This window comes from Aythya marila, assembly GCF_965140915.1.
Source record: "Aythya marila genome assembly, chromosome: 6".
Classification (NCBI taxonomy): domain Eukaryota; kingdom Metazoa; phylum Chordata; class Aves; order Anseriformes; family Anatidae; genus Aythya; species Aythya marila.
In genome coordinates, this window is record NC_139047.1 from 33627037 (window position 1) to 33887393 (window position 260357).

General features: G+C 38.2%; 1 protein-coding gene across 1 annotated transcript; it reads right to left on the bottom strand.

Moving 5' to 3' along the window:
- Window positions 1–64072: 64072 nt before the first annotated feature.
- LOC309879768 (von Willebrand factor D and EGF domain-containing protein-like) lies at window positions 64073–234282 on the bottom strand (the record flags this gene model as incomplete). Its single annotated transcript, XM_082763946.1, has 29 exons — window positions 233946–234282; window positions 196369–196553; window positions 186774–186999; window positions 183924–184156; window positions 176711–176800; window positions 175308–175443; window positions 171571–171788; window positions 168819–168892; window positions 161683–161953; window positions 158545–158723; window positions 154065–154999; window positions 138202–138338; window positions 136980–137141; window positions 132399–132503; window positions 129595–129709; window positions 125965–126215; window positions 124521–124740; window positions 118690–118827; window positions 116536–116688; window positions 114937–115101; window positions 99967–100845; window positions 91370–91465; window positions 90467–90562; window positions 87477–87572; window positions 85861–85956; window positions 72440–72535; window positions 71192–71287; window positions 65245–65342; window positions 64073–64144 (listed from the first exon to the last, which is right to left on the bottom strand). The coding sequence occupies exons 1-29, from the start codon at window positions 234040–234042 to the stop codon at window positions 64073–64075; spliced, it is 5715 nt and encodes a 1904-aa protein (XP_082620072.1). The 5' UTR covers window positions 234043–234282.
- Between the last annotated feature and the right edge of the window lie 26075 nt (window positions 234283–260357).

Sequence of the window (260357 nt, forward strand, 5' to 3'; positions counted from 1 at the left end):
TGCTGGCTTGATTCTGTACACAACTGTGTAGGAAATGCTTCTTTATTTCCAAACTGAATTCAAGTCAGAGATAGGCTAAAAGCACCATTCATTTAGATTAAAGATCCTGAAACTATCATGTTTGCAACCATTTGTCACAGTTTAAGTAGCAGTGCATAAATGTCGTGCTGTTGGTACACAATTTAATCTCTGCTGACAACAGCTCCATTTCCAAAGTTTCCGCAGCATTTTTTTTTAATGTTTACATTTCTTACAAGCAGACTCTTCTGCTTGTACAGAAATGGGATGGTTCTGTAGGTGAGCAGGCCTGAATGCCCTCAGCACTGGGAAAAAATGATAAAGCACAGAGATTAGTGTGTATGTGAGCACCGATCAAACAATGTTTGCACTTGACAGCATTTACATCTAGCTGAATGTGTGGATTTTGTTGTTGCTTCAGGTCAGAATAAAGTGGGTAGGCTTTATTCTGGCTGAGGGTGAAAGACACACTGCTAACTTTTGGCCTCCCCTTGTCCTTACTCCCTCTCCTGTTACCTCCACCACCAAAAGCAGGGGAAAAACTAATCATATGATGAGAGTTTTTTGTTATCTTTCCAATTGTTCTGTTGAAAAATACAAGCAATGATTACCAGTTTATCAAACACGAATGCTTAGCTTCTAGTGGATGTCAGTCTTTTGGTATTCTTGGCACAATGTTCATAGCTTTAGGCCTTTCCTTGTAATAAAGCATTGGCTCAGAGTGTATAGATTATAAATCACCGTGTTTCTTTCCAGTGATAATGCCCTTTATAGACCTCATTGCTTTGTCTTCTGAATCTGTCTGTGTTTGAGCATATGCCCAACCTGGAGCAGGTGGAGGAAAAAATGGTGAATTTCCTGCCACAAGGAACTTTTCTAAACCGTTTCATTGCAGCTACCAGGAGAAACAATTCTTCTAAACCAGAGAAAATAAAGATGTTGCCACATGGAAGACTGCACTGATCCTGAGCTGCAGAAACCTCGTTGCTTCACTCTATGAAACAGAGGTAGAACGATGTTTACAGTCCTCTAAGTGTATTTTTTCCTAACCCCAAATGAGAAGAGTGTACATCTGGGTTGAGGATGTCCTGGAGGAACTGGAGGTCTGTTGCAGTGGGATGCTTTTGATGTAGCTGAACATGGTTTCTGAAGCTTGGGGTTAATGTGCTGCTTACAGAGTTACTCATGAGAGTGGTTCAGAGCAGTGCTTCAGGAAACCTCTCCAGTCAGTGCTGCCAGGCCTTTGTAGTTCTCATCCTTAGCTTCTAAAATACCTGCAGTTGTTCACACAGGACAAAACAGATGTGCTTGGCTGACCCACAGAAAAAAAAGCTGAAGCAAGTGGGAACAGGATCAGTCCCAGCTAACATGTTTTAGCCATAGCAGCACTAAAAAACATTGCAGCCTCCCGAGTCCACCCAAAAGTGCGATCTCTTGAGCAAAGATCAGTTTAACTGAAGTAATCTATGAATAAGTAGTGGCATCAGATTCAGATAAAGGAAGAGGACTGACACATACAGATTGAGACGGGCATTTGGTGGTAGGAATGAGGAACCAGGCAGCAAGAAAAAGCAGAGATCAGAAGTTATTCTGTGCAAATACCTTATCCACAATGCGATGAACTTTAATTTCCAGAAGCAAATATTATATGTAAGTCTTGATAATGGAAACATTATCATATCTGAATCCAGCTTGCCACTTTCTAAAATACACTTCATGCAAGATAGCTGTCTGTCCTGTCAGATCATAAGAAGTCTGTGTTTCGCTCTGTTGGTTTGCATTCTTTCTGACTCATTTGGCTATTCAGCTTACTTTACAGTGCTCGTTTTCATGGTATTACAATTCTTATCCTACACTGTCTCTGCCACATGACTAGAAGTGCTGAAGCTTCTCAAGACCCATGGCATAAATAGAATTTCTGTTTTCCCTTCTCCATTCCCATCATAGATCTTCTTTGCCGGGCACCAAAGTCCTCTTTGCACTTGCCTTTGTGCAGCTGAGAGCCACACCGGCCCTCTTCCCCTCCTCAACCTTCTGGGCAAGCTCCCGCTGCCTCCTCAGCTCCACCAGTGCTGGGACAAGTCCTGTTCTACCCCTCACCATGCCCAAACAGGTCTTGCAGTCCTCCTCGCCTTTCTGATCCCCTTTGCCACAGCCTGGTGGGGTCACTCCCTGCTAGAGGGATGGCAGCCAGTGCCTGGATTTTTTTTTTTTTCTTACTGCAAGTGAAGTAAGAATCCAGAATGAAGCCAGAACCCTCTTTCTGTAAAGGGTTTGGGAGCAATGAGACAAGACAGGTGTTGATGGGAGATGTTAAAATCACGCAAATTGGAAGTACTTTGAAAGAAAATGGCTAGAGAATAACATCCTGGGCCCAAATGTTCTGGATTTCAGATACAGATAGAGCAAAGTAAGTGGGAAGAGATGAAATGTTGTGTAGAGCCCATAGTGAACACATTGTGAAACTCAGTATACTTTAATTTTCCTTTCAAAAACTTATCCTTTCTAAAATTTGAAACTTTGTTTCTTCCAAGGTCACATTAGATTTAATTTACCAATATGATATATGCAAAGAGTTAATTTAATAATCTAATATGGAATTTTTTTAAATTGCCTGACAAATACATTGTAAGTACGATCACATCTCTCCGAAATGAAAATCAAGACCACTCAGTGTCCTTTTGTCAAACTGATTGCATCTAATTAAAACAGAAAGAAATCCCTGTGATGCAGCATTTCTTCCCATTAACATGCGCTGCACAGGTTACTACCTAATTTAATACAGAATGTTGTCTTGCATTTCTCTATCCCTGATAAAACTGCTCTGGGTAGATGAAGTTAAGTGAACTTCTGAGTTATATAAGGAAATAGCAATCCCCACCCTCATGCATGGTGATATATAATTTATTTCCTTTCCTTAAGGCTTATTTCCAGCTATGGAAGCAGAAGTGCTAGCCCTTGGCCTCACACTGCTGCTAGCTTGATACTGTGATTTCTTGGTAAATAGATAAACACGTCTATAAGATTAGGGGACAAATTTGCTTCAGCACCCAAAGCTCCCTGATCGATACTACTAATCCATTAAAGATTACAACAAATAATCTTATGTTTCTGTCCCTTCATTCTGGTGTTAAATACGAACTGAAAAATAACAGACTCAAATATTTCTAAAATTAAATGAAACAGGGAAATTACCCTTCACACATTTTAAAGATAAAGAATCCTCATTAGTGCATCTGCTGGCCTGGACAGACTTCCTTTGAAAGCAATTTAAGTATAACAAAGTCATTTTCAAATTAAAAAGGAGCAGCAGCTGTATAGAATGAGAATGCAAGAGCAGCAGCCACACAGCCAGTTCCCAAACCCCAGCACCTGAATCTGACAAGAGTTAATTTGACCAAATGGCCACTGCACCTGAAGGAGAGGGGTGATGGCTACATTCAACCAAGGCAAAGAGCTGGTGGGACCACAGTGGAAGGTTCAAAGCCTATTGAAGCTGGTGGGTATTTTGGCTTTGGAGGAGGCCAAATGCAGCCTTTGTTGTTCTGAATAAATGAGTTTACGATTCAGTTTAGCCTCGGTCCCGGTAGAAGGAGCCCCTGTGAGAAGTTCCATCAGAGTGACTGAATTACAAGCTGATGGGACTTTGCTGTAATTTATTTAAAGTTATTTACATGCACAGGAGTACATTTGTGGAGCCAGGTTCTGTGCTGATGAAATTGGAAAGGACACTTACTAACCTAATGCTGAGGTGACCCAAGTAAGTGTCCCCAGCTCTCTGTGACCTGTTAAATACTTTGGAAAACCTTTCTGATTGTTGAAAGAGATTTGCTTATTGCTTTTCATTCACTTTTCCGAGCTTTCCCCAGCTTTATTTTCCCAGTCTGGTCTGTTTTAGTCTTTTGCCTGTAATAATTGAAAGCTGGTAAGAGAAACACAACTTTCTAAGCATTCTCTGTGAAATGCTTTTGAAAATGTAGTACTTGACAAGCCTTTGAGCCAACTACTGGGGTTATTAGATCAAGGTCATAACAAGCTGGTACATTTGCTTACTACAATATATAGGAGTCTAATGGCAGCTGCAATCATTTACTTCCCCTCCCCGGCTCTTTGCGAGCTATTTGCTTGCTTACACGAGGTGTCTACAACACTGTCAACAGGGATGAAGTCTGAAGAAATTAACATAAATAGTGTCAACGCGCTGTCTTCTGATTTAGTGCCAGTTTCTTCAGGATTTCATTTTATTGCTATCAATATTTTCTCTGATCATCACTACTGTAACATAATCTCGACACTGCAAATTAATTTCGTGTACAGGCTCTGTTCTGTCCCATCAGCGGTGATGGGCTCACCCAGCCACTGCCTCCTCCCCACTTTCCCCCTGCTATTATGCTCTCTGCAGTTTACGGCTTGTTCTCTGCGCTTTCACACCCCCAGTGTTTGCGAAAGACGGAGCGAAGCCACGGTATTTCATTTACTCTATGTTAACTCCGCTCCCCTGGGTTGTGAGAGAGTGAAAATTACTTTGTAAGGGAAGACTCGGCCAACGCAGGAGAAAATATTGCCAAATGCTGAATCTGAGAAGCAAAGTGGAGACGAGGTGCTGCTCAAAACTGTTGAAGTCATTTCTTTGGTGGTCTTTGGACATGTCATTTTATGACCATTAGTTTCTGGGCACCGTGGTGCACCTTGGGTTTTTGTTTCTTTCCTTTTTCACTCATGTTGAATGTTTACAATGCAATTACACATTTCTGTTGGGGAGAGATTGGCACTTTGATGGGGCTCCTCATGTAGCAGGGAAAGTTATAGTGAGGTGAACGCTGCGGGGGAAAGATGAGATTGATGTCTTCTGCTAAAAGAAATGTTTTGATATGGCTTCGGAGAGGAATCCTGTGTCCTGAAGGGAGACGAGGAGAGCTGTGGATGGGTAAAAGCATGCAGAGCTTCCAGCCTCGGACACTGTGACCCTCAGCACAAGCCTGGGAGCAGGAAAAATGGAAACAGCCTGGGGCTGTGCAGCTAGCAGGGTTTGCTTGTGACCCTCAGCTAGCACCAAGTTCCTCTCTGTGCCTGACAAATCCTTTCCTTGGTGCCCAAATTATTCTGCCTGATTATAGCATCTGCCTGGCTCCTTAGGTCAAGTTCCGTCGTGAGGAGTCGATTATGTAGCAGGGAGAGAGGGGAATAGACAGCAGGGAAATACCAGCAAGAAGCATAACATAAGGAGCTAACAGACAGCACCCCACAAATCCTTGCCCAGGTGGGGATATTTAGCAGCAGCAAGGGAGCTGCAGGGAGCATCAGGCTGTGGGGCTGGCCAGGAGCCCTGACCTGGTGCCCAGAGCATCCAGCACCAGGGTTAAACTACACCTGTGAGCAGTAGCAGGGTATGCTTTGGTCTGTGCTACTTTAAGCCCATTTGTCTGAGTGCTGTGTACCTTTTGAGAAAATAAATCATACTTAGTATCGAAGAATTTGCTCTCTGCATCATGAGCTTTTAGTAGTGCTTCTGGTCTTCCACAAGAAAATCTCTGCTGTCATCAAGTCCTACAGACTTTTCATCCTGAAGGACACATTCCGTGTTTTTTTTACTCTCTTTTTAGAGGGCCTGGTAGCAGTTCTGACTATTTCTGATTGGTAATGATTCTCAGACCGCTGTTTGGTCATAACCAGGCAAATGGAGACAGTAAATGTGCACACTGCTTGTGGTTGCCTTTGATGTGGTTTTTGCCTATGTGAGCAGGTGACTTTAACATTATGGGTGTGAGCACTTCTCTGCTTGGATCGACTCGCTACAAGGGCAGTCATTATGTTCCCTCTAGACAGATTTGCCTCTGTATCAATTTAGCATACCTTTAATTACAGCCAGGAAGCCTTTAAATTTCATCTATGTTGTAGGGGATTTTCTACGTCCTAGTCTGAGTTCCACCCAGTAATGTTAAATTAGTCTAATTTATATACAACTGACCTTGCCTGAGCATATACCTGTATTAAAAAAAAAAAAAAAAAAAAAAAAGTGCTCAAAATAAAAAGTGAAGCACTTACAAGACCCAAGATCAAAGTCACCTATGAAACTTTAAATCATCCTTTTCCTCATTCCAGATAACCTTTGCTTTGTTCATTGAACAGCATTCTTACTGGGTAAGTAACAGGCCAGTGTTTCTCTTAGTCTGCTGCTGTGTTATTTATGGAGTGCCACTGAAATATTGCATCAACAAGGAAAAAAAAAATGCATCGGAGTTTTTCCCATGTTGCTTTCAGTGCTGATTTGCAATTATTCATTAATTAATTAGCATGATATCCCTGCAAGGTGAGGTAGTGTTGGTCCCCATGTGAGTAAGAACTGGGGCTTAGAATAAAAGTGAGTGCTAATGTTGGAAATCCAGCTGGAAATAGCTACTGTCCAGTTTTGCAGAGTCGTGTGTCCACTGTAGTGTGTTACATGAAAGTGTTAGATAAGACTGTTTGGCACATGTTAGCACACACAAAACATTTTCATCAGACTCCATGCCAAAAAAATAGCTCAACCGCTATAACCACTCAAGACTTTTAAAAAATCACAGAATCACAGAATTTTCTAGGTTGGAAGAGACCTCAAGGTCATCGAGTCCAACCTCCAACCTAACGCTAACAGCCCTCCACTAAACCATATCCCTAAGCTCTACATCTAAACGTCTTTTGAAGACTTCCAGGGATGGTGACTCCACCACTTCCCTGGGCAGCCTGTTCCAGTGCCTCACAACCCTTTCAGTGAAGAAGTTCTTCCTAACATCTAACCTAAAACTCCCCTGGCTCAACTTAAGCCCATTCCCCCTCGTCCTGTCACCAGGCACGTGGGAGAACAGGCCAACCCCCACCTCGCTACAGCCTCCCTTGAGGTACCTTGATAATACCTTGAGGTATTATTATTTTATAATAATAAAAAATCAACAAATATACAAAATTCAATATCCTATTTGGAAAATGTAAGTGGTTACACTGAGACAGATTTATCTGCAAGGAAAAATGGGACCTTAAATAGAAAATGCCAGCTATGTTTAACTACAAGCATCAATAATTATGAAGCCAATGTTAAAACCTTACTCTGGGTAAGATGAGGCCATAGTTGAATACTCCATCATCATACAAAAACTGCAGGTATACTAGATTTCCTTCTACCTTTTCTTTCTGCAAATAGAAGACTTTCAGCTATCTGAAAGATAGCCTCTGAGAGATCTATTTCCCCTGGAATTTGGCTCTGATTAAAGCTTCTTGGTGCAGTGCTGAATTGTGCTGGGAGTTTTTACTGGGGTGCTCGATCACCTGGTGATTGCGGTGGATTTTTTATTTTCTGGTTTTATTTTATTTTACGGTTTCCTGGGTGCACAGTCTGGTCCCTCTGGATCCACAGAGCTGTCCCTGGGTACCTCTGTGCTTGCAGACAACGAGGTGTCTTTGGGCTAAACTCCCTTTCTCTGGAGGGCTGGACTTCCCACGCTGTGCTCAGAGCTCTGCTGCTGGGTTTTTATAGCCTTGGGCTAGCCAAGGCACTGGTTAAGCCTGTGCTTCTCCAAATGTTTCTCAAGCATCAATATATTCACTTTTGACCTTTTCCTTGTCTTTTTGCTCTGATCCTGAAAGACTGTTTCCCAGCCATCCAAAATCTGCTTTCTTTGTATGTCACACTTAAGGTGATTTGCTTTCATTGCCTACCTACATCTCCAGAGAATGATATAAATTAATGTTAATTTTACTTATTGTATACTCTCCCCGCATGTCACTCTTCTCATGTTTCTTCCCTTTTGGTTGGAAATGTGGTAGATAGGGCTAATTCTGCACCATCTTTGATTTCACAGCTCTTTCATTTTGGGGGATAGAGAACTCTTTGCAGGACCTTCGCTCAGGTTTGGATTCAGCCATTAGGTTGCTGAATATGCTTCAAAAGATAACTGTGAAAATCTCATTACTTCAAACCCTTTTGAATGAGGCAGTAGAAAGTGTGCCGCACGAAGTAATCATCCATTATTATTTAAATGGCCTAAGATAGATCCTCTTTTTCTTTAATAGCATCTTTGACCTCCCTTCTTCCTGTAGTCAAGCCACGGAAAAATTACATTTTGTAGTGTACATTTGTACATGGCACTGTCATTTGGTTATTTCTTTTCCAAGGGAAAGCCACTTTCCCCCCCAACACCTTCTAAAAGAAAATTGAGCTTCTAGGAACTTAATGTGCAAACTTCACTGTTACATCCTGCAAAATTGAGATTGCTTAATGGAACTGAAAAATAAAGATTATTATTTTTTTTTCTCCTGTTATGAGCAAACTTAAGCAATTTTAGATAGTCATTTGTGGTCTGGTGAATGCAGGGAACTAAATCCTGAGTGACTGCCAGAAGCGACAATTTCAGTCGCATTTTTTTTCCTAATTGAATTCTTTGATGATAGTTTCAAATACAGAAGCCCAAGTACTCAGTCTCCAAAATTCAGATACTTGTGACATTAAAGTAATGAACTTGCATAAATATTAGAAGGATATTTAGGATGTTCACACCAACTGAGTAGTGTGACATGCTATATAGTTGATTTTTTTTCCCTTTTAAAAAAATCCCCGCAATAGATTTTTTTTACTTTTTTTTTTTTTTTTTTTTTTTTTAAATCCTCAAATTTGTGAATAGTAAACATTTTCCTTTTAGAGAAAAGAATGGCAAGTTTAGTTTTTTTCAGAGAGTTTTTAGAAAACTATGTGTGAATGGGAATTTTCCCATTGCGTTGAAAATATTTCTGCAATCTTACACATAGTGGCAGTTTTAATCCACCTTCACTAGGTCTGAAATAATTAGTTCATAGAAAAATGTGCAGGGGGAAAAAAATGAAAATAGATGATTGCTGTTTGGCTACAAACAGAAAATTAAACTTCAGTAACTCATGGAAAGCTTCTGCATGCATTGCTGAGATTAGGGGGAGCACTGCTATGTGTACAGCATAACTGAAGGGTGTTTTTTGGCTGATTTGTAGTGGAAGGCTGCAGTGTGTAGCTACTGAAGCCTGATATAAATGCACTCCATGCTGCCAGCACCAGGAACGCTTTGGCGTGATGATGCCAGCCTGCCTGCTCTGCGTGCTACAGGTGGGTGTCTGCAGCTATGCTAAGGAAGCAGCCTGGGCAGCCTGCCTTGCCTGCTGGTCCTGATTAGCCACACGCCTTGCTCCTTTCTCATGCAAGATTTTCATCCTTCAAATACACTTTTAAAAATTCATAATGGTTACTGCTTGTTCAGATTGCAGGCCGTTTGGTGCTTTTATCATACATTTGTGTAGCCTTGCTGGAAAAAAATGATGGTCTGTCTTAAATCCCTTACTGCCTTGGTCTTTCTTAGTCCAAGTTGCTTGGTCATTTATTATAAATGTCATGAGAGGTCACATATCCTTTGTAGAATTTTCCTTCTGAATTCCCTTTAGAACTTTCTTTAACGCCTCAAAGAGTTTGCTTCTTTATTTCTTCTTAAAGAATATCGGCTTTATTTCGCTACTAAATCACAAGGATACTCAATCCATTGAATAACTTGTTTTTCCTGTGTTATGCCGTCTCTATTTCTATAAATCCTTTGTATAAAAAAAGTGGTAGTTCAGGTTTGTTAATATGAAAAAATAAGAATTTTTCTGCTAAAATTCCTTTAAAATTGAAAAGCATAGGTGAGGCATATCTTGCCAATTCTCTTTCACATTTAAAAATCTGTCTCTATAATCATAGCGAAATCATGCTAGGATTTGTGCTTTTAGCATATATTCCCTGGTGGCAAATAGTTTTAAATGCATATGTAGAATTTCCTCTTTTTTTTTTCTTTTGAGATTCTACATTAGCTGTTGCTGCTCATTGACTTATGCTTGACTTTTTTCACCTCTCTCAAGGTACACGGATAACTATTTAATGACGGTTATAATTCCTTAGCCATTTTGTTCAAATTTCTGGGCAGACCGTGTTACATCTGTATGTATATTGTATGTGTGCCCGCACTTGCAAGGCGTGTGTTTTCATAGGTATCTGGAAGATGATTTTGTGTTACTGAGCCCTTCTCCCATGGCAGTATTTTGAGGCATGACAAAACTTTTGTTCCTTCAGCTGTAGGAACTGCTACTGTGTGAAGAAATAACTATCAGACCAAGGCTGAGAGTGAGCCTGCACGGTGCTAGATGCTGCATAATCCAAGAGTTAGTTATTTTAGGTTGCAAATTCATTGAGATTAAAAAGTCAGATACAGAAGAGGCTCTATTTAATGGAATATTATCATCCTCATTTTGTGAATGAGAGGAGTTGAAGCATTCAGACAAGTGAATGACTTGCCCAAGGTCAGAAAGGAAACTAGAGCTGAAGCCTTATCTCCCTAGCTGCAGTTTCAGCCATCTAAATGCACACTCATTCTTCATGTGAGTTTTCAAGTGTGGTTCTTTTGTGCTTCAGGCATTCTTCCTAAGTCAAAATTTTGTGGAGTCCCTCTTTTTTCTTTTTATTTTTCTATTATTCCTCAGTTTGTTTAGAGAAAATACATAGTAAAATTAAACAAAAAAAATAGAAGACACCATGAAAATGTTTTTTCATAAACTGAGTGTGGTAGAAACAGATGGAAATATAAAACCAGCTGTGATTTAAAGATGACCTGCACCCTCTTCCTTTAAGAGTTTTAGACAATTATGAAATTCAACCACAGAAAAAAGATTATCAAATTCTATAGTTAGAAAGGACTGAAGTTTTAGCTAATTATAGAAGAAATATTTGAAGGGATGGAGTTGGTTAAGGAAAAAAAGAATATCTGGATATGTGTTTTAAAAATAAACTGCCATTTCACAACCTTTTTTTCCATGATCATGTGATATTTGTGAAGTGGGTGAAGTGGATCTGGTGTAGCATTTCCTTTTTGATGTGCAATGCAAATAAGAATTTTACTGAGTTGGTGCCCCTCATCCTCCAGTCTGACTTCTTTTCTATTTCTACTTCCCCCTTTCTCTCTTTTTTTTTTTTTTTTTTTTTTTTTTTTAATCCTAAGGTTTTTCACATTTATGAAAAATCTGCCTGACATAATTTTAGAGCTTCAGTTTGTAATCCTCTGTTACAGAACACTGGGCTGAGGGTTGTAATGAATGCTTTGTAAATGAATAACAACGCTATTTTAGTTCTAATATAAGGAATCAGCTCTATAATTGAACTATCAGTAAATTCATCACCAGATAGACTATTAACAAAGTAATTACATTCATTTTGCCAGTTTATTGTTATTAATTTCAGATACACAAGGTCGTAGTGGAAGTCATCAGTCCTTGCTTGTGGAAATCCAGGGTAAGATCCAGCTGGCGTGATTATACAGCAGATGATATATTCCTGTAGGCGTAGTATGTGAGACGTGGGACACTGAAGCTAGCTCAGCTTCTTAATTGTGCCCAAAGATCTATTAAGTCTGTGAATTATTCATTTTGTGTGTATTTGCATAGAGGTGCCTGAAAAGGAGGTGCTGGCGTTGCTATAACATAAAAATTGCAGAGGAGTGTATGGTGAGTGTGGAGTGATGGTGGTTCCTTGCATTTCACTGCTGGTTTGGACAAGAGCAATGACAGACCTGCTGATGGCCTGCCCAGCTGTTCCCGTTACAGGAGAGCAGGGAAGTCTGCACTGTTTTCTAGAGGACTTAGTGAATCTTGAACCAGTAAAGCACACCAATTCCCATGTTACGACTCCTAAGCATGAGCAATATTAAAGCAATCTGGAAATTACGCCATGTGATCAGGCCCTTTACTCAGAACTAATACAGGCAGGGTCTGTGGATTACCCTGTGGTATTTAAGCGCTTGTGATCAAATTCTGGGTGCTCTTTTTTAGCCTTTCCATGCTATAACTTCATTTAGGATTCCCTGTTAGTAAGAAATCAGTCTACGAACTCTTCCTTTTAATCTTTTTTTTTTTTTTTTTTTTTTTCCTCTATCCCAATTAGTTTGTAAATTGAAGTCTCTTGTTACTGCTAATGTGTTCATTTAATCTTTTTAATTTCTTTTATCATTTCTGTGTATTTTGGGGGAATCAGGCAATTTACAGTAATTCATACTAGCAGCAGGATCTACTTATTCACCTGAAAAAACAAAACTTAAAATAATTTACCTTTCTGAAAGATATTTAAAAGTGTAACTGAGAAGTGTTTGATTGTGCTCCAGTTAAATTCAATAAACAGGTATTTATGCAAATTCAGTTAGCCTTACCAGTCAGATGTTCAGTTAATAATAAGATTGATATGTGAATAATTCACTTACATAATCGTTAGATTTCAGAACACCTTACAGAGAGGGGTAGTAACAAATCTTCCTGGAGAACAGGGAATATTAGAGTGAGGTGATTTACTGATTAAGTGAACCCATGAGCTGCTGGCAGGACTGGGAGTGGGCACGTATTGAGCCTCACCAAGCCCCATCTGCAGCTAAAACCTTACCTCAAATACCTACATATGTAATTTTGTGAGTGCTCTCAATAGTTATGTGTAATGAAGATCACACATGTATACATGCAATGGGTATTTAAGAGATGGAATTACACATACATTATGCATTTGTATATGTGACATGAGTAATAATTGAGGAGATCTTTTTGAAAATTTAAATCAGTCCATCAACTGACTGAATGCACTAAGATATAAGGATATTAATGCATCTACTTTAATAATTTATGCAACTTGATTTTAATCATCATAATTTATTTCTTTATTTTTTTCCTGGGGCACATCCTTCATAGGAAAAACACTCATAAGAACTCTTTATCTCAAATCTCTTGGCAGAGTCATGAAACTTTGTTAGCTTGTGGAACTGGTTTGGGTGTCAGAGGAGCAATATCAAACTACAACTTCCCATAAATTATAGGGAAACTGGAAGTGTGGTATAAATGAAATTAGAATTGGGTGAAAAAATATGGTTTCAACATAAATCAAGTAACGTTTCAGGTGAAACAAAAAAATGAATGTACAGGTAGAATCTTACAACTGAGTCACATTTAAAAATATTAAAAAGCATCAAAGTGAATAATTGTTTCCTCTTGAGAGTTCCTTTCGAGCATTAGTAGAACATGTCTATGTTAATGGATCTTGCCCGTCGTCTGGCATGCTTCTTCCTGATGGAATAAACAGAGTCACTTTCATATTTCTGAAGATTTCTGTACATTGTAAGAAGCATCATGGGAGCTTATTAAGTTCATTAGAATACCGAAGAAATGTTAACAGCAGTTCTAAGTGCTTCTTTCCTTCAAAGTTTTGTTATTTTGAGAGGAAAAATATAGGGAGTGAGCGGTGGAAAGAGACTCATGCTGGATGAAATGAGGAGTTGAAAAAGGCACTACTATTGCTGTTTACAGTTGTGGAATCTTTTGGGAAGCTTCAGAGCTTGGGGAATATATGTGTTTTCACTCTTAGAATTTCATTTTTTCACATCGTATGAAGAAATATCTAGCAAGAGATAAAACACCAGCAAATAAAGTTCTGGTAGCAAGATGCAGCTTTCAAATATCTCAGCAGAGAAAACGTCAGGGCATCTGGGGCATTGGTTGATCTGACAAGCTGTATTATATACAAACAAAATGTATACCTTAAAGAACTGCGTGTCTCTCTTCCACAAAGAGCACAGTCTGACGCTGATGCTTCTTGTCTTCTGACAATGGTAACGTGAAGAGTTATACTGGTCCAGAGCATCATCTTATTTTATTCAGCAGTTGGGACCAAAGATGAAAGCCTGATCATGTGGATGCACAAGAAAGCTTTCACATAAGAGAAGAGACCTCCTGGAATCAGCCAGGATGTGAGAAGCCAGAGTAAGCTTTGAGTGAAAGTTGATGTACATGTGATGAGCATGTGAGGATGTACCTGTATTGATGGTCAGGACCCAGTGAGACTGATTTGAAAGTGTCTTGGTCTTTGGCTGACTGCTTGGCACATAGAGGATGCCAGAGAGGGAACGGGAATGCTTAGATTAATTTGTCTAAACAGAGAGGTAGAACATTATATATGAACATTATATATGAAACATTAGCCTGAAGGTTGTTACCTAGTTTATATTTTTGGATGGGATTGTCCAAATAGATAGTGAACTAGGAGCACGAGTGGTGATGATAGATGCAACTTCGTGGAAACACATAGGAAGCTGGAAGAAGGATAAATAGGCTCATTTAAAAAGTGAAGGAGAAGGAAGGAAAATCAGAAGATGACAGGGTCACAGGGAAATCAAAGGAAGACAAAAATTCAAGTGAAAGGCTGATTGCTTCAGGGGGTAACTCATTCACAATTTGAGCAATAGAAGAATGGAAACAGATTGAAATTTTAGCAGCTACACTGACACTGAGTTAATGCTAGCTGCAAGCTGGATTGAAACAGAACTAGTTTGAGACTTGAAAAAACAAAACCCTGGTTCATTACAGACAGGTTCAAAGAGCTTAGGACGAAAACAAACAAGCAACTATGAAGTAAAAATGAAACTCACACATTTCTACTGAGACAGAGGAACAGATATATAGTAAGGGTTTGAGGAAAAGAATATGTAGGAGAATGCAGAAGCATGAGGGAGATTGGAAGGTGGGATGTGCAGACAGATGAGTTGGAAGAGAAGAGTAGCAGAGGAACTTACACACCTTGACATGGAAAGAGGAGAGGCTTGAGCCTGGTTCTGCAATGTGAAACACTGTGCCAGCAAGCTTGTAAGAATCCTTCCTTGTCCCAGTTCCTTCTGTCTGTCAAGGGCCATTTTAAACTTGCTGTAGTTGATAGGGAGACCCAAAGGTGAGAAATACTGTTAAAACATGAAAGGATCAAACTGTTACACTGAATATAGTATAAGAAGAATAGTAGAGTTGAGGTAAATTTAGTGGCATGGTATTGTGATCTTAGAAAGTAATAATGTTGGAACTCTTCTGTTAGAAAACATCTATTACAAAGAAAGACTAAGGTCATGGGTGGTAGATGAGCTTCTAGAGTCAGTGAAGACATGGGAGTACCTCCAGGATGTAATTCATTGCATCTAGCTCAAACATCTATTTTAAGATGAGATAGATTGCTGCCTGGAGCTGCCTTTCTTTCTACCTGGAAGCCTGGACAACTCCTGAGATTGAATATCTAACCTGTAGATGGATGAGTCCTGCCCAAGTTGAGTATGCATCATTGGTATGCTCTATCCACAAAAAAGGCATCTGCAGTCGGAGGAGGTGTATTGTAAGACATTTCTCACTGAGGAAGAAATGTATTAATACAATGATGGAATGGGCTGGTGAGAATGTCTAAAACACTATAAAATCGGTGTCACTCCAATTGCTCCTGCTTTAAATAGATTTAGACTGGAATAGCAGCAGAGGGGAAATGGAGAGTCCATCAGGAGAGGGTAGAGATTGGTCTAGTGCCTAGAAGAGAAAGGGCAAAGAGGGGCTGTGATTACACCTGGAGGGCTTAGTCCCCAAAGTCTGTGAGCCATATAAGTTAAGGAACAGTTTACCTTACAGAATAAAGGGTAAAAAGGTGCCATTAAAATGTGAACAGCAAATTTGTCAAGAAATGTGAACAAGAAAGGTTTCTGAAGGTGAGTTCACTGAGTTTCTGCAACAAGCCTTCCACCAGCGGTAGGAGCATGATCAGTTTGTGATGGAGGGTACATATAATAGCCTACAACAGCAGAGCATAAGATACGGACCCTCCAATATTTTCTTTAGCTCATCCCGAATTTCTGAGCTGCTATTCTGGCTCTTAGAGCAGTTGTGGAGCCCAGAAGTAACTTGTTAGGAATTTCCCAGTAGCTAATTACACAGACTTTCTTTCCTTTTTTTTTTTTTGGTTGATTTTGGGCCTTTTTTTTTCTCTTGCATTCTGCCTCTTGCCAGGAGATACGAAGCAGACTAGGATGTCCTGTTGTGCCTAACTAGAAAGGAAATCATTCTCATCTAGTCATCTTTTACGTAAGTGTTTTGAGTCCTTGTCGGAATGATGTATTCCCAAATGGTACCAGTACTAATGTAGATATTGAATTCTGAATAGATTTTTATGACACATATATTAGAGTTTTGAAGATCGCTAGGGAAAGTATTTCTACTGACTGCAATTTGATGAAAAGCATACAATGCCCAAAATAGCTGTTGATTTCAGATGTTGTTGCCATTGCAGGTAATAGGAAAAAAAAAAAAAAGTAGAACAAAATGTTTTCTTCATTTTATGCATATATGCCAGTTACACCGTGAAATTTAAATAGTAATGATTGTCCCTCAAAGTAAAGAGTTTTCAGAATGGAAAAAAAATCCTTTGGAAACCCCTAAGATAATCATTGGTTTTGGCTGACTGTATAAAATTTTTTGGAACAGTTATGACAGTAGATTTATGTCCATGTGATGTGGACTTGAAACAAAGCCCTACTGATAGTGCAGAATGTTTTATTTCTCTGCCTGCAATTGGCACAGGACAAATTGAAAGATGCCTTTGCAGTACGGCATTTTGTTCTTTGATTTCAGTTTTGATTATCTTTAAACATGCAGGTTTAGCACCTTCATTTAGATGTTCTCAGCATGAACAGAAAATAGATGAATTCAGAGGGGTCCTGTGAAAGAAGATAGTGTCAGGTGGGAGAAAGGTGTTTTGGTTATTTTGTCTTATTTTGTCTTTCTGAACAGTGAAATGCTAGTGGACATGAAGAACAAGTTCTTCTAGTGGAAATGAATATAAAAATGTCAATGCAGTAATTACTAATGGAACATAGTCTGATGAAGCATTAATGGAAGAAGTTTCTGTTTGCAAAAGGTAGTAATTATTCTGAGTGGACTTGTTCTTTTTTTGCGTCTGTTCCTGTCATGGCTTTCTTATCTGTAAAATGGGAATCCCAGACGTTAGCTGTTTTTTGAAGTTCTTGAGTAATGTGCTATAAAAATGCAACTTTTATTTTTATTTTTTTTTCAGTTATGGGTTTAACATTCCTGAAAGCAGTCATAAAGATAACCATTTTAATTTCCCTTTGACTTTTAATTCAAAGCAAAATAGTCATTCAAAAGATGGTAATATATTAGGTCAAAGTTCCTTTATAGTCTGCATAATTTGTTTCTAGAATAGCTGAATCAACTGCTTATAATAGTCTTCAGAGTTCTCAGGAATAAGCCAGAAGGCCAGTCTTCTGAAAGGTTGGGAAGCCCAAAACACAATCTTCCTCTGAGTTGTAGCTGCTTTCAGTAAATCTCTGTTCATTCATAATTTGTTTGTGCTCTTCATGCCTCTACAATTCCAAGGCTTCTCACATGTTCAGAATAAGTTGTCCTAAGTTTAGCCTAGCAGCCCAGGTGCCAATGTTATGTTCTCTTTGTTTATTACAAACAAACAGAATTCACCAATGCAAGTTTTGTGCTACAGGGAACCAGTTGTTATCTCATTGCTGCATCTATGGGCCGAGCTTTCTGTGAAGGCACATCTTAACTAGGGGTTCACTCAATAGGGAAGAGGTTTCCCTCCCTAAGAGACTGCTCCACAATATCTGAATCCCCTAAATTGCATTGCAGGCTGTTGCAGCTCAGCTAGGAAATGGAATCCTTTCTATCCTTCACAAGGTGATTGAGTCTCTGTCAATCCTTCCGGACACTCTCGGACACTGAGACTTTAAAGCATTTACTATAGTAAATAATTAAGCAATATTTGTTGATTACCTTTGAAATAAAAAGGAATTGCTTCATTTCATAAACTGGAGCCTATATAACCACTGTGAAATACATTTGAGTAATATAGGAAGTGGGATAGCTTGGTGTGATCACAGGAATCACATGAATATCTGCAGAACAAGTAATAAAAACTATCTGTAGTGATAACTAAGTGACAGACAGTATCACCTACCTATGATTACTATGTGTGGGATACTGGCTTTGACAGCCCAGCAGCCCAGCATGGCACGTGTAATGTTCCACTGTCAAAGCTGACATATGCTGCCAGTTGCATGCACAGATTTAAGAAAATATAGCAGAATCTACGTGGTGCCTCTCTGCTGTGTAGTAGAATTACACAGTGGAGCTCTTGTTTATGTCATATATTTTATTTGATTTTATGTTTACGTGGCACACTGATAGCACATAACAAATAATAGGAAAGTAATACCTGAGGAGATATTATTTTTATTAGTATAAATAAATACATTCAATCAGGCATAATAGTTTCATTTACTTGAGAGACTAAGATTTATTACTTTATTTTTTGGTCACTTAAGTAAATAAATAATATTCTGTATGGCTCATAATCTTCTATGAAACACTTCTTTATTTTCATTCATTCTAGCAATTCATGAATGCATTAAGTAAAGCTCCATATTTAAATAATATTAAAATGGTGACACAAATTGAAGTCATAGAAGCATGAAGAAAGTACAGCCTGCCAAGATAAATTTCAGTGTTCTAATTTTGATTATTTATGTTGCAATCTAAATGCTGAATGTATTTTTGTATTGAATATGTTTTAAAATTTCCAGTGGGATTTTTTTTTTTTTAATATGAAGTTACTGGGAAAAGAAAATATACTATGACTATAATTTTCTTGCTCTGCTGCTGACAAACAGCTGCAGAAACTTTAAAACTATGTTATTTTATCAGAATACATTTAAGCAATGAAACACAATGGGTGGTGTTACGGTAAGATAATCACCCCCTGAGGTGTACTGAGACACAGTGTGGCTGATTACCTCTAATCCCGTTGGGATGTAATTATTTCATGGTAACGATATTCTTGGAACTGCATTATTGCTGTTATCAAATTTCTTTTAGCTTTATATCTAAACACATTAAACAATGACTTTGTCAACTTTGAGGTCCGTTGAGATTAATCTATCTTTTCACAATGTTTAACTGGCAGTTAAAATATTTTTTTCAAGTCTGGTTTCAATTTCCTCCTAAGATCCCAGCACAACTGCAAGAAGATCAATAGAAGACTTTGATCCATCCAAATGCAGCTGAAAAGAGTTTTATAAAATGGTTTAAAATTAGAGAAGAAGTCTGGTTGGCTATCAGGGGTTCCAAGAACCTATAAGAACAGGTTTGCACTGAAGTCACATTGGGTCTGTGAGCCTTCTGCTTTCAGAACTACTTTCAGAACACATGAATGAGTCTGACATATGAATGAGTCTGAACTATGGGAGCTCACAAGGAAAGGCAGCCCTGAGCTCCTAGCAAGGCCATCTTGTGGTGTTCAAGAGAAAACAGAGCTCCATGCAGGTTTGTTTATCTTGCTGCTTTAGTGGATTTTCCAGTCTGGACTGAGCTTCTTGCTACTGGAGAAGCCAACAACAGTTTACAAGACAACTAGATGAAAGGCTTGTGTGCCTTGAATGCAAGATGGGCATGCCATTGGCTCCTGTTCATATAAACACTCATTAGCTGTTCAAACATATTTGCCTGACCAAAGTCTAAAATATCCAAGATTTTTCACTTGCCTTCAGATCTATATCCCAGCTCAGCATGGCAAAACACAAAGTGCAAGAGGATGGGAAAACATTACAGTCTGAATTCTGCTGTCCAGTTCTGCAGTTTTATTTTTTTCTGGCTCATGAAGGCAATTCTGATCTCTGGCCAAACTTAAGGGAAGCTGCTCAGAGGGTATGTCAAGACCAGTTTCCTAGTTCCCTAACTTTTAACTGGGAGAAGTGACACACAATGTAAAGTCTTCATCTGTCATCAATTCAAGATATTAATTCAAGGAATAATTGATGTTTTATCTAATTTATGTGGTCTGAGGGCATGCTTTGACCACAGGGTAGACCACAGATGTATGCTGCAGCAATTTTCACAGGCTTGCTCTCTTGCTTATGCACCTTGAAGGCTGGAGTGCCATGGATCTCCTCCAGTGCGTGCACCTGGCTGTCCTGCCCACAGAAACCAAGACACAAGAAGAGGAGAACTCTAACCCCAACGTTGAATTGAAGTGGTGGGTTGCAGAGCTGGAAGCACTCCCTATGTTGCATCTCACCCAAAGCCAATACAACTCTGAAGTCTTCTTTGGTAGTTTGTAAAACCAAAACATGGATCCAGGAGTTAAAATGGATTGAGCTGAATTTTACATTTGGGTGTAAGGGAGTGAGAAGAGTGAGAATACTGTCCGTGGATAAAGGCATATTTTTACTTATTACACTTTGAAATCATTGAGTTCTTCCTGGAGACAAAGAATTATTCTGCTGAATCCTCTGAGACCTATTAGTAAGGATAGAGAGCTGAAGTGTCCCTTTGGGGCAGAAGACACTACAGAATGGAACAGAAAGATCCTGAAGCAAAAAAGCCTGGAAACAGTTATGGGGGAAAAGCTTAAGGAAAGAAAGATTCACGCTTTTGTGTTGCATCAGTTTATGAGAGACTACAAGAAAACAGAAATTGGACCAGTGTATATGTGTTGTGTCCAAAGCAGAGTAGCATTTTTGCAGCACAGAAACAAAAACTCAGATGTTTGTTTTTATTTATAATTAGTATATGCATGAATGCTGGCTTTTAGGGATGATCTCATTATGAAAAAAGGAGGAGAAGCGAAATGTAATGCTTTCTGGACCTCTGCCCATTCCGCAAATCACATTCTCCTCCAGGCTTCCTCAGCAGAACATCTCTGTTTTTTACAGAATGATGTACTCAAAGATGAGTTGCATTCATTTATTTTCTAAAGTAGGGTTTGTTTGCACTCTATTTGGAATAGATTTCTGTCTAATTATACTAATGCACATTCAGTCCTAATCTAATAATCTGATCTGGATTACTAAGTGCTAACAGAGCTGTTATCTATCATGGATGAGTCTATCTCAGTGAAGGCAATGATTTCCAAAGGGAATGAACAAGATTTCAGAGTACGTATGTGAATAATAAATTAAGATACAGATAGCACATTTTAGTAATGAGAAGGTAAAATGATAATTGAGTGGCTCTGAACTGCTATGATTTAAAGTAGATTTTAATTGGTAGAGATTTGCAAGGTACATTACCATTGTGCAAGTTAACAGTGTTGAACTAAGAGGACAGGATACTTTTTAAAAATTATTTTTGCAAGAGAGTTGTCAACTCAGATGAATTCAATTCAAGTTCCATCTGGTGGGGTTACGTTCTGCCAGTCTGAATTCTATTTGGAGTTTAACAGCAGTATTAGTTTATCAATTCTTACATACAACTTTTACATAGAGTTGTTGAAATACTGATCTTTTTCATTGTAAAGGGGTCTTAAGACATGTTCTGACCTTTACAGAAAAAAAGCAATTTTCATGATAAAATTGAATATGAATTATTCAAAGGAATATGCATCAAGTCCAAAGTCACAATGTTTGATGATAGTGATAGGACTTCTACAGACGAAAATGTTGATGTTTTGTTTTGAAGGTGGGTTTTGCTTTGTATTAGTAAGATAGCAGGTCTTCTGTGACCAAATCTTGGAATTCAGCTTTGATCTGGGAAGTTTTATTTGAGATACGTGACCTTAATCTAATATTTAAGTTTTACATTAGTGAGTCTGATTTACTGAAGGAATAGACTGATCAAGTTTAAATGCTGCAACAGCAAACATTTGAGTAATAAATTTAGAATAGTTAACAGAAATTTTCTGTTGGGAATTTAAGTTCCAGTAAACAAATTTCTGTGTCAATGTTTGGAAAGGAAAAAAAGATTAGTTATTGTGGCCACTACACGGTATGGCATGTTGTGATATGCACGTCTACTGTCTGCCTGGAAGGGAGAGAAGATTTTGGTAGCCTAAAATGCAAACTGGTACTTCTAATGGAGGGGGTGACTTGTGCAGCAGAGGAATAGGTGACTGTCTTTCAAAGCATCAAAGTGATCAAGGATTTCTCGGATCCACAGAGGTAATCCATCTAAAGGCAGGTCCTATGGAAGTGGATGGGGGGTAATGAAATCAAGGAGATAAACAAATCACAATGGAACAAAATAAATGTGATTATGGAAAAAGTACCAGTGTCAGAAGCAGAAGAACCTATAGGCTGTCTTCGTAGCTGAAAATACCAAATTGCTACAAGACAACATTCTGTTAGGCAGAGCATGTGCAGAAATCAGTCTGAAAGAATGAACCAAAAAAAAAAGAGAGGCTCTAATGCACTGAACAAAACAGAGCCATCCTCTAAAGAAATCAGATGGATGCCAGAGCAGACCAAGACTGGATAAAAATAATCGACAATCTCAGTGGACTCCTGGGTTTAGAAGAGAGGATGGGGATTCTGCTCATCCTTTAGATGAGAAAGAAAGCACAGAAAGTAAGCACAACAGTTACATGCAAGGAACAAGGTGAAGGAAAATAACTTCAGTTATCATATCACAGTTAAACAAGAGAACAGGACAGCAGAAGACACTTTCAGTAGGGATTTGACCAATTTCAAACTGTGCTTCACCAAACATGATTTCTAAAACTCTGGGATCTGGGTGGAAACACCTATCTATCCTGCTGATTTTCTCAAAAATCCTTTCCACCCCTTCAGCTGCAGAGGAGAGACAGCTGGAATCACTGCAGGTGAACACTGCTTATCAAGACCTGCTACTTGAGTTTTGGGTTGTATTTTATGATATTAGCAGTGTTCTAGCAGATACTATATTAGTTTGCCTAGTTACATTTGCATATACATTTTGATGGGGTAGTAAATAATGAAAAAGACAGGAAAATAAGCTAAAGAGCAATACACTTATGAGGAAAAATTGTTATAATCCATCAGCTGTAGTTTGATACAGCCATATGGAAGGAGAGATGAGACAATGACCCTAAAAAGGGATCACTGGAGATATAGTTCCTCAACATGTTTTCTTTGTCATACTGCAGCAAAAAATAAAGGCAAATAGGGTGCTGTGATGTAAAGAATGAGTACATTAACTAGCCATCATTTGCAGCATCTGTTGTTAGTACATTTCTGTAGCATGTATGTTGCAAGCAGAAGTTAGTGAAACATGTTGTGATGTGATATGGGGACAAACTGACACTTTCCAGATACGCTGCAACTTTAGCATCAGTGTGGGAAGTGGTGGAAAGGTATTAGTGGCTGGGCACCTTCTTGTCCTCTGTTGTTGCAAGTAGGGAACATCTTCACCTGTGGAAGAACTCAGGAAATTCCAGCTCTCCAACTCTCTCTTTTGATCATGAACAGAAGGGAAATAGGGCTCAGGAAAGTATTTGTGATCTCTCTGAATTTTAAAAGGCTGAAAGAAGATTGTACCTATTGCAAGTAAAGAGGAAAATAATATAAATTACTAAAAAAAATATATCTGTTTTCTTCGGAAATCATGAGCACAAATGTTTAGATGCAAAAGATAAAAAGTTACTCTCTCCTCAGGTTCCCAACACCGGAGTCTGGAATTTTGCTGGCCACCCTAATGATTGCTGTTTAAGCCAGTACCTCATCACAGCCAAGCGTTTTCATTTCTAATTGTTATTGATGATAAGGATATCCAACTGAAATCTTGGTCTTAGTAGGTTAAAATCCTTTTTATACAAAAATGCAGTTTTACTTACAAAATGGACAAAATCTAATGACAGCATGATTTAATATAGATCATTAATAAATGCTTTTTTAGTAGTAGATAAACCCTGAGATGTATTGTTCCTAACACAAAAAGACAGAGTTCCTGCTTTGGACAGTTTATTATCTCTGAGCAAGAGTGTTCTGTGATTTAAACCCTATCAAGGGCTGGAGGTGTCCCTGTTCAAACCCTGCCTCTACAACCTTCCTATTAAATTTGTAATATAGTTTATATAATTATCAAAGCTTTGGATTTCTTCTAAAAATAGAAATAATTGCCTGTTTTACAAGTGGATGTGTACAGGGTACAAGGTGGTGCATATGCCTTCAAGACCAATGAGTGTTTTTTCTGGGAGCAGTACCTGAGCTGCTTGGGAAGGATGCTGTGTGGTTCCTGCAGGGCAGGATGGCTCCTGAGCAGCCTGCATCAGTGGAGGAAGGAGGTGAGCTGCCAGGAGATGCTGGACTTACCGTGACTTGCCCACCCTTGGAGGTAGCAACACAGCGATCTTCATTGTAGGCTGGCCCACAGAGGAGTAATAGATCTCTTGGAGAATTCTTGTCATCTCTTACCTGTAACCCATTGCCATGTCACTTTTCCCCTCACCTTTCACTTTGTGATCCATATGGCAGGCATGTTGTGATTCTCATCCTATGAAAATTTTAGTAATACCAGGGAAACCTCCAACGTGGAGGGCATTACGCAAGTTGTCTTCTGCAGAGCTAAGCAGGCAAGGCTAATTAAGAGTTGGATAACTGAAGCAGAATGCCTGGATGCCCTATTCATTTCATAGAAATCTTATAAAGGACCTCATTAACTGTAACTGGTTAGTTCTGTTAGCAACTTTTTTAGTTTATTAACGAACGAGATGAGGATTCATTATTTCCCTCTTCTTCTTCTTAATCTCTTTCTCTCTTCAAAGCAAAAATGCCCCAAAACAGAAGTGAGAGTGTGGCCTTTACAATGTGCTCATTTGCTAGTGTCTAAGGCCCTCTAATTATTTTCAAGATAATTTTCACTCTTCTATCTCAGCTGACTCATCACTCTTTGCCCTTTTATGTCTTTGTCTGTTCTGTTTTCCCACTTCATTTTCCATTCTTTCATTTCTCCTTTTCTCCTTGTGCTTCTGACATCTTTTCCTCAATGGTTTTTCATGAGACTGGCAGCCAGGACCCTCGACCAGCTGTGCTGTGCCTGACACACAGAGATCAGAAGCAGTGCAAGCTTGGGGCCTGCCTTGAGCTCAACTGGAAAGCTAAATCTGCTTTGCTTTCTTTGGAGGCTGAACCGGATGCTGCTTCCTTTTTGCATTGTTCATATCCTGTGGTATTATATTTTTTCTTCTGCTACTAATGCTATTTGCAAGTTATTTCTTCCCATTGAAAATGTGACACAATTGCAGAGGCTTTCTTTGTAGTTAACTGTAGGCAGGATTCTGAATTATTGTGATTGCATCTCACCTCTTGCCTTATGTTAATTTGAATTACTTTCTCCTAGAAAGCTGATGGTGTATCAGTATGGGTGCTTGCAAGGGAGCAGCAGGCACCACTTGCACCCTTGTATTTCTGCATGCTGGTATTTCCTGGCAGAGAACCTGCGGGGGATTAGGGCAGATTATGGGTCTTCAGCCCCCGGAATCACCATTCACTTCTTCTAGAGCACCGTTGTGATCAAAGCAGTACAAAGAGCTGTCTGTCAGACAGCTGGCATCCGTGTATTGTTTTGAATTTTCTCAAGTAAAAGAAGTTGTGCCCCAAATATCTGGGACAGTTCTAAAAATGGCTTCTTTGAAAAAATGTCCTGCGAATGCAGGCAGGTATGGTAGCTGGCAATATGTATTTTGTTGTCTTTTGCAATAATGATAGCTGAAAATGTCACCACCATTATACTGCACATTTTATGCAGTTTGTGTAATGCCCTTAAGCATCCTGTCCTGCTAACAAAACTGCAAATTACTGGACCTGGGTAATCTTCCCTCAGCAGCTTGATATTTGTGTTTTTAATTGTCAAATCAATTATAGGGGCTTTCTGGTAGAGATGCTATTATTGTTGTGTGCTTAGCCAGGGAAAAAAAATGCTAACAATCTTCAAGCAAATCATATTGAAACACAGAAATCTAAAAATACTTATCCAGAAGTCAGGGAAAAATGTATAAATATTGTTTTTTATTTGGGAAGTCTTTATACTTTAATCATAACAATTAATGTTGTTCATTTCTGGAAATCTCAGCTAACATAAGGAATACAAATTGGGAATGGAATATTGTGAAGGAACTTGTAAAATCGTTGGTAAATATATCAACCTGTGTTGAAAATCATTCTTGAGTCTCTTATAAACAGGGTCAATGTAGTTTTATGTGATGTCAATGTGAACTCTTTCGTACTGTGCTATGAAGCCTTTTAGCACACTTTCTCTTGCGCTTAAACTCTGATTCTCAAGGCCACGTGCTGTTTTAAAGAGACACTGGAAATGTGAAAATTTATACTGATAGCAAAGAAGTGCCTCTGATCACAAATCTCACCTCTCCAAGTGACTGTAAGGAAGGGGATTTGAAAGGGCAGAGCTAGGTGAATGTGAGCCAGTTCTTTAAATCAGAGCAATATTATTATTATTTTTTTTTTTTCATGATTTTTTAAGAACTTCAGAGGCCAGAAACCTTCTCTGGGAAGTCTTTCTGTATTGTCCTGTGTCTGAAAGGAAACTCATATTCTTTCTGCATTAATGTGTTACTTTTCTGTTAAGGCATGCAGAAATATTTTCTTTATCCATAAGTGTTTTCAAATAGTATATACAGAGGAGAAGTGATGGATTGGATTCTCTTGAAATAAATTATTTAGCATCAATAATTGTGCCTGTATAATAACGTGTATTCTGACCAGAGAATTAAAAATGATAATCACAAGGAGAAGAAGCATCATAATGGATTCCAGCCATGGTTTGGACAGTTGGAGGTTTTGGGGAGGCAAACTACAATAATCACTCGTACAGGCATGTACAATGAGAGTATGATTGGTATTTTCATGTCCGCTGGGAGTGTATGTGACAGTGACTATGCAAGTACCATCTGTGGTGTAATAGGCTTCTTATCCTGGAAATGTGTGTGTGTGTGTGTATATATATATATATATATTCACTGGGGAATATATTTACCCCTATTCATCTATACCAAACTGTTTTGCAAAATAATATTTTATCCTACCTGCTCAACACACACATTTTTCCTGGTCAGAAGAGTTTTTTTCAGACACGCAGAGAAGTTCCACATGGCTTTAAAGGAGAGTCTATTTAGTATGTGCTTGTGCACATATGCAAACACAATTGTATCTGTGGGTATAATTCTTCATAACTAATTGAGTCAGATGCTGACTATTCGGATGCTTTCCTCAAATACTTTAAATTGTTGATGTGATTGTATGTTTATTGATACATCACCACGTTTTCCTGCTGGTACCTCTCTCCTCAGCTGTTTTATTTGTGATTTTCTTTATCAGCTATTTGCCAGCTGAAGCCTTTTTCAGGGATGCTAAAGGAACATGGTATGTGTAACCTCCATGCCGTACACTTAAATAAGTATTTGTTTTTGTTTTTTAGTATATATATTTTTTTAATTGGAAAAAAATCAAAGATGGGGTTTTGTTTCAGTTTTACTGGGGTCAGTTTCACATTAATTTGCCACATGGGAGAAGGAGAAGATCAAGCAATTGGTAGAAAGGTTCTGTGAGAGAGTGCAGAGGAAACGTGCATGTGCTGGCATGGAAGCCCATACAAGTACGATATATGTCAAAACAGAAGAAAATCTAACACTAACTGATCCCAAATACTGCGGCGACAGAGTTTTGCCCATGTTTGCAATGTTAATTGTAGGATGTCGTGCTTTTTTATGCCCTTGTGGTGAAATGTAATTAGAGAATGATACAATGTGGATAGAGCATGTATGGCTGAACATTATTTTTAGTCTCATTGGAGTGTAGAAGTTTTAAGAACAGCTTGCGAACTCATTAGTTTTAAATCCCTTAGTGTGAATAGTTTCTGTATTAAAACAGAAACCCACCAGGTGGAAAAGATATTGCTAGGGAAATCCACCAGGAATGGAGGCTGCTTCTTCACAGGAATACTTCAGTGATCATACCCATTACGAATATTGTCCTCTTGAAGTATTTTGAAGTGTTGGGAAATGCAACAAAGCTTTCTGTTTTTACTTGATTTTTGTTTTTATTGACATGTCCTACTAAGTGAATGTTCTAAAGTGGAGCATGTACATTAACTGAGCTGTGCAACAAACTTTGGCCTACCTGAGGTAGCAAGAAGGTTGCTCTCTCCTCTGTCCTTCCAGCCGCAGTATGTTTCTGACAGGGCAGTGGTCCACGTTCATCTCTGGTGAAGGTCTGCCGCCAGTGGTAGAGCCGCAGTGGGAACAAGTTTGGCTCTATGTGAAAAATTCCACGTGCTTTTGACGTAGGAAATGGCATCAGGTCTGCAGACCCCAGCAGGTGCTGTGCTGTGCTTGTTTTCCAGCTCCTCACCCAGCCAGTGGCACATGCTTGGCATGAGCAATGTAGTGCCCAGTCCTGCATCTTTCCCTCAGCTTTAAATACCAGGAGTACAGTATTAGCCTTCTGGGGCAAACCCTGTTGGGACTGTGCTTCAAGTGAGAGGTTTTTGATATAGCAAGTGCATGACTGAAAGAAATACCACTGTGGCTGTTTCGGTACTCGCCACTTCTGCTATGTAGGAGGTACTAATTTGCACTCCACGGTGCTATGGGTGGTATGGTCTTTCTCTCTCCTTCACCCACACATATATTTTGACCTTTTCTTATTTTCAAAAACCTTAAGAATTAATCTAGAAGCCTTTTTCATTATTTCACACATGAAGGGATTTGTTCAACTGGTGTCTCTAAAACTGGTGCTCTGAAGTCAGAGGGGACCAGCAGCCAGGATTCTTTATCTTTCCTCCTTGGTCCTTTTCTCTTTCTCTTTCCTTTTTTAAAACTTATTTTTCTTTTCTTTATGAATGCAAACATATTTTCAAATGAATATTTTGCTTCTGGTTGTGGTGCAGAATGTCAGATCTTTCTAGTCTACCATATAATAATTTATTTAACTAATAATAATTTATTTATATACCAAATACGCCAGTGAAGATTACTTTAAGTGCCAAGCTCTGTTCTTGTATTTACTTTTGCAGCTCTCCTAGAATTTATGCATCATCTTTTAAAAAGAGGATTCTAGTAAAACTGAAAACCTTCCAGAAATCCCAATATTTCTTCAAATTATATCAAGTGATATTTTTTTTCTTAATTTCAGTGTCTGTGTTCCCTGAGGAAGGTAAGCCATCTTCATAAAGAAAACTTTTTGAGTTTCTCACTGCTCTACCTTGTTAGAAATAGGTAATAAATTTTATCTGTCCCCTATACTGAGCATGTTTTGTCCATGGCAGTAATTGTTGAGTGATCTCCCTGTCCTTATCTCAACCCATGAGCCCTTTTTATTGTATCTTCTCCCCATTTCCCTTTGAGGAGGGGGACTGAGAGCGGCTGTGGTGGAGCTCAGCTGCCCAGCTGGGTAAAACCATCACAGCTCTCCAGTTTTCACTTGACTGGTTCAACAGGACATGGTAAGAAATCCTCGCTCCTCCTTTCAAAGCTCCTTTTCACATATCAGAAATGTTAAAACCTGCCCAATACTTTTCTTTATATCATTTTTTTTAAGAATCATGTCAAATTGTCATGAAGCGTGAATGCACAACTGTACCTGTAAGCTCCAGTGAGGATTAAGATGCTATTGTGCGAGGTGGCATACACGTATATTCCCTGTAATCTGTCCCTCCAGAAATTCCTACACCTTTGGCTTTTTGGCATGTCTATTACTAGTCTTAATCCTAATGGTACATGTGATAATAATAGCATGATCTTTTCAACTTTTCTCCATTTTCATTGCTGTCAGGTGTCAGGAACATGAAATTTATGCAGCTACTTTTATAACTGTAGCCAAAAAAAGGATACCTTACCTACTTTTTATTCTGTTTTCCTCATTCCCCAGCTGGAGGAAAGCCAGGTCAAGTTATTGTGGGCCCACAGCTTTATGTATATCAAAGGAGCAATGTTTCAATCTCATCACCTTTTTTATTTCCTTACCCAATACTAAAATGCCCAAAAGACCCTGGCAACAGTAGATGACTTTGAAACACCACATGACTTGAAAAGCTGTACAGAAGTCAGGGCAGATGCCCAAGTGCAGCCATCATCATACACCAGTAAGATCAAAGAAGCTCATTCCTTATATATATAATATATAATATATAAAATATAACCTTGCATGAAGACCACCATGAAAAAAACAAGTGTGTGTTCAATTCTCATCTCTGTGAGAAATGTCTTGATGATGAGTTTGCATGAAAATTATGAGTGCAACTCAAGAATATAGTGGACATCCACGATTTCCTCTGCACGGAGAGGCTGGGGCTGACAGCAGAGAGCCCTGGCCCTGCATAGTCTGAACTCCAGCTTAGAGCCAAACAGCTGGAATTTTGAATCAGCCCAAGGATGTGTGCAGCACATATTAATTAGACAAACAAAAAACATTTATTGATGCAATGAACTTTATCTTGCTTGGGTTACCTGCTTCTAGGTAATACCCTTTACTGAATGGTCATCCTTAAAGCAATTTAGCCACAACCCTGTTCCCATTACTCACTGGCTTGAGGATCTTGGCATGTGGAGAGGGAAAGGACAGTTCCTGTGTGTCGCTGCCTCTTGGCCTCCCAATGTGACAAAGAGAGAGAACGAACACGGAGCACACTTGTTAGAGAGATGCAGAAATAAAGTAAGAACAAAGTGAAAATTTGCATGTCTCCCAGTCGGCGAGTCAGTATGAATCATGTAAAATGGTCATGATTATCAAACAACACCTGCATTTACAAATTCATCAGAGACATAAAGTAAACATATCTGCAGGCATAAATAGCTGAAAAACTTGCTTTTCCCCCACATAATGTACTTCCAATTACATTTTTGATAAAATACTAGGAGGCAATAATTCATGTATAATGTTCTGCAGTATTTAACTATCAGATATGTCTTCCTAATTAGGAATTCAGGAAGCAGTAAAAATCATTACAGAAATAGCTGGGTGAATGCAACTGATCCTTTTTGCCATGAATGTCATTTTGAATTTGCAAATAAATTCACTTTGACAATACTTCTTCTTAGAGGCTTTTCCCTGCAAACATCTGAGCAACTGAATTTTAGTATTATGAACAACAACAGCAAATAAGCCTAAGTGCTTAAATCATCATGGATTGGCAGCCTGCATGAGTTCAGGGTCTACAAACTCCGTTGCCAGCCATGTGCCATAGTCATTAAAATGAGCAAGATAGGGATCTTGTCACATGCTCTGTAACTTGTGATTAAAAGCAGATGAGTATTGAGCAATAAATTGGATCTCATTCAGGATTTGAGCTTTTCAGGGCATCGTTGTGTATTTGCAAGCATAGTCCTTGCAGCTTGTCCCAGAAAGGCCTGATTCCCTCCTACGATGTTGTAGCAGTTTTGGGGAGTGCTTTTGGGGATGCTGCTTCTCTGAAATGTCTAGTTTTACTTAACAGGTGAAAACTCATGAAACTTTTTATCACAGCATGATGTAAGTTTGCAGTCACTTCTGTTATTCTAGTAGATGTCAGCCTGACTTTTGTCCCTGTTCACTGAAGTCTGAATGGCTCTAGGCCTGATTTGACTTATTCTTACCAAGGACACTCACCTAATTCTCTAGCTGTGGTTTAGATTAAGTTACCACCGATTTTTGTGGTCTAAACTTTTGTTTCTGTTTGTAGAAGACAGTTTTTGGAACAAACAAGTAAATTCCACTTCCAGTTTTATCGTAATGATATCTTGAGTTCAGGAGATAATTATTTTACTGCCATGTGCTAAAATGCCATGAATTCCAATAAACATACATTTATTTAATTTATTCTCTGCCTTGGAGTTCAATTAACCTCATTGAAACCAAAGGGAATATGTGGAGCCAGAGAAAGCATGGAGTGAAAATGGAAAAAACAATCAAAACAAACCAAAACAACCTACGATTCTGCTCAAGTGGGCGATGCAGCAAAAATGAAACATCATTCACTTCTCCAAAATGTGACTCACCAGAACCTCTGTTCTTGCTTTGTAATTTCTCAGATCTCCTTTCCTCTTCATCAGTGCTCCCAGATACCTTCTTTCATCTTTTCTGTTAAGAGTTTAACCCTCTCTGCATTGGCAGGGTGTGAAATTACTCAGGAAGGGAATGCCATCCAAGAAAGCTTTTATTAATATGTAGTCGTGGAAACAGATCTCTGAGAAAAACAGCATGTGTCGCATCTTCTTCTATGTTATAGGATATTGTGATGTAGAAAAGGATAATGTCAATAGGAAAGAGTTTTTATCTGAAGAGAAAAAGGTCATTTTGCCTGCAAGGTAGTATTAGAAAGCTACATGCCTACAGCTGTCAATGCACTTGTTAGAATTCAGTGCAATTGTAGTAATAAAGATGGAATTTAAAGATGAACATTGGAAGGAAAAGTGAAATTGTTTGGAAAGAAAAAAAAAAAAGACTGCAATTAGTATCCCCTAGAAAAACAACAGTACTTTAAATTTAGTGCAGTAAAAAGCCTTATAAAAGTAGATGGAAAATTAAACTAAGTGAGATTTCTTAAATTATTTTGACTCAAGGTAAAAATGAGTGAAGGAAATGATTCAATATTATTTTTGTAATATTCTGTAAACTTCTAAAAAATTTGGAATATCTATATAGCATTAAGAAATGAGCTCCTAACAGACACAAAAGCAATTTAGCAGAAATCAGTGTAAAATAATGTAAATAATTGGCATTTTGGCAGTTTAAATAAATGCATGGACTATGTTTTACGTGTTGTCTATTTTCATTTTCCCTTTTAATCTATGAATTAATCTGTCAAGAGGTTGTGTGCAGTTTGGTTGTGAATTTATGTCACCAGTGAAATGTGATGTTTCTCAGAAAATGTGCCATTCTGTGTGGATGCCCAGTGTCACTGCCTGGCCACAAGAGCAAACAGAGATAACCTCTAAAACCTTTCTACCCCAATTAATTTTATGAAGAGAAGTGGAAAGGTCAAGCTGTCTAGTGTCCAATCTGTTTCACACCTGTGGATTATCTCCAAGGTCATATGGATATATGTAAAAAATATTGTATTTTTATGTGTATATATGTAAAGATACTAATGTTTATATACCTAAAGATACTAGTAGTTCAACATTTTTGTTCAGAACAGTTAAGATTCATTTTAATTTTTATTTGCTGTTGTATTGTAGTTCTTTTTGATGTACACTAGAAGTTATTTTTGATGGTGGAAAAAAAAAAAAAAAGGCTTGCACAACCTGGTAGCATCCTGGAGGTGCCTGCCCCATAGTCTGATAGATGTTGCCTCTCTCTTCTTCCAAATGTCCTTTGCCTGTGGGAGCAAAAGCTCGGGAGGAGCTGGCACTGGTGTGATCTGTGGAAAGCCAGGGTGACCAGCAGGGTTGTAACTACAGCATGCAACATCCTGATCTGACCTGCTCTGTGCAAATGAATCAATGACTGTCTTGCGAGAATTCAGGACAGGAAAGGTTCATCAGGAAAGGTTCTTCTGTCTGGACATTGCTGCTCTTGAGTCCAGTAGGTTTCTGGCCTTCTCTGCAGAAGGTTGGAAGTTTGTTCTGAGGTGAAATATGGCTTGAATTTATTGCAGTGGATGGATATACTGCAAGTGGATTTAATTGGTCAATACTTACATTGCACCTGAGTACAGGCTACCGATACCTCTCGCTGGTTGAAAGACAGAGAATGATACAAATTTCACAGGTTATGACACCTCTTTTTATCACCTTCTCCTCTTGTCTTAAGGGCCAGCAACCCGAAGTGAGCATGAGATAAGCTGCTGGTGAAGGATAGATCGGGGAAGGATTAAAATTCATCTTCCCTGCCATAACTCAGACAGATGGTATCACACAGGGTCCATCTAATTGCCTGATTGTAATGATCCCTTCTGGAGAGGGTGTGCAATCTATATTTAAACCTCAAGACAGTGTTCCTGCAGAGCTGCTAAAGACATGTCCGTGCCTGATGCTCCCGTGTCTCCACAGCATTCGAGCTGCAAGCTCTCTTTCCACAGGGCTTCATCAGACACCGCCAGTGAGTCCAAACCGGGCTGGGAACCTCAAATGGCAGCAAAAAACTGTAGGGGTGGGAGAAGATGTGAACATAGCAAAGTTCAGGATGATTTGGCACAGGTAGCTCCTTGTGTTGTGAGTGCCATTGTCAGTAAGTCATATGAACAGGGCCAACTATCCCTTAAATAATTCCAGGCCTGATGAAGGACAATGGTTTTTCTTTTGGTTTAAAGTTTCTAATGAGCTTCTTGTACATCACAGTTCTTGGAAAACACCCAAAAGCTGTCTTGTCAAAGTGAAAATGGTATTTTATCTTTGAAATTAGGGTTAGAGAATTTCATTGCCATGAATATTCAGCGTTTTTCACATCACAGTTCTGCTCATTGATCATGCATGTAAAACATTAGTGGCATCCTGGGTACTGAATTAAATTCAGTCCTTGCCATTTGCAATTCTGCTCACTTTGGAGGTCACTGAATGTGGCAAGGCTGCCTTTTAGTTTTAAAAGCCATGTAAACACATCCCTAACCTGCTGCTAGCTATCAGCCCAGGGAACAGCATTATACTTCTGCTGGGAATGAAGTGCTGTCCACAGCAAATTATCTGGCCTTGAAAAAGCCTCCGTGAATCCTTTGAACCTGATGTGCCAGTTTGATTAGCAATAGGAAAGAGCAATGTGAAATTCCATGTGGCTGCCCCAGTGACCAGGGGAAGAGGAAGAGCAGGGCTTTCAGTGTCTGGCTGCATATGTTCCTAACTCTCTTGCTTCCAGATTTACTCACTGATGGTTTTCTTCCCTTTATCAACACCAGTTCTTCTTGCCCTTATAGTGGTGAGATGCAAAAATAATTTCCTGGAGATTACAATCTTTTAGACTTTGAACTTTTAATGTTTTCAATTACATTCTCGACTAAAATCTCAATTATGAGGGTTATAAATAGCAATTGTTATTAATATACAGTTATATCTACACCTGAAGCACCGTTTGACCTATAGAATAGCAAGATAATTTAATAAAAGATTTCCTTTGCCCAGGAACATATACCTTCATTGCTATTTTTGATTATTTCTTTGCATCGGTGATAGAAAATGACCAAGAAAACCGAACCCTCCCAGTATTTCTTAAAGATTAAGCTTCCTTAAATGTAATAAATTGCTCATATTGTCATGTTTGTAAAAGACTGTGTTTCCTCTGAGCTGTCTCCATCTAGTTCAATGCCAACCACAAAAATCCTTTTTTTCTAAGTAAGCCTTCCATTGAAACTGAATGGGATGTCATAAAAACAACTGGAGATATGCCTGGGAAAAACCTATGGGCTCAGCATTCAAAAAACGATACAGACAAGTCAACCCTGTAAGTCCTGGAGCTTCAAATCAGGCCAATATTCATATTATTCACAGTAGGGTAGCACATAAGTACATGTAAAAAGACTGATAAGCAAACGTTCATAGGCATGTGGCAACAGGTCTGGGCAATGCATTTTGTATAGTAGCAAATTACATGTAATTGGCAGCACATGGTAATATATGCATAGAGTGGCATGCTTCTTAGAGGACTTTAAGATCCTCAGAATATTTTAGAATATCTTTATTTTATTACCAGGATATTTTACAGGATATTTTTTTTTCCCTTCTTCACAGAGAAAGTATAAAATGAAACTCCTTATTCCTCGAACCCCAAATCCCACAGCAGGTTAAAGATGCGCTTCATTTTAATCATGCTTAAACCTCACGGAGGTCAAAGAGGGATTCTCAAGTGCTTAAAACTAAGCATGAGTTAAGTGCTTTGCTGGAGGAGTCTGAATGAACAACACTTGGCTGGATCAAGGCCTTACAGCATCGCGGTGGGATTAGTTGTGTGATTACAAGTAGCTTTTTGTGTTTTAAGTGTTTATTAAGTGTGAAGCCAGGGACAATGGTGCAGAACCTCTCCAAAACAAGCTTTGGATATTCTTCTATAAAGATTTATTAGTATTTTTTTCTTTTTTTAAATTAAGAAATCCTTATAATTATGCATTCTTTTATGCACTTTCTTATGATTGCTCTTTGCCCTTTATGCATGTTTATTGTTGTTTTTCTCCCTTTATGCATACTAGAATGTTAAATAGTAAAACAGGAGAAACAAGCAGGTATTATGTGATAATTGAACTCTTAATGTTGGTGTTATGATGCAAGTAATGCAACTCAAGGTCTCTTATACTTCAGTAGCTAGACAGTAATTGCCTGATGATAATCATGATAACTACACTCCCTGGAGTTACTCCACTGCTGCTAAGAAATATCTTCTGGATCTCTCACATGAGCATGATGAAAACCCCCACATTCAATTATTCTACTGGAAGTTGAATGGTTATGATGCATGTTCCCTCACACGGTGATTTACACAAATAGAAGTTTTATTCTGCAAGGAGGGATAATATTTTAAAGTAGAAATAATTAAATCCAGTGTGGAAAGTTCATTCATTGCCGGATGTAGGGTCTTCTTGTTTGCAGAGCAAGCATTTTATTACCTGTATATTACCTCCATTACATCCCTCAGCAAGTGGGGATGTTACAATAACTAATTATATTAAAAGCTTATTTTTGAAAAAATGCTATTTCAAGGAGTAATCAGTAATTTTGGCAGGAGGAGTGAATGGAGATTACACCCTGATAATTGTTTTGGCAAGTTTGTCACTCCTGTATGAGTGATGATGCCTTGTTACCCAGGGCAGCTGTGGCTGCTCTGCAGCTCCTGCACAGCCTGAGGTGGACTTCATTGGTTTGTGGCTGTTTTTCTTACAGTGCCACGGTTTAGACCACCTAAATAGGTAGTTGGCTGTGTGTTTTGAGTATTATTTAGTATGGAAAACAATGTTTTCACAAAGAATAGCATGGTCCATTTTGTATAATAACAAAATTTGGTTTGCTATGCAAATTATCTGAAAGACTTGAATCTTGGAACTGGGCAGAAATATGCCAGGATACATTTTTTTTTATTGCTTTCTTAGGAGGTGAGAAATGTTGAAATACAGATTCCGGAAGGTCAAAGTAAAGCTGTCTTTTGCAAAAGACAGAGACATTTGTGGCTCTTGCCTGGCTGTTACTGCAATATATGGGGCAAACATTTGGGATGATGTGCTGGATGCAGTTATGGGAAAGGCAGAATACCTGTCGACTTTGGGGACAGGGTATCACTTGTCCTCTCCTGATAACAATATAACAACTGCTGGACTGTAGTGGACCACTTCAGGTCTAGTACTTTGTCTCCAGCAATTTCCAGTAACAGATGCTAAATAAAGGAAACGGGAGGAGTGTGAAGTAAACATACTCTTGGCATGTTTATTCAGCTAAGGAAAGTAATATAGGATGTTACGGAGGACTGGTTACATTTGGACTGTGCCTGGCAGCCTCTCAAGATCCATTTATCCTTTTGGTTTCCAATAAATTCTTTGGCAATGAGTTCCACAATTAAAATGCATTATATAAAAAATACCATATGTTTCAGTGTACCGTCTGTAGGTTACCTCCATTTAAAGGAAAACATCTTATTCATCTATAATAAAAGTATGTATGTGCATCAAGACGACTATGGCCTCTTCTTCCCAACACTTCTCCCTGCTTCTGATCTTCATCACAGTTCCTCTGCTATTTTCCTAGGTGCAGGTATAGACAGAGACTTATTTTCCTGCTTATCTTTTAAAGGGCTGCGAGTGACTTATGTACCTAAAACTATACTGTTTCCTCTTACTTTTAAAACTACTTCCCTGTTTATTTTTTTTAAGTCTCTCCCAGTCACTGTATTGTGAAAAGTAATATATAATTATTCTTTTCTGTCCTCTTCGTATTTTTATAGTTGCTGTCTTTCCCAGTCCATGAGCTCTTGTCCGTTCAGTCCCTCCTGATGTGGGAGCTCCTCCACATCCCGGATCAGTGCAGCCACGTATAAATTAGGGGTGATAAGTTGTTTGCATTAAAGGTGGTAATGAGACTGAAAGCTCTTTGAAATCATTGGATAGACTTATTTTCTATTTATTGGTCCTTTCCTTTCTGTCTTAGATTAATGCAGGAACTTATATAAATATGCAAAACAGTTATTTCCTCAGGATGTCAGAATTGTCTGATTTGAATTTTCAGTAGAGTTTGACTCTTATTTTCTTCTGAAGCACCTCATCCAACACTAACAATTACCTCGGCAAAAATGTTACCGAGCCATTTAATTTAATTAGATAATCCATTCCTTGAGAATGCAAAAAATCCAGCAGAACCAGGGGAATTTTTGTTACCAACTGGCAGCAGCTTCCTGCAGGTCTTGGAGCATGCACAAAGTGTTGCAAACCATGATTCCCCTTCATGTTATCAGCTGATTGTGAGTTCCTCAGCAACTGAACAGGGTGAGCTAAATTCCTCTCTCCTGTACAATGTCAATACAGCAGTACCTTTGGAAAAGTTTAGCTGATTTCAGTGGAGTTTCTTCAGAGTTGCATCAGTTATTTTTGCTTGTGTTTTTCTTAATCAGAAAGGTTAACACCTGTGTGTATTTGTACCCATCACAAGATAAAAAAATATTTACACTCTAAAGCTTATTAAAACAGTAACTAAAGAGAACACGTATTTGACAATTTTAAAATTTATTCAGCTTTTTGGGAAGCCCTCATCTTCTTCTCTGAAGAGATGAAAGATCCAAAGGACCACTGGTCAGATATAAATCTCCTCTGAAGTGCTCATATCTTATCAAGTCTGACGCATCCTCAAAGATTTGAGCCCACATCTTTCTTAATGAAAACAGAAAATGCTTTTTTAAAGCACAACAATGAAGATGTCCTACAGCTGGATATGAAAAATGACTGCTGTGAGTCATCGCTGGTTTCTCCCTGTCTCTTTTTTTTTAAAGCCATTTGTACAGAACTATGCAAATTATTTTAAACAGACCTCAGGCTAACACCACTGTTTTAAATGTGTAACAGCAGTGTGAAAGATGTGAGCATGCTGTTTAATTTATTTTCAACTGGAGATCAGTGTTTCTGATATTTACTTTGTTATGATTATTATTTTATTAATGAAGAATTAATCCATGAGAGAGCAGCAGACCTGGAATTGTGCTCAAGGACCATGTGGAGCATGGGGAGGACAAGGAACACACTCCTGATATTTTTCTACCGTAACCACCTCCATTTTCTTCTTCTAACACTTTGCTTCCTGCACTAATATTATAGTTCTCTTGACATAATGAATGAGCTTAGGGACTTGCAGGAGTTTCAGTACCATTTGTTTTTTATCCTAAAGGAAAATACAAACCCCTCTGTCAGACAGGACTCTGCATAAAAATAAGTGCTTTCTGTAACACAGAAGTTGAAGGTGACCTATGGTAATAATGGATGTAAACTTTTTCAAGCTGAAAACATTCCTCCTTAGGTTTTTATTTGTCTGGCAAACATTTTTCTCTAATGATTAAGATACTGCATAGTTTTTAAAGCTTACAATATTTATATGGTAATAGATAACTGAGCATCGTAATAACCTTTCTTTCATCTAGCAAGTATTGTTTACTGACGTACTTGGTGAGAAAATGAAATTGAATAAAAAATGATAGTTTGACTTTTTAAATTTGAGAATGAAACCAGATATTTTGCCAGATCAAAAACTGGAAAAATATTTGGTTGGGTAAAAAAAAAAAAGATTGTGTTTCCAGTCTATTAGTGAAAAGCGCAGGAAAATAAATATTAAAGAAATCATTTCAAATGAGAACAGAATCAAGAGGTTTTATTTAAAAGGTAAGAAACTCACTTGTTTCTGCTTTTTCTTGCCTTTTTTCTTCTGTTTCCAATTTCCATGCTAGGTATCACCGAATTTATATTTTTTTCTTTAAAAGGTGGGTGTAAAATTTCTTTGCCTAGCTGTACCTCTGTATAAGAAAGAACATTCATTGTAATATTACTCTGTGCTTTTGATCAATATTTATGCTATTAACCAAGCAGTTGTATAACAACCTGTCTGTTCTAATACTGAAATAGAATATTTCTTCATTCTTTCTGCAAATTGCTCCTTTGCATCTCCTGTTTATTGAGAGAATGAGTTACTTTATTTCTTCAGTAATAAAAGCCAGTAGCCACAACTGAAAATCTTTGGGGAGTCAATAGCAGCTGGGGCTCAGAGGAGTGATTGAAATGCTCTGAGCAGAGATGAGAAAGGAAAATCTTATTCTCCTTCCCATCCGGAGATGTTGCAGTGCGACTAGGGGCTGTCTGGTCCCTTGAATTGGAATTTACCTGAAGGTATCTGTAAAGGCAGGACTGAGGCCCATATATTCACAAAGCTCTTAACAAACTAATTAATATTCAGAAATGGAGCCAGGAATTGGAAGGGTAAACTAATGAGAAATGATTAAGAGTTAAATATGCATAGAACGGCTTAGCAACTATTAAAGCAAAGGACACAGTAGTTGCCTGCAAATACAGAATGTAAATAAAAAGGGCAGAGGAATTAGTGAGGTTGGTTCTGGAACTAATGAAATAATATACAGCAAAGTTGTTGTCTTTTTGCTTATTAAACTTTCTCTTAAGCTGTAATGCAATAGGCAATACTGGAAAGACAAATGAAAAGAAAATTTCAGGATAATAAGATAAAATAGGAAGTAAAAAGTACAAACTGTAGGCAAAATGTCAGATTTTAATGACACTTTGTGCATATGAAATTTTTCAAAAAGGCAAGAGGGAGGTCCAGGGGCCTGTCAGCCTCACTGCAGTGCATGAGGAAATGATGGAGCAAGTTTTCATGGACGTGATGCTACTTCCAGACACATGAAGGATGAGAGAAGGTTGCTGGAGCAGCCAACACTGGTTTGCAAAGGACAGATCCTACTTGATGGATTCCTTCCCTGACAAAAGGACTCCCTCTGTGGACCACGTAGCAGCTGTGAGTGCCATTTAGCTCAGTATTAGCACAGCTCTCAGGACAGGCCCCACCAAGTCCTCACAGCCAAGCTGAAGCACCTGGAGAGGGTCCATCTACAATACTATGTGTGGTTTGGGGAGATAGACACAAAAAGCAGAGTTTTCTCTGGAGGGTTGCTAGGATGATTGGTGTCAAGAACACCTCAGATCTGAGGAGAGGCTGGGGAGGATGACTTTGCCCAGCTTGGCAAGAGAAATGTGGGATGGGGCAGAATGAACCTAGTAGCAATTTTCCCCAACTTTTCCCAGAGAAGCAAAAAGGAAGAAGAAGAAGTGAAAATCATGAAACAATGGAATTTCGAATTGGATATAAAGAAAATATTGGCATGGTGAGGAACCCAGAAAGCCTGTGGTTTCCAAAATTCAACTGGACTTGGTCTTAGACACTCTGGGAAGCTGGCTGTGTTTCTAGCAGGTCGTTGCACTAGGTGTTTTTCTATAATTTTTATGCAACAGTCCAAGTAGCTGGTGACATCTGGGCCTGTACTAGAAGGTGTTTGTTCAGAGAGGTAAGGTGGGTGGGCGAGGAGGAAACAATCAGATGAATTCAGCATACATAAGGAGGATTTCTGAGTGAAATTGACCCGAAGCTTGTGGTCAAAGACTAGACTATTGTGACCACACTCCAATTTAGCCAAACAGAGGTTTGGGGACTCTATAGAAGATGTGTGGTAACCAGGATGACCCTAGAGGGGATCCAGGGCCCTGCCTGAGCATGGGAGAGCTTTATCATCCCATCCAGCCTTGTGATCACAAGCCATTTATGAGAGTTTTTACGCTGGTAATTGTTTTCTATATTGTTTAAACCTGATTTAAAATGCAAGTCTATTGCAAGAGTTTTTTTGATATTTATTGTTCTAATTTAGTTGACAAATTGATGCTACTATAAAGGCAATGTTCTGTTAAATCTAGTTTGCTTGAGACAATACTTTACAGGTGAAACACTTGAATAATTGAAGTGTGCATGCTTGTTATGCTTTTTCAAGTGATTCACCTGCCTTTGATTGCATTCAGCAAGATTTACTTTAATACCAAGCATCATACAATAGAACATTTCAGAACAATCTGCATATTTAAAATGCTGTAATTCTGTTTGGCAAGTCAACTAAAGGAAGCACCAGCTAACAGAACTACAGTGCCTGAGCTTTCAAAGCCTAATATCTGTAAAACTGTTCTGCAGGACAGTTTGTGGGTGTGTGGGGGGGTCACAGCCCAGCTGTGGCTCCATGGGTGGACATCTCTGGGGACACCCAGCAAGCTTCAGAGCTGCAAGATCCTGAAATTCATTACTGAAAACATTTAGAAAATACCCTTGAAAGTATGTTTAAAATCCTGATTTGGCTTATATGATGTAATAGGCTACTGTCTTTTGTCTATATTTTGTTTTCAAATTAATTGCACTACACACTCCAAATAGCTGTACTTGTGATGATGTGAAGGAAACACTGTATGAAAAATTGAAGATTTAAGTCTAGCTATAGATTGAATATTGGTGATTTATATTGGCTGTGGTGATTTCTGTGCTTGAAAGAGTAAGAGTTATTTTAAATCTGTATCTTACAGTAACAATACCAGGTCAGATAGCATCAACCTCAACTAACATTAAAAAACAAACCACCACCCTTTTTGCCTTTCTTACAAGAAATAGCATTATTACAAACTTGAAGTATGGAGAAAAACCATCATTGCCTCCAAGGTTGTATGCCATCTTAATAAGACTTATCTTCAAGACAAGAAAAAATGTACTTCTCAAATCCCACATGCATTACAAAACACCACTTACAAAACCTTTGTTTTAAAGTGCTGGCAATTTTACCTAGGGCAGACATTTTACAGCATTTAAAAGGTCTCCACAGGATACTAGTAAATCTAAGGTGAAATATAAGGACCTATGGATACAAGGAAATTTAAAGTTTTTATTTTTCCAAGTTTTTGTTATTTTTCTTTTATTTTCAGTACAGAAAGCTAACTTTCATCTTGCTAATCTAGCCTTCGCAAATACTTAAGATTAAATTTTAAGATAAAAATGGCTAGTAAAGAGAATACATTCATGGTTTTGTTTTATTTTATTTTGTTTTATTTTATTTTGTTTTATTTTATTTTTTCAAGAAACATCACTAGAAAACATAGTACTTTGACAATGAAAAAGAAAAAGAAAAGACGTTTAAAATAAACTAACATAACCAGAGATCTATTTGGGTCATGAGCCAGAAAAGGCCATCTGGCATTCCCAGTGATAGCATGAGCAAGAGCTGCCGCCTTTTATTGGGTATTGATAAGGTCTGGTAACTACTGCGTTGCTCCAGCTGAATACAAAATTTCAGACATAATGGGTAATGCTGCATCACGAGTGGTAATTAATGCAACAGAAGAATAACATTAGTGGACACACGGTCTTTCCAGCTAGAATCGATCTACTTGGAAATTGAAATTCTGAGACCAAAGTACTTACTTGAGATAAACAAAAATTTAAGGGGCTGTCTATCCAAAAATAGATTCAGTTCCTTGGATATATGTCTGGCCCTTGGGCCTAGCCTGCAAACTATCCCTATGCAGCAATGTGGCAATGGTCTTTCACTGTGAGCATCTCCAGGGGTTTCACTCAAAGTGAAGTCTCACTCAAAACAGGCATAAGCATGGGAATGCTTTCAATGCACCATTAACAAAGTAGTTCACAAGCTGTACCCAACATCTTCAGCAAATTGGATGTTAAATAGTACAAAGTTTGGGATTTTTTTTTGAGCACGCTGGCAGTTGAAGGCAGTGCCTGCAAAGTGATGTTTTACAGATGGGTTCTTCTTCGACTTGTCTTACAAACTCATGCTAGGATGACATTTTTTTGACTTTACTTGAACTTTACATGGAATTAGCAAATATATGGTACTAGCAAATAATTAGATTTTTCTTTGTGAAGGCCTGACTCATTCATTATGATCCCACAATTAACATTACACCTGTCACTCTTATTTCTGTTAGAAACACCCATATAATTTTGGTAGGGTTGAGAGCTTTCAGTATAGTAACTGGAAGAGCTAAGTTTAATAACAGAGTTAAGAAAAAAGATGATGCCAATAAGGTTTCCTCTTCATCCTTGCTAGTCATTTTCCTGGCATGTATTTGATTGTCTCTCAGCCTTTTATACCTAGGAGCAGAGGTTATAATAATGGCTTTAAATGTGTGATCTTGTGCAATAAAACCCCTACCATTAATGCAAGGTTAAGTATCTGATTTTTAAACCCATCAAGGTCAGGAAAGTAAGAAGATAAAATTGCCAATGTAATTTAGCTGGGAAATTCAATGTATTAAACAGTTTACAATGCATACTGTAATGGAAGAGCATCTGTCCCAGTAGTATGAAAACATGTTTATAATGACTTAACTGGTTCTCTGACTGATCAGTAGGTGGAGAAATCAATACAAATTGCAAGCAGGACCCAAAGAACTTGCAGCTCCCTGGGGCTAGACATTGACAACTCTGCTCCCTCAAAACTCCCCTTCCCAGAAGTATGAATTTATAAGACTCCACTGCAAAGTGGAATATGTGGCTTGACAATGACTACATATCTAGACAGAGAAGAAAAAGACCTCTTCGATGTTTGTTTTAGTCATTTGGTTGTTACTTTCTGGTGGGATTTCTTATACCATTATATATAAAAGTCTGAAATAGCATCTGGAGAATGCTTGCACAATAGGGACCGGTCATTTTTAGAAGGTGACAACCTATTTAATCCAATGTTTTTACAGAATCTGTAAAAAGTGTAGGAAGAAAATTGCCTACTTTTACTGTCCTCCCTGTTTCTCTGGACCTGTATAAAGTCCAATTAAATTCTTCAGTCACAAAATCATCCCTGGCAATTTGGCCATATTGAATTTGTTGTTTTTTTGAACTTGATCTGTGTAAGCAGCATGATTCCTGCCTGATATTCTCTTTCTTCTGTGATGTGTTTTGTCTATAATTGGCTGTGAAACTTTCATGCAGTCGTACAAAATAAGTTTTGCAAAAGTTTGATAGTTTGTTTGCAGTGAGTCCTGCTGCATTAGTATTTAAAAACAGAGAACTAGGTGAAAATGTCTCTGAGGATTCAGTGTGGTGATTTTAGTTTGCTTTTAATTAAGCTTTCTTCTTCCTCCCTTGAAGCTTAGTCTCCTCCGAGGTTTGGCATGTACTGCAAAAATTTCTCGCCAGAATTCACATCAGCCCAGTGAAAACTGCAGCAAGACCCAAATTGTAGCCTTTCTTCCAGGAACTGAGGCACTGGGATCGCTCATCCACGATGGGCACAAATTGCTTGAAATGAGTCAAAACTGAGTGCAAATTTAGCCTCAGTCAGACCTAAATTTTAGTTACTAAGCTTATTTCCCTAAAAAAAAGCATGAGTAATGGTGTGCTAATTTGATGTGTACCAATTTGAGGTGAGCTTTTGAAGAAGCTCACACCAGCCCATCAGAGGAGAGAAGCTGCAATTACGCAGAAATTATTTTGTGCCTGTTGGGTGACCTTTGCAATTATTGCTTTTCTGTGTTTTTTCCTTCCCCCCTTCCTTCCCTCCTTCCTTCCCATCCCGACATCTCAAAAATGAACTGGTCCTCACGCATCTCCTTGATTGGTCCCTTCCCCTTCCATTCCCTTCCCCTCTGATGTTGTGTGTCTACCTCCTTCATCCCTCTCATTTAAAATGATGGGGAGATGGGCTGCAGCAGTAAGGAAGGACTGGGTGCTTCCTGCGCACATCACATTCAGGCTAGAGCTTTCACCAGTTACCTCGTGGCAGCTCACATATTGGTAGACAGTAATTTGGACAATCTCAAAAAGTTTATTCCAGGCTACAGATGTTAGTTGTTTTGCTGGAAGATTGTCAAAAATTGTAAGGGAAGAGGACTGCTGCCAAGCTGAATTATGATGTGCCAAGGATGATTTTCTCTCACAGCAAAACTCAGGATCAGATCAAATCCAGGATGCTGCTGTGTTTGGGGTCTAAAAGCAAAGGGATTCATAGTAATTCAATTCATGAGGCACAATGCCTCACTGAAACATGGATGATTTAAATACTGTTGTGGTGATGAATGCATAAGAAAGTAGGGAAGTAGAGGGAGGCAGATGTGCTCATACTGACAGTTTGCTGCTAATCCTTTTGTGTGCCTGATGCTTCTGGAGGTACTCTTGCAGTGGGTAACTGTGAGACCTGCCTAGAGGAGTGGTGGACCAAAAGGGATTCCTTCTCCATTAATCCTTTTCACAAGGTTATCCTTTTAAAGGAAAGATTTTCAAAGCAAGGAAAGCTCTTTATACGTCTTAATAATGGATGTTATTGAACTGTAGAACGTTTTAATGCCTGTGCTGAATTTGCAAATGCCTTTGCAAATTTGTGGCAGACTTAAGATTAAAATATTCATGTTTTCTTTCCTTCATTCCTAAACTCAGTCTGCACAGACCTAACGCAGCCTGTCTGAATGAGATCTGTAAGAATGGGGGGCTGCCAGCGTTTTCCAAGATACCACACAATATTGAGTTGTTCCTATAATGTGTTCTGTTCCCTTCTATGGTACAAATGGTTGGACTAGAAGATTTTGAGGGTCTTTCCCAACCTCAGTGATTCTACGGTTTATGAAATGAGACGTAGCCGTTTACATTGGGAAATAGAAATCAGAATGGGTGCTCATCTTCAAAACAACAAAAAAAAGAGAACAACCTATGCTAATTGACTGACCACTTTCTGTTCCTTGGTGAAAGCAAGGTGTCAGGAGATTACTATTGCAGAAAAATCTCTTTACAGATAAGGCCAAGAAGAATTCATTACGCTTAAAAGGGTATTTCCCAGGAGGTAGCTTCCTTCAGCTGAGCTTGATCTCTCAACAGTAAATAAATTCTTAGCTACACGTAATATTACTTAGCTTGTTGAATATGAATACTGAAATGATGTTATTGGTAAAGTTAGTGAAGGCTCTAAGGACAAAATTAATATAATAGCCAGAATGATATGATAGCTTGTGGAAAATCCATTTATAATCTTGAGGGGCTTGTTCATAATTGTTACTGCTTTCCCCAGAACAGTTGTATAATGTGCCATAACCTACATTTAAAAAAAAAAAAAGGCAAAACAGTAGTTATAGTATATTTTTATAGTCAGCTTATCTGTATAAAAGAGTGATTTCATAATCTACTAAATGAACCTTAGTAAAGTTAAGTTTATTTGCATTTGTCTATTTCTATATTTAAGGTCACAACATATTAAAATCAGAAGGAGGCAGGGATAAATATGCCTTACAGCTGCGAAGTGTGTTAGTTATGGAGGTAGTAGCAGATTTCATAAGGCTTTTAACGCATTTTTGCCTGAATTCTTCAGCATAGGCCTGAACCTGTGTTTAGTGTGTATCTGTTCTGTATGATGAAGACATAGCTGTGGAGTTTGGTGATATATGTTTAAGTCCTAGACGATAATGGACAGAGAGCTTCAGAAAGGGAGAAACTGAACATTATGTGTTTTATTGGAGCTTTGTGAAATTGCAGACTTCAATTTGCTACAAACCGGTGGAGCTAAACCAATGTTCGCAAAGATGGGATATTTTAGAGAAATAAACCTATAGCTTTTTTTCTTCTGCCTTTTGCTGTCTTAGAGGTGAAAACTCTATAATACTTTGTGATAACAGTAAGGTTTATTACGCAGGCTTTGCAGTATTTCAGACCATCCCTGCCTTATGCTGTTTTATTTTAGCATTAATGCCTTCAACTTACAGGTGAAGAATTTCTGTAGGGGCAGTGAATTTTACACCTCAGTGATATCTTCTTTTTCTGCTAATAGGCAGTATTAAACATAAAACCACACTAAGCTAAAATAGAGTCAAGGTTTGTTAGTAAGTTCTTCCTTCAGCTCAGGTAGAAGACAAGTGTGCTAACCTCTGTAACCAGTTGGAAAAGATGTATTGTCTCCCTCTCTTTGTAAATGCCACCTTAAGGAGAACTTAAAATGCCATAAATGTCTTTCATTTCAAAATAAAATTCTGAGATTATGACATCCAAAAATAAACAAAAACATTTTTTGGTTGGCCACCACCCCCAATATCAAATATTTACTCAACTCTTCTTAACATTAACTACTTGCTTTTAAAGATGAAAGAAAATGTTTGTTAGAGATGAGTTTTGCATTTATTAAGATAAATCTGTAAAATAAATTGTACAACTTAAAACAATTTAGAAATAAGAGGAAGTATTTCAATGTGAACATAATAAAAGAGAACAATTACTCTGTAGTGTGACATGCATGTCATACAAGATGAATACTGAGTTTTATTCTACCCTGTAAACAGTGATAATAGAGTTTACCTTCAATATAATATTCTACTTTTAAAATAATATGGTTGTTTGTACTGGAAAATAATCAGTTTTTAAGTAGCATAGCTCTATATATTAAATTCAATAAGTTTTCTATCTATCTATGACTGTTTTATTTCAGATAATGAAGTTAATGAAAATGATAAAAATGGTAAAATGCCACCTTGCTTTCAAAGCTTTTAAAGTGTTTCTTTGCCATCAGGAATTCATTATTTTGCTTGTAAAATTGTCTTTTTTTTTTTTTTTTTAAATTGTAAAATTGTCTTCTTTTTTTTTTTTTTTAAAAAAAAAAAAAAAAAGGAAAAAAAAATCTATCAAGTATCCCAGCTAATTGGAAAACTCTATTTGTGATATAACATGATAGAAAGTAGTCAAGACGGCAGCAGGTCTCCAAGGGACATTAAAAGGTAACAAGCCCTGCTTGCGCGGAGCCGACAGCTACACTTAAAATTCAAAAGATTAGTAGGTAACAGTGTATTACTCTGTTCTGATTATCATAACTACATTTTATTTATATATTTTTAAAAGAAAGCTGCAGGCTATGATATTTGTAGTAATCCCCACCTCTTCCTTACTGTTTTTATCTACATCCTTCTCTCCTTCTCATCCCTTGGTACTTCCAGCAGAGGTTATTTGCAAAATCTTATCTAACCGGCAGAGGTAGTACCATTGGTTTTACCTATCAGACCTCAGGGCTGTAGGAACATGCCACTGCATGGCTTGGGGGCCACATTTTGGCAACCTGGAGATCAACCCAAAGTCATTTTTGCTCCTTCAAGCCCTGATCCCCGTGCTGTGAGGCTCTCCTCCATCTGCTCCCCACACCCCATTCCCCATCAGGAGTTTGTGATTAGACCTCCAATAGCATGTTAGCACAAACCAGAGTACCCATGGAAAATAATGTCCTACAACCAAATGACGTTGAGCTGTATTGACGCAATGAACCTGCATTGTTAAATACTCCCTGCTCATTTTTTTTTCCCTCTGTATGCACTGTGCTGTATAGAAACACCAACAAAACAGACTTCCCTGCTCAAAATGAGGCTTGACGGTTTTGAGAGGGCCAGTGTTGGGTAGGATAGCAAAAAATTGCCCATGCAGCTCATCAACAGCCGGGTTTTGTGTGAACATTCCTGTCTGTGGCACTCGGTATCCATGAAAATGAGACTATTCAGTCTCGTCATAAATATCCAATGAGCTATAATGTCATCAGTCTTCCTAGAAATAAAATATTAAACACTGTAAATGGTATTTGACCTCTATTACAGTATATGGAGGATTAAAAATGTTCCAATTTCAAGCGGCGTGCTGTCACACGTGCCCCAAACCCACACTGCTTGTTTGCTGGAGGCAGGGGACAAGTGGAAGGAGGGCAGCCCAAGTCTTTTGTCCAACACCTACCATTAACATTGTGAGCACTGTGCTCTGCTGTGATTTCACTTGTGTTTTAGACACTGTAGTGGAAATATGCAAAATGTGCCACTGCGACATTTTCAGGCATTGTCAACAATACGCTATCAAGCTATTCCAGCAGCTTCACTTTCAGTTTTTCAGAGATAATATTTTTAAAATCTGTACTTACAGTTCCCTTCTCAGCACTCCCAGCGTATGTTTTAAAACAAGGATGAATTCACCATGGAAAGCTGCCATATTTTTCTTTAACAGCCAATAAATAATGTTTTGTGTTGCTGAATGAGTGAAGCTGAACCAGTGCCGTAAGTTAGATGAGAACCCAGCATTATTATGGGCTAATGTGTCTATTCTCATTGCTATCCTGGTATCCGTCATACTTCCATTTTGTAATCAAGGATAAAGAACAATCAGTATTGTCTGGCTCTATGGCTTTGTTTTGCAATTGGATATGCTTGAAGAAAGAAAGGAAAAAAGGAAGAGCTGATGGATTAGCGGATTTTGCTTATATACATCTCCATGTCTACCCGTGTACTTCTATATCTCTCTATGTATATACCTATAAGATATTAGGAAGAAAATGTGCTCAAAGGGTGGTGAGGCACTGGAACTTGCTACCCAGAGAAGCTGTGGATGCCCCATCCCTGGGGGGGCCAGGCTGGATGGGGCCTTGGCCATCCTGGTGTGGTGGGAGGTGTTCCTGCCCATGGTAGGGGGTTGGACCTGGATGGGCTTTAAGGTCCCTTCCAGTCCAAACCATTCTATGATTCTATGACATGTTTTCTTCACTAGAAGTTGTTACACGCTTGGAAGGTTAAATTTTTCTTGGTGGTAAATTTGTAAAATAAGCATATAGAGTAATATTAAAATAATTTCGGGAAAACATAAATGCCAGTGTCTATAATGTGTCTATTATAGTTATACATTATTTTACCTATACACTTGTAATTAAAAAGTAAGTGCACTGTGCCCAATAAATGTTCAGTTGGATTTGTGTTCTGCTATAGTTAGTTCTGTCAAAGAGAAGTAAACAATCATTTAATACTTTTTAATGGAAGTGTATTATTTAATAATGCTTTAGCTTTTGTCTTAGATAACTCTTGTAATTATGTTAAGGTAAAGTAATCTCTGCTTAGTTTGTATGGCATATTCAATAATGACACGATGCTTTTCAATAAAATCTGCTCAATGCCAGCCTCAAATCCCAATACCTACCAACCATCTTTCTAATTTGCAAATAATTTTTTTTTTTTTGGATATTAGGGACTGATAAATCCTCAGACAGGAACTCACTTACAAGCTCATCTATTCTTCAAACTTCGTCTCTGTTGCTTTGTATATAAAGATAACCTTTTGAAATTAAAGACATTCTCTCTTTCATGAAGGTTCACTTGTTTGTTAGATTGCACAAGTTCATGTTGTGGTATACTGAACAGTTCCCATTCCCTACATGCTTTCTCTCTGTGGGGCTCAAGGAGGAAATGCATATGGTTTTTAGGTAGGTAAGCTGACGCATGCTGAATGTTTGCTTGACGTGATGCACCTTGGCTATGTGATACAAGGGCAAGAACATCTGCAACTGAAGCTCCAGCATAGATAAGGCGGTGTTGAAAAGCAAGTGGAGTGGCTACAGGGAGCTGTGGGAAGCCATGAGCTGGAAGGACTTTTGGCCTGGCTTCTGTAGGGCAGGCAAAGCTTTGTACTGCTCACTACAGCTGCAGAGTCAGAGGGGATTCTCTTTTCCTTCAGGCACCTTCTTTTGTGTGGGTGAGGGCTGTGAGACTCTTTGATCTTGAGAAAGCTTGAGCTCAAAATTAGCCAGAAAACTTTCTGAACTCCTGATTAATTTGCTTTGCTGTTGTTTTTAAGATTTTTTTTCCCCCCAACTTTCTGTTAATAATTTTGTACAAGCTTTCCTCAGATAACAGCTACTATAGCAGTGCATGAACAATCTGTGAGCACACCTAACTTGCATAAAATTGGCTGTATTGCAGGTGCACGCTCTTAACTAGGAAAATTTAAAGCTACTGACTCCAAATCCAAGCATGAAATGATCCAAAGTGGAACTCTGTATTTCATGTGGCCTTTTCTCCTCCATTTAAATTTAGCCCCCAAATGCACAGATGCATCTTGCTGTGCCCTTGTGTCCAAGGACAGAGCTCAACCTACAGCACTTAGGCAAAGCCCTCTCCTGCATGCTCAGGCAGTAAGAGATTACAGTACTGCAGTCGTCAGTACAGTGTTAAATTGCAGATTAAGATTTGTCATGGACACAAAGTGCCACACAAACATTAGGCTGGATTTGTAATGCCAGTTTGTCTGCCTTGTTCCCTTGAAGGATTGCAATTGGATCATGGTCTTTGGCAGGGAAGAGATGGTTGGCTTCGGCAGAAGTGTCTTATTGGACTTGTGGAAGGTCTCTTGTCTTGCTGTATGTGATTTCTTCATTTCATAGTTTCATGTGTCCAGTTCTTGTATATAGATTGAAAGAAATTGTGTTTTTATATAATATGCAGCTCAGGACTAGGCCTTCGGAAACTTGGGTTCAAGTCCCTGCCCAAATGCCAGATCTTTCTGTTGTAGGGATGTCTGTCAGAGCTCATCAGAAAATTCATTTTCCTCATTCCAGTACATTCTGCTTTGTGAATATTTTCAGGAATATTTGAGGTGGAAGAACAAATTTAACATTCCCTCAAGGCTCTTTTCAGTACTAGTTGATTTTTCTGTTGAAGCCTTAGTTAATACAAGTGCAGTTTTCTTCTTAACCCATAAAATTTCCTAAAGCAAATACAAGAACAGCAGATTCATGCGCTTTCTGCAAAACCATGTGTTTAGCATCTACAGATCAATTATATCAAGTTAACTCATTGGATTTGAGTTTGATTCTCTCAATTATTTAAGAACACAAGAACCATGATTATACAGATTTTATAATCATTCCTGGTGATAGATTCCCTCAGTTTAAGACCAGCATTTATGCAGCCCCTCTGTGATCAATGTTTTAGCCTTTTAAAGGGATTCCCATTCACATATTCCACCTTACAGGTCTATAATTATTTCCAATTACCTTATGTAAACCTTCTTTATCCTTCTGTTTTAATCCAAGCAGTCTCTAGTGTAATAGCTACTATAGTAGATCCTAACTGTCCCCCATCCCCAGCTCTTTTCTGCTGCATCTGTAACCTTGCTCAGGTTCTTTCCTGGCTTTTATCTTTTTTTTTTTTTTTTTTTTTCCAGACATTATGACTTAAACATTTGTTTGTTTGTTTGTTTGTTTTTCAGTTTTAGAAGGCCACCATAAGCTTTGCCTGGGGCCTTCTCTTCTCCAGGATAAATAACCCTAGTTCTGTCAGTCTCTCCTAGTAGCAGAGGTGCTCCAGCCTCTTGATCGGCTCCACCCCCTCATGGCCTTGCTCTGGACTTGCTCGTACAGGTCCCTGTCCTTTTTGTGCTGGGGGCCCCAGAGCTGAACGCAGGGCTCCAGGTGGGGCCTCATGAGAGCAGAGCAAAGGGGCACAATCCCCTCCCTGGCCCTGCTGGCTGCACTGCTTTAGGTGCAGCCCAGGAGCAGTTGGCTTTCTGGGCTGCAAGTGCACACTGCTTGCTTCTGTCAGGCTTTTTTTCCGCCATTTCCTCCAAGTCCTTCTGTTCAGGGCAGCTCACAATCCATTCATCACCCAGTCTGTACTGACATCTGAAGTTGTCTCTTCATTCTCAGATGTTTCCAAATAGAAGTTGCAAAAATAGTTTTTGTAAAGAAGTTTTTTTTTCTCTTTTTTTCTCCTCTTTTCATTTTTTTATTTTCTTCTAATTTTCTTGTAAAGTATGAAGAAATAGAGAATAAAGCCAGTTTTGAATTTCCTTTTGCATGTAAATAGTATTTTGGTCATTTTTAGCTCTTGCAGGAAATCTCAGCAGTTTCTTCTTGCCACTTCCCTTCATGAACCTCCAGCCTTTTTCAGCAATTTGGTCTGGTAAAGAGATGGCAGGTCATAGCTGTTGAGGGGAAAATGATTGCTTGGTGTATAAGGGCATAAGCTTTTAAAAGTGTATTAATAGCAGGAGAAAGATTTTGAAATGGTCCCTGTATTAAAGGGTGAATGAAAGTGTAAGGTTGATAGTGGCTAGTGGTATTAAACAGACAGACTACTTCATTTTGTGCCAGAAAATAACCAGGCTTGGTGATCACAATGGCTTGCCTGTACTCTCTTGGATACATGTACGTTGATGTTTGTGATAACCTCTGGTGGCTTGGTACATCAAGAGTATCAGGACGGCATGCAGATTTTGAATCGGGTAATGTAGTTTTGCAACCCCATTAGGACAAATCTTTTACACCTGACACAGACCCCCAGACAACACCAGTAGTCTTATAAATCAATCATGGGTAATGCATGCCCAAGTCTGCTTTGGGGGAAAAAAGAAAGGAAAAAAAGGAGACCTCAGTGCAGACCTGAAGTGTTTCCTTCTTCTCTCTCTAAAGCAAACTGATTAAAAACATCTGTATTCTCTCATTAAGCTTTTCACAACAGTAATTCCTACCTCCCAGTGACAGTAACAATGCCAGCAAGTTACATGTTGAAACTGAAACTGAAACCCTACACACAAAAAGTCTTCCAGGCATCAAAGAAATCAGTTGGAAAATTGGCTGATCCCATTGGGAACGCTATCATGAGAGAAGTGTAAAATTCAGAGAGTAGTTAGTGCAAACATTTTTGACAAAATTATGATAACTAGGATAAAAGTTGTTGCTGGTTCAGACTGAGTATTTGTCTGGTGAGGGTTTTTCCTCGGAAGCACCTTCTGTCTTTTCTTTGAGTTACTGGAGGGGCCTGGGAGGTGGGGATGGAGAAGCTTCAGCACCAGGGCGAAGGGAAGACATGGTCCTTCCAAGCCTGAAGAGCCTAGAGTCTAATTCAGAACTGAGTTGACTGGGAGTCAGACAACTGACTGAACAACAAAAGAAAAGGAGATTTAGGAGGGCAAAGGCAGAACGAACCTAGGCACAAGACTTAGGTCAGGGAGAGCCTGCCGGTCTCTCTGCAGGAGGAGCTCCTGTGTGTTTGCATACCTGCATCTGCTCCCAACTCAAGGCTTACAGCCTGCTTAAATAAATCACACACTGAATCCATGCCATGCTTTACTCTTCCTAAGGGAAACTGGCCTAACGTCAAGTCTCCCAGATGTCAGCTGTTAGAAATATGGGAGCAAGAGTGATGTTAGCTCATGGCCTGTAAGGCTGAAACCACCTTCATGTTCTTAGCCTACCTCACCAGTGCCTGAGGATCAGATCCAGAGCTCTAGTTTTCACGTGCTGTGACAATGAAAGCTTGTTCTTAATAACAAACATTAATTTTGGATGTGACAGCTCATCCTCAGAGCTTCTGAGTATGAATTACTTTGCAGAAGTATAAACTGTAATCTTAGAGGTACATATTGTTACGCGTACCATGTATAATCATGTTTGCCTACTCCTTCTCCGAATGATATTAATGTTAAAAATTTAATTGAGCATAAAGATGTCGTATTATGCCCACAGAGCATGTCATGCTCTACAGCTTTTGTAGTTAAATTATTTAAAGTGAAAATAATTTTCTGAATAATTCTGTTTGTTTATTTATGTATGTGGAGTATTGTAAAGTCTTTTTTTATCTGGGACATGATATATAGGTTGGCAGGCCCTCCCAGTATGTCACCAGCTTGAATCGAGCCCAAAAATGTACTCCTCTCAATCCATCATCTGCTGTTTTCTTAGTGATCCATGTGGAATGGGGTTTTCTGGCAGGGGGATGAAGCATTAAATACACATAGAGACCGGGCCACGCTTCCCTCCCTTCTGGGTGGGCTCTCTAGGACAGGATTAGTGGCTTCTGTTGTTTAGCCACTGCTGTACTTGTTTATGGATAGACCAAGGAATTACATCTGCAGGCCCCTGAAAGTGGCACATTTCTGGAGCAAAACTCACTCTAAAAGGAATTAAGAAGCAGTATCCACTACCATCCTGCAGGGAGTAGATTCACTTCTTTCAACTCCACTTCCTAATGTGAGCAAAAAAGCCCTTTTAAATGAGGAGAAGAATATAATATTTTTCTGTTGAAATGCCAGCTAGCATGGATATTTTCTCTTTAAAAGTGTTTTCTTTGCTTCATAGCAATTTCTAGGAGGTTTTCAACTGATAAATTACAGAGATACGTATATATGTGCATGCATGCATATATGCAGTGATGCAGATAGCCCCTCTCCCCCATCTTTTTGTCAAAGGTTAATAATGATGACTAGGTACAAAAATTCCTACTTGTTGCAGTCTCCTGCTTTCTGGGCAGAAAAAGCATTAGTGACATGTTCTATTTTGAAATCAAAGTCAATGAAATTTCAAAAACAATATAGCGATGTCCTTAATGTTTAAACATCTACGTGAATATTATAAGGCATGAATGAGTTAAATCTACCAACGATTGTGCTCTTAAAAATGTTTACATTTAGCAAAAATGAAACAAAGCAAACAAAACACTCCCCCTTCTGCCTAATGCTTCTGTTTGTTATTCCCATAACAAGAGATCATGATTTATTGTGCTCAATTTATTTCAATTTATTTGAGGGTTTAACAGGATTTTGAAATAAGTCTTTAGCAAACAGAGTGCATTAGAAGTCATGATGATAATTAGGAGCTAGAAGTAAATAACTTAGAACTTTAAGTAACAAGGCCTGATAACTTTTGTTGGTTGAGTACAATTAATAAGACTGACTCCTGCCTTAAACTTCTTGCAGTCCTTGTGGACACATAACAGTTGGAAGAATGGCTTATAAGGGAAAGTTTAGAAAAAAAAATAAGACCACATATTTGCAAGAAATATCCTGATTGTTTATTTTCCAATACATTGTAAAACACCTGTAGAATTCTACAAAATTTTTTTTTTTTTTTTTCATTTATAATCTTTATATTTACATCTCTTACATTATTCCATATCATGCTTAAAGCTCAAGTTAAGAAAGAATGCAGCCATTGCCATATCTGGTGGCATAATGAGCAGTCAGGGGAAGAAAAACAGTTAAGTGCTGAAGTGTCTAAGAGAAAAGGAGCAGTGTTGAAATTCATCCTTGGAAAGGAGAGTTATACTGATGTGATCTATGAAACTATGGTATGTACGTTACCTGCAGTCTGATGTCAGATAGTGACCTGAGTGTTGCTGCCTATCAGCAATTGCTTCTGTTTTAAAAGCACACATAAGCTATCCTCAAGGATGCAAAAGAACTTGCTAATTTTCTAAAAATAGATGAGATGTACATTGTCCTAAATAGTCACTCCTAGAAATACAGTATGAAGCTGTACGGCACTGAAAGCTGTTCTAGGCTTTCAAATCCAATCTTGGCAAGGGATTTTGTTCATTAGCACTGTCTCTTGTAGACATTATGGAGGCAAGGTAATAGAAATCTTTTTTATTGATTGGATCTGTACTTCAAGAAAACCGTAATTGCCACGCTAAATTTAATCCTGTAGATACTTATCTGGTGCCAACGTTCTGTTCTAGTATTAATGTCTTCCTGGAACTGTTAATGTGAATGCTAAAAACTTAAATTCATATTAGCATTACTAATTGTGGTCTAGATCTGTATGGAATTAAGACATTAAGACTTTTTTTTTTTTTTTTTTTTTTTTTTCTTAATGTAGCACATCTATTTGAAGACTGGTCCTTCAACTAAATGGTGATTTAGTAAGAAACTTGCAAAGACTGGGGCAAGTGTAATTTTATATATATACACACATATATGTATGTATATATATATATGCATTTGGGAAACTACTTATATTGGATTTACTCCTAACATAAAATGAAAAGCAAGACTTCAGAAACAAATAATAGAAAAAAACATTTATTGGAAATTAGAATGGATACATTGAAAAGCATTTTGCTATATACGTCACTATTATGAGCTGGGCAAAAGAGAGGAGGGATGTTTCTGTGAGTTAGTACTGGCAATTTTCCTAGCTTTTTCATCACTTAATTTGCAGTATTCTAAGGTCTTAGAGTCAGTATTTTTTATTCTTATAAATTGACAGCAAGGGTCAGATCAAATCTTACATCTAGTTACTGTTGCAGCCCTGAAGGTTCAATCAAAAAATCCTTACTTGTGTGATTGTTCACTTTAAGTTACTTCGGGAAGAGTGAGGGAATGTCAGAACTCCTGTATTCCTGCATAAAGGCACATAGGTTTTGATCTACAGTTGCTCTGAATCTTCCAGTAAGAGAAATGTAAAGATAGCATGAATGCCCAGAAGATCGTTTGGGTTTTACCTTACTGAACTTGAAAGTTGACTGTGGTGGCAGTTTAAAACCTGTTTTTTCCAAGTTAACTTACAATCGGTTTCCTTATTCCCCCCCTTGCACTCCTTCCATCTCTTCTCTGGGTTTTCTGCCACCTCTCCATCACATCCCATGGCAGTGCCACATCGTGTGATGAAGCACCCAGATCTAAAAAGCTGCTCATCTTTTAGCCACTGTAAGGTGAGACAAAAAAATCTAAAAATAATCATCTGAATTTTCAGATTAGAATATGTCTTTTTGAGAACATCTAGATTTCCCAGCATTTCAGTACGCATCTGTTGTATGATTCAAAGCCTAGTTTTGTAAAGTGTTTCGAGGGATTAAGGTAAGATGACTACGTGAGTGCTCATGTACCTTTAGCATGTCAACAGTTGACTTGCTTAGGAGCAATGTGTAGCTGTGACTGAGGGCAAAGGAGGACTCAGGTGCAGATGCGAGTAATGCCAGCATTTCAACAGGCACTGTATTGATACCTCCTTAATTAAATGCTGGCACACTAGCAACCTAGAAAACTAAAGCATTTAGCTTTAGCAGTTACTCAGCAGAATGATGAATTAAAATAACTGGAGTTAGTGTTAGTTAAATGTTATTGAGGTCTTTCCCTTGGTAGTCTCTGAAATTTCTCAGTAGAAGCAGTATCTTTATTATTTATTTTTCTCTGGGCTGTGAATAAACAAACCTGTTTAAAAAATGGAAAGAAATGAGGAAATTTATAAATGTCTTCTGATTTTCATGAAAGCAGAACGACAGGGCACTAAAAGTCTTTGTAAATGTTCTGTATCATTTAAAAATGACATTGTGGTCAGGAGCAGTCATTATGATGGTGACATTACAGCTGCAGTTCATGAATTTGAGCCTAGCCATAGATGGTTTTGAAAATAAAGTTAGTCTATTGACGTGTGGCTAAGTGTTTTTTATTCTTCTGTGTGATTATATGAGGGCAGAAGGGAGAAAACTAGCAATTTCTTCACACTATATCTTCCCAAACATAAAATGCAGTCAGTGCCAGATTATCAATACCCAAATGATTGTCTTCATTGTCCTGCTGTTATGTTATCTTCATCCTATTGGTAGCTGCAAAAAAAGAAATGAGTATTCAGCTGCTTAAGGGAATATAGAAGAAACAGCCTTATGCGTGTGGTGTCATGTAAGAAATATTATGTGCAAGGTTCAAATGATTTATTGTAGTTACTGTATTTTTCTTGGAATTTTTAAGTAATTATGGCCAAATTACAATCCACAATTTTTTTTTTTTTTTTTTCAATTTTGACTCAGGTAACCAAAGTTTTTATTAACCAGGGAATGAAGAACATGTTTTTGAAAGGGATTAAGCAGTGAAATGATGAATGGAACTGTTTCCAAAGCATGCACATGAAGTGATATCATCTAGCTAAGGCTGATTTCTGCTCCATCGCTTCAACAGGAAAATAGCTATATTGCTGAAATGATTCGGCTTAGGCTCTATTATTTGCGGTGGCGCTTGACAGTTATGGAGTTGGAATTCAATTTCTTTCATCTAAAGCAGGTGTGCCTTAAAAAAATCACTCTGCCACTTCTGCATAACGCATGGAGATTGTTGGCTTCTTGCCTGAAAACGTTTCAGTGCACTTATCCCATTTTCATACAGCAGAAGTTGCCCATGAATATCATCTTGGTTTAAATACATGAGTGAATTTTCTTTATCCCAAAACAAGATAATAGATGATATGAAAAGCTTTATTTTATGCTAGCATATAGATTTAAGAACCCATTTTGAAGGGCAGTTTTATAGAAAGCTGTATTAGAAAGCACATAAAAATGTTGATATTAATTTATTATTCAGGGTAAGAAGAAAGGTGCTCCTTAATCTTGATATATCTGTATTTGATATGACAAGTTATCCTTGATATTAGCATCATGTATCCAAATGTTACTTCCCTCTCTGACTCTAAAATACTTTACCTTAGTTTTTGATAGTGATTTATCTGGGAAGCAGTTGTTTATTTGTGTATAGTACATGGCACATTTATTTTATATGAAAAGAGAGGGTACTTCTACAAGTGCCTGCTGGGGTTTAGACAGGTTTAGTTAGAGTAAAGATTTATTTTACATGGAAAAAACTGTGTGTAATATCTGGAAGAGTAATACATATTTTTGAGGTCAAATAAAAATGTTTGGGTTCATGCCTGTCTCATACTGCACATTTCCATATGTCTGTATACATAATTATACTAAAATACATATTTTTACTTTAGATATATATATTCGTGTGTGTAAATGTATATACATATACATATGTATGTATATATATAAGATAGGAAGTGTAATGAAACATGAAATGCTGCAAATTTCCCGTACTGCTTCCTTTTGATAAAAATGTGAAAAACATTGGAACATATATATAGTACAAAACAGGACAGAAATTTCTAAGTATTCTTGCTACACAGACATGTCTGCAATCACCCAGAAACCCCATTGTGAAGGAGTATGTCAGATGAAGTCAAAACATATCAGAGAGGACTTTTTGGTTTCTTGTGGTCAAGAAACTCTTAAAAGAGCTAGAGAAGAACACTGTAATTTCCAGATCAGTTATTCTCTTAAGTCCTGTTTACTTATAGAAAAGATATAGAGGTATACAGATATACAGAGAAGATATATCATATAGATATATGAGCAAAGTAATAGTGATGTTAAAGTCAGTAACTGCAGCAAAGTGTTGCATAATATGAGAAAATGTTTATTTTAAAAAATATTGTGTTTTCAGGCTTTTCTGAAATCAATAGTATGTTATATATTTGGAAGTCAGTCACAGGATTCATTCACAGGGAATTCATAACCTGTTGCAGTTCAATTCACTGGTAAATTCCAGTGTTAAAAATGTCTGCTGTAAGGTTTGTCTTTTTTAATTATCATTTTCTGATGGGAGCTAGAGTTCTCACTACCTTTATGCCTAAGAATAAACATTCAACAGACAGGCAAGCCCACTGCATTAATTTTGAAACTGTTTTGGGGAAAATACAGCACCATGTTAGTTCATAGTGTAATATTATGTACCGTTTATATCTAACCAGATAACATTGTTTAGCTTAAATTAATTTTGTTGGCTTAATTAATGCTGTTACTTTAATCCATTTAGAAAGAAAAGATAAACAACAAGGAAAACATGATGGTATCAGATAAGACAACAGATGCAATATACCTTTCATCTTTCTGGAAAGCTCCCTATTGTACAAATGATGCAGTGATTATATTAGTTGCTGTTGGGACCCAGGTCAACGTTTTTGGTAGCTGTGGTTCCACTGGAGGAGAGGCCTGTTTAGTTTGGGTTTTTACTGGGTCACCCCTTCCAGCCATGAACAAATGGGCTGTAATGACTCTTTTGAAAGTAAAAGTCAGCAGGAGCATTTGTCTTCATGTCTGCCATGAAACTTGCTAAATTATCTGAATCTCTCAAGGAGTCAATACAAATTAAAAATACGCAAAAGGTTTCTAAGAGAGTGATTGCTATTCTAGCAAGTTCATTAGCCTTCTGAGGAATGCTTTTGGCAGGCTTTGTTTAGCAGAACTCCAAAACAAAGTAAACCAAAAATGTCAGAAAATGAATTGCAAATCACTTGGCAATATAGATGTGAGAACTAGGAGGTAGATGATGAATAATTTAGGAAAATGTATATTGTTCCTCCAGGAATTGTAACTGCACAAAAGGGAACGATACCAAAGATTACAGCAGAGAAAGGGGAATAACTTTATTAAACAAATATGGGCAGCCCAGCTTTTCCAAATGTACTGGCAAAACCAGACTCCAGACACTGTTTAGTTTGTAGAAAAAAGGAGTTCTGCAGTGAAGCTTTTTATTTCCAGCTCCCTGTATCTATCTTCTTAGTGTGTTCAGCCTATACTCTGAAAAATATATTGCCAAAATGAATCTTTCACTCTAATTTTGTGAGACTAAGTTAAGACCAGAAATGAAGTTCAAAGGAGGAAATCACTCTTCTGAACTGGAAAAAGGGCAATTACATTGCATCTCTTTCCCCAGGAAAGGGAGGCTGGCAAGACTGAGTTAGCCGCAGGTGAGGTCACCTAGAGCATCCCTTGTCAGCTGCTGCTGGGGGAAGGGAAGAGGCTGTCCAGCTCCAATTTAATCCACATTTCTTGACAAATTTTGCAGGCCGCTACTACTGTATTTTTCCCGCTATTTGAAGATTCATTACAGAAGCAGAGCAAAGCAAGAGTTTTAACTCCCATAGAAAAATATGGTGGTAAATCTAAGAAGAGAGGATTACAGATGACACAGGCAAGGCTAACGTGTTCAGTGCCTTTTCTGCAGTCTTCTCAGAAAGGTTAAATGTGACAAAATGCTTAACGTGATAGGAATTAGCAAGGGAACAGGAATTCAAGGGAAAGTAGGGAAGGAAGTGAGTATTTAGATTCAGGAAAGTAGGATTTAGGGCCTGTGTACAAGGTTAAATGACTGGGCAATAAACTGGGATTTAAACTGATGGTATTCCAGCTACTGTGCATTAACTCACCATATGGAAACTCTTAGCATGTAAGAGGAGCTTTACATGAAACAGCTTATCCAGGTCAGCGGGGCCTCATAAGGTTTACCCCAGTGTACTTAAAGATGTAGACAGAAATAGTCCCAATAAACATAATATATATCTTTAGATGAGAAAAACAGGAGAAGCAAGGGAATAACAGCTAAAGATTCAGACTAAGTTGGCATCTGGAAAGACACTAAGAAAGATTAATAAATAATCAGTTTATGAGCCTCTTAAGCAAAATATGGTTAGCAGCCACTCTAGCCACCATAAGCAGATACATTTTTATTTTGTTGGGGGCTTCAGACTTGGTGCAGATAATCATGCCAATAAGTCTGGGTTAGATGAACAAAGTAAGGGGGTAGGCCTGTCTGAGAAGCATTATCAACAAATAATTTTATCAACAGTTTGTTGTCAGTGTGGGTACTCATAGGCCCTGATTTTTCTACTATTCACTACTTTCATTAAAGTCTTAGGCAGAGATGTCACATCACATTTTTGAACGATATCACATTTGGAGACAGTGCAAGCAGGTTTAGAATTACTTTTTGACTTTTTTTTTTTTTTTTTTTTTTTGATAAATGGGTGAAACAGTTGGAAATCCATAAGACAAAATTAAGTAAAGACAATAAAGACTGTGCTTACAAAAGAAAAGTCAACCACACAGATGCCAAATGGGAAATGAGTGATAAGGTATCAACAGTGTGGAACAGCTGAGCTGGTTGCAGTGCTGTAGCAGAAAAAGGTAAATCTCCTGCTATAAAAGTATTAATGAGAGGCTTGGAGCCCCACGGGGAGGCAGTTACTGGGTGCTCAGCAGTGCTGGGACCCAGCTGCAGTGCTTCAGCAAGGATGGAGAGAAACATGCGAGAGCTTGGACAGGAGCAATAGAGAAATGAGTTCCATGCTTGGTTGGTTGTGTTTAGGAAAATGAGAGAAAATTTAGTAGTAGGAAAATTACAGTTTCTTTGAACCTGCAAATGTTGTTCATAAAAGAACTGTGATGACTTTTCCCTATATCCACCAAGGTTACTCCAAGGAGTATCAGTTTTGCTTGTAACAGAGTGGGTTGATGTCCAGTATTAGGAAAAACAAAATTGTGGTATAATAATGTAGTTAAATACTTCAACAAATTACTTAGATAAACTATGAAATTTCCACAGTTGACAGGTTTGGAGAAGAAATTGATTAAAGCCTGATCAAATTGTTCGCTTATACCTGATCAAGTCCAATAAATTAACTCTTGGAAGGCCTATTATCCTAACATCTCTACAGTAATATGCATTAAAAACCCTTATGTTCACAATTTACTATAATCCATGCTAGTAAATAAGCTTTTGTATTTTAATATCTCTTATAATTTTGATTTTTTTGGAGGTGTAGCTTATTTGGTTGTATATGGTCATGTAATTTAAACTAGATGCCATTAAATCCATCAGTTTTATTACTAACTTTGATTCTAGCTCTAAGCAAGGCTTGCAGATTGAAGGAAACCTGTTAATTCTTTTTTATTCAGAATGGTTTCTTCCTCACATCAAAGCAATGCATGTTCACATCAGTGCAACCAATCAGTATTTCTGCAGAATAAGCCATGAAACTGAAGGACTGCTTCAAACAGTCCTAAAAAATGTGAGATGAATCATTGCTAGTGAGACCCATGTGTTTACATGTTTCATTGATGGCTTGGCATTTTGGGCCTACATAATATGCAAAGTCTTTTGCCACCTTCTTTTTCTTTCAGGACTGATTTACTGTGTAATAGGTTATTCATGTGTAAAAGGAAGCCTGGTATTTGATTTAATATTTTCTGTGAAGTACAACAGAGTTCATTTGTGAACTGACAAATATCATACTTCACACATTCACACCTAGAATAATGCTCTACAGCAATCCTGCTAATCCTCGTCTGGTTTATCAAAAAGGGCAACTCTTGACCTCCTGAGAAAAAGTTCCTTGGATATAAACACCTGCAGACAACAACTCCAGTTTATCTAGGAGTTATTCTTGCATCCTTATTCCTTATTCCTGCATCCATTCTACTTTTGTTAATTATTTGATAAAAAGCCCACCATGCTTTCCTATTCTACAGCCAACCCCTTTGATAGATTTTATACATATATATAGAAAATTGAAACACTTACTCATCTTATCTACATCAGCTGCATTTCACTATTGATATAGGGGCTGTAATTTAGTGTAGAGATGTACTTGTTAAGAAAATCCATACAGAACTTTAATTATGATATTAAAATCTAATTATCATTAGCAGAATAAAATGACTATCTGAAGAGATTTTCATGCTATATCTAATGCATAATGTAATTGAAATGAAAATATGTTGATTTTTTTTTCCTCTAGCCTTTGTGTACAGGTAAATGAGAGGGCAAGCTGCTCTTCTGAAAGCTGGAGACTGGGAAAGTCGGGCCACTGGAGTGGGATAGGGCTGCATTTGCAGGAAGTGACTGTGTGGCCCCTGACAGTGGCAATCATATGAAATATTTTGGATGTTTGTGACTGTGGAAGGGAGAAAGTTCACTGGGAAAAAGGGTGTGCAGATTAGGAAAAAAAGTGGCGCTCACTCAAGTGTCTGTTATTCCCATTGAAAGGGTACAGGGATTTAGTCCCTGTAGCTCTGTCTGAGCATGTCTGGAAGCACCTGTTTGGTGGTGGAGCAGCAGGCACCAAAAAGGGCTCATGTGGAAAAGAGCCTCTAAGGAAGTTACTTGGAGGAGAGAGGCAGATCCCGTCTTGGCCTGGAGAACTGTTTACTGTGCAGATGCTTAGTGGCTTTGGACAGGAGAACTGTATTAAGGATGACCCTCACTATCAAAATAGACACGGCTTTTGTATGTTTATATTTGAGGTATTAAACTATTACATGCAGAACTTGTGTACAGGGTTAGTTTGGCAGCTTAGCGGTCATTAAACTTCCTTTAAACTCCTTTATAACCTTTTTTACATCTTTCACAAGGTTATCAAGAACTTTTCCTATAAACTATTTCAGTTACATTCAGCTATTTTTTTCCTCCTTACTATAAGAATCCAATGGTTTTGGCTGATACCTTACCTTCTTTTCACATGCTGAGCCAGTGTAGCCACTTCTGCAAGCACAGACATTTGGTCTTATGCATCTGCTTCCAAATAGACATTTTTGCTCACAAATTGCTACAAGTGAAAGATAAAATTGTTTAGAAATACACTTTAAATGTTGTAATCAGAAAGGAAATACTCAGATGCTTTAAAAACTGATATGACAATGATATGACAAAATATATCATGGTTCTGTAGTTTCGTATGATGGAGAAAAGGACAAAAAATACGTAGGCATTAAAAATGTGTGCCACAGGATTTTTCATGCTTATGTGTCTGTTACATTTACAGTTTTCTTTCTTTATCTCTTCTACACAATGATGGGGAAAGAGAAGAGTGCCAAAATAATCACCTTAGCTCAGCAGGAAATGGATCAGAGCAAGCCCTGATCTGGAAAGCCAGGATACGTTCTGGGCATCAGTGGTTGGGGCAGATTCGTGTCAAAATCGATTTGCTTTTGTTCCAATTGAAATAAAATAACAGCTGTTAAGAGATCCTTTCTTGTCTTGAGATGCAAAGATAGGTTAAATATTTACTCCCCAAAGTGATATTATTACAATAAATAAAAGGGAGAATTTTGTGAGTTGCATACCTCACATCTCTGGAAACAAGGGCATGTAATTTCACGGTCTCAAAGAATCAATAAAGGAATCAGAATAAAAGTTTTTAATCTTATCTAGAGTACTTATAGAGTACATTTATTTGATGTAAATAATTTATCCATTTAAAGATATTCTGTTAATGAAAGAATCAGGGCTTTTATTTTATTTTATTTTATTTTAGGAGATAAAATATTATCAACTGAATTACTCAAATTTCAACCATTTTTTCATGCTCAGTTCATACAGTTTATATTCTTATGACATTGTTTTGGCATAGAGGAAAGACAACAGCCAATTCATAGGGCACCAATTCAAGCAGAACATACACCCCTTAGTATTTTAATTAGATCTCATGAGTTAAGACTTCTATAAATATTGCCAAATAAATATCAACAAGTGGATTATTATATTTTCTTGTCAGAGAGAGCCATATAGGAAAGCAGGTAGCCATGCACCATTAAGATCTGAATATAATGTATATGCCATTATATGTCAATAAAGCATAAGACATAAAGTATGTCTATGCTCCAATACCTATATGTATGCTCCTTCACTACTGAGCCAAGTATTTGGTCAGATATGAAAAAGTTTAATGTATCCCTACAAGGGGCTTTTTACAGAAAATCAGCTTCAACAAATTCTGGGGATAAAGGAATGAATTCCAGGATTTGTTGGTCTTAGAATCTGATTTTGACACAAATTTAAGCTCATGCAAATTCTTTGTGGTTTAAGTGAGGGTTCGTGCTTTGGTCAAAACTGCTGACCCATACCATGTCTAGAAGAGGAACATGCTGTGGACCTGCAGGTGATCCTTTTCAAAAGCCAGCTGTGCCAGGTGGTTTTCTGTTGTAGGACTCCAGTGACCTGCAGCTAGCAGCTTGACTTCCTACTGTAAGAGCTAGTTGAAATACTTCTGCTATTTTAGAATTATAGAACCATAAAGTGGTTTGAGTTGGAAGGGAGCTTAAAGATCAACTAGTTTTGAAAAGCTATCTATCTTGAAAAGCTAAAAAGTGTCATTTTTGTTGAAACAAGAAGCAAACTTGGTTTTGTTATTTGCAGCTGGTTTATCTGTTGTAAAACAACCCCCAAGACCCACAATGGGCAGCTGCAAACTCTGAATTACTTTTGAGAGGGGGAAGCCCAAGTGTGATCCCAGCTGTGGACGGGGCAGAGGAGAAACGAAATCACACTGGATGTATAACAGCATACTGTTCATCTTCCAACTGCTTCCCCAGCTTTTCCATAGGCTGAAAGAACTCATATATAATTGGAAAAAATTTCACTCATTGGAAAAAAAAAAATAAAAAAAAGGAAAGAAAGAAAAAAGAGAAAATAAAACAACAAAACACTTTCCACCTTCTGCTAGTCTGTGCATTGACAGCAGAAGGGGCTCCTTGTGCCCACACCAGTTTTGTTCCACTGTATAGTAAGCTTTTGTTCTAGAAGAGAGAAAACTGTGTCTGATATTAGTACATATAATTTGATATGAACTTGGGCACAGGTAAAATGGAAATTAATTCTCCTTTCTTCTTTGTAGTGGATAAAATGAAGCCAGGTAAGGAAAAGAGAGGTAGACTTTTCTGGAGATCTCTAACTCTGCTAGGGTGTTCTGGTCTGCACTGGCAGAAAAACAGATGTTAGATAAGCTACCAGACTTTTTTTTTTTTTTTTTTTTTTTTTTTTTTTTTTTCATCTGTAGTTACTTTGATTCTCAGATAATGCAAACAAAGAAAAAAAAAAAAAAAAAAAAAAAGGAAAAGATTCTCTACTTCTTTATCCTTTGCTACCTGCTTGTCTTTCCCTCTCCACCCACTGCTTCCTGCTGTAGTGCTCAGAAAAAACAAGAGCTCAGTTAGGAGAAAAGTTAAAAACATTTTGGAAGAAAATTGGAATTGAAATCACAGAGGATAATAACATAGCTGAAGTTCAAATGAATATTTCATAAATGTATTTACAAGGGATGCTAAGCCTCTAAACACTGAAAATGACACAGGCTATGTGTGCATTATCCTGTACAGATTCAGCACAGAAAGTCATTTAATAAGCTAAGCTTATGACAAAATTATAATCAATAAATGCCCATTACAGAAAGAGATTTATCCCTGGATGTTAAAAGAACAGAACTATAATTTGCATGCAAATGGCAATCGTTTTTACGATTTTTCTTTTTTTAAGGATTGAAAGGGTTACACAGAAAAGCTAGAAGCAAGCCTGTCTGACATGTTGTTCAAGACAGAGAGAGAGAGAAGGAGCAAGAATGTTGAGGAAATTATAAGGCTATAAGCTTGACACTTATAACATGCAAATAAAGAGAAGATATTCTGAAGGGCAAATGAGAAGGCAGTATGGGTTCAATAATATTAGAACAGAAGATAGCAGTATGAATTTTAATGACGAAGATCCTTCACAACTATAACCTTCTTATACTTTATAATTAATTATTAGAGTTATACCTTGATCCTGCACTCTGATCCTTAAACAACTGCTTCATATCTCTGGCCAGAAGCCTTATGACTTTGCTGGGTTGTGTTTTGGCTAAATCTACCAGGGTAGTCAGATTGTACCATTAGGTCTTCACTGCTTTGGTCTAATATTTCTTTTTGAGCTCAAGAAAAAGGGAGATGTGAGCTAACAGTGAAGGATGCAGGGGGAACCCACGGGCATGGAGCTTTAGAATGGGTGTCTGAGCTCAGATGGGAAGGAGATAATTTTTCGTGAAAACATGGTGATCCTGCGATACTGTTCCTGTGTTTTCCAAGAGGGAATTTTTAGAACATTTGTGCTGCTGTTATGAAAGTTAACGAGGGAGTCGAAGAGAAAAAATCTTGTAATGGAGGGAGCCTAATCTATGGAGCTGCTACTTTCTCTGGGTAAGGCACGTTGAATATTTCAAATGACATTTTTTTTTAACCTGTCTTCCTGAAAGGTAATTTCCTTACATTTGCAATACTGTCTGAGACTTGACCATTATTCCTTGTTCTATGACCGTCTATGGCCATAAAGTCATAGGTATTTATCAAAGATAATGTGTGTATTCCACCATACACCGTATTTGTTGGGACAAATGACCTATTTTATTGATTCTCTTTCAGAAGCTATTCTGTGCAGTTACAGATGAGTGGGGAAGAAAACTATTCTCTCGACTGACCTCTTTATTTACAGTCTGATAAAAGAGAACTATTGCATTTTATCCATTACTGCTGAAACAATGTCTCCTGAAAGTCTCTTAACCTACTCTTACTCTTGCCAAATTCTGCAGTGCAGCGGTTGCCAGAGACTGGTAAAACTGTAAGAAAAACAACCTGCACAGGCATCTCTGCAATGTCACTGCGAGTTTGACTGATCATAACATTGAGAAATTTGTAGTTCACCAGATTAAATGGAAATGCAATTTCATTGCACATCATTGCAAAAGAGGCAAAGTTTTTGCTTGCATGATTGCTCCTCCAACATGCAGCAGACTCATTCCAAATCAGATACAAGCTCCACAACTTGTGTTGCTACACCTGACCATAGAGTTCAATCTTGATCTCTGAAGCATTTTCAAAATACTTAAGAGATATTTTTTTTTTCTGACTTGGACAGTGGCAATCTTCATTGCAAAAGAACTGAAAAAAAAAAAAACACAAGATAAATTCTCAGTATTTGTCCATTGTCTCTTTTGCTGGCTTAATGGCCTGCTTTGGCTAGCTGTCTTGGTACAGAGGACTGAAACACTTTTTTTTTTTTTTTTTTTCTTTCTGAGAAATGTCTAGAAAAGAGTAACAGGAGTTCCTATAGATCTGTTGGTTTGGTCACCCTACCGGATATGTGATAGGAAGTTAGTGAGGAAAAATGGTGTTCAGTGTGGGGATGCAACCTGCATCTACATTCCCATCTCTGCCATCTTGATAAGGGCAGTTGCACGAGAGCATGGGCTGAAAACAAAGAATGAAGCTGGGGTTATCTACCTTCCTCCTACACCTGAACAAGTCCCAAAGTCACAAACCAGCCCAAATTGCTTCTGAACAAGGGTGGCACTGCGAGGACTCATTGAGTTCAGATACATACATTTTTTTGTCAAAGTACAAAACCAGACATGCTTTTAGGGGTTATACTTTCATGCAAAACTTTATATGTAACATCTGTGAGGATGAAGACTTTCTGTTTCTCCTGGTATCTCCCTGCCTCATTGTGAATACCCTGGAGCAACATTATAAGACCTAGCCATCTGCTCTCTGACAATAGTCTTCTCTCTTTCTGTTTAAAAAATAGTGAAATTCCAACCACTTGGTGATTATTTGGGTTTGCTGTGAGACCTAGGAGTTTCGGACAGCTCCTTTTGGACAGAGAGCTGATTTAATTGCCCACTCCAGTGGCGTGGGAAGAAATAGTAAAAACAGAGTGGTTATCAACTGAACAGATCTGAAGGAAAGTTTCAAAGGAGCTGATTAAATAGATTAAAATAATGCCCAGGCTTGTGTGTCTGCATAGTACAGCAGAAATTGGTAATGATAGTAAGTCTTACTTGCCTTGCGCAGGAGCAAGCACGATTTGCTTATTTATTTAATAAACTGAACCAGGGATATGTTATCAACTAATAAATAACTTTAAACATTACAATGTTTGAACTAGAAGACAGCTGGTGCAAAGAAACAATTACACAACCATTGGGATTTAACTGACAAAAGATTTCCATAAGTAATTATGCTTTCTGAGTGTGAGAGGAAAGGAAGATTACCCTTTAAAGGGGATAATGCCTTGATATTTTCTTCATGCCCTTTTACTGTAAAGCTAATAACATGCACACACTGAAGCGACCCTGTATAATGGCCAATAATGGGGCTCTTCCTATTCCAGCTTTTTCAGTCTCTGCATGTACAAAGCCACCTCAATGGTCACATCGAATGCGTAGGGCTTGCGGGATTGGGCTCCTAGGTTAACAGGTACCTGGTGTCTTCCTGTGCTAATGCCATCTGGATATGCTGAAGAGGACACTCCATTTTCTTTTGTCCCTGACCCCTCTTTTTTATTTAGTCTTTCAAATCATTGAGTTTAAAACCTATTAATATTGTCTGGCAAATCGAGCTCAGCATTTGTGTAAGTAAAGGTTGTCAGTTCTCTTCCTCACACGGATGTTGAGTCCAGAAATGTCTTTGAAAATAATAGTTTTACTGACAGCATACGACAGTTCTGACAAATAAGAGGCAGATTTTAGGTGCCAATCATCTTATGGTTGACTTTTACATGTAGTGTAAACACAGTAGAAGAGTTAATGTGTAAAGATCTCTGGTGCAACACGTGTGGCTACAAGACTGTCATAATTAGAGCAGCACTTACGGGTCTGGCACAGCATTCCTACCCATCCTTCAGAGCACTCACAGATGTTTGGACCTATACATTCACCACCGTTCAGGCATTTCTGCAGGCAAACAGCTGAACAGATTGACATGAAACAAGTGAGAAGATGTAAACAACATATCCAGACGTTCAAAATATGCCTGAAAGAGTGACCTGCTCAGTTTCTTTTCAAATGGCTAATTTCCAAAGGAATGCATGTGCTCTATTCATCAGATAATTTGTGTGTAGGATTCTTTGATATTTACTTCTTTCTTAAGATATCTTTGATGACTGCCTACTGGTAGCTTGGCTATTTCTAACATTCAGCTCACTATCAGTTAAGAATACTCCCCATATGATATGTTCATATGGTATATTCCTATGTGTTATATGCATATAATGTGTTCCACATTATAAGTAAATTGAATTGCATAGTAGGTTTTCATACGTTCAGTGTATATATTATTTATTCAGAGTTTCCAAAAAAGTGAGAGACACAGACTTCCTGCAGAATTTCTGAAGAAATTATTAATATTATAATTTCAAAACACTGGTTCCGAAATCATATTTACTACCAGGACCCAAAGGGTAAAACTCCAATATTTTAATCTGGTTTGCATACAGTATATCATCTGGATTATAAATTTATTCAGTTTATCTGTCAACATCATGGTAATGAATAACCACATAAGGAAAAATACTCCTTGAAAATATTTTAGGGTGAGAGGTTTTCTTTTTTTAATGATAGTTTTATGTAAGAGTAGTCAGATATGGTAGAGTTACAGAGTGAGAACACATCTTTCTTGAAATTGTGCACCAAAATGTATCTGGTGACCTTGAGAGTATATTAGTTTGGAAGGCTTTATAGCAAGCTTTAAATAGTTCTGTATTTTGAAATATATGGCATTTCTCTGTAAAATATAACAAAATATGTGAAGCTGTTAAAACATAAAATAAATGCTTCAAGTTTAATACTATAAAAATGAATTTCCATAACAAGATGTGTAACAGACAGCTGAATGAAGCAGAACCAGGGTTCCCCTACACAGCTTTTTTCTTTGCATGCATCAAATGTTTATAGCATTTTGTATTGCTTGTGCTTAAAATTGTTTTTCTTCAAACTGCTGAAGGAGCAAAATGAATTCTATGCACTATATTGTTTTTTAATATTAAAAGAAGATTACAATTGATGTTGACTGGCCTAAGTAATAAGCAATGATCTGTTTGATGGGCAGTAGAAATGCTTACGTTTATTACAGTGTTTCCCTCTCCAACCAGATGGGCAGTCACAGACATTTGGGCTTACACACTTCCCTCCGTTCATGCACATGGGATCACAGACACCTGCAGATACATATCAAATGAAGAACATGGCAGCTGGGAAAAAAAGGAAGATTTTACTAGAGACTTATAAACATCTTTTCATAAGGTTTGATTGGTCATAATAATAAAAAAAAAAAAAAAAAAAAAAAAAAAAAAAGCAGGAAAGTAATTTGGATTTGAGAATCTAAGACTCAGAGGCTTGGTATCTCCCATACATCCTTCTGGAATATGTTGAGCTTTGTGTAGAAGGTCTTGGTTAATCTCCAGTAAAAGCTGCCTCATCAGACACATGAGAGACGAGTTACTTACAAGGATTCTCAGATAAACAAGTAAGATTTTTTTTTCTTTGATTTTTTTTTTTTTTTTTTTTTTTTTGTGGCAGCTATGGACAGACCAAATGCTAGTTAAAGCATTAAAGGGTTTCCAACCCTTCCTGGTTGGAAAACAGATTCTCAGATGTATATTTGGATAACAATGGGCTTAATGGGATAGATTGGCTTCAGAAAATTTGTGTAACATCTTTGTGCTCAATTAAACTTAAAGACTAAGTAGACATTTTTGCACTAGTAGTTGTTAAGGTACTTACCTTTTTATAATACTGATTCATATGAGTAAGATGCAAAAGCTGAGTTGTTCCTTCAACCAGAAGAAACCAGACAAGTTTCTGTTAGATTTAATTGAAAATCCTATTGCTAATTTTTGCATCTGACATCAGGCCCTGTATTTTTCAACACCCAACAGTAAGATCTCACTGTTTTGGCAAATCAAACATCTGCAGTCTGAACACAACGAATGCTGTGACTGCGATGCTTTGAGATAGGAAAATGTGGTAGATGCCACATGCATGTACCCAAAGTCCTCACCAGCTCTTTCTCCTTGCCTGTCACAGTAACTCAGGGGAGGACCTATAAGAGGTGCTGCAATTTAGAGACATGACAAATGCTGTTGTGATGGAATGATTTGCCTCTTACATGGAAGGTGTTTGTATTTGATAATTGAGTGGAAGAAAAGGAAGCTGTGTTAACTAGCAATGGTTGGATTAGAGAATGAGAGTCAGGAGTCTGGCTGAGGCTTAGAGTGGAATAGCTTCTGCCATTTTCAAGCTTTGTGGGCACAATGGGATTTTCCAGTGTCCCATTGCTGTTAGCAGCAATCATCAATTCCCTGTGTGCGGAGCAACAAGAGAACTTGCTCTTCTATTGGGAGCAGGCTACATGTTCTGCAGGTACTGAGGGGGCTGGCAGCTAAAATGTAGCACTACAGTACCTTTAGGCTTTTTTTAGCCTTAAGGTTGTGCTGACTTTTGGCACATCAGCAGTAAGATGACAACTTGAATAGTGATGCTGTAGTAATTCTGGCTTTCAAGACATTTCTACTTACAGGGCTCTGAAAGTATCAGAACCCACCCCACAGCCACAAAATAGGAGTTATGTTCGAAAAATGGCATGCAAAAAAACATCAACTGTTATCTGAAGGGAGAATAACCTTCTGTTCCTCACTTAGGTATATGATCAGGTATCTTTAGATAAGCAGATTTAGATACCTTAATTATTTCCCTGAATAATTATGAACATTAATAATATGATGCACAGAATTAATGCTTTTGTAGGTCTTTGTGTCCTGGTCACTTGCTCTATTCCTTTGGCGCAGATACTGCTGCACTGGCAGCTTTTAGAGCCACATGGCTGCTCTTGTTTGGCTGCTACATTTGCGGTTTGCTCTGTGCCAACGCTCACAGATCTCAGCACAGTGACCTGCCCTCAGGCAGGTCAGATTTACCCATAGTTACTGAAGGCTGCTAGGATTCAAGCCCTTAAACTGTCACCCTCTTTGCCCTTTTTTCTCCACCTCTTCTGATCCATGCTATAATCTTTGCTTCTGCTTACTAAGGCTAACAGGGATCTAGAGTTCTTGCTGACCCATGCAACACTCATCAAAACCTAGATGAGTTCAAAGAGTTATGGCAACCATAACTCTGAATTCATCTTCCCCCCCTTCCCCCCCCCCCTTTCTTTTTCTCCCCCTTTTCATCTCACATCATCAATAAGGCTTCTGTCCCCCAGCTGTATATTGGGTATATGTGTATATTGTATATCACCCCAAATCATAAAATTTGGATCTAGATTTCAGATGACCCTAAGCTTTGTGACATTCAAAGACCATAATGCACTCATGGCTAATCTGCTTTCCCAAGACCATCATGTTGAAACCCAAGAATTTCATCTGGAGATCAGAAGAGATTGTTTTCCTCTCTTCACCAATACAAAATGAAGCCAAGAAAAAATAACTAGAAGCAACTTAATACTTGTTCAAACAGGGATTTCTTTTTTTTTTTTTTTTTGTCCCTTAACTTTTTTAATGTGCTTTTCACCTTATACAAAAAATTGCACTTTAAGATAATGCTAGTGGTTTTGTTCTGATATCAGACTTTAAAAAATTCTGTGACAACGGATGCTTCCTTCAATTACAGGGAATGAAACTGTTGTGCTTTTTGATTCAGTTTTGGTTTTCAGTTTATGCATAACTGAGCTTGTTCCAGCTCAATTTGCATTGTAATTCAGTAAAGCTTTACGTAACGTGGGAGGTCCAGTCTTGGCCTGAGTAAAACATGAGAGTTCAAACTGATTTTCAACTTGGGATCTGTTTTTGTCTTTGTTCAACTGCCTTACAAATGAGCAAGTAACCATGAAAGTATAGCACTAACTTCTTTTACATTGCTTATCGCTTACGGCATCTCTCACTTAGGCAATAAATCCAAGGGAGTTCAATTCCAAGTTAACTGAGGGAAGTACTTAAGTGGGAAATTGAGGATCGGGGCCAAGCTTGCTCTGCTTTGGAGGGGGCAGTTTTGGCTCTTTGCCCTGCTGGGCAGACACTTTCTTGTCTTTTCAAGGAATTCAGAAGGCACCTTTATGTAAACATATGCCATGTTGTCTCTTCCCCTTTTTCTGTCTGACATCTCTACCTTGTTCTACCTTTCTTTAACTTTCTGAAATACACTCCCATCTCAATACCCATCTGGCAGACTTCAACATTTGTTGATTATAACTAGTTCTGATCCATTCTAGTCCCACTCCTTGGCCTCCGTGGAGGAGCTCCAATTTCAAAATAGCAAACAAAAATGTTACAGCCTCTCATAGGAAAACTAAATAAATTATCAGACACTAGGAGAGCAAATCAAATTATCGTAAACCTCCCAGGCACTGGCATGACTTTGTAAAGACTTACCTTTCTTTATTCTCCCCTCCCCTTGAAAAATGCCTAGCATCTTGACCCAAAGACAACAGTGGTTTGATAGGTTTTCCACCTGCCTTGGGAATGAGCCTTAATGGAACTCATGTAAACACGTTTGTGTCTTCCCTTTGTTACAGTTTGATAGGGCATATCGCTGGGGTTGGAGGGGGCCTTCCTCTACCTAAATATCCTGGGTGCAAGCTTACTGGCAGTCAGCAGGCATTGCTAAAGCCCTAATCCCATTCCCCACGGTGTTAACGTCAGCATTTCTGTGCTCTTCAGTAAGAACTGAAGCACCGAATTTCATATGCATCAGTGTTACTCAATGCTGTAAAGGGTGTGAAGGCCACAGTTTAAAACTAGAAAGGATTTCCATGACATTATGCTTTCTGAAACTGGGAAGTTAGATAAAGTAAGCCTATGTTGAAGTTGATAATGCAGGTTAAAGAAAAAGCATGATTACACGCTATATTTCAGGTGAGGGTTGATTTTGATAAGGTAACTAGGAGCTGCAGGTTTCAAGATAAAACACGGGTGTTGCACGGAACATCATACAAAATGTACACAATTCTTCTATGTACTGAAAGGGACTCACGAGTTGCTAAATTCTCTGTTTTATTTAACAGCTATTTCCCTTTGATGGCTTTAATGCATTTTGACCTTACAATAACTTAAAATTTCCTGTGACCCTTTTAATAGCTTATCCCTTCGAGGCTGACTTTACCCCATTAAGTGCTTCTTGCAACTCTTTTTATCAGCCTCCACAGAACTCCATAGCTAGCAGTTCAGCCCTAATGTCCTTACAGTAACCAGACCTCCCACTTTGTCAGCCAAAGGCAATAATTTTTCTGCAAAATATATAATTCCAGAGATTACTAAAATTCTAAGGAAAAATAAAAGCAAAAGTTAAATATTGCCTCTAAAGTCTAGTAGGTCCTCCTGGTGTAAGTAGCATCAGCAATGGACACCTACAATTCCAGTGTCTTCCTTTGTCTGCACTTCTTGCAATAAATTTACAATAAGCTTTCCCTTAAAACATGCATGATATTAAGCAAAATATCCCCGCTATGCAAAGAGGGGCCAGTGGTGAAGCTAAGCAGTGGGCATGCTTTGCTTCACGGCATATACTACAAGCAATTGGGAGTAATCTCTTGGTCTAACAATCACAGTATTAGCCAGCAGTAGCTGCTGATCAGTTTACAGTGATTAGAAGGCAGATGTTTCCTTCAGACTCCCATTGCCTCTGTGGATTAGCAGACAAAAAACTTTTGTGGTTGAACCTTAGCCACCTTTTGATGCATGTACCCCATTGCACCTTTCCTAGCTAGAAGTGGATGATAATAAGGAGTGAAAGCCTTGTAATTTTGTTGAAACTGGAGAATCTTCATCACCACCCTTATAACATCAAAGCAGAGGGAATATTAAATCAGGCTTCTAAAATCTTGGCAGAAAGGGATTTTATGCAATGTTTCAGTAATATGTTGTGTTGCAGCTGAACATCCATGTCCTTCTCTGACAATGAGAGTGCACTGATGATTTCTTTCTGAATCAAGAATTACCTGTCATCATGCATCCCAAGTCATGCTGCTCATGAGGAGACAGTGTGTCACACTGCAGTGATGATTAGAAGATGTAGTTTTCAAGACAACTTTTCTCTTTCTCTTTTTTTTTTTTTTTTTTTTTTTTTTATATATATATCTTTTATTATTTATTTTTCCTTTCCCCTTGCTTGTAGAAGCTGATAAAATTGACCTGCTTCTGGGTGCATTCTGCCTTTGGATGGAAGAGAGAAAATAGCCTCAAGCGGTAACATCTGTGTGGGCCAGCTAAGGTAATGCATCAGGCTACAGCTTCACTGACAAAGAACACAGAAATGTAGCCAAAAGAACACCTACTGGTAGATATATACTTCAATGTACCCTTTGTCACCATCCCTATGCTGTCATTTGTACGTGATTCATAGGCACTGCTTTTATTTCTGGCTGGGGTTGGTTTTGGACTGACTACTCTGTGGCTCTAGCGCATATTTGTACTTGCTCTCTCAATGGCTCTTTTGAGGAGTAGGAAGCTTGATCAGTCACAGTTTTGGCTTTTGTGTGTGTACATGTTGTTTTAATGTTCGTTTTCTGCTTTCTGCTCAGTGGTTATCTTGATGTGGTGTGACATTCTCAAAAACATAGAGCTGTAGCTGGGGAGATACAACACAGGAAGGATACAGAGCAAGGGACAGATTTAAAACTAACACCGACTGGTCTTGTCAGGAAAACACAGATGACAGAAGTCAAGCTGAGAACAAAAATGAAACTAGTAGATGTGAAAGCAGTTGGTTTCTGTGTTAAAACTGGCACTTCTAGTCCTTTTCTAAAGTTTATAGGTAATATACATCACCTATTGATAAAACACCAGAGGGGGGACAAGCTCAGTGCCAGGAATGCGACAAGCTTGCAAATGTAGCCTTGTAGTAGAGGGATGTTGATGAACTTCTTCATAGGAGGAGAACTGGAGGGCCAGGTCAGCAGTTTCACAAAATAACACAGTTCAACTGATCGGCTGGAAGAAAGGTTCCACTTCTCTCTGGATGCATCATGCAGCTCAGCAGCACCGCTCAAATGAAACATTATCCTGAGTGCAGTAAGGAAGGGATTGGCTGGATGCTTCCAGGCTCTGAATAAAGATTTGATCTTGCTGAATGATCTTTAGTCCTTTGAAGAAATGAATCACAAAACCAGTGTGTTCTGGCCAAAGAGGGGATTTCTAACCCAGGGCACCATTACATGGATTCTACTGCCCTGACAGCAGCCAGAAACTAGTCAAGGTAAAAAATGTCATTCTGCACTTTAGAGGGTATAACTGATGCTCAACAGATCATTAGTGAGATGGATGTAACAATATATCTGCTGCTGTGAAGGTCCCGAATGCACATGGCTCTGAAAAACATGTTATAGATTTGGGACACTAACAATTGCTAGTCCCTTTTTGTCTGTTCCAAGGGCAGTCAGGATCTAGTTTTGCATGTGTTAAGTTTTAGGGATGTATGTTTTTCCAGAGCTTGCTTTTCTCTGAAATTCGCCATTTGTGTTGATTTGGATTTGTAAATCATGAGCTTTCTGTCCAAGCTCTGCCAAACTGACTTCAGATATGTGATCAAATGAGTATCAGTAATTATAGCCTTAGATTAAATTTTAAGAAGTAACTTTTGTCATGTAATAAAAGTTTGCAATTTTTGTGCAAGATGCTTCTAAAATTTGGATCCTTAGCCTTATAAAGCCACCAATCATTCTGAGGTTTGTTCATCCCCATTTCTTGCTTCACGTATCTCTGACAGAGATGCAAAGCACTTCTTCAATAAATTACCTTTCTGAATAGTAAAAATAATCTGGTAGAAACCTCGGAGGGATGCAGTGCAGGAGAACAAATTACTACAAGACACAGAGGGAGCTGTAAATGTAATTGTGATGGGTGTCGTGACAGTTTGCATTTATAATATATTCACATTACCACACAGCTATAGCAATATGAGTTAGTTTGCATGACCTAGCACACATTTCAAAAGAAACAATTGGTCTGAAAAATTATAGGCCGTATAGACAGCAGTATGACGCCAGTGCTTTGCTTAATTGCGTCTGGTCTTTGTTCTGATGTGTACGCTGATATACCTATGGGGTTCTTTAGAGTTATTAAAGCAGGAAATAAATCTAATTCAGGTATTAAATCAGAAAAGAAAATGGGAAAAATAATGGACACTGGATGGCCAAACTGCTGAGATGCTATACTAAACTGTGAGTGTCGGTACACAATGTACTGGGGTCCTGTCTGCACTGCTATGTTGCTCCCATCAGATGACACAATTTTCTACCAGTAACAGAGGATCCTGGTCTCTCTGTCTTTATTTTCAAATGATTCCCTGCCAGCGTGTGGTGGGCAAGACTCTTAAAGCTCAGGACATTGTGGAAACTAATAACGAATTGCCACTCTGATTCAGAGAGGGGACTCTCCACTCTATTTGGGCTTAAATATTTCTCCCTCTGGGTGCCCCAATCTTCACTTTTCCTATTGTCTCTTACCAGGAGAAACTCCTAGAAGTACTATGGTAAGATGGTTGAATATGTGCAAAATATTTCAGCATCTTTCAGAATGAAAGCCACCATAAACAAAATAAGCATCTGCAGCTGTGCATGAAGTATATTTGGGGAATATACTGCTAGGAAATGTCAGGTTTTGAGAATATTAGCAAAACCTTCTTTTTCATTTACCAATTGGTTTTAGTCTGATTGCAATACTATTAATCTGAAAAAGAGTCTAGCTATACTTTATCCTCATCTTTGTGACTGTTAGTATATAATTAACGTGGGGAATTGTGAAGTATACTCTCAGCACAACTTATATTCCCATCTTGTTAGGGTCTTGGGTTTGGCAACATTTTCTCTTCATTGAAGAATGCTCTGTGTTTTATTAGGTCAGTGAACCATTACAGTGTGTGTATAAATTGTTCTGTAGAGCCGCTTCGTTGTCATGCCTGAATAAGAAGTGAAAGAGGATTCTCATATACATTGTTTTCCTCTGTTGATTGTTTTTGCTGCTTCTGTGCTTGCATTATGACCTGCCATTTAGGCGTGTTTTCATTGTTCTGAGTGGGCTAAGCCACTGCCTATGCTTGATGCAATTTGGTGTATTTCCATCTGTACAAAGAAAAAAGGGAGATTTGGGCAGGGGAATCCAAGAGCACTGCAGTAAAATGGGAGACACAGTTTCAAGCTAAGAAGTGGAACAGCAGCACATCACTGTGGCCTGGCTGGTAGCATGGCTGAGGAGCAAGGATCTCTTCCACAGAAGGCACCTGCCTTGGGTGAGAGCCCTGACAGGAACTGCAGAAAAGGATTGCTCTCTGCTTTGGCACTGCACTAATCTGTTATTCATCGTGTTATTATCTGTCTTAGGAAGTAGGCTGAGGCTTACTTGGGAATCGATGTTGGAGAGGATTGTGTCGCCAAGGTCTTTTGGTGGATAAGCAGACAATGTAATCTCCAGCATTTCCCGCTCCCTATGCTTTTCCAGCAGTAGATCTCACACCCCCTATTTTAAGAGAAGACTTAAAAATATATATTTTACTTAAAAATAGACCCCTTCCTCCCCACCTAGTATTGTTACTTAAATCAGTTAGTGGAAAAAAAATAATTTCTTTTGCCACTGCAAAGAGAAATGCAGCAATTCAAGAATCCCTGCTATTTTAGTTTAAGTATGCGTTTACATACAGCAGCAGATCAGACACATTTCTTTAGTGCATTTAAGACACAAGTGAAGAAATATTGGCCCAAACCCCAGATTCTCTACTTCGGCAAAAATCATTCTGTAGTCTGTGAATGTTTTTCTTATGGAAGGAATAAAAATTTAATAAGTTTTCATTGCTTCTTATTTAGGATATATATTCACTTCTTACCCAGATACATTCTTGTTCTCTTACTGATAAATAAATTTGGAGACAACTGCATGTGCTCAAAGCCCCTATTAAAATAAATGCGCCATCTGTATACATACAAACAAAACGTAACTTTGACGAAAGACCAGCTGATGGCTTTGTCGCGCATCCTTACTCAGAGTGAGCTGAGAGGAGCAGTGCTCTGAGTGCAGACCCCAGACTGCCCCCTGAGCTGCTGTCTCCCTTCTGGCTCTGTCCCTGTCTCTGGGAAGTCAGAGCTGTCCCCGTTCCCCCAGGCAGGATGCACAGATCAGTTGGTGTTCAGCTGAATGAGAAAGACAGTGGTAGCCCTGAATATTTTTTTTTTCTTCATCTTCTGTTGTATATCCTGCCCAAGGAAGGAGGATGACACCTGATACCCTTGTATTCTCTTATGTGGGCTTCAGCATCAAGTAGGAATTGAGAGCAGTGTTTCCTTTTCCCATGTCCCCAGACTACACGTCAACCAGTCAACAAGCAATGATGCCAATCTTCCTACTCTGTCAGCAGAACTAATGCTTTTAGCAGCAAGTTATGAACCTCTCTGCTTGAGCAGCTGTTTACTTATTTCCAAACACCCACTTTCTGAGGATACTGGCCATCCAGCAATCTTGGTCAATTAGCTGTTGCTTCCGAGCACATCCCTGACATATGAAAAGCAGGTCTCACGCTAAAGATGACTCCATCCATTTGGATTAGGTACATGGATTGTGCCCTCCTCAGTTGTGTGGGAGGGGATCCTGGTGCTCGTTTGCAAACTAGCTGGTTTCAGATGGCTTGAGTCAATCTGCATACTCTGTGAAGATATTCCAGAGAATATATTACCAGTTGTCAAGATGATAACTCAGTGGAAGTGTAATTCGTTGAGCAGTAAAACTTCCTGTGTGTGCAGCTCGCAAGGCAGTAATCTACAGAAACACAGCATGGAGGGCTGGAATGCAGGAAATCAGTGACTTTCACAATATGACATTGCTTAGCAAGAAATTGTCATTGAAACCCAGTGTTCACATTTCCAATTTAGTTTGCCTCTAGCTCTGATGCCAGCAAAGTCCTCACGGTACTGGGAAGGAAAGAGAGAAGGGGAGGGAAAGGAAGGAAGCAGAGCTTGAAGAATGAGTGTGAGTTATATTGCATGCTGTGTATTGCCTATAAATCCTGCTTGCAGCATTTACAGAAATGGAGAAATAATTATCTACTAACTTCGAGGCGCAATCTGCAAAGTCCTGGTGTCAGTGTGGTGCTTTTTGTGACGCTCGGCCTGCAGGATTGGATCTGATACTGTAAAACAGCTGTGTGCAGAAATGCAGCCTCTGCTTTAAACCACATGTAAAATCCACCGGGCTGGCTGCAGGGTGAGGGGCAGGGGGGCTGAGGGTCCGCAGGGCAGGCTGCAGTTCGCTTGGTATGCTGCAGGAGGGAGGAGAAGGATGTTCAGCCTTGTTCTCCTGTGACCTTTGCTTGCTCGTGAGCTCCAGAGGGAGCTGTGGCTTGCCTTTTTACTCAGAGATGATCTTGCTAGAAGTAGAGAGCAGCAGAGGAGGGATAAACGTGCGGTCCTGTGAATCCCTCTTTTCCTCCCTTTCTCTTCACTGCAATCCTTTGTAAAAAAAAGTGAGCTCAGCTTTTGTTAGCTTTCTTCAGCTTTTATTAGCTTTCCTTTTTTAAAAGTTGTTTATAAAGCAGTCTGATGAAAATGTGTGTAAATACATAAAATTTAATCTATTTTCTTTGCTTTTAATGTTTGTGAGGATGTAATAGAAATCGGTGTGAATAACGAAGTCTCATGAAAAGGAGTGAAATTCCAGGACTGCTACAGCTGTGCTTTTTCTTCAAAAGGGAATTCAAAACCACACACAAATAGCTTTTCTTTATTATTAAAGCAGAGAGTGCTTCTTTGATGCAAAGTTGATCTGGAAAAATATTTCATTTTGAGATACTGTCAGCATTTGCCTCTTTACGCTCAACAAGACTGATTACACTGAAAACAATGCGTAGCAAACGAGGATGCAAGGTTGTAGAATCGGTGATGCATAGCTGCACATTTCATTGTCAGCTCTGACACCCTCTTGTTCTGGGTGTGGGTGGCTGGTTTGCATAATCACCAGGCGGTTATTTATCAGTAAACACACCAGGCAAAGCCTTATATTTCCGCTGGCAGCCAATCAGACCTGGTTGATTTACACCTTTTCTGAGGCAACAGTGTGTTTACATGCAGAACGAGCATGAATTTTCAGGCTGAAAGGCTTTCTCCTCATGCCAAGGAAGCATAAGCGATTAAGGCTGAATGGCGAAGGCATGGTGCTCCCACTGTGCCCTGCTAGTTCACAGGCCAACAGCATTAGAAATGCCAAACCATACAGGGATGGACATGAAAATCCCAAGGCATGTTGCTCTACATATAAAGCAAACCGGAGGCAAATTTGGGCTCGGTTTAGGGATAACCCATCTCTGGTTGGCTGCCATGGTGTTTAATTTTACTTACCTCCTTCGGTTGAGAATGTGAAGCTGCCAAAACCAAACCGAAACGTTTGTATCTCTGTCCAGAGATTTTATGAAGGAAAGAGAAATGTTTAAAAGCAGTGGAAACAGTGCCAATATATCTGAGGGGTAAGTGCTCAAAAACCTGATTGGACTTATTCTTATGTTGCCACTATGCTTCATTGCTGCTTGATAACTGTGAAAATGTATAAATACGTGTACAGCTAGTGATACCACTAATGATCTACATAAAATGAGTATTGTGGTACTTTTTCCCATTGTGTTAAAGAAAACAGGGCTGTGTTGTGGAGTGTATTCATTCTAGGAATTTATTTTCTGCTTTTTAATTTGTCTGGGTGAATAACTTCGTCATGCATGGCTATGTCTATAATTCCTTAAATGTGCCCCAAGTACACCAGCTGACCAATTATGTCAATGCCTAAATGGTATCTAAAACCTCACAGGAAAAAAAAGGCACAAAATGCTTCTGTCATCTGAATTTTGAAATGTGACCGAGGGCCGCCTCTGACCAGTGTGACCATTTGTTTTCTCACAGCGTTTGTGGGGAGTGTTTCCAGAGGTGAGCTGAGACTCAGTCCTGGATGTGGCCTCCAGTCCTTCATGGGAATGGGAGAAGAACCTCTGGTAGAGGAGAGAGAAACCAGTTCCTCTGCCAGCAGTGCTAAGACATACAGCTCTAACAAAAACTGCTTGCTATGAAGAGCTTGCAAACAACCTATTTGTTTCTATGGAGCATGAAACCGGTCCCAGGTGTCATTGATTGTAAACAGGAAAAACTAAAACATTACACAGCAGTTTTTACCTACTAAGCCAGTGGGCAGTAAGAGGAAGCAAATATTAACCTTTTCCTCCCACTTAATCATGTTTCTCCTCATTCATCACAGATGCAGGTCCTTTTTTAAAGTTTTTATAACATTAAGCTAAATAAAGCAGACTATATCCCAGACTATATAGTAGTGGGAGTGGAACAGATGTTCAGATTAATCAGAACAAACATATTTTCATCCTCTTTGGAAGACCTGTTGCAAAAGGTTATCCAAGATGGGCTACAAAACTTCATAAACTCTGGAAGGGGGGGAGAAGTTTGCCGTGGGTTTGGTAGCAGCTGGAACATTTAGGGGAGAGCTTTGCTAGACTCCAGTCATGGTCAACTCTTTTTCTTTGATCTTTCTTGAGGTGGGGTAGTATGTTTAAAGCTGGAAACAGCACTTTTCTAATGTTCTCTAACCTCAAAAACAAGATGCCAAACATGAGGTGCTTTTTTTTTTTTTCTTTTTTTCTTTTTTTTTTGTCCTTTCTTCCCTCCAGCTTGTTCCTGCCAGAACAGACTATTCAGTCATGTGTTTTGCAGCCAGGCAGAACTGTGCATCGTGATTCCCTCCACTGAAGGAGAGGAGAGCTGCAGTATGGGGATTGAGAGGGCTTTTGTTGCTGGAAGGAATTTTTTTACTAGCTTTTTTCTCTGTGTGCGAGAAACATAAAGTGCTCTGGAAATGTACAGATTCTTCCTGCCAAGAACGGTTGTTTTCACAGCTCCCCTTTTGCCAATTTCAAACCAGTTAAGAAATAATAATAATAAAAAAAAGTTTTCACATACATATCCTAAACTCCCTGGGTGACAGATATTGTTGAGCAATAGAATTGGTAAAAGTGCCAAAAAAAACTATTCCCCCATAAGAATAGAAGAATCAAATATGAATACTGATGCTAAGGTGAAGAGGGAATTTTCAGTAACAAAAACAAAGGCAAGGCTTTGACATTATTAGCCAACTGTCTTAATTAAGCTAGAAGTATGATATTCTGATATTTCTAAGGATCTTGATCAGCTCCTTTGCCTTTGGCTTTAGTTTTTTCTCCACAAAATATTTCATGCAAAATAATTAATTTATGTCCAAATACAATGAACATCACTCATTCTGAATGCATGTAATATTTAAGGAGGACTCCAGCAAAACATTCCATTCCCCACGTTGATCTGACATAATGCTATTCTAACTGACAGGCTGGTTCTAGACCCAACATAGTCCTCTATGTGCTGTGATAGAGATGTAGATGAACAGGGCATAAATCAATACTAAATATTCCATTGAACTTGCACAAAAGGGATAAAAACTGTTTATGAGTCAGATTGGAAAGCAAAAGGAAGTTTGTAACTTACTTTTCTGACACCTTCTTCCAGTGTAGCCCTCGGTACAGGAGCACACGTTGGTTCGAACACAGTGCCCACCATTCTTACAAGGAGGAATGCAAACAGCTAGAGGAAGGAAAGGAAAAGTTTAGTGCACTGAAACCATGCCAGGTATCAGTGTTACCTATATATAGCCTCTATTTAGGTGTCTGTGCTGGGAGAAACACCTGCAGAGGCTTTTTGTTCAGTCAGAGTAAATAAGGTGTTTCTCCAAAGGGTGATTCGGTCAGACACCAAGCTGAAAAACTTGATTCTCCCTTGTTTCTGGAAGGACTGTGGGATGTGACTCCTCGCACCTGAGGGTCTTTTTTAGATACCTGCAGTTAAGTGGTAGGAATATCGCAGAGAATCTCTGGTTTTTAACTCTAGCTAAAGGGCTCTTCCAAGGTCTGCTGCCCTTGAAATATAGAACAGTGTTTGATATTTGATAACTTTGTTTTGATACTGTTTCTTCCCCCTTTCTCAATGAAAGTGGAGGAAGGATTTTGCTGTTCTCTAGCACCCATCCACTCTCTCCCCGTACCACTTCCATATTCCACAAATGTAGAGATTTATTTTCAAATTTTAGTTTTGTTTAAACCAGAACTCTTCTGGATAAAAATTCCAAATCACCTAGATGTTGAAAACCACCTTTTATGTGGAATGCCAAGAGAAAGATCATCAAGCTACAGAGTCTGTATAATTTTCACTCTTTCCTTCCCCCCTCAGCATCACAAAGAGCTTCCAGCAAGCTCTACTTGCAATTAGATTTTTGTTCATGAATCATTCACTTGCAAAAATATTTCCAGGGAAACGAGAGAGAAAGAAAGAGAAATAAACTTCTGATATTGAAATAGGTCTGTTTTGGTAATGACAGTGTATTTATATTCCCAGATTAGGAGAGGTTTTTAAAGCCATTCTTAACACAAGCGTCTGTCAGCTTTTTGAGCTCTAAACTTAAGTTCCTATCTCACATCTGTTCTGCTTGGGCTAATAGGTAGTTAAAGGATTCATTAGTTTGATTTTTGCAGCACAAATGAGTTGAGCCGGAAGCCCAAGGCACTATTAGCCTCAGTTTAGAGCTCTCTCCTTTAGGAGATGGATTCAAAATAAGGTCCTATCACTGGAAGGAGAGATATTTGATCAAATATATGAGCAGGGACCTAAGGAAGTCCTATATAAGTCTCCCACCCACTATACACTAGGATGGTCAAGCAGGTGTTATGGTGAGGCCCATGTGAAGATAAAAAATCATCAGGCTCTGAAATGCAGTGTAGTGCACACTATGGGCTCTGCAAAATGAACAAAGTTGACCCATGCTTTAAAGAGTAATTGAATAGATGTGAATTGGTGATATCACTGACTCCAAAGAGTTTTAAATTAATTGTTTAGTTGTCATTAATGCCATCATAAACAAGTGCTTACTCCGTCACAGTACCATTAAGAACAATTTAATGTGGATTTACGACAGATCATAATATCCAAAAAGCGCACAGGGAGTTATGACAAGGAAAATCTCTGGATATACTGCATGTAGGGGTAGGTAATGATATATTTATATTTTCAGCCTGGATCTTTTATCAACATGATAAATAGGACTCTCTTACCTCTCTGGCACTGTGGCCCGTAGAATCCATAAGGACATGCACACGTGTTTGGCCGTACACAGATTCCTCCATTTAAGCACAGGGGATTGCACACAGCTGTATGTGAAGGTAAGATAAATGTATTAATCTGTTATCAGTCTGATTATTTTTTTTTACATTACATACTCTTTTGCTACTGCACATGTCATTAGAATAAATATTTCCAGTAATATTGTGATAAATTTCACACAATCCTTGCTGGTCAGTTGCGCAGGGGCATTTATTCATTGTCATCACGGTGTAAGCATTTCAGTGGTGTTTTAGCATAGCTCAAAGGATGAAATAAAATATAATGTAATAGTTTATTTCTGATATCTTTCTTTGATTTGCACAGCTCATTTGCTTTCACTTTGGTAACCTGACCAAACCTGATCCCAGGGCAGCAAAATGCAGTCATGTTGCATACAGCGCGGGTAACCTGGGGATGGGATGTTAACCATTTGCTACTTTGTCTGAGTGCAGCAGAGCATAGTGGCATTTCGGTGAAGCTGAATAGGTATGCACCACAAAACCTTTGTTTGTTCTGCCTCATTTAAATGCCAGCTACCACGACATATTGGCTTATGCGTCATCAACAAAATCACTGACTTTGCCTGTTTATTTATCCGTTATTACTGTAGATGATATAACAGGCATTAGGAATTAAAAGCTGTCTTGCATATTTCTATGTGGCAAGTACCTGACTGTTGAAAAAAAAAAGTATTAAAAGTATTTGAATTGTGATCTACTTTAATTGGGAAATCACTGTGTGAAGAATAAGGATGCTCATGGAGTTTTCATTATAGAGTGACACTTTAAAGCAGTCTTTTTCCTTCCATCTCTTTCGTCTTTCATTGTCTTACAGAATAGCCCATTAAATAAATTAAATAAATGTAAGCTTAAATAAATTAAGGGTCACTAGAATATTTCAGAAGAACTAAAGGAGAAATAAAATGTCAATTTGGAAAGAGAAAAAAGCAAAATTGCAGTCTCGATGAGAGGCTTTTCTGACTAAGCAGCAATCACTTATGAACTCAAAATGGACTTCATTCATTGCTAATGGTAGATTTGGATTAGTTCCCTCATTGTCCCAGCTAGTTCACAGATGTCCATGCTCTGTCAGTGATTATATTTCCATCGATAAAGTACCCTAAGTTTCTTCTTTTTTTTTTTCCTTTTTTTTTTTTTTTTTTTTTTTTCCCTTTGATATCTGCATATATCCAGATATTCCTCTAACATCACTTTAGGAAGGAAACCCCAACAGTCTCCACAAAAACCTCTGTCTAGCACACGCAAAACAGTGCTGGAGAACTGAGGCTGATATTCTTTCACCCAAGGTATTGTCAGACAAACAAATCCTGCATCTGCTGTTCTGGGTTGGAAATTACTGTCTCTGTTAGAATAATCCCATTTAAATCTCCCACCAAAATAAAATTGCAAAACTCAAGGAGAGTAATCTCTGGCTGGAAAAGGAGATGGGGGGAACCAGAATAGCGAGCAGTAGTCTCAGTCATTTATGCTGGATCTTTGCTAGGTTAATTTATGTGTCCTCAATAGGTCTGTCATTTACAGCAGTCTCAGGGAGGAGGTTAAAATGACATCGCTCACCTTCCAGGAGAGGTAATGTAGGCTGAAGGTGTCTGAGTCATTTAATATTTGCCATGGCAGAGGCAGACTGCCTCTGTAGCCTTGAGGTCTGGAACTGATTAAGGTACTCCTCATGCTTGCTTCTTTTAATATTTCACTGTTTTGCATGTCTTGTCCCAGGTGAGTGCTATAGTTGTGCCTTGGGAGGAAAGAGTATGCACTCCATCTTTTGCACTTCAGCCCTGAGAGGAAAGTCTGAGCTATAGCTATTCAAATAGGGTTCAAAACCATGAGTCCTGACTAGAAATAGGTACCTAATTCCAGTCCCCACCTCACTCTCACTGACTGATGGAGGTGTTTTTTCCCTGAGCACAGCTTTCGTAGGTACTCTGCCATTATTAAGTGCAGCCAGGAATAGCTAAATATCCTATAGTTAACAGCAGGGGGAGAAAAGTTCTTCTGAACCTACTTTTGTTCTGTCTTATACAGTTAAAAGCCATCTTCTGGAATGGCAAGACAGTCCAAAGATGGACCAAAACAACTCAGTAGTTAATAGGTAAGCTTTTGATAACTTACATTTTTTGGTTTATTTTTCTGCCTTCGACTACATATTAGAACTCCATGTGTAGTTGCTAACTTAGCAGCAGAAGCCACATTTAATTTCTTGCATTCCTTTCCTAGTTTAACCAGCCCTTCTTCTGTTCTTGTCCCATAATGTTTAAGTTCTGATTTGACTGTATACTGGTAAAAATCACCAAAAGCCAGACCATTTTTCTTTCTCTCCCACCTTGAGACAAATGTATAGGGTTAAAAGGAACAAAGCATGGAAATTGCATAGATCATGAGCAATGCATTGCCCTCATCTCCACCACAGAGACAGTAGGGCTGCAGGGCAGGGCTCCTTTGAGCTCTCCGTGGACAAGGCCAACAAAGAGTGATTTTATATCTGTGGCCATGGCAATTTTTGAGCATTTCCACTGAGACTGTAAATCAACATAACTCCAAAATCTCCAGTGAGGACCATTCTCGTTGGCAGAAGCTAACAAGCACCTCCTGAGGTTGTAACTGCTGATGTGGTGAATAACTTTATTTTCATTTCTGTGCACACTAAGAATAAACTCCAGAATCGCGTGAGCTTATAAAAGCTGTAAAAAGATTCTGCTTGTGGGTTTCCTGTAAGTGACCCTGAGATTCACATAAACAGCTAAACTTATGAATACTTATACAATCTCAAAGCCTTCTGAGGTTTTGCCCTTTTCTAGGTCTCCTGCTCTTCTTACATTTTAATTTTTCAAGCAATTCCCGCTCTGACTGCTGAATTGCACAAACCATGTGGATTTCAGGCAGCAAAAGAAATGAGGGACCAGTTATTTCTAACCACTTACCGATTTCGCAAGACGGGCTGCTCCATCCACTTTTGCATTTGCACTCATCTGGTGACACACAGACCCCACCATTATGGCAGTGTCTGTTACACACCACTAGGAAAAGCACAAAGGATCTAAATCTGTTATCAGTAATACCAGTGTGGATCTTAGAGATGCTCTATTACAGCAAATAAATTATGGTTTTAGTCCAAGAGGTAAACTGAGGAATGAATCTGTCTCTTCCCATGCTTTTCTTTCTCTATTCGACCCACTATTTCCATCAGAAATCTTGTATCTAAAATTCTTTGGTCTTTAAGTATTCAAGCTACCCTGTTTCACAGATAAAATTATATTCCTGTCAAGGGCAACCTGATACTTAAATCAGCAGCAAGGACTGTAATAATGCAAGTGCATATATTTCGCCATTCAGCTAATATAGAAGGGTTTGAAGGCTGATTTTTTTCCCAGATGTTCTATATATTGAGCCTCTTTTGCAACTTATTTTGCACAGTAACACAACTCCTAATAGGCATAGCCTTTTTGTGTTCTCAAAATTAGTGTTACTGCATTCACTCACACTACCTTGAATTTCATAAATGTTACTATAAATAACATGGAGGTTTTTTTTTTTTTTTCTTTTTTTTTTTTTTTCCAGAAGCACTTTTGTGTAGAATATGTTGACATAGATGTGCATATTTTTACATAATACAACTATGTTGCTAGTGAATATATGCACTGAAATAGTTCAGCTGCTGTGTTACTTCTATAGTAACTTCTATATAGTATACTTTGATTTCCTTGTTATATTCAATCATAATTTTAAGGAGAAATAGAGAAAATTAAAAAGTTTTTTTTTTTTTTTTTTTTTTTTCTTATCATTTCTGCAAATTCAAACGTGTAATGGGGAAAAAATGTACATACTTGTTTCACATCGAGGACCAACAAATCCATAGGCACAAGAACAGGTATTTCGAGCTACACAAGTGCCTCCATTCTCACATGGTGGATCACACTGCACTGCAAGAAACACAGGCAGAATAAAGCATGAAAAGAAGAAAACACCTCAAGTACTACATTCTGTGAGGCTATGAGCACAGTACTTGTTACTACTTTTCACCATTTTATTAATCCAAGAAGAAATTTGGTTACTGGGAAAACTGCAGGATAAAAACAGGTATCACATTTGTAATGTGGTGGTGCTAACATAGTCGTGCTTAACTTCTGTGCATGCTCATCTGTAAGTACATATTTTTGAAGTCTAAAATGGACTGAATACAAATGTAGCTCACAATACGAAACACCTTGCCCTTCCCTCTGTACAAATTAACCTCATGGATGTTCAGTAAGCCTTAACAGGTGTCAAAAGTTACCCCAGAGCAGAGGTGAAGTGTTTCCCCTGGTCAGGAGTGTTATAAGGAGATTTGTCAGCAAAATGACAAACATTTAAGCAACAATTTAAATGTTTAATGGGTTGTTTGAGGTCTGCAGACAAAGCAGAAAGTTAGATAATGATTTCTTGATATATTGCAGTATGCAGTGTCATTCTGTGGAAGGGAGCATGTGCAGGTGTATGGCATAAAGCTGGAGATTATTGCAGCTCTGGAAACAGGTTATTTGCTGAAGACACTTATTTGTTTTTTGAATGCTGGTCATTATGAGTCAAGCAATGAACTCATTGATTCCAGAAAAGATCTGAATGTCAGGGACTGTTGAGGGGATTTCACATTGCTTATCTTATCTGCCTAATGAGCTGCTTATTCTGAGCTTTTCATATACGCAGTGGAGAGACAAAAGCTAATTCCCAGCTAGAGTCTGATTTAGGCACATTCCTAATGCCTTTAATTGTTCATGGGCAAGAAAAGTTTACCTTCCTAATCCTAATGACAAAGGTAATCACCTAACATTTGGTATCATGAATACTTGTGTTTGTAACCCTCTAACAAGAGGTACTCTGGTACACCAGGTTCCAGAGAGGGAGGGAGAAGGCACTGCTGTAGGAAATGCACTGAAAATTATCCTAAGGAGCCCAGGGTGCAGGAGCAGAGCAAGGTGTGTTTGTCTGCTGTCTCTCACTTATGCCTTCAGAAAAAATACCACAGTGCATAACAGAATGAAAAATATCTATCCACGGGCTTGGGAAATGAACACAGAGAAAAATGTTGTACTTTGGCACACTTTACTGGCAGGGTTGTATCTTCTATAATGGGTATGAAGCTAAGCAAGGTTATTCCAAGGAAAAATGCATGGTAGTGAAAGAAGCTACAGAGATCTGAAAGAAAGCATCTTTCATTTTAAGTATTGATACAAAAAAAAAAGAAAAAAAAAAAGAAAAAAAAAAGTTCTTACAAATGTAAAATGGACTGTAAATGGAACACTAAAGGACAAATACTTGTGGCACAACAGAATTTAAATGAAGCTCATGCTGTGAAATTCTCACCTCTTGGCTATCACCAAGCCTTCACAGAAAGCCATTGCATCTGAACTTTGCCATCCAAAACATTATAAAAGCCACTACACATATTTTAATTGCACTTATAAAGACAAACTCCAAGAAAGTACCTTTAAATAAATCCTTTCACACAAATAACATTAAAGAAATATATTTGTTATTAGATCTGCTCTTCAGGTACTTCAGTATTTACATTTCCTGTTACCATTCGGTTATAAGGGTGAAATTTTCAGCGCTGTATTAATATAACTTCAGGATTTGACATGCTTGAGCAGAGGCAACTTGATATAGTTTAGATCCATACTACTCATGCTGGGAATGTCATTAAGCTAAATTTAGTTTTGATTTGATGGGCTATAAGGTTTAGACATTTCCAATTCAGCATGTGTTTAGCTGAAATTTGAAGTGTACATCGGGGGAAAAAAATAATTTAAAAAATCGACATTTTCTGGACAGCTAAATAGATTTGGTTTAGACCCACTAAAGCAGTTAGCATCACACTTCTCCAAAGTTCTTCTGATCCAGCCACTGGCAGCAGCTCAGAGCAGGTCAGAGGCTCAGGCAGCTCAGGGTCTCATGCCCTTAGGGCAAACAGCAGGCAGTGGTCCGTGATGAAATGGCAAGGGGAAGAAAGGCGAAAGAAATGGAAGCTGTTTTCAAAGAAATTTGTTAAACTTTTTAAATTGCAGCTCTATATTTGTAAGCCACCTCTCGTGTTCAGGGGCTTGCCATAGATCTCGCTGAAGTCAATGACACCTTCTTGCTTTGAAACAGGGGTGCCAGCCTGACCTGTGTGCACTTGAAACATCTTAATTCCTGCGTGCTTGGGTAAGCACAGGACTTGCTTACAAGGGATTGCTGTGCAGGTAGAAATTACAGCAAGTTGAACTGAATGACTTTCTATGCATAGAGACTGGGAAACACAAAACCTGGGAAAAATGTACTTTTTGAAGTACATGAAATATGTTTCCTTTCCTGTAGTATGATGGTTGCATAAAGCCTCCAGGTCTCTAAGTGCTATACCAAGCGCAGTGACATTCAAATGTATTATGCTTTATTTCAGCGTGTTTTGTGTATAGCACTTAAAGCAAATGTGTCCATTTGAATAGACTGCTTTCCATCTGGCCTTTACACATTTTGAGATGCATCTGAACTGTCAGAAAAGAACATAGTATTTTATATATTCAAATAATTAGATCTTATTGTGACGCTTAATAGTAAAACACTTAAAACTATTCTATTATTGGTGAATAGCAGAAGATAAAAACTGAACACTGGCTGCAATGGCAGTGGGAGAGCAACATTCACCTAAAAAAACATTTTCCTCAGTAATAGAAATATACTGTTTATGTCAAATTATTTTCCAAGACTTTTATCTTTCATCTTCTAGAATGAACATTTTTTTTTTTTTCCATAACATTTGCTAAATTGTACAAAGGTATTGCAGTGTTTTTATACTAAACATTTTTGGATGGTATAAGATAACAGTAAAGAGAAAAACATTGTTGCAAATGGTCAATCTTGCTGTCAAATGTATATGTTTTTGTTCATAATTTAAAGTCTGGAGGTGAAAATGGAGAAGTCCATTATTGTTTTATTTGAAAGGGCTTTTTGGAAAATGTCCTCAAACTACTTTATTTTTTTTTTTTTTTCCATTAAAATGAGATCATGCACTTTTTATGGGCTTCTCTATGATAACTTTGGGGAAACTCAGAAATACTAGAAGATGTGTTGGTTCCTCCATTTCTGATACCCTAATCAGCAAATGGCTTCCAGGACAGAGTTATTGCTTGACATCTCAGCAGCAAATTACCGCCTGTGCAGCTCAGCCTGGCAGGTCCTGGACTTGCACTACTAAGGCAAGGCTCAGAGGTGTGAGGTTACCTGCAGTTTCAGTTTAAAATGTGAAAAACAATCAGGTCAGGAGTGTAGACTACCCAGTTTCCTGTAATTACTGAGCTACAATTATTTTCTTTCAAAGATGTGCTAACCTACTTTCCTAGATGTGCAGATGAAGTTTTAATATGTGCAGCACAAGGGAGGGAAATAAATAAATAAATAAATAAATAAATAAATAAATAAATAAATAAATTGTAAGCTATCCAGATTATTGATTTTGCTCTTTAACAGACATGGAGTAAAGCCTCTCTTTTGCATGACTTTAACAGAGAAAGGCAATAAAGCGTAGGGTTAAATCATGTATTAGTCCAATTAAAATAACTCATATGCATACTTAAATAGTCCAGCAGCCCAGAGTCCATTTATGAAATAAATACCCGTCATAGCAAATAGAAAATTAACAAGATTAACTTGACTGACTAAATTGGGAGTACAAATGCAGACAACAGTTCTGGTTAGGCTGTACTAATGGATTTTGTTTTGTGAAATGTCAGCTGAGTGCTCATCTGCAGTCAAAAAAGCAAATAAAATGTTAGGAATTGTTAGGAAATGAGCAGAGCACAAAATGCCAGACTTTATTATGGCCTGTATCCATGGTGAGCTGCATCTTAAATACCATGTGCTGTTCTGATCCCCCTGGCTTGGAAAAGCTATAGTAAAAGTGGAAAAGATACAGAAAAAAGGTGACGAGGATAACCAGAGTTACAGAAGAGCTTTTGTACAAAAAACAGTAGATTAAGTCTTCGGGAAAAACAAAGCTTAGGGGGAATAGAGTGTAAAACTACAAAATTATGTGGGGGCTGGAAAGGTTGAACAGGATATGGTTGCTTACTGTTTCTTGCTGTGCAAGACAGACAGATGTAAAGCTAGCAGGCAGCTAGTTTGAAGGAAGCTCACAGTTCCTCTTTGAAGCTCATCGGTAGGACTGTGGACAGCAACTTTGCAGGGGTTCTAAAAGCATTTGGGTAAACTCACAGAAGTATATACTGGGAGATACCAATTACAAAGACATCACCTTTTTTTTTTTTTTTTTAAACACATCCATGACTTGCTGGGAGACTATTCTGGACAGTATTCCTATATATATATATATATATATATATATATATATATTTTTTTTTTTTTTTCCCAAATAATTCTGGACATCTGCTGTTAGCAGCTGTTGGAGACAGAGGAAGGACTTTTGGTTTGATATGGTAGAGCTTTTTGGGTGTAAAAATGTCAGACCAAACAAATGTCAGCTAACTGATGTTTTAGCCTAAGGTTGTATCCTGAGGTTGGAATACATTCCCAACTACTTTATCTTTCCCATTATTGTGAAAATTATTTGGTTTTGTAATGTCAAGGCAATGGTGTATTTTTAACTCCTGAGCAGAAAGTGTGACTGCTGCTGTTCAAAAATTTCCCTTCCCTCTGAAAATACTGAGCAATGCTTGTAAAATAACCCAAGAGTTTTACTGATTTAACATTTTTCAGAAAACATTTTGTATCTAAAGTAGCACGACTTTATTCTCCACAGGAAGTCTGAGGAACTTTTATGACTACTAGAAACTAGAAATATAATAGTCCTTAACCATCACCTAATCTTAAATGGTTTTAAGTTATTGACTTTATTTTACAGAACTGTCTGATTTTTCAGCTGTAGTTTTAGTAACCAGACACTCCCTATTGAACAAAGTTGGGGTTAGAGAAATAAAAACAAGGATGACCAGGAAAGTGGCATAAATTTGTGTTTTTCTTCAGCGTTCAGGTTTAGGTCGCTCAGAAAGAAGCACAACAAAAACGCCCTGAGCAGAATTTTTTGTTTGCTTCAACCCTGTTATCGAGTGGAAAGGACATGTTCCACCTTAGGGCACCCTAAGGAGCTCAAGAAACATAACAGCTGCTCTCAGACAGTGCCATATGCACAGACCCTGGTGAATAAAATGAGCCCAGGGAAAAACCAGCATTTGTTTCCTTGTCTAGTGGATATCGTGTCTTTGGAAGTGCAGGCCTCCCCACTGCTGTGGGGAGAACAGAGGCAGGCCGGCCAGTAATGGCTCTCGTGTGGCTAACACTAACAAATATTTTAGAGTATTAGCCTCTAATGTCACAGTGAGGTGTTCAAAACAATGTTTGAACTAGTTACGCATTAGTAAAGGACTATTTTGTTTAGTTACTGCTATAGTGAGCTGAAATGTCCAAAGCTCTGTAGGTGTTAGGACACTTCTGCAGTGCACTTTGGCTGGTGATAGGGACTGTCCTGTAACACTGCTAAGAGTGTACCATAATAGTGTGTTGGGGTTTTGGTACGTATCTTTGAAAAGGACATGTAGAGTGGAAATTACCTATTTCAAAACCTCCCTCATCACCAGAGGAACTCTTGGCTAAGTTTACTCCACAAAGAAAAGCAAGCATGTTCTGCAAGTGAATATGCAGAGGAATGCAGTGGACAACTGTAGGCCTTATTTCTCCTGCTTATTTTTTATTATAGCATAGGTGATGTCAGCTTTTTCCAAAATGTTCCTCTGAAATGATGTGTGTCAAGGCCTTGCCTATTTAGCAGGCTTGCCTTGACATTAGGCTGCAGATAAATCATAATGCTGCCTTTGTTCAGGAAGATGAAAAAGCTCTGCAAGCTGAGAACCTGGCCAGCTGTAGGAAGGGGTACGGGAGTAGGGATTAGATCCTCGAGGAACTATTTCACTTTGGCTCATCCTCGGAGTAATTAGCTGCTGACAGAAGTTAGAGAATTCAGTCCCTACTGCTTTTTATGTCAAAGCAAGCTGGGTAAAAGCAAGGTCCTACTTCTTACAGATGACAAAGTTGTTGGTACTGAAGGGAGTGATCAAAACAGACAGTGCTAAGAGCATGTGAAAATATCTCATTTTAGTTTTAGATACTTGAGGGTAAGCCATACACATTGAGATCTAGTTCTGCTCCTGCAAAATAAGGCAGAAGATTGGACCTAGTGATCCATGGGGTCTCCTCCAGCCTGGACTCCTGTGGCCCAAAGCAGGAAAACGAAATGGGGGGAGAGGACGTGTGACTAAAACGGGGCAACATGAGGGGTTTGTCCAAAGGGATAAGAATATTAAAGAATCAAAATCTTGCATGATTTATTTTAGAAGACAAATTCATTTTCAGGATGCTGCTTATTTTTTCTCTACCAGTCCCTCCAAGCTTAATTTTGAATCCACACAACAGAAATTAAATAGATAAATAAATATACATTCTGTCACAAGATAAATACCACTCAGTAAAGCATTTATCATCTCAGAGTATTTTCAGGAACTCTTATTAAACAAAGGTCACATCCCCTCAAGCTCCACATGTATTAAACCTTGCTAGCGATGGGCTGTTCCTTTTATCTCGGTGAATTTCGGCATCAAATGAGGTGGTGACAGTTCTCAATAGTATCTAAGGCTGGGCATTTTTGCTCGCTTGCCATGCATGCTGCATCAAAGTCTGAAGATTTCACAAAGTTTTGTCTCATCTAAGCTTTGATCACTTGCTCATTTTTGCCTCTGCCTGCTCTAAGAGGGTACTGCTGTTTTGTGGGAAATCAGTACGATCTGCATCGTCAGGTGCTGATAGCAGACATTCTGGCAAGGCCTTAATGCAAGGAACTGTTGTCATCTTTCTCCTTCATCTGTCATGATCAGCCAGCTGCATCTGACATGCAAAGAGACACCAGCAGCTGGAGGTACAATGGATGCTCTTCACACAGAGCCGGCGGCAGAGGCATTCCTGGCCCTACTCCAGGACAGCAGTCGCAGGTGCGCATAGCAGCTCAGGGTAAAGCAGACAGGCTTATTATTGAGTCAGGTGATGTGGTCAGTGACAGGAGACAAATAAAGGATGTTTGTGTACCATGTCATCAAGCCCCAAGACGGAGAATGATGTTGGCAATAAGCTATTTCAACTTAAGGACTCTCTAGAGAGGTTTTCTGTAATTCCAGTAATTGAAGAAAACATCTCGCCTTGTGAGACAGTAAAAGGCACAGGTAGATTTATGTTTTAAGGACTGTACTGATGGGCATACTAAATTTATTTATACACTGGCAGCTGAATATCTGTATTTGTAAATATTCATCTGTACCTAGGCCTTGTCTTTGAGGGGAGGCCATCCTGCACTCCAGCTTGCTTTGAGCTTCCCTTGATGTGTTTCCAGCTCCAGGCATAAAAGATGGGGTCTTTCTTGATGGGCTAAAAAAACCTTCAGCCCTTTATAAGGGTCATTTCAGAAATGTGCAAATAGGTGAAAATTACAGCACGCAGGATTATAGTAATTTTTCCTTATACATTTTGCAGCAAGTCTCCAGGACTGCTCTAAGCTCAGAGGGCTGCAATGCTGCTAGGGGCTTTACACTCCCAAAAAGACTCAGGAGCAGCAGGGAACCCCAGGGGTGCTAAGCCCTGCTGAGACCCTGCCACGCCTGTCTGCTGCAGGCACAGGATGTGAGAAACCACTGGCAAAAGAAAATTAAATAGATTACTACAAATTGAATAGACTCACTACATTTTTGCTTTGTGTAATGAAAGGCCAATTAAGACATCAACTTATCAGAAGGATTTCAACAAAAGGTATAATTAACGAGAGCCAAGTCAGAGAACTCATTGTTTTAGAAATGTGTGTAATGCTATTGCTTTACTGAGGTATTCTAAAATGCCTAATAAATAAGTCAATATATTGTGAAAACTCTTCTGGTGCTATACATTTCAGATGACAGGTTCAGTTTTGTATTTGGGGTATCAGATAGATATTTAAAAATAATTTTTAAGATAGCAGAACAATTAGTTTTTCATAGAATATGTGTTCTATAGACAAATAGAGTAAATTTTACTCTTTCCCACAAAGTTTTATATGTTTTCAAATGTAATGATTTCAGTAAAATGAATCTGGCCTTAAGCAAGGGCAAGCAAGATCACAATCTAGTCCTGGTTTCAGTAGATTAGATATTATCAAGTAAATATGTCATTTTTGTAAACAGAAAGAACTTCTGAGTAATAGAATAAGTTTTTCTATTATTTTAAAATGTAATTGGCTTTGAAAACCAGTGTGATCTCAGTTGGCAACGTCTGTAAATTTATAATCAAAACTATTTATAATTTTTTAGAATGAATTTATTTATACTTATAAATATATTTAAAGGCACAAAGGAATTTGGAAGAGGATTTTCCTCCTTACCTTCACACGTAATTCCATTACCGCTGTATCCCATGGGACAAGACCCACATTTAAACCCTCCATCTTCGTCTGGCTCACACTGCACACCACTGAAGCACGGCATGTTAGCACAGATGACATCCTGACGTGTCCTACTGATGGTTTTTGGCAGTTCCACATAGTCCATCGCTGCCTTGTATGCCTGCCTGAGCGCTGCAGTCTGTGCTGGGAGCCTTGCTGGGGGAACAGGTGGGATGCTAGCACCCTGGGGGGCTGTGTCAAGGGAATGACCTAATGAATGAAAAGAGGGTGTGAGGTGTGTTTCCAAAGAAGATGCTCTTTGCTGCTCTGTCAGGAAATTTGGGGAGGGTTTGGTCTTTGAGACTGTGACTCGACTGGGCCATTTCCTGGGAAAATAGCTGTATCTGGAACAAGCTTGCTGAGCAGCATGTTGCCTTGCAAAGAATGAGCTTTCATTTGTGTTGCGATGAGAAGGAGCCGACCGTGTTGGACCTGGTTTGTACTGCTTAAAATGCACAGCAGTAGGAGTTGTCACACTGACAGCTGCTGTTCTGGGGTCTGGTTCCTCGTGCAGAAGGAAAGTGTGTGCATCACTTCTTTTGTCAAGAAAAGTCTGTTTCTCAGGTGCTGTGGACTCCATAACATATTTTTTTTCTGACAATGTCTGAGCCTCGGAAATCTTCCTTTTCATTGTAAGAAATGGAGTGTTAATGACTGTGTGGTTTCTTTCCATAAAGTACGTAGTTTGTTGTCGTGGAATTTGGGTTTGGGAAAGAAGGGAATATATGTTTCTTAATGTCTTGCCTTCATGGTGAGAGCCTCTAGCATCTTCGTTATTTCTCTCAGCAACATCCACACGGCTTTGGGAAGATCTTGAATCTAGGGCAGAAGGAAGATATATACCAGTCAAATTTGCCGGTTTAGTGTTTAAAGAAACCACTATGACCATTTAGATTATGAGCAAACAACAGAATATCAATTCTAGAAGTAAATGCAATAATCTGCCATCTGTGCTAAGGACTTATCTATGCTGGCTGGTGTAGAGATGTCACAGTATTGTCTCCTATAGGTAACGATAGCACTGGATGCATGGGGAACTACAATACAGAAACTTACAGAATAAGTTTATGAGCTAGATGAAATATAATTATGCTGGTTTAATATTAAGACTAAGCTAGTAACTCTCAGTGGTAGCCAGGCATTATTTTTTAAGGATCAGCACTGAGCTTACAGGGGATAATTGCAGCCAGGCAAAAACACTTGCCATGCTGTTTTACTAGTTTCAACCTATGCTAGTCCATGAGGTTTTGGAACTGTGTACCATTCTCTCATGCTCCCTACAGCATCCATCAGGTGGTTGACCACCTGATCTAGCATTTATTTCTGACTAACTGTATATTTTGCAGTAGTGTGCTGGGAAGTGTTCTGCTATACAGTACCTCGTGCAGAGATTTTCAAGTTCTTTCAGTCTAGGAGTAAGACAAGACATTGCAGTTTGGGACAGATAGATATCAGAGATGGAGAAATAAAGAAATGATAAGACCATACTTGGCAAGATAACTTGCTAGCCAGATTCTAGTCCAATCACATCAGTGTATAATGATGCAATGCTTTTGTAGTCCTTATGGCAAAGGAAAGTTTGAGGAAAGCATGTAAAGGAGACAAATGGAAAACCTTTGTTAGTACTGTGTACAGCTCCCTCCAGACGTGAGGGGCAGCATGTAAGAAAGGCTGCTGGTTTGTAACTGTCACCCACTTGTTACAAAGCCAGCCACCTTTTCAGTAGTGTAAGGAGAGATGATAGATGGGGAGAGGCTAGTCTGTGAAGGGCCTTGAAAGTGGAGACAAGTAGTTTGAATCAATACTTTCAGGAAGATTAATGGCTATCTGCTGACTCTAATGAATGGAAGAAGCTATTTTTAACCACTTCTGGCATACTCACTCCATAGGAAATGGAATGTATTGGATCCTGAACAAAAAAAACCTCACTTGGTTCTAGGGTTAACCCCACGTGGGATGTAGCTCTACTTTTTAAATATAAATATTAATCACTTTCATAAAACTCCTACTGATGTAGAAATTAGTTATAGTTAGCAAGAAAAAGAGATAAAGACACTTGGCAAAGGTCAAAAATAAATTTAGAGCATTGACTAGATCAAAGGAAAACCTGGCATCCAAAGCTGTGCTTATTTGGCCGATAAACAGTGTCATTCTTCTGGCTGATGATTTTTTGTTGCCCTGAAGCATCATGTTTTGGAGTGGTGTATGGTAGTAGATCAAGTTATGGGCATCAATAGTAGGTAAATACGTGGATTTTACTGTCCAAGGCAAGGCTGATGAATGATGAGATGCACAGAATGGAAGAAAGGAGATGGTGAGGAGGAGAGGACATCAGTGATGAGCATAAGAAGATAGGAGAAGTCAAACGGTTTTTTAAAATGAACCTAAGAAAGAAAGATGAAAGAAACGTCTCCACAGAAAGGTATCAGCAACAGGTGATTATTGCTACCCTTAGAAAGTTTGATTCAGGGACCAGAAATCAACAGGAATGACAATGAGGGGCCAAATGACCTTTCTAACAAATTTCTTAAATGAACACTGATTATAGCTTTGAGCTCCTTCTCTGTATTGTAATCAAATGTAATCCTCCTAGCTGAATTTTAGTGACTGCTGAGGGGGTCAGGCTGTCTATCTGAGAAATGAAAGTCTTTTATTTCCTTATTAGATGATAACTGATATGCCCATCCTGCAAATAAGCTTCTGTCTTCCCATTTTTAGGGGAAGCATGATGTTTTTGGAGTGCACCTATAGCAATGCTTTTTTTTTTTTCCTTTTTTTTTTTTTTTTCCACCTCAAATAAAACTTCCAATGAAGAGTAAATATTTTGGTTGTTTGTTCATCACATGTACGGATTAAGGTCCCTCATCCACTTTGTACAGGCCACCAAACTTCATAAGATACTGTCACAGGAACTTTGGTATTAGTCAAATGTGGCTACATCAGTGTCCTTTCAGCTTGCATTTTATCATAGTTTTACTTAAAAAGATACTGTGCAATTTAGTTAGGATTAGAATCTGACAATATTTTTCTGGAATTCCTGAAAATTTATTTCTGTAGTTTTCCAGATATCTAAATACACCAAAACAAAGAAATATAGCAGAAGATTTCAGACCTAGTTGTCTGTAGTCAGCAACTTTCTCAAATTCTGTATTACTTCAATTTATTTTCCTCACAGTCGATCAATATTTTCAAATGTATAACCCATTATCAATGCAGAAGTGTGATTGTGTGAATCTGGTTTTCTCTGTGATGCCACAGTATGATTACATATTGGACTGGATGAAAATAACACAAAAAATGACAAGGCAAAGTGCTCAAGGTTATGTGACAGTACAAAAATACATTTTCACTACCGTTGGTATTTCTGCCTATACTAACAGGGAAATGTGCAGCAGTGGGAAAAACTGAGTTTATTTTCCATGGACTTGGAAAAGAGACTGAGAATTTGATGCTTTGTTCCAGCTGTGCATAGAAGGGGCTCCATTCCTATCAAGAATTACACCACTGTAAGCACAATGTAACACCAGGAAGGATCAGGCCCTGCAAAGATAGATGCCTTTGTTTTCTCCCGTCTGTGGAAGATTAGAACAAGGGTGACAGAGACCAGATTTCAGAGACAGAAACTTAAATACCTAATTCAGCTCAACACCAGGACACTTTCCGTCTGTTTAGGAGTTCCCCTACATGAGAACCCCTCAGCCATTGGTTTGCCTGGTGTTTGAAGTACCTTGTACTGCTTGTGCTAAGATTATAAATCAGAATCGTCATAACCAGTATCTGGCTCATGCTTGCCAATGCCATAATGGCATTGTTAAGGCACAGCAAATTCTGATTTCTTCTCTTGCCCGAATTGCATTTTGTAGTGACCTACTAGATTACTGTATATGAAGAGGATTATGTTCATTCTGGAGATAATAAAACAGCTATATAACCTAGTGAAAATAGGAGTTCATAAACAGAGCAGACACTCAACAGTATCTTAAACCCAGAGTAAGTTATCAGCACTGAAACACAGTAAAGAAATCTAATATATTTTCTCTCTTTTGAGTTTCTGTCTCTTCTTTTTTGCATTTTCAAGCTTTCAGAAACAGGCTACATCTAGACTTGGATTAAGAGAAATCACATCCCCTCCTGACACCAATCATTTCTGTTTCCAGAGAGCCAGCATTTCATACTTTGCCTGGGACATGGTGGACTAAGTCAGTGACCCAAGTGTCATTCAGCCAAGCCTTCACTTAGCCTCAAGCACCTCCGTACCTTCCTTCCCAAGCAATTTTCCTTGGAGACAGCCCTGAGCCACAACTAGCAGCTGACACCTCAAGCTCTTGCTGTAAATTTCTTGTAGACATGACTAGTTGCTTCCTCTTCATTGCTGTGCTTCTCTTCTACAGCTATTAGAGTAAGAAATTTATTTATTTTTTTAAATGTAAGTGTAACTTTTTCATGCATTCACAAGTAGCAGACACTATCAGCATATGCAATCTCTGTGTTGTAATCCAGGTGTTGCTCTGTCCTTATTTTCTACTAAAAAGTCCCCAGACAGCCTACTCTTCATCTGGAGACTGGTTCCCTCTCCTTAACAAGATCATCTGTTGATGGTTTATTCCCCCTCTCAGTTCAGAGTGTTATGGGTACCTTTAATTCTGATCAGGTTGCAACCCTTTCAGAATTCTGTGAGTAGTTTAAGAATTCATCTCATTATTAACACAATTCAATAAATTTACAATTTGTGTAGTTTTAGAGCTATTAACATTTAGTAGTACATGCTGTGTAGCACATTTCTCATTCAGAAGAATGTCGACGCAGAAATGCTCTTCTGACATATTGCGCTATGTGGGTCATCATTTAAAATTTGAAACATCTACCAACACATATATCTTATTTAAAATGTCAAGATAGAACAGAAAAATTACACTGGTCTAAGAAGCCTTGTTACCAGAGTATTAGGGATCATCCCATTTATCTCTCTATTTTTTTTTGCTTTAATATTTTTTTTTCTCTGTATTTACTTGGTGAGAAAGGGAAAACGGAGCAGCTGTCAATAGGAAGCTCTAGGGAAATTCTGTTTTTCCATCAACTCTTAATCTGCTGTTTTATTTGATTAAGTTCTGGCATAACTTCTTTCTCTATTCTGAATCCATTTAATTCCTACATCTTCTCTTTAGCCATCCAAGCATACCCTAAAATCTTCCCACTCACAACTGTTTAGAAATGAAACTTTGATTCTCCCGTCCTTGCTTTGAAGTATCCTTAATTTCCCTATGCTTAGATGCTGGTTGAATTTCCCCAATCACTGAAGTCCCTTCACTTACAATCACGAACAGTAACTCCCAGAATACCCAACTGGAAATATCCCTCAACTCCCTTAACAGAGGTACAGCTTTGATGTCCCAAATTTTACAGAAGTTGTAATCCCAGGATTATTTTTGTAGGAACAAAAGAGCTTTAAAGGCTAAGATTGGAATATTATTATAAATTTTGACAGTAGCTTCAGTTTAGAAATCATGATGCTTTACCTATTTTTTATGCAAAAATTGAAAAGTCAGAGGTGTTGTAAAAGATTTTAGGAACACATATCACACACAAAATAAGCACAGAGAAAAGTTAATCCCCTCTTTGAAAAATGTGGAAGTAGAGGATACCAGTAATAACTTTTCTGTAAGAAGTGTCCAGATCTCGAATTCACAAATCAGAAAGATGTGAAGCTCTGTGTGTGAGCCACTAGCTGTGCATAGGCAGACAGAATAAACCAGCCAGGCTATTTGGTTCATGCTGGGCTAATGCAGCTCGACAGCTTGTGGACCTAACGTGCCCTACATCCAGACAGGTCAACACATGAGCAAAGCAATTGCACTGCTCTGCATCCATCTGTACAGGCATATTCGGCCTCAGTAAAATCCATGTTTTCAAAGCATCATTTCTGTTCCAGGTTAATTCATTCATTCATTGCTTTAATAATAAAATTAAAAGGTGAACATCTAGTTCACTGTCCCTGAGCTATGTTTCAGCCTGGTCAAAAATGAGGCTGTATTGCTGGTGTTTCTACCTGAGCAATTCTCTTCCCCTTCACCTACCCGTGCCATGAGCAGTAGGGAATATTCTATGGAGCTGGCATAAAAGCAATTCCTTCCTCTGTTGCAGACTCTTTTGTTTGTCAAATGTGGCTGCAGCTGTACGTACACAATTCTGTAAAACCATTCATAATTTAGAAATCTGCAATGCAAATTTGTTTTGTGTGTATAAAACACAAAATCGTACTACTCTATCATAATGCTTTTTGTGGAGAAAACCTGGGATCTGAAGCCAGTTCACCCACAAACTTTCTTTAAGAATCTCCCTTTTTTTGGAGTAAATAATACCCACAAATGTTAGCAAATGAATCTATGGCTGTGTCTGCTGCTTTGTAAGTATTTAATTGATTATAATTTACATATACTTGGAAGCATGCATATTCAAATTTCCTAAATAGTGAACTTTAAACTAATGTTTGTTTTAGTATTGCTGCACTTTAAGTAAATTCAAAGGATTCTGCTTACCTCAATATAGAGGCTACATTATGAGGCTACATTATTAATAATTATTATTACTGTACAGAGAGGACCAGAAGGGCTTAGAGAACTTCACACAGCAGGGAAGTTTGGCAGATAGTCTCAGATTTCTTGAAGTAATGCAGCCTGACAAAGTTAATTCTTAAAATGTCTTCAGCATGGACAGGAAGTGAAACTCTTATTCAACTGTTTTAAGATATTTTTTACAATTTTGATGTCACCCAGAACTTCTAAAACTGCAATCAAGATACTGGATGCAACTACCTGATGTGTAGTTAGTACAATTCTGGAGACAAGGGGTCACATGTAGGCAAAGTGCCAGAACGTTGCAAGACATCAATGACTACAAAGCTGTATGGAAAAAGTGAAGAAAATAAAGTAGTCTGTTCCTTTGTAAACTCTGTTTATTTGGGTCTGATTTTGTTTGTTTGCTTGTTGCTGGTGGGTTTTGTTTGTTTGGTTTGGTTTGGTTTGATTTCCTTTTGTTATGTTTTCTATACATTTTCAATAGAATTTTTAAAGTCAGTGTCACCAGAAATTGTGTTTTTAAAAAATGGTGTGAGCATTATTGAATGCAGAAATATGAGCATGCTCCCCAAAAAGGATTTATTTATTTTTTGTCTTTATCAAAAAATTTATTTTTTATTAATATCATTTTCAGATTGTACATGTATATGATAAACTAGTTTTTGTTTGTTTGTTTGTTTTTTACAAACAAGCTGTGTTTTCTCAAACACCTCTCCAACCTGGCAGTTTATTTCAGGGCTTAATTGAAAAGTTCTCTCCTTGGGGTGGGTAATCTCAACATGCTCCATGTGCTCTTACCCCTTGCATGGGAGACCTGCTGCTCTCTGTTCCTTTGTTACTCTGTCTCCTTCACTGCTCCTTCTGTTCATTGGCTCTAAACCATTCCCTTCTGCAGCTTTTAGAAGTGTTCTTCCTGTATTTTTCTCTGAATATCCAGCTAACAAAACAGGAAGCAAAGAAGAATAGTTGTGTTTGAAAACACCTTGGATCACCCTCTTAACTCCCTCATAACCATTTTATTGCTCGTTCTTTTGTTATCCCTTGTCCACTTCTCAGACCTAAGACTGAAAAACCAGAGGCTTTTACCTCTCATCTTTGTGTTCTACCTTCTCCAATTATTTCAGTCTACAACTGCATTATTTCAGCAGCTATAAAGAGAAAATTAAGATAGATTCCATAAAACTAAATTATACTTTCTATTCAGGAATTGGCAGTATATTTTACTTTAGCTCAGCACTGAGAAAGATGGAAAAATTAATAAAAACTCTTATCTTATCTGATGATGCCTTGTGGGCCTTCAGACTCTCTCATGACTTGAACAGGTTGGTAGATATACACAAAATAGACAAAATCAAGACAGATCTTCAATGAAGCATCCCTGCCTAGTTCTCTGAAACATCTATGCAGAATCCTTTAGAACTGTAATAATAGCTTATAAAGAAAGTTCGTAACATTTCTTCAAAAGAAAATCCATAATATTTCTTCAAAGAAAAAGTAGCTTAAATTTGAATATTTTACAGAAATTCTCTTTTTATTTGATTCAAGAAATAAATGCTGTAAAATTATAATTATGTTGTTTGGGGCTGTAAACACATAAAAATGAGCTACTTTACATATGAAAGCCAAGAAACAATCTGAACTATACTTTGCTGGAGACCAATAATGAATCTATTTTAATACCATAAAAGCACATATAAATACTCATGCTTTTATAAGTTCTCCACAGCTACAACTGATTTGGTTGAAAATTATATATAGTGTTATTTTTTTCCTAATATATATTTTAAAAAGGCAAAAAGAAGGAATTTTGATAAAAAATTTTCACATTGTGTGCTGCAGAATTCCCGTGGCAGTTCTGCTAATCAGCATCTAGTCTAACCAAACTCCCTAGGCCATGTAGGTATTTAACACTGTGACATACATAGCCATCAAGAAGATGAAAGGTCTCCTCTTTGTATTCAGACACCTGCAAAGAGGAAGTTATGAGCTGACCAGAGGCATCTGGGGGACAACAAAAGAAAGAGGTTTAAGGACTATCTATCCCATGAGGCATTAACTGAAGAAGACTTTAAAATATCGTGATCCAACAATATAATAACAATTATCACAATTCAAATCTAAGATTTTTAAGACAACATTCTATAAATACTATAAGCAGCATGTGCTAGAATGAAGAAACTCTTGTTGAGAGCTGTTATTTTTCAGTAAGGTATAAGATTTATCAGCTGTTCCACCATTTATAAAACTAGGGAGCTTTGCTGATACTCTTTGCTTTGCAGTTGTACCTCTCTGTGTCCTATAGAACTTAAAACAAGACAAACAAATAATCAAACAAATGTATTTTGTATTTTTGTCATAATATGAGATAAACTCTCACTGTGACAAATTATTGGTATGAAAGATTATTCTGTCCTGAATTCTAGAGGATCAACAATGCTGTTTTAGCTACAGACTGTTGTTGTGTCCCTTCAGAAATGATCTAGCTCTACACATGTGATGTGTAATTATTTGGGCAAAATTCATATGGATTGGCAGTGAATATCACCTGCTGCTGCAAATAAATTCAGAGAAGTGAGTGTCCTACCTCTGTAGGTCCCTGCTTACCAACAACAGCAAGATGATGAGAATCCCAAATTTGTCATGGGCAATAATGAATCTATGAATTTCACACCATCTTTTCAGACATGGTACTGTACTCTGCCTTGTATTGTTTATGAACCCTTTTGCTCCATCTTTTGCTCTGCTTTTGTGTTTAGTGGCAAAACTGTTGTGCCACTTGTTTTTTAACAAAACAACGTTATCAGATTTATGGAAATAGGGTTGGCTCACTTTAGAAGCTATGTGCTATTAGAGCTAGATGATAAAATGGGCTTGGAAAGTTTAAGAGGAGATGATCTTACTCTGTTCTGTCAACTTAAAACAAACAAACAAAAAAACAAAGAAGCCTACTGGGTCTATATCTTCCATAGATTATTTGTTGCAGACTGAGCTGTTGTTATCACTTAAAAGTCATGATGGCATGGTGATTGCTTAAGCAAAAAGTGGCACATTCTTGGTAGGAGAGAAATGTAATCTGTACTTGATGCTCTGATTGAATGTAAATATTATTCATGGCATACAGCTTAGTCCTCTTTCCTACTGGTTTTATGGCTTGGGCTTCATTGGACTTCTATTGCTGAGCGACATCATTTCCTAAATACATCATCTGGATTGGAAGCACTTAACAAATTCGGGATTGACAGAGTATAAGGATCAGTGAAGCTGGAAACCATTTATCTTTTAAATTATCTAAACATATTATTCTTACCATGCCTTCTTTATTTATTATGTTTGGGTCATAGCACATACTGTGCAGGCCACTGTTGAGGTTTCTCTGAAAATACTTAATATTTTATTAGGTATCCCTACGGAGGAAAGAACCATCAGAAAGGCTCTCTGATTCCCTTTCTAGCCTGACAAGTACAGGAGTGGGGTTTTGGAGGCAATTACGTACTCAGAGGGCAGGGAAGGGTCATAGATTATGTCCAAAATGCCTGGGTGATCCTGGCCTTGTGAAGATTACTGGCATACCATTTGCAAAAAATATGTTTTTCATGAATCCAGATTTGTATGAAATGTCTTTGTGTGTCATTTCTAACCACACTTTAGCTGCCTTTTCATCAAATGCCCTTGAAGGAGATGTCATCACAACATAACTGGTCAGTTTGCAAAAATGTACATTTTGGCCTGAAATACTAAAAAATAGAAATGCCGAAACATAGTTTAGGAAAGGGATCAGCAACTTCCAACACAAATTCCAAAGATGAATTGTGGCCAGTTTCAATGGCCTGAGTCAGCACTAGGAGCTGGAAGCCCTGGCCTTGGGAAGCAATGCTTCCCAGTTTCTGAGCCCACAAGAATCAGCCACTGAGAGCTGTTACCACACAGAGACGGACCAAAGTAATATGTACCACTTATTTTGTATTTCTTTTATGTCTTCTCTGCAAGGACCTCAGTTAACTTTGCAGCTAATGACTGCAGCATCAAAAGATTCCTGCCTTCAATTGAGCCTTGTAACTCATTGCATAAACAGTGTCATGGCTGGTTGGTTCCTCATCACAAAGCATCCTCTGAGTGCTGGGAAGTGTGTGTGTTCTGTCTATACCTGCCAATACATACAGATTTTGTAGCTGAAGTTTCAGCCTGTGATGTGCCTACTTTTCAATATTTTTCAGCCTGCCTTCCAGGAACAATGCTCAGCTCACACTGTTAGGGCAGTGCTCTTCATTTAATGGGATCGCTTCTGATTTACACTGGTGTAAACGAGACTGGAATCTGGGCCTTGATCTTTTTAATGCAAATTCATCAATTCTGTTTGATGAAAGGGTTCAACTATGTTCACCAGTCACTTTTTGAAGAAAAATCATTTAATTGGTTCCAGGCAGCAAGAGGTCCCCACTTCTGGAGTTAGCTCCAAAGCTGAAACCTTGGGTTGGTGACCGAAGCACTTACTGTCTTGTTTTTCAGGAGTTATTTATTCTTCATGGACAGTGATCGATGATGAGTGCTAATAATAACAGCAGTAATCTCAAGGTCAAAAGTTAATATAAAAGTTGATAATAATATATTCTTCTGGCGTTAGTGCTCTTCAGGAACACTATGTATTCAAACACACCTATCCTTGTTATTCAAAATATTTTATGTAGTTTTTAAATCCACACCTTGATGTAGATCTGACAGTAGTGCAAATGAGAAGGTCACAGAGGTCTCTCTGATGTGAAATCAAAGTGAGTTCAGAAGCATGCTGCAGGTACTGGAATAGTGTAAAATGCAGTACATAAACATAACAAATGGCAAATCCACACGTATATCAAATGCCAAATGTCTACTGTACTTCAAATTAACTGCTAGGGCAGGAGTGCTAGCAGTTCAGAATGAAAAGAGCAGAACTCGATTACAGAGATCATAAAATAATCCTCTCCCCTGATCTTCAGTTCCCTAAACCAGAAGAGGCAGAACAAGCTGGCTCTGAACAATCTTTTATTGGTGACGGATGTGGCACTGCTTTGTCCAGTAAAATTGCTGGTTTACTAATAGGAAAAAAAAAATAAATCTTTTGTGATGACACCTACCTCTCTAACCTGCAAAAGAAAGTGCAAACAGATGGGTATCTCTGAGACCATGAGTGATGAAACCAGTCTAGAGAAATACCAGTAGCATATTGCTAATATTGCAACGTGCAGTCACATCACCAGCATCCCCCATTAAGATATATTCATTATCTTTATGCCAAGAATATAACCTATGATACTGCATGGTTTGATTTAGTAGATGTGGCTCTACCAACAAAAAGGTAACAGATATTTTATACAACTGTGAAGCATGCCCAGTGAAGCTTGAGCAGATTTAAGTTGCTTAGACTTTCTTCCTTATTGTCTACTAGAAAACTTAAGGGACTGTTGATGCTACTTTTTTTTTTTAATTATTATTTTTTTAAAGTGTAGGCTACCTGCTTTATGGACTTTGAAGGGAGAGAAATGCTTACTTTCTTTGGCTTGCCTGAAAACATTATATATGAGAATGCATTTTTAAAATTAGACATTTCCCTTTATGTATGAAAGTCCATACAGGCTTTGGTACTGGTGATGTTTCCAGTAACATCACCTTAAGACTAATCAGATGTACCTCACAAATAATTTCAATGAAGTCTGGTTGATTTAAACTGATACAGACTCCTGATATAAAGTGGGTAAAACATGTAAGTGAGAAGAAAATGAGGCCCTGCACTATTGGCAGAGCAGGCAAATGGAGCTTAGAAACTTATTTCTGGAATTTATATAATTTGCAGTATGCCAAGTATATCAAAAGATTAAAACCTATCACATATCAAGGACTTTTGGTGCATATTCTCATCAAACAAGGACTTAGGAAAGAAATTTCTTATGGCATTTTTTTTCTCCTCTGTAGTCTACAAAGGGAAGTTGGGTAATTTTTATGATTTCTGTATGAAAACACACATACCTTAGTCATTAAATAGTAACAACTGAGTACAACTTTATGTCAAAAACAGCCAATAAAGTACAAAAAATGAATTAACAAGAGAATTTTTACATTGAAGTTAGTATGTAATCTCAATGCCTTAATAAGCACTGTAACAAGCTGAAGAGGATTTGTTCTGTTTTGTTTGAAGACTGATAGCATAAGTTACAAGGGAGAGAAGCTATTATTCTAACAGGGAGGATTTCACAATATTCATAATCCAGAACTGTACATAAAATTAATTGAAAGTTCATTCCTTTTTGTCTGATATCTTTTAATCATCAATGTTATACAATATTTCTGCTTGAACTAGCAAAGCACACGTGAAAGAGAGTTAAACCGATCATTTTGGTTATAAATTAGGACTCTCATACAGCTGCAGCAATTACTTTCATTTCTAAATATGAAAATGAATGACTATTCTCATTTAACCTTGAGGCGCATGATTATTTTAAAGGCTGATCTTGCCCATACAGACATCTTGCATAAGGCAAGAAAGATAGAAAATAAGGCAATTACAGTTCCTGAAGTCCTGACAAATGAAAACTATTTTTAAGACTGAGAAGAGAGGTAAAGATTCTCATCGTTTATATTATGATATAATTCACGTGAGTGAATATAAGGCTCTTATGGAACAAAAAAAATCCTTTTCACCCCTCCACAGGTTGCATGGCTGTATTAGTAGCATGAAGTCCTTGATTTAGTTTACATATTCAAGAGGAAAAAGAGGAACTTCACAGCCTCTGATATCCAGCTCCCTTTTGAAAGAAGTGTGTATTTGTTTCAGATCGTTGTACTTGGGGTATTTCTTAAGTCTTGCCTGGAGCTGTATATGACAGGAATAAATCACAGTAAATGGCAACTACTGACTGTGTTTCCTTTTTAGAACATGCACAAATTTATTGGTTAATGTTTATATCAGTACCATGTGTGTCTGATTTACTATACCAATATCTATATCTGTAGAATATCTGTTCTACTCAACAACATTTAAATGACCTTTGGGTATACAATGTATATCTTGTTATCCCATTAATGACAAGGTGCAGCTTTGGGCAATAACAGAAATGTTAATTTATTTATATGCACAGTGATTTATATTTTTTTGCTCAACTGCTTTTACAGCTTACCAAGTTATAGAACAGTCAATAGCTGACTTTGTGACTCTGACAAACTAATACATTGTACATACTCATTGCTAGTCAGAGGAAGAAAAATGTTAGTTTTATTTTTTGTGACCTTTAGATTTTGAGAACTAGCTCAAATCAATTTGTAGTTCAAAAAGTCTGGACAATACCTACTCTAAACAGTGAAATCAGTTCTGCTTTAATAGTGTGCATTAAAATATAACACCAAGGCAACAGCTATTGATTTGGATACAGAATGGGTAATGAAGGTAGGTTCGTCAGTGTAGGAAGCTGGGGAACAATTTGATGGGTTTTCAGTGAGTCTGTCTTGAATGCTTAAGAAAAAGATTTAGAGGGAAACCAGGGAACCTGACCTAATAACTACTCTTATTCTTATTAAGGAGTAAACATAAGTTCTCTTGGCAAATCGCTCTGTGCAGTGAAAATGGGACAACCATCCAGACTGTCCCTAGAGAACTATGCATTGAATTATGAGAATTTCACTGAGAGAATGCAAGATTGGATGACTGATGAGTGGTTGCTATGCTATTGCCATTTTCTGCCTGAGGTCAGGACCCAGCTTTTCTTTTATCGCAGCAGAAGACCTCTTCTAATGATCAGTCCTCAGAGATTAATGGGACCATCTGAGTTTCAGAACTCCCGAAGGAAGAATGCTGCTCAGGCTACGAAGGATACTATTGAAATGTTTTAATTATCTGTTGTGTTCTGTTGTTGGTAGAGTTGTTCGTACATGGCACTTTGTTTATCGTCATCTTCACAGGTCACCTTGGAGAACAGATGCCTTGCAGCAAAAGAATTAGGAGACAAGGAAAACAGAGTGGTACTGTCATGTGTCATGTTCCCATCTTACTGAAGAGGAAACCTGTTTTGAAATCATATGCCAGTGCTGTGGCAGAAACACAGATGTGGTGATTCATACCATCTAGTAAGTCCCGTTGCGAAGAATTCTCCCTAGTGGCAAATGAGAAGGTGAATCTCATTCTTGAGAGACAGAGATTCCTGAAATAAGACCTGCTAGCTGCTTGTCAGGTAAGAGTGTTCACAGTCAGAAAAAAGACTTCAGGGTTTGACTATAAAGCACATTGTAGTGTAATGCCATACTAGTTCATATTTGCTTACAGCCTTTGTGTGCAAAACTTTTTTTAAAAATTCCAAAAGTGAGTAAGTACCTGGTCTGGGGACCTTGCTACAGATTCGACCATTTCCAAAAAATCCTGGTGGACATCGGCCACAAACATATCCAATGTAAGGGGGTTTCCGATCAAAACACAATACTCCAGGAAAACACGGCCTATTGGCACAGGTAGTAACATGGGACAGAGGCGCTGCATGACCTAGGGAAAAAGGAATTTCAAGCACATTTATTTATAATTTCTCAAATGAAATGAATATATAAAATTAAGTGTGACCGTTAAAGCCTGGCTAAAGTTTTATAACTGCTTTTATTCTTTTGAAGAATAATTGATGCAGAATGTTCCCAAACCTTGTGCCAAACATGAGAATGTCCTGTAGGCACAGCATAACAGAACAGCTGTTTCTCATTAAAGTAAGATTTATTAGTCCTCTAATTGCATGTTTTCAAGTTTATTACTCAAGGTTCTTTGGCATTTTTCAAAGATAATATAGAAACTGTAATTTTCAGCATAAGTGAGAGATTATCTGAGTAAGAAATAGTATTATTCTGACATCCTTCTGGTCTTCTATAATTGGAAAGTAATCATCAAACCTTTCAGCACATATACCTTACTTTTAAAAATTCACAGTCAAGTGCATATGTTTCTGATCTAGAAATCCTCAACTTGTTGAACCTTGTATGACAAGAGACTATTTTAATTACCTTAGAAATATATGAAAAATTAAACACTCTGGTACTGTATAGTATTTTATCACTTATGATGTCACTGAATAATGAACTCCCTGTGAAGTGTTTAATAGTGTCGACAGAGAACAGATGATGAATAAAATCTAAATGATGGTTGTAGATCTTTTTTAATTGCCTCCAGTGAGGTCTCTATCGTGATTCTCAAGTATTTCAGCATTATCTTTGCACCTTGCCTATGACATTATGACAGATCACCTGTTTGAGGTATGTTCTGGTTAGCTGTTGGATGGCCAAGTACAGATATACAAAAGTATAAAAACCTTTGTATATCTGTATAGTGTCTGTATGGTATCTGTACAAAAACTTCAGTACAAAACTGAAAAAAATCCAACAACTTCAGTACAAAACTGAAATACTGATTAGAAGTGGGTCAACATAAGCAATGTGCAGACACACACACCTCTGAGAGGTTGCTGCAGTGCTCAGGGTCCTGTTGCACTGAATGCAGGCACAAATATTCTGGGGAAAGCACCTGCTGAAGTCATGTCAATACTTCATTTATGTTCAAAGCTTGGTCTTAATGCACTGACTGCCAGTCAAATGCAGGAATAAAATTCAGCATCACTTGGCTATGGCAAGTTTGTGTAAGCTGTCATTCTTATTGTCTTGCTTTTCATTGATCACTAAGATTTTGAATGATTTTGTTCTATCTCAAAAGTGACGTGAATTCTACTTAAGCTTGACCACTCTGATTACTAAGGGCTCTTTCCCCTTGCAAAATCGATTAGCAGCAACCTGCAGTCTGATTTATTGAGGGGATTTTGATTTTTAACTCCATCTTTCTGTGATGCATTATAAACAGTTTATGTTTGCTATTAAAATGGTAAAATGCATGATTTCTGAATACGCAACACCCCAAAAACATTTCATATCCTTGTATACCTACCATGTGTATCACTTCTGTTAAAATTCTTAATTACAGGAGAGTTCTTTGCCTCTAAGGGTTGCAGTGGCCACTCGACCGTAGTCTTGTTCAAGTCACCTTTGCCATTGCTGTTGTCAATGACTAAAACCTGTGTAATGTCAGCAGCAAGCACAGCTGTAAAAAGAAAGCATGGAGATGAGGAAACAAGGTTTTAAGAGCTTAACTGTGATTGATGATAAAAAGCAGCAGTAACAACAAATCAGATAACTTGACAGAAGTTTGTTCTGGGAGCCAACCATCAAGCAAATAAAGGCAAATCAGGTGAGTCAGCTGCTGACATACAGTAAAGCTTCTGTATGAGCATAGAAAAAATTACAGTACACAAATTCACTAAACCTTGCTTATCTGAGAGATATACTTTTTATGCACAGTGATCTTTTATTGAGCTCAGGGCAGTAAGGAGGCCTCAGGTCCCTATGCATTATGCAGCGTTGTTACTTGGATGAAGATGCTATGCTAATCCCTGGGACCTGAGGTCAGCCTGATTCCTGACTCTCCTCAAAAGCTTCTGCTTGAATCTATAGTGTGTGTGTTTGTTAGCTTTGGTTAGTTTAGCTGCAAACTTTTTACTCTTCAAGATATTTGCACTAATTATATATGGATGTAAATAAGAAAGCTGAATACTGAAAAATTTTGAAAATACTAATTTCTACATAATTTATAGCACTGTAGCAGTTATAAAATTACTTCAGTTTTCTTTTCCTTCCTCTGGCAAGCCCTTACACTTGCTTCAGCAAGGGAAGCATGCGTGGACATATTGCAGTCTGTATGTTACACACATGAAGGATGATTTCTATCTTGTTTTGGGTAGGCAAGGAAGACCTCATGTTTACTTGTTCTAATAAATGTGCATTTTACAGAATCACAGAATCACAGAATTTTCTAGGTTGGAAGAGACCTCAAGGTCATCGAGTCCAACCTCCAACCTAACGCTAACAGCCCTCCACTAAACCATATCCCTAAGCTCTACCTAACAGCCCTCCACTAAACCATATCCCTAAGCTCTACAATTTTCTATTTTAGAAATATCTTTGTAATTAAAAATGCATAGGAAGAAATTATGATTCTGATATATTTTGAAAAAGTGCATAATTTTGTATATGCTCATTAGTCATCAATTCATTAGTCAAATTACCTACACTTTGGTGAGACAGACATAAAATCACTTTGAAATGATCATTATGGCCAAACAATACATTAAAGAAAACATTTCTATGCAGACATTAGGCAATATCATTAAAGGTATATTTGGTAAACCCACCAAGAGCAATCCTGCTGATGCCAGGATCCTGCAATTACAGCTCTTTTTTTTTTTTTTTTTAATCTTTTTTTTTGTTGTTGTTCTATTTTACTTTTGTGTTTATTTGGAAACCCTAACAAATAAATGCAAAATACATCAAATGTTGAGTTTTCTCCTCCCTTCCCACCAAATGTTATTTCTGGAGAAGACCTGTGTGTGTGTGACTGAAAAAATGCAGACTAGGTCACATCCCATTGTGATGGAAAGGTCTCAGCATGGTACAAAGTCAGTGCAGCCCCCTACTAAAGAATTTGCTGAGGACTGCCCCAACAACAAATACTGAGAAGGTATAAAATTGTTCCTGGACTTTTGCTGGTTGGGAACTGTGGCATGACTTTATGCCAAATGTGAGCTCAGCGGGTATGGACTCCTTTGTGTCATGAAACTATCTGAGACCTTCTTTCTCCTACTCTATATCCTTCCTGCATTCACTCAGAACAGGAGTAATCCTGGAGGTGCTCCCTGAGTACTTGTTAGTATATGATATATTTAGGAGTGAAACAGTGTAGAACTTGGGGAATGTCCTTGGCAAACTATCTAGCTGGCATCTGGAAAATCCTTTTTTTTTTTTTTTTCTTTTTTTTTTCTTTTGTATGCTATGGTGTTCGTTCTAATCAAAATGAAACTAAACTGCAGTGAAAAATTGCAAACCAAGACCGATTTGCAATTATCCATATTAATATAACATGACAATAGTCTGGTTTATATATTTAGAGGTCTGTCCTTGAAACAAGTGGCAAAGTACTTGATTAAGGATAATCGTAGTAGAAGTGGATTCATATTTACCCTTCTATTAAAACAAATCAAGCACTTACGTTTGCAAGTTTTACCATTTCCCTCCATCCCACTGGGGCAAATTCCACATATATATGAACCAAAGGTATTCATACAGGACACTCCAGGAAAACAAAGACTCTCTTCACATTCATTCCTGTCCTCCTGACAAGTAAGCCCTGTGGCAAAACAAAGTGGAGGTTAATAATTGGGAAAGATTCCCTGTTTATTCCTCAGCTCAAATGTTCAAGCAGACTAAGGCTTACTTCTCAGCTGTAAACTCATTACAAGGTGCATCACTCACATAGTGCCAAATTCCCCACTGTCTCACTTAAACCTGCTTTTATCACACTGTTTATTACTGTTGTTATTGGCACCAGAAGTGCTGAACCTGAGACTACTGCTCCTAGAAAACTATGCATATTAAATAAATGATTGCCCCTACATTTCACACCTTTGCTGCTGCTTTTGTTGTCATGTTTATGTGCGATCTTTGTCATACACTGAAGAAGCCAGTCTCACCACTTTGACTTTAGGATATGCCATGTACTGACATATTACACTCTTAATTTCTATGTGAACCTCACACTATTAACAGCTTATTGTACAACAGCACAGTCTGGCTAAAGGTAAATCAGACAAAATGATGAAATTCTTAATAAATAAATAAATAAATAAATAAATACAACAAACAAACAAAAAACCTAGAGGTTTTTCTATTTAAAATTTGAAGAAACTCTCTGAAATTGTCTCTAAGCCACAGTGCTGGTGTTCAGAAGATAAGCTGCTGTAGGATCTGAATCCAAAACAATGGATCTTGGCTATTGCTGATTTTGGAAATAGTCATTTAAAAAAATCCCTTGATGTAACTGATATTCAAATTCACAACACTGAATGATTTAATAGGTACCTGCAGGGGAAGCTGACCCAAAAGCTAAAATAACTATCTGAACATTAAATGATACAGAATAAGCATATACAGCGTTGTTTAAAAACTCCCTCTGGCTTCAGATATGCATGATGCTCTCTCTGTGTACTTGAGAAAACTTGCTTGGCTACCAGAATATTAAGTCCTGACAGTCCAGTCTTAAACTATCCCATATAATTTCTGTTAAGGCATGCCCTTTGTTAATTGTAGGAATACCCAAGCAGACTGGGATGCTGTCTGAATAGTCCAAGTACCTGTTTCATGACATACCATAAGGTACAGAATGGCATATTCCATATTAGCTGTTCAGCTCTATCATGGCAGAAGATTTAAGGATAAAAGAATATTTTTTCTTCAAAAGAGAATTTTGTCACAGAGGAATGAAATACAGAATGATAAGAACAGAACATCATTATTCATCTTCTACAACATAATCTCTCATTGCTTCAGCATTTCAGATAGCTTGCACAGCTCCTTTCAAGTTAAAATAGTATCTCCATGTAAGAAAATCTAATTGAAGTCTCTCTTGATTGAGCTGTCTCAAGAAGCTACTGACTCATGGCTGCTTTGTCTTGGGGGGGGTGGGGGAGGGGGAAAGAAAAGAAGAACAAAAGGCATGTCCCTTTTCTGGTGCCATTTGAATCTAGATTGTTCTGGTTTTGCATGTTTCTTGCTCTAGGAAAGCTCTCCTTGTTTCATTTAAATACCTGGTGTTGCAGGTATTAATTTACTTTTTTCCCTCCATTGTTATATTTTGGATTACCGGTTAGACTAGTGATTATTTTCTTTCACTGGGTGGAGTTTAAAGACTAAACATGATACCACAGACAATCAAAATAGGAATGAATTTCACGGTTTTGAGAAACAAAATCTTCTTCCCGCTCAGTCCCTTCTCCTCCCTTCTATATAGTCTGTTTTGCAAAAGTCTGACTTAAAAATCTCAAAGATGAGAAAATTACAAAAAGCCAAGGAAGAACATAAATAGCAAGCTTAATTTTAAAACCCACTTGACTGAATTTCGTAACTTAAAGGTGGAACTATGCAAGCACTTTGGCTCAAACAGATATGATTTTAAACAATATCTGATCAATCTTGGCATAATGTTAATCCCACAGAGTCTGATGACAAATATTTAGAAAGTCTGAATTTTGACTGAAGGTTGCTAAAGAATCAGTAGCAATGGACAGAAAACTGTCTGCAACAAGAAATGTCAGTTATTATGCTTGCATGACCTCCAGTACACTGCAACACAAGAGAGTCTCAATTCTGTTGGCACTGTTACCATACAAATAAAAATATTAGGAATAAAAGATCCTCAGGTTGCAAGGTTGAAACATCTGTTTCCATGCCACCTCTATTTCTCCATCCCTGCATGAGAAATTGGTTGAGAAGATGAAGTCTTTTTATACCCCGAGAAGAGCGGACCACCTACAGATGCAGAGAGAGTCTTTTTGACTGTGTTCACGTTATGTTGATTATAAATGATGAAGCAATCTCATTGATGAATTCTATGGTTATTATACAACATGAACAATTTTTTTTTCAGATGCCTGAAAAATAAAATGAAATTATAGCTTGTTCCGTCCCCTCTCCCTCCCCTTTATATATTAACTGGATACATAAGGAAAAAATGGTTTTCTGATTTAGAGATTTAGATACTTTTTTTTTTTTAATTTTTCCAAGAAGGGTTTCTGTTCTCAAGCAGATGATATTCTTGCTTTCAGTAGCCCAGGGAAGAAACAATAGGAATTATTTTTACCACCGGTGAAGGGTGAAGGTAAATGAATGTGCTTTGAACACACAATGAGATAAGCATGTATAAGTCTCTGCAGAAATTCAAAGTATTAATAATTCTGGAGTTATCCTCCTCTCATATTTTCCTTTGGCTTCTCTCCTGCCTTGTTACCATTCTTAAATTATGCAGTTACTTTGTCTGAGATACACAGATGCACTTTAATTGCTACCATTTAGCAAGGCACTTCGTTCCTTATCCTTCGTCTCTTGCAGTGATGTTTGGGAAGCTCTCAAAAGAGTTAAACATTTTCTTTCTACTACCTGTTCCCTATCATTTGTAAAGATTTGATGGTGAAATGGTGCTGTCACTTGAGCAGTATAGCATTGCCTTCTCATTAGATTATTGATGGTTTTCTGGGGAATTGAGACATAAACACAGCATCAAGGATGAGCTTTTATTGTTGTCACAGAACCTGCCCTGAAGTAAAATCATCTATTTCCCAGCTGGCTTTCAGCTCCACTTGCATATAATTTCTTACCTGCTATTAAAATTTTGAGTTGTATTCCTGTTTTACTCAATTATATTTGTATTTTGCTATTGCTTCTGTTTTAGCTTTTTGGGCCAAGGAAGTACAACAAAAGCAACACATTTATTTCAACTGACAGGACTTAAGGGTTCCAGAAAACTGAGTGTTTCTCTGGCCATCAAGGTGTCCTGTGTCCTTGTTTTCAGAGCAGCCTGTATGTTATTTTCAAACATGCTATTTTGAAGTGTTGGATATTTCACTATAGAAATAAAAGAATGAAAACCACTTTTCATAATACAATTACCATGAATTTATAAACAATGCATTGCAATCATGGCAGACTATTTTAAGTGGAATAATAGAGCTCGATTTCACTCAGTTTATGTGCAATAACACATAAAGTGAGTAAAGGCAGTGGTGTGAAACTGGTAGAGAAGATCAAACAATGGGAGCAGATACACTGACATCATTAACTCATGGAATTATATTGATTTTTATTCAGTTAATCCACCTCATTGAAGGCAATGAAGAATTGGTCCTCATGGTATTTTTAAGGTGTTTAGCCAAATCTAGCCAAAAATGATCCTAAATTTCCCTGTGCTCATAATAACATTTACAGCAGAATTGAGCACCATGCCATTCTACATGTGCTAATTTGTTTGGGGACTTTTATATTTTGATCAAAATTTCATTTTCTAATGTTGTTCTTAGGTTTGTGTCCCCCTCTACGAGTAGTCTTTTCCAGCATAAACCCTTCGGAGAGCAGCAGGCTTTGGCTGTGCTATAGCATTACCTGGAGTCACTACCAGATTGACTAGATCAACAAGATCAACCATCTAGGTATTATGTGGATCTTTCAGGCCATTTTCTGAACTCTCAACTCTGATTTTTTTTTTTTTTTATTTCCAGTGGAATTTTATAGGTAACGAAATCTGGACTTGCAATCCCACATGACTAAAACAGTGAAAGTGCCATGACCTGCTGAAAGAGAAGGGGTACCTTTCTGCCTGTATAAGCCCACTGAGGCAAATCTATCTGTTTTTGTTTAAAATAGAGGTTTTTGATTATAGACCCTGGGCCTTTGATGTTACCTTTACTTGGTATTTTCAAAGCTATGGCACTGTACAGTAGCCAACATTAGAGGTATCATGAATCTGTTCATGCTTTCATATGTGAGCAGAATAGTTTTGTTTTTTTTTTTTTTTGACAAGTTTGAGTACTGAAAGCTGAGTTCAGCTTAAGGTTGATTTTTTTTTTTTCATTTCTTTTGAAACAGTGCTGATCCAAGAGACATTTTAACACAGTTTCAGTTAGTACCCCTCACTTTTGAGAGGCTAATTTAACACTGACATGACTGGATAGTAACAAAAATATTCACATTCCAATGACTGCTTAGTGACCCAGGTGAGTGACTGGCTGTTTTAAACAGCACCGGTGTTAGCAGCCCTTTGTCTGCAAAGTTAAGCAAGGGCCAAATTTAGAAATGCTGGACAAAACCTGTATGTTCAATATTGCCTTGTACCTCCAGAAAGGCTACACTGCGAATGAAAAGGCCACAATTTCAGTGAAATTACAGGAGAAGGCATGCTTGGGCCAAATTAAAATCTGTTGTGTTGGCAGTGAGTCATGCTCTGAGCAGCTGGAGTGTGGGTCCTGGCTTGGAGGAGGTGCTGGATGCTCTATGAGACCCAGCAGTGACTCAGCACAGCCAAATGCCAGAAGCTTCAAGCAGCAGAACCTCGAGTGGCTGGCTCCAGCCTGCAGAGCACAGGGGAGTCATCCCCACGTGCTGTCACAAGTGTTTTCTACTGCGTGGGAATCATTCACAGATGTCCCAAATGCACCAAAGCTGACAATATAAATGGCATGACGGGTACCATCATGTTCTCTCCTCACCTCCATCATCTATTAGATGCTTCTCTTCCTCCTGACATGTCAGGTTTTCACTCTCTCTATTCCTGTTTGTACCATATGTCTTGCATCCACCTCTTTTGTCTTCACTGCATTTAATTCTTCCACTTCTCCTCTTCATGCTTTACATTCTGCCTTTCTAAGATCTTTCTTCTGGGGGGTACTGATCATTGCTCTTCCCTGCATCTCTTAAAAACCTATTTTGTTCAGCCCTGAACAGCTTAAAAGATTAGCTTCTGTTCCACCTGTCTGACAACCCAATGGGCTTTCAGTTTTCTAAGGCTTAAACTTGAGGAAATTTCAGCTAGGACTAAATGAATTTATTTCTGCATGTTTTGCATATCTACTTCTTCATAGACCTAATAAATAAATAAATTCATTCAGAGTTCTTTCATTGGCTTCATTTACTATAATCCTTAGGAGTGTGAGAGGGTCCTGGATCCTCACCTTTTTCACTCAGTCTTCCTCTGGCTCTTCTCACAGATGGACAGCTGGGAAATAAGCCAGTGGAAGCTGAGATCAGAGTGATTCGCAGCCTCCTTGAATGGTCATTTCATAACTACAGACCTTTAGGTCTTTTCTCTTTCCTTGAGCATGGATAATTAGATAGCTGCCTTTACACACTTTCTATCTGTCTACAGCTGAGTCATGGGAGCAGAAGAGGAAGCAAATGCAGTTCATTTGACAGATTGTTGTGGTTGTGCATGCTCAAAATACCCTGAAATGCAATATGTCTCTAGTTAAATCAGAGATGGGAACAGTGATGCCTTACCTCCCAAACCAGGGGGACATTTACAGATGTAGCGGTCCACGCTGTCCACACACGTTCCGCTGCCGCATGGGTTTGACTTGCACTCATTAATATCTTCCTGGCAAAACTCCCCATCAAAACCATTTGGACATAAGCACAGATATTCGCCAAGGCCTGGAGGGAATTTAATATTGGTAACACACGTTCCACCATTGAGGCAGCTGCAGGGCTTCACTCGAACCTGAGGAAGGCAAAAGGGAATTGTGATAATGATCTTCCAAATAATCACCACTGAGAGGTGTATTGGTACCCTTCAGGAAGGGATGGATTTGCAGTGCAAACACATTTTCTAGGATTATGAAGACTTATTTCTAACCAATTTCCTTTGTCTGGATAGATGGTCTCATACTCAGCATACTTATTTATTTGGCTGAAAGTGTGACATTAAAGGGATTTTTCTTCATCACTTAAGGGCACATTCTAATTTCTTACAAGAAAAAAAAGTCCTATTTGCTATAACAGCAGTTTTTACATGATATCTGAGGGCAGGATTCGTTCCTCATTCTTCAAAGAACTGAAAAAAAATCTTTTCTCTTTGCCTGCCCATGTACCTTCCTTACTGTTTTACATTACAAATGTCTCCCAGGCAGGAACAGGATTGTGGCATTCTTTAGCCAGTCTCTATTGCAAGGAAGAGAGGTACAGGTCATGTTATATATTGATGAGAACAGCATTTCAATAGATTTGAACCTTTGCACTATCTCATCTAGTTAAGCACAGATCTAGTTTGAAATGCTTCCTCTTTGCTATGTGTGTTCAGCAGACTGGTATTTTTGATGACAGTGGTTTGAATGAGTAAAAATTGGAATCTTTAGGAAAAAAATCTTTTATTTTCTTCACAAAACTGCTCTTGTGGCAAGAGTCTGCATCCCACTTTATTAGCTCATCCTATCATGGGATTAATGCTAGGCTACACAATAAAGACAAAGCAATGCACAAGCTCTGCCAAGAAACTTAAAGTGTGGAGTAATGACATAAGAGCAAGACACCCTCTAAAAATATCATTGAGAGTGAGTTATAATCTCCCTTTTATAGCTAAAACTTGGTCTTTTATGTTATATGCTTTTTTTTTGTTGTTGTTGTTCTTCTGCAATCCAAATGCAGAATGTGAATTTTAAAGCAGATTAATGAACCATTAACAGGCTCTGCAAGAGAGTTCTGTCAAACAGCAATCAATAGCACTCTCTCTTGTTCATTGTATATGTAGTTTCTATGTTCTCAGATATATTTATTCCATTAATTGATCATTATTGCTATGCTGGATAATATACCCTTATGAGGAAATAGCTGAAGTCTGAGTTTTTAAGACAGTAACAAATTATTAGCTATAACAACAATTGCACCAAAGTGATGACATGATAAACAGGTTTGTTTTGTTTTCCTTTTAAAGCATTCATTTCCTTACCTCAATAGAGTATCTGCTCTGTGCATTGCATTCATCCGACACCGTGAATTCAAAGGTCTGCCTGTCTTCTGAATCCACTTTCCAGATAAGAAGGCCAGCAGGAGAGAGCCTGGCATCCTGCGGCCCAGCCTCTAGGATGAATAGCACAGCTGACCCTTCCGGATCCACTGCTATTAACTGGTAAACAAAATTCTCACCAATAAATGTCAGCAGCTGGCTGGAGGGGGCCTGGAACACAGGAGGCAGGTTGTCTAAACAGCAAAAAATGAAACCACGATTACATAAATTCCTGTTTCTCCCATGTGAAGATTCAGACTGTGGGTCTTCTTAGGGGTGCTCTCAGTCACGAGGGTGGAGAAAGCATCCTGAGACTGATGGAGGAAACAATGTGGATGTTAGAGGCAGCAAATGGCTTTGCCAAATAGTATACTTTTTAACTTCTATTTTTCTCACATCCCATACTGAACTTTGATTACTTTTGATGTCTATCTGATACATGGGAGGAGATTGGACAAGACTTTTATAACCTCCCACTGATCCAACTCCCTCAGTTCTTACTAAAACAATTTTATCTCTAATACATGTATATATTAATTATTCTATCTATCTATTTATCTATCTATCAATCTACCTAAATATAAGCAAACTAATTCTCAAAATGATGAATGACAAATTGGGTGTACAACTTCGGGAAGATGGGGCAGGGGTGAGGAAGTTGTGTAACTCTTCTGTTGAGTAGATTCTATCTACTGCCTTTACACATGAGTGGTAATTAAGCCTGAGCAATGTGATTGAATTCAGTTGGACATTTCTGGAATAAAGATCTTCTCAGTGCTGGGAGAGGCACATCAGTGATACTGAAATTCTCTATCCCTAGAGACAGTAGTGCATATCATGTCAACATTGGCATTGTTATTTTTAGTGATGTTTACGTTCAGTCTTTCCTTAATGAAGATAAAAGCCTAATTATACTGGGCTATTTTACAGTAAAAGACAAATGCTGCCTGAAGATATGTCCAATATAAATATGTAAGAAGGACAAGGTAGAGAAAAGTATTACATTTTAATATTGGAAACCAAGGAAAAGGAAGATCAGATGAATACCCTTAGGTGACAGCAGCACTGTGCAGGGCTGGGAATTTTGTCTCAGTGTCCTAAACCTCCTCAGTCTCAAGCCATCTTTTCTTTCTAACCAGCAGTACAAATTGATGTATACTGATATTTAAAGGAATCTTCTCACAATGCAACTTGTGCATAGTTGTTTTTAACTTAGAGAACATCTCTAATACTGAGGATTAATTTCAAGTCACACTCTAAAACTATGAGCTATACATGTGTTCTCATAAAGACAGCATGTGTCTTTGCATAATGCTTGTGGGAAGTCATCATCAGGGATTCTTTGTGTGTGCATATCCTTTTATCAAGTTCTGCTTTCTGTAGCATGTCTCACATTATACAATTATTTAAATGCCTCTGCACTCACTGCTGCTGTGCTATCAGAGCTTTCTAAACTGCTTGGCCAGCAGATTGTCCTGGCAAAACTGTTGAAAGCTTCCATCCATTAATTACCTTTTACTTCAGAAACACTCAAACCATGGAGCCCATAAAAGTTGTGCCCAAAGTAATGAATGAAATATTGATGCTGGTATGCATTTAGAGATAAACACAAAGGTGTTAACTGGATGGAGGGTTACAAGATGTTGTAGACCATGAAATAAGATAATATCAGATATTCTGAAGGCAGTCTGTGAACAAGAGTGTTTTTAATTCCACAGAAGCCTCCTTGCTATCCAGTGAACATATATACACTCCTAGTTATTGCAGTACTTTTTAAAAGGTACTCATATATTTGAAAACAAGCTTGAGAAGTACCTTCTCAATATTTTTAGATTTTTAAATTATTGAAAAGTGAACCAAGATCTGTTTCAGATTTCATATATCACTCCTAGTTTTATAAATTCCAAAATAAATGTTTTTTTTTTTTTTTTTCTTTTTAAGCCATTTCCTAATTTTTAAAATTAAAATGTCTTAGTACCAGTAATGATAATTTTATATGACAGTCATAATCTGCTTACCCCTGAAGACAGAATAGCTGTGGCCAATACAGTGGAAGGATAGAACGGAGGCACAAGATTTGTGTGTCATAGTTAACGCCTCTCATTAAACTAAATCGTATCTTTGGAGAAAAAAGGCTTTCTTTCAGGCACACAAGTTTTTCTTCAGGCCTGGCTAACCATTAGGCATTCTAACTACTCTTTCAAGTAACATGTAATGGGATTCTTCATTGGACAACACTTGAGATGGATCTCCCTATGCCTTTTATTAACAGGAAATTAATTTTTTAGGACATAAACAAGAGCTCTGTGTTTCTAAATAGAGAGAATTCAAAGTGGCTAGTCTGGAACAGAAATTCCAAGGGCTCATGAATAGCTCCTTCCCTTCCAATTGTGTTCCTGCTTCTAAGCTTGGTTTTGGACAACTTATTGTTGTCTTGTATTGCTGGAACTTGTTGAGTCCTTCTCAAGTGCCTTTCTATCACCTCTGAGAAGGGAGTACCAACTCACTTCTCTCCCTGGTTATTGAACTGTGGACTCTGGCCACTGCGTTGCACTTCGTTGTTTCTGCTTCCATGACTTGCACTCTGTAGAAGCCTCTGTCCATGAACATCCCCGGTTTCTCCCCAAGGAAAAGATCAATCTTTTAGAGGAACGAATTCCTTCAGTCACTTCAGGAATATAAAACTGTGAACAAGCAAATCAAACATGTCCTCTCATTTACATACCTCTCTGTAATTGCTTCTCCTTACTGAACCTAAAATTACAGAGAAACTCTAGAAGCAACACATGAATCTACACAAAAGTGTTATTATAATCTTTATATCGAGCAGATGTAGATATGTTCATGTAAATGTGAAGATGCACCAAGGGATCAATGTTTCTAGAATTATGGATTATCTGTAAAGCAAACGTTAAGCAGTGGTGTTTTTTTACACTGGAGATGCAGTCATGAAAAAGCTGTTATTAAATCCTTAGCATTCAGGAGGTGCTTCAAAAGGCAGCCTTCTCCATGACCCCTGCCATGAATGGCTGAAGAATGAGCCATTAGGTTTCGTGGCAGTGAAGGCAATGAGTGGCTGTTCCCTACCACTTAGACTCCCTGCCAGGCCAAGGTCTTTTGTGTGGCATTTCATAGCATTTGGCTCAGGGAAAGATACCAAAAATATACATTAGTGTTTTAAAAACAGTGTTTTCCTCAAATTGTTCCCTTAAAGATTTGTACCTGTGAGATGATCACAGGCATTTTTAGGGTCCATCACTTTTAGCTGACAGACTTGGGCCCTTCGTTGGGCATGTCAAAATTTCTTTTTTTTTTTCAGGTGTTACATTGGTTTTATTAATTACTAATTTATCAGGTTTCACCCAGAACAAGATAAGCGTCCAGATGCCTAGTGCACACAGAGGATTTCTTCCTGCTGCTGATCAGCCTGGACTTCCTGTGCACCCAGTTATTCACACCACATAAAGTCCTATTCAGGATAGGCCCATGTTAGCTAAATGAACTGTGCATTTCATAGACTTAGTACTAAATTCCCAGCTAAGCACTTCTAAATCTTAGAAAAAATGGTCTTACTTTCATTAATAGACCAGGTGAACTTAGAAATATCAGGTTCACAGAGAAGACAAGGACTGGTAGGGCTTGACTCTCCTTCACCATAGCAAAGTCCATCTATATTACAAGTATTTTCCTGCCAAAAAAGGAAATAAAAATGGGTGGGAGGTGGAGGCAAGGAAAAAAGAAGTAAGAAAGAGTAAGAAAGATAAAAAATTAGCAGTTAATATTTTCTGGAGATAAGCAGGAGCTTGCTTATCTTTTGAAGGAATAAATTATCAATTTAAATGCTAGTACTTTCTACTGACACGAAGAAAACAAGACATGGAGGTTTTCCAGTTTCCATGTGAGATCCTTGTAGCTGTAAATCCTTTATCTTAGGCAGCATGTGATGCTGCTTGCCATAGATGAACGAGAGCATGATTTCTATTTTTATTTTTTTATTTTTTTCATTTTATCAGTATGTACTGTATGTGATCATTATTCCTAGCTGTGACTACTAACATGATGACTATTTGGTAACACTCAGAAGAGAGTTGCATGAGATCAACAAAAAATACTTGAAAAAAAATTGAAATTTTGGTACCCTTTTCTGGTATATGAATTATTTCTGGAGGTTCTTCATAAAAATATGAAAAAGCAATGATGTAAAAACAAAATAAAGATCTTTATTAGAGTTTCGGGTTCTGCAAGATGATTGTAAAGAAATGGCTGAACACAGCGACGGGGCCGAAGTTGGCAGAATGCCCTGGCTATAGCAGGAGGGAGAAGCTATAAGGGCCCAAAGATATTTTTCTTTTTCCCTTCCTTGAATACACATTGCTCTGAAAAGAAATCCCATGACCATTGGAGGGTTTGCACAGCCCCTTAGAAAGATCAGATTGCTTGGCTTTCTCTAGCACTGGTAGGTAAAAGAGGTAAACTCAAAGCAGTGCAAATCTACCTGTTTGTGCTGTAATCAAACATCTGACTTCAGAGTGTACATATTCACGGGCTCCTGGCCTTCCACCTGCCTGGCACAGCACATAGTCCCACCAGCCCCAAAAGATGGGGCTGAGACTGGTGTGTGCCCTGTTACTGGCCTTGTGTTTGCTATTTACTGCTTTTCTTCTTTCTCAACTTGTATTTTAAAATAATAGTTACTAATAATGAGTAAGCTAAAAAAAAAAAACAAACAAACAAAAAAAAACAACTCATAATTGCCCCAACATGACAAACCTCCAACATTAAAATTTGGGTGTTAATTAGATTTTATTACATTGTTGTTTTCAAAGGCTTGAAGTTCTGATGAAAAAGCTGCTTTTTCTGATGTGATAATGTGTTAGAGAATGGGCTCCATAAAAGTGGAACACAAAATGCGAAATGGCCTGACATAAACTGTCCCCTAATTGAAACACCTTTTCTGAAAGCAATTTAGGTATTACAAAGTAATGTTGTAATAGGGGTAATTAGAATGTGGTTTGATGTAATTGGAAGCCTAGTTCAAATAGTCCCTTGAAGCGTCGTAGGATAGAAATTATTATAATAGAACGAGAACACCAGCATATTGAAAAAACGTATATACTTCTGAATTCCTAAAGTGTAAGAATGAGGAAAGCCCTTGAAAAAAACAACAAAACAAAACAACAACAACAACAAAAAACAACAAATCAACAAACCACCTAGCTTTAATTGAAATGGTTCTGACATAATTATTTTAATCTGAAATTTAAGTGACTTTGCCCTCATTGGGGCATATAAACTAGTTTCTATTCACTGATTTATTTGAAAAATGTGAACTTTCATTTTATTTTGGTAACTGGTTCTTTATTGCAATCAGTGCAACTTTGAAAACTATATTTTCCCATTAGCGTTAATGAGAACAGTGAGGCAAATGGGTTAAGATATACCTGATTAATCTTCATTTTATAGGAATGAAGACTGGTGGTCTCCTATTCATTTGTGCTTGCCTCAGGGTAGTAGGAAAGCAGGATTAGCACATTTAAGTATTCCTTACCCTACACCCTCCCAAAGTATCTTTTAAAGTCCCTCTGAAAAACAGAAAAGGTGTCTCATGCAGTCCTCTAAAAATAAGAGCAAGAAGGCTCTTTTTTAAGGGACGGGGGATGCTACACTAATAATAATCAGAGGGATATAGCATTCTCCAGGCAGTTCCTAGCATTCTGGCAGTTTAAAACGTAGCACTAGGTTTTTGATTACGATTTTAAAACTGTCAAAGCACTATATGTTTGTACTTAGCGGTATTTAATGTAAGCAAGAATGTTTTATGTTCTCTCACGGGTGTTTTCACACAACAAAAACCGTGTAACATGCATCATAGTATACCTCTTGCAACAGCAGAAAATGGGTATAGAAATGATATACGTTACAGTTACAGTACCCCTGCCAAGCAGCATGGGAGAGGTAAAAGATCTTCCTAGGAGAGGCACTTCAACAGTGAAGGCAAGCTGCCTGGCAGGGGAGACTGCACAGTCTTATTTACTTCCATTAAAAATTATAGCAAAAAAGTATGTGTGTTGTCAGCCATGCTCTTTGGGAAGAGCCATCCTGAGAAAGGCCCACCATAAAGCATGCTCTATCAGGTATTCATACCATACATTTATAATATATATATATATATATATATATATATATACGTGTGGTTTAAAGAAAACACACATGGACAAGAGGTTGTGAAAGACAGAAAAGTATCAGACTGTGCAACTGACCTGTGAAATAGATTTTCCTCTTCTAAAACAGTTATTACACACAGTACATCAAAAGGAGGGAGAGGGCTAGGGAGGAGATGAATGATCCATATTAAACCTTTATGCTCTTTAAATTACCTTTAATTTACAAAGTCCGGTTGGATGGGATTCACAGGCCTGGCAGACTGTGTCATACAGGGTCAGCACTCTGGAATTACTGTACTGGAAGCCATCATTAGTGATCTAAATGATACAAAAATCATCCTTATAAGTAATAATGTTCCATATGGAGACTGTCTGCTCATTTTGGAGCATATACTGTTGCACCCTTGAACTGGATGCCTGCCAGCAAGATAAATTAAAGCACTTGTGAGTTGCTCTACTGCAAGCGAACAAATTGCTTAATGTTCCAAAATGGAAACTATTCATTAATAACCAAAAGATATTTTGGTACAGCTGGCATTCAACCTTTCTGATTGCTGTGTTTTTTTTTTTTTTTTTTTTTTTTCTTTCTTTTTTTTTCTGAGCACTTTTTTTTTCAATACCTTTATAGAGACTGCATATGTACTAAAGTACTACAAGGATGCCTTTCAAGGAGTTGTGAAATAAAATTAAGATATTTGGCTGAAATTTTGGACCACTTTCTTACTATATGGTAAATTAGTAAGTAATCTTGAGGAAAACAAAACAAACCAAAGGAATACATATTCTTTAGGTGGCTCTATATTAACCTCTAAAAAGTGCTAGGGTGGTTAATACCAGACAGCAACAGTCCTATTTCCATAGGAAAGTACATTAGAAGGACATTCCTGTACATGTGGGTAGCTTAGAAAGCCTTAATGTAGAATGGCAGTTTTCATATGACTGCATAAAAAAGAGTGATGTGAGTTTACATTTTAATTTAATTTTTTCCACGATAAAAATGAAAAGATGCCAGACTAATGTGGAGAGCTAACTTTTGACAAACCATTGTAACACCCCTTGAGACAGGTGAATATTAAAGAGTACTTGAATGCGAAAATACTTGTGTAAGCCTTGCAGAAAACACTGATAAACACCAGCAGGAAAGCAAAGCCCTCTCTGTCAGGTATTTTATAGTTTTTACTTCTTGCACCTCAGCCAAGCACTGACCATCCTGCTCATGTGCATTCCCCAGGCAGAGAAGGGCTGCTGTTTCCCACTGTGCAGACACTACAAGCCTCTTTGCACTTCTGCTGTTTTGATTTTCATGACATTTGTGAGAAATGAATATCTCTGTGACCTCTGTCTCCCTCAGTGACTCAAAGCAGGCAGAGCAGAGGAACTGCAGCCACAGGGGAGAAAGCAGATACAGAGCACTTCAGAAGCTCACTCAGACCAAAGGGCTGGTTGGCACAGCCTGAGCTCCACATCCCCTCATCAGTAACAGGGCCAAAAATACAAAGTTGATCAGTTAACAAATTATTTCGGTTTGCAATGTATGTTAAATCGAACAAAGATAACTGGAGGTGCAGAAAATAAAAACTTACTTTAATAAATTCCATAAAAAGCATCAATGATTATAAATTTACTAAGGATAATCTGAATGCTCATGGAACATAACACAGTTGATACTCCCACAATGTCACACATGATTGTTCTCAGCTCAAAATGCACTGCTAGCAAAGAGCATTTGTTTCTGCAGAATGCAGTACAAGTAGGTAAACAGACAGTATTCATGGGTATTCAGAGTATGAAATTCTGGAAGAGAGACAACTATGGGCTAACTTAAATTGAAATAAAATTCATTGGTATAGTTTAAGGAAGAAAATAAAATTCTTTAGTGTCATACTCAGACAAGATGCTAGAGTATGGTGTATTTTACTAAACGTAAACCCCTTTCTGAAGAAGTAAAGAACTTATTCTGCAGAGGGAAATGAGGAAGTAACAAAACAGGCAACCCCAAAGACCTGCTCTTCACAAAACTGCAGTGCTCATTGGCAGCAGGACTTCCATTAAGAATATATTATTCTTAATGCAGTTTACATTTCATTTCATCCTTTAACCAAAGCATCTAGTCTTGTCTCAGTACTAATGTAGTAATAATGGGTGAAATGAGTAGACAGGGAAAATATAAAGAGCTCTAAAATTGCACTAATTCCTCTGTCTGAAGTGACCATTGTGAATGAAATGTAACTCTTTCCTATTGGTTTTATTTTATCTACAGATTATTATGAACTTCCATCTTGGTGTCTTTTTGGAATTGGGTTCTTTTATAGTTATTTCAATTGCTTTTCCATTAGTCACCTTAGTGACGTGAAACAAATGCTCCAAAAGCACTGATGAGACCTAAGCTGGGCAAACCTCCATTCAGATTCAGTTGGCCCTTAAAAGCCAGAGACTTGCTGAGAGCTGTGCCTTGGCTGTTTTTATGTCTGTGTCATCTGGAAAGGAAGAACCTCTACTTCTGGACAAGTGCATTTCATTCATTGTAGTTATTTGTGCCCCTCATCATTGAAATAAAATTTGACCCTCATGAATGTTTTATAAGTGAAAAATGAAAGCTGTGAAGACTTGCTGAATTCAAATTCAGTTCCTGCCTCACTGACTTCCAAGCAAATATTTTTGCTACTCTTGACATATACAGGCAACGATAACAAATTGAAGATAAACCAGAGACCTGCTTCCCAAATTAGATAAGTGCCTGCCAAGCTCTGCCACCTCTTCACCCAGACATCTGTGTGGACAACCTAAGTCATCTGCTGTCCAAGTAGATGGAGCATGTACTTTGATATCTAAATGAACTATCCCAAACACCTTGATATAGACTGTGTACTTTATTAACATGCAGCAGCATGTCATGGAAGGAAAGAGCAAAATCTGAAACAAGAATACAGGAACGGATTACAGGAAAAGGCCCTGAGAAGAGCTCGGGAGGCACCCACTTCCCCAACCTTGATAATGAAAAAAGCTTATGTGAAACCTTGCTGATTCCCCTAAAATTTGATTTCAGGGCAGGTGAGATTCTGAAAGTTGTTGGGCACTGGTGTTTCCAGAAAGAATTGTTTTGGGGTTTTGGAAAAACTTTCATTTCCATTTTAAAAGGTATATATTAATATAACCATGAAGATAAATGTTGAAGTCTTACCAGGAATTTTCTGGAGTGCAAAATTTTGAGTACTCATGGAAATCATTTCAAATCATTTTTTATCTTGAAAAGTTCCATCATTTTGTTCTCTGTGCTGCCACATAGGGCTCACTGCCTTTGAAACTGAGCTTTGAGCTCTGCCTTCGCAATTTATTCAGCAAAAAGATCCACAGGAGAGCCGGGATTAGCATGCCAGTGGCTGGATCGGGCTGAGGCAATTTAATTGTGCACTCACTGCCTAGCCATGAAGCTGTTTTGTTTTTTTTTGTTTTTTTTTTTTCCTGCAAGATTCAGAGGCAAGGGAAAGGGCAGCAGGCTCACAGGTGTGGAGATTTCCTTGAACTGAAATGCAAAAACATGTATTTTGGGAGGAAAAAAATCGAAAAATGACACAGACCTTCTCATGGCTGGAAGGCAGCAATTGAAAGCAAACTGAATCATGATATGTCTGAGGTGCATGGTAGCTAACCCGATTGTGCTGCAGGAATGGCCCCATACCCATGCAAACATGTAAGCAGTCCTTCTGGGCTACATCCCAGTCCGTTCATGTCCTTCCATCACATTTCATTTCACAACTGGGAGAGTTCAGCATCCACTATGAGAAATTTAGGAATCCTAAGCACAAGAACTGCCCTCAGAGTCTGAATGGCACCTTCTCCTGAAGGTGCAGGATCTGCCCTGGCTGATGGTCAGACTCTGTTCATCCAGAAATTTTACACACATCTCTTAATCACAGATCCCCACATTTTAAAAATAACTTACTGGATAGAAAATATGTTCTAGCAAACATCTTTCCCTTGCTCTTAACTCCATGGCCACATGTGTCCCCAGTCTGATCCACATTAGAGACAGCTATAAGGCACAGGACAGGCAGTGACAACACAGTGAAGAGACCGTTTCACGTGTTTCATTTTTACATGTGGCAATTTTCAAACCACATCTGCAGTCTTTCTACAATTGCAACATATTTTTTCTCAGCTATGGTGCATTTAAATGAGCTCAGTCTTAGCAAAGCAACCAGTCTGCAGAAAATAACCAGCCAGACTGAGCACAAGACCAAGGTTAGCATGCACAAGGTCAACAAGACACTGGTCTCCTGTAAATGTTTAGAATTTAAGTATCACCTTGGGAACAAAAGGGGCTAAAACTACAGCAGAGCTGATCCAGGATGTGTGGGTACTGCAGAGGCTGCAATTTAAGTCCATGGTTGTCCCATCCCTGCTCACTCCTGCGCTGTGCAAGCATCTGCCTTGAAACCTGGGGGTCAGAACTGCCTTGCATTTGCTTCCTAATCATGAGTTTGAGCTGGGGTTTCCAGAAATGAAATACTAATGATTAACAATTGATTAGTACAACTGCATCAATCTCAGGTGATTATGTGGAGAAGTGATTGCAATTTGCACTTTTGGATTGCTTACGAAGACACCTGTTTTTAACTCCCATTGTTTTGGTTGTGTCATGACGTTCCCCCTGCCCCCCTCAATACTAATGTGAGAATTTCTACAGGCGTCTTCGGTTCTGAGGGGATGCAAATTGCACTTTGCATTTTGATTTACCAAGACAACTGATTTCCTTCTTCTAAATCATTTCTTAGAAACATACGAAATTCCTACTTTCACTTGCCATCTTGCGAACGGCTCGTCACCGGCCACAAAGTGCACAGCCTCTGTCTCTGTGATGTTCAGGAGAGGAATTTGGCAATCAACAGCCTCAGAGCTGAGAAAATCTGCTCGTGTTGTTTCTTGCTCTCTTGATATCCATTCGCCATTGAGATGCTACAGTAAAACAGAAGGAGAGTGCAGAAACTGAAGGCTCATATAAAGCAATTCCAGTTGTCAACATATGTTTATATTTCTAATTATTAATATAAGGAATTTACAGATGGTTTATTAAAAGAAGTGATGTTCCTGTAACCACAGTAAAAAGCAAGCCATGGTCCTCTATGCATGCAAGTGGCCTGTTGATTTAGGAAGGGCTGCAGCTTGTGTTTTGGATGAGCAGCTGGGACGAGACAGGTGAATGTCCTGGAGCAGCACTGTCTTTGCTCCTAGGGCTCTGCAGCCAGCTTGTGCACCTTCTGGCTCCTTCAGGTAATGTCTGCTACTTAGCAAGGTTGGCCACATAAAACATCACTGCTTTTTTAGAGCCTACACAGTCATAAGTGGGCAAGGTAGGCAAATCTCAGCTGTGTCTTGTTAGTAATGAATGGCAATCAGGCTGAATGTCTTTTATGAGGTGGATTTATGAGATGAATCCAACATCTTATGTCTGTGTGTGTGGATACTCCAAATAATTCGGTCCAAGAATTGCCTGTGTGTAGTTGTTTATAACAAAATTATAGTATGAACAGAAGAGATGGGTTTAGTAGTTATTAGAACTTCTGACTTGGTATTGAACCATGAATAAGAAAATTCACATAGGAACCTCTAACTGTATTGAGGAAGCCTTGTATTTAACCGCAACACTTAGCATTCAGATGAGTTTAGGGAAACAACCAAGCATACCCATTGCAGATGCACAAAATGAGAAATAATATTGTGATTTCAAGCTTCACTGGACTACAGTGCAGCTGAACCAAACAAGAGTTAAACAAAACCCCACGGAACAAATTGGCAGGAAGACACAGCTTTGAATTTCTAAGGAATCAGTCCTGGAAAGGGCAGAACTGCTTCATCTCCCCCCAGCTCATGGCAAACACATTGGCAATGGGATCTCTAGGTATTCACATCCTGCTGCAGCAGTGACTGGCACTCAGCACCGTTCAGGGTTTAATATAAACATGTCAAAGTCTGACCATAGCACCAATAATTGATGAGTCCATGGGAAGATGCTTACAATTAGCCTGGTAACCTCACAGTGCAGGTTGGGGGAATCTGTGAAGCCGAAGCCGAATACCCGGGTCCTGGTGCAGTCCGAGGTACGGATGTCGCAGAGGCCCCCATTCTCCAAGCCCGTGATTTCCAAAGCTTGCTCTGAAAAGGGGAGATAGATATAATGCTTTAGAAACTAACACATGCAATTCCCTTCTGCTTTATCAGAGATGGCATGGTTGTCACTGTTCCTGGGTTTGTTTCATTTCTTTTTGTTGGGTTGTTCTCCTGCAAATTTCTCTTGGGAAGAGGAACAGCAGTTGTCAAACTGGAAAGCAGCAAACCTCCATTAAGCAATTGCACCGTGCACCAAATACTGCAAGCTGGGCATTATACAGCTTGTGGGATCAATTACAAAGTTGTGGCTTCATGATAAAATGCCTTCAGTGGTAATGCTTTTGCTAACAGGTGAGCAGGAGGAGCGCAGCTGGGAGGACAGGGTGTCATGACATAGGTTGGAAGAACATGAAGGTGGGCAATGGAAGTGTCTGAAGACAGCCGTGCCACCAGACTCCTCATAAGGTGGAAGAGCTGTGTAAAAGACATTCCTTTTTTCTAAAGCTGTGGATGTAATAAAATCAATGGTCCTCAAAGGAATGCTTGCTTTGAGGGTTAAGTCTTTAATGTGTGACACTCAGCTCTGTGCAGTGTCAGCATGAGGATTGTGCACCACCTAAGTTTCACTTAGATCCTATTTTTGAGGCTTTAAGTAGGCCTTAAGTGATGTACAGCCTGTGCTGTCCCCCTTACAAGGCTGAATCTCACCCATTACTGTTTTTAAAACGTTTTATGATTCTCAGGTAAATTTTCATTTCTGTTCTGTCATGCTTTGGGTATTTATCATTTAAAATTGCTCATTGCTTTCATGTTGGGGTAATTTTTGCAGTCAAAATGCAAGTTAATTGAATGGCAGAATTCACATCTTCAGCAAAAATGTGATTGGGTAGATGTTTGCATCAGCACAGATACTTGGATAGCACAACACTCAGAAGGTCTCTAACATCCTCCAACAGCCAGTCAGGATCATGGTTTCATATTGTCCGTGGTAATATTTGTAGCTGTAACGGTCAGGAGAAGCCACTATGGTGACAATGCAAAACAGAAGATTTCCTCCTTCTTTCCTGAAAATACTTAATAGCAGGGACATAACCAGGAGCCCTGGGAGGCATGTTATGCACCAGCACTGTGTACTGCAATCTATTTTCTCTACTCCAGGATAAGTAGAAGCTGCAAAGTTTTTCCAGTTCCCTGTCCCATCACCATTGCTCTGGAAAAGCAATAGTACCCATCAATTTTCTCTGATCTTTAGCTTATCTAAACCAGAAGCTCTGTGTCACCTATTATTTTAATGGTACATTGGCTCAGTTCTGATTCAAGGGGCAAAGTGCCCTTAGCTGAGATGAAAACCTTCCCCAGTACCTCGCTGTTCCTTTAGGGCTCTGCCATTTAAGCTGTAACTAGGATGAATGCTGTTTAAACATTGCCAAATTGCAACCCATAACAACATCGCTGCATGACCCATTTTTCCAGAGAAAGGAAGGAAAGCAACATAAATGTGAAAAATAGTGAAAAGATTTTTTTCTGTATGTCTGAAATGTTGAATTGCTTTTATTTATTTATTTATTTATTTTGGTTAAAGATTTTATTGCAGCAGTATTAGAAGCACTGCTGAACACTTTGCAATATTTACAAGAAGAGAAATGGTTTACAGCTTACCAGCATTCATCAGTTAGTTGTGGATTCCTGTAATGTACAAAAATATTAGTCAGATGTAGTGAATAGTTTTGATAAATTGCCTTCTTCTGTGGTTAGTGCATAAAAATAATAATAAAAAAAGCTTCATTATGTTTTTCATGAGATTTTAATAGCTCCCCCCACTAGTACTGAGGTAGCTCAGATTGCATTAACATTTTCATTATCATTGCAGATTTTCAAGCTTCCGTGGGTGAAGTAAAATCCCGTAACTTGGGAGCAAGCGAGGCACAGGAGCAGCTTCCTGCAGCCATTCCTCTTCCAGGGCCATGCTTTCAGGCTGGTTTTTCCTTGATGAGCCCTGCATGCTGCCCACAGGGTTTCTTACATCTTTATGTGCATCCTGGCACTACTGTGACACTGCTGTGTTGGGGCCAAGGCAAAATTACCCAACTTCAATGCTCTTTGCAATGACTTACAGTATCAGCACGTTTCATATTTTCTTCACTCAAACCGTGCCGTACACACTTGTGTGCAGCATCTTTAAATTGATCTAAATCTGGACAAAATACATTCCCTTATATGCTGTGGGTATCTTCTCTCAAGATTGGCTGTATTGTGGGTCAATCAGGATGAAAACTAGATTATTTTTTTCTGGTGGAAGGGGTGAGAAGTTCATGGAAGAAAAAAATCACTGTGTATTTCTGTGGTTTGATAAAGGTGATCTTTTCTTTGAGTGGGCTTTTTTCTGTTCCCTCAGCCATCTGTTTCCAGACATTTTCATCTGGGAGTGCTCTAAAAGGGGTAATAAGCAGTGCGGTGGTGTAGGAGACCACATTTATGCTAATTCTTTATTCCTTTATTTCTGATGTGGTGGTGAGAAGCTGGTGGAGTCCCCGTGGGGATTTTTACAAAGGGTTTGTGTGGAGAGTGCTGGAAAGAGAGGAAGGAGAGGGAGAAAATCTGATGGAAAGGGAAATTTTATGGCTCATTTTAAAACAAATGGTTACTAAAGTTCAGACTTCAGACCTTGGTATAGGCAGTACTCCACTTTAAAAAAAATGTTCATTAGTTTTAATCTAACTCTTTTTTGAAAATGAGATAACATTTAATGGATGTAGGGATTTTAAGCGTTTATTTTAACATGGTTTTCTGTCTGTCTTTCACTCTGTTATCCGTTTTTGGCATATATGAAACCATTTCATCCACATGTGAAAGAGGAAACATCAATGGCATTAACTTTGGAAAACTCTGGCAGTCGGTTGCTGGGTACTCACCCATATATTCCTGCTGTTGCTGGGGGAAGCACAGCCAGAGCTCTGCTGTTGCTCCTTGCTTCCAGTGTTAGGGAGGGGAAACTATTAAGCTTATGCATGACATATGCTTGAGGGAAACAGAGGTAGGCGTGTGAAAGGAAATATTAGAGAACCTAAAAAAAAAAAAAAAAAAAAAAAAGTAGAAAAAGAGCTGCAAGTAGTTCAGAAAAAAATGATGAGGAGGAAGACGGAAGCAGAGGAGAGAGCTGGGAGAGCTCACAAAGGTGAGAGTAAGGGCAAAAGTGCAGGTGCTCAGAGAAACTGGAGGTCATGGAGACATGGGAACTGATGTGTGATTTCTGTGGTGGGGCAAGCTAAAGAGGTAGGAGACAGATCTGCAGGAAATCAGGTGGTGTACAGAGCAAGTTAGTGCAAAGTATGACCTGTTTGAACATAAATAATTTATCTTTAGAGGTATGAATGCTGAAATATAATCTGGAAGAGATACTCCTCCTTGTTTTCTCTGTATGGCCTATAGGCCAAAAATGTGCTTTGAATATTACTGCTAAATAAAGAAACAAAGCTAAGGGTAGCACTGGGACTGAGATGGATTTAAAAAAGCACAGTCATGTTACAAAGGAGATTTTAAGAAGCTGTGTGTTCACATTCACTAGCTCAGACATGGGTACCTTGAAGTATTTCTAATGCCTGGTGTGCACACACAGAGTAACCACCCCTGAAATGCAGCTCTTGCCTGGTAGACACATTAGGACACTGTGAAAAACAGCTGGAGATGTTGGAGAAATGTAAAAGAAAATACCAGTTTTTAATTAAACTGCCATGGAACAAGAAGGAGAGAGGACTTTGTGCTTAAATGTTTCATCTAATAGGTCTCCGATATCTTGGGTAATTAAAGAGAGGTACAGGTTCAATCCCAGTTGGTTTGTAATGTTTGCTGCATGCCTCCCTCATGAAGCAGGGAGCCCACCCAGTCCCACTGCTTCACCCACAGAAGGAGTTTGCAGGAAGGATCAGTAAGTTCAGAGCTGCTGGCAGTGCTGACAAAGCACATTCTTTCTGGAAGCATTTACATGAGTCAAACTTGAGAAGGAGCACAGGCTACATAATAGACTTAAAAAAAAAAAAAAACAAAAAAACAAAAAACAAAAAAAAAAACAATGCATAAATACACAATTTGTTTTATAGGTATTTGTTATAGCATCTTATATCAATAATATGTATGCACAAGCATGGAAGCGAAATGTAGACATCTGACACAAAATCGAGAATTTTATAAAACTACACTTACTGAAGTCTTAGTGATGGATAGATACAGTTTATGTCTGGTTTCCACTTTTCAATAGAAATATATTCTAGCACAAATAAACATTCTTCTGCAGTGTTTGTGTAACTTTGGGCTGGACCAGCAGAACCAAAATGAAAACTGGCAATAAATTTGTTTAGATAAAGAGAAGGGAATAGACTGCCTTACTTTTCTTGGTTGGGGTGGTAAATAAGCAACCGAGGTCATGAAAAGCAAATCAAGCACCAGATCATAATAAGCATTTGGTATGGCTGTGTGAAATAAAAAATAAAAAAATTGTCTGTGTTAATAGTCCAATACAATATTTATAAAGCAGGATATGGTTTTTAGAAACATGTGAGTGCAGACAGACCAAGCTCACTTTGCTTGGTCCTGATGTGGCTGGTTCCAAGCCAGCCCTGTGCTAGAAATCATCTTGCTGTCTGAGCAGGCTCTGTGCCAGAGATTGCTGGAGTGGCTGTGGACACCTGGCTATTGCAGCCCTGAGGGTTCTGGGTCAGGGCTGACTGATGTTCAGTTATCTCGCAGCTTGGACAGAGTCTGAATCTGCTTCCTTTCAAACACATGAATAAATATTGCATTTATTTACTGTGTAGGGTTATTACAGCAATCATATCCACAACTGCTGAATGCATTACTCTGGAATTCATGGTGTCCCTAAACCAAAGCTCATTTGAAATGCCTCCCTAAGAAAAAAGGGCTAGCAATTTTATGCTTTTTTGAAGGCTTTTAGCACATCAGTGACCTCTCTGGCTTCCAGATGAGGTGTTTGTCCCTGCTTCCAAAACCAGTTCTCAGCACGACAATATTTTGGGTCGTGCTGGATGGCAATGAAAGGTAGCCAAGACCTGTTATCTGAAAAGAAAAGTGAGTCCATTCTGAAAGTCATTCTCTTGTAAATGTAACATTTGACTAAATCTCCATTTACCTGCCAATCTTTCAACTAACCAAGCTAACCTTAAAATCTTCTGGTTTTCCCATGTCAAACCAGCAATCAGTGTCAGACACCTCAGTGAGAGCAAGAGTAAACCCTGGCAGAGTATGGCAAAGGTGTTTTGCAAGTACTTTAACTCACTGCTTGCAAGAAATGGACAGGCTCAATTTCACACTGAAAGAATCACTGTGCTGCAACAATATGGTAGATTATTTTTGCTTTAGAAAGCTCACTATGACATTTTATGTCTATTTGATATCTTCTATTTTTAAAAGGCTTACTAGCAATTTACTTCAGCAATAGAAGGGGAAGAGAAGTTAACTATAGAATATTGCCTCTTTTCTAGATAGCCCTGACGGGTGGTAAAATATAAGATTGGATTGCACATTCACAGTGCTTACTGTCCTACCTAAAGCAGATCTCATTGTCAGTCACTTGAAGACACTTCAGAGCAGGACCCCGGGCAGCAGTGCTCCACGTAATAGCTGCAGTGATGGAACTCCAAGGGATTTGGGCAGGTGTCATCATGGTCCTTATGCCCATGCTAGCACCCAACTGGTTGTTTTTAGTAATTTGTCCATCTTTACATTTACTGAATCAGAGGGAGAGCTGGTTGTTACGAACAGTTTTTTATCCACGGTTGCTTGAATATTCTGCGCTGGTAGATTGTGGGTTGTTTATACAAAATAAAGCACAGTATAAAGAAGTTTCTACTGAATTTTTGCTTTAGGTCAATTTAAATCATACCTTTTAACATTTAGTAGGTTTTACCTCTATAGCTCATAAACAGACTTAAATTTGTTATTTATTGTGTGTACGTGTGTGTGAGTATTTGAAGAAAGAGGTTGTTTGTTCAGAGCTTTTTGTTTTGTTTTGGATTTAACAAGATTTAAGGCTGAAATTTCCTGCAGTGCCTGAAAACAGCATGGTGTAAAGAAGTTATACACATGCATCTGGATTGCCTGGCTTTGGTCAGTTTAAATTAAACCTATAATTTTGTAAACTTTTCTAGCATTTAATTCTATATATTTCAGAAAATGGTTTTGTTTTGCTACATGTTTCACTGAACTGCTCTCACTGCTTTGCATTAAAGCAAATAAACTAATCACCAGAAAAGACTAATCTTCTTGATCTGATTTGCAGGAAATGGTATGGATCACTGAGCATGCAACCTTCCATGTCCCTTACCATGAGGATTTGGTATCCTTTTAAAATGCTGTTTCTATTGACTTTGTAGCTATCAAGCTAATAGCACTCTTCCAGCTCAGCCAGGTCTGTGCTTTGAATGGAAAGAACTGGGAGCTAAACCAGTAGATTAAGGCTGATATTGATGTTTGTTTTTTTTTTTCCAGATGTGTTCATCACATCTGCACTATCAAAAAGTGAACTAAAATGGCTATGAAAAGAAGAAAAGCTTCAAAACTATCATGAAGCTTGTCAATTCCTGAGAATTACCCACAAAACTCTAGGCAGAAATATGTTTTATGTGAGAGGAAAAGCCTGTCTCCATCCATATAAAATAGAGTACAGGGGTGTCAATCAGGGGATATCAAAGATAGGTTGGGCTAGGTTCAAATCTTTTTTTCTTTTAGTTTTTAATTATGCTTCTTTTATAAAGCTTGTATTTTTTAAACAGCAACCCTTTATATTATTATGTCGTAACAAAACATTTTGTTCAGAGATTCATAAAATATGTTCTTAAAATACAACAATGTTCTTAAAATATGTCAATGGTATTTTCAAACACAGGTAAGTCCTACATTCAAAATATTATGTTTGAAAATTTCATAGTGAGTCACTTCACAACTTTGTTGTTTATTCATTTTGCCTTTATAATTATGCCCACAAATACTACCTTTGTTTCTAGCCTGAAAAGAATATATTGGAGTTAATTTTTAGAGTCCAAATATACAGGAACTAGTTGTTTAAATAACTTAATTTATATAGCATGCTATTATTAGCATTAGTTCATAGCTTGTTCATAATTAACTTAGTAATTTACGTAGTAGTAGTGGTTAAAAGATGAAGATCATGCCTCTGTAGATGTCTGGGAGAAAGAAATGGTGTGTTTTCTAAATAAACATTTTAAATGTATATTTTTTTTGTTTCCCTCGTCCCTAGGTTCACCTAGGAAAAAGCTGGATAACTGAAGCCAATTATATTTTGAATTATTTAATATGTGTTTTCATATTTATTCTTTATCTATTTTCCAAGATGATCAGGCAAGCTGAGGAAAAAATGATACTATGTGGAGATAATAACTCTCAAAATCATGGTTTCAATTTTCAAGTTATATAGAAACTTTTTTTTTGCAAAGCATTGACATCTCAGTGAAAATTCCTTCACTTTTTTAATGTCATCTTGAAGGAAGTAAGAATTTTATCATAATGTCCCTAATATCTAGGTAAAGAATTCAATCCCAGTGACATGGAAGCAGTGTACTAACCGTTTCATGTGATAGATCTGCATGAAGTGCTTTACAGAAATTATTACTGAAGAAAAGTGTATTTGACAGAAACAGTTGTATCAACTTCTAAACTAGAATCTAAAACCACTGCCTCACTTACTGTCCAGCTGTTACCAAATTAACAAGCATATATTCAGGGGAACATGGTAGGCATGGACATAGGAAATTTTCAGACCTCCTCCTTCAGTTGGCTAGATAAGAAAACTCAGAATTGTGGGACAGATAAGGCAATAATCAATATGAGCAAAAAGAGAAAAGGCACATTTATGAAAAGAGACCCTTTTCCTTGATATCTTTTTCTTGATAATATAAGTAATCAAAACTAATAGTAATGGTGACTTTGCCAACACTTCATCCATAGAAGTCAATGGAATTATTATAATTAATTAAGATATTTAGACAATTAAGGACTACAACTTAAGCCCTGTGATTTAAGAACCCCCCCCCCCCCACTTATTATTTGAAAAGAAAAAAGCTTTTAAAAGAATAATAAAATAATAACGTTTTAAAATTTCCATCTTTTTGTAGTAAAAGTACTTTCTTTTGGCCAGAAAAGTTTAATAGTAGTAACTATAGTGTTCACTTCTCTTACAAGCATGTTTGATGCATCTTTTGAAATATAATTTTGAAAAATTGACACAATTAGTTGTTAAAACATACATGTATTGCATTCTCACTGCCATATAACGTGATTTGCCAAATCAGCCAAGAGCTTGTTTGTGGATATTTGCTTATTTACTAATCTAAAGACAAATTTAGGAAAACAACAATACAAACAAACGAAACTAATCATTCAATGCCTGTAAAGAGGATCAGATAGAAATTCCATAGTTTCAGGTATGTTTCTATTTCTGAGGTGCATATGGTGATGTCAATTGCTGTAGTTCTTCCCTGAAGATCTCATGCCAGCACTGCAGGCCGGTGAGTAGAGACAGAGGCTACCACCTCTACATACACCAAGTAGTATGTTACTCTGTAGCTATCTTAGTGATTTAAAAAATTAACTGCTTTGAAAAGTCTAGTATGCATTTTATTCTATGTATAGTCTAATTTATGCATGGAAAACTTATATTGACCCAAAACATCCTAATGGCTCCTTCTGCACTGTTGTGATGTATCATGCTGACAAAGCACATATTACATGTGTTGAGAAGTAACCATTTACCTGACAGACTAACAGCCCTTAAATAATCATTATGGCACCATGATCTGGAGTTTAAAGACTGCTGAACTGATAGAAGTGGAAGAAACATATTTATTACAAAGTCAATATGTTCACATGCAAAACCTCAAAAGCAGATGTTTGACTTAGAGGACTCAAATACTCTGTCCCCTTTCATCTGAGGATCTCAAAACAATTTAAATCCTATCTTTAAATGGCTCCCGTATGTTTCATCCTCAAAAAATAGGAATTATTCTTAGAAATCAAACACAATTGTATAAACATCAAGATTTCTACATGTATAGTACTTATCTCATGAAGTCCCTGTCTTAGGACAGTAATAGCAGACCTTGTGCTGCTACTCAATATAATTTTATTTTAAAGTATTTTGTGCTTTAATTACAACATACGAAGAAATCCAGACAGGGCTATACAATCATCCTAAAAATAACAGGATAAAAAATTCATGTATCGGCTGTTTTGGATAGGTATAAGGCACCTGCTTGGTTGTGGTTCACAGCTCTGAAAATGCTCTTGGATTCACAGAACTTCCTAGTAAAAATACCCTAATAGGCAGATACCTATTTTGATATGATAGTGGTATACCTGTAAGCATGATAGGTAAGCATTAACTTCCCATCTTCTCGCTATACTTTTTGCTCACTTTTTTCTTTGCTGAACTTTTCACATAGAAATTTAAACTTCAAGTGTCATTACTTCACTGAAACTAATTTGTCCTTATTATTCCTCATTACCTTTTATCTTGTAATTGCTCTTTAGAGCTTCATACAATCTGCATATTACATTCCTCTATGTGTGCTTTTCTAGTCCTGATTTATTTATTTTTTTATAATCAACATGGTCAATATATACAAATGGTAAGCACCAACCTGATTTGCTATCCACAGTAATTGGATTCTGCATTTAATTACAGGTGGTAATGACATTTTAAGCACCTTATACAGGTGTTGGGGGGTTTTATGAAATGTTAAGCAACATTAAGAAAGTCTAAGCTTCTGGAGCATTGCCAAATTTCAGAGGTGCCTTTCAACTCCAAATTGCAGTTTTCATGGGAGGATAATTATAGCTCTGGCCACCTGGACCGCTCCTGCTGGAGGCAGGCAGAGAGGGGGAGTACAGCTCTCTTCTCTCTTTCTCCATTTTTTCCTTGTAAAATATTCCAAATGTGCTATGGGTTGTATTCTGATCCCTAAAAATACTGCATTGCCATGTTTTCTGTGTATGTGTGTGTGAGGTTGTCAAAACCAGTGGTAGAACACATTGTTATGTATTGGCAGTGTAGCTGAGATTGGGTGACCTTGGAAAAGATACTTGAATTATATTGATGGCCTCCTTGATCTTGGGGGAGGTTTAATTCATGTATAAAAATCCAGCCTAAGAACATTAGATGAAGATTTGTTTTGGAGCTAATGGGAAAATATATGGCCAGAAAAGGGAGTTGCCTTCTCATTCATTATTCATGTAGCTTTTCCTGGATAGTAACTATTTCCTAATAGTGGAATTCAAATATTAACATTCCAAAATCAATATTCATTTTTTTTTTTTCTGTTTCTTAGGTCCTGTCTTTTTAAAAGAAATCAAGAGAAGCAGCAGTTTTATATGTCCTGCAGAAACCTAATTTGGGTCTTAATTTCTACTCCTTTTCTTCCCTTCCTACAGAATGTGTGCTTATTAGCAAAAAAGCCTAAAGGCTTATCCTGCTTGTGCTTGCACAGTGATGACTGCCTGCACACTGCCGGACAGGTCAGGATGCCCGAGCTGTCAGTTAGGAAGCTCAAGCTGTTCCTGTTAGAAGATGCGGCTTTATTTCTGAGATTAATCTTAATTCTTTATCTCTAATAGCATTTTCTGGTGTGAAATCCTGGCTTTAGTGACGCCAGCAGGACTTCAGCTCTGAGGACATCCAGTCTTTTGAACTGTTGTTTAAGAAACACATCATTATTCTATGATACCATAGTACTTTTGCTTACAAATTGGTGTTACATCACACGCTGTCTGTGGAGGACATTTCTGCCAGTGAAATGTAAAAACAAGCAGATATCTTAAAAGATTGTTGCTGATAAAACTCTAAAATCAAGAACAGCTAAAGGTGAAGCTCACACTTATGTGTTTCTTGTCTATACTGAATTAGCTAGCTGACCTTTCTTAAGTATTATAAAGTCCAAGTGATTGGAGTGCCTGAGCTAAGATTTTATTTCTCCTTGTAGGGCATCTGAACTCTGGATGCATTGCTTTGCATTGTATTTCTAAGATCAGGTACTTTTATAGATACACAGTTTCTGTATTGTTACATAGAGAAATTGAAAATATATATTCTACATCACTCAGAAATGAAATCATAAATAGACTGTAATACATGAAGCTCAGTACAGTTCATCACACTGACTCACTCTAGAACATGGCAGTACTTTTCCCTCTCCTTTGTTAATGCTGAAACCAACTTCTCTTGCAGAGTCCCCTCTCTAGAGATTTGCATTTCCCTAAGCCAAAGACAAAGGAGAAAGTTCTGCAAATCCAGTTTGCCAGCTGTTACCTAGTTTTCTTTTAATTTTCTGGGAATATTTTTCTCCCCAGATTTGCTCAAAGAGTACCAAAAGACACATCCTGTTCTCATTTTCTTCTTTATCAAATATGCTTTTGGAATCTAGTATAAAGAATGAAAACTAAATTATCTAAATTAAATTATTGACCCTTCTGTAAGGACATAACAGCATTTCAAATGCTTGTCCCAGAGACTCCTAATGCTGGAGAAGGTTACTTAAGGGGGCTGAATTCTGACTATGTTTTGGACCTCCTTGCAGATCATTGATTTCCAAAAACATTGCAGCCAGCTCAGTTTCCAGGGTCCAAAGCTCTGACTTAGGGCTGTCATAAGGTAAGCATAAAACTTCTGAGGTAAATGAGAAGCTGTGGAGTAATTTGGACTCAGACATTTTTAATGGGCCTCTGTCATTACTTGTGTGAAGAGATGTTCTCTAACATTGAGGTCACAAATACATGCAATATATGCAGAAATAACATTCAAAGATTGTTGCACAGACACAAGATCAAATACTCAGAAGTCAGTAAAAGAGAAAAGATAGTTTTAATCACTGGTATTCACTAAAATCTTGGTGAGCATCCACTGAACATCCTAAGTTAATTTTCAGAGCTCTGTTCCCCAGATGAAGGCAACCTCATTAAACAGGATGACAATCTCCAAACTGTTACTACTGACATTAGGGGAAATTTGCACTGCCTCCTACTCATCCATCATTTGGAAGAGCTGAGAACTGCTTGGGCAACATGCTTTGGGAAGAGTGGAGCAAGAGCAATTTACAGATTCAAAGGTAAATATTTTTCAAAGTGTTTTCTATTTGTGGAAGCCATGTTGCAGAAGATATTTGCAACTCTCTTGATCACTGCTGCTCCCATTTGTAAATATTGTGATATCTTAGGTAAATTTGGTCAGTAAATGATCTTCTTCATTTCTAGTGTCTTCATTTTGGGGGAAAATAACAACAAACCCAGTGAAATCCAGCCAAACAAAACCCAGATTTTTTTACTAAAGAGGATCCCTTCTTTACCAAACAAACTGTCAAAAATGTTGCCAACTGTTTTCCAGATGTTGATGTATTTTTTTCAGTGGTCTGTGGGCAAAAAAAGAAAAACTTAAAAGCTGTATTTACTTAAACAGCTGATTTTTAATCCCAACTTTCCCATTTTAATGAGAAACAGATTGCAAAGTATTTTGAATAAATATTTTCTTTACGAAGTGGAACACACAGTGAATTGCTAAGTAAATTTATTGTCTGCATGAACATTTGGGAAACAGCAGCTCCTCTTGAACACCCTTATTTTCATACCTAAAACAGCTCAGACTTTTCCACAGGTTATAGGGTATATCCCATGGACTGTGCTGCATGTTCAGGGCTTTACCCAGTACAAGTTGGTAGAGAGACTACAAACAGAAAAAATATATATCTGTATTTGGCAGAGAAGATTTTAGCAATTGAAGTGAATTTTACCAGCCTTTATAAAAGTCTGTTATGACATTTTGATTTTTGGTTTTGCTTTTCTTCCATACAAGTGTGTAAGTTCCCATGTATATCCAGGATGTGGAATACAGCATGAGTGATTGTTGTCATCTCTCTGGAGGTGGACTGCTGTTGATGAGAGGGCAGCATATAATCTCATTAGTATGGTAGGAGAAAGGAAAAATGAATGGTAAATATGCACCAGGTCAGGTGCACCCTTGGGAAGACATGTCTGCACATCAGAGTTATCCCACTACCTGTTCCTTCGGAGCAAAATGAATACTGGTGGCTCAACATGGTGATTTCTACTACATTTTGAATTCATGGTTTCTCTTCTGAGCTCTCTTTACTTATCTAGAAAGCATTCTTTTCCTCTTGGGTACTAATTATTAATTTGTTTCATTGGTTTTATTGAATACAAAATAATATTTGTACTTTAAGTCGGTAGAAAATGTTTCACAAGTTTTAGTTAAAAACAAACAAACAAACAAACAAATACAAATTCTTAGTTGCAGCTAGAAAATGTGCACTGCAGCTCAGAGAGGGCTTTGGGAAGGTGACTTTAAGCCACAATATAGAAAATTATAATAAGCTATAATACACAACAGACATGGATCATTTTACCTACTTGAGTCTACTTTTTGACTTGGTAAATGGTTTGGGTGAAGTGCCCTCTGCAAAGGCAGCGTTATACCTCAGAACTTCCTTGCCATGCAATAGCTGAGTGTTTCTGCAATCCCATGCCTATTGGACATGGACCCAAAGTGAGGCAGTTGTCAGGTTATGGATGCAGACACTATTAAAGTCGATGTAATATGAGGTCTATAGAGTGTGCGAGAGAGCACAGTGGTCTGTTGATTTTTACATTAAATATTGCCTTGAAATGTTGGGAAAAGTGTGTGGTAATTTTGGAAAAGGGTCTCCTGTATTTTGTTAAGAAAACTGCAGCAGCAGGGAATGCTAATTTTATTGAAACACTAACAAAGGCATGCCCAGCAAATACTTTATAAATTGATGTGACGTGGCTCTTCTTGGTCCAAAGCCAAGATCACTTCCCTGGGGACCAGGCTAAGCCTGAGGCTGCTATGGCAGGGAGCATGCAACGAAAAATCTCAACATCCTCATGGCAGCTCTCACTCTGTGGAAACCAAATTGGAGGCCAGGAGAAGTGGAGAATAAATCTTTCCAGGGAAGTAGTGCTGGAGAGGGGAGGAGGGTGCTGGGAGTCTGTATCTTGACCAAGGCAGAACTAGGAACTCTTTGGAAAACTGGAGTCAATAGTTAGATTTATTTTGAACTCCAATAAACCATACTCCCAAGAGAGAAGAGTTTTGAAGCAAAGACCAACCACGTCATTGTCTTCAATGGGAGAAAAGTGAAGTAAAAGCAGTGAGAGACATGAAGCAGTCAGACCAGTGAGCAATAACAGGTCATTTGCCAAAGCTGATGTATCATTTCCCATTCCTCACTCACCATGCAGTCTCAGGCCATGTTCTGGGCTCTGGCCCTGTTTATAGTTTATGTAACAACAAAAAGACAAGGTGCCATTACTTTTTAGTTGAAAGGTCATACTGAAGTTATTTTCCACTAATCTTAGGGACTTCAGCCGTAGAAAAGCAAAATAAAATTTAAACATCCAGTCTAAGCAACTCCTCTACCCTGACTTGATATTTTTCACAGAGAAATGAAGTTAAACATTGAGTTATATATTGAACAAATACTGCAGAATTGCTCAAACTGCTTCTCAGTCCCTGATGTCAGTTGTTCTCTGTGTGAATGAGAATGAATTTTTCAAAAATTTAGGAAATGTAGAAAATGATCCTATAAATTTTAGCCTGCTATTAAAAAGAAGCAAATGTCAGGATATATTTTACCACTTCAAATCAGTGCACTGACAACATGTTTATTGTGAAGAATGTGGATAATCCTGTCCCAGCTAGTAAATGCCTTGGGTGTATCAGATGTACTGCTGAGCTCCATGGCTGTCTGAGATTTGGGTGCCTCAGCTAAGCCATAAGAGACTGACCCTGGATAGGAGCTTTGCCTGTCCTAAATACAGGATATTGTCCAGTAGCCTAAGCATTGTAGCAAGAGGCTTTCCCCCACATTTGGGATGGATGAAGGAGCACGCCTTGTTATTTCAGCTTAGCTGAAATGTTGCTTCTTAAGCTGCAGGAACCCAACTGTGTGGCTGAGTCTTAAGTACCTTTTTGTAACTTTGAGTTTAAGCTTATGTGGTTTGCTGAGGCAGGGCTTACGTTTTGAAATTAATGCGAACATTTATGTGTGTGCTTAGTTTCAAGCACTTTGAGTACTCACACTGGACTTGGATTTATCCACTGAGGGGCTGAACTGTAAAGAAGAAACAAATCTAGTAGGATAGTCACCTGTGTAAACGTAAGGCAATTCAGAAATATTTGCAGAATCAGGTCTGCAGGTTAAAGTATATTCTGTAACTATTTTATGGCTTTGACAATGTTATCTGTTCATTTTGTCATATATATATATATATATATACATATATAATATGGAGTTTGAAATACATTTCAAATTTTATTCTCTGTTGATGAGGGAGAAAAATAAAAGAAGTATCTGTACAGTGTTAACATGAATATTGACCACAAGGTGAGCAGGACCCTCTTTTTTGTCAGAAGCTTGCTTGTCAGCATGCTGGTGATAGATCAGATGTAAAGAAAATCACTTCTGCAAAACCAATTTGCTAAGGGGCTTGTAAAATCCATTTTTAAAAAGTTACTGAGGCAAAAAAAAAGTGAAGGACCAGCCAACCAGACATTTTGATCAGCTCTTCAAGGTCAAAAACTGATTACTAATTCATCAAATATCTTACTGGTAGCACTGTTTGAAGAGCAAAAAACTCTGTGCAGATGTTCTACCTAATAACTTTAATACCATGGAAAGATGGGTAGGGTAGGAACAAACAGAATTTTTTACTTACTCTTGGCAATGCTACAATCATAGGAGCTGTGGTCTTCAAAGCATTGGCAGCCCAAGTTCGTGCATTGTCCATTGCCGTTACAGAAAGCAGGACACCGGAGAATGGTGAGGATTTCCTCCTGGGTAGCAGATGTCTGGTTTCTGACATGAAACACTTTACCTCTGCTTCTTAGCACTAGTCTTTCACATTCATTTTCCAAAAGTGCTATCAGTGCCCTCACCCAGGCCATGTCATCCTTGAGCTGCAGATCTAAAACGCATATATCAATGGCCTCATCTATTTGCTCTCCAAGGAGAGTCTTACACACCAAGCCAATGGTGGAATTTGCAAGAATTCGGTGGCAAATCTCATGAGCTTTGGCTGAGGTTAGACCGTTGGGAGTAGGCCATCCCAGTGGAAGTTTTGTCCGAATCCCTTCAAAATAATCCTCTGGGAAAAAATAGGCAAAGCTGTCTGAGTCTGTCTGGCTTGGGCTATGCAGTGGGTAAAAGGATGAGTACTCATAGTAGTCTTCTTGCCTTTTTGCTCTCTGTAGCTGTTCTGTTGGCTTGGTAAAGTTAAGGAAACCGTTGTTTTTCATGGAAACATTATGTGCAAGGGCTTTTAATCGCTCCTCGGGGCTACCTCGCTTTTTGACTGATTTAGGCAGATATCTTTGATCAAAAGACTTGGCTGACAGTTTCCCATCATTTCTTAAAGCAGACTCTTTGCCTGAGTGAGTGACAAACTCTGATGTAACATCTAGATACGGGATTGCAGAAGTGTAATCCACATTATCATAATGGCAACCAGGAGATTGAGTCTGAAAGGCATTCGGCGTGTTTACCAAGGACACAGACTTAGTGCTCTCCTTCTGACATCCGCAGTAATTTTTCCTTTGCTTCCCCTCAGAAGGTGCTGGAGTCTTGTCAAATAAACTCTTTCCCGGAGGTATTCTGGTTTAAAAATAGAGGGAGATTAGAGAGAGGAAACTTTCAACAAATTGGTCTACACTGCTAAGTAAACTTCCTTTCCCTCAGGCTGGGGGATGTATAAATTCCCAGTCTAACAATGTACTTAAGAAAATGCTTAAGTTTAATCTCTGTTTTCTTTAGTCATTTCTGTGCTGCCCTTCTTGAGATGTCCTGTAGGTTTTTTAGCACTATATTGGGACTTTTTGGTAACAGATGCTTAAGTGCTTTGCTGGAGCAGTGCCTAAGTGTGGGATGTCACTTTGCAGAACTTTTTCTTAGGTGCAGGTTGCCCTTTGCATATTACACATGAAATAAGGCCTTGGATTTGTCCCTGGTGTGACTCAGATACAGCTTGGAGAATTACAAAAAAGATATATCTGTTTCAAATACTTCATTATGAAAACTTCATTATGAAAATCATCTTTATCCATTTGCCTGGATTTTCTACCAGCTGTTTCCTCTAAGACTTGGATCACACTCTTTTTTTTTTTTTTTTTTTTTTAGTTTTTTAGTTTTTTAGTTTTTCCTTTTTAAAATACATACTTAATTTAATTTTTGGCCTTTAATGGAGCTTTCTTGGAGCTTTTCTTTGGACACAAAGCAGTTTTCTAATGATCATGGGGTTAGGCTATCATGTAAGGTATGATGATTTTTTGTCTCCCTTTTCAATTTACTCCAACTTTAATGATAAATGAACTTCAGTTTGAATAAACAGCAATGACTGAAGTTTCCCTGGAAATTTCATGAGCACAAGATCTCTTATTGATCTTATATGTGCAGTGCAAGAGGCCTGGAGTTTCACAGAAAATGATGCTTCTTGTGTCAATAGCTGGCAACTCTTTATTTCCAAATATGAAATACCACCAAAAATTTAAATTATTTTGGCACCAGTTTTGTCTTGCAGCCAGAGGGTTCAGGAAGGTGAAAGCATTTGTCAACATTTCAGAGCCAAACACTACTGTGGAAAGAAGAATTGACTTTATCCGATTTTTCCAATGTGCGGACACAGCAGAATACAGTGTGGTAAAACAGGATGCCTTTTGTGCTCACAGAAATGCACAAGCTGTTCCGTGCTCAGCACTGGCTTTCCTTCAGTCTTGGTCAATAAAACATGTTTTGCTGATTGAGGAAGTATTGAAGTGACTTCTTGTCCTTTGGACAACACAGCTTTAATTTCCAGTGGGCATCCTGCACACAGTGTTTATCCAGCCCTGACTGGTGGTGCTACCTGAAACAGAGGTGGCTCAGGCTTGCATCACAAATTAACAATAAACCTAAGGCAGCAAAAGTATTTTTTTTTCTTTAAGGGGACACCAGATAAACTGAAGACTAGGTAAATATTAGATAATAAATAAATAAAAATCACATAAAGTAATCCCAAATTGGGACAGAAACTTAAAACACAAATGAAAATTTCAACAAAATGAAACACTTTTACCTTGGTATTTTATTGAAATGAATTGTTTCACTATTTCTATGTGAATCATTTGGAAACCACTGGAAAACCCTGTTCTTCCTCATGGGCACGTACCTCGGTGAGCAAGGAAAGGCCTCCTGTCCTTTGCACAAGATAACTAGATTACCACTCCTCTTGGTTGCCCATTACAACCAAGGAAAAGCTAAAAACAAGTATTTCAGACTGAGTTGAATACTATTACAGAGAGACCAAAAGGAATAGCCGTGCTCCTGATTTCTCAATAATTGCAAAAGGTACAGAAAACTTCTTTTAGCTACTTAAAATACATGTTTTGGAATTCACCTCTGCCTTGTCCAGATGCTATTTAAGGACTGGGAGGATCTGATGTTGCTTTATTGTTTAAAAGATACATTGGAAACCTGCTGTTTTAAACAGATCTGTTTTCAGCTGCTTGAGAGTAGACGGAACCAGGGACAGAGCTGAACTGCCAGATGGTGAGCACTCAGACTAGCTTCAGGTGCTGCAGAAAGCATAGCATGCTTTAAGTGTTATTTAAAATGAAATTAAAAGCTGTGGCTGTAAAATCATTCTCCAGGTTGTGTTTTTTATTGCACCATTTCTCCGTTAGTGGATCAGAGACTGATCCAGTCTCTTCTGGAGGTAACATTAGTCTTTCCATTGGCATTGCTGGTTTTTGAATCAGGCTTCTGAAGGGTGCTTGAGACTCCATCCTTGAGAGTACTGTGAAGTTGAACTTGTCACCCATCTTGCTCTTCTCACACAGCACGAACTTTCCATTCCTTTCCTGAAGTAGCTCCATCATATGTGACAAGTACTAGAAAACTCTTTACTGTTTTATAAGTGAATTCCTGTATGTTCTGCCTTGGCTTCTGATCTTTCAACAAACATGTCTGACCATCTGCTCCCAATGTTCTTGTTAGCCTCTCTTTGGGTAGGCAGAAGTTGGTTGTTGCACCAAACTATTTCTCTAGTTGCCTTCCCAGAAGCAAGTTCTGACTCAACCTCACAATTTTAAGATGTTAGAGAAAGCTGTTGACTTCTAAATAGCACAATTTGTAGCTACAGGTCAAAATTGCCATTAGATAGCCATTATGCAGGCTGGTTGAATGTAACTAGAATATGGGAGAAGTGTTTGTTTATTTTCTAAAATGCACTAGGTCTAAAAAGTATTGCATTTATTGTGTACTAAGTTTCCATGTACAGATTAGGTAATAAATTAAGCTGCGTGTTGACCCATCTAACTGTGGTTTGGGTTTGATCCAGCTGTGCTAAATTTTCATGCACTTGCTCTTCACACATTAAAGAAGAAAATATCATGGCATGAGCTGATCTTGAGAAATCTGCACAGCAGTGTTCACCTTATTTTCTCCCTATCTGTAAGACATAATTCACAAGCAAACCTACACAGTCAAAACAGCCCAGTTCACTTTTGGGAATGCCTTTTAGGTATGTTTAGAGAACATAGAATTAAAATGTGAGCTTCTGCTGGGGACAGGGACAGGGACAGGGACAGGGACAGGGACAGGGACAGGGACAGGGACAGGGACAGGGACATGTCAGAGTGCCAGGCTCCTGGCTTTAGTTCCAGACCATGGAATTTTTTTTGAGCTCACCATCATCATTAACAGAGTAGATATTAACTTTTTGCATGGTACATATATTACCACACTTTGTCAAAATGTAACATTTAATCTATACTCACATATTGCAATTAGTGTTCAGGAATAAAAGAACAAGGGAAATACCAAACCCTTAATTAATCCCTATTGTCAGTTATCTACATTTTCCAGTGCGGGTGAGAACTGTATCTTTTTTTAACAGCTGAGTGGGATCTTAACACAGCTGTTAAGTTGACATCACTTGTGAATATAAACTTCTCCTCAGTAACTGCTTATGTGCATTGTGCTGACTGAAAAATAAGCCACCATGCTGTTCGGATGGTAATGGGCCTCCAGGCTTCCTTTGCTTGATGAAGCAGGTCTCTCTGCCAGGTCATTAGGGGAGTACATAATGAAATTAACGTATCAACATCCCTGGATTTAGTGCTAGAGAAACATCTCCCGGTCTGGGATCCTCTCTCACTTTGTACCTCCACTCTTCTACGAAGTCTTCCTCAGGCACATTGCTCAAGTCGTTGTGACTGATCCCATCAAAGAGGCCACACAAACCTCTGGTGCTGTTGAAGTCACTGCTCGGCGTCCTTACTGTCAAGCCCATTCCCCACTCGCTCACATCAGCTCGAACAAATGCTCCTGAAGGGAACAGGATCTGAAGAGGCAGAAAAAAAAACACAGTGAATTGAAGCCATTACCAGGCTTTTTATGCAATAAAAAATGTCCCTTTTTATAAACAAAGATATCAAGGTAAGACATTGGCAATGCCGGTGGTAATTTAAGATCACTTAGATGCACTATAAATATTTATATGTGCTATTATTTAGCTTGCTTTCAAATTTTACGGTGCTACTGTCTGACAATGTTACATAAATATAAAACTGCACGAGTACTTTCTTTTTAAATTAATAATTACATTCATTGAAGTTTTCCCACTGGTAAGTTACCAGCTAATTTTTGAAGCAACTTCCATGACAATAAGACTACCCTTGTGTCTTTGCCTGGGAAATCATTTCTTTTAGATAAACTGCCAAGTCTGAAAAACAGCTTTCTTCCCTCTGAAAAATCGTTTCATTTTCCAAGGCTGGATTACCCAGAAAATGATTGTGTTTTAAAGTGGATAAAGCAATTTTCTCATTAAAGAACTTCTGGTAGGCTTACACTGACCTTTAAAAGAAAAAAAATCTTGAGGGTAAGACAAAGAACTAGCTGTGTGGATAATGGATTTTTCAGATTGGTGGTCCAACCAAAAAAAAAAAAAAAAAAAAAAAAGAATAAATCTGTTCAACTGAAATGTATTTTTGTTTGTTTGTTTTATTTTTCTAGGTAAAAAGAAAATGATTGTGAAACTGATCCATGCCAAGAGTGGGAGCGAGAGCACTCTATCCTGATAAGTAATCTTACTAGTTTGTTTGATCCAAAACTTGTTGGAAACTTCTCATTACAGTAATTTCAAAATAATTATCTTACTTTTTTTAAGTCACCCCTGGCTGAGAATAATTGATTCAACCTACTAATGCCCATTGCTTTCTTTCCAATTGTTTTTTAGGTCCCTTATAATCTCTTCCAAACCAAATCTATTCATGCTTGTGAGAAGTGTTTAACTTAAATTTGTATTTCTGTTTTGGAATCCAACTTTTGCATTTTGCAATAAATAACACTCTTGTCCATTTTAGTTTCACAGTCCTCATTTCAACAAGGAGAATACTTTTTGTGGAAGCCTGTGCATGCCCTCCTGGTTCAGTTGAGACAAGCAGTAGAGTTCTGCTGACAAAAAGAGCTGTGGACACTGTACAGTCAACACAAGCCCTCTGTGTTTTGACTGGGGCAATCAAAGCATTAGCTTTGGTGAATAATGAAAATCATCAGGTAAAACCAGCTCTCAGAGTACATCAGAAGGTCTTGGTTGTACCTCCACCTTGGCTATAAGTCTCATTTATAAGTAACATTTTTTCTTATTTTTTTAAGGGGATGAGGAGAAAACTCCAATGACTTGATGATTTGATTACTTTTATTTATTTATTTATTGTGGTTGTTTAATAAATAGATCAGGAGGACTGCAGTTGACATAGTGCTGGGTAGCATTTGGTTTCCTCCTTCAGATAAACATGTGCCTTCTAATTAAATGCTTTACTACCAGGAGGAGCATCTCCCACAAGGCTGTCTATAAAATCCTTGCTGTCAGGACTGAATGAGCTGTTTCAGCCTTCTGTACTGCATGGATGGATATTTCCAGGTGTGGATTTCTTTTCAGAGGGCTGCAACCCTTCCTTTCCTACTGCTCCTGGAAGGCAAGCCATCTGCCACAAAGGACCTACCAACAGCCCATGTTTTCCTAAATCACATGGATGTAACATTGCTGATTGGGACGGTGAAGAAGATTTTTTTGAGACCTAAGCTTAGAGCGATAGGTAGTAACAGGCTGCTGAAAGCTGCTACAGAAAGGTGTAACAGCCTCATTCCAAGCAGCAGCCTTGCATGATGCAGGAGAACCTGCTCCTATCCTGTGCAAGGCTGATGAAGGACAAATGCTGAGCAAATTGAGGTGCACTGCTCACAGTGGTGCCATCAGGGACCATATTCATTGCCTACAATTCCTACAGATTCCCATTCAGATCAGGTAAGGATTCTTATTCATGGCCTGGAGGTGTCCTATTTTGTTTTAAACACAAAGGAAATCAGTGAAATTTACACAAGGTGTAAATGAGGATAGGGATTCCTTGCTACAATTATGCTAGTAATAAAACAGTAATTATATTGCATTCAGTTGCAAAATGAAATGACAGCTTGCTTCCTGCTTTTTCTCTATTCTATAATTAACAGATTTTCAATTACTACCTCATCAAGATCTTTTCCAAGTGAGATCACAAGGACAGCCAAACACAGGCACTCCCTGGCATTGTTCTGGTTCTGCTGTGGACCTATCTTCACCCAAAATGTCTCCTGGCAATAAATCTCGATGACAAAAGTTTAGGATAAAATTATCTTCTTGGATGTATTTTGTGCCTCTTCTTCTCACCAACCCCACTGGTGCAGCCTGCTCTTATTCTTCCAGTGATTTCACTGGATTAGTGTGGATAAATGATATCCATGCAAAATTTGTAATGGCCATATAATTTTTTAGGCAAATACTTTAAATTACAGCAAATGTTGCACATTTGCAGCCCATTTCCATGGCTTCTGGGGGCTATCTGTATCTGGCTAACATTGTATTTTCCTTACACTGTAAAACTACATTATTCTGCTACCTGTGATCTTTCCTTGAATATTTATATCAGAAAGATCTGCAAAGAAATTTGCTTTATGTGATGTGGTTAGGTAGTACCCAGCACAAGTGAACTGAGAGTGGCTCACCAATAAGTAAGCAACAATATTGGCACTTGGATATGCCTCTAAGAAATTTCCAGAGATATTTGTTTTGTTTTCTCTTGCAGTTGGTTAAACCTAAACTTCAACCCGCTTCTTCCCTGCATCTCATTTTTTTTGGTACATTTTGCTGCAGGCACTTCTCATGCCTTCAGATAGATATTTTTGCAGCAACTTCATTAATAATTCAGAAATATTAAACTGGCATTTTTAAGAACAGCAACAAGAGTACTCAAACATCCACATACTGTGATTTTTCTCCCTCCGTAGGCCTTTAGGATTTTGACCTGTGGCGATGCCCCAGTGCTGCGGATGGCGAGCTGTGGCCTAGTTTCCTGAGAATGGCCATTGCAGGAGTCCAGCATGACGACGTCGTCCCCCTCTCGTGCAGCCACCCCACAGTTGCAGGCCGTGGCGGATCGGAGGCCTCCACAGTCCCACTGCCGAACGTGCACTTCGAACGCCCGCGATGTGCTCTGGCACAAAAGGAAGGTGCCGATTTTGTAATTATCGTAACGCCTAAATGATGACAAACAAAACCAGGATTTAGAGACCCAATGCATCCACCCAGAGTGACTGTCTGTGCCCCTCCGGCATCGTGGCTGGCTTGGAAGAAGGGGAAGATCCAGGTGCAGGGAAGCATTTCTCCAGCACCATAAGCAAGCGGTAGCTGTCACCATTATTAGCTGGGAGTGCAAAAGAATTCATGTGAAAATCTGGTCGCTGTCTGCGAGCTGCTGCTATGGCAACGGGCATGGATAAAAAGGATAAACATTTGATAAAAGCAAACGGGAAGAAGTCCCTGCCTCCAGGCCTTAATAAATATGTTTTGGTTCTAACTGGATGCTTTACAGCATGATATTCTTCAAAGCAAAATCAGTGCTCAGATAACCTCTTCTGTGACTAATCACCAACTTTTACAAGTCTGACTGTGGCTGGGCAAATATTTCATGTGAAAAACTGGGCTTCTACTGAAAACCCATTAAAACAAAGTTGCTTCCTCCCCAACAATTTCATAGTAAGCATACCTTCTGCTCTAAATGGATCGTCAATCGGAGCACTGCTGTGTGTGGAACAATTCAGTACTTCCATTCTTCTCCGTACAAAAAATCCTTGCTCCATGTGAGGCCACGGGCAAAATAATTTTGGATGTGTTTCCCTTGGCCAAGGCCAGATCCAAATCCTCATGACCACAGAAAGTGCTAGTAGGTTTTCCAAACTAGGGACCTGCAAAATCCTTTTCCTCTACTTGTTCAGGTCTTTCTCCTTACACCAGAGCAGATTTTATTTTATTTATTTATTTATTTATACTCTAGTTTATTTCCTGATGTATAAAGTTAAAGAAAGCAGTAGCTGCATATTTTATATATGTTGCTGGAGATTTCTGCATACAAGCCAGAAGCTAACATCTTTAAAAGCAGTGGATTCTTCTTCCTTTACAGGCACTGCATTTATTTTTAAACATGATTTTTAGGAAATTAAGCATAATGGAAACTAAGCCATAAGCTTATAATAATAAGCATTATTGTTTTCTACAGTAAAAAGGAAAATGCAAAAAGGAACATACAAAAAAATAAAATCAACCACTAAACTAAGTAACAGGATTATTTTTAAGCAGTGTCATAAAAACATCGATGTTTTTGCATTCTGTTAATGTGTTCTATACAGGCGAGAAAATAATTTGTTTCATTTTGGCTCAAGAACAAAGAAATTTTAATATGTATATATCTGCATTTTATTTCTCTCCAGAAGAAAATCCATAGAAAAATATGTAGCTTAAAACACAGCAAGAATTTAAACTCCAACTGCTTTTCTCTGCAAGAAACCACGTTTGACATTATACTTCATCTTAAAAAAACTTAGTGAAGTTGGCCATAAAACGATATCATTTTGAATGCTTTTGTCTCATCTTATTTTCTAATCAGGTATATAAATCCTAAGTGTGCAGTGCAGATGCTGCTGCTCAGACTGATTAGAACTAAGGACAACAGAAAAAAAAAAAAAGTTAGTCTCTTAACATCAAGAACTAATTCTGTTTGGACCTCTACACAGAGAAGACTGAGGAGCCAGGAAATTTAATGAGAGTGACCTTCCACAGTTCCCTTCAACGGACCTTTCAACAGGAAGAGCCTAGCAGGAAAGGTATTTAGAGAGGCTGATGGAACATAATGCCTCAAAATGGCTGTATCCAGACTAATCAGGTGTGTCTGGTAAATAAGACTGTATTAGCATACACATATAAATATCATTCCAGCAATGGGAGTTTAATAAGCACTGCTTAATAAGCATTGACAGTGGACTGAATCCAGCTCTCTTGGAAGTCACTTAGCGTCCTTCAATTAAGTCATGACATAGATTGCATGGCACATAACAAACAGTAACGTGTCTAAATTGAAGCTTTCAGCTGCCTTTGAATTACACGAATGGGTAATTGAATGTAATCAGGTAAATTTTTGTGATGTTTATACAACTGTAATTGTGATAATGATTCTTTGGACAACATTTGAGAAATCAGGTTGCAGCCTTGTGAAACTAAAAGCACAAAGGAATGTTACTGGGGCTCTTGCAAGAGGGAGCTCTGCATATTCTTTGTGAACAGACACTACAAACTGTGTCAGAATTGCTCTCCATTGTAAATTACCCCATTCTGCTTCCCTGTCTATGGCAATGAGTGTAGTGGATGTAAAGTATGTACTCTCCCCATGTATGTGTTCGGGTTGTTTTTCAAGGACTGCATCAAATTCTTGTCCCAGCGTGAAGTCATAGCTCAAGTTGTGCTCTAAATGTGAGAATTATAATATGCTCATAAGTCTTTTGATATGACAATAAGATGCTATAGGAATCATTTCTCTTGGTTCACGATAAATGAGGGACAGAAGGAAATAGAAAAATCCTCACTTCCAGTAACGTTAAAATAACTAATGCAATGTGCTTAATATTCACCAAGCTACCTTTTTATTAATTTTTATTATTCACTAATTATTGTGACTGTTCCTACAGTTTTTCTATCACAGTTCTGTCACCAAATCATTTATTTTTCTTGTGTTCCTCTGAGCTCCCTCTTTCCTTATGAGTGAAAACTCTTTTATACTAGTTGTGACCCTAGGAAGAAGCGGGTGATGCTGAAGGATGTTCTCTGGTTTCAGAGTACTCATTACTAAGGAGCAGCTCTGTTATTCTCAAAGAGTAAAGCTGCTGGGTTATGTTCAGCAGCCAGTGTATGCTTGGGGATGTGTAAATTTCTACAGACTATCAAGAAAGAACAGCCCTCTGGGAGGGCTGCTCATGCCCAGGACTTAGTTGTGGGCTGCCGTGATGAATGCCATTAAAACCAACCACAAGCATGAAGTTTTGCAAGCTGGGGATTTTGTCACTCTGCAGGAAATAGTGCCATTCCCCCTGCAATAATATTGATGGATGGATTGATGTAAATTTTTGAGAAAGCTCAAAAAAAAAAAAAAAGTAAAATGGAAAATAACGTGAATGATATATATAGTTCACCAATCAAGAAGTATTTCCCTTTTTATATTTCACCTTAAAAGGATATTCTCCACATTTAGTTTTAAGCTAATACTTCATGTTTAAGAACCTACAATTTATGTCATGAAAAGCTTTTATATTTATAATGTGCCATAACTAATAATGAGGGGTATACTTTTGCTTTACCAGGCTTTCACATTTGTTTAATTTAGAAGCTACTTTGCTATAAAAGGAAGAGCTCTCTCTGGATTTTAGCTAGTATAATTAATGCCGTTTTACATCGATGCACCAATATACATAAATTGATTGTGCTTACGCTGTAAAATACAACACATTCTTCTTTGATTTTCAGTCACTTCTTTTGGTCAAAAGACTAGAATGATTACAAGATAAATATTTCTACAGAAACATTAGCCAGAGGCATAGCAAAGGGGAGTGCTATCATTAGAAGTGTGTTAGGTATTTCAGTTATATAAAGAACAATGAGCTACCTCAGATGGGAGTTCACTATGTCAAATTAAACAAACAAACAAATTAATTAATTAATAAAAACACATTGAAATTGAAAATATATCTATAATATATATATATATAATATATATATATAGAAGTTACAAAAGGAAGTATTATTGTGAAATCTCACAAAATAACTTACAATTTAGAAGTGACCATAGGAAAATTTTGCTGCCAAAAAGCACATCAATATCTTCTGGTCTTTTGTTTTTCATACCATTTTTCATTTTCTTCCACTTTAAAGCTGCTAAGTAAACTATTTATATTTTTTTTTAAGTTAAGCTAAACTTAACTTAAAAAGTTAAACTAAATTTTAATGAGCATTGTTTTTCATTTAAGTTTTCTATTTTTGTGTCTGCTTTCATGCTTGTTTGTCTCCATTGTGTATTTTTTCTTCTTTTCACCATTTTTAGTAGGAAAGTGAAAAAAGGTAAGCAAATCTAAGAAAGGTAGGAGTGTGTTTACGTGCATGCCTATTTGCATAGAAAACACTCCTACTGTTTTGCTCTTGGCAATGCTCCCCATCTTCAGACTTTCTTTTGCTTTCCTTATGACAGTTCTTTATACAGCCATCCCCAGGACTCCATGGCAAGAGGATGGAAAATGCACCACAGGGACAATTGACTACTACCTGTCCACGGCAGCTCTGCCTACAACATTTTGACCTTAGAGTCTGCTGTATCCTGGTAAGCTGACCTACAGGATTCTAGATAAAGTGGCGGAACAAATTGATTTCCTTGAGATATATTGCTTAATGGATGCTCTTCTGTTGATCTCAGAGGTAGTTTTGGTAGTTTCTTTATCAAGCTTTGTTTGCTGCCATCTTTGTAGCCATGCAGAGATGAGAAAAGGGTGTTTTCAATGTTTCCTCTCTCCCCTGTGTACTGTTCTTACCTGACCTGTGTCTACCAATCACTTAGAGGTGATATAGCTCCTGATGCTGAAAAGCATCCATTCATCCTATTTACCTATTGCTTCCTAGTCCCTAGGAGAAGTTTCTCTCTCTCTCTCTCTCTCTCTTTTTATTTTTTATTATTATTTTATTTTATTTTATCTTCCTTTTTTCAACGGTTGACAATCTGCAGATTGGTCTGAAACATTTTTTTTTTTTTATTGCAGAACTCTCATATGGTTTCTTGTGTCCACAGTTTGTGCAATTATTCCATATTCACAGTACCAAATGCACCCCACATTTCAAATACAGTTTCCCACCACATACCCTTTTATGAAACAGGGAAATGCTTCTATTGCATAACTCCGTGTCTACATCTGTATTTACCTTTATCTATAGGCTGTAGGTTTGTATCAATAGAAACACAGGAACTGCATTCCCCACTCCTTATATACAGAGCTTTAAAATCATTTGATAATATGTTAAAGTTTTTTTGGATAGACAGACAGAGAAGTTGCTTAACTGACATCTAATAGTGTAGCATAATCATTACAATAATTGAAAGAGAAATTATTTACAATAATAAATGGGAATATAAGTAGGAGTAATGGGACTGTGAAATGATGGGTAAGAAACTTGGCTGAATATCAAATGATATATCTTAGTGAAATAACCTGGTTATTGAGATGGCAAAAGCCCCATCACTTGGCTCATTTAAAGCTATACTGGACAGAGCAGTAATGAATGCCCACAGCGAAAAAACGTGAGGTTATCAAGGGGCCAGGTATTCCTGGGACTTTTCTGTTTCAGAGTTGTGTGACTCAGAGGCATGGTGCCACAGAAGGACAGGCATTTCCAAACTGCTTGTGTTTAAATGGAATTGTAAATTGCTTAGAATTAGAAGTATTTCCATGTGCTGTAAGTAACAGAGCTCCAAAATGAGTTACTGAAATAAAATTTCTCTGTTTTATTTTAGACCTTTTGCCCATGGAAGCTATGTAAAATTGTTCTACATGGCTGATAGTATTCCCCCATTCCAAAAAGCCATTTTCAGTAATTTATGACTTCCTAAATACAACAAGCTGTCAGGTCCCTGTCCAGCCTTGGCCCTAAATCAGAACAGAATATTTTAAAACATAAATATACAAAGAGTTTTTAAATAATATTCTGATCTCATGTAATACACAGAGTCGAAATAATGGTGAATACCAAGAGGCACATAAATGTCTGTGTACCACTTTTTCTTCCCCATTTTCTTTATACTGAGAAGCCAAACTTGCACGAAATAAGTGCTTGAACACATTGGAGATGGCATACAGCAAAAGGAGGAGGGAAACTAGAAAGTCCCAGGTGTGCAGAGCTAATCTCCTAGCTCAGACTACCCAGTTTATGCAACATCTTTATTTGAGGCAGATGTGTAGCCTTTAACAGAGCCACTGCCTTTCTCACTCATTTCATCGAGAGATTTCTGCAGTTTTGACGTCATTTCAGAGTTCATGTTCTGACAAATATATGCTTCTGCCTCCAGAGCATGCTGGATTGAAATTGGGACATTAGGATATCGAAATTAGAATATCACGCCTGCCGAGCCCCTGTGGACGATATGCTCATAAAGTCATTATCTGTGCCATTAGGAGGTTAACGGCAGAATGACAAAACTGGAATGTGATCTGAAATATTAGTAACTTTACTTCAAACATACCAGATATAAACTTTAAAAACTGTCTGTTGTATTTCATAGCTAGGGTAGAGTGCAGGTTTCCAAACATAAAGATACCACGTTTGGATCACTAAGTTTTTAAGCAATTATGTAGGAGCACATCTGTACATTATAGGAGGATGAACAACTTCAGTTTTGCAATATTTTTGCATACTTTCCCTGAAATTTGCCAGTCATAATTTCTGGACTTCTTTTGCCTGAGACAGCAGAACCATTTTTATCATGTTTTGGTTGTGATTATGACTGTCAGCTCCATGCAGAGATATAGCCATGAGTAAACTAGACCTGGAAGTAGATAGGAGAATGCAAGAGCATATTTGGGCTGAATGAATTTGTGTCAGGTATTACTAAACTGTCAGGAACAACATGGGCTATTTGCACAAGATGTGCTTCTACAGGGACAAGATGGCTCACCTGGGTGGAACTGGGGTGTCTCTAACACCACGCCACATGACATAGAAACCCTCTCAAAGTCATTAATGTTGGTTTTGTTTGAAGAAAATTTTGGAGTCTGACCTTGAGCTTGTAAAAATAAAAACCTCTCAAAACCTCTCAAAACCGTTGCAGGTTCAAAATGAATCCTTTTCCCATCCTTTTGTTAAAATGAATATAAACAGCTGGAAGGAAAACATGTATGTTACTCAGGCACTACATTAATCATTATAAGCAAACTAGTACAATGCTTTTTTGGTATTCTAATGTAAAGCCAAATGCATGCTATATCCAGAAACTGAAAACTGCAGTAATCGAGCCAAATTATTTCAAAGTAGAATACTCACCATCCATCAAATGTGATAATGTGTGGATCAGTGAAAGAGTAGCAGTTCCCTGTTGGGAGGTCTCGAACTGTGACCTAGTTAAAATGAAATGCGTAATGAATACAGTCTACACAGCAGTTTTTCTTCATTACCGCTCCTCACAAAACATTAGGGGCAGGATTCATGTGTCAAGTACAAACTAAAATCTGACTTCTAAAACATAATTGTGGATGGGTACAAAATAGGCTTTGCTTTCAAACAACTGAGTTTAATCCCATGCAATATGGGAGTTCAAAGTGCTTCTATTCTACCAGATGTAATGCACTGTGTAGCTGGTAAAAAGCAAACCTTTTGTATTAAACTTCTTTGCTAAGAAGTAGATCATTCACTGAAATTATCAAGAGAGTAGAGTGCTCATTAAATTGTACTAATTTTAATGCCTAAAGGATTGTATAAGGTATGCTGTAATTAAGTAGCATTAGCATATTTTAGCAGTAGTCACTGTCTGTCCCCTAGCTTGACCTTAAATTTCCTGATACAGCATGTGAATGTCTGATTTGTAAATTTTATGTGAACATTATCAATTGGGTACTGGTGACAAGGACACAAATTAAGCTGGTGGAGCTGTCTGCTTTTGGCACATGAATGAAAGAGGAAAGGATTTACTAGAGCAACAAGGATCATCAGCTTTGGCTCTTGTTACTTGGAAATAAACCAGGTCACAGACAAGGTCTAAGACTCTGGTGACCTGCAAGGAGCAGATATACCTGTGAAAGCCAGAAGTCATGAAATCCCCTTGGGAGTTGCAAGACCTGAATCTCAGGCCCTACTGGGCCTGTACTTCCTCTGCCTCTCAAGATGGCTCCTTGTCATGGCTGTGTACTCTGCTATCCAACCCTCAGAAATGCAAGACTGGGGTGTGCAGCGATTTGCAATACAAAGGGCTCCCAGTCACACTGGTGGGCATGACGAAGTATTATGATTTTTCCATATCCAGCCTGTAGGGCTGATTTCTTGGCCAGGGCTGTTAATTCCTTGCGTGCTTTTTGCCCATGAGAAATCCAAAGGTGCAATTCAGTTAGTTCTGCCACCATCTGCACAGCAGGGAAGAAGAATGACCACTATATTCTTGTATATTATTTCAGCGACAAAGCAGAATTTAGCTTTTAGGAACAGTGGAGAAATTAAATAAATGAATAAGAGGGTGAAGATAAAACCACAGTACTTGATAAAATTCCTCACCCAAGGCAACACATCATCTGTATTTCAAAATGTCCCTCAACCATCACACAGAGACATTGCTTAGACACCCACAGGTGTCTGGCATCCCAGACTATTAAAGTGATTGTCTGGAGGAATGAAGAACTTAACACCTCTTTGAACAGCTTTTTGATCTGAGGTCAATCGTATCATTTGTGTTTACCAGAGTGATGTAAAGAAGTATCTCTGAATTTTCCCATTTTCTCCATGGCCACAACCTTTTCTGCTCTGCTGTTTTCTTGCATGGTGCTGGCAAAGGATGCAAGTCTCAGTTATAGGCAGCCCTAGTGTACTGAAGAAATCAATTTTTTCAGGTGTCTGAATTTGTCAGAATGTTCTGCCCACCATGTCTGTTCAATTTTCAGATAAATCAAAAATATTTGAGCAAGTCTGAAGGACTATAGACTATGCGGATTTTAATGTATGGATTTCTCCTTTATATGTTGCAGGAGCAGTTTTACATTAATGCCTCTAATTAACTGCAAAGCAGCAATGGGGAAATGGGGGGAATAGAAGGTAATGTCTATTATGTTTTCATAGATCAAGTTTTAACTGAGATAGATTGAATTTATTATTAAAATTGATTAATTCCATTTCACATTTGATACATTTTCATATTTTAATGGAAGCATTCATAGTTTCCAAGAAAAAAATATGAATATGTGTGTGTACTACATTGAATTATCTGCAATTTCTGATTTAAGAATCTTAAAAAGTATAAGGAAAGCCTGTGTTGGAGAAGGAAGGAAATAAACACATGCTAGACATTTTACATTTGAAGGCAAAAATTCTTTTGGTCCAATTTAATCTTATCCTACCATGAGTAAATCCACCAGAATCAGGACAGTGAACTTACAGATTTAGCTGGGAGCTTGTTTTCAGTTACTTTAAATGCTCCAGCTTAGATGTTCCAACTGCTCTGAGAGTTTTAGCTGAGTCAAATCTGTCTTCTTGCTTATTCCCCCAGGTGGTGGGATTTTGGCTTTCAGACCTCCCAGCTGAAGCTCTGAACCAGCTCCACAGCCAGCAGGCCAGCTCCTGCTCACCATGCTGCCTGGGCCAGGCTTCCTGCAGGGACAGTGTGGCTAGCCTCCCTGATTGATTCCCATTATCTTTACTTTGGATGCTCTGTACTACGATAAATGAAGAGACAAAGCATCTGTGTTGTCAGAGGCATCCTAGAGATTCCTGGAACAGTCACATATTGAACACGGTGATGCTGAACCCTCCTTTTTCATTAGCAAGGTACAGCCTTTCCTCTGCTTTTCTCCAAACCGCTGGCTGGTTACACGTATAATCCATCTGTTGGCCTTACCAATGGACTAATTGAGAATGAAACCTAAATCTGTTAAAGCAAAAAGCTTCACTCTTAGTTTTCAGAGAGGCTGTTTTAGGTTACTGTGCGAACAGTGGTCCACAGGTTTTTATAAGATTAAGGTTTATCATTGCCTCATTTTCTCTGATGCTATACCTCCCATTTAAAATTGTCACATTTTCCATTTTAGGACCTAACCTTCACATCCTTTGGTGTGTGAGCCCTCCAAAGTGAATCTCTCCATCCGACTGGCTCAGCTCTGATGCGGCTGATGCGGTTCCCATCCTGAGCAAAGTCTGTCACGGCTGTCACCGTCAGCGTGGCTGCTGCACAGCTGCCCTCTGAGCAGGGCATTGGCACCAGGTCCACCTGGCATGCTGAAAGGGCGATGTCTGGCAGCCCTGGTAATTGCCTGTCTAAAATGAACAGGAACACTGAGTCTAACAAGAAATATCCAAACAATTATCAATCCCATCCAACACAAATACTTTACATTCCAGGACACACACCTGTTGAATTCAGAGAGGTTTTGCGTGAAGATGGTTGCAACTGACTCAGTCTGCCATCCTTTAGCACATATTTTTTTTCCCCTACAGTAGACAACTTACTGAAACTCATCAGTGCTTTTCTGTCCATGGGTGCTAATATTTCTGGAATGACAGTCTTATCTTTATGGGTCCGTGCCCAGGAAATGAAGATGAGTTGTTTTTGTGACAAAGAAAGAGATGAAACTGTGTTTCTGGAAAACATTTATCTTTCACTAGCTTTATTATAACAAGGTATCTGCTGGGAGTTATTTAATTTAAAGCATAGAGAATTTTTGATCTGGAAAGGGAATGTTCTCCAGTCAGTTTTTAGTGAACTTTGGATCCATCATAGGAAGATAAATGCAGCAGATTTGGAGAGCTTTCTCTGTTACTTACTTTTGGTTATACTGTGATGCTGTGCTTTACTTTCTAATCTGTAAAATAATGGGGTTGTGAGATAAATTCACTAAAAGATTGTGGAAAAGTAACAAGTTAATGATGATACTGGCTATGTAGGTATCTGTGATGGGTCGGGAAGTTAAGGATGGTGAATAAAATCAGTATGGCAATGGCAACCCAAGTTATTCATGAAGCTTTGCACATCATATATTTCCAAAAGGAACCTTTTCTAGTAGGGCTAGTAGTGTCCATTTCCCTTGAGGATTAACCCCCCATGCTTAAATCCCAGGTAAAAGACAAACCAATCTGCTTGATTTCTCTTACATTGACATTTACTATCATTTTTTATTTATGAACAGTGAATAATAATAGCATTTGGTTCTGATACAGCTGGTCTGCATATCAGATAGTGTCTATCTGCTCCTCAGGAGCAGACTAACCCTTCGTGAGTCCTTTGTTAGGTAAAGAATGAAATCATGACCCTACCAGGCCATCAGAATCCTGCTGCTGATTTCAGGACTCCTGGCATTTGTGCTAAGTGTTTAGCTTTCTCTCCCAGACCAATATTATCAGCAGATAAGAACAGTGTTATAGAAATGACGGCAATAGAATTAATCAGATATGAAAATAAGTGATTTCCATATAATTTTTCCCATTTGTAGAATTGCTTAATAATTTATAGTAGATGACATTCAGGTATTTTACAATGGTATTTCTAATGCAATCACATAATCAACATTTTATTCCTTATGGAAAAGACTCATAAAATGTAATTGAAATTAACCCTGTAGAGTTCTATAAGAATGGAACTGAAAAACCTACAACTGTTATTAGTACATCATCAGTCATTCCAAATCCTTAAAGGATGCCTTACATCTTATAGAAAAGTCCTGGTTTATTTTCAAGGTTTTTGATTCAATTAAATTGGAGGCTTCCATGAAGAATAGTTATTGCTATTACAGTCCCATGAGCTCTGCTCACAACCCAGAACAAAAGTTTAAAATCAAAGAAAATCATCTTGTCAAAATAGCAATGATAAACTTAACAGAAGCTGAACTCCAGTGGCTTTGCTGTGTCTTGGCATTCATTATGATATTGTCTGAACTTAGAGAGATATTTCTGTGCTTGTAATTAGCTTTCTTATCACTTATTCCCTACATAATTAACACAACAGCGTTGTCAGATGGACTCAGTCAGACAAGGAGCTTGTCGGTTAATTTGCTTGGTATAAACGAATCTCAGCTAAAATAGCTTTCATTTTCAATTTATAGCACTGTGACTGGCACTATGTTTTTCAGAAGCCCTCAGCATTCCTTCAGATAAAAAAATGGACCCTACTGACAATAAAGGCTGAAAACAAACCTATGGTTGTACAAACACCCAGCAGTAGGTACTCAACCTTAAGTACATATAGATATCTCAGTTGATCAATACTAGTTCAACTGCCATCTAAGGAAACAGCCTCAGGGTGGAGTAATCAAAGGTTAGAGTTGGTTATTAGTTTAAGCTACAGAAATGTGTTGATTAAAACTGTTGATTAAAACTGCCTCTGTAACAGCAAACTACTTCAAAGATTAGTTAATTGGTCAAATTTTGACTCCATCCTGGCAAATCTTGCCACCAACACATCATGCCCATTGACAATTTGAAAATAAATCTACTTCTGCAGATCTTGCCTCATCTTTTTCTTCCAGTAAAATGCATGTTGTGGGACTGGAGAAGACCATGGCAACAGGTCAACCTCATTCCAATCTATCTAACTCAAAAATTACCTTGGTAGTTTATGTGACTAATTCTCATTTGATCCCTGTCGGCTGTAGGTTTGGAGGTTGCTTGGAGGTTTCAGGGATATTCCACCACACACGAGCCTGCATTCTTAGCTACCTCAATATCTAAGAAAATCTGTTCCCATGAGCTCAGCAAATGTTTGCCTGATGGACTAGCAGAGACTGTAAGCCAAGAGCAATATGTAGAAGGGAACAGCACTGAGCCATGAAGAAATGCAAAGTACTCCATGTACGAGAGCCAACACAGCTGCTGGAACCATAAGGTGCCGTTCAGTTTAAGATCATTGTGTTATGATATCATTTGAATGACTTTTTTTTTTTTCTTCTGTCTGTGCTGGCTGAGGATGGAGAGAGAAAGGAGATGAATTCAGAAAAGGAAAAATATCAGGAACTATCTGGGCTTTGGCAGCTGTTTTTTTTTTTTTAATATTATTTTTATTTGATCTCTCTTTTTGTGCATTAATCCTATCTGTAAACATTTTTCTCACTGAATCACCCATGGAAGAAAAATAAACCCCTTGTTAGAAAAATGGTTGGATATTTTATTTGGTGCAAATGGTAAGTAAAACTCCATATAGGGCCCTTGGTTAAGCATGATATTCCACCAGATTAACCTAGGAAAGTATACACTGTTTAAAAGAGCAAGAGGATTTTCTAAGTGACATTGTCAGTGTTTCCAAGTTAAAAAAATAACTTTAGAAAGAGAATAATACATAATCATAAGAATTTTTTTTTTTCTTCTTTATTAAGACAGACAATAACTGTAAGGCAGAAAAGAGAAACATTTACTGAATAATTAATATGCAGGTGAGTTTCTTATTGATAATTGATAAAATTATTCTAGCTAAGGCCATTTCTGCTACCAAAAAAAAAAAAAAAGAAAAACAAACAAACAAGCAAGCAAACAAACAAACAAACAAACTTTAAATAGAATATTATGCTCCTGGAATTTTAAAAAAACATCTGCTCACAGGTATTTCACCCATAAATCTTCATGGACTATTGTTCAGGTTAAGACTAGCCAGATGTTTTTTGGTGTCAAATACCTGAGTGATATCATCATATCTTTTATTTTGCAAAGAAATATATGGCTTAGTTTGTTGAGCTTATAGGCTCTGCCCTCTTTAGTAATTTGAGGCTTATAATTTCACCTAGAATTCATTGTAATGAAAGTGCAGGAAAAAGTAATCACATTGATTTGATGCCAATATGTAAAACTCACCCAAATCCTCAGTACTTAGCTGTAACGTGATTTTACAGGAATCATCGTGCCCAGAACAGGTAATGGGCACAGTGCTCAGAATGGTCAAAACGTGTTCCTTGCCATCTTCTGCAATTTGTAACGATTCTGGTAAAAACTGGAAATAAAATAATACATTTTACATCATTTTGATAGATTAATAAGGCAATACTGATATTTCTGACATTTTGAGTGTTTTTAATTGATTATGAATCGATATAACTGCTTTTAAAATAATAATAATCTTTATAATAATAATTTCATAGAAATAATCTGCAAATTTCCAAAGGTAATTTTTTGTTAAAATATTTTAATGCTCTTCATAATTAAAAAAAAATGTTTGCAGTTGTCATAGATAGTGTCTAATTAATTCTCATCTCCTCATCTAAAAATAGGTTATTATTAAGCCGGAAAATAGTATACCACCATAGAATTTGTTCATTTTTAATATCCCTGGTTCCCATTCCAATGCACTGAGAGAAATACCAGTAGTATTTATAACCTAAAGTATGGCATTACCTCATGATCATGGACTCTATATTTGTACTCTGCCCCAGGTGCAAAGCTAGTGCAATTTTCACCCGATTCCTCTTCCCTGCTATGGTAGGAAGAAAGATTTCTCTATACATAATATATTGCAGCTTCAGTGCATGGGGGAGAGGATCTGGGGCTGGGCGGTCTCTGCATGGCTGTTCTGCTGGGGCAAGAGCAGAAACAGCACCCAGGGGCAGTCAGAAATAGGAATTTCCATTCTCTGGGAAATTTGGACATTGCCAAAAAAAAAAAAAAAGTAACAGTTTTTCCAATGTCACACAGAACAGGCATCCAGGTTTTTCAAAGCCCATTCTTGTAGGCATGAAACTTAGATGCTTAGAAGATCTCAAATTATCCCAGATGACAGTCACATCCTTGGGTAGGATTAGACCCAGGCTTTGCACTCAGTGTGATTTACCCTCAGCAACTTGATTTTTGTAGGGCCTGACCAGAAGGAGGAGATGGATAAAAATTCATACCAGTTTTCATTTTGTTCTGGTTTAGTTAGAAAAAAATTCTGCATCTTTGTAGGTGTGGCTGCCATTTATACATAACCACCAGAGTACTTTGGGGCGTATTTACTGGCAGATGTAGTTTCGCACATTCTTTATGCTGCATTAGTGTCAACACCTGCACACTCTGCTGATGGGTGCTTTAGGGCATTTTGCAAACAGACTGAAAGCCATATAATTTATTAAGACATTTTCACAAAGTGAGCATAAAAGCAGTGCTGGTTATGATGATCAAGGCCTATGTGTCTGTGCCTTGTTTGTCAGAGCGTGTCAGGTAATATATAAATATTCCCCAAGGAGACGCTGGAGAAGTCAGGAAATCGGGGCCACTGGCGTTACCTTAATCCCAGCGTAGAAACCTTTGCTCTCCTCAGGCAATGATTGCTGCTCAGGAGTGTCCCTTGCAAATGCAGTGACAGTACAAAAAACCTGCAGTAAATAAACAGTGTAAACAGTGTGTGCTGTAGCTTTTCTTGAACAAAAAAACAAATTAATAATACATCTTCCTGTTCCTCTGCATTGCTGTGCTTTTTCCCCCCCCCCCCCCTTTTTTTTTTTTATTTTTTTTTTTTATTTTTTAAACCATTGAAACGTATTTGGGGGGGGGGGGGGTTAGGTATTAAGAAAGTTTATGCATAAACCTCAAGATCTGAAAGAATTTTTGATGCATATAACAAGCAAAGAAACATGGCTTCTGTCTAAACAATTACTAACACTGAATGCTTACAGTGCATTTTCTTTTTTATTCTTCCAAACAACTTGTAAGGGTTAGTAATATTAACTCATTTTAATTAGGGAGAATTACACCGTTTATAGACATTGCTGTCAAGTTCAGGACATTGGCCCTTGGGATCCCAGACTTCAGAGTGCCTGATGGATTGAATAACATGTTTTTAAGTTGTTTTTTAATTTAAATTAGTTTGACAGTCATCCAGCCTCAGAAAAAGTGTCAGCAATATAAGAAGCTCCATTTTTCTTATTGCATTATAAAAGATGATGCAGATGTGCCTGAAAGGTTTATAGTATAAAAAAAATATAATAAAAAAATACCCCCAAACAAAAAAAAAACACCAGACATAATGTACCATGCCATTTATGTTTTATTCCTAGAACAGTCACGCAACCTTTATCTCTGCTGAGCCCGCACACCATCTGCCATCTTAATGTTTCATTGCTTTCACAAAACCCAAACTGCTAACATCATTTCTAGGATCATAAGATTAAACTACAGAATTTTTCCTTAAAGCAAACTACAGCCAGCTCTGAAACTGCAGCTCTCATTTTTTGGGGGCCTTTTTCTCGGAAATGGAGTAACAGCTTGTGCCATAGTAAATCAATTCCAATCGGTCAGATGGCATATTTATAGCTGCTGCCTTTTTGAAGCCTCAAGTGACCCATGAAGAGGAAGCAGACCGATCTGATTTACTTTTCGTGGTGAGGAGCTTCTCCAGACAGATTCTATGGCTCCCAGTGTCTCTCACTGGCCGGCTCAAGTACTACTTTCATGACCAGTGCCAGCAAAACCAGCTCAAAGAAACAGGGTTTTTTCAGATTCATGTGGTCCTGTGGACATGAGCTGCCTACTGCTCTGGAGTATTTCCTTCACCACCCAAAAGCCCTGTTCGTTACCACCTTATGGTTTTCCAAGCTGGAGGAAAAGCAACATGGGCCTCAGAGATCTCTCAAGGTTAAAATCCCTCAGAAACATTGTTAACTAATTTGCCTCCAAAGGAGAGAAATTTGTGTTCTCCAGGTAATGATAAAAAATATAAAATAGTAAGAAAAATAATAAAAACAAATCCCATACAGAGCTCAGTAAGCAAATCCACTGCACCTGCACTGCAGATATTATATTTATGCTTGGTGGGCTGTTTGCATTTTTCTGCTTCAATGATTTTTACCCAAATCATTCAGATGGAGCAGCAGGGCTGCTCACAAGGATGTGTCCCATCTCCCAGGGATCTGCCCCAAAATAACACCCTGAAGCACATGGGAACCCAGCTCCATTCCCTGCACACACTGTGTTTTCTCCTGTTGTAGAAAAGAGGTATATTTTATTGATAACACCAAAATGGAAAATTACTCTGTAAAGACATGCTGAGAAGATTTTCAGTCCATTACAGTTCTACCTCCAGCATGTATGGAGATTAGCACAAGCTTTCCCAAGTCTCAGTGTTCAGGCACCCGTCACAAGTTACATTTCACTCCTGTCTTTCCTATCGCTCCTCTCCTTGTAGTGCCTTTACATTGTTAGGTGCACACTTCGCTTCACAACCAGCCGACGTGTTCATCGGCTACCGAGCTACAGGTTGACAGTTTGTCACATCATTATTATCATAGTCACTGCAAGGAGATTTTTATTTATTTATTTATTTATTTATTTGCCTTCAACTAAATACTTGCTCTTTTTCTCTAGTTCAGTAGTCAACATTTCTTTCTCTTCTTTCCCTCCCCCTTCTACAGATGCTGCCTTTTTAAAGCAAAGAGATAAAAGCAATACTGACAGGAGTGTGCTGTCAGTTATTTGCAGAAATGTCTCCTTTCCTGTGTTTTGGAGCAGGTTTATGCCTTTAAGTGGCCTCTATCAGATCTCTTCCCACTTCACTGTGAACCCAGGGAGCAGCACATTGAGTGAAAAGCAGAATTCAGTCATTGATTTGGTGGAGGTCGGGCAACTTGGGAAGTGATTTGGGAGAGTATTTTAATTCTGGAACATGTCACCGTCTTTGGCAAATTCTCTCCAAATGACTTGCACATCAAAATACTTTTTTGAGAGTTCCCAGAGACTAAATCTGTCGTCCCTCCCCTTCCCCCCCACCCCCAAATGCATTATTTGTACTCATTTTCAAACAGAAAAGAAAAAAGAAAACCCTCCAGTTTCACCATTTTCCACACCCCTAATTACTTCTGAATGCAGCATGGAGATCATTTGCGATAGCTTGAGCATGTGGTGAGAGACACGGGAATGAGGGCAGGGACAGAAAAGCTCAAATAAAGCTGCATTCATGCGTGTTTCCACCTTCAAAGGCAGCAAGCGGGGGAGCGGGGGGGGGGGGGGGGGGGGGGCATTTCCCAGCACATCCAGAAGCATACCCTTCATCTGCATCATCTGAAGGCACTGCACATATCCTATGGCCAAGCAGCTTCAGAAGGCTCTGGGTTACAATCCTTCCTTGAATCCAAAGGATAATTTTTTGGAAGTCACTGTGCCCTGAGTAGCTTACCCACCTCGGGCAGTTCTGATGCTAAGGGTGGTTGGACTGGGCTTGAGCAAGGGGTTGGGTTCCTGGAGGCACCTGGAGGTGCCTGTTTTTGTGATCAGCACCCATCCCTGCTCATCAGTCACTGATCTGTGAGGGCTCCCAGGTTTGCAAGACAATTTGTTCTTTTTGGGAATCTTCAGAAAGGCTGATCTCAGTTATACACTTCTCAAAGCACTAGCAAATAAGTTGCCACCATCCTTCCCAGCCACGTCCCGGGGCAGTGCCACGTGTCCCCAAAATGAGGAAACTGCCAGGTTGGAGCATTGGGCTGGGACCATCCATCAGAACTGCTTACCTACCTCACCTAAACACACAGCAGGGAAAATAAACAATGTTCATGGCAGCTCCTGGCTGCAGTCCTGCCTCCTACCCTTCTGCAGCTTGTGCCCCAGGAGTTGGGATACCCCTTGGGAAGGGCAGGACATGCATCTGGTGCATAAGGTAGCACTTTGGGGTGCCTGCTCTTGCCTATTCTCTGGGCAGGGAAGTCTGCATGCTTCCACTAAGATGCAGGAGCCTAACTGTGGCTGATTCACTCTATTAACTCCAAGACTTGGAGCTGCCAGAAGGCAGGCAGGGGCTGCAAGGGTAAGAGTCACTTGGGCACACTGATGGCTTGCAGGTGAAGGGTTTGGCAGGGAATCAATCATGCCAGGTGAAAGGGTATCTTGTGATGGCAGGGAAGGCCCCCCCTGCTGTATCCTCCTCAATTAAACACTAATAGGCTGGGGTTAGAGAAGCCTGAAGGAGGGGTCCTGCTGGGAAACGTGCGCAGGAGGAGTTGTGGTGCACAGCCTGTGTGAGAAGAGCAAGGGAAGAGCAGAGCTGAAGGCAGGTGCTCCTAGGAAAGCTGGAGAAGTGGGGAGTTTAGCTCCCAGAAATGATCTGGCTGTACTTATTTGCAGAAAGGGGAAGGAACAAAGTCTGTGGACATGGTCTCCAAAAGGGTTAGTGGGAAGGGACAAGTAGGGAGAACCTAACATTGAGTTAATTAATAAAGTAGCCCTTAAGGCTTTTGGACACAAATTGTACCCTGAAGAGGGCTGTTGCTGTAGAAGGGAAGGAGAACAGTGAGACCTGACCCATGGGAGGTCCCGCTTGAGTTGCACAGCTGTGGGCTATCCATAATCAGGCAGCTCTTTCCAGTGGGAAATGACCAAACAGTATGTGGAGGCTAACTGCAGATACTTCATCTACTAAGGAAATAAATCTTCCCAGGGTAGAAGTGAGGCATCTTATCAGCTGCAGAGCTTTGCTCATCACTGTCTGCCCCTTTCTGCATTAAAAACTCATTTTGAGTCCACCTGGAGCTCTGTGTTCTGCAGGGATGCTCCTCATTCTCTGTCTGAAGTTTCAGAAAGAAATTTTAAACTTAGGTATAACATACAAATAGGCATTTCTTCCTATTTCTGTTGTTTCCCATGTCAAGTCCAATGGCTGGGATAGAATTGATGTTTAAGCAGTAGGAAATTTCACTCCTCTTCCCTTGAGAGTGAAAATTAGCTCTTTTATATATTGAAGCACTCATTTACAGTCTTTTTGGCTGGAGTTATTCTTGTGGTGTTTCAGAGTGCCTCACAAAATGGCCACTTTTAGCAGGCAGCTTAGAAAGGCCAGTTTTACTTACACATTTTTATTTTACAATGTGCATCATAGTTTATGTATGGTAACAATTGCTCCTCACCATATGAACTTTGGGATTGCTGTGCAGAGCAAAATCTCCACGGTTTTCTTCTGAACACCTTTCTTAGCATAACTCATTACTCACAGTGTGCTGCTATAATTTATAGATGGCTGTGCCTCGAGGAATGAAATGACCTCTGTCACCATCGCATAAATAAGGCTTAGGAATGCCAGGATTTTCATATCAGATGGAGTAGGCTTCTTTCAGTGTTCATATAGAAATAGCGACATATTATAGATTTATTTAAGGCTGCAATAGTTTCATGAACATTATGCTGCCAACATTACTGTCTGAAATAACAAAATTGGAACCCAAAGATGTAGGAGAAAAGCACACATGATAACTATTAAAAAATAACTGGCTGTTTAGTCAATATGAGTTCAGAAATGTTGGCCAGTAAATCTCTACTCTTCTCTAAGGTTTGACTGCATATTAGAATATATTGATAGGTATAATATTATGTGACTAACCTATTACTTGGGGACTTTCTGGTGGATAAAAAAAAATAGAGTAGATATCAATCACCTAAATAGTGATTAAAAGAAAATAAGTTTGCTTGGCTGTAGTGTTTTATCAAGAAATGAACAGAGAAGATGCCGATTTCAGGTGAGGTTTAAAAATAATACAGCTCCCAGTATTCACCTACAAAAATGTTGAAGTCAAATTCGGACTATGCACAGGTAGGTGAAAGGCAGGTTAAATTAAAGTAGTTTGGTAAATGCTGCAACTTCTGCATCTTGGGGGAGCAATTCTTCCCTGAATCACACCCACGCACCCGGTGGTGTGCAGCCACAGGAATGGAGATGGGGAAAGAGAGCTGGGACTCTCTCTTTCTTGTTCATTGTCTACTCTCTAATATGTCTCTGTCACTAGAGATCCGGTCTCCATTTAAAGCTGCTTGTGAAAAACTCCTTGCAGTTGTATCTTGCTTGGGCCCAGGAGGTTGAGAAGTATGTCTGCACAGCTGAGTTTGGTCCTCAGGGTCTGCTTCTACTTTTAATAGCAACCCCTTCCCTTTGTGTTAGTCCTGTTTATTGTCATGTTTATTGAGTTGCTTCAGGTTTACACCTCTGGGAGTGAAAGGAGTGTTCCCTGCTTTGTGACTGTTATCAGAAACCCAGATTGGGATGGCAAGCACAGTACTATGCTTTTTTAATCCTTATTCTGTAGAAATGAATTCCCAGCTACATCTGAGGCTTTGTAGCTTGGGTTTCACCAGTGATGATTTACGGATAATTATAATTAGTCAAATAGGCTGTGAAGACCTTTAAAAAATTTTAGCATGGAAAAGAATGTTTTAGTCTCACTAAACCTGCTAAATTAAACATGTGGATTTCAGTAGAGGACAAAGAAGGGCTTACTGAAAACTTAATATAATAAAAATGGTCTTATAAAGATTTGGTGGTGTGACTAGTTAACAGAGCTGTGTTTTCTCTGAATCCCTCAGGATTGTTAAATCTAGATTTGAAGTGATTACAAGTGAAATTATTTTGATGAAAATATCTCTTTGTAACACAAGCTTGTCTTGAAAGCTGGCAGAATTGTCTGCTTCATGTTATGTTATAAATGAGGGCAGCATCAGTCAGATTCTGAACTCTTGAGGCATAATTATGAGGAGAAATGAGAAAAAAAAATACTATCTAGATTGTGCTACTGTTATAGATGATTCATCTTTTCAAGAACTTGAAAAAGCTTATTCGTGTTTCTTAAATATCTCAAAGAGAAGCTGCAAAATGCCAAGACTATTTCCAACCTACTTTTAACACAAGGCCATTATCCCTGTTTATTCTTTCAGTTCGTTGTAGCATCACTAATGGCTCTCTGCCTATAAAAGTTATGAACCTAATTTAACTTTAAAAGTCTTGTTTCTGTACCATGAAAGGCCATGAATTCATACACAAGTCAATTTTTTTCACATCTTGTATTGGCTTCTGTTTTGTTGTTGTTGTTGAAGCTAGATCTGTGTTGCTGTGTAAGCCATCAAATACACTTCTTAAAGATTGTTTTGTAATGAACTCTATCTTTCAGTATGCTATTGAACCAAGAATTTGGAATCAGAGAGGCAGAACACCATGAAAAGGACCATAAAATAAACCTCCCTCTATTTTAAAATGTACCATCTTTCTCTACTGTGAAAAGATGTTATTGTGTCTCTGGTCCATGAGTATAAAAATTACTGAGTGCATATAGCTGAATCTGCCTCTACTGCAAATTCTCACTGCTGCAAGGTACGAAACATACTACTCAAAAGCTGGCTCAGGCACATGTACCTACTACTCATACTAACTTTATGGCACTGAAGCTGTAATGGAAGTGTAAATATTCAAGTTGCCTTTAGAAAATAGTAAAATGGACAGCTTCCAGGAATGCTGTGCAATCCAAAGAAATGTTACAGGTCCTGAATCTGGTAAATGCTATTTAATCCTGTTTCAAAACAGGCCCCAGTTTCAGTACTTTTTTCTACATTAGACGTTAAGTGTAACAAGCGTGGAGCAGCACTAGGGAAAAAAATAAATAAAAGCCAACCAAACAAAAATAAAACCAGTGATTTCAGAAGGGATTTGACCCCCCTGGGGTCCTGACCACATGTTGCTCTGGGCATTACCGTGTCTCCCAGTTGGACATTTTCACCGCTCATCTCCAAGAAAGAAAAAGCCTGCGGGGTGGTGTCATGCCGGATCTGCTCTCGTGTACTGGGGGTGACCAGGCGTGACCAGACCACCGTGTACTGCATCAACGGCCTGGAGCTGGGGGGAGCCCAGGTGCATTTCAAGTGAGCATGACCTTGCACGAGCTCGGGAGTTATCGCTGGCTGCAAAGTCAAGCTTGGGAGGTTTTCTGAAAGACAAAAAAACAGAAGAAGGATGTAGCACAAAATGCTATTTTTAATGCTACAATCATTCTCTCAACGGGAAGATTTCAATATAACTAAACCTGGGAGAAATACCACATTTTCTGTTCTTGTGATTTGATTATTAACTATGTAAGCAAGGAATTATATTTCATATGAAGTGTGAAAATAGCTAATTTGGTACTGACTACCCATTGCTATAATATTAGACATGGGATTTTTTATTTTTCAGTCAGAGAAATGTTATTGAAATGAAGTGCATGGATTAATACAAATTAATTACACTGGCAAAGGCTGCCAGCTTTGCATTCCCCAGAAGCAAAGCCTTCTGATCTGAGTTCTGCAGTTAAGTATGGAAGAGACATGAGAACAAATGATGCTGCAGAGGTAAACGCAAATAGCACCCAACCCATATCACCATGCTGTGAAAATCCTTCCCAGGCTGTGCTGGGACGTTCCTAGGATGACCCTGCTACATATAGTCCTGCTCTGCCCAGAATAATACCACTGCTCTAAAAATACAACCTGCTTTCTGTAGGCTTCAACTAATAATGAAGTCCGAAACTTTTCTTCCTCTTAAATTCACTTGGAAAGGAGAAACAAAAAGATGTATAATACTGTAGGGCGATGTTCTTTCATCTCTAGAGACCCGGGCTCAAACAGAACAAGAAGCTGGTTCAGATGCTTTGAAAGGATATATTAAGAAACTTTTTTCAGGAGTGTAGAAAATATTATGGAAGCTCAAGAGAGTAAGGTCTGAGGCTATTCTGGCAGAATGAAGAACCAATATGTTAACATCTGTCCGGGGCAAATAACAAGAGGTAAGAAAAAGAAACAAGTTACTTAAAATATGAATAAGTGCTGGTTGTTTATATCCTTTACTCTTTTGTTTCTAGGGGAAGCTGCCTCAAACTATGACTCACATCAGGACTTTTTGCAGGAAATTCTTCCAGAAGGACAAAGTTTAGTGATCAGCTTGCAGGAGGACATGAGCAGAATTGCAAGCACGTACGCTGCTCGTCCCAGTGACATCCTTTCTGCCAAACTGTGAGGCATGCAATCTGTTTTGTTCTGAAGCTAGGAAGTGCCGACAGGTGTCGTGCTCCCCAGCCTCCCTGTGGATGGGATGGGGCCGCAGGACATCAAGTCCCACCAAGGGAGACCCTACGGTTCCTGCTGGACCCATCCCTGAGGCTGCATAGAGGCTGCTGTGGTCCAGTGTTCACAGCTGGATTTCAGACAGTGAGTTAACATGCCCTGAGGGGGAAAAAAAAAAAAAAAAAAAAAAAAAAATCATCTTTAAGTGTTTTCCATCCAAAGAATAATACCGCTAAAACCTCCCAAAATCAAGAAGGTGAGGACTCAACAGAGGTGAACCTCGCTTAAATGCCTGGAAAAAAAAAAAAAAGGAGAAAGCTTCAACAGCACTAGTAAGTAAAAGGAAGAAGGTCATTGGTTTGGGATAGATGGGAATGGATAAACTTTCTTTTATGAAAAATACAGGTGGATTTACATTATTGAATAGGTATGGATCAACAGAAAGGACAAAATTAATCACCCAAAAGGTATTGGAAAAAAAAATCCTTCAAACAAAGGTGGAAGAAAGCTGTAAATTAAGAAAGCCAATCTTACTGAAAATGATGGTATTCAGATAAAAAAATCATTTCTGAGAAAGAATCGTGGAAATTAAAGAGCAGTTTCATTTACTTTCATGCCTATTTGTTATTTCAAAATAATAAATTAATCCCACTTTCTTTGAGCCTTTTTTCCTCTATCTTCTCTTCTTCATGTGGGAATGCTAAAATATTGATAAAGATAAGAAAATAGATCACTCTCTCTTTAGAATTTATTTAAACTTGAATTTTGTCTGATTGAAAGGTGATAACCCCAGTTTCTCAGTGTGTCACGTCTCTGTCCAAAAATGCTGAAAGGAAGGTATAAAGACAATTTCTTCCCTTTGAGAAAGAACTGTCTTTTCTGACTAAATCCGTACGCACCTGAACATGCTCTGAAGTTCAGAAGGTTTAACAGAATGAGCAATTGCTTTCTGCTATTTCCTTTGTTTCCTAGCTACCAAACAGAGGTTAGATCTCTTGTAGTAGGCTGAAAATTATTTCTGATGAGAGTAATTATATAAATGTCATGGTAAAGATGTTATCAGATTTTTTTTTCCTTCCAGAGTTTCTGGAAGGAAATCTTTTTTTTTTTGGGGGGGGGGATACTGGATTATTTAAGATAAGAACAAACCTTAGATACAATATCCTGGATACAGCACCTCACTATAACTGAGATGCCTCCGCTCACTGGCTGTGCAACTTTAAGCCAAAGCAGAGCCAAAGAGAGTATGAAAGGCTACACGTGAACTGTAACCAAACAAATTCTTCAGTAGTATACATCAGCTTTTATTGTGCACTGGTAATAATAGCTATTCCTCAGGAACACCTTGGAGAGCTGCTGATTTATTTTCTACATGGTCTGCATCTTACCAGGAGCAACGCTTGACTTGCAAGGTCACCAAGATGTGTATTGCAGCACCAGGACCTTTGAACATGAGGCGAGAGAGGCATATACAATCTTATTGATAAATACTTTACCCATCCTCACCTTCTGCACAGTAGCCCATGCATCCTTGAGTAGGCTGCAGGAGATAAACAAAGAACTCGCCACAGTTCCTGACGGCAACGGGTATCCGAAACAAGCAGCAGTCCTTGGTGCCCCCAAAAACCTGCCAGGTAGCACAGGCTGTCAGGTGCTTGATCTCACCAGGAGCTGGTAGGGATTCATACCTCAGCGACAGCCACACCGGAGCTTGTGTCCCACATTTGTTCATCTGAGGATGCACACAAAAGAAACAGTTTGTGGCAAGTGCAGTAGGACTCCATGGAGAGCCACTGGAAGACAAGACTTTGATTGTAGGGAGCTTAGAGGGTCAGTGAAAGAGATGTATGGGTGGAGATGAAAAATGTCTTGCTTGGTTTAGAGATGCTTCTTTACAAAGATAAAGAAATACATTAATTATATATATTAATATATAATATATTAACAGATTATCCAAATCCATGGACTAGAGCCCCAATGCCACTGAGCACAGCAAATCCCCACAACAAGCAGCTCATGTATGAGAAAGGGTTGGTCCTAAAACGGTTGGGACTATAGCATTTTGAGTCACAGCTGGGAGAGGTTCCACCAAATTTACCTTTCCCAACTTACAAAGGGATGTTCAGGCATCTCAGATCTAATTTGCCCTCTATAGGTGCTAGGCTCTTTCCATGGACTAATGAGGCATGATTACCCAAAGCTGTCTTTAATTTAAGTACCTCAACAGGGAGATTAGGAAAAAAATCTGAACCTAATAAAATATTCACAGTCAGTCACAATGGTTACTTGTTACTCTGTGCTGTTACCTATCATTTGCCGATATGCAAAGCGTAGTGATATTTAAGTTAAGGTTTGCAAATTAATACCAAACACTGACGATAATCAACTCTCATATATCAGTGATATTCCACAGAGAGTGTCTGCTGCTGCTGCTTTGCATTTCCTCAGCTAGCCACAGGGAACACTATTTCTAATAGTCCAGCTCTGCCAGCACACTCCCTCCAGGCGTGAACATTTGGCTATACATCACATAGGAAACAACAACAACAACAAATTCCCATTGGCCCAGGTTTGTAGCTTCACTTTTTACGATCAGAAGTTTCTTGTGACAGCAGCAGAAGCAGCTAAACCAAAGGATAAATCTGTTACGTCACACACCAGTGTTGTCCTGGTGCTTGAGTTTTATCCCCTTGAGTTTTACACCAGCTGGAAGCAAGTATAGAGGATGGGGCATAGGGTCTGTGCAGCCAATGGAAGTAAAGTATTTGAAGAAAATAAAGCATATGGTATGAAAAGGTCTGATTTCCACTTGGAGCTAGTTACTGTCAGGCTTCTAAAAAAAAAAAAAAAAAGGATTATAGAGAGTCAATATAAAAATCTTATTTTCCCCCAGAAATGCAGAAAGGCAGAGCCTCTGTCACCAGGGACTCAGCACGGGATGCCCCAAAGGAATGATATGCAGACCTTTATCTGGTGAAGAAGAGAAGAAGATGAGCAAAAAATATATATATTTTTACTTGGAATTTTATAGGAATCCTTTAGTTTCCTCTATTTAAAAGGTATGTTGCATGTAGGTCTTTAGGAGATTTGTTCTGTTGATTTATTTACAGCTTTCAGGGACACCAGTGCTTTCTGTGCAGGGAGAAAGGCAGCTAATGGGTATTTCTAGTATCCTGCTGAACTCCCGACCTAGAGAGTGGGATTTGATATGAAATAACGTGTATCCAAAACACATTTAAGAGCATATACTTGTAAAGACACAGAAGAGTGGAGCAAGCATCACCCAGAGACATGCCACATGCAGAGAAAGAAAGAAGGGCACAGGGAGAAGGATGGTAACTGGAGATCAGCAGCCTGTATTTCATGCTTGTTTGTTGAAACACTTATACCTTGAATTTGGAAAACAATTTGGTAAGGCATCACAGCACAGTCTTCCCATCCCTCTGGTCATGTTCCCATGGAGCTAGTGGCTGTCCCCATGCTCCGCACTCACCTGATGTGAGGACAGGGAGTGCTGATGCTGCTCCTCCTGTAGGAAGCATTCCCTGTGCTACTAGCACTGCAAAGGGCCATTGCCCCTATTTCCTGACATTTGGTTGCCAAAAAATTACGTTTTTGAGGAAATTTGATAATTTAACCCATGTAAATATAAACACTTGTCTCGTGGAATGTTTGCATCCACGAGAAAATGAACTGAAAAAATCCTCTAACAGTTTCTGTAGAGGACTTTTCACTATTTGAAACAAGGTGTCATGTGTTTTCATATCTCTTTTGCCTTGTGTAAGTGGCTCCAACACGTGCTGGCTGCCCCAGCCAAGCAGGAGCAGTGCCTCAGTTTCCCTCTCTGCTGCCTGACCTTGAGCAAACCCATCACTGCTGGTGCGCCTTTGTGCCTTATCTCTAAAACAGAGGTAAAAGAGGTGGCTGAGGTGGTAATAATACTTCCTGGCCTTTCAGCATTACAGAAAAGACAAATTCATTAATGAGACTCTCATATATCTGCTGTGCTGTGGGCCACGTAGATAAATAGACAGATGCAAGTGCATTCTGGCTGCAAAACAGTCTGTACCTAAAAGAGGGTCTGTATCCTCTTTTAACACACAAGGAGGAAAATAAACCACTGAAATAAGAAGGCAGTGATTTTCTCCCTCTTTGTATTTATCCTTGCCAGAAGTCTGTGAGCTGTTTCAGCGCTTGAGGAAGTATGGATTAGTCCCGCTGGCGGCAGCCCCCAGCATTGTATGCAAGCTCTCCGATAAACCCCTGCTGTGATCTGCAGCACCCTGGATTTGTTCTGGCAAATCTTGCACTGAAACCATTTGAGCAAAATCATTTATTATGTAATGTGTACAAATTACAAGCAGTGATGAACCCTTTTGACTGACTTTGTGACCAGGAAATGCAGACTGTGAAAAAATGGTTATTGTAACAAACTGTGATGCAGTATTATACAGTGGCCAAGGAAAAAATTTAGGTATAAATCAAGAAGCTGGGTTTTCCTAGCAGCTTTATGGGGCACACATGTTTATTTTCTGCTTTGAGCTACATCTTTTCCATCTTATTCAGGCAAGTTGCACCACACTAGCCAAAAGGAATTGCTGTATGAGGCCTCTTTGTGTTACAGAGAGGGGGAGGCAAGGACAATTGTATATTCAGGTATTTGACCAGCAGTACAGACAAGAACAGAAAAAGACTGAGAAAAAAAAAATCAAAATATTCTAAGAGGAGATATTTCAAAGAGCCAAAATGTTCAGGTCCCAGCTGTGGCATAATTAGCATTAAATGTTGAAGCAGTCATTTGGGAGAGTAACTAGAAAAATAAATACAGAGGTAGCAAAAGATTGGCATTTAAGATATAGCATTTACCTGCAATAACTGTAGTCATTGCTGCTCTAAGAATAGCAAAAAGCTGTGGGAATCTTGTACTGTAATTCAGCAGCACTTCCAAAATGAAGAACAAGAGTTATACAGCTGCCTCCACACAAGAGCAAACTCTGAATGTCTCTTGCAGGCAGGATTTCGTTTATCGAGGATCCAGTGGTGGGAATCGAACCACAGATTTGCTGGGGTTGTCCAGGCAATCTACATAATGTACAGCACATGGCAGCACTAGTGCTGTGGCATGGAAAATATCAGCATTTCTCACTTGAAATGGAGCTATGCAGCAGGAAGAAAAATAAAGTACAATAGCTACAACACTGGAAACCATCTGTGTGCCCAAAGTTTGTCCTTTTATTTCTGGGGGTATTGGTAGGTCTACCAAAAAATAGCCCTACAAATTCTATCCAACTTATATAGTTTTGAGGATGGTGAGCCTCAATGAATGCTCAATTAAAACTCCATATAATGGATAACATACATTTGATTGCTTCCTTTAACATGTTTGCACTTTGTCAACTTAATGGCAAGTTAGTGAAGTAAACTGTGTTGGTGTAAATCCTAAATCTACCAAATTCAGTGCATCTGTGCAAGGTACTTGGTGACACAGCTTGCACAAAAGAGCTTTGCTATGACACACACACACACACACACACACTTTTTAGGTTGTTTCCAGGCTTTTTGAGTACTTTCGTACTTTATTCAATACTAGTTAGGTGGTGTTTGTGATCTTCAAAGCATTTTATAAGCCTTCCCTAATTAATCTTCACAACACCTTTATATGGCAGGTAAGCCTTCATTAAGTATTTGTGATTCATAATTAGGCACCAGCTAATCTTTTAAATAATTTGGTTCATAAAACCTAAACAAAAAAAATTAAACTTGTTCCCCCATTGCCAATAACTATGGGATAGACCATTATTGTTTAATCCAATGATGTCTCCTTCCATTTAGCTGGGGTTTGGACAATCAACTAGTTTGATTGATTGAACACTCTAAGGTTCTTTATAATTGTACAAAGAAATCAAGCTGGATTGTTCTTGTCACTTGGGTATTGCACTGAAATTATGTTGTTAAAAATAAGTAGCACCATATGTGAGAAATGCATTGTTTCAGTTAAATGGAGATAGAAGGCTTTTTGGTATATTGTTGGTTGGCATTTAAAGCATTGTGATTTTGCATCTGTTATCCACTCAAAACTTTACTTTGTCTTAGTTGTTTTTTTTTTTTTTTGCATTTCTTCAGAGTAAGTTAAAATAAATAAGATTTTTTTTTTAACTTAAATCTGGGGCTGAACTCCACAGAAATCAGTTTACGTCAGGAATATCTGTAGTAGCAATTAAACCAGTGCCTGCCTTGTGTTTCTTTTAAGTACATGCTTCTGAACAATAGAGACTGTAATTGTAATTTCTACAGAAGGCTTTTTGTATGTCTGAAAAACAAACAAGAAAAATAAAACCTCTTCATACCTACTATTATAATGTTGAAGTATTCTTGTATACATACGAGAAAGGGAATTGCAGATGAAAACATGAAATAATACCCTGGAAGTGTCACTTGCTTTTAAGTTCTTAAAAAAAAAAAAAAAAAAAAAAAAAAAGGTTTGGATTCAGAGCAAAATAAAAACTGAAACACTGAAACAAAATAAAAAAATAATAGCATGCAGTTGAGCTATTGTATTTTGATTGTGATTATAAAATGTTCTACAGCAGGTTAAGTGGAAGAGGAAGTTAATCCAAGCATGGGAAAAGTAAATCTTCTCCAGGGACTACAAAATCAAGCATCATAGGCAGGTTAAATTTAAATTTGACAAGCTTGAACACGACCTTGTTTGATACACCAAAGATTAGTGTCTGAGTCTATGTTAAAGCCTAGTCGATATGTATATAAAGGTAAATTTATATTGTTAAAAATGCAGTTGTTGAGAAAACACAAGCCTTGATTACACAACACGTCCTTCCTTTACCACATATACTGCTGTACATGAGTTTATAGCACAGGCATATTTAGAGTTGATTTTGCTCATTTACAGAATGAAGTTTCTGAAAGAGGATACTTGAAGTAATCTTGGTATACAGGTATACAGGTATTGTTGGGCATTTTAAAAACATTGTCATCTGTAGTTCAGCTGTAGAAATTCTTGCTGCAGGACCACAGCTGGTAAAAAAAAATACAGTGACTGCACAGACTCATAGGAGAGAAATGTCTTTAAAGTCTTATCTGAGCCATGTCAGACTCCAAAATTTCCTGTACCAGGGGCAGCTGGAGGCTAGCAACCTGCAGAGCTGGAGCTATCATCCTTCCCTCCCACCCTTCCCTCCAGACAAGTGCATCCAGCAGCCAGGATGAGAATCGGGTGCACCTCTGGTCCAGAGCAAGAGGATGCTCAGAGGCTCCAGTGCAGGCCAGCTCCTGCCATGCATACCAGCATGTCTGCAGGAAATAAATTGAGCCAAGGTGAAGAGCTGCCTTCAAAGTGAGAGGAAACCAGGAGTTAAGCAGTGGCTGATCTGAGGGTTTGAATCTGAGCTGACAGGATGTGGTACAGTGCACATACATACCTATATGAGTGTGTGCATGTGTATACTTGTAAGGGTACGCACCTGGTATGTGCCCATCAGGCCAGGTAACATGCATATGTCTACATGCAAGTGCTGAACCATACACATGGTCTACCTGCAGCCTAACCTTGGCAGTGAGTGCACAGTGATTGCTGTGGTCAGCAGGGTAAAAATCTGTTCTTCTCTCCCTGCTTACAGAATACAGCCCCACCAGTCCTCCATTCCAGAGGACAAGTGCATGGTAGTAACAATTGTTCTAGTAGATAGGCTGGGTTTAATCCCTTTCTTTTTAGCTTATCATTTGTTATTTGCAATTGACTACCCAAAGCTGAAAATATTAGCATTGCTTTGAGAAATAATGAATCTGACTCGTGCGTATGGTATCAAGAGCATTATTGCTGGCTCCAGAACCAATTGCTATTTGCATAATCAAATTCTTAATTGATGTTTTTTCCTTAAGGTTGCAGTGTAATCTATGCTTTTTTCCCCTTGTGTAAACAAGAAGAAGGAATGAAGCAGCATGTTTCCAGAGATATTTCTGGCTTCACCATGAGTTGTGAGGCAGCCTTGGAAGGCCTTCCTGTCATTAGCATGGCATTTGGATTTGCATTACGGTTAGCAGCAAGCACTGCTATTCTGTTATGCACAGATTGATCTGTTATCTGACTGTAGTGCAGATCTTCAATAACACTAGCAGGTTGTGTTCTCTCTCCTTTCTTTTCAGTATTCATTCCTTTCCTGGGGCTTGCCCATATGTAGATGTAAGTCTACAGATGTATGTGTACACCCTCTATTATTTTAATTCAGAAGCCTGTTTTTGTAACTGATGTCTGTTTCTCCCCTATTGACGGGTAAATACATCTCTATTTTTTAATAGATTTTCTGCAGAGCTTTAATTTTTAAGTCACTTTTTCTCTTCCTCCGAAGGTCATTTTGCTACTAGGTCTGGCCATGTTAGTGCATTGCATCTTGGTCTGAGTTTTAGCCCTTAATCTCACTAAAGGTTTGCCTACCCTTTCTTCCTTTAGTGTATTTTTTTTCCCTTTCACAGTGAATTTGGCAGTTCTGGAAGAACAGGCTATTGTCTGTGATCTGTAGGCAGCGGTTTTGATACCTGGGGATACAAAATTTGCAAGTTTGTGTTGTTTTCCGCTACAATTTTTCATTGGATTGGGAAGAGGCTGTAGCCAAAAGCACATGCCCAGGACCCAGTAATTGCTCTGCCTCCTCTGGGAGCACAGGGAGAAAGGCAAGGAAGAAATCAAGGGAGGAAGGTCAGGATCATTTGCTAACCACCAGGGAAATTCAGCAGGCAATACCTAAATTGGAAAGCTGTTTCAATCAAAAGTATTTTGCCACTTGAGGAAAAAGTTTATGGACAGCAGTTGGATTCAAGGGATGGAGAATTCAGGAATACAATTCATTTTTTCACTCTCTTTGACAAAAAACAAACAAACAAACAAAAAAACTTTTTGTGTGTGTGTGTGTGTGTGTTCTGCCTTTTCCCTTTGTCTTTTATTAATTTGTTTAATTAGTGGGTGAGAACCAGCTTCTTTTGAGTTGTTGTTATTTGTTTTTTCTTGCAAATGTTGCTGTGCCTCTTTATGATGTAGCTGTAGACAAGCTCTCAGCTTCTGTTTGTGACTTGGTTCTGTTTTCTGTTGAACACATTGCTATTTTTATGCAACAATACTCAGACAGGGCTTTTTTATTGTTATTATTTATTGTGGAGCTTCTTTGTGGTAAGATTCAGATTATGTGGCAGTGCCTTCCCACATGTCCGTCTATCATGAGCTGTTTCTCCTGCCACAACTTTCTCTGGGCAAGACCTCTAAATCTCTGTTATGGTTTAAATCCCTTTGAGCTCAGTTGGGTGACAAGAATCCTTAGCTACCATTACTTTGAATTAAGAAGTTAATCTTATCCACTGATAAGCAGCTAATTGCATCCAGCCAGTATCAACAGGATATCACCAGGCGTATATTTTACAAGATTTTGGAGTAATGTACTTTTTAACTCCCCAGCTGTATTGTCAGGCTTTATTTGGTCTCTTTTCTCTTCTATCTGCTCAGGATTTTGTCTTTGACTTGTTTAATTAAAATCAGCTCACTTCAGCCAGAGACTGGAATGTCCAATAATAACTGCTTATTAGGGAGTGGAAGCTGTGCAGTTATTAATTTAAATTATTTTGTTCCAGAGGTTTTGCTCAAATTAAATGGAAAACCAAATTAAACAATGATTTAATTAAGTGGAAGAGATGGAACGTAGAGGCAGATTTAGAAGGTGAAGATCTGAAAGAAGTGTATTCTTCCAGTCCTGACATCTAACAGATGTAATCCTTCAGCAGCATGGCGAAACAGAGATTTACTGTCATTCAGAGGATAATGAAGAAACCAATGGCAAGAATTATGTTACAAGATAAGGAACTAAACTAATGAATATAACTCTACAAACCTGCATAAAAAACTCCATAGAACAGATTTGAAGAAACAAAGCATGTATTGTTTGATGGAAATCTCAGACAGTCGAGTAGTACTACATACTTGAAAATGCTGAAATGCAATGACAAATTAATTTTTATAGAATATATACACACTAATATAGCAATCTGTAAAAATAAACCACATAATGCATTGGGATATTCATTCAAGGATGACCTGCCATGAAATGAATATTTCAATAATAATCATGCTAATTTGTTCACATTAATTAGATTTATGGATTGTGTATGCAGAGAGTTAGAAATCCCACACAAGTGACAATTATCTCTTAACATTTCATTTAACTTTAGATTATGAAGATATACTTCTGTTGTGACAAGTTCCCAGTTCCTTTTTGTATGGATACATGTTGTTTGCTAATTTCATGAAGGTTCTCCAGAAGGTTAGCATCACCTATTATTAAGGATCCTGACACTCTAGTTTGAATACTTCATCTTTAAAGTAATTTACAGCAATTGATTTATTATTTTCTGAATAATTTTGTTGAATACTTTGCTTGAAATTACTCTTATCTCATGTGCTGGGTTATTCAAAACGGCAACAACTTTACTTAGAGTCTCAGGTTGCAGTAGAAGCAACGATTGTGAGTTAAAAATTACTGCCATACATATTAAACACACATGAAGGAACTTTTTTGCTCTATAAAGTAGCTAACAATCTTATGAAACTAAATAATACAAAAAAAAATCAGTATCAGTAAAGGACTCAGATTTAGCTTTTCCTTCTGTAACACTAAAGAGCTTCTTATCGTGTTGACTTTTCTGATTTTTTCCCATCTGATTTCATAATGAGAAGATATTTCTAATTTATAATAATTTATATGGCAAAAGAGTCAGGTTCCAGAATCTGTTCCTGAAACACCAGAATTGGTTGAAAAAGTATAATTTACAGTGACATAAATAGGTTAACAAATATATCTCTTTACAGCTTGAAAACACCTTGCTTTGTATTTGATTACTACCCATCCACAGGGATCATGGCCTCTGACTATGACCCTTGGATATAAAAGTATTGTTATTATTATGGGAAAAATGTCCCATTACTTCTCACCCAGTCCCATTGCACTCTACTGGTTATGAGGGTATAGAGGTGACTGGAAAGGAAAATCACATTACAGGATTTATTCACATTCACCAGGGTTATTACATAGTTTTTACTGACTTCGACACATCTTGTTGGCATTTCTGCAGGCCTCTTGTTGATCATGAACCGGTACCATGCCGGTGGCAGCGAGTGGTCACACACCATGTCCTGAGCAGCTGTTCTCTGCAGCTCCAGTGAGTCGTACCTGGTGCTGCGGTAGGGATTGCGCAGGATGCGGTGTCCTGCCGGGGAGCACTCAGGAGCTGAAAAGTGAGAAAAGACAAGGATTAAAGAAGCTGGTTCAGTGGAATTCTGGTAATAAGCACTCAAAGATGGGTGCGCCTGCTTATATGTTCAGTTTCAGTTTAGCAATGGGTTAAATTTCAAGGCAGACACTGGGAAAAGATGAAACTTAGAATTTAAACATAGAAAATTTAAAGCAAGGTAGTATTTAGTTATCTAGATTTTCATCAAATCTGAACCAGAACCAGAAACCATAACCCTGTAAATGTGATCTGGATCTATTTCTAGAGATTAGTATCTGAATTTCTTCTGCTCAAAAATCAAGTAATATTTTGAGGTTCTAAAGTCTTGTGATCTTTAAAAATAAGTTTGTTTCTATGTTTTTATTTACTATCTGCATGAGTATTTTAGTCACGATATTATTTGATGCTCAAGAATAAAGTGCACCTCACATACTTTTAAATACATACTTACAAAAATAATGAAAACGAATTCTAAAAAGAGAGAAGCCAAAATTACCACATGTTTTTTAGAGATAAATTCAAGTTAGGCTTGCAGCTATTGGAACCACAGGTCAGCTATACCTTGCCTGAAGCAGGTACCCATAAAGCTAGACACATGAGAGCTCCTGTGTGTGGATCACACACAAAGTTTGAATCTGAACTGCTGTCCATCTGTGCTTGTTTGTTTACATGCCTGCCTTTTTTTTATTTCCATGTGTGTGTTGTTTCTTTGCAGAATATTCAGTATTTTCTTATCACCTAATAAGAGGAAGCCTTCAGTGATTCTTTTAGAAGTTGTTTATTAACAGAAAGCTTATCATGAAGGGAGAAAAAGGACCTTTTCTTGGTTAACTTTTGCTTCCATTTGCTTCCATTTAACTTTTGCTTAACCATTTGCTCCCCTTCTGCAAAATGGGACACAGGAGGAGGATGAGGTGGAGTTGGGCTGCTCTGCACATCAGCAACAGAAGTCTCAGCTCATTTCTTGCTGCAGTAATCTGTAATTGTTAATGGTGATGGAGCAGGCAGAGAACACATCACAGGAACCACACGACCTGGTTTGGGGAGCAGGCCTGGCAGTTAGCAAAATTACCCCTTTGCACTGTAAATAGAGCATATTTATGTGACACCATTGACAGAGAATGAGACCCCCTCCCCATAATCTCATTTTTCAAATGTCACTTTTTGGATAATAACTCTGCTTTAATGTTACACCAGTGGCACTCTGAAACAGATTTATCATTTTTTTTTATTGACAAGATACTCAGAAGGTCAAAGTCAATCCATTTATAGCACTATTTTTAAAGATTATTTTTATTGTGCCAAAGGCAAGGCAATGGTATACAAGACAAATGGGGACAAAATGTAGCGTAACAGAGCCTTCATTGCAAATTTCACAGAATTTAACTGTCAAAACTACAATGAAATTCCAGTGCAAAATTCCATTGAATTAATACAATCACCTTTTCAAATAAAAAAGTAGTGCCAAAAGCTTTTCTTTTCTGCAGTTAAGAGACATTTTACAGAGGAAACTTTAGGAAATATTAGACCAATTAAATCTGGGATCTGATCCCCTCTGTTAGATGTCCTTTTTGGGCATCTGTGCCAAGCACTAGAGACCACTTGGAGCCCTCTGCCAAGTTCCAACCCAAGGGACTAAATGACATTTCAGCAGACTGACTATTTCACTCAAATGAAAAGTTTTCCCTATATTTAAAAACTGTTAAAAAATGCAGGTCCTCACAGACCTATTCAAAGTCACTCAGAGCTTCAGGTGTGTTTGAGGGAACAGGGCTTCAGCTCATGGTGATATCTGCTTGCTCTAAGTTCCTCAAAAAAAACAAGAGACAAAAGCATCTAAAAGTAAATGGGATTTAAATATGGCTCTGTATACAGCATTGGCACAGGAATCCTGTGAGACCCTTGTGATATAATTAATAACATTCAGTTTCTCCATAACAATAGTATCAAATAATTCATTTAAATGTAATTAATAACCTTCTGCTCGATGTGTATTAGTAATAATCCAAATTCACACAGTATTCTGTGGTCTTACCAATGATTAAGTACTCTGTCTAAACAATGCAAATATATTAGACATTGAGACATGGCTAATTATTTTTCATCCTTCCCATAGTTTTGTTTGCAGTAGTTTAGAAAATGCTGCCTTGCATGTTAACATTGGAGCTGTTTAATGCAGTGGATGGGACATGCAAAGGACATGAAGGGACTCAGAGTAACAAGGGAAGGCAGGATATGTCAGTGAGGAGATGGGTCACTAACCAGCAGTATTTGGGACAACAGCCATGCAAACAAGTCCTGCAAGGCATGTTTGTGAAGCCCTGTGAGCAGGAGCAAGCTTGAACCAAAGCTCACCCAGGTTTTGCAGCAAGCCATCAGCAGCCCAACCCCTCAATTACCGAGCTCCTATTGTATAATGCTGATTATAGCCATATATCAGAATCAGGGTAAACTTTAACATGTAAATTGCAGGCCATGATACAAGTTAATTAGTACTGTCTTTCCCACAAGAAATAATAAAGGCAGTGCTGTAATCAAACTATATCATGAAAATGTTATTTGAAGAAGATACAGTAGGGCCCTGCTGGTGGTTCATGGGCAGCAGGATGCCTGCCCGTACCTCCTGGTGACTACAGTTACACAACAACCAGAAGGCCCCTGGTAATTTTTATTTAATGCAAAAATCAGGTAGATATGTCAGCTTTGTGTACAGTGATAAGAGCTCAATATCCCAAATGTCCCTCCTGCTGTGGGGGTCACAGCCCCCCACAAGTCCATGTCTTGTATGGAGTTGCTGTGTTGCAGGATAGATTGCATTTAAAATGATATAATTACTTCTTTACATATGAGAAACCCGTACAGTTAGTTTGCTTTAGTTTCCTGCAAAGAGCTGCTTCTTGTGCCACCACCACCCTCCGTGTGGGCCAGCAGCTGTTGCTCAGACATCCAGATTTGCTTGCTTTGCCAGACTCCAAGCACTTGGTTTAAACCCAGCAAATCTGCGGCAGCAACGTGCTGCAAAGAGGCACCAAATGGCTCCTTTCTGACACATTCAGAGCAAACAACACCAGTACCTGCTGCAGCTGCTAAGTGAAAACAGCAGTAGTGTATCTGTGGTGGAACAGTACAGCAAGTCTTGCGAGGGAAATCTGTCTGCCTTGAAGCCCTAAGGAAAGCTGCCATCAGTGCCACAGAGGTCAAGATCCACATGATGTGAATGTGGGGGAAGTTGTTATGTGTAAATGAAATATCAGAGGGCTGTGGGCTGGCCAGGGAGAGGAGAGCTGCCTGTGGAAGGCACAAACGTCTGGAAATGTCACATGGAAAACGAGCAGAATGTGACTATCTGATGTGGCGTTTTGTGCATGACATGCTGCTGGGGAACTAGGGTTTGGCTGGCAGCTGAAGGAAGCGCTGATGTGTCCACAGCTGGGGGAAGACAGGCATGTGGGGAGACGCTTGGGGTGACAGCCCAGAAGCCCGTCTGCGGGGGGTCACCCAACAGTACCCTCTTGGGCAGTGACACTGGTGGAACAAATGCTACTGTGGGGACACTCTCTCAGGCAGCCACAACAGACACGTGTCCCTTCCATCTGATGCCCACAGTGGGGAGGGACACCAGGAATTGGAACAGCAGGCTGAAGACTTGAAAGGAAATCATTCACTAAACATTTGCTTTTATTCCTGAGGGAAGGCAAGAGCGGGTGTGACACAGCTCTGCCTGTCACTCTCGCTCCCAGCAAATATCAGTGGCTTACGCAGAGAAAGGTTTACGAAGCTCTGAGATTTTGTTTGTTTGCTTTGAATAGCAGCAGCAAATCAAATAATATCAATAGGTGATTGCAGCTCGAAAACCCTGAAAGAAATATAGTCCACAAGCCTGAGGTGCATGTTTGTCTTGGGTAAAGCGGTGCCAGGCACACAATATATTTAAAGGGCATCCTAAAGCTCCAGGAAATAGCTGGCAGAATGCAAAATAATTTTTGTGTGGATGGTGAATGAAAGCCCGGTGATTGATCCAGATAATAGGAACCAACAGCAGCATTTGGTGATATGTTGTGATTGCCGTGTGGCTGGGAAAGAGAAATTCCCAGCCCGGCCTGGCCCCAGGGCTCCCAGGTGGTTTCACACCCCACCAGGGAGAAGAGGGGCTGGGGAGCTTCTGAAGCGTGGCATCTGAAATGCACGCACATATGTGTATGTATATGAATGTGGAGATTTTTATATATATTTAAACTTATGGATGAAAATCCTCTTGTTTTCGATATTTGTATGATGTATGGTTATTTTGTGAAATCCCTCCCTGGAAGATGTTCAGATTTTCTGCTCTTTTTTTTTAAATTTATTATTATTATTATTCTAAAATCCATAGTGTAACAATATGTTATCTTGAGTGTTTGAATTTCTCCTCACAGGAAAATTATAACATATTTTCATTTTGAAAAGTTATTTCAAAATGCCTAGGGTATTAAGCTGTACCTCCAAATCTGTGGCAGATCAAGACTGTGTTGGCTTTCTTCTCTTCTTGTCTCAGAGACAGAAGGAAAACTTTTTGTCGGCGGCCACTTCCATGCCTGGTAGCTGTATTTTGCTGATGTAGCAGAGCTCAGGTGAAAGTTTCTGAAGTGCCGTCTGCTTCCCAATAGGATGATTTACCATATGTTGAAAGAGAGTTTGGGCAGAAAAGGAAGGCAGATACTGGGAAAGGGAAATTCTTTCCAAGCTGCTAATGGATGTATTCAAAATAACAGTAGAAGGCTCTGATCTGATAACATCTAAAAGTTTCTTTTGATGGTTGCAAGCTACAGATGTACAGTTAATAGATAAGGCAGTTGTAGCTAAGAAACGTCTGTTTATTACAGACAGAAATCACTGCCTTATTTCACTAATATTTGCTACCATTTTAATACCATTATTCTACATGGTGATGAGAGAAAATTTATTTCTAAAATTATTCAGAGACAGGAATTTGTTGTGAACATGAATGTGACCACTATAAAAAATGCTTGAAGCATTCATGCTCCTCTGGTAGGAAAAACATAATAATTTTATAAAAACTATGGTAAGCAATAAATAAAGCTATTTTCAGATAATTCAGAAGCAGAAGAACCTCCTACTGAACTGAAATAATAATGAACCTCATTGGATAAACACCACATACTCATAATGGCTAGTTCTTGAACAAGTCATATTTTGTTCATAGAATGAAATTGATAGAGATAAATGAACCTTTGTGTAAAATGAATGTAATTATAGAAAATTTGACCTAGGAAGAGACTGAGCACCCGCTGAAAAGAAGACAACATTTTTCATACATATTATTTGGACTCAATAACAGACAGAATTAAGAAAAAAAAAATCAGGCCAAGCAGGAATGTGATTTTCTAGGCATCTGCTGCTTAACATTTCCCCTTAAATATTACGCTGTTTGAAAATAAGGTGTCTTCTGGTAACCGGGGCAACTCAGCACACAGTTAAAGACAGTTTCACGTGTATGTGTTATACAGTAAGCACTCTTTTAAGGCAGGCTTTAGATTGTTCAGCTGTAGGGACCTGATATGTTTTGAAACAAGAGTCTGTAGTATTTCCTCCTGCAGAGTTGTCCAAGCACAAATGACAGAGGTAGTGAAGTGGGAACACATCCCATTCTTTCTCCTCTCGGTCCTATGGATGCTTTATACTTTACCCTTGAAATTTTCTACTTAGAGCATGTGCAACTGAAACTCTTACTACATATTACTTCCACCAGGCAGAATTAATGAGTATATTGCTTAATTCTTAGGGAATTATTATTATTATTATTATTATTATTATTATTATTATTATTATTATTATTATTATTATTATTATTATTATTATTATTATTATTATTATTTTCAGCACAAAAGAGTTAGCCCTGAGAGAAAGTGCAATTGAAAAAAAAAAAAAAAAGTCCTCCTACAATCTAAAGATGCTGTCTGTATGAAGTACCCAAGTTTCATTTGCCTGGGAACAAAGTCACTTATCATTCTGGTCTCCTACAAAGTAAAGCAATATACTATTGACAAACTGGGGGCCAACATTCAATTGCAGGGAAAACAATTATTTATTCATACTAGTATCTCTTATCTGGGCTTGCATTTCTATTTTTAATTTGTGGTTTAGAAAAGAGGAATTGATTACATGCAACCTCTCCTCTGTCCTGTGTTTCCCCTGAATGCTTCGCAGAGTAATGAGCTATGAGCTCCACAGGAGTACGCAGACAGAGATGGACAAGCAACTTACACAGGAACAGAAGTGTCAAGAAAGGCCAACAAAGTAAGTGACAACAAGAGGTCCCTGAAAGAAAGGTGAGCGAAGTCTGAGGAACTTCTGGGCAGCTTAACATGGAGTTTGGAGCACTTTGACAGAAGATGTTCAGCAAAGAGATTTGTTCTGCACTCCATAAAAAGGAAGGATGAAGAAACCACATATTTCCTTTTGGGGACAACAACACACTAATGACCAAATGACCTGGGTGAGCAAAGAAGTTTCCAGAGGATGTGCTGTCTTTTGAAATATTTCTCTTTCCTGGACTCTCTATCTGGCATTTCTCACCAAGAGGCAATTTCATGACAGGGAGAACACATGATAAAAAATTATCAGGAGGCTGGACAAGACAGGAAATCTGTAGTGTCATTGCTTGGTGAAATGTAGCCTCATCTATTGAAGCTGCCAATTAGAAAAAACAACAAAGTCAAATTGTGTCAATTACTCTATTAAATTTTACCAAATTTCATCCCCACTAATTCTGGCTTGGCTTCAGAGACAGAAAACATCAGCATCTGAATATAGAAATCACTATTGCTATGTCAGAAGAGAATTAAAAACCTCATAAATGTCCTCAAGTTATCTTTAAGTTAATGGTGATGCCTTTAAGGACTTCTGAGCAGTCAACAAAAAGAAAATTATAATTATTGTTATTGATTGGTCTATTTTGCTCTCATTCCTCATAATGAAAAAATGAAACAATATGAAAAGGTTCGTTCTCACCTCCTAATCTCAGCCGAACATACACTTGCAAATGTAGCTTTCCTAAATAGCAGTAGCAAAAACAAACTCATGTTTTGATTTTAGAACCCACTGGGCTCTATTCAGATGGAAATTTGATTTCCATGGTTTACCCCTTTGAGAGTCGGAGTTGTTTCCATGCCTAAACCGTGATGTGGGCTAATTACAATTTGAGAGCCACACATTTTTCCAGACTGCTCCCTTGGTAAATGCTGAATTTTGGACACATTTCCCCCACTTCTTCAGCTTAATTCTGCATGTGGATGATACAGTGTTGGAGAACATGTCACTTCTAACTTATTGTCAGTGAATTCAGGATGCCGCAAAGACTGGCAGAAAGATAAGGGAACTCCAGCTGAAGGCAGCTGAGTGCTGCCAAATGCCAGATTCCTACATACGTCCTGGGTGTGATTTAGTTCCTAATGTATGCAGGGTGACGAGGCAATTTTTCCTGTTATTGTTTTGCTATTATTCATTGCTATTATTCATTCCATTCACCAGCACAATAGTGTTTTTGGCAGCCACACGCTCCTCACACGTTTATAATGGGCTTTTCTGTCAGGGCTTTGACATTTAGGAAGAATGGTTGGGTTTGCTCTTGCCTTCTCAGTAAGGTTTTATTCATTACTGTTCTGTGGCAATGTTCTCCTTGTTTGTACATGGACACGCTCCATTTCCCAACTAAAGCACAGCCCTAGAAGGATCTCACCACCTCCTGACCGAGATCCAGTTCCTATTGACCCCATCCATTCATCCACTCGTAGGCTGCCCACTCCTTGAAACTTGGAGAGTCAGCACAGAATGGGCTGGAGCACACAGCACAGAGAATGCAGAAACCCTCCACAGGCATTATTGCACTTTGGACGGATTTAAAAATATTAAAATAAAAGGTCATGAGCTAGAAATAGTCAGAGGTCTGCCTGGCCAGCGTGATAAGATAAAGCTGTGTACTCCCAACAGTGCAAGTGTGACATTAAGTGTAATAGATTTACAGAAACCATGTTTATCAGTGATCCTCAGTGTTTGTTTCTTCAGTGTTCAGAAGATACAGCTTCTGTACATACAGCTGTAATTAACTTTAATATTAAAATTCAATAGCTCCTTCCTGCTATAGAAACAGGATGGTCAGAGCTTTAGCCTATGGTTTCCTATAACCATGGTGATATTTCAAGGAAATCTTGCACATCTCGATGATGTCCATTGTGTACCTAGTACTTAAACAAGACCTATTGGCACTAGTTTGTACCATGAAAGAGCAAGGCTTTCAGCATCTATACATGAAAACCTCTCCAGAAATACATTTACTCATTTTATTTAGTGGAATTCAGTCCTCACGCACTGTTCTAGTGGGTACAGATTTTATTTTTTCACAGAATCACAGGTTTCTCTTGTTTTGGTTGCTCCATAGATCTGTGCTAATTCACCAGGCGTAACAGAAGCATTCATAAACATAGCAGGCTTCCAGGAATCTATAAGGACTTCAGTCATAAGTCACTTTGTGATATAAAAGAGAATCTAGTTCAGCTGGTATCAGCTGAGCCTTCATTACATTTACAGCTGCTACCTGTGCAGTCTTTTAGGATATAATTACCATAATAAGAAAAACATCTCCATAATTATATGTGCGTAAAGCAAGATGCCTTTCTCTGGGCATCTAGCTAGAGCTGCAGATACAGATATGCACGCTTGCAGAGGACACAGGGGATTAGGGAGGCAGAGGAATAAATACAAGACAATTGTTGCCCCATATGGAGCATATTATAGGCAGATGTGTTTTGATCAGGATCAGCCGTGCAGAAGGTAAACCGACTGATTTTTTCTCGTTTACACTGAACTAACTCTAATCACAGTGTAGTTTTGTGTGGTTTAAAATGTATGCTCTCTTAAAAGCAATTCAAAATTTACAGGGGAGAGTTATGTCCTCCAAAAAAGGCCTTTAGATCTGGGAAACCAGCTTTATCTCCTGTTGGTCAGCCAGGCTTTGTGGGGGTTTTGCACATGGGGATGGGATGAGATGGGACGGGACGGGACAGGACAGGACGGGACGAGACGGGACGGGACGGGACAGGATGGGATGGGACAGGACGGGATGGGCTTCCCCCCACCACAGCTTATATGTTGTCAGTGCTTTTTGCAGGAGGTGCAGCACTGGCACTTTGTAGTTTTTAGAAAGTAAATAAAAGAAAATCAGATTGCTGGATGAAGTATTCTTGATGGGAACCACTCTTTTTTTCTTAGACACTGATAACCCAGTACCAGACAAGATGAATCTTAGTAATTTTTTGTTTCTATGGAGCCATTTCCATGCTGAGCTTTCAATTCTAACTCCTCCACCTCCTTCTTGCCTGATAACAGTGAGCATAGACTTTTAGCTTATAAAATAGAGCTATACCTTTTATTAAAAAAGATGGTTCTAAACACAGTATTATTGAAGGAAGAAGTAGACAGAGCTTAATGTTTCTGCTAATTGATAATTCAACAAAAATATTATCTGTGTATCACCATCCATAAGTAAAACAAGGTATTTATAGACACACATGTACTATATCAGATTTTCTTCCATCTATCTATCAAAAGATTATCAAAAAACAGACTTCATTTTGTATTCTTACTCAGTAATTGACTAATAACTGTAATTTTCATCTTAAGAAGATAGGCTAGAAACCACTGTTTAGAAAAACCCTACAACATAACAATTGATCAATTCTTCATTACAATTGATGCATTCAGTTTACCACAGTAATTTCATTTGCAATTTGAGATTAAAAAAAAAAAAGAAAAAAGTCAACAAACAACAAAAATCTACTCAAGCAATTTCAGATTGGAAAGCCATAACACAAATTAGTACACAAAGAAACAGCAGGCAATCAATTTATCATTTGCTACTTTATTCTTTAACAATTTGCAGTCATTGTTGAGTTGCTTTTGAAACCTGTTAAATTTGATTATGTATAACCTGGTGAATTTCAGGCTTTGGTCATTTATCTGTTTTATGAGTTGTCCAGAGAAGAGAGGTTTTGTGCAGGTAGGTCTGTCTGGCACCTGCCAAAATCTGACACAAACACACAGAGCTAAAACTTAGCATGAAAGACCTGGCACTTCATTTTAATTTATTTATTTATTTTTAGTATTAATTCAGTTCAGAGAAGGTTTAGCTCCCAGTGAATCAGTTACAGAGCACTCCTAAAGTCACACTGTGGACCTACACCATGTAAGTCAGCTGTAGTCCCATGTGTGCTATTGATTATCATGTCTCCTACAGCATTAAATTTGTGGGTGGGACATTACAGAAATGTGATGATGTTCTTAACACCACAGTTTGAATAACACACCTGTGCGCCCATTAATAAAGAGGGTTTTGCCTGTGATAGACTGTGAGAAGTGGTGCTGTCGCATGCTGCTATGCAGACCTTACACCTGTTCACATTTATTCATAGGTGACCTCAAGAGGGCTTTCTATTTTTTATTCTCCACAATGTTTGTTTTTCTACATTTGGAAATGAGGATCCCATTAACCTTTTTAGCCTTGATGTCAAACTGAGTTGTATGAATATTGTTTGCAGGCACATGGTATGCTCAGAGAGGCACTGGATGTGCTCAGAGCACAGAGTGCTCAACAGACCTGGTGGAAGAGCTGCAAAAGGCAAACAAACAGATGAGAGGAAGGGGGATCACTTGTGGGCATTGTCTACTTGATTTAGGCTCTGCATTTAGAGCTGGCTGCTTTTCCCTGACCTGAAACCAGTTCTGCCATGTATAGAGCAGTGCTCAAACAACTGGTTATACCTTGGCAGATCCCTCTCCCACTGAAGCTGCTCACTTTTATATAGTCTATAAACAAGAGCAAGCTGACTTATCTAGCTTTCAAAACTATTTCCCTTCCTCTTCTTTTATTTTTCTTTCTCTGCACCAATACATATTCAATTGTTTTTTATAAGATGCATAATTTCAGCAAAAGCTACAGTTCTGACACCAAATATTCTGCTGCCTCATGATTGCCCTGCAGAGCAGAAATCAGGGCTCATTTCCCCACTCCAAAGCATATTAAAACCAGTTTGTGCTTTGCCCCAACTACTGCACATTGGCTATAATAAAACAGAAGATTTTATTTATTTATTTATTTTAATATAAGGAAGAGAATGTCAGGCAGAGGCACTTAACTGTAGGAGAAGTTTTCACAGAGCAGCCTTCTGAAGGGATGGAGGTAGGTGCAAACTCCCTCCAAGGGAGGGCAAGGTTTGCCTGCTGCCACTAGCTCCAGTCACAATGGGGGAATTTAGGCATTTCTCTGCCCTCCTGCCTTCCTTGCCTGCAAGCTCTGCATCATGGAAAATGGCTGCTCATAGACCATTCAAGCTGAACTGCTCTGGATAAGTGTATTCTCTCATCTTAGAGGTGAGCCAGGTATTTTATTCTGTGCTGTAGTATGAGCAAATAGTCATACTTTACCCTCACTCTTGCCCGATGCCATTCAAGCAACTGTCACTCTTCAAATTTCATTTGCTGTGAATAAAGTTCAAAGTTACCTACTGATTGAGACAAAGGATAGTTAAAAATGGCATCATGATGTGCCTCAAAGATTTTCCCTAAATATTAAAAAATCAATGTTGAATTTACTTTTTTTTTTTTTTTGGGGGGGGGGGGATTTTTATTGTTTGGTTGTTTTTTATTGTTGTGTTCTATTTTTTTGTTTGTTTGTTTGTTTGCTTGTTTTTGACTCTTGCATTGGCTACACTGATTGTGCAGCTGATCGTGTTTGGCATGTTTCAGTCTCAGCAGTCCAAAATGAATCTTTTCATCAATAGAAGTATGCAGTACAAGGCTTGTTGTCTCTCACTCAAAGCATGTTGAGGACAGATCTGTGTTTTTGTTTGACGAACACCAGAACACCAAGCCCTCATGCCTAAGGTCTCAGGACTGAGATAACTTCACTTTTCCTTTTATGATTTCAGCCCCCACAATTTGCTCACCTACCCTCAACCTTCTGGCAGGAACTACAATTCTCACTTTTACTCACATATTACTTTCAAATGTGGTGTGAAAGAAAAGCCAGGGTCTGAACTTACTGCGAAGGTCTTTGGTAGCTATTTTTAACCTCTTGTGCCTTCTCTGACACACCACAGTAAAATTCTAGGCTAAGGATGAATTTCATTGCATCCTTTCTATTATTTGCTGAAATAAGTGTAAAAGAAAGCACTAAAATCTAGGTTATTTCCTTACAGAACATGTAGATTCAGCAATATTAATAACAACTGAATGGCTAAATCCCTGCAAACTGGGATAAAAGTTTGCTCCTAGAGATCCAGCGAACACACTTAAACCATCGAATTATCTTAATTCTAAAATAGCCTCCCAGCAGCACTGCGGGGCCCAGCTACATTTAGGGTTATTTAGCCATATCTGGAATTTTGAGGCTATTCCAGACGCAGACAGGCACAATGCAAAGCAGAGTTGGCCAAACATGTGAAGACTTGAGGTATAAAAGGATTAACAGATGCTAATGTTCTACATTTTTCTGTTGCAATAACATGAGCACAGACAACACCCAGAGCAACACAGAAAGGAGAAGATTGCATGTAGGAGGGACAGAAAGACACTGCTATAATACTATGCTGTAGTAAATTTTGGAAAAGGCAACTGTTGAACAGATGTTACAGGCACTAGGAAAATTTACTAATTAGATGATTTGCAATTCACTGGTCTAGTGAGGAAAAGTGGTTTACTTCAGTATAAACTAAAACCTTTTATTTTTTACAGAGAAATAGAATTTCTAAAATCAGAAAGAAAGACTGATAATAACTGTATGCCACACTAAACTCCTGTTCAGCCTGAAATGAAATATCTTGGAAACAGGAAGGATTGACTCATTTAATTTTCAAAGATTTTGAAAGGACATATTTAATTTTTTATTTTATTTTTTTAAATGTGCTTCTTCTTCTCTAGTCCAAATAGTTTGTCACATTCAAGATGAAGCTACGGTAGATCCTGATGATATAAAGAAAGTGTCAGCAATGCCATTTTTGCCAGCTTTGTTTACTGGAAACTCTCTGCTGAGGGAGCTTGTATCAGCTGGGTTTGCTTCAAGGTGCACAGTCTTTGTCTTTTCATTTTCTCTATCTTGATTGCCTTCCTTCAAATTAACTGCTCCCTATGACGAGCCGTTACTCTTTATTCTTTCATATTCCTTGCCCTGACTGCAGGACAGCCAGACCCAAGTACAGGTCTGTTGCAAGACCCCCGTCACTCTACAAGCTGGATGTTACACAGCTCCTACTGCTCTGGTGTTGGGAAAGCAATGCATACACACAGCACCACATAAACATATTGGAGAATGAAGTGCATCTTGGCATGGCACTTATCCCAACCCTGATTACCCAGTGTAAAAAGCACGGAGACATTTTTGGCATGACAAGTGCTGAAAAGAGGGACAGCCTGCTGCTCTTCATGATAATCCTTCTTATCTATAATTTTTTGCTACAGTGCTTGCATGGGAACATGAGGCAAGGAGACCACTCTGCTCCCTTGATGGTCCTTCTATAATAGATGGATTCCCCTGTCCTCTTCCTCAAGCAAGGATGTCTAATTCTGATTTATCTCCCACACTGTAGTGATCAGTCCCATAAATATGACTCCTCTAGCTATGAATCCAAAATGCTCTGGATCTGTATGTGACCTGAAAACATCTTTACATACTCCTTCAGCAGCAAAACACAGACTTCATCAGTCTGGAAAGACAACTGCTTTTCCTGCATTCTTGCATCAGTAAAAGGGGTCCTTAAAAGGTATGCAAGAGTACCTAAGGATGCAAGGGTCATAGATCTTCTTAGCCATAACACAGATTCAGTCATGTTGCCAGTAAGTCTGGCCTGCCATTAGAATCTCCATCACTGGAAAACATGAATATACATAATAAAGTAGCTCTGATTTGTAATGGCCACCTGAACCATCTGTATTTCTCTGTATTTCTCTCAAACTCATTTCTTAATATTTGTTATTAATTCATTATGACTCCTTGACTACAAAGAGTACATCAAAGCTGAATATTTCTCTTTAATCAGGGACCCAAAACATTATCACTCTGATCATGGGATTGCAGCTTTCAAATATTCTTCTCAATCCTATTCTTGGAATACATTGCATCATTTAAAATCCTCTTCTAAATTAGGAAAAATGACCTTTTCTCTTTCAAGGCAAACTTTTTCTGAGGATCATCCATGGACTTTGTGGGTGTATGCCAAGAATGAAATAGAGTTTTATACAGATTTAATCTTATTTGCAATAATAATTTGCAGTAATTTTGAATAATCTATATCTTTTCAAAGTTTTCTTCCAGCAGAAGGTTATTTTGGCTATGATTGCATGAGAAATGACACTCCATCTCTGCAAAAGGCTCTGCAGTAGTCATTAAATGACACGAGAATAGGACGTAAATAATTCATTTGTGATCATATTCATGTGTGCGTATGGTGTATGTTGATACAGTAGAAGAGTCTGCCTTTCAGTTTGTTTTTGTTTGTTTGTTTGTTTGTTTGTTTTTCCCCCATAAGGTAGATATATCTATGTATAAAAGCTAAAATAAAGGTTGCTTTTTTTTCTTCCAGACCAAGTAGGAGTTGGAACTGCTAACAGACAGCATTATGATTAAAGAGAATAAACAAAATAATTAATCATTTCTTCTGGCCTAAGTAAAATAAACACTACAGCTGAGTTATCCCCGCCAACACTTTCAGTGAGAATTTAGGGAAAAAAATCCTTGTCTAGGAGACAAAACCTTGGTAGAAGGAGAAGGTGAGAAATACATGGAGGAAACAGACTGCCTGTCCCTGTTGTCCTGTCTAGTCTGAGCCAGCAGCATGAAACTACAAGATATTTGGGCAACACAATAGAAGGTCCAAGAAAATAGGGCAGGAAAGGACTGGGGAAGGTTGCATAATCCATCCGTGTTTAACACCATGCACCACGGATTATACAGAATCCCATTTTCCACACGTGGGATAATATATGTGGACTTTAGAGATGTTACCATTGTTAGTCTGTGCTCTGTGTAGAGTGTATTGGTTTGATGCAGAACTTATCTTTCTGAGCAGCTCTCAGAAATTCCCTATGAACCTTGCAAATTTCTTTACTCAGGCCCTCAGGTGCTGCCCCAAAGGTCTATCTGCACGGTCCCTCTGAGGAGAGTGCTCTGAACAGTCCCCGCTGCTCACCAACAAGGGGGAGCTTGTTCATACCCTTATCTGCTTAGGGCTTGGCATGGATGTTGCATGCCTGTTTTACTTTCTGTCTGCTAACAACTTGCCCCTGAGTATTTGGAATTGGTATAAAGTGAATAGAGTGAGATACCATATGTTAATTCCAATATGCTTTTTGGCTGATAAAAGTGAAAAGTATAAGCTCTTTGTGAGATTATGGCATATAAATGCATCAAGGCAATTGCATGGATAGGCTGGAAAAGCATTAGCTGTACCCATTAAGATTTTATCTAAATAATCCAAATGTTATGAAGGAGGAAAAAAATAAGTAGAAAGTTGGGTAGCAAGATCAAACTACCTAAAAAATCCAATCTCTGATCATGTGAATATTTTGAAAGTTAAACTTTTTAAAGCAGCTAAGAGATGTTTTGTATTGGACTGGGGCATCAGAACTTTTGCTGACTGTCTTGCTGGGGTTTAGGTGAATATTCTGCCACCGCACATATTTCTCCGACAAGCAAATATAAGTAGCAAGGGAAAGGATGCCATTCCTTCATACAGTTGTTCTCTTGATGCTTGATAATATCAAATAACCTCCAGTTTTGCCAATAGAAGGAGACTTAATTTATGAAGAGTAAGATTGACTGAAACAGATGACAGCGTTTAAAAACGTTAGCTAATATTGATGTTTCAAAGCAAAAAAAGCTGCCCTGAGGAGCTGATTGATATGGCTGCCATGGGACCTATGTCACACCGGATAAGTCACTCCAGCCATGTCAGAGGTGATCATTACTTCTGCGCTCCTTGTTTTCTGGGTTCCTGATTGACGACCCTGATATGCAGAGATATGAGGCACTTAAAGCTTAGCTGCTGCTGTGATCTTGATATTGGAGCTGGCTGCAAGCTTTCTGATGAACAATTTTTCTATTGGAAAATCTTGACTTGGTGCAGCTGAGATTTTCACAGAAGTGTATTTTTCCATTGAAGTTGTGGTTGTGTGATTTTTAGGATGGAATTACTGGAGGAAAATAAAAGGGGGAGGAAAGAAAGGGGAGGAAGCTCTTCACTTTGGAATGATCAAAGCACATGAGAGACTGTAAAATGAGAGGTTCAGTCTCCACTCTGAGTCAACCCCAGCAAAACTTCCCAAATTAATGCCGTTATCTCCCAGGCTGACGACTATTAGGGGATCGGCAAGGGGATCGGGACACTAGAGGAGCTTTCTCCCTTTACTTCTCTAAGCGCTGGTACTAAACATTTCAAAGGGTTTGGGTTTCATTCCAGTGTAAAAGAATGAAAAGTCTATATTTTTCATGAAAGGGGAGAGCAGTTTCCTTCTCAACTCCCCGTTGGGATATTCAGTATTCAGATGTCAGACATCTCCGTGGATGGAACAATTTTAGCCCCGTTTCCCTGTCCCTGAAATGATTAGCATGTTGGCCTGAAGATGGTAGAAAAACCAGGGTACATCCCACCTCACACCTGCCCTTTATTCAGTAGACCAGCAGCACTCTCAGAGAAGCCAGTCAGTTCATACAGTACAATCTGTTCTTAATCATCCACGCTGGCTTTCCCCATCTCCTGACTTTCCCCTGTGCTGAGGCAGGATTTAGCATTGCTCATCCACCCACCGGAGGGGTTTGCCTATCCCCTTCTCAGCTGCAGGAGAATACAATTTCGTGGATGAGGTGTCCCAATGCTTACCTCTCTTCATGGTTAGAAAAGATCTACCCTATATCTGTGTCAAGATCAGGTTGGTCTCTCTCTTCCTCTGCTGTCTGCAGACATAGCAAATAACCCACTGCTACCTTCTCTCCTCCACATATTGTAAAACTAAATGCTGCCTTTTTTCTGTGCTGTCTTCCCTAAGATAAACAAGCCTATTTCTTTTAACTGTCTTTGTAGGTCATATTTTCAGGCCTCTTGTTAGCTTTGTTGCTCCTTTTCTGAACTGAACCCAATTTTTCCAGCTTTATTTGATGATCAGAATTAGACATAGATCTCCAGCTGTGGCCTCTCAAGTCCAAGTGCACAGGTCTAATGAGTTGGTGTGCTTTATGTGCACTACCCTCAGTAACAAATTTTATTCTTGTTAATTTTTCCTAATAACTCTGCAAGTTGTGAGTCATTAGGAACCTGCATTGAAGGTAGTCTGCCTGGTTTTTAAGTTCCTCACCATCCTTTCTTCACTTTTTATTATTAAGTACTGAATTTGTGCTTCTGTCTTTGTCCTTCTTTGGATCTCAGAGGTACTCCATAAATTTTTGAAGGCAATTTTTAATGATTCAGATAGATTTGACTATTACTCAGGGTAGATTCATCAGTTACTGCCAACCTGGTTATACCCATTTTTAGCTGTTTTTCCTTTTTCTGTCTTATATTCCTATTAACTTCTTAAATTAACTGTACTAGGTATCTGATCAAAATTATTATATATATATATATATTTTTTATTAGTAAACTGACACAACTTTTAACGTGTTGACTTTGAATGCATTGGTATTCCCTACGTTATTTTATTTGCTCTCCTTTCCTGTTAATAGACCTCCACTACTTCCTTTTGCTTTGATAACATTAATAGTATTTGCCCTTCACCCCACACCAGCTGTGAAGGTAAATTAATGACAGTGCATTAAGCACCCAGTTACTATAATAAAGAAGGAAAAAGCCTATCAGGAAATAAATGGCACTTCCAAGATGGGTTTTGCTATTTTGTGGCATACACGCATTAGAGCCACATGCTCACAAATAAGAAAGACACGAACTACTGACTCAGTAATTGAGCACCATCTATCCTGGGCACTGAAGGAAGAACAAGTCCTTGAGCAACTCAGTGCATGATCATTCTGCAGAGACTGAATGGTAATTTCCAAGCACAAGGAACAAATTAAGGTGGCACAAACAACCTTGGCTCTGGGGTTTCCTGTTTTGTGAGTGTTTCCCGTCACAGCTTTGTGTGCCAATGGAAAGGAGGTAAAATACTTGCTTCAGTTCAAGTGCTGGACAGTGTCCCATCAGCTTCTCCAAGGCACAGAGTGCTTCCTTGCCTTGGAAGAAATTAGATCCCTCCTCCCTGAGATGGTAACCAGCAGCCTGTTACTCTTCTCTGTTTTTGTGGTTCCTTACCCACAGACAGAGAATCATGTGCTCTTAGTAACTACATAAATTTATAGGAATTTCTATCACCTCCTTCTGTACTGTCTGGTGACTACATGAGTGCCTGGTGACTACCAGATGGTCTTGTTGTCTTCAGGAAATATTAGGGTTAGTAATCATGTATTGCACAGCTATTAGTGAGTGTACACAAAGATGTGAACTATCGGTGAAATTATTTTGAATTGAACCAAGGCCTTAAGCTGAAACAGCACCAAGAAAAGATGAAACAGTGCCATGAAGTTGGCTGCCAAAAGTCATGTCTGCAAGCTCTCTGTTTTCCCAGCTCATTTGCTTGAGATTACTGGGGACCCAATGCCAGCCTGACATGATGTGACCCACTGCAACCTTTGCTCCAAACTGCAGAAGTTTCTAATGACTTTTTATGGATCATTTCTTCCTTAGAGAGCACTGCAGTGCTGACACCCTGGTTGCCCTATGGCTCGTATGACCGGTTGTTCCACAACTTGTATCTAGCATCGTCCTGCCCAGAGGGAACAATTTAGGCTATGCTGGCTTTGTAACATCCAAGATTTCCTACAGTAATGAAACTCTTACCTGGTGGCTTCTAGCAAAATTAAGACTTCATTTTCTGCTGAAGAAGTGTGAATAATCTCCAGAGCGGGTCCAGAGCTGACCCTACTTTTCTCCCAAATCTTCTTTTTTTTTTCCTCCTGTTGTCCAATCTGACTGCTGAGGATTTTACTCATGGGTTGTTTTCTGACCTGTCTGCCCAAGACTGCAAAATTAATTAAACATGTCTGTCTCTATGCATGTTCACTAAGGAGATTGTCCATTCCAGCACAAGTTAATACCGCACCTGTATCAATATTAACAAGAAACATCTAAAAAACAAGGCATGAAAATTTTGCACTCTGCCTGCTATACAAATCAGCTCATTGCACACCCTATCCTTGTCCTATATGTGTAGCCTTTTGTCTCCTGTGTCCTTTCGACTTAATTTTAGTTTGCCCTCTACTTTCACCTCCATTACTGTGTTATACATGGGCAGTTGGCTATGTGACTTAATCATATCGGCCTCCTCCTGCTGTTTTACTTCAATCATCTCCAACCTTTCTCCACTGAGCTGACAAAGATACTTTCTCCTGAGCCATGGAAAACATGATCTAAAACAATAAGATAGTGTTAACATTCTGCATGCATGATTTCAATAACATCCCATGTAACCAGTCATGTAGCTTTTTTTTTTTTTTTTTTTTTTTAATGAAATTGCCCTTGTTATCAGTCTGTTTTCATTCAGTTCTCACAAAAGGATTGCTCACAGCGTGAGTCATGCCAGACATTTCAGTATCTCTGTCAGGAAGTCAGTAAAGATAATAAAAAGGGGTACATCTAGACAAATCTTTGGACATATAACATTTAAGATCAGTGATGCTTCTGATGGTTTTCAGTCATTTTGCAGAACATAAAGAACAAACAAACAAAAAACCCCAACAACAACAGCAGCAACAAAAACCAAACTCTCTTGTTTATTTATATTTTTGTATTGTTCCCCATGGTGTTTGCCTGCATTCATCATATAAATCTTAGTTTTCCCAACTTTATTTTTCATTTTAAGGTCTTCTACTCTCAGAACTTTCTGCCTGGTAAGAGCAGCAGATTTAACAGCAAGCAAAGTTAGTCTGGAGTCAAGCTGGCCTGCAGAGGAGCACTCCCCTGCTCTCACCTCTGTCCCTGGGTACCAGGGTGAGTGCTGCTGCCTCTGAAAGTGGAGGTGCTTCCTAGTCTCAGACCCCACCCCTCTCAATAAGAAAGGAATCACTGCCCCATGCACGCAAGTATGCTTTGAGATTGGCTTTTTGTTTGTTTGTTTGTTGTTTTTCTTCCTTCAGTGTTTCTCTCCTGAAAGGAATATTTTTTGTAATGTCAATTGGCAATATCTGCATAGTTATGAAGCTTTCCTGGCACTGCATCTGCTGATTGATGGCCGTGAAAATGCAGCATATTTCATTTTCTTTTTCTAGACGTGAAGCCAGCTGCTAATGGTTTTCACAGGGTGAAGCTGGCAGCTGCAGGATCAGGTCTCAAGGCTCTAAAATGTGCATTTTCAGGAGTGCCACCTGGGTTTTTGGCTGCTTCATTACTGGTCATTACTGCTCATAAGAAATAATCTAAGCAAAATGGGTGCCGTGTCTGGCTGTAAATTCTGTGGTCTGATATGGGAAACTGAAGTCATCAGTATCAGATGGACGTGATCTCAGTGATCTTGAAATCTTTCTGTATGCAATTAAAACTTCCCTTGCCTGTTTCCATAAACATATTAAGTTCCACAGTTTAACAGTTGACATGTATTTAGTTTTATTCATCTGCTTCCTGAAGTCAAACACAGAAACTAATGCATAAATATTACTCTCTTTATGTTAATTTTGAGAGCTTGCTGAAGACTGAAATAAAGCATGAACATCAGTGCATCATTAGTGAGTGAGAGCAACACTGACTCTCTGCAGACACCAAACAGCAATAAATAATTTTAATCTCTTCTTACAGGGCTTGGATAAAATAAGTATCTATGTACTTGTTCCTTCCACTCATGAAAATGGCCACTTGATTCAAACATGTGTCTACCTTGCACAACTTTTCTGTATCATGCACAACAAGGGACTGAATCCATCAGGGCTATGGAATTGCCACATTTCTTCTTCAAGGCCCATGCATCTCCTTTTAGAAAATCCTTCTGTAACTATGAAGAATGGAATAGGATTTGGTCCCACCAAGATATGTAGACTGCACATTCTTCTGGGAGGAGGAGGAAGGAAAAACAGATGGGCTTTGGCAGTGTTGCATGTTTAAGCTGCTGTGAGGCAGGAATCAGCCTGGTCTGCATTTGCATTTACAGTGTTAAGGTATTTCACAAGGACTTAAATGGGAAGGAGCAAGGCAAAAATATTTGTCTGTGTGGGAATTCCTGAAAGTAGCTAGAGAATTTCATAATCACACTGAAATCACGCAAGAGCAAATTTTGCAACATTGGCCATTTTATCCTTGGAGCAAATTGACCTCAACACACAATTGAACAAATTTAAACAGGAGTAATAGGTTCTATAAGCAGAAATACCATAAAACAGAACCTTTCTTCAGGGTAGGAAAGTCCTGTTAGCTTAATTTCTAATCTAGATGATCAGCAAAAAGCATTCATAACTGGAGACTGAAAAGCAGACCTACAGCATACCTGGCTTTCTCCTATGAGGTTCTGCAGGTCAAATTCTCTCTCATAAATGTGTGCCACAGAGGTTTTAAATAAGGAACTGGTGAAGAATAGCTGAACAGTGAAAGCCATTATCTCAAAAGACTGATATTTACTGGATTCTTCCTTTTTACCTTTCTAGCTGAGTTACAGAATTTTCCTTTTTGCTGCACATTCATTTGCCTCCTTTCTTTAACAAATACCATTGAGCTGAGTAGGCACAGATCTTATATTCTGTTATCTAGAATTATCACCAAAGACCCTTTCAACTCCTGTTCACATACAAATGAGACTTGCATACTTTCAGGGCAGAGCAGTACATTAGCAATCTGGAGAAATAACAATAGAAAGGGGTCAGTAAGAGAAGGAGAAAGACCAGGATTTACTGTCTGATTGCAAGAAAACTGTTTTCACTCTAGTGTGAAAAGGTACTCTGAGTGCTGAGAATACAGTAGAGCAACAGTTACATTAATGCCACAGTATAGACCTCTTTTGGATCCCTGCATACTTGTTCAGATTTGCACAAGCAGAGGGACTGGCTATTAGGGTAATCAGGGGAATGAAGAGCTTGCTTTGTAAGTAGAGATTAAAATTAATTTGCTGAGAGTAGCAAAAGGGACACTGAGGAGGCATTTTATGTCGCTGTTATCAGGGGGGAAGGGAACTCTGCAGGCTAAAGAACAACGTTGTGAGAGCATCCACTATTGCAGCAATATCTCTGAACACATTTAGGGTGGCAAATAGGGAATTTCTACCTACAGAAACATACAGATCTACATGGCTTGAACAAAAATCCTAGTTCTCAAAGAGTTTTCATGGTGGCCTCTAATAGTTGAAAACAGTTTTCATGGAGGTCTTAGACTGAGCAAGAGCAATGGTTCACACAGAAGGGGCCTTTATAATGTAACTAAAGGACACCCACAGGGTGGCTTTTGCCACATCCTTTTTCCAGTATACCTTCTGGGTGGGACCAAAACACATCCTCTTCCCATGAACCTGAAGGAAACCAAGATACACCCAATCACATAGAACTGACACCACTAGCAGACTATACCCTTTCTCTTTCTTTCTATTTTGGATATAACGCCTAAAAACCTCCTAGAGAAAAATAAATAAATAAATAAATAAATAAAATTAATAAAAATAAAATAAAAATGAAAATGAGTGTGTAATCCCCACAGGTTAATGTTTGACAAAAGGAAAATATCTGCATATTAGTGCCGCTATAGAAGCAGAGATATTGAAAGGTTCTGGTTCAGATGATTAGAGAGATCTGGAAGTTTTGAAATGCTAGCCTTGCCCTCACCCACCACAGATTTGATTTAATGCCTACAAGCCAAATTAATGTCTACAGTATTTCATTTTTTGATGAAAAAATAAAACAAAAAAAAAAAAAAAAAAGAAAAACTATTATCTATTTTGCTATTTTATCATCAATCATTGAATTATTGTTGGGATTTTTTTTAGTACATTCAACATCTTAACATAAATATCCCAGAATATAAAAATGTCTGATTTGTAGACTCTCACTATGAATAAATTAAGCTGGATTTATGAGACTTACGGTCTGTTCTTCTTCTGTTCTTTGGAGGGCTTCGTGAATGTGCAATGAGAGCTCTTATTTCTTATTATGGAGTTTTATTGCCACTGTGTAACTGAGTTAATATAAAAAGTATAAATAGGGATATGCGTTTGCCGGTGAGATGTTTTAATATGGGAAAGAGCATCTGAAGTTCAAAAAATATGAACTGAAGTACTGGCTGTATATCTTACTGTGTAAATGGAAGGAGAAAGAATTTCAAGAACTAAAGAAAGAATGGAGTGTGTGGGAATTGTCCCCTAGGAAGGAGACAAAAAAATTTCTGAAGGCAGGAATTAGTATCTGGTTTGATTCTTTCCCTCAGTCATCATGTCTTTTTTAAGAAATCTTCTTGTACTCTGCAACTGCATTTTAACAAACATCCTAAACTGCTACAATTTCTTCATGTTACCTGCTGGTCTCCTGCACAAACTTTCATAAAGTGAAAGAAAACGTACAGAAAGCAAGAGAAGCAGGAAAGGCTTAACAGACAGGATATTTTGCCTTCTAACAGCTTCTCTTTTTTGGTCTGTAAAACTTGGGTGATGTTAGTCCACATAGACTTTGACCCAGGCAGTAATGCTAACTCCCTTCTAAATGAAGAGAGAAAGATGAAATGTTGAGTGAAGACTCCTTCAACAGTATTTTAACAGCATTAAGACCATAAAGACACAGACAACATCCAAACGCACAAATGAAGCAAAGGTTGTTACCAGCAGATGAGAACAGACCCAGCACAGCTGTGCCGAAAGAAATAGCAGCTGGAAAGGACTAAGGAGGCCACCAAAAGGGAGAACAACTGGTGGAAAACCAAAAAAAAAAAAAAAAAAAAAAAAAAAAAAAAAAAAGTTTTAAAGCAGGACTACATGAACCAGCTTCACTGAGTGAAGCAGATGTAGGGCTTGGAGAGGAGAGAGTGTCTTCAAGGCTGCAGGGAGCCCTTTCTGGGCTGACCCTGGGTGAGGAGCAGTGATGGGAGAAGGAGGGAAAGGTGGGTACCACCTTCTCAGCAGCTCTGCAGCCTTTGGACTCTAGCAGTGAAAAGCCATTTGGAGGAGGTTGGGCACAATAAACTTTCTGGGTTTTCCTCTAAAACAGAAAGGACTGCTGCAGAATGGCAGGAGACTGCAGTGACCAAAGGACAACTTGCTCTCAGTCCTCCTCACTGATTCCCCTCCACTCCTGACAACAGGATATACTGTAGGAATGGAATAGGGGCAAGCTCATGGCAGCTGACTTGAAAGACCAATGTTTTGGAGTCAGGATTCTTTGCTCTCTGCAAGGAGCTATAGCTGATTACATTTGTTATTGTCTTTTTCAGAGTTGACAGAAGATGTCAGATCCAATTTCTTTTGGCCCTAAATCTAAGACCATAAGAGGTATTCAATGGACAATTTATTTAAGAGGTTAAACATCTTTTGTTTTACAACAGAACTTTAATTTCCCATTGTTTATCACTATTGTAAACATTTTTGTTGCTTTGTGATGTCCAAAGGAGAGCCAGTGGGTTATTATGTTTCACTATGAAATCTAGTCAAATTAATGGCTTTGGGGCCACTTGAGATTTACATAATTTGTATCAATGACTTGCTACTTAAAGTGTTTTACCAAATCAGGAAATAAATTGTAGGTTTTGTGAAAATACCATAATTAAAAATTGACTTGTATTAACTGTTGGCTTCTGGAATGTGCATGAAGTTCAAGTATGATGGATTGTTTTGCTCAATGAAAACTATAAAAATAAAGCAGGAGAGACTTATGATGATAAAAAAAGCCTTTTTTTTTTCTTTTTTTTTTTTTTTGGTGGTTACATTATCAATCTTTATATTGAGCCAAATTCTGCTTGCATTTCTTCTGTACATATTTTGACTTCTCTCTGACCAGTTGTGGAAAGAGAACTATATTTTTATTATACTGAAGAAATATTATCACATTTAAAATCAAAACACATGTTCTTCAACCAAGTATAAAACTTCAGAAGCCAGAAATCAAACCCTTGTTTTAGTTATTTCTTTAGCATGACTTAATCACTTCAGAATTTAGCAAACTGTGATAAATCTTTCTGTTATAAAAACAGAAGGGAAGTTTTCTTGCCTCTCACTTTAGCAGTCAAAATGTTCAGATGGTGAATGTTATTTTTCTATGGTTTGATTTGGAAAAAGCAATGAAGAAATATGCAAAGGGAAGCTGTGATGTAAGACTGGCCTAGATTTCAGGTGTGGTTTTTGTGTATGTGTTTTTTTTTTTTTTTTTTTTTTTTTTTGTTGCTCATTTTTTGTTTTTTTTTTTTTTTTTTTTTAAATGAAAATAGGATTCAGGGCATCTCTTAAGGTATAAAAATAAGCCAAACTGTCATCTCTGTATGACTGCCATATTCCCGGTGAAAATCAGCAGAGATGGATAGGACTATTGAACTTGAATTTAACATGGTACTGCACAGTTCATAATATGAGATCCATATGTAAGAAATTAGGCAAATTCTTTCATTTTGTTTGTTGCATTCAGTTATTTAAGAAGAAAACTGAGACGTGTAAAAGGACTGCAAGAAGTGTGAAGTTTTTCCTTGTTGCTACATTTAGAGATGAAACAAGAAATGCTTTCCTGCACCTTCCCCCTGGAAAAAGGGGTGCTGAGGGGGACAAAATGTCCAAGCTCCCACGCTGCTCAGGAAAATATGGAGCATGTGCTGGAAATAGAATATGTTGGGATGGGGCAGGCTCTGGGCAGGAGGCAGAAAAAGAATGTCCTGGGATGGTGATGGATGGCATGACAACACTGAAACATTTTACAAAAGCTCATCTTATGTATTAAAGCAAGAGGAATGAATCTGGTGGACAAATGTCTCTTATTTTTATGAGAGAGACTGTACAATTGCAGGAGCAGGGCAATGCTAGCTGGAGGCTTGTTCTTTTTAATCCAAGCCTTTCCTATAATGCAGCAGCTCACGCACAGCAAGGGGCACTCTCTCATGATGAAATTACATGTTCAACAAGCTACGCCTCGCAGTCATGTAATATAATGGTTGTGCAACAGGGAAAGAGACATCTTTCTGATGCACCTTCGTGAAATGGGTTTGAAATAAGTTTTGATCTGTATGCCAGATATCTGTGATAATAAAAATGAAATTCCCCTTAATGTCTGTTTTTTCCTGGTGTTGCAGTCCAACCATCATTTGCTTCACTGTCTTACCTCACTGAAAGCCCTAGAAGAAGCCAAAACAGGGTGGAAGTTTCTGTGAATAACAAAACTGTGAGCTTAATGCAAATAGAAACACACAGGAAGATGTGTGTAAAGCTCCTAGATGATGGCCACACAGTGTAAGTGGTGTGTTAAACCCAACAGACAGACCTTACACATCAATTGTCCTACAAATGCTATTCTAATGACAGGTGCTGTTACTGCCAACTCACACATTGCTTTGAAGCTTCACTTGGGTTTCAAATGGACAATAGCATGCTGATAACTTTTCTGGGTTTTTATTTCACATTTCCCTGATTTATGGCAAAATCACATTGATAAAATCTTTCAGATGCCTTATCTGAGTTTCAGAAATAAATAAATTGTTGGGTTCACTTTTGAACTCACTACATAGATTGCTAGGTCACCAGAAAGAAAAAAAACTTTGTATTTAATCTGGAATGCTCAGAAGTTTAGCCAGTGCTTTTCAGCTAATCTTTTATAAGGGATAATTTAGTTTTCCAAAACCAAGACAAATTATTTTTCTACAGACAGCAGGTATTTCCTACTAATGAAAAAGGTATTATAGCATGCCCATGTTAAAAAGAGACAAAAAGGCTTGTGTGCAATTTCCCTCTCACATAATTGCATGGTGATGCTGAAAAGACACCGTGAGGTAAAATTTTACTCCAAGCTAAAATAAGATGCTAGCTCTTCTGGTGTAGTAACCTGTGTTAGAAGGCTTGCTAATGTGGCACTATGAGTTTTAATTTTTCAGCTGGGCTTATACAAAGCAGTGATGATTTGGAGGGTTAAAAATCGACTGCAATATCTTAAAGTTTCTAATTACTGAATAATATATTACATTTTTTTTCAGGATTTGTTCTGCTCTGTGCTTGCATATCTTAGAAAATATATTGTGTGACGTGGCCAGAGATTTTTCCAAGGGTATTTAAAAGGACAGCCTGCTCAGGTAGAAAAAAAAGAATATTTTGCAATGCTTTGGGGGAAGTGAATAAAGATAGCACAGGTGGAATTCAGCAGCATTCCAGGAAGCGTTTCACTCAGCATTATATTCTTGCTCTCTGTCCTCTTCTATTCCTTCTTAGAGATGTGCAAAGGCAAAGCTTCCCTGTGAATATTCAGCCCGTGGTCAGTTTGACTTAAGTGAAAACTGAGGACAACCCAAGCAACACCTCATTTAACAAAACGCATGTACTTGTGCATTTTTCCAGTAGTTTTATGTCCATCACAGGAGAGGTTGTCGCCTTGTAGGAGCATTTGGAAGTAATGAGAGCAGAGACCTGCTTATGCCCTGCAAAAACACCACGTTAGCTCTACTGCCAGTGAAGAGCAATACGTATTCTTCCATGCTTCTTCTTGTCCTTTTCAGTGTAAGTAAAACCAACATTGTTCTCTCTCCCTGCCACCCCCCTCTGAATGTATATATTTTATAGCTAATGAAAAAGCTCAGGAAATATAACTGTCCCTCATATTGATTTTGCTTTTATATAGTGCCTTTTCCCCAAATGGATGCCAGAATGCACTCTTAAAATCAAACTATATAAAACTATAATTTCTGCAAGAATGGAAAAGCATTGCAGCAGCTAACGGAGCACTTTAGCTCTAGACAACACTTTAAGAAATTAAGGTGGTTTTAAGGAGCAGGCCCAAGGCCTTGAAGAGGTTAAATGCAGCAGTTCATGCAACAAAAAGCACAACAGCCTCCAGCCCTTTATACACAGAATTTATTCAAATACCTCCCCATTTAGCTGCCTGCTGTACTCTGGTGGGTACCTGCTGCCCCCAGCTCCAGGTTTTAATTGAACTTTCCTAAATTAAGGACTCTTTTGCCTTCAGTGAAATTAGGGTTTTTGTAAAGAATAAATTAACTTGTGTTTATCTGAATGTAAAATACCCAGTTTCCCTATGCCCTCTCTTAAGCACAAAACAATAGATGTTACAGAGTACTCCATGGCTTTTGTTTTCGAGAAGACGACCTTTGATTAAAAAAAAAAAAAAGGTTAAAAACCAATGTGTTAGAACATTGCTTCATAAGCACAAAAGGTTATAAAAATTTTCTTTGTGCATTTCAGGGGTCTCATAAACATATATCACTGAAATATGATAATATTGAAATTTAATGTCCCTTCTACTTAGTTTGTTCATTCTTCTAAAAAATGTAAGCATGGGTTTGAGCTGGTCAACAACTTAAAGTGCTGGTTATTTAAAATGCTGTCAGTGAAACTGTTCATAGAAATGTGCACAATTTGAGAAGATCCATACATTTTTTTTTTTCTTTAATAACAATTATACATAAGAGTATAGTTGTTAGAGAATGAATGAACTTTTGGTCCATTAGAGCTACTTGCACCTTTACAGTAGACAAAGACATAGGTGGCTGGCATCCAAGCCCTCATTCTAAGATGTATTTAATTACTAATAGAAAGTGAAACAGCTTAAGTAAGAGACCTAAAGATATTCTCCCCTGGCATAATCGATAGACCAGTTCTGAGGGCACTTGTCTGTGACAAAAGAGATTGATTCAGCTCTTGTATACTAAAACACAACATCTTTTCTGTTGGAAGTGATTAACAAAACATAAGGCTACCAGTTAACACTTAGGGTTTCTCCCAATTTTGTCTCAGTGGGAAAGTAAATTTTTAAATTGTTTTCAATTGTTAAAGCAATCAGATAGAAAAAGAAAAGAAAAAAAAAAAAAAAAAGAAAAAAAGAAAAAAAATCCAACACATTTCTGAGTGAATGAACAGAAGTTACTCAGCCTGAAGAAGTTTATCTTTGGAAGTCCTAGTCTGTACACTGCTATGCAGAAGATCACAGTGTAGAATTGGGCTGTACCAACAGTGAGCCTGGGGTAAAATTCAGAAGCAAAAATTCAGTTTGTGAGGGCTATTTATTGTGACCTTTATCATTCCTTTCAGCATTTCTACAGCACACTGATTTTAGCAATAATCACATGAAGTACTGGTAACAGTGGTGCCCACAACGTTTTCAGTGATTATGTACACACGTAGCTATCTATGCTACCTTTTTGCAGGATTGCCACGTTTTAACTTTATGTTCAGTTTAGCCACACTGAAAGCAATGTAAGTATTAGCATATGTTAAGGTTGTCAAACACAAGGCTTATCCAAACATGATGGCCAGTTTTAAACCCGAGAACCTCACTAAGGATTCTGCAGAAAACTTGTGCATCATTACCAAGCAAAGATTTCTCAGGAAACATGTTTAAAAGAAACCAGAATAAAGTTGCCCGCTTCAAGGGTCTTAAAGAATATAAAATAAAAATACACCAACAGCATAAAAGCCAGACTTAGGAAGACAGCTTGTTTTCCTGCTAATCTTTGTATATACAAGTACTGTTTAGTGTCCCTGCCATCAACCTTCTGAGTGCTAAAGGAGCTCCTAACAGAACATTTTCTGGACCTCATGAGTGTTTATGTGCTTCTGTGCCAGATCCTTGGAGCTGAGAGGGTTGAACAGGGACAAGGCACCAGGTCCCCTCACATCCCAATAGCTCTTAATGAGGGTACTCTGTATTCTCAGGAGGCAACCTTCAGGTTCAGCCCTAAGACAGAAGATGAAGTTGTTTTGAAACAGCAGATGAATAATATTGTCAGCAGTGTATTAATGAGAGAAAGCATCTACACACCCATGCAAGGAGTGCAAGTAATAGGAAACAGAACAAGAAATGTTTGTGGGGAAGAGGCATTATGAAACAGCAAGAATAACTGTGGGTGATTTTCCTGACTAGAATATCAGTTATTGGGAAAAAAAAAAAAAAAAAAGAAAAAAAAAAGTGAAAAATTAAGAAGAAAGAAAGGAAAGGAGGTGAGTAGTAGATTGATGATTTATGTTAAAGCTATTTGTATTGCAAGGCAGTGATCTTGGCAAGAGGAGAAAATAGTTGTAAAATTCCTCTGGGAGATGTATAGCTCATACTGGGATTACAGTCTGCAGCTCAGACACAGCTACACTGAAGAACACCTGTATCTCCAGGCTTTACACCCTTACACAAGCACACGTGAAGGTCAGGGATTAAACTGAAATTCAGCCCTCTACATCCTAGCCTGACTGCTTCCCCAGGGCCATAGTCTTTGATGCCTTCTCTGGAGCCATATCGTAAGGCTGTAACAGACCTTTACCTCTGCAAGATGTGCTGTGGCAGGTCCCACCACTGGAGGATGAACAAAATGCACCTTGGCTCCAGACTGGGAGAGCTCCAGCTCTCCCAGAGTGACTATTCACAGTGCTTTGTTAGGGATTTTCGCTACAGGATGAATTGAAATAACTAGTCCAGGAAAAGAACTGAAAATTATGTGAAATTGGAAGGTTTCTAAACTAAACTATTGTGAATGAGACTTTTAAAGGAAAAAAAAAAAGGAAAAAAAGAGCCTAAGTACTTCAGGAATGTAATGATTTATAGATGGCTGAGACCCACAGGCACTTTGAAGACTTTCCACTGGACAAAAACACAATTTTTGTGGCGGCTGTGCACAACCTAAGGTAGAAGGATAACTTTCTTTTACTTTTATACTGCTTTGTATACAATGAGAAAATGTATTTAGCACTCAAAATTGGGTTGCTACTACATCAGGGTAGGAAATAGACTCAATTTCCTTTGTATTTCTTGCAAAAGAGAAACAAGGAATTAATTAGATTTCACCCTGTTTATGTCTTTGTTGCCAGCTCTAATCTTAATATCTATTAAAAGAACAGACCAAATGGCTTTGGGAATATTTATTGATTTATTTGTTTGTTTGTTTATTTTTCTCTCACCCATTAAGAAAAGAATAGAGCTGACAATAAGGTAGCCTGAGTGAATCAAAGTTTCTACGTTGTGTTATTGAGGGAGGTTGGGTCACAGTCAACTAATTTTATAATATAGTCATAGTTGATTATAAAGCAAATAATTGGCAGAGGAAGACAAAGAAGACTATTAAAAATAATCTCTGAAAGATGTTTTCATGTCTACCTGTTCCAATAGTTGGACCAGATCAAAAATAACGTAGCTGACTAATACAGTGAGGTCTAATAATGTTACTGCTAAAGAAAATTTCAATTAATAAATTACTAATAACAAAATGTTAGCTTAGCTAATGTATGACCTAATGACCAAGTTTTATCTCAACGTTCTCTTCATATAGGTGTCTAGAAAACCAATGAGATAAAATCCCATGAAAAATTTGCATGAAAGTCAAACATCAGTAAAATACTATTTTAAATGAGATGAGAAACAACCAGGAGCTGACACAATACAGGCTCTTTTCTGTAAAGGAATGGTTTAGTTCAGATCCCAAGCTTTTCTCCTCGTTTGCCATTAAGTTCATTATTATAATTATTTGGGATTTCCCCTCTCTCATCATTTTGTTGTCTTCTAGGTTTTAGTCATAGACTTCTTGCCTTCTGAGAGTAGTGAGCACAAGAGCATTTTGATCAGCTACTTAAAAAACAACGTGAGACTGTGAGTCCAGGACATGAAAAGTTATGCTATATCTTATTAGCATAAGGAAGAAGAAAAGTTGGGGTGTCCAACAGTTCATGGAAAGTGCAAGAGCTACTGAGCTGATAAGGCATTAGAAAGACACTACATGAGGGACCATTTACTGTAACTGTCAACACACAAAGCTGTCAAGGGACAGTTGAGTTGTAAAATGCTTCAGCTACCACACGAGATGCATTACATTGTTGCAGTATGCAGATAAATTGCTATCCAGCTCATGGAAGCTGCTTTGTGAACAAAATAGGGGAATAAGATAAACTTGCTCTCAATCGATGAATAATATAAAACCAGCAAAAGGAGCAGAGCAGACTACTACAATCCCTCAACTGTATTAGGCAATCAATTTTTTTGCCTTTCAATACGTAGAATATTCCCTTGTGGCGCTTCGTGGATGCCATGCAGTGTGAATACAGCAATCAAAGTAATAGACTTTGGAATAATCAAAATAATATGTGTCAGAAAGAAGCAAATGAGTACATACATTCATTAAGTAAATCTCCTAAGAGCTTAACACACAAAACTCTTTCCAGAAAAGCTGTACAAACAATTGCATGCACTAACACATGGTTATACTTGTGTTTCAAAGTCAGATGAAAAATATTCCTTGAACTAATCCATTTTTTTTTTGTTTAGGTTTCAAAATAAATAACTTCTATTCAGTGCAAAACACATAGTGTAGCTGCCACAATGAAATTAATAAAGGTCATAACTGAAAGCAAACTGCGCTGCTTTGTGAAAACTTAAAAAGCATTGAACAAGCTATGTTGTCAACTAAGCATTAAAGACCATTTATTTTTGTGGCTATCCACTTTTGGGGCATCAACAACACCCAACATTAAACCTCCACCTGTGAAGTGACTCAGGAACAAAGTAGCCAAAAAGTCAGAATAAACACAAGAATGTCTAAGAAAACAAGCTTGCAGACAAAAATCAGCCAAGTTTGACTGCCTTCAGAACACTTCTCAGCAAATTATTTGAAGGGGTTTGGTACAAACCCAGTAAATAGCCCCAAATAGTATCTCACACAATATTCTCAGACTTCTGAAGCTGCAATTCTGTTACAAAAAAAAATGTAGGAAACCTATTGGAAAGCTTTCGTTCAACAGTGCTTTCCAAAGCTTGCTAATGCAGCCAGAAATGTTTTATTAGGCTACAGATGTGATCTAAAAAGAACTAGAAAAATAAATAAATAAATAAATATGTCTCTAATGAAGTTAGTTAGTGCTGGAATTATTTTTGTCTTCAATTATTCTGTATGCTGATTTGCATATAGCACTTTGGAAGTTATTGGGTCCTTTCCTGATTGAAATCAAAGGAGATTTGGGAGAAATTTCATGTTATGGTCAGCTGAGAAATGCCAAGGACTTTGAATACAACCAGGAATACTTTGTGTCCCCTAGAGTTTGTGTGTGCAGCTGCTTGAGTTTACAAAGAAGATGAAGGAGGGTTCAGCATTTCTATTGTGCTCCTATTTCCTACATTGGCCTTTATTTCAGTTATGAGCTGTGCTGCAGTTAACAGGGCTGGGCTGTGACTCTTGAGGCCTTGGTACACATCCCAGCTCTGCCAAAGGATTTTCTGCATGACCTTGAGCCACTTCACATCTCTATCCTATCTGTAAAACAAAATGATGATGCTTCCTCTCTGCAGCAATTTGTCTTGTCAATTTAGGAACAAACACTGATTTGTCTTGACTTCTTGCAGCTTGTATCGATTGCAAAGGAAGCTAGATGTATGCAATACCTCCTAGTATTTGGCATTTGGAGACAAAATAACTTTGAAGAACTGGACCATTAAAGTAAACATTTTGCCCATGAATGTCTTACACTGTTATGAAAAGTGTCTAATAAAATGGTCCTTGATTTTAGTATAGGGTAGAGTAATAAATAGCTGTTAAGTAGTTTAAAGAGCATACAGATTTGGCAGGTCAATGGGAATTGGCAAATCCTTGAAAGGCAACCCTCTCATACCAAACCTGTTTTGTAAGCCTGTATAACTTTGAAAATAGCCATTAATTTTCATCAGCAGATTGGAAGGCAAATGTGTGAGCTAAAAATAGTTTCTCTATCAAATCTCAAAGTCCTAAAATCCAGTGGGGATGTATTGATGTTGCTCAGGAGAGTCACAAACATTTTCATGATAAAGTGAAGAAGGTTCCCTCACGCTCAGAGGGTAACAGCCACACATTTTTGCCTTCCTTATAAAAGAACTATCCCTGCAGTAAGGATAGCACCGTTATTTTTCAAGTAAAAAGGAGAGGAATGTAAATTTATCAGCAAACAGAAATCGCTGTACAACCCCCACTACTAACTCTGCTTTGACTGCATGTAATCAGATTTCACTCTCGAGTTGAACACAAACTGGATTAATTCCAGGCAATAAGGCCAATGAAGTAACCTGATGTTGACAAAAACCTAAATAAGAGAGAAATAAAATATTACCCTGTAAACAGTTTTTGATTATTAAGAATAGTAACAGAAGAGAAACATGCTATAAAGGTTGTTCCTTTCCCTTTGGCTGTTGTTACTGCTTATTTGTCATGGCCAGGGTGTCTTGCGTTTACTGCTGTAGGAAAGCATTCGGCAGAATATTTTTTGTTCGCACAGTGCTGTAAATGTCCTTTGCACAGAGTGAAGACATGGAGCCAGAATAATCCCAGTGTAATTTCTAAAGTTGCTGGAATGTCCCTGACCAAGCCTACTCATGGTTGGAGAGCTTGATCCCAGCAAGCTCTTTCCAAGCCAAATGCCCTGGGGCTTCCCTGGGGGTATTTGCACCTCTCCTGTGCTTGGAGTGCCAGGGGATGACAGGAGAGCACTGGGGGAGTTCTGGGGGTTTGGATGGTAGTGGCAGTGGGTATTTAGGGTCTGAGCAGGGGGCTGGCTTCTACAGCAGGTGTATGAGGCAGGGAAAGCTCCTAAATAATTTGAAATACTCTATCTGAAATCCTCATGATGAAGTATTTTCTCAGCTCAACTAGGTTTTTGCTTAATTCCGATCTCAAGTAGTTTTTTTGTTTAAAGCACTGAAATTCATGGCACTCAGATTTTACACCAGAAGCTCAAAAGTGAGATCATGGGTAGCTCATGGGTAGTACAGAAAGCAGATTACACACTCTGATTTTCAATTCACTTTTCTAGGAAAAGCAGGACTATGGTTTACAACATTACAAGAAAAACTGAATATATTTTTTTTCAAGTTAGACTATTCTCATTTATTTCCTAATCTGATCATTCAGCTCATTTGAGAATGTAATATCTTTTCCCACCGGCTGTAGGCACCCAGCCATGCTGCCCTTGCCATCCTCTCTCTTCCCCTTTTCCTTCACTTCAGGATACACTCAAATCTTTTCTTATCTGTTTCAGATTTGAGGAAAATCCGCAGGAGTGAAGTTGGAACCAATTAATTGCATCTGATTTTACTATATATGTGTAACACCCAGCAGTGTAAGTCCAGTAGGTTTTGTGAGCTTTGATGGAAGGTTTGTGCCTTGACATGAAACTCATATCCAAATTCAAAACTTTTCCAATTGCACACTACGCAAAGGCTCCAAAGTGGATGGGGAGCAGTTCCATCTCGATGGTGGTTGCAAGCAGCTATCTATTTTAAGATAAATACTTTTGTCTAAAATACCTCCATAAAAAAAGCTATTGTCTTTTTCTTTTGATTGACTTATTTACAGAATATTATCTCAGAAAAGTCTGACAAGCTGTGTTGTGTCAGCCCTCCCACATCTATGAGTCACTGAGTTGCTTTTTCGCCTGATTCTTTACTTAATCTTCTACCACAGAGCAGCTATGGACGTTATTGCTAACCCTTTTATGTTCTTCAGTCACAAGAAAATACATAAAACCCAAAATAATGTGAATACCTGTAGTCACTGAAGGCTTCATTCACTAACATAAGACTGCAGAAGATGATAAAATTCTTCCTTGGTCTTTAAAAGACTTTATCATCTTTGTCTCCCTCTTAATGAGGCATCTGCAAAAAGCTGTTTGGTCAGACGTTCCTTATTCATAGTTAAATTCTTATGGGATTAGTAGATTTGTTATACTCAGAGTACAAAAGTAAACAGCATATGGCTCTGTTAATATCCTTATAATGTCACAGCACAATCTGTCAGAATGTAAACTTTTTTGAGCAGTTTTTCTTTACTTTGAGTTCACGGTATGGAAAGAAAGAAAGAAAAAAAAATGAGAGAAAAAAAAAGGAGCAAGTCTTAAGAATTCTTCTGCATCACCTAAGAGACAAGAGACAGGAAGCTATTTTCTAATTCTCGTTCTGTATTCCCCCCTTAATAAGTATGTTTAAGAATAATGCCTTCAGTAACAAAAATAGAGTGGAAAAGCAGTTACTTTTTGTTACTAGGAGTTAAAAGGTCATTTCCCCTTGATGAAAAGCTTGTTCTATCAGATAAGTAGCTGCTACACTCCATAACACTGGCAACCCTTCAAAAGGTTTTAGAAATTAAAGGCATTGTTTGAAGATAAAGGCTATAAGGTCATTTGCCTTGTGTTTAGTCCTGCAAACCTTTCTGTGTAACCCTTTGATATTCAAATGAAGAGTGCTTTAAATTGTGTTATCTTCATATAGCTAATGAGTGCTGGCTGACAGTCACTTCTAAAACTAGCTGAAACTCTACCGGAATTAAATGTTGTAAAATATTGCAACATATTTCCTTTAAGGGGGAGTGCCTCCACAGAGTTCACTGAGGCTATATCCATAATCATTGACAGGACTACACTTTGGTCCTATGGCTTTTCTTGGGTTCTGTTTTGTTTTGTTTTGTTTTGTTTTTAACTCTGTTTTTACTAGTTGAATAACTTCTAACATGATTTTCAATATATCGTTGCAGTGGATTAATAAAGCTGCATAAAGAAACTACTATATATGTAAAATCTATATCCTCTACGAACCCTATGCTGGAATGAAAGAAGCCTTACAATTAATGTATACAGTAGGAGAAAAATTACTCATGAACTTTTTACTGCCAGAGATAATACATATAGCTGTGTATTATTATATGTGTAATTAACTAATCTATAATAGTGCTCTGATATACAGTGTATATACTTCTTTCCTTAGAGGAATAGATCCTGATTTTAAAGCTTTTTCTTCTTTTATGATTCATTTAGTATATTCCATTTATGGGAAAACATTATGATTCTTCTTTAAATCTCCTGAAAGTTTCTAGTAAGAAGAAGGAATCTTCAGAGGTTTGCAATTTCTCTATTTAAAATAATAATAGTAATAACAACAACAACAACAATAACCATAAACCTCCTCTAAAAGACAATAAACATTTTTTTGCTACAAGCATGCCTGGTTATCACTGTGACCTTCTTCATTACCTTAGAAGTTGTTTATTTTAAACTTACTTCCATTCTATTTTGGTGACGCTTTCTAATAATAGCCCTCTCTCTAAGCCACATTCAATAGTGAATGTAAACAAGATCATCTCAGTTTAAAATGCACATGAACTCTGTCCCCCCAGATGACTATCAAATAATTAAAAAGTAAAAAATCCTTACCTAATGGAGCTGACTCACTGTTAATGGCCAACAAGGGAATCCAGCAGAGGTAGGCAACAAGTTGGAGATGCTGGTGGAAAGGTAAGGGCTGCTGCATATTGTCCAAGACAGCTTTTATCCACGCATCTGCAGTTGCTTAGAAGTTAACTTTTGAAGTACTAAACTTTTCAGGAAAAGTCATCGGACTGCTTTCCTGTTTCAGATTTCTTTTTTTTTCTTTTTTTTTTTTTTTTTTTTCTTTCAATCCACTCTCTTGGAGAGGTCTTAATGTGTCATTAATCCCAGAATTTCCAAGAGGGAAGCCCTCCAGCTATACACAAAGCACACACACACACACACACAGAGCAGCTGAGAGCATGTGTCCCTGCAGCTGCTTTCAGTGCAGCTGCTCTGATTTACACACCCCGTAACACACCCGCACACACAGAGGGTGAGAACAGCGTGTACAGCCAGTATGGGTGGTAGCAGGTGATCTTGGAGAAGTCGGGGCTGTAAACCAAACATGCTCGCTCACCAACAAAGCAGACAACACTGACTTCAGATTATTGCAGTCATATCTGACATCATGTTTATGTGAGAGGAGTGTAAAAATGTTAAAATAAAAGTATGCAAGTACTTTGCTTCCCACTTCAGGTTCCTGGAGGTTGCATTTATGCAAACCTGTTGCAAAAGTGCTCTGTGCAGCACCAGCAGCAATTCTGAAGGTTTGTGTCCTGGGTTGATGTATCATTGCCTGGTATTTTAGAAAACAGTCTTTTGCTACTAAAATAAAGTGTGGCAGCATTTGGTCTGTCAACCCGTCGTGAGAAATGAGATGTGTGCTTCAGAAGGTTGGCACACCAGCAGTAATAACAGAAATGGAAAATAGAAGCAAATGGCAGTGAAAGAATTCAATCATTCATGTTTCTCAATCACGTTTTTTCTCAAGTTTTGTCTCATTTGAAAAGTGCCACGTTACTATAGCACGGCACTTTGAAGAATGTTTATTGTAAGGCAATGCATATTGTCAGCTTAATGCATGATATGAAGAATTTGCACTTGCATCACATGCTCCGATATTCATGGTGTTTTATTTAGAATATATTGTATCTCCACCCAATGCTCAGTGTTTTCTATACCTGCTAGCACTCCTTTTCTTTGACTTGTCAACTTTGATTATTTTGTGTCTGCTTGTTTAAGTGAGGATATTGTGAATTACCTGATGATACAGTAATAAAGAACTCTGTAAACATTCCACTCACATCACTGTGAGCAACATTTCCTTTAAAAGCATAAATAGAACCATTAAACATATTTTTACAGTACATCCAAGGAGTTTCAAATGCTGTTCATTTGGCTTAACTACGTCCCTTGAGAAATTTTACCACTGGATTCTTTGAGACAAATACAGGTTATCTAAGAAGAAGCTTCTAAAACTTTTTTGTCTTAATTTTGATTATGGATTTTGATGTTGTAAAATTGCTGCTTAGAACATTCTCATTGAATTAGCCATTTCACAGGCCTAAGTTATAGCCCTATAAGTCCTTGTGAGTCTTTCCATTGATTTTACTGACCTTTAGATTGTATTTCTTCAAGCTCATTAAGACTCCATATACAGTCATTCTTTTTTTTTTTTTTTTTTTTTTCCCTAGGGATCCTTATCCATTTCCTTAGCACAAATATATGAAAAATAGAAAAAAAAAATAATCCAGTTTATTTTAAACAGGACACGAGTTACACCTTTACACATCTTTCTCCGTTAATGCTTGAATTTAGCTGTGGCAGTCTCTATGGGTCTGACAGGACTAAATCTTCTTTCAGTCTAAGCTTTGGCCTAAAAATCATAGCTCCAAAGTTTAACTTCAAGGGCTCATGAAAATGACTGAAATTTGTTGTGGAATTGGTTTTATTCTTCTGAGGAAAATATTGGCAACCAAAAGCAATTTTTAGCAAACTGAGAGAACTTTCCACAAACTATCTAGCCTTTATTGGTCTTTTGGATACAGGAAGAAAAAGTATCCAGGCAAAAAAAGAATCAGTGGAAGATATTCAGGACATCTTACAAGAGGAGAAAAGTGATATTTAGATATGCTTGCTTATCCGTTTGCCTGTTGTCTTCTTAAACTGGTTTGAATCAGAAGGAATCTTTGAAGGTGGCTACTGCTAGTAAAGATGAAATGAAATTTCCCATTGTCCCAGCCATCAAGTTTCCCTGTGCTGGATATGGCACCCTTCAGTTTAGGAAGACAAAAAACTCCAGGTCAGACAATGAAGTGTAAATATTCACCATCTCCCAGTATCCCAGGTCAAGACAGACCTTACCAAAGTTAGAAAAATAATGAACACCTCTCCCTTGCCAAACATTAATCCACAAAACCATGGGAAATGAAAGCTATGGAGAACCTGCATAGAAATATGCTCTCACAGTCTTGAATTCACAGTCTTGAATGCTCTCACAATCTTGACACCATTAACCTCACTAAGAGGAGAAACTAAAACTCCCCAGAAAGTTGTGAACACTTGGAACAATTAGCTTCACTGTCTATACAACAAGACAACAAAACACTGAAGACCTTACACCAGTCCCTCTTTGTATGACATTCATTTTGAATGGTAGGGATAAATACAGGGAGTTAAAACCAGCCAAAAGTCACAGCTGGGAGCTGGCAGCAGTATTTCAGGCTTGGCCAAAAATTGTTTGATGGATACGCATGTTAGGTGTTCAGATCTATTCACTTTACAAGAAAGAAACAGTGTTTGCCTGAAACATCCCACTCGGTGAGCTGGCATTGTGACACTGGGAATTGGCTGGAGAAGCTGTGTTGATGGGGCTGGAGGGGACAAGGCAGCCCATGGGGATGTGGCAGAGATGAGGGGAAGGCTGTGGGAATAGTATTAAGAGCAGAAAGCTTTGTGAAACTTTCTACTTTGCTTCAGATGCAGAACCAAACTTCAGCATGGGAGTGAATAACATAATAATAAAAATGCAAATACTTTGGACACCCCAGAGACGTGACTTTCTGACACTGTTCCAAATGTGAAATGCTCAGGCTCCTGAGTCAGAGTAGGAGGATGGTTACGAGTTGCATGCAGAAGTTCTGGGCAATAGTGAGGTTTTGAGGGATAAATTCTATCACTCAAGTATCTGTTCAACATTATGTGGAAGCGTCTGTGTACCTGGATGACCCAAGAAAGAGATGAGAGAGTAATACCTCATTTCTCTTTCTCAAAATTGAGTGGGGCTAGTACTTTCCTTTTGTTCTCAAGCCAGCAGACAGATGTACATTCCTTTTAAGCCCTGGCACTCATTAGAAACTGATGTAAAAATGACAGCCCAGTATTATTTCTTTCTGTTTTCTGTGAGGAGTATCTTCACTATCAGGCTGTCCCGTGGGGTTACTTTCTAGGCATAGAACAGATTTATTATTCATGGCTGGCAAAGAGAGCATGACCCTGCAAGTACACACACTTTCTTAGCAAGACAGATTCCTTCAGAGAAAAAAGACATATTCATTTAATAGTATAACATTTTCTGCAAGTCTGAATTTACTCATACCAAAACCCTCCTCTGTGCATTTCTGTTTGTTTTATCTGAGAGAAAATACCTGCCTAGTCCAGTGACAAGAAATAAACTCCCTGCACTCCCAGGGCAATCCTTTACCGATTGATATGGGATGGCCATGTTCAATGACTCTTGCAGCCCTTTCTACACTTTCAGGGAGGATAGAAAGGTCAGCATAGGACTTTAACCAAGTCCTAGCAGCCCAAAGCGAGTGATCCTCCCCCCGGATTTTGCAAAAAGGGATGAAAAGGTCTTCAGCTCTGGAATTCTTCCTCTCTGCTCCCATTTCTGTTAATCATCTCTTTCCATATACTTTAGAGAAATACCAAGCACTCTTCTTATAACCAAAGTACAGTATCCGCTCACCTTTTTAACCCAAGCTACTCCTTATCTCACCACTGTTATTTCATGACTGAACAAGCTAATGAAACTAAATGAGAAGCACTTCATCTCATCTTGTGCCACATTTGGGGTAATAAACAATTGGAGACACAGTGATTAGAGCTTGCACTTTCCTCTGTTTTGTCATCTGGTGTACAACAGACCTTTCACTTAACAAAAGTGCATTCATTTTCATGAATCTGATTCTTCAGAATAAAATACAAGAAGCAGTACATGTAATTTACAGGACCAAGCTCTTCACTTAAGTGAGCAATAACTGCCATTTCTAGAGTAATAATTCATTACAGAAAAAATGTATCCTCTTTTGCACAGCTCCTGGACTGTGGAGAGTGATTTGTACATTCAGATATTTACTGTGTGTATCTGTCAGTTTATAATTCCCTCCTGGGAGGACCCTAATGCCTTTCAGTGCATCGTTCCTCATTAGCTGGTGGGCCAAAATATGGACATTTAGGCTGTAAAGAAGAGATAAGCTGAAGAAACCTTATTATTTCCATATTTTTAAGGGTATAGAGAGAATAAGTGCTTAAGCTCTGAGACAGCATGAGTGAACCTCTTAGAGAAATTAAATCAGTTCCTCCTAACTACACTGCTCCTTGAAATGGACCTAGGCTGGATGGGATCCCTGACTTGACCTGGTACACCCACACTTTGAGGTGCTCAGCACACATCTCTTTAACTCTGGTTGCTGTTTTGCCATGCATGTTTTGCCATGCTATCTGAACTTCATCTGGGTGCAGAATGCCCTTAAATTTGGAGCATGCACCATCTCAGAGGGACTGTGTCACCAGGGCAGGTGAGCTCTCCAGGATGAGCCTGCAAACCTGTGAGCACTAGGGCACAGTTATCAATGAGGCAAGCATTCTTCATGGGAGTTCCTTACTTTACTGGAAAATACCAGGCTATTGCAGAGAGAAATCATATCTGTAATACATTGCAGAGAGAAATCATATCTGTAATACATCTCTGGTTCAGAGTACCTAAAATATATCTAACAGAATGATTGTCATTGCTCAGCAGCTCCATACCAAAAGGGACTTTTCTATGTGAAGATACTGGCAATTACCCAATACTAATAAAAAGACACCCATGTTCAAACTGTGTACTTTGTAACTGGCTGGGGATTTCTGATCAGAATCTATTTTCAGAAAAACATAAAATTTCCACAAAATCAGTAGAAAGATATCAATTTGTTTAGAAATATTTCTAATCCTTAGATCTTAGAAGTATTTGTTTCATTTTCTGTGAGCTGATCAGGTGTCCGAATGGTTTTGTCTTCCACTGGGAACTGATTCAGCTTCTGTGAACATCTGTTGTTCAACTTAGGTGAAATGGAATACTTGATTGAAAGAAAACAACCGAACAAAATCACATACATGTGCATAAAAATAAATAAATAAATAAATTAATTAATTAAAAAATATATAAATCACTTTCACTTTGATTGGTTTTCTGTAAAATTAAGGTGAATGAGCATGGAAGCATTACCGTATTCTGAGATAGCAGAAATTCTCAAAACACTTTCACCTTGGCAGACTAGTCAAATAACACAAGATATAGTTGGAAGAAACAATTAGACTTCTGATGAACATCTTTGCTTGGTCTCCCAAAGTCTTTCTTTGACTAGAAAGCAAAAAGAAAGTAAGTAAAAAATTGTTATTCATAATACTGATTATGGACAGATCACACTAATACAAAAATCATCAGTACTCAGAATGGCATTTACCAGGAGTTTCTTATCAGCGTTAGCAGTGTAATGGCATGCAGTGGAAAGGTGCTGCTCCAATTTTGAACCATTTCATTCCACCTTTTTCTGGATTTTTTCTTTGTTTGAAGAAATCAAAATCTTAAAGGGTGAACAGTGTAGTGTGAAAATCTCCAGATCTTCCAGCTAGAAGTAATAATGAGAATTAGTAATAATAAAAATCACCAGGTTTAATAACAAAAGGTGGGAATTTCGGTTGGGCTAAATCCAGCATAAACATGGCATTAAAACTCTGACTGTCCATATATCTGTCATCTCTGCTTTCATCTTCCATTTCCATCTTGACCTTTAAAATTTGATCTTATAAGGGTATCTATGTAAGCAGATGTTGTGTTCAGAGAAGGCCCAGTTACTGTGAGGAACCTTGGCAGGGCTGCTCTGCAACAGACCTGATGGTTGCTTTTACTTCTTCAACACAGATGTTGCCTCTTCAAGCCTATTGGATTGCTGAACAAGTAAGTGATGCTGGAGGTCAATAAAAACCATCGTAGCTGTAATGAAAATACAATATAAATAGTATCAAAATGTAAAATATGACTAACTAGTGGGTGAATGAAAATAAGTGGCAGAGAAATGGGTGGTATTATAGTATAGATCAATCCCCTAATTTGATTTAATTTCATTTCTGCATTCATTCAAAAAGGAAAAATGTTACTTTTTTTTTTTTTTTTTCCTTTTTTCAGAGATGGTAGGCTAATCTAAGTATTAATGGGAATAATCATCATTATCAGATTAACATGAAAGATTAAGAGGCAAGGATCACAGAATACTTACTAAGGACAGTTAGATTCCTCCATAGGTTACTCTCAATAGTTTTAGGGTCTCTGAGAGGTACCGTAGAAAAAAACTCACTGCACCGCTATAGATGAAACCAAGGAATATAAGCCTAATTTTCCAATTCCCCCTCTTTCTTTCCACTGGTCACATATACAAACAAGAAATGGGTTTTAATAATTTTGTTGAAACATTTTCAATGGAACAAGTAAAGGTTTTATTTCAAGCTCCAAGTAACATGTGTTTTACTCTATAACCTTATCACAGAGTAGGTTGCTTTGGAAAGGACAGAGATTTATTCTGAAACATTTTTCTTTCATCTCTTCATCGTTCTGTTGATGATTTTAAATGTTTGTGCTATTGGTACTTACATACAGTAAATGATAAATGATATATTACAACAACAATTGTATGAAGCTGAACTGCTTTTTTAGTGAATTTAGTGAATTTATTGCCTTGAAAGGTAACAGATTGATAGTACTAGTGAATTAAATCCTCTCTTTATCCCCAGAGCAAGTATAATATGGGCATTACAAATATTTTTCAAACCTATAAATCATCCATGGCACCTGAACTATCATCCACAGGGACCTGCTACTCCCTGCTTTTCACTTTTACTTTTTTCCTAAAACTTCTTCCTCTAGGGATTTTATAGGATACTTCAACAGCGAAAAAAAAAAAAAAAAAAAAAAAAAAAAGTGCAGTGGTACAGCTTGAGATTCTCTTTTCTGTATCAAACAGTAATTATCAACTTTGTATGGTAGAAAAGGTATGTGGAGAATGTCACTTAGTGATGCCTTGGAAGGTGGAACAGTAGTTGCTGAAATACAGGTCATAAGCAACATACTTCCAGTCATGTGTAGGAAACTCTCCTTCACCTCTTATGTGTTTTTTTGTTTTGTTTTGTTTTGTTTTGTTTTAATTAATCTGAGCCTTTCACTGGTAATATAGTCATAAAGCTCTAAGTGGTCACCAAGTTTAGCCCACCTTGAAACTAACTGGAACTGGAGAAATGGTGGAAATACAGAGCTGGATTCCCTCAGGTACATTCGCTCCACTGGTCTCAGTAGAGTTAATCTAATTTATATACATCACCCCATGAAAAAAGGTAAGTTACCAACAGTGAGCTCAGAAAGACCTCACAGGAGCTAGGAGCCAATTTATAGCCAGCCCAATCATTTATTTTCTGCAAGACTTCCTCTTTTCAGTACTCTCAACTAGACATTTTCCAGATTCCAGTTTTCATCTTTTGAGATGTGTAAAAATCAATTCATTACTGAATTTGTCTGAAGAAATCTATGTAGAAAGAAAAGCAGGTGTTGAATAAAAACAGTAGCACTCCAAACACATTTTTTCAACTCTTATAAATAACAGTTTTCTTATAAATTCGCCTCTCATGAGGAGATCTCACCTTACAAACCTGGTGAAATTAATAAATTAATAGAATATTATTAAACATTAAGTGAATGAACATTTTAGTATAGTTTATTATTATTATTATATTTTTTTCCACTAAGGTGAGTGTTCATTCCAAATATCACAGAGCTTGGAACTATAGCTTTATTTTACAAATCTGCTTCGCTGTTTCACACAAATATATATTTTTTGAATGTTTCCTTTCTTTTGGCCTTTTGACTTTTCTGTTGTTCTGTTGTCATCCATTTCAACAAATGTGGACTTTTTTTATGATCCCAATTTGAATTAGTGCTTCAAATATTCATAAGATTCAGATCTTGCCTAGACTCAGTTATTCCTATTGTTTACTACTGCAGTTGCTTTTCCATCCATTCATTTTTTCCTGGCAATATGAGAGTTGCTTTTAACCACCCAACACTTCCTCAGTCACTGTATCTGGAGATTCATGAAAACAGCACCAATGCAGCAAAGAAAAAATTTCATTTTGCATTTTTTATCTCGGCTCAAACTTATGTGATATAGGTACTGAAATTACTAATCTATGACAGCAAATCTCGTCTAGCATTATGGTATCTATTTATATAAAGCCAGGAAAAACATTTCTGCTTATTAGAGACTTTAATCACACTTACCCATTTGGATTTTAGAGCATTAATGTCATGCGATAGGTTTTACACAGCTGACTACCTATTAATTGAATACTCTAATTCAGCCTCTAATTCTGCCTTTAATGGTTGAAAGCCCATTAAAGCACCTATTTCCCTAATAGCTGTGTAGAAAAGTTAATGTTTGTTGCTGTTTCATCCCAGCTGAATCTTCTTCTTATCTTCTGGCTGAGCACTCTGTTGCTGCACCTTTTGTTTTGAGTTTGGTGCCAGAACACCAAAAAGTGCTTTTTAAGAATTCAGGTAATGGAAATCAGGCATGTTTGCTCTGTGTACAGTATCCATAATAAAGCACTCCTGTAACAGGTTCATCCTAGCACAGAATATTAATCTAATATGATTTAATAGTCTAAAATAATAGCCTGTGGCTCTCTTTTCAGAATAAAAATACTTTACCAGAATTAAGGCTAAGCCCTTTGCCTACCCAGCTGCACAGACTGGATGAAGCTAAACAGGTTCTCAGAAAATTGCACTTTTCCTGAGCCTGCAGAGACTTTTATAAAACTCCAGTCGAAGATGAAGCAGACCAAGTTACAGAGTTACAGGACAGTTCTCTTCACCTATAGGAAAAAAAAAAAAAAAAAAAAGAAAAAAAAAAAGAAAAAAGTAGGCTTTTGCACCTGCCAAATTTGCTTTTGACTTCCATGCTGTGAACCTGGAAACAGTGCAGGCAATAGCATCTCATTGAAGAGGTAGCTCTTCAAAGGTAACACAGGTCTTATGATTCTTTGTGTTACAGCATTTTTTTATACGTTCACTAGAACTGACTAAATATCAATGTCTAAATTATGAATAAATACCACTGGCTATGTTATCAGGGTAGATGATTTTATAACTCCATCTAAATTTGCTTTGCTCTTTTGGAGGCTCTCTAATGTATTATGTCTTGACATTTTTTTTTAAATTATTCTAGAGTATGTCAGCTCACATCGCTGCTTGGCCTAAAGTCAAACGTAACAAACGCTTTGTTAAATAATTGGTCTTAGACTATAGAACAAAGTCATCCATCATCAAGTCATAGGTTTTGTTTTGTTTCCAATAAATTGTTTCAGTGTAATTTCCTTTGGTAATAAATCTTGAATAGTATTGAATATCACAGCACTGAATTTACCGTATGTGTTTAAATATAGGCTAAATACCTATATCAAAACTAAGAGCTTGCACAGACCTCTCGCTTCCTGTTGAGTGTATAATGGATATAAAATATTTAACACATAAGCCAACTACTGCTTAGATGAAGAAGAAACTTCTCCATTGAAACTGTTATTCCCTGGGTGCTCATTATCAAGTTTGTTGAACTTTCCTCAGAAGCAGCTGGTGCTGGCCTGTGCTCAACAAGATGAACAACAGTCTGGCTTGTCACTTTGTAAGTAAGTCTCTCACGTTCACAGTAGGTCACAGAACAGAAATTGGTTGTTTCGTGGTGCAGGAACCATTGTGTTAGTCATTATTTCAGCCACTGGATAAAATGGCTTCCCTGGATAGGTAGCCATGCATCTGGTGCTAGGGCTGAACAAATGGGGGGTATGACACATCAGTTATGCAAAGAAACCTCAACAGAAGTTTTGGGAAAGCATGGCCCATTTTACTGCATGTCTTGATAAATCTAGGAATCTAATTCCTATTAGACTAAACTTCTCTATTATTTATTTATTTATTTTGGAAGGTGAACTGATTAGTAAATGCTTCAGTTTCACAGACTCATAAAGACATGAGTCTATGTAAGTCTTAACAATAAATGGGAATATGTTTGTTCACATTATATTTTCTTCAAACTTTGAGTTGTAAGAAAGCCAAAATGATTAGAAAAGGCAGTCAAACTTTGCTATTTTAACTGAAATTATTGTGAATTTTCCTGATTTTATAAGATGAAATATTAAGAGGATTTTATCAGAAATTTCTCTGGGACTGTCTTGCCAAGGACTGAGGTTTAGCAGGGAGAACATTGTTTTTTTGTTTGTTTGTTTTTCCTGGAATACAAATGTAAGTACATGTTCTGTTGCCCTAAATTACATTAATACTGCTACCAGAATGTCCCAAAGAGAAAATAAAACTCCAGAGAAGTGCATAGCCATCAGCTCCATTGGTGAATATACAGACAGCTGTAAGTGTTTTGAGAGCTTTGGTATTCTGGAAGGTGAAGACAAGATATACATGCTATCTGATTCAACAGCATGTCAAGAGCAGTGAATAAAAGCATTGGCTGTTCAAAAAGACTTGTCAGGAATTTCTGGAATACCTGCAGGGTTTCAGCAATGCTTACAAATTGCAAATGTCATTTTGTGATAGACTGCAAATAATTAAAAATGGCTAAATATACTGTCTGTAAATGGGCTTGTTGAAAACTTTGATCACAGACAGAAAGGAATTCTTTTAAAAACCTACTGTTAACAGTAGGTAAAAAGTTAATGAGAAACATGTAAATAATTAATTCTTCCTCTAGAGCCAGAAAAGATTTGTTGTTGCTGCTAATGGACTCACAATATAGGTTGCATTATATTTTCAGAAGTAAACACTGGATTACTTGATCTCCATACAAGAGAAAATAATTTATTGCACTAATAACTTTATTAGTGTTTGTATTCCCAATAAAGAATATTTTCCTGTGTTAACTAAAGCAACTTGCTTTGATGATATATACAGGGTGGCAGAGCTAAATTGACACCTCAAAATTAGCAGCGTACATAAGTCAAAAATATTTTTAAAAAATAATAGTAATAATGAAGAAAAATATACAAAAATGCCTGGCACTTGGTATTTACAAGAAAGCATTTGCAAAGCACACAAAATTAATAAAGACAATCCAAAGGTAATACTGTCTCATTCCTTCATATGATGTCCCTTGTAGCTGTATCATCAGGAGAAGTATTATACTTCCTTTACTTACATGTACAGAGCATGCAGTCATCCCAGCTTGAATGTAATTTAGGTCAAAAATACATACAGGATACCAGGTGTTCAGAAACACCAGTCTGGTTTTAGATGTGGTCATTTCACTACTGAACTGAAAATATCTGTCTCTTTACATTATTTGATAAATATTTTTGCAATATTAGAATAATCTTGTTTTTGACATTATGATATTAAATATGAGAGTGTACTGGGTCTGGTAAAACCACCACTGAGATTGATCTGTATTGTCCCAATAAAATAATTCTTACATTGTTCTGCTAAATTTATAAATTTCATGCAAACTTGCTGGTACATTGTCCACAGAGTATTAATAACTGAGCTGAGGCAGATATATCTCAAGGACAATGGAGATACCTCAGCATAAACCAGCAGATAGCTTGGGGATAGGTAATAGGTTTAAAAAACAAAAATAAAAACAAACATAAAAATTGCCATCTAAGTTCTTTCTATATAAGTTAGACTATCAGCTCCTGTTATAGTTTCATTCATGTGTGACAGACACTGATAATATTTAATCATAATAAATGCACGGGAACTACTGTTGCTTTTGCTACTAACAGAGAAAATGCACCTTGGCTATCTGATGTTATTAATTTTCATTTATATGTAAATGAATAAATACATTAGGAGGTTGGATATTTTCTTTCCAAGAGGGAACCAAGGTTTCTCAGGCTGCAGATTTACCATAATTCAACTGTAAAAGTACAGATTAAAATTAAACAGAATCTAATCTAAAAGTCTCCCAGGAAAAAATAATAATAATAATAATAAAAGAAGTATCTCAGATAACTCTTTTCAGCTGTGGTTGCACTGAACTCTGCTGGATAAAGCCCTGGCCCGGTCCCTCATCAGGAATGATGCAGCCATGCCATGTACCCATAATGTTGTAGGGCCTGGCCTAAGCCTGTTCGCATCCTCAGTCTTGTGTTAATTAGTATTTGCATTAGCTGGGGGGATTTCCAGCAATTCTCCCCCCTGCAGAAGGAGGAAATTTCACTGTTTTTTTTTTTTTTTTTTTGGAGGAGGAGGAGGAGGACCATTACTCAGATTGACTTAAGGGACAGTAGCAGATTGGCATTTTCCCCACATTAAGGCTCATGTGTTTCAGCCTTGTTTCCGACTCCTGTTTCTGACTCACTGATCATTAGCAAGTTTCTGGTCATTTGGGCAGGCTTGGTAAAAGTGCTCCATGCAATACCAGTCACACCATCACACTATCCTTGTTCTTGCCTTAGGCTACAGAGAATGGTGTGCCTTAACTATATTAGCTGAGTTGATGGGCTCATGACTTTTCAGATCACTTTTGCAGAACACCACCTATGTATCAGATATACCTCACATTGCTAGTGGAAATTATTTATATCAGAAATAAGCATGGAAACAAGCTACTGTATATGTACTACACACAGCAGCAAGAAATCCTGCAGCATTTATACTTCCTGCAAGAACAATTTCTAGGTCTTTGTCGCATGCTGTTTCCCACATCTGGCCATGGCATGCATTTCAACTCATCAGTGGACGTTGCTATTTCTAGTTTTCTGCTTTGCGGGCTTGATGTATGCAACTGCATGTGACTAAGCAACAGATCTGTAAGAGCAAATAATATCAGTCCTGATGAGAATTGTATTAATATGTCTTTTATGGGGCACAGCTGCTGAACTGGTGCTGCTCCCCACACAGAAATGCTATGAAAACTGTTCCCCATTTCCCTATTCGTGTACATCCATGCAAGGTAGTCATTTTTTTAATGTATCTGTTTAGCTATGTCTTACATAGACAGCAGCCTGGAAATGCCTCAGTCAACATGAATAACAAAAATAATGAAGAATTACATAATGAGGGCTTATCAGGTGTGTTCTGGTATGTACCAAAGAAGCTGTGGCTGGGAGTTGTGCACAATTTTTGTCTGCAAGACCTCTCATTTCAACATATTAACGGGCTGCCCAGTAGATGGTGGTGTTATTTCAACTACTCTGCTCTGCACTCCCTGTGAAGCAGACAGGCTGCACTGAACGACGATGGGAAAAGTCACTGTAGGATTTTGCAGCTCCTAGAATTACATTTACAGGTCATTTCCAGCAGCTTCATGGTATTCCTTCTTGTAGTAATAAAGGTTACTGATGTGTATGTTAAATTAAACATTACTACAATTGTCTTGATGAAAATGCTGGTGACATGAGGGAATGCCCCTTCTCACAGGCAGGAGTATTTCTTCGAGGGATCTCTTTTCCTGAAATTTCAGTCTTCTACAAGCTGCTCTCTGGCCTTGGTCTGGCAGTGTAATTGCCTCCTTATGGGATTGCCAGGCTCCTCTACAGCTTCTATGGAATAACTTAATTACTTGTGGTCTTTACCAGCAATAACTCATTCCTTTTTCTTTCCATTCTTCAAACATTTTTTATTCCTCCTTGTTCCTGTCCCCACTCCACACCCCGAGCAAATACTCCATCAGATTTGCTGACTTTCTTGCATCCTTTTTTTCAGTCTGGATTGTGTCCTTTCTTTTCCCAAGATACTTCTAATGAGGCAGCAGCTCAGACCCTGGTTATTTGGCAGTCACAGAGTAAGATCCCATTGGGGAGTGCTGAACACCCCCAGCCAGGCAGACAGGCACTGCTGCTGCCTCATGCTGCATCTCCTGGGTGTGTTGCGCACCAGACAGCCTGCACAGCTGACTGGCACCCTCTGTGTGTCACCAATTCCAAACAACAGCCGTTCTCTCTGAGACAGCCTGGCAGTTGTAATGTGGCTGCAAACGGGTCCACGACAGTGCTAATTCCTGTGAGATGTGCCAAAGACAGGAGTCAGCCTTTTCTCACCACCCTCTAGGAGCTGACATCTTCCAGGAAGGAGCATTTCTCCAGTTGCACTGCTCCATCTAAGCCTTCATACCCATTCCCTGCCCCTTCACAGGGGATGCAGAAGTGGCTCCAAGCCAGCAGCTCACTTGCAATAGGGTTGACAGCACATCTGCAGCCTCTGACATGTCTGGCATTTTGGGGGCACCCATTATCCAGATACAGCTAAACCCCATGGGCAGGACCCAACCTTCTCTTTCCAGACTGTTTCCTCAACCACCACGGCCGATGTCACATAATAAGCGTGTGATCAAAGATTTAATGCAGCACTGTAGCCAGGGTTGCAGTTATCCCGAGCAGACAGCTATTCACCTCCATTTAGCCATGCAGAGTCAGGTATAAAAATGTAAGACACATCAGAATGAGACTGCTTGAGAAGTACAGAATATATTTTTTGTAATATAAGGCAATTTATATGTAAAACATCTGTAATCACAAAAGTGCCTTAAATACAATATTCAAATTTCAGCAATAAAAATGCTGTATCTGACAATGATAAATCAGCACATTAAAAACATGTCACTCAGAGAGCAGATGCTCTTTGCTGGGGAAACAAGGTTTGTAATGTGGAGTTAAAATAGTGGTGACATAAACATGAACAGTCATGCACAGCTGGTCTGTGTCCCCAGCAGTGCCAGGATGGGAGCTGAGGAGGTGCAGAAATGCTTCACGCTGCAGCATGTTGCTATGGACACAATGACTTCTTCACTGGGACTGCCAGGATTGTGTGTTTACAGGGTTGGACCCCTGCTGATCCTAAAATGATGAGAGCTACTTGCTAGTCAAGTGCTAAATTCAATTAAATTGAATAGGAATATTCTAGCTCTTTCTTTCTTCTTTGTGTTCCAGGACCCAAATCACTTCACATTTTCAAACTATCTAAAATAATTCATAAACTAAACAAATCTTACATAATTGTCTCAGTGTGCCTTAGTCTTAAAATAGCCTTTGGATCACATACATCTTTTGGATGACCTTCTACAGGACAAGATTTCTGCACAGATGATGAGAAAGCTGTTTTTCATGCAATCCAGGGAGAAAGAAAATAAGGAAATCTCTCAAGGCTGAAAACAAACAATTTGCCTGTTTAGAGAAAAAGCACTAATAAAATTTACTTAAGAGTGGAATTAGTTGACACTGTATGATGCACAATGAGTGAAAATCTCTGTGAGAATGAACTTTAGAGGGCTACGTAGGAACTGGGAAATTTTACTCATATGATGCAAAGAACAGGGTCACAAGCTAACTTTCATGGGAATTAGACCTTTAATAATCTGGTCTGTACTTGATTAGAGCAGTGTGCCACAGTGTAAGAGGCTTTCATGTCTTTTCTTCCCTTTCTTTAGTTAAGTCTATTTCTAAAGCAGTAGGATAGAAGGTTTAGATGCCATCAAGCAGTCACAGCCACAGAAATCTTAAACATGTAATACAGTGAGCAATCTAACAGGATTATCAAAAAGTAATAGTTAAGGTTTTGTTCTACTAAGTGTTCACCCAGCCTTTGTCAAGCATTTCTAATTACCAAGATTTTAATGGTAACGTTTAACAGCCCCAGAACTCCAGGGTCTTTTAATATCTGCCACAACAGAGCTTTCAATTATCATAATTCTGTCCTTAATTTCTGTCATCATAATTATCCTTCATTACAGCAACATTCTTAAATCTGACTCATCAAAGCAAAATTTTTCCTTGTTTCACTTGACTTACAGCTCAGACTGAGATTTAACCTCTGAAACAGTCATTTTACCCTGTAGTTTCTATGAAAGGAACACAAAACAAAACAATATAAAAAAAAAAAAACAAAACAAAAAAAAAAACAAACAATAACTTCTCCACTTTCCTACATATGACAGTTATTGTATCAGAGTAGGGGACATACATAACATTTTTTCAAAACTAAGAGTCAAGGGTTGAATATTTATACTATTTTTGTAATAATAATGGAAACAGTACAGGACAGAAATCTGTTATGTTTACAATAGTCATTCACTTCATTGCACGCTGACCTTCACCAAACCTAGCATGTTACAAAAAATAGTGTTTATAGTAGATAACAGCCATCTCTCTGATAATCCACCTGTCTTAGAAGAAGCAATCCATTTGATATGCTGTTAATTACATTAAGAAAATACTGAGATATCAATAAGCTACAGATCTGAATTTATTCAAATTACTGATGTGCAATTTGCTTTTAAAGTGCTTCAACATTTTCACTTGAAAAATGTGACAGCCTCCTGTCAGATCTTCTATTCTCCACCAGCTCTGACCAAGCTCAGTTTGATGGCAAAAACAGCGTAGAATCGTAGAATCTGTCTTTCACAAAAAAAAAAAAAAAAAAGCCTTCAAGCTCACTGAAGAAAGGTCAGTGTAACCAATAGTGCTCTGTTGCACCAGGTCTTTCTAGACCTCACCCTGTACCTACTGAAGTCAATGAGGGCTTTATTGCTGGTTTTGTGGGAACAGGTTCCAGCCATCTGTCTCTTTGCCAGCCAGCTTTCAAAGTCCCCTTCTGCAGTACTTCACTGAAGTCAATAACTTAATTTAATAAACTCAGACTACAAAATAAATACTTCTGGCACAAGTGCTGCATGCTAAGGGTTTAGGTATTTTATAGTACCTCAAGTACTTCTATAGTATTTCTACCCTGTAACAGCCTAAGCCTAGAAAGTTTCTAAATTAAAACTATGAGAATGTAACTAATACTATACCATAAGGATTTAAAAGAGAAAAGACTTTGGCAATCTTACTGTCATTGCCTTATGGGAGGTTGTGATGTGTAAGGGGATTGTGTGATGTAATGGATGAAGCAAGCCCTGGGAGCCAGCTGAGCCTTGGAGTTGCTGTGTAATTTTGGACCAGTATCTTGACCTTCTTTTGCATCACTCAAACCATCTGGAAAATTAGAGGCAACAGAATGAAATCTGGACAGTAGTACCTTGAGAAAGGTAAGATGCAGAAACATGTAATAAAAGTTTTGTTCAGCACTGTAATATGTGCTACACATGCAAACAAAAATTCTGTATATACAGAGTCCAGTATAAATTTATCAGATTTATAAATACATTCCTTTGTTTCCCCCCCATTTTTTTCAGTAGAGATCTTCTTGCAAGCACTCAAAATCTACAGATAATAAAGTACAGTCCATACTCAATTGTTAATTAATTTAAGACCTTCTTTTTACATTTTTATTAATTTTAATGTAGCTGGTTAGTGGGCAAAAGACATGATTTATATATAGGCTGCATTTAGCTCATCACAAGGGTCTTAAATTGTCTGCTTTAACACTAAGGTCCTGCAGTGAAGGAGACCTAGAAAACTAGTTTTTCCTCTCCCGTCTTTATGTCTGCTCCTATTAATCTTGTGTTGACCACAGTCTGGACAGGAGAGGGGAGATTCATTCTCTTTATACCACAGGTACTGCTCAGGTAATTAAGGCTCTCCAGAGTGATTCAACCTGGGAGGTATAAATGTTTTCAACCTAAAATGGGCACTGAATCCAGTTCTTCATATTTCCTTGACAAACCTGTATCTCTTTGGGCACTTTGTCCCTATTCTGATTTTAATGTGGCTAATGTCATTTGCACACCAGTAATCGGCTTTGTCTATCTTCTCTAAGGTGGCTCAGGAGTGCTCCAAAACTTGTGTCAGCTCACCTTCATTTCCCTGCCAGGCTGAGCACAGAGCTGAGGCTGCCCAACAATCTCATCTGCCTCTACAGCAGAAATCAGCTGCAGCAGCTCTTCCAGAGACATTCAGCACTTGGCCACAGCTGACCTGATCTGGTCTTGGTGATGATCCTGCTTCAAGCAGGATGGAGTAGGTGACCTTCTGGTGTCCCTTCAACTAGCATTTCTAAGCTCCCCTTGTCCTGCCTGATCAGTGGTGCAAAATCAGCCTTGGCATGATGGTATCATCTTTGAGAACAGGCAAGAGTCAGGCCTTAGGTGCCCTGTTAACTCGTTTAAGAGATTGGCTTGGTCACTCAGAGATCTTCAGACATTCACTTTGATTTTCATTTGCTCAACTCTTCTGTGTGAGCAGCTCTGGATCTGGGTCTTACTCCTAGCTCCTTTCTAAGTGCCTTTGATCCAAATTATGAAACAGAGGTAAACGGGAGATGATGGAACATATTTATAAAATGAATTGTGGATATTATAAAATATATTTTTAAACCAAAATGATGGTTTAATTTAATAAGCTTTTCTTTCTGTGAACTATTCCTGAGCTGCTGCCAATGCAAGAGGAGCAGCTTGACAGCATTTTTGTTCTTTTCATTAAAACTCTTTCATTTATCACATATCCAGCAGTAGAATATTAGAGCTGAAATCTACCTTTACCAGGTCAACAGAATTTGATTTAAAGTCTTTATGTAGCTACTCACAACTATATACTTTTAAAATAAATAAATAAAAATACAAATAAAAATAAATTACAGCATACAAATATGTCAGAGTGACTGGAAATAACTGAAATAATATATGAGGTTATCAGTAATGTCACTTGTACGTGTGTGATATCAAAAAAGAAAAAAGTAATTACAAGGCAGAACTTAAATAAATAATACTACTGTACTGGGAAATCACTGCCCTTATATTCTACTGAAATCTAAAGAGAAGATTAACATCTTTATTCCCCGATGACATTTTAAGAACCAGCCCACAAACAAGCTGGAGATCCCTGACAGATTAAAGTTGCTAAGAATTATCAAGACTAAAATAAATTTATAGACATGAAATGGTAAGCACATGCATGTGGTTGACTTTAGATGCTTGTTTTCATGCACTTCTAGCATAACTGCTCTTATGTCCATGAAGATACTGTGGATATTCACAAGATCATGACTTCATTGTTGCCATTTAAAACCTTCATAAACAATTAGCAAATCTACCTTTAGATAATGAGGTGATGAAATGTGTTTTGCATCTAGCTGTTCTCTGGACCAACTTTGTACTGGAACTTTCACAATGCAAATGAATATTTAATTAAAAAATAATCTTATTAAAACTTTGAATATACTTCCGGACAAAAATTTTTTTTACACTATGCTATGAGTTACTCTCCAACTTGGATTGCTAATGGTAGAATGCTGGAATTCAAGAGAAGTAGTAGAAAGTAGTGTCCCAAGCTAAAATTAATTTTTAAACAGGTTGTATCTGTCTTGGATGCAGACCTTATCAGACCTGTCCAAACACTGCAGTGCACTACTTCAGTTATGGAATGAGCCAAGAAGACAAATTCTACCAAAGAATAAAAATTTGGCTATTCATGGAGAGTTGACTTTGGGATTGAGTTACCTTTACAAATAAAAGTGTGTATTTCAAACTCTGCTAGCACATACAGAATTGGTCGGTAATTATGCATCCCCTGACAAGGTTATACATCTTCAGACATATAACAGTATGGTTAACCTATTTCAGGGCAAACAACAAATACATTAAACATGCTTATTTAAAACTATTTGCTTATCGTTAGTGACAGTCTAATCATACCATCATTTAATCTAACAGAATAATAGAAAAACCCGTGGCAGGTTGGTAAAATGTAACAGCAAAAGCTCAGCAAGAGATTTTCTCTGTAGTTTGATTACAATAGCTTATTGACCCAGCATAAAAAACACTGGAGAGAATGGATAACATTCATTCTACTCACTTTTCATTTAGCACAAGACCATTTTGCCTATTGTTTCCTCAATATCTTATGTACTCTAGTCTGCAGTGTTCCTGACCATGAGACTTCTCAAATAATTTAGGAACAAACTAGATCCTACTAGTAAAATGTTCTCTTTCCTATGTATTTGTATTTGTCAGAAATATCATTCTTCTCTTGTTAACAAGAAGTGAAAAAATATAAAAATTAACTATGCTCTTCTTCACAGGGCTTTTTATTAAATACAGTGGAAACAAGATTTTTTTAAGTTCTTACTGAAATTCAACTTTTGTTATGGACACGTTTGTTAAAATTTAGATAGTTTCATTTGCAATTTTTGAGCCTATGTCTCATCTAAAAAATCATAATATTTTTGAGCCCTTTATCTCATATTTCTATCATTGATTAGAAGTAGTTACTCTAATGTTAGCAATGAAATCTGTTATTCATAGGCATTTCTCCAAATGAAGGTGTAACAAGCATATTGTTTTCAATAGAGCTATTAAAAAAATAATAAAAAATATGTGTTTTTGCAAGTTAAATCATGGATAAAGAAAATCATTATAAATACAAATATGTCAACAGTCACAGGCTAACCAGACCTGCCCTTGACTGACTGACTGAAAGCTGTTCTGCTTTGGTAAATATTAAGAGTAGAATTTGAAAAACACTAATTAATGTGCACAGCCCTTATTGATGCTCAGAAGGACATGACTTTCAAGGTCACTTAGCCATTTTTAATTATTTCATCCTTAGTCTTTAACAGGAGACTCACGTCACCACAGTATTCAAGAATAAATGATGTGCCTTATATAAGAAATTACCCTAATGACTGAAGATCAAAAAAATCAAAATCCATTGTGTTTAACTATTTAATACCTCTCATCAGATGTGTCTTCAGCAGTGACTTGCCTGGCATTGGGATAGAGGATCCAAACATTGCTTGGATGCTGTTCCTTGCATAGCTGGGGAGAAAGAAGAGCACAGTGAATACAAAACAGCTAATCTTCTGCTGACTTCAGAGTGTTTGGGCCTGGGCAAAAAGTGAACCATCGCTATGAAGAATATCATAAATAAGATATGATTTAACTATACAGAAAATAACATATATAATGCTTTAGTAATAACAACAGACTGAATGACTGTGCATAGGAGAAGTACTTTTGTTATGATCAGCAGCGGAGTGAAAATGAGTGTCCCAGAATGGATTCCTTTTCTGCTTGTTACTGGATGTAAAAAGCACTACTTGTCCTTCTCTGGGGAACAGTAGACTGTTTGTTTGTTTTTAAGGGAAAAAGCCATAAGACAATAAAGGGGAATCATACAATCTGCCAGCAGTGCACACAGCGAAAGCTGGACACGTACATCACATAATGCTTTGTAAGCTGACAACTGATACAGATAAATGCCATCAGACCATACCTCTGTCCTCCCACTGCTCGTCTTACTCTTGCCTAAAAAAAACCTGCACACTGGTTATGAGAATCATAGAGATTCCTGTCCTGATGCAGTGGAGAGTCAGTCACAGTGGAGAGTCAGTCACTGTGCTATGGCAAGGATTTCATGAAGGATAAAGATCTTCATCATAATTAGCATAAGAATAAAAATAAGTTCTGTGAGTAGCAGGAGTTTTTTTGAGGCTAGAGACATTGAAATATTGCTTCATCAATACGATATAAGCATGGAAACATAGTAACAGCTCTTGTTGAAATGAACTGCCCTGTGCCTTGTCTTAAAAACAGGATTCAAGACCTATTTCCAGCTTTGCCACTAGCAGCCACTGTGACCCAGGGTGTCACCCACATCCCCTGCATCTTGGTTCTCAGCTATGAAAAATGGGTTAATAACAACTATCTCACAAGGAAGTTGTGAGCTTGCATTTTTCAGTTAGATTGGGGACGGTGAGGAAGTGCAGTGAGGTAATTGATTGATACTGGCTAAGTGGTTGGAATGCAAATATCAAATAGTCTTATTTTATTCAGACTTTTTTATCTTTAATTTCCCATTTACAAAGCAATGAGCATGTGGTGATTTTCTTAGTTATGAAAGGCATTTTTTAAGGAAGTTTACAAGAAGTAACACATATCAAATGGTCTGAAAAGGGTGGATGTATTTTGCTTTTTTTAGATCAACTGTTTGCAGCTTTTACCACTGAATTTTCAGAGGTGGGAAAAAAAAAAAAAAAAAGACATACAAATGTTTCTTTGGCTTTTTCAAAACATTTGAAAGAGTATAGCTTAATCGTCTTCTCCTCATATTAAACAGCCTGATCAGTTCTGTTGGCTTTCATTCATTTCTTAATCTTGTGCTTTCATCAGTTTTAGTTTTTCACCTTCTCTTTTATCTCTTTGCCTCTAAGTGCACACACACGTCTCTCACTTCCCCTCTCCCTCTGGAGATATTAAACACATTGCCTCAGTCCTCTGTGCTCAAGGGCTTAAGAGCTCAAGGTCAAAGTCCTGCAATGCCCATGACTTGCTATATGTTTTGCAATTCCTCGTGTCCCTGGAAATGGTAGCACTGTATGTTGATGTGGAATGCCACAAGCTGCAATCACAAAAGCTTTTTCAAAATGAACCAATGACATGCCAAAACACACTAAGGATGGGACAGGAGTCCCATTAGCAGCAGCATGCCACCAATGCTGGAGTTTGTGACCCCCATATTCACAACAACTTTTATTTTAATTTGTTTTCTATTCTGTTGAACAGTCTTAAAAGTGACCTGGCTGGTGCTTCAGCTCACAGGTATGGTTCTTATTAAAACAAATACAGGAATTATTGTTTTCATTAGTGACTTATTGATTCATACACTCCTCCTGGATAGACATTGTGCAGTCAGGATTGCATTCAAACAACAGGAATAAGTTGTGGATCAGGTTCAATATCTTTTGATGTACTGTCTTGCTTTCTGAAGGATATAGCATTTCTTTTTGATGAGGTAGGACAAAATTGTAAGGGTTTAACCCAGACACCTTTATAGCACTAGTAACATAAAAGATCATTTTAAATGCCACGCTCTTTGTGACCCTGATTCAAAGACATAGTAAAAAACCTATCCGCTGTAATTACATGCATCACCACACTGAAATGTATTGAGTCTTCATCAACGTTTGTGATTTCCATTGTATTTTCAAGCTCCAAAAATCTGAAGGTCTAACAATAGTTGCACAAGTATTTTGCTTTTGGTTTTAGATTGTGATGTTGATTTTGTTAAATGGAAGTCCTTCTGAGACAGTTGTGTTCCTGCTCTAATAAGCTCTGCAGTTGCTTGTTTCCATCAAACAGCTTTCTCTGTGCTGGTGGAATTGAGCTTTCTTCCAGTTCAGGAGCACTGCCACAGACAGAGACTGGTTAAAAGTAGTTCTGACATGCATGAAATTCTGACTCTTCCACATGTCACTAATCATCTTATTTGGTCTTTAAGATGAAGGGTCATTGTACAATGTTGTTCCAGAAGGCTTCAAAGCCCCTGATCAAGAAATATGAATCCATCACAGTGTGTAATTGGGTGTGAAGTGTCATCCTCCCACAACAGACACTGTATCAATATCAGAAAGGATGTACTTTCATTTAAATAGTCATCATATCAAGATCTTTTTGGTAACACAGCTTTTACAAACTGAGAATGTGGAAGATAATTTGACAAAGCTGCTCAGAGAGGGTACGATCAACCTTTGAATGCATTGCACAAACTTTCATAGTACGGCAAGTCTTCTCCATTACTAAAATAGATACTCTTATGCTCACAGTGTTGAGTAGCCAAGTACTCACCAAATCAAAGCCACTACATATCAGTCACTACAAGTTACTAACCTGCCAGTTTTCAGAAAAATTTTGGTGAAAGTCTATCTACTGTTCATCCCATTATGGCGGGCAAAGGAATATTTGAATTGCCCAGCTGCCAGGGAATAGAGCACTGTCACAACAGGGAGCGGGAGTTGGGTTCATTCAGCTGGGAGGGGATGATGCTCAGCTGCAGGATATGATCACTTGGGAGGGGAGCCCTGCTTGTTTTCAGAGAAGCTCTCAAATTCTTTCTGCTATATAGATTCTAATTAATGTTTTGATCTTAGGCATGTTCTAAAGGTTCAGATGATTTCGTCATACTGAGCTCCCTCTTTTATGTGCTGTTCTGCTGCTGTGTCCACAGCTAATGAAGACAAAGAGTATGTAAGTACCCCATATTATTCCCACTCTTTATTCCTTTTCTTTGTCCATCTCTGCCTGTGAGATTTGCAGAGGATGGAGTGCATTTCTGAAGTGCTCAGAAAACATCACTTTTGGAGGTAGTGCCACCACAAATAAAATAGACTAGGAATGGAACAGAGATTATTTCCAAAACCAGCCCAATATACTTTATTGTCTCCCATTAGTCAATATGAAGAAATCATATGTACAGATGACTTCAGAAACTGGAACATAAACCTTCTAAACCAAGTGTGTTTATAAATATTTGAAGTTGCATTCAGTTGGTCTGCATCTTTTTAAATATATCTTGAACTCTTTTTTTAAAACAAACCAGGTCGAATATGGTTAGAGATCATTCTATATTTTTCTCTTTATTTTTTTTTGACAAAATATTATCACACAAGCTATGGCAGTGTATGGCAAGTTTTATTTAATAGAGTTTTACAACAGATTTGCTGACAGGCTCTTAGTGCAGCACTAGCCAACAGAACTACAATAAAGAGCTTTATCTGGGATTAAAGCTTCTGGATTTACTCATTAATTGGATTAATGAACTGTAATTCATCATGCATGTCAATCCTGCTTTAGTCTAACTCCTTCTTCCACCCTCTGTGTAACATTCATCCAAGGAAGACCTCTGTTCCAGGAAAGTTCAAGAACAATGTTAAGACTTCCATGAATTCACATTCATTTTAAATCTCTAATGTGAACAAAATTCCCTTTATTATTTCCCTGCAAGACTCTATAACTTATCTTTACATAATATTTAGTGTATTTCAGGTATTTCTAAAATCTCTCATTTCAGAACTCAGGTGTAATGCTGATCTCAGTGTTTTGTTGTTGTTGTTTTGTTTTTGAGATTTTAAGGCTGTAGAACTGTCTTCACCTGGTTTTTGCATTTAAAAATTCAAAATACTGAAAGTGTTTAGCTGAGGTTTCATTTTATTTTAATTTAATTTTGTGACATTTAGTGATTTCTATTAAAATACTTATTCAATTATAGTGAAAAGGAGACTCAATCTAAAACTTCTGGTAGTTTATGATTAAAAATCTTCTTTGGAAAACACATTTTTTTTCCTTACATGCTGATAAATGATCTAAAATATTAAAATGTCTTTTTTAGCTTTTTTATTTCAGATAAACTATTTCATTTGCACCTTCAAAGGATATGTTTTTATTGAATATACCGAATATGCACTGCTCCAGTGATGGCACTCTGAAACAGTAACATTAGCCCTGCTCAGCTGTCAAAAGCTGAAAAACAGATTCTGCAGATATCACTCCTCTGGAGTTGTTAATAAATTGCCTCAGAGCCTGGTTACAGAAGAATATGTGCATGGCAGGAAGTCAGAATTTGAAATGAAAATGTTTCTGAAGTTTGGAAGTTACCTAATCACACATCTTCCCGTTTGCTCTGTGTGTGTCGAAGCCCCTTGGCCTGAAGCTCGGAAGGGTAAGGAGCTCTCTGCTTTCATATCTTGGTGGAGAGAAAGAATCGTTTCATCTGCACATCCCAGTGATTCTCAATTTTCAGCAGACAGAAGTTCCTGAGGGAAAGGAGCTATCTACTCCCATTTATTTGTAAGAGTAGAAGTCAAACATGGTCACAGAGACGGTTTAATGTATATATACTTTCTATACAGAGCATTTGCAGTGAAACGGTAGGACTTGCCCTGCCTGAAAGAAGTGCAGAATAGACTGAAGAGTGGAGCAAAAAAGAGCTTCTGCTATTTCATATCAAGGAGCTTTTCCTCTGCTCCTGGCCCCTCTCTGTTGGCAGGAGGATGCTTTGATGGGAGGCGGTGAAAGCCTATGCCTCGCTGAGATGCATTGTACAGCCTTTCTGCGGGAGGATGGAGGAGCTGGGCCCACTTGGAGAGACCGTGCAGCTCAGCTGCAGGATGTGATCACATTTTTATAGCTGGATCTCACCTGGAGAGAGGGCCTAGCTCAAAAAATGGACTGGAAGACAGACCAGGCTGATTTCACCCAAATTCTGGTAGTATAATATTCCCCAGCACTGAAGCAGGGATGTAGGTTAACAGAGGAAGAAGGAGGGGGAAATGATACCCAAAGTGGCATTTTTCCACATGCTGTTTGCTTGGGCTGGGAGAATTGAGTTAATTAGATACTGATAGTGTTTCTGTGAGTGAATACATTGCTTAACATTAAGAGAAGTAACTTTTATAAGGGAAGGTAATATCTCTTATTAAAACAACTAATATAATTAGAAAGCCGGTAG